The sequence below is a fragment of the Vipera berus genome (genome assembly GCF_964194415.1).
Source record: "Vipera berus genome assembly, chromosome: 6".
Lineage (NCBI taxonomy): Eukaryota > Metazoa > Chordata > Lepidosauria > Squamata > Viperidae > Vipera > Vipera berus.
Window position 1 is genome coordinate 11,223,546 of NC_138208.1, and position 288,358 is coordinate 11,511,903.

General features: G+C 40.6%; 1 protein-coding gene across 1 annotated transcript; it reads left to right on the forward strand.

The window, feature by feature from the left end:
• Positions 1–32,827: 32,827 nt before the first annotated feature.
• On the forward strand, positions 32,828–170,125 carry SEMA3D (semaphorin 3D). The gene is made up of 18 exons (XM_081331001.1): positions 32,828–32,925; positions 76,819–77,012; positions 84,955–85,115; positions 95,254–95,316; positions 101,533–101,652; positions 104,419–104,512; positions 113,609–113,737; positions 114,681–114,823; positions 126,351–126,465; positions 127,848–127,917; positions 129,436–129,580; positions 143,422–143,644; positions 150,151–150,239; positions 151,816–151,857; positions 153,409–153,566; positions 154,145–154,209; positions 156,200–156,339; positions 168,152–170,125. Exons 2-18 carry the CDS (start codon positions 76,862–76,864, stop codon positions 168,554–168,556), a joined length of 2,313 nt encoding a protein of 770 aa, XP_081187127.1. The 5' UTR covers positions 32,828–32,925; positions 76,819–76,861; the 3' UTR covers positions 168,557–170,125.
• Positions 170,126–288,358: the final 118,233 nt, after the last annotated feature.

Consider the following 288,358-nt stretch of genomic DNA (forward strand, 5'->3'; position numbering starts at 1 on the left):
GTTCTAACTGAATGTCCTAAAGATCTAAAAACCAAACTTAAAGCTCTTTTTAAACAAAGATTTTAAAAGTTTTAATGTTTAGTTTACTAGGTACAATCAATGTCAAACTCAACTCTTGATGTCTTTGAGTAGATATCAGTGTGGTTTTCATGATGGTCTTCTATTTAAGCACTAACCACACCCACTTAAGTAAATAATTAAAACTCAGAGCAAGAGAGTAGAAGAGTGAGTAAAAATTAATAATAGATAGATAGATAGATAGATAGATAGATAGATAGATAGATAGATAGATAGATAGATAGATACCACATGCTTCTCCCAGAAGAAGGAAGCTGAAGCCACCAGCCTGAGGATGACGGATGGGATTTCGTCGAAATGTTGCTCTTACACCTTCAATTCTACGTGGGAAAAAACCCGAATGACCAAAGATCCACATATATAGATAGATAGATAGATAGATAGATAGATAGATAGATAGATAGATAGATAGATAGATAAAGATAGATAGATAGATAGATAGATAGATAGATAGATAGATAGATAGATAGATAGATAGATATAGATATAGATATATAGATATAGATATATACATCCCTCTGTTTAGAAGGCTGAGAGAGAATGGCTCATATGAAGACCACCTATCAAGTTGGGGTTTTAAGTCCTTTGTGAATTGAAATCTTCCTGCACACAATGGGAACACTATGTGTTTAGGTTATTCTCCAACAGTTTTGACAAAAGTTGACAACATATGATGAACTCAGTTGGCATGATGTTATACATTCAAAATTTCACAATGACTCAATTCATGGTTGATTCAGAGTGAATTTTCCAAGACAGGCATGCTTTCCAAGTATATGCAACTTGTAAATGACTATTAAATCTAAATTCTAGACTTAGCAAAATCAAAGGACAACACAGTTGCCCTTTTTTTAAGGAATTAAATGCCAGGAAATGTTTTCAGACTGTTGTACAGAACTGGAGCTCCTTGAATTACAATCTCAGGGGAGAAAATTCCTACAACTTTGAATAAATGTTCTCCATGTTAAAATCATTTTGAGCAGTTAAGTGCCATTCATTAATATTCAGAATAATGTAGAGCTAGGGATTTTCAGGTAGCAGATGAAAGCGGGATAAGAGCTACCGTAATATATCAAAAGCAATACTATTTTTCATATTCAATCTTTGTCATCATATAAAGGCTGTTCATTTGGCAGTATTAATGGAGATCTTAATAAAGTAACTACTTTAGACTGACAGCTAATACCTCTTTGCTGAAATACTACGTCTTGCAATGAATTAGAAAACCGGGATTTCAGCATTTCTCCTGGATAGTCTTAGTTTCAAGATGAATTGCAAGTATCCTTACAAAGGATTACAGAGATATCATTTCCGTACCATCCCTTTGATCAAAATTCATTTGAACGGGTTGGAATATTCGGTAATCTACAATTCTGGAAGGGAGGGAACCAAACTTTTTTATGCAGTCCTCTTATAACTTTTCTCTGGAGCACGTCACATAAATGCAAAATAATAATAATAATAATAATAATAATAATAATAATAATAATAATAATAATAATAATAATAATAATAATGATGATGATGATGATGATGATGATGATGATAGTTGGAAGGGACCTTGGAGGCAGGACTAGTCCAACCCCCTGCTCAGGCAGGAAACCCTATACCATTTCAGACAAATGGTTGCCCAGTCTCTTCTTAAAAACCTCCAGTGTTGGAGCATTCACCACCTCTGGAGGCAGGTTGTTCCACTGGTTAATTGTTCTAACTGTCAGGAAGTTTCTCCTTAGTTCTAGGTTGCTTCTCTCCTTGATCAGTTTCCATCCATTGCTTCTTGTCCTGCCTTCAGGCGCCTTGGAAAATAGCTTGACTCCCCCTTCTTTGTGGCAGCCCCTGAGATATTAGGACACTGCTATCATGTTACCCCTCGCCCTTCTCTTCATTAAGATTTATTCAAATAGCCAAAAACTTACTGCCAGCAAGGGTCCATCTGTTGACTTGGTCCTGTCTCTTGCTTCCACCTTCAGACTTGGTTATCCAGCTACGATTAAGACCCAGTAAATCTCTATTTTCTAATCTGCCTTTCTATTTAATTAATGCCAACCACAGACCTCTGGCAGAAGCACACTTACATTTTTTTTAAAAAAGCTCTTTCCATGTAATATCTGACAGAACAGCGAGAACAATTGGCTGGTTTGTTTCCCTTACTTTGATCCAAGAAGTTCTCATTTGCCAACCACCCCCACAGAAGCCTTTGTCAGTCCTTCCCTAGCGGCACCCTGTTGAGAGAAACGCAGCATTGTGTATATTGGAGAAAATGCCAGCTTGGCAAAAGGCAGCTTTTAATCCTTATTTCAGTGCACATAAGCTTCTGAAAACATGTTCTTCGTTTCCTTTTTGGAAGTCAGGATTCTGACTGGAAAGAAAAGCTGCTGGTTCCTTGAAAGATTTTAGCCTGGAAAGAGACCTTTATTAACCTGGCATCAAACCGAACACCTATCTAAGGAACATAGTTCGAGGGGTAGTTTAACCTCACCCCAGGGGAAAAAAAATAAATAAATCCTGTTTGCATCTCTGCTTTCACCCCTCCCGGCTACCACAAGCTCTCCCAGCATGTTCTTCATCCTGAAAATTGTGGGAAGGAGAAGCCACAAAGGGAGAGAAGGATTCAGCAAAATCATGTATACAAAGTTGGTATATAAAGATGGTTTAGAAATGGAGTTATGCGAAGGGCAATCCCTAAGGAAAGGGTCCTAGCAATCCTGCCTTTGGCAATGGCAAAAATATAACTCCTGGGCTGTCAGTTTTCTCGTTTATTTTCCCAGGTTTTTCTCGCTCCACAAGGCCCGGATGCTTCTGTTATCAAAATGGTGGACCAGAAAGGACCAAAAGTATAAATGCGGGATCCGTAAATGTTGTGCCTTTTTCAGATACATCCACCAAGTTAGGTAATGTCACATGGCTCTTACCATTTTTTAAAAAATGTTGTAGTTTGTTGGATCATGATTCATTTCTGTGTCAAAAAATATGTTCTTTCTATCTGATAGGAGTTCAATATTTCTTCATTTTGTGACTGCAATTGCCATACACCAGAAGATTAATTTGACTGCCATTTGGTCATGAAGAAAACTGTAATTCCGTAGCTCCCGGGGCTAAAAGAGAGTCGGTTTGAAATGGAATCTCAGAATGTTGTGTTTACTGGTAAATATGGGAGATAAGAAAACACTTGGGAAGGAAAATGAGAAATGTGAGGTTTTGTTTCCTTTCTCCGGAAGGCAACTTAGCTTAACCAGCTGCAAAAAAGCAACAAAACATAGAAAATAGGATATTTGCAGGGGATTCCTGCAAAGGTAAATTAATTATGGCTTCCTAACCTGCTACTAGGGCTGTATTCTTAAACCAGAAACAGAAAGGAATTATAAAATCATAGAGGATTATATAAAGCAAAGAACTAAGAGCTAAAGTCATGATAAAGTAGTTTTCTTAATAGCCACTGAACCTTAAATTAGAGAAAGGTTGTAGTTTCTTTAAGATCCAGAAGAAGACTATGGTTCATATCTTCTGAGACTTTGCTAAAAGCAGAACAACAACAACAACAACAACAACAACAACAACAACAACAACAACAACAACAACAACAACATGTTTAAAAGTTACCAGCAATTCAGGCTGGAGTCATTCTTAGAATCAGAAAGACCATTGCAAGAATCTAGATTTACAAAACATCCCTAGCAAAGCTGAGACCAGAATTTCTCTGGGTCATTGAACTGTTCTTCCCATGAAGATGGTTTCTCTAACATTCAGATGATATCTGGGTTCCGGTAACCAAAACCTATTATTTTGTGCCTTGCCCTCTGCCATGATAAGAGTGTGCAATTCTTCACTGTCACAGCAGTTCTGGTATTTGAGGAATGCCATCATGCACCCACCCAGCCAGTCTTTTAATAGCTAAACATTTCCGTCTCTTTCAACCTGCCTTGATAAGATGTTAATTCTAGTTCCTGGTCATTCTCATTTCCCTTCATTTAACTTGTTGCCAGTTGGTCTAAATTCTTCTTAAAGCATGAACCCTATGACTGGAATGACCAGTTGAGTTTTATTTTATTTTATTTTTTAAATTCCATTTATATCCCGCCCTTCTCCAAAGACTCAGGGCGGCTTACAAGCTTAGCAGTAGCCTTCATTCTATGTATATGCCTGCTTTATTAGGGCTTTCACACACACACCCCAAGCGGCATTATTACAAAGTCAGCTTAATTGCCCCCAACAATCTGGGTCCTCATTTTACCTACCTCGGAAGGATGGAAGGCTGAGTCAACCTTGAGCCTGGTGGGATGCGAACCTGCACTAATTGCAGGCAGCTGGTGTTACTTAAGGAGGCATTAGCCCACTGCTCCACCAAGGCTCCTAGAGTTGTATCCTGTATTCTGGCCAGCACAGAATAACATGCAACTATCACTTCCTATGAGTTGGAAACTGCATTTCTTTCAAATTTGCCTTTATTGTTTTCCAGGGACATTTTTCCCCCGTGACATTCACTGCTAACTCATAATCAACCATACTTTGTAGTATCAGCACAATCAGCTCGTAAGCTCATCCCGTGACTTCTTGGAAATGGGAAAGCATACAATGGACTGTCATATTTAGAACCCTGAAACTGTCACTTTGGATTAAACTAAAGTTTCTCTAGACTTGAGTTTTATTTCCAGAAGTGGTCAAACATAAGTTTTTGGCAGCTCATAAATTGTGATCATTAGTATACAAAGTCATGATGCCTCTAGATACAGCAGTTCTATTCAACAATCGTGGATAATTCCTCCTTTCCTTTCCTTTCCTTTCCTTTCCTTTCCTTTCCTTTCCTTTCCTTTCCTTTCCTTTCCTTTCCTTTCCTTTCCTTTCCTTTCCTTTCCTTTCCTTTCCTTGCCTTGCCTTGCCTTGCCTTGCCTTGCCTTGCCTTGCCTTGCCTTGCCTTGCCTTGCCTTTCTCTCCTTCCCTCTCTCCTCTCCTCTTTTTTTAATCCATTTACTTCCTCTCCTCTCCTCTCCTCTCCTCTCCTCTCCTCTCCTCTCCTTTTTCTATTCTTTTTAAAAACCAGTTTTAGTAGTTCTCACAGCAGCAGCAGAATTTTATAGAATTTGCAACAATATTTCTATTTTTAACTTAAGGCATGGATTTAATTCAGAAAGCATATATTCAAGCCAAGAAATTGTCTGGCTTCCATTGTGTAGATGCTTAATGAATTTCTAGAGCTCCCAAACTTGATCTTAATGAACAAGGCAAGGATTAGTTGGCCAACTAAGGAACTGAATCAGGGTCACCTAAAGGCTACAATAATCTTAGAACCAATGAAGTTTTGGAGATGCTGGTTTTCAGGATAATGGATGAAAATTTTTTGAAATCTGTCTCCCAATATAAATGCAAAATAATCCACCTGTCAGCTCCCCAACAGTAATTCAGCTCATTCTGTGTCAACTGGAATAAATAAATAAGTGTGCTTTGCCAAGTTTATTAGTAGTCAACAGACTGAAAATTTATTCATTTTATATTGCACAGCAACAGGTGCAGCTCAAGCAGTGACACACACACACACACACACACACACACAGACACTGCTCCATGCAAAACAAAAATCCAAGGCTGTTATCATCCTCCTCTGAAACTATAAATTAAAGGCTGAGCACATTCTTCACATGTTGAAAGTCCAATATTTTATGTAGCAGATATCCTACCTCCCCAGATAGCATGAAATATGGCTAAGTAAAATTAACAATGCTTTTTTTTCATTGCTTGAATTAGCATACAAAATTGCATCTGGTTTGAGAGTTCTGATATTTGAAGGAATGCTGCTTTCTGCATTGTCTGACCCGATCCCTGGAGTTTTTATAAAGAATTTGTATGCTCTTTGGCTGCTATACTACAAAATTGGAGTATGTGACCAAGCCCTTGACCCAAAGGCAGAGCAAGACAGAATTGATTTTGATTTCTCTAAAGAAGTGCCATTTGGGCACGAAGCAAGCCCACTCCACTTCTGAATTGTTTTCTGGAGCTTGGGTGAATTACTAAGGGCAACAGTGCAACAGCCGTGGGAGAAAGTGGAAAGCTGGCAAGAAGGAAAGAGAAGAGGGATATAAGATTCAGTCATCAACAGGTCTGCCCTAAAACTCATGTGAACTTTGCCATCAGACCAAAGTTGGTTTTTTAATTCAACTGGTTTACTGTGGATCTTCAGCCTTCCTACATTTGTTTTCTTTTTTTATTTAGATTTATTAGCTTGTCAAGTAATTTAAGGGATGTGGTGGCTCAGTGGGTTAGGATGCTGAGCTTGTCAATCAGAAGGTCGGCAGTTTGGCGGGTCGAATCCCGAGTGCCGCGTAACAGAGTGAGCGCCTGTTACTCGTCCCAGCTTCTGCCAACCTAGCAGTTCGAAAGCACGTAAAAATGCAAGTAGAAAATAAGGGACCACTACAGTGGGAAGGTAACAGCATTCTGTGTGCCTTTGGCATCTAGTCATGCCGGCCACATGACCACAGAGACGTCCTCGGACAAGCGCTGGCTCTTCGGCTTTGAAATGGAGATGAGCACTGGCCCCTAGAGTCGGAAACGATGAGCATGCATGTGCGGGGGAACCTTTACCTTTTTACAAGTAATTTACTGTTTCAATAAAAGGCCACCCCAATCTTTACACATCTGCCACAACCCGAGGAATACCACATAATAATACCATGTTATTATTTCTGAACACATTTTATTTTTGTGTACAAAAACCTGTATCTTCTTTGTCTGGAATTCTGCACAACCCTTGTTAAAATATTGAACATCACACGAAGGTTTCAGATCAAATCTACAGACACAAAACGGGTTTGAATTTAATGTAACTAGCATGTTATATTTGTTGGAATCCATTCTCTCTTCAATATCTAGCCTATTACAAACTACATTCTTTCTCTCTTTTTCTCCCTTAGTTATTGGAAAATATTTTGGATGTTGGGTTTAACTGGACTGCTTAGAAATCATCCATATCATATTGGGTTATTTCTGGAATTATAAATTGGGCATTCTCCATACTGTACATTTGATTTGGATACGTACAGTCAAGTCAAGCTCAGATCATTTCAATGTTTCTGTATAATCCTCTTGGCAAAAATACAGATGTGGTTTGTCAGTGGGTTCTTCTGTGATGTTCTTTTTCAAATTCCCCATCTATTTAACGTCCCTAAAATGTCCTCGCGGTCTCCCATTCAAACAACAGTCACGTCCAATCCAGTTCAGCCTCTTCGAAATTAGCCAAACCTGAAAGAATTTTACTGCTGTTGTTTCTAATTGCTATTGCGATTACTGACTTGCGGTGAACTGGCCCCTGTTGTGTTTGTAGCTATGGTTTTAGCTGAGGGATTCCAAAACGGTTATCAGAAGACTGAAAGCATAATCCTCATCTCTAAAAACCTCCATTATCTAAAAACGCTTTGTAAAAACAGACCCATTAAAGCGTCTGATTCATTTTTGCAAGGGGGGGGGAGGCTCCATCGGCAGGAGAATCCAACCCCATTTCAGAAGACTTAGAGCAGCCTGGCACTGCTTGAAAGGAGGAGTTGCAGCCGAGGGAAGCCACCCTGCCTTGAAAGCCCCTTGAAGGTCTTTGCAGCCTTTTCTCTGGAATGAAAGCTGAGCTGATAACATCCTAGTTAATTGGCTCAGCTTTCATTAAAGTCTCAGAGTCTCGGTATCATAAGCAGGCTGAATTGAGAGCGATGCTGATCACTGGAGGGTGGAAAGGCCCAATGCGTGCACGCGCGCGTACGCACGCGCACACACACACACACACACACACACAAGCACGCCAGGCCACGTTCCCTGATTGCCCAATCTCTGGAATCCCCGTGGTTCTTTTGGAGGCAGCGCTCAAGTCTCTTCCAGACATTTGACAGCCACTCAAAGTTAAGAATGGGAGAAAGCTGTCCCTTTTTAAATCTGCCTGACTTTCATCACATGTACAGTACATTTATTCTGTCCACCGTCCGGGTGACTTTCAGAGGTGAATGGGTGGGTGGATGGATAGGCTGATTACAGCATTTCACATGCTGCACTTCGAAATGCATTTTGATGCTTTTGCAATTGCCAAGAACCACCTTGCACAAAATTCAAGAGTTGTGTGAAGTCCATCTAAGAGACTATGCTCAAAATCATCACTTTAATCCACACAGAGCTGTATAGTACCATTTACTTTCTGGATCCATAAAGATCATCCCTATATAAAGATGTTCAGAGAACTGGACCAGTTTTGGGATTCTTTCCGATTTTTTTCTACAGCAAACAACTCACCCGGTACATCTCTTTCAAGCACACCCAGCTGTGCTTTGACAGCCTACTGGTTGTTGTTTTTTTATCTAAATGGGACTTAGCAAATGTGGTTTGGTGTTCATTTGCTCCAGAGCTAGGAACTGTGAGGATTCCTTGGGAAAGTTTTGCTAATCTTATTGACAGGCTTCAACATTCTTTGAAATTGCTACCAAACCTGAGCCAAATTCGCCACATTCCGTGCAATTGTTGCTTTAGGCAACCAAAACAATGGCTGTTGTGAGGATATGTGTGCCTGGTGCGTTTGGCAATTGCCCCAAACATGTGTAGGTGTCTGCATGCTCATGCATGTGACTCCGGCACACAGGAAAACAAGGCTGCCAAAACGCAGGATCAGAATTTCACCCAAAGTGCCAGGGGTGAGAGCGGGTGATTGTTGCATCCCAGGTCATAGGAAGACATGGATTTTCTTGGAAACAGCGTAGAATATTTGGCCAAGTGTAGAGTTTCTTTAAAACACTTCCCTGCCTTAGTCTCACATGGCATCCTCTTCCAGTATCCAGTCCAAAATCCTGACCTAAAGCTAGACAATGCACATTAGCATCCGTTCAAATACTCCAAAAACAGATTGCTTTTGCATCGTTGCTGGTGGTATTTTTTTACAATAAGAACATGTATTCCAAACTTCAGAATCCTTCAAGGGTAATAATCATGTACAATGTAAAACAGAAAATGCACACAGACAAAGCCTATGTGGGGGAATAGCTTAATAGAAAACAGGGAAGAGGCTTGTGCTTAAGACTCTGCATTTGTAGCACTAGATTAAGAAAGCAATATATTCAGTGTAGCGTATGGCATTGAGAGTCAATGGTAGTCCATTTGACTTAGGTCTGCTGCCATGGATGAAAGGCTCCTGAAGTCCACCAGCAGATGTCCTTAGCTAGACTGTGACTTGCAAGTCCCACAAGGGTAAAAAAAAAATCAAGATGGGGGCCATGAGGGTAGACCGGAGTTCCACCTGGAGCTTCAACCACCTAATTGGAGCTGCCCTCGTGACTTTTTTTGACTCCATCCTGTAATTGCTTATGAAGTCCTGCAAGGCACAAGTATTCACATGTCTTAGGAGAAAACAAAGGATGCTGTGGAACAGTACAAATGTTTTCCTCAACTGTGAACATAAAAAAATAATAATCACACAATGTTTGCCTATGATCAGATGATTGAACCTTTTTTTTATCCTCAAAGTACAACCATGTATACATTGAGATTGGCTGAGCCTCCCTTCGTGCCCCCACCACCACAACTCACAGTGACAACAAACCCACCATCTTGTTACATCATGTGAGCTAATTGCACAACACACCAGCCTCGCAAGTCAGTCACACATAAAATTATAAAATGGATAAAAGCTGTTCTTCAGCCTGTTGGTACGGCTGGCTATACTCCTATACAGTATCTCCTACCCGATGGTAGGAGAGTAAAGAGATACCGACCAGGGTGCGAGTCGTCCCTGAGAATTTTCCTCACTCTTCCAAGGCAGCGAGCCCTGGCGAGGTCATCCAGTGGTGTCAGCGGACAGCTCACAATGTCTTGTGCTGTGCTCACCACCCTCTGTAATACTTTCCTATCCGCGGCTGTCAGGCCAGCATACCAAACCACAATACAGTGCGAGAGGGCGCTCTCTATAGTGGACCGGTAAAAGAGGGTCATTAGCCATTGATTTGGGAACTGTAAATTTCCAACTGACAGTTTAATTATATCTTGCTTACAGGTAATTCTCTCAGCCATACATTCACTTAGTGACTGTTCCATGTTACAACAGCACTCAAAAAAGTGACTTACGACTCAGTCCTCCCACTTACAATCCTCATGGCATTTCCCCAATCACGTGATTAAAATTTATGACAGTTGCAGTGTGCTGGGGGGGTCACGTGATCACCATCTGTGACTTTCCCAGACAGCTTTTGAGGAGCCAAGTCAACAGGGGAAGCCAGAGACTCCACTTGAGTATGATTTCCTTCCAAGTGAGTAGACACGGGAGCACAGATATAAGCTGCTGTGTTATTCTGCAGAAGGAACCCTTAGATTTTGCAATATGTAACGACCACAAACTCTGGAAGTAATTGACTAGAAACCATCTGGATACTTTCCAAACCTTTCATTTTTTTATCTTCATAGGATGTAATACGGGCTTTGTTGGTTTGTTCTGAAAGCTGGACCAGAAAAGGTCATCAAGCGAACAGGGACCTTGTAATTTGCAACCAAACATATAATTAGCTTGACAACCATAAAGATACCGTTTTCTTATCTGGTTTGGAATTAGACAATGACAAGTTTTGGTTCTCTAATTTTGGCACCTGCAGCGTGATTTACTGGATTTTTCCAACCTTGCAAAATGTAAGCACCCAAATGGATAGAAACTTCAAAATAATTTCAGTTTTGGAGATTGGTCCAAACAAGATGGAAGCAGATATAACCATGACAGGGAGCTGGTGACTGCCAAATTAAGAAAGGAAGAAGCAAAAACATTGGATGATATCCAAATAACAAGACTCATGTTTCAAAATGTTTCCATGGGTTGAATCCTGCTGAATGCATGGACAATTGCACACCATCTCATCACTCTTCTGAGGAGACTTCGGCAACCTTTTTCATCCCATCTATCCATCTTATTTATTGTCCTCTCATTCTACTTTCTTCAGTCCTATCAAGCAGAATAGTTTTTGGTTAGCCCATATTTCCAAATAGATCAGGGGTCTTCAAACTTGGCTCTTTTATGACTTGTGGACTTCACACTGGCTGAGGAATTCTGGGAGTTGAAGTCCACAAGTCATAAAAGGGCCAAGTTTGAAGACCCCTGAAGTGGATAAACTTCTGTTTTTTGATAATCACCTCAACTGTCAGCCTACATGCGGTCCATAACTGATTGACTTGTTCTTCTTGCAGTCTATAACTTTCTCCACATTCATAATTTAAAGGCAGCTCTTCTCTTTTGTTTATGATGAGAGAGAGAGAGAGAGAGAGAGAGAGAGAGAGAGAGAGAGAGAGAGAGAAGGGGAACTATGGAGATAAGGGATATTGATATTTGATAATCCTATTTGATTTGCAAAGTCAGCAACCAGATGGTTCCTACATCAGTCCTCTTCTGATCCATTGTTCAGCTAACCATCTCAACATATCACTACCCACATGCTTTGAAGGGAGAGCTGGAAATACATTTCATTATCTTCCTGTTCACTCACCATGCCAAGCCATGAGTTGAATGGGTTTTAGCTTTTGTCAGTTGGACGACATGGCCACGGCATGGCTACTTTGCTGAAGCTAAATAACCTTCAGTGCCTTAAGACACAATGGCCTTTGTTTCCTTTCCAACAAGTCCTCATTCTCAAGTAATACTATCCTTCATGCTTTTCTAAACAGCCAAGTTATAAATCGACAGCCCTGTCAGCTCTGCTTGGCAAGGAGGAGTCATTTTATTGCCTGAGGTTTGCCAAAACACAGAGAAATCAATATAATTTTGCTTAGATAAGTGACATTACACTATATCTAATAAAAGAATCAAAGGGTATCTGACATTCTGTTACAATGAGCAGAGCTGTGCATTCGCTTAATTTTTTTTAAAAAAAATAATCACGGTGGTGTGCTCAGATACTTTTCAGCTGAGACAATATTCTGCAACTGGATTGCCAGAATGTAGTCTTATCCAGGATATACTTCCTTGAATCAGTTTGGTGGGAGTCCATGTTGGTCATGTGGAAAGAGGCCTGCGCCAACTCTTTAATTCTATAGAAGCCTGAATTATTCTTTTTCTATAAACAATTGTATACCGTAGACCTGGATACGATGCGGAGATAAATGGTTTTTATCCATTGTTTTCATTTCAAATCAAAGGGAGGAAAAGAGAAGGATAATACAGGCAGTGACCTTTTTGTAAAGCTCTGCTGTAGTTATGGCTCTATGGCATCAAGTACAACCACAGCTACCACCATGATAGAAATGAACTCAAGTCCTCTTCCCCAGGCTATGTCGTCGTGAACATAAGCAAAGAGAGGTCTCTAAATTTTGCTGAGAAGCTTGCTGCAGCTTAAGAGGAAACCAAGCATGGCACAACTCCTCCTTTAAAGGAGAATATTTGTAGCTGAGGGTTGAACTCAGGGGTCCTTGGTGCTCCCTGAACATGGTGGTTTTCTTGCAGACATTTCATTACCCAAACTAGGTAACATGATCAGCGCTAGTCTTCCTTTCTGTTTACTTGCGTCTCCACAAGAACTCACAAGGATGACAAATCAAGTTGAATGTTAAGATTTGTCCTCGCTGAAAACAAACTGGTGTGGAATTCTAAAGGATATGTAAAGGTAAAGGTAAAGGTTCCCCCGCACATGCGTGCTAGTCGTTTCCGACTCTAGGGGCCGGTGCTCATCTCCGTTTCAAAGCCGAAGAGCCAGCGTTTGTCCGAGGACGTCTCCGTGGTCATGTGGTCGGCATGACTAGACACCAAAGGCACACGGAACGCTGTTACCTTCCCACCATAGTGGTCCCTATTTTTCTACTTGCATTTTTACGTGCTTTCGAACTGCTAGGTTGGCAGAAGCTGGGACGAGTAACAGGCGCTCACTCTGTTACGCGGCACTCAGGATTCGACCCGCCAAACTGCCGACCTTCCAATCGACAAGTTCAGCGTCCTAACCCACTGAGCCACCGCGTCCCTAAAGGATATGTAGGGTAAGGCTAATGCCATCCTTTTACCTGCATTCTCTATGAGATAAAAACAAGCTGCATTTTGATCCTCAGTTTTGTTGGTTTATCTTGTGTCAGAAGCATCACAATGAAAAGAAGGCACGCTATGTGAGTCAGTTATACATCTGATCTTAGGCAAACACCAAGTAATTTTTTTATGTGCGCAGTTAAGGAAAACATTTGCATTGTTCCATAGCATCCTATGTTTTCTCCTAAGACATGTGAATAGTTGTGCTTTGCAGGACTTCATGAGCAGATACAGAATGTAGTCAAAAAAGTCAAGATGGTGGCCATGATGGTGTGTCAAAATTCCACCTGGAGCTGCAATTGCGTGGTTGAAGCTCCAGGTGGAACTTCAGTCCACCCATGGCCACCATGTTGACTTTTTTTTTTACCTTTAAGGGACAGTCTAGCTGAGGATATCAGCTGGTGGACCTCAAGATCCTTCCCCCCCTGGTAGCATGGGGTTGTGAAAGGAGCCCCTCTGAAGAATGTGGGCTGTTCACACATTTGGGCATCCCCTTGGCAGCAGCTTACAGCTAGCTAATCCTTTTAATCCAAAAGCATCTGAAGCATAGAGAGGAGCTCATTTCCATTTTCAGTTGATAAATGGGAAGGTAGTTTAGATGCAGGGACGCAGTGGCTCAGTGGGTTAGGACGCTGAGCTTGTCGATCAGATGGTCGGCAGTTTGGCGGGTCAAATCCCAAGTGCCGCGTAACAGAGTGAGCGCCTGTTACTCATCCCAGCTTCTGCCAACCTAGCAGTTCGAAAGCACGTAAAAATGCAAGTAGAAAAATAGGGACCACTCCGGTGGGAAGGTAACAGCGTTCCATGCACCTTTGGTGTCTAGTCATGCCGGCCACATGACCATGGAGACGTCCTCGGACAAGCGCTGGCTCTTCGGCTTTGAAACGGAGATGAGCACCGGCCCCTAGAGTTGGAAACGACTAGCACACATGTGCGGGGGAACTTTTACCTCTTACTAGTTTAGATGCAGCCCAAGCTTTTGCTGAAAAAAAGCAACAGATCAGACTCAAGGCAAGACTGGATATTCTTTCTTCCCTAAACCATTAGTGTGTGAGAGGGTGCTCAAGTCCTCAATTTCAGTTTTATGGATGAAATCTTGCAACTGGTTCTCACCATCTTCAGAGTCAGGCTTATTTGGTTTATAACAGAATGTGGCCAGTAGAAAGACTTGACTTCTCTATCAGGTCTGGGGCTGGCTTATAGGAAGAAGTCCAGGATTTCTTAAAAAGATCATTAATTTCAATTGAAGGTAAATGCACAAGTCCCAGGATAATGTTGCTAGAATTAAACTTTTTTTTTCAAGTTTGAGACCCACAGCCCCTCCAGGAAAATAAAATTCAGTACTTAGAGACAATAGTTGACTAGTCCAAAGGTGCTTGGGTAGACCAAGTGCCATCAACAAAGTGATAGGTTCAACAAAGGAGGTTCTGCAACACACAGGTTTTCCAACAAAATCTACTCTTCACGATGAAACCCAGCTCACTCATCTAGTCCCACTACACACTACACAATGAGTAGCTAAAGGAGTGTACCGATTTTGAATCAATATCCAAATCTCCAGCTTGCCATAGATGTGGGATGCCAATGGATAGTTTAACAGGAATGCAGATGGTTTTCATGAAGCTGAACCCAATAAATTGTGCATTTCTAAACTAGATTGCAAAAGACTGAAAGGCAGCCAAACATTAACTGGTTTCTGGACATGTTGCTGAAGTAAATCACATTAAAGTGAGCATACAACAAAAAAAATTGCCTTGTGCTGCAAAAAAACAATTAAAAAAGAAAAGCAGAAAAACAGAGAATTGGAAGGGACCTGGGAGGGACCTGGGAGGGGGGGTGTCTTCTAGACCAACCCCTTGCTCAGGCAGTTAGCACTATATCATTTCAGACAAATGTTTGTCCAATCTCTTCTTAAAAAACCTCCAGGGTTGGAGCATTCACAACTTCTGGAGGCAAGTTGTTCCACTGGTTAATTGTTCTGTAAGGAAGTTTCTCCTTAGTTCTAGGTTGCTTCTCTCTTGGATTAGTTTCCATCCATTGTTTCAGGTGCTTTGGAGAATAGCTTGAGTCCCTCTTCTTTGGAAGAGGGTATTTGAAGGCTACTACCAGGTCAGGTCACCCCTTAGTCCTTCTTTTTGTTAAATTAGACATACCCAACTCCAGCAACCATTCTTCGTATGTTTTAGCCTCCAGTCCCCTAATCATCTTTGTTGCTCTTCTCTGCACTCTTGCCAACATCAACGTCTCTTTTCTTTTCATTTCTTTTCTTTTCTTTTTCTTTTTCTTTTCTTTTCGTTTTTTGAATTAGAAGGTGTCTCTGTGTAAGTGGCATCTAGAAAGTTTGTTTTCAAGACTCTTTGATTCATCTTAAGAGGATCTGACCCACTCAGTAGTCAAAGCACTCTGCTGTGCAGAATGAGGAGTTTTGATCGGTAAGTTACATGACAGATCCGCCTGCAAATTGGGATCCTTCTCCTGCACATGCCTAAAGATAAGAAGTTGACCTTCCAGTCTAGTCAAACATAGCAGCCAGCCCATTTGGCAACCCTCCAGCTCATCCTGGAAAGACGCCCCAGTGAAATCACCGCCAGTTGCTTCTCTGAAGGTGCATTCCCGATAAATAGGGTTTGACGTTGTGAATGCGACTTCTCAACTGTGGCTGCCAAAAGGCAATTGCTTCTGTGAATGGTGCATTTAAACCATCCAAAGGGGAAAAAAAAATCAACTGAACTGCAGTGGAGCCGAAGGGGAAATTAACAACATCAATTAAAGCCAAGGTACTGTTTGGCTGGAGGTTGGGAGGCAAGAGATATAAACAGTGGTGGGATTCATCCGGTTCGCCATCACTTAGGCAGAACTGGTAGCTAATTTTTTGTTGGCCAGGCCCAGAACGGACTTCCGGAAGTGGCATCCACACAAAGAACCGGTTGCTCACATATTTGAATCCCACCACTGGATATCAAGGATTGGCAGGCTTTCTTAGGAGCATCCAAAGAACGGGCATCGTATGAGACTCACCTGGTGCCAACACTAGATGGGGCACCCTTTCCTTCTTTGCACTTTGGGGAGTGGGCTACCTTTTAAAGGTATAAAACGGCTTCTGGGGTGTAGGGACCCTGTTTTTTTCCTTCCTCGTTTAGATCTGTACTTTCTTCCTTCTGGTTTCCTCATCACGCCCTAAGATCTATATGGAAACGTCATAAGGGGAAACTTCCAAGAGGATTGCAAAAGTGACAGAGAGATGCAGGACAGCAAAAACCAAGCCAAAAGGACTTCTCAGTCACTTCTCAGCAGAGGTAAGTTCAAAAATACCACCTAAAGAAATTCTTTAGGAGCATCTCCTTTCTGCAAAAATGCCTCCAAGTGTTGTTTGTTCTGCGCTGTAAGGGTTACCATCACTGCAAGCACCCTCATATTCTACCCTCAAACACTATAGGTGCATCTGATCATGTAGAAAGTTCTTGAAATGGCATTCATCATGGGTAAAAAAATTACTTCTCCTTCTCCTTCCCCTTCCTTATGCCTTTTCCCCTCCTCCCAATTTTAACCAATATCTGGGCCATGAGATACTCTGGAGTGATAACTTTGAAAATGATATTCCCAGTACAATAGGCACATAATTCTATGTACACTGAGGATGCTCTGCATCCATTGAATTTACTAGACAATCTTTTGTGTGGCTCTTTTCTACCTCTTTTCACATCTTGCGAGACAGATTATTTAAACTGGAGTGACTGATCTATTTTTTTTTTAAACATGTAGCAATTCAGGGCAGTTTAAAAAAAATCCAGCAGATATAAGCTGACTCTGCTATTTTAGGAGAGTTTGTTATTCTCAGCCTCATCCTTAGACCAATAAACCATGGCTGTCACTTTCTATTTTTAAACCAACATTTTAGAATGCCAGGCGTGCTTCTTCATAACTTAATAAGACATTTTTCACATAGTGAAGTTGTGGAGCACTGGCAGACTGATCAATTGGTGTAAAACCCAATATAAGTTGATATACATAATTCTGTGGCACAATGTCACATTTAACTTTTTTTTTTACTTCTTTAGTCAACATTGACTGAAAGACACTAAAATTACTAAATTGATCAATTCATTCTGCAATGCACTTTAAGGAAAAATCACAGGTGTTTCCTTTTTTAAGTAACCAGATATACAGCAGTGAGGAAGGAAGGAAGGAAGGAAGGAAGGAAGGAAGGAAGGAAGGAAGGAAGGAAGGAAGGAAGGAAGGAAGGAAGGAAGGAAAGGAGAAGGAAGGGAGGAAGGAAGGGAAGAAGGAAAGGAAAGGAAGGAAGGGAAGGAAAGAAGGGAAGAAGGAAAGGAGAAGGAAGGGAGGAAGGGAGGAAGGGAAGAAGGAAGGGGAAGGAAAGAAAGAAAGAAAGAAAGAAAGAAAGAAAGAAAGAAAGAAAGAAAGAAAGAAAGAAAGAAAAAGAAAGAAAGACAAAGAAAGACAGAGAAAGAGTAGAGTAAATTTTTAGAGCACGTCAAGAAAATTGAGATTGGAATGTAGATTATTTTTCTAAGAGTACAATGCAGGCAGCCCTTGAGCTACAAACGTTTGTTTCGCCACTGTTCGAAGTCACAACTGCCCTGAAAAAAAAGCAACTTACGGCTGGTCCTTGTGGCTGTGGCAGGGTCCCAATGGCTGCATGATCAAAATCCAGGCGCCTGGCAACTGTTGTGTATCTAGTCAGTTGCAGCCTCACAGGGTCACATGGTTATTGCCTTTGGCGACCTTCCCAGCCGGCTTCTGACAAGCAAAGAAACTCAAGGGGAAAGAAAGTTTAAATAAAGTCATAAAATGAAGCTTGACACACTTTGCAACAGAAATTCTGGTTCTAATTGTGATCATAAGTTGCATACCTGTATACAAAATGCCAAGATTCAAATCGAGGCGGCGTGTGTTCTCATTTCTCAGATATTGAAAATAAATCTGTATCTGGTGAACACATCTGCTGCGAATCAAAATGGGAGGCTCACATATTTATATAAGTAAGAAAGAAAAAAAAATAGTAATTACGACTTTGTTTGTTACTAATCATGAATAGGTGACAAACTGTATTTGGAACTCACAACCAGCTTTTTCCCTGTTTCCTCCAGTTGTTCAGGTGTTTATTTGACTTAGCAATGGCTTCATATTTTTAATACGAAATAGCAAAGTTTTTTTTTTAAAAAAAGTTCTGTTTTATGACCAAAGAAAAACAATTTGTGTCTCTCCCCAGCCATTTAATGTGGCCAGTTTTTGTAAGCGTTACTTGTCAACACTCTGCAGGAATTGCACTATATTTATGTTGCATTGAACAGCAACGTTTGGATTACGGAGAAGTTTTTCTCCCTTCTGTTTGCCAACTTTTGAGGAGCTGCAGGAGACAAAATGTTCCATTCTATTCTTTTTTTTCTTTCTTTCTGGTATTGTTTTCCAGATCGAAATGTCTCTCCTTCCTTTAGGCTTTTCTTCCCCAATGGAAACAGAAGGAGATGTGAGGCAGGTTTGACGGATTGCAGAAGGCATAAAGGTAAGATTATTAGTCTCTTTCTCCTGCTGTTTGGACCAAATTAACCATCCCCCTCTCCTGCGGCATTATTTGACATGAAAAAACTCCATAAACCAAGTGAACCAGCCCTAAATCAAATGTGCCAATGGCTCATTACCCGAGTATCACTGAGAACACATATCTAGCTTTGTTGGCATGCGTGCCTTTCTCCAAATCCAGAATAATCATACAGTATGTCTTCAAAGTCTTTGGTAACTTTAATACCCAGTGCAAGGAAGAATCCATGCCCTTCCTTGAATTTTTTCTTTCCAATCATCTCTTCCGTTTACCCTTGTTCCCGACCGCTCCTTGACTTCTTTGTCTCATCTCCTTATCTTTCAAGCCCCCAATGTTGGCTATGTTAGAAAAATCAAAGCCAATCAAGTAAGTGTGGGGCAAATGGCTAATGTCAGGCTTTTCTCCAGACACAGCAGAAAGTTTTGACTCCTATTTCAGGAACTGACTTGGCAGGAGGCTCACAGATACAGCTTGGCTAGATTAGATATTTTACGGTGCAAAATAATAAATGTACCGTCTGCTGCAGCACACAGAAGTCAAGGCCCATGTTCTATACGTTCCAGACTTTAACCCATCTGCTTCTTTCTCCTACCTACCTTTCTAAGACAATTGATCACCACTGCTGTGTTCAAGAACTAGGAAGGGGTGGGTTGCACCTGATATTTGATGATATTTGATATTTGATGATGATGTCAGGCTTAGTCCAAGAACAGTTTAGAAGAATCTTGCCAGAATTCAGTTCTTTATTTCTCAGGCGCAATAGACGGAATCTTGCCGGATTAAACCCTTACTACTCTCACCCTAATGCAGGGGTCTTCAAACTTGGCCCTTTTATGACTTGTGGACTTCAACTCCCAGAATTCCTCAGCCAGGAATACTGGCTGAGGAATTCTGGGAGTTGAAGTCCACAAGTCACAAAAGGTTGAAGTCCACAAGTCACAAGCCAAGTGTGAAGACCCCTGTCCTAATGGATAGTACCTGGGAGATTCTAGGAAGTGGCTATCCTAACTCTCTTCCTCTGTCTCCTATCCAGCTCTGTACTGTGTTGTCTCTTGTCTAATCCACCTTTCTGGAATTTATCTCTTCTTCCTGGGAAACTATTGCTTCACTGTAGCCCACCACACTACCATTCCATTGGCACCATCCCTAACAATTACCAGCTTCACTTTTAACAATTAAGATGTTAAGTTAGCTTGAGAGTCCAACAGAGTTGGAAGGGACCTTGGAGATCTTCTAGACCAGGGCTTTTCAACCTTTTCACCCATTGCACCACTTTTAGGATATGGCAACATCCGAGTACCACCAGTCACCTAGCAAGGTGTCAAAAAAAATGATCACCCCCCCAAAAAAAAGGATAAAAGTGATGAAGTACAGGTAGTCCTCGACTTACAACAGTTCGTTTAGTGACTGTTCGAAGTTACAATGACACTGAAAAAAGTGCCCCCCAAGCCACAGCCGAGCAAGACACCTGCCTGCCTGCCCGGCGGCGCTCTTCTTCCTGTCCGAGGTTTTCATTGTTGTGAGCATTTCTGTTGAGGATTGGCACCAGGGGTGTTGGTGTGGAGGGGGGGGTGTTTGGTTTTTATTCCCCCCAGTCTGCTGGGTGGTGGCAGCAGGTTTTGGTCACTTCCCATGACCCTGGGACACTGTGACAGTCATAAATATGAATCAGTTGCCAAGCATCTGAATGTAAATCACAAGATCCTGGAGATGCTGCAACATTCCAGCTGATCGGTGCTTCTTCTAGGTTCAGCAGAAGCGCCAGGATCAGCGCCGAGCTCCAGCTGGAGCCTGGCGCTGATCCTGACACTTCCACTGAGTCCTGATGGCCCCGAAGAAGCGCCGATGAGCTGGAAAGTAGCACTGATCCTGGCGCTTCTGCTGAGCCCTGACAGCCCTGCAGCTCCAGCCATCATTTGCTCAGTCTTGTGCAGTGCTGCCACCGGTTCAGCTCATTCCCCTCCCCCACTATCACTTTTCTAGGATGTTCGCGTACCACCTGCCAGGTGCCAATGTACCACAGGTGGTACCCGTACCACTGGTTGAAAGCCCTGTTCTAGGCCAATGACCTGCTCAAGCAGGAGACCCTATACCATTCCAGAAAAATGGTTGTCCAATCTATTCCCAACCCTAAAAAACCCACAGTGTGTCTTGAAACCCATTATTTGTTCTCAGCTCAACCTATCTCACCAGAATGTTCTTCTGGGGATTAAATGAAGGGAGTTTTCACTGTAAGGCTGGCTGAACATCTAGATTCCTTCATCAACCACACCATAACTAGAGCAGAACAGTTGACACAAACTTCCTCCTTTCTCCTGTGGAGCAGAAACAACAAGTGTGAAAGGAGAGAATGGATCTTGTCTGGAAAAAAATCCTAGGAAGAATGGGTAGGCAGTTGAGGTGTTATCAATTGTCCATACGGGAGATTAAGGAAGGGATGAAATATTGTGTCAATCCCAGGGACATCTTTTGAGCAAGAGAATAGAAAATAGAGAAAGTTGATAAAGGTTTGAACAACTGAGTTTCTATGGAGACTCTCCATCATCCAGGTCATGATTGTCCCAAAGGTGCTTTTTCCAAAAGGCAGCTGGAATTTCCCTTGAAAACATTTCACTTCTCATCCAAGAAGCTTCTTCAGTTCAACTGAGTTGTTTGTCAGAGTCATAATGAAGAGGCAAAATAAACAGAAATTAAAGATCATTATGAGAACAAGCTGAAACATTAAGGACATAGCCGCTCAGCATTCAACATATTTGCCATATCTTGTTAGAATTTTATTTATTTTATAACGTGTCCAAATCAGAAGCCACACTGCCTTTGTTTCCTACCATAGGAGAAACTAATGGCTGCAATCCATTGTAGTCAAGCCCATGGGAATTGTAGTTAAATTTCATCATCAGCTGTGATTTAAAACAGGGCTTTTCAACCAGTGGTACAGGTACCACCTGTGGTACATTGGCATCTGGCAGGTGGTACGTGGCCATCCTAGAGAAGTGGTAGTGGGGGAGGGGAAGGGGCACCGCACAAGCCTGAGCAAGAGATGGCTGGAGCTGCAGGGATGTCAGGGCTCAGCGGAAGCGCCGTGATCAGCGCCAGGCTCCATCTTCTGCAACCATCCAGAAAATGGGAATAAAAACCAAACACCCCCCCACCCCACCCCCACTGCCAATCCTCAACAGAAATGCTCACAACAATGAAAACCTCGGACAGGAGGAAGAACGCTGCCGGGCGGGCAGGCAGGTGTCTTGCTCGGCTGTGGCTTGGGGGGAACTTTTTTCAATGCCGTTGTAACTTTGAACAGTCACTAAGCGAACAGTTGTAAGTCGAGGACTACCTGTACTTTATCACTTTTTTCCTTTTTTTTTTTTGGTGACATGGTACTCAGATGTTGCCGTATCCTAAAAGTGGTGCAATGAGTGAAAAGGTTGAAAAGCCCTGATTTAAAACAGAATATTAAACAAGAAGGAATACTTTGTCCAACTTGGGCATAAAAGCATTAACCTGAAAGGGCAAGAAATATGCTTTTCTATCTTGATTCCAATGCTAATTCCAATTCCAATGCTGTTATTGTTATAACAGCCTTTTCCGATTTATAGGGTTAAAATCAGTGTTTCTCAACCTTGACAACTTTGAGATGTGAAATTTTCAACTCCCATAATACCCTAGCCAGCAATGCTGCCTGGGGGATTCTGGGAGTTGAAGTCCACAGAATTGAAATTGCCAAATGAAGTTGCCAAGGTCAAGAAACCCTGGTTAAATGGCGGATTTCTTTCACTTCCTACCTAAAATTGCATAAGCTATTATTCAGTGTAATGGCTCATTCAAAAAAAGCCAAAACCCTAAAAGCCAGCCAGCAGAGGGCATCTTTTTTCTAGGATTCATATCTACTAGAATTACCTGGTTTATTCTCTTTTACATAGCAATATTTTAATGAAGGTAAAACTAGATATGAAGGTTGAGAAAATCTAGAACATATCAAAATCTGACAGTGTGGTATGAATCTGGGGGAATCTTACCTTCTCTGCTATCCGAGTAAACACTTAAGACATTAACTGTTCTGCAGATAGGAAATCTTCCTTCAAAACTTCAGAAATTGTTACCTAAAGCTTAAAAGAATGGAAATTGATAGAAGTTCTTTTTCTAAAGCGGACTGGCCCATTTCCTTAAAAGAAGCAAAAACTGAACAAATAAACAAAATATCCACACTGGTACAAATTCAGATCCAAGGAGAGAGAGAAAAAAAAAACATATTTAAAGGGATGTTTAAGGGTGACTCATATATCCAAGTCCACTTATGATTTAATGTTTACAGAAACGATATGGCTACAGCAAGAAGTGCTTATTCACTGTGATGGAGTTTTTAAAGCTTCTTGGCCAAGCAACATGTGATGTTGTATTCTCTCCTGCCCTGCTGAGCATCTCCTCCAGCAGATCTATCAGGGCCTGGCCAGACATATCACCTTCCTCAGAGGAGGACCCAGCCTGGCACAACCCAGAAATAACAGAACCATTCTCAAACACCAGTAAGGACAGACCATCTGAAGGCCCTACTGCTCAGTGGCCTCCATGGGTTGGAGGGCAAGATCAAAAGAGGCAACATGGTGAATGTTGCTGGAATTGAACCGTTGCTGGAATTGGGTATGTCTAGCTTAATGAAAAGGAATAATAATAATAATAATAATAATAATAATAATAATAATAATAATAATAATAATAATAATAATAATAATAATAATAATAATCATGATGATGATGATGATCTTGGAAGGGACTTTGGAGGTCATCTAGTCCAACCCCCTGCTCAGGCAGGAGACCCTATGCCATTTCGGACAAATGGCTGTCCAGTCTCTTCTTAAAAACCTCCAGTGTTGGAGCACTCACAACTTCTGGAGGAAAGTGGTTCCACTGGTTAATTGTTCTAACTGTCAGGAAGTTTCTCCTTAGTTCTAGGTTGTTTCTCTCCTTGATTAGTTTCCATCCTTTGCTTCTTGTCCTGCCTTTGGGCTCTTTGGAGATCCTTCTCTTCATTAAACTAGACATACCCAATTCCAGCAGCCGTTCCTTATATGTTTTAGTCTCCAGTCCCCTAATCATCTTTGTTGCTCTTCTCTGTACTCTTTCTAGAGTCTCAACATCTTTTTCACATCGTGGTGACCAAAACTGGATGCAGCATCATGTCACTAGAGGTGACATGATAGCAGTGTCCCAATTCTTGAGGGGCTGCCACAAAGAAGAGGGGGTCAACCTATTCTCCAAAGCACCTGAAGGCCGAACAAGAAACAACGGATGGAAACTAATCAAGGAGAGAAGCAACCTGGAACTAAGGAGAAACTTCCTGACACTTAGAACAATTAATCAGTGGAATGGAAGTTGCCTCCAGAAGTTGTGGATACTCCAACACTGGAGGCTTTTAAGAAGAGACTGGAGAGCCATTTGTCTGAAATAGGATAGGTAGGGTTTCCTGCTTGAGCAGGGCGTTGGACGAGAAGACCTCCAAGGTCCCTTCCAACTCTTCTTCTGGGTACAATATTGTTATCTGGATCTTGATTCAAGAACTCTGATCTGGAAATGAAGGAAGACTCTACAGTCCTTGGGAACAGTACTGCAAAACCCATGAAAAGACAGAAGGGAGTCAAGAGGAGCCTAGAATAATTCTATCCTAGCAAACCAAAGATGCTTAGCTTCAGTTACACCTGAGTAAGGTAAAGATAAAGGTTCCCGCGCACATGCGTGCTAGTTTCCGACTCTAGGGGCCGATGCTCATCTCTGTTTCAAAGCCGAAGAGCCAGCGCTTGTCCGAGGATGTCTCCGTGGTCATGTGGCCGGCATGACTAGATGCCAAAGGTGCACAGAACGCTGTTAGCTTCCCACCGTAGTGGTCCCTATTTTTCTACTTGCATTTTTACGTGCTTTCGAACTGCTAGGTTGGCAGAAGCTGGGACGAGTAACAGGCGCTCACTCTGCTACACGGCACTCGGGATTCGACCCACCAAACTGCCGACCTTCTGATCGACAAGCTAAGCGTCCTAACCCACTGAGCCACCGCGTCCCTGAGTAGACTCTGTGAAATACCTGAGTATTTCAGGGTCATTGAGAAAGAAGGTTCCTGGTTGGAGTAACCTTGGCAACAGTCTTATTCTGAAGACAGTGCCACAGAGGATCCTTCGTGAATTGGTTGCTGCAGTCTTGATCCTCACTGACTTGAATGCAGCGCTTGGCCCTTTGCCACTCTTCGTTACAGCCAAGGACTGCTTTATGGCTGTACAACCCAGCATAATAGTTAAGAACATTTGATTTATGGCCTTATGCTTCTTCTCTGCCAGAACCTTGTTGGTAGCTGGAAGAAAAATTTTTTGCAGCTGCCCAACAGACAAACACACACACACACACACACACACACACACACACAGAGCGAGAACTCCCTTCCAGATGTCGAGCTTGTGGGACTTTGAGTGACACAAACATCATCCACAAGAAGAATTTCATGGTCTCTGTGGCACGAAGCCTTCCTCCACCCAGGCAAAGCTCAGCTAGCAAAGGATAAATCACTAATAGTCGACTGGGAAGAAGTAATGCAGATGGAAATATTTCTGGACCATATTTGTCAGCTTCCTTCTCCTCCAACATCTGCTCTCCTGAAATCCTCATTCTGCAGCTTTGCCTCTTCTCCAAAGACAAAAGTTCATTGTGTAGCCTGTTAATTAACTGTTGCTGCTAATAGTCGTGGCCTTATTCGCAATATAATTAGCTGCTCTTGCCAAGCAGTTCTCACATGCAAAAAATGTGCTGGGTTACCAACACTTCTTTAATATGAAATAAAGTGGGATTGCACGTGGGAGAAAGTGTAGTTCAGCCTTCTCCATGGATACAGAAGAACACAGAGACAGTGAATTGTACACTCAAGAAAAAAAAATGAAGTCCTCATTTCCCCTTCAATTTCTCGATTACAAAGATTTTTCTTGGAAAAGAGAGAGCTTCGGTGGAATTTTTGGGGGTGTGTGTATGTGGACGCGGTGGCTCAGTGGGTTAGGACGCTGAGCTTGTCAATCAGAAGGTTGGCAGTTTGGTAGGTCGAATCCCGAGTGCCGAGTAGCAGAGTGAGCGCCTGTTACTCATCCCAGCTTCTGCCAACCTAGCAGTTCGAAAGCACGTAAAAATGCAAGTAGAAAAATAGGGACCACTCCGGTGGGAAGGTAACAGCGTTCCGTGCGCCTTTGGCATCTAGTCATGCCGGCCACATGACCATGGAGACGTCCTCGGACAAGCGCTGGCTCTTTGGCTTTGAAACGGAGATGAGCACTGGCCCCTAGCATCGGAAACGACTAGCACGCATGTGTGAGGGAACCTTTACCTTTACCTATGTGCCATGAGGAGGTGGGTGAGCAAAGGAAAGGATTTAAGAAATGTCCTGATGGGGAAGGCAATCAACCAACAGAAGGGCTTCCCTTCAGAAGTTGTGGGTGCTCCATCACTGGAGGTTTCTAGAAAGAGACTGCACAGCCACTTGTCCGAAATGGCAGAGGGTCTCCTGACTGAGGAAGGGGTTGGACCAGAACGCAGACCTCTGAGATCCCTTCCAGCTCTGTTATTCTATCTTCTATGTCAGACATGTCAAACACAAGGCCCGGGGGCCGGATCCGGCCCGTGAAGTGGTTTCATGCAGCCCGCAAAGCCATCCTGGAAACAGTGAGGGAATGGCCCCCACTTTCTTGGCCCTGGCCCAGAGACCCTCCTCCTGCCAGAGACCCTCAGATCTGTCCCACTCCTGCCCAGGCTCCCACAGGCACCCTTGATGCCAACAATGTAGAGCTGGCCATGCCCACCCAGTAGGCCATACGCACTCTAGCCACGCCCACCCAGTAGGCCACGCCCACCCAGGCCATACCTACCCAGCCCCTTGAGGGCAACTGCAATGCTGATGTGGCCCTCAATGAAATTGAGTTTGACACCCCTGTTCTATGTTCTAGATCAGTGATGGCGAACCTTTTAGAGAACGAGTGCCCAAACCACAACTAAAAAACCACTTATTGATCGCAAAGTGCCAGGGCCGCATAAGCATTGTGGTGCCCTCAGGGGGGCATGGAGGTGTGGCCCACTGGCTGGGCATGGCTGCGGTTGTCACGGCAGACTGGGTGGACATGGCTGGGGTGGGCATGGCCACCTCGATGTTGCTTATGGGGGGAGAATGCCTGTGGGGGCTGGGCAGGGTTGCGGGGAGGGCCAGGGGGTCTCTGGCAGGTGGGGTGGTGGGTAGGAGGCCCAGCATAGATGGGGGGAGGTGCCCAGCATAGATGGGGGGAGGTGCGCAATCCTAGCTGGGACTGGGGGGGGGCGTGGCGCCGATGGGGATCCAGCTTTCCTTGCACCGGGTGGCCTTTGGCTTGCTGGGCGTGGGCCTGCTCTACCACCTCTACTTGAGCTTGCTAGCCAGCCGCTTCGCCTCCTTTGTGCTGGGTGGGGCTGCCACTCTGGGCGGCGGTGGCAGCCTAATGGACCTGTGCAAGTTGATGGCAGCGGCGGCACGCGTGTGCCCATAGAGAGGGCTCCGAGTGCAGCCTCTGGCACGCGTGCCATAGGTTCACCACCGCTGTTCTAGATCCTAATTTGAGCTCTGTACAATTGACCAAGGAGGCATTTTGGCCCCCAGACTGCCTGGATGTTCTTGACTGGCATCTTCAGGCCAAAAATGCCCCCTGCCATCCGGCCTAATTGAGGACTTGATGACTCCTGGTAAGCGAGTACCATTTCCCACCACCACTGTGCCTTCGGATGAATAAAAAGAATCTGGGTGTTTTCTCCCTTCTTCAGAGGGACACAAAGAAGAAGCTGTTTGTGGACGGCTCGGAGAGTGTCATCAAACTGTGTATCGGTAATAATAATAACAACAACAACAACAACAATAATAATAATAATAGAAGGGACCTTGGAGGTCATCTAGTCCAATCCCCCGCTAAGGTAGGAACCGTATACCATTTCAGACAAGTGGCTGTCCAGTCTCTTCTTAAAAACTTCCAGTGTTGGAGCATTCACAACTTCTGGAGGCAGGCTGTTCCACTGGTTAATTGTTTTAACTGTCAGGAAGTTTCTCCTTAGTTCTAGGTTGCTTCTCTCCTTGATTAGTTTCCACCTGTTGCTTCTTGTCCTGCCTTCGGGCGCTTTGGAGACTAGCTTGACTCTTCTTTGTGGCAGCCCCTGAGATATTGGAACGCTGCTATCATGTCCCCCCTCGTCCTTCTCTTCATTAAATTAGACATACCCAATTCCAGCAGCCGTTACTTATATGTTTTAGCCTCCAGATCTCTAATCATCTTTGTTGCTCTTCTCTGTACCCTTTCTAGAGTCTCAACATCTTTTTTACATCGTGGTGACCAAAACTGGATGCAGTATTCCAGGTGTGGCCTTACCAAGGCATTGTAAAGTGGTATTAAGACTTCACGTGATCTTGATTCTATCCCTCTGTTAATGAAGCCTAGCACCGTGTTGGCTTTTTTGGCAGCTGCAGCACACTGCTGGTGCCGTGTTATCTCTTGCTATCTGTATACCCGTTGGTACTGGCATGCTACCTCTTTTCTCTGGATATAAGAATAAGGCTGTAGATGAAAATCTGCCTTTTGGAAAACTCTACTGCAAAAGCTTTTTTTTCCCCTATACAAAATTACCAGCCTCTCAGAGAAATGATGTGGCTGAATCCTTCTCCTTTGTCTGCCAATTTTTTTTTTATACTTCCACGGAATTTTAGTCTTCTTCCAAGTCAAGATTGGCAGCTCGGTTTTTCTAAAATTATAACCTGTTTGAACTTTTTATTCCATAGCTTCATTGTTGCAGAGAGCATTGTTTGGACTAACATAGGTTTGGTTGCAGTAAAAAGAAGAAAGAAAGAAAGAAAGAAAGAAAGAAAGAAAGAAAGAAAGAAAGAAAGAAAGAAAGAAAGAAAGAAAGAAAGAAAGAAAGAAAGAAAGGCCGTAAAAACAAATATGAAAGAAAGAGGATCGGTGCTAGGAACAAAATGAAATTGGTTTGAGCGACCTATCATAATCACACAAAAGGTCCTTGCGGGAAGACCATGTTACCAATAGGACATCTTCAATGCATCTGGCATCCCCTTTCGCTGCTTTCAATTATCCCTCCCAGCTGCCTGTTGAGACACCATTTAAAAGAGGATGAACTATTCTGCCTCTGAATTCTCTTGTAGCAGACATGTCAAACACAAGGCCTGGGGGCCGGATCTGGCCCGCGAAGTGGTTTCATGCGGCCCGCGAAGCCATCCTGGAAACAGTGAGGGAACGGCCCCCACTGCCTCGGCCCTGGCCCAGAGACCCTCCTTCTGCCAGAGACCCTCAGATCTGTCCCACTCCTGCCCAGGCCCCCATAGGCACCCTTGATGCGGACGATGTAGAGCTGGCCACGCCCACCCAGTAGGCCATACGCACTCTAGCCACGCCCGCCCAGTAGGCCATGCCCACCCTGGCCACACCCACCTGGCCCCCTGAGGGCAACCGCAATGCTGATGCGGCCCTCAGTGAAATTGAGTTTGACACCCCTGTCTTGTAGCATTCTGGGGCTTTCATCCTGCCCCAGCCCAGAAAGATTAGAAGAAAAAAATAAAAGAGTAAAAGGTTTGCAGATAAAAGGTGCATCTGGGGACATGCTTGTTCTCCGGGATGGATCCGGGATCAGAGGCAGGTAGCAGGCCTCTATCTTTCAGCTGCTGGCCTTCTCCTCCAGATGTTCTCCTGTTAAAATTCCCACTGGCATCAGGTTGGATTAAATTGACTTTTACTGTCATCCGCTCCTGCCCTTCTCTTCGTATCTCCTTGAGTGTGAAGGGGTGCCTTCGAATCAGTCTTTATTCCTGGCAACCATAGGAACATGGCCCTGCAGGGTTTGTTTGTTTTTTGGCAAGATTTTCATAAGTGGTTTGCCTTTGCCGTCTTCTTCCTAGGCCTTGAGAGAGACAGAGACTGACTAAAATCACCCAGCTGGATTTGCACCCAAGGCAGGGCTAGAACTCACTGTCTCCTGGATTCTGTCCAGTGCTTTAAATCACCCCACCAAACTGGTTATCCGTTAATAATAAAGAGAAGTGGTTTCCTTCTTATTTTATTGGATCAAACAAAGGACAGAGAGTAGATCTCTCTCTCTCTCTCTCTCTCTCTCTCTCTCTCTCTCTCTCTCTCTCTCTCTCTCTCTCTCTCTCTCTCTCTCTCTTCTCCCCTCTCCCTTCCTCTCTCTCTCTCTCTCTCTCTCTCTCTCTCTGCCTCTCTCTGTCTCTGTCCATTTGTAAAGCTTATTTTGGGTTTCTAAGGTAGGAAAAAAATGTAATTTGAATGGTGCCAAACAAAATGAATCAGCGACCCACTGCTGCAAATCAAAAATAGAACATACCTTCCAGAGCTTGTAATAATTTGTTGTGCCCCTTTCATGCATGAAAAGTCCACAACTCCCGATGTTTAGATAAATTACAAATACAGGGAAGGCAGCCCAAGAAGAGCGACTAATTTCATATTAGTAATTCTGAGCCAATCCCAGCCCGTGTGAGTTAATATTCCAACTCCTGAATCTACTTATTTACTTAACTGTATTTGCAGGCCACCCCCGGCAAAGTTTATTTTATTTCATCATTCATTCATTCAATTTCTACAGCCACCCAACTCAACCAGGTGGCTCTGTTAATAATAAAAGCAACAAAAAAAATTGAGTCACCTTGTTGGAGAGATGGGCGGCATATAAATTTAACCAGCAAACAAAGAATTTATGTAATCAAAAATACTTCTAATACCTAGAACTAAGGAGAAACTTCCTGACAGTTAGAACAATTAACCAGTGGAACAACCCGCCTCCAGAAGCAGTGAATGCTCCTACACTGGAACTCTTTAAGAAGAGACTGGACAGCCATTTTTTCTGAAATGGGATAGGGTTTCCTGCCTGAGCAGGGGGTTGGACTAGATGACCTTCAAGGTCTCTTCCAACTCTATGGTTAATAACAACAACAACAACAATAATGTGATACCCATTGTCATTGGGGCACTGGGAACGGTGTCCAAAAACTTTGCAAAATACATCAAGAAATTGCAGCTTCCTCCAATAACTCCAGCAAAGCTACAGAAAACTGCGCTACTCGGAACATCTTACATTTTAAGGAGATACCTGGTTGATACCTAGGATGCTGGCAGCAACCCGTGTCAACCATCAGCGCCAGCCAATTTGAGTGTTCAGTTGACTGAGGTTCAAATAATAATAATAATAATAATAATAATAATAATAATAATAATAATAATAATAATAATAATAATAATAATAATAATAATAATAATAATATGATACCCATTGTCATTGGGGCACTGGGAACGGTGTCCAAAAACTTTGCAAAATACATCAAGAAATTGCAGCTTCCTCCAATAACTCCAGCAAAGCTACAAAAAACTGCGCTACTCGGAACATCTTACATTTTAAGGAGATACCTGGTTGATACCTAGGATGCTGGCAGCAACCCGTGTCAACCATCAGCGCCAGTCAATTTGAGTGTTCAGTTGACTGAGGTTCAAATAATAATAATAATAATAATAATAATAATAATAATAATAATAATAATAATAATAATAATAATAATAATAATAATAATATGATACCCATTGTCATTGGGGCACTGGGAACGGTGTCCAAAAACTTTGCAAAATACATCAAGAAATTGCAGCTTCCTCCAATAACTCCAGCAAAGCTACAAAAAACTGCGCTACTCGGAACATCTTACATTTTAAGGAGATACCTGGTTGATACCTAGGATGCTGGCAGCAACCCGTGTCAACCATTAGTGCCAGTCAATTTGAATGTTCAGTTGACTGAGGTTCACGTTTATTTTTATTTTTTTAATTTTAATTCCATTTATATCCCGCCCTTCTCCGAAGACTCAGGGCGGCTTACAAGCTTAGCAGTAGCCTTCATTCTATGTATATGCCTGCTTATTAGGGCTTTCACACACACCCCAAGCGGCATTATTACAAAGTCAGCTTAATTGCCCCCAACAATCTGGGTCCTCATTTTACCTACCTCGGAAGGATGGAAGGCTGAGTCAACCTTGAGCCTGGTGGAAGGCGAACCTGCACTAATGGCAGGCAGCTGGTGTTACTTAAGGAGGCATTAGCCCACTGCTCCACCAAGGCTCTTTAATGAATAAAAGTTTAATCATCATCCTCATCCTGGCTTTTTTTCTCATAGAACGGCACCTTTTTTGGATGGAACCTTGTAGGGTAGGCAAGGCGGGTTGTATGACATGTGTGAGTTCCCGGCACCTTTTTTTTTACAAAAAAAAAGCACTGATGATGATGATAATCATCATCATCATCATCATCTTCAAAGAAAAAAACAAGAAAGTCCAGTTGCTTGGTGAAAAAGCACCTTGGGAGGACGATGAGCTGGATGACTGAGAGTCTCCAGAGACTCTTTACAACGGTCCCACTCCCATTCCGCGAACTAGGGCTGAAGAAGGCTCAGTGGCGTACAAAGAGACTGTCACATCTTAGGATCGGGCTGAGCGTGACGAGGGCTGCTGGCATGCTGCCATAGGAGGCCTCGGGTCCTCCAGAGAAGGCCGGCAGCCACCCACCCGGGGGGGGGGAGGCTCTGGAGATCCCTTGGGCAGAGAGAGCTGAGATTTCCCGGGGGAAAAACGGCGGCGGCGGCGGCGGCGGAGACCCTCCCTCTCCTCCGGCCCCACCTTTGCAAAGGGGCAGATTTGAAGGAGAGCGGGAGGCGGGGGCTCCCACTCTCCCTCCGGGGGCTTCTCCGCAGACGGGATCCAGAGACCCCCGAGGCCGGAGCCCCGACCAGACCTCGGCTGCCCGCTTGCCCACCTTGCGCCAAGCCGGCTCGGGGCAGCAGCGAGGCCGGGTGGGCCGCCTGACCGGCAAGCGGCGGAACAAGCGAGCCAAGGAGCGGCTTGGCCGGCCGTCCGTCCGTCCGTCCGCTCGGGGCTTGCGCGGGGCGATCGGACGAGCTGCCCGTCGGAGGGAGCGCCGGCAGCGGCGGGCGGCGGGCGGCGAGCGAGCGAGGCACCGGCTGAGCGCGTGGAAGTTTCCCCAACTCGGAGACCCGCCCCGGCTCGCCAGACTCGGCGGCGGAGGACGCGCCCTCCCCGCCCTCGGTCCGCCCTCCGCGGATGCCCAGAAACCGCCGGCGGGCAGCGCAGCGCAGGGCTCGTCCGTCGCTCCCCGCGCTCCGCTGCCAGGGAATGCGCCCGATTCCAGAGCACCCCCGGCCCGATCCTCGCCTACTCTAAGGTGCACCGGTGGGTGTGTCTTTCTTTTCCTTAGGTGTGCGTGTGTGTGTGTGTGTGTGTGTGTGTGTGGTGTGGGGGGGTGGGTGGGGGCTCGTTACACCTTCGCTCCTGGCTCTCCGCGCACGACGGGCAGCGCTGGGTGGACTGGACTCGGGAGGAAGAGTGGCGTGGGGATGCGCGGACGCGTGGGGATGGCACTTGCTGGCGGGGGAAATGCCCGCCACGTCGGGATGATGAAGCCAGAGGGGAAAAAAAAAAAGCTTTCGCCTTCTCTCTCTGATCGGTGCTGGGTGGACTGGACTCGGGAGGAAGAGCGGCGTGGGGATGCGCGGACGCGTGGGGATGGCACTTGCTGGCGGGGGAAATGCCCGCCACGTCGGGATGAAGCCAGAGGGAAAAAAAAAAAGCTTTCGCCTTCTCTCTCTGATCGGCGCTGGGTGGACTGGACTCGGGGGGAAGAGCGGCGTGGGGATGCGCGGACGCGTGGGGATGGCACTTGCTGGCGGGGGGAAATGCCCGCCACGTCGGGATGATGAAGCCAGAGGGGAAAAAAAAAGCTTTCGCCTTCTCTCTCTCTGATCGGCGTCGGAGCGCTGCTTTCTCGCGAAGGGGAAAAAAGGCAGAGCAGTGTGGAATGGCCCTCTCCTAGGTAAACCGAGGCAGAGCCACGACCGTGGGAATAATGGGGGGGAGAGAAAATGATGTGTTATTATTAACCAAGGAGAGATTTTTTTATTATTATTTCCCCCTCCCCCTTTTCAAGCATTTGGCCCCCTTCTTGGTTTGGCTCTCCCGCAGTTTTGTTTGGGGTGACTCTTGACTGGAGCAGCCAAACGTTTTGGCTACTAATAGTAACCGCAACCTTGTGTTGATAAGCCATCGAAACGAGGGGAGCATAATTATCCCTCGATTTAAGGACTCCACTTAAGGAAATGTGTGGGTGCAACCTAGAGCCTAAATTCTGGCCTGTGACGATCGATCGGGCCTCTGTGGGTTGTTCTCTTCGAACTAAACTCTTTAACAGCTTCAATTGCCCCACGGGGTCCCCTGACCCATTTATTTAAGATCAAGCCCCTCTGACTTTTACTTCTGGGCTTGCAGCCCCTGGCCAAGCATGTATGGATGTACTCACACATGCTACTTGTGTCAGAGTTGCCCTACCTGAGGATGTCAGGGGGTCTCCTTACAGGTTGAGCTGGTGGGCAAGGGATGGTGCCCTCTTTCTTTATACTGGGGGATACCTGGTCCTCTCCTCCACAGTGACATCACAATGGGGGGGGATTGTACTAAAAGTAGGGAGATGCGCTGCGAAGTAGGAAGAAGATGGGACCTCTGGTGCTCTTCACCATTGCACAGATGAGCCCTGGCAGGTCCTCAGAACGTTGCCTTCACCCCCTGCCGCCTTAAGTCAAGCTAAACTTGTCCTTATCTGTATCAAGGTTACTGACTGGAGGGTTTTTCCAATTATTTTGGCACTGGCTCCAGGGGACCCTCAAGGGCTGGCTCGAAATTAGCTGGAGGAAAAACCGTCAACTCTGCAAGGCGGCGGGGGGGGGGGAAAGGTCCTGATTCCTACCCAGCATTGTTGCTCCCATTTTTGAGGGCCAAGGTTAAGTGTATTGGCTGTCTGCAATCAGCTCAGTTGGATTTATTGGAGTTCTCTAAATCTCACACCTAGCTACCATAGGTGGCAGCACTTAAGACAATTCTACTTGATCTCCTAAAGCAGGGGTGTCAAACTCAATTTCATTGAGGGCCGCATCAGCACTGCGGTTGCCCTCAAGGGGCCGGGTGGGTATGGCCAGGGTGGGCATGGCCTACTGGGTGGGCGTGTCTAGTGTGCGTATGGCCTACTGGGTGGGCGTGGCCAGCTCTACGCATCAAGGGTGCCTATGGGGGCCTGGGCAGGAGTGGGACAGATCTGAGGGTCTCTGGCAGAAGGAGGGTCTCTGGGCCAGGGCCAAGGCAGTGGGGGCCATTCCCTCACTGTTTCCAGGATGGCTTCGCAGGCCACATGAAACTACTTCGCGGGCCGGATCCGCCCCCCGTGCCTTGTGTTTGACATGTCTGTCCTAAAGCAAGAAAGGATGAAATCGGGTTAAGATTTGGCTGGGCAGATCCCAGAGTTAGGGAGAAAGAAAAAACGTCTTTGAGGAAGGTGGTGACAAGCCGACTCCATGCTGAAGACACTAAGAGACGGAGGTTTTTTTAAAAAATGTGTTGTGTAAAGTCGTGGGAACAATCACCTTTGACTGTCAAGTAGGATTTATTTCTGAGTAAAGGGGAATTGCACCAGTCTGGGAGGCTGGATTATTAGGCCCGCTTATTGGCGGGATGAGAAAATTGGGATCGGGCAGAAATGTGGACTGAGCACTAAGATTCTTGACAAGCTGCTTTCGTAATATTTCTTTTCCAATGGTGCTTGTTCAAGATTGCCATTGGAATGCATATATGGTGGACCTGTAAAAAGGTTAAAGCATTTTGGATTAAAATTTGGTGGAATATGCAGATGATATTTAAGAAAAGGATAAAGTTTTGTCCGCAATTGTTTTTACTGGGCATTACTACTGACACTACTGTTGTGGACACTAAGTTGATGTTGAATTTAATTACGGCAGCAAGACTTTTAGTAGGGCAATATTGGAAGAAGGAAGAACTGCTGACTATAGAAGAATGGACTTTAAAAGTTTCCAACCTGGCGGAAATGGCAAAGATCTCAGCGTATTTGAAAGACCATTCGCAACAGAGATATATTGTGGAGTGGAAAAAATGGATTGATTACATTCAGAATAAATATGGGACTAAAAAGTTTCATTTAGCATTTGAATAAGTACTGATGTGATATTTATGTTGCTTGTAGTCATTTTATAAGAGTTAAAGTGCGACAGATTTAATAGTTTCTTGTTGTTTGCATATGGTAGATTATGATTGTTTCTACTTTTATACCTTGTATTTAGCTCTGGGAAGTCGGGGAGGGGGGAGGGGGAGGGAGGGAGGTGTTGGGGAGGGTTGGGAAGAGGGGAGGGGGTTGGGAGGGGTTTTGTTTTGTTTTGTTAAAAATAAAATGTACTGTAAAACTTTTCAATAAAAAAAAAGATTGCCATTGGAATGTGAGCGCTGTTGCAAAGATTATGAGGGAAATGATAGCTTGGCTACACCGACTTGTCCCCAGTTTGAGCTCTCTCCAAAGAGTTTTGTCATTTTATGCATTCGTTAGATGGATGGACCACTTTCCTTCCAGGAATTCAGGTTTCCCCATCATTTTATCCTCTGAACAAGCTTGTAAGGAAGGTTAGCTGGAGAAATCCTGATTGGGCCAAAGTCTCACCCCCCCATGGCTCAGATCTTGGAGCTGGTGTCCCCCATCCTGGTCTAGCCCTTTTACCACTATTCCACACTGCCCCTCCCTGGAGAACAGGATGGGAATTGCACCCATTATATCTGGAGAAGGTCCACACTGGGGAGACTATTGCAATTAATCTTCCCATCTTATTTTTCTTCTTTATGTTATCGTATATATCTCTTTCTCCTGAAAAGAAAAGTACAACTTCCTTACATGCAGTTCTAAAACAACGCTCGATAGATAGGGGGACAGAAAGCAAAATATGGGTCCTGAAGTCAAGGAAGAGACCGCAGCAAGGAGATCAAAACCCCACCTTGTTCTGATGTGTGCCTCGAACCAGGCAGAGCACTGATCACACCGTTCCAAGTCAGTGTCTCGACTTATTTGACCCCGTTCTCAGCTGTAGCACAGGAGCCATGATTCAGAGTGCAGAGGCTTGAGGTGCAAAGATACATTGGTGCTTGAGGGAGATGTCCAGCTTCTTTGCTTGACCTGTGCTGTTATTGATCCTACTTGGTGATATTTGTGATATATATATATATATATATATATATATATATATATATATATATATATATATATATATATATATATATATATATATATATATATATATATATATATATATATATATATGTATGTATGTATGTATATTCGTAGATTTTCATGGCTATGGGTATGTAGGTCTTGGCATATTTGGGTCTTTTCCCGTGTAAGATTGAGAGCGTCTTGGCGACATTTCGACGAGGTCCCACTCATCATCTTCAGGCTGGTGTCTTCGGCTTCGTGCTTGTGCGAGCAAAGTGTGATCGGAGCTGCCAGCACAAAGCCGAAGACACCAGCCTGAAGATGACGAGTGGGACCTCGTCGAAACGTGGAAATCAACAGGGCCAAATTCACTTCCAAGACCTGGATGTGGTGCGAAGAGAGCTTGACATTATGCACACAAATCCAGAAAAAGGTTCGGCTTCTGTAACTGGGCTGAGGGTCTTTAATGCCTTGGTTGGTTTCTTGCACAACCCAGGAACTGCTGCCTCTTTCTTCAAGACGCGGAAGGGAAGATTGCAAACTTGCATCAGCAAACACCCTCCTCTGCTTGTTTTTCTTACGAGGTGGCAAGGAAGAGGCCTGGCAGAGATTCATTTAAAGCAGCCTGCCATCCGCCGCCGTTTAATAACAATAATAAGCAAAATTTGAGTTCTGGCTTTGTGCAGGGATGCAGATCAGTCCTGAATGTCTGTGGAGAGAAATTACGGCAATCCACTTCCAGGCATCACATATGGCAGTAAAACCCCTTTTAGAGTGTTTGCTATTCTCTAATTAAAAGAATCTGAATGCAGAGCTAAACATATTGTGCATAGTACAGATACAATGTGGGGGAATTTATGTTTGATAGAATGTCTGCCAGGAAAATGTAGGCTAACCAACTATATGCATCACAAACATTTCCCCCCCCCCTTTAAAAAAAATTAGAATGACCAAAAAAAAAAAAAAGCAGAATTTCCTGGGAGGTCAATCTGGTCTGTGTTTGCATTTCAGCTTTTCAGTTATTAATCCAACATTTGAAAGTGATCTTAAACTTGTAAACCTCAGTCCAACGTTATTTTATTCTGATTTTTGCTTGTCTGTTGTTCTGCTGCATTGCCAGTTCAAGAGGAACATAATTACCTCTCTTTCATTTAAATTTCCTGGGCACTCTGATAATTTTATTAATCAAGATAAATTTATTCTTCTGAAAGTAGCAACATTTTGCACCATTATGTGTAAGCTTCACTCACGAATGGTTGCCAATAGTTCTTGTGGTTAGGGGATAGTTCTGTGTTGTTTGTTTTATTGAATGGACTTTTATTTTATCAACCAAGTTTCTGCCTGTCTATTTGTCATATCTGCTTTGCATTGCAACTTTAATCTGCCAACCTGCGTTTTAGTTAATTGTTGCTGATTAATGATGCTTTAGAACAGGGGTGTCAAACTCAATTTCATTGAGGGCCGCATCAGGATTGCGGTTGCCCTCAAGGGGCCGGGTGGGTATGGCTAGAGTGGGTGTGGCCTACTGGGTGGGCGTGGCTAGAATGTGTATGGCATACTGGGTGGGCGTGGCCAGCTCTACATCGTTCGTATCAAGGGTGCCTATGGGGGCCTGGGCAGGAGTGGGACGGATCTGAGGGTCTCTGGCAGAAGGAGGGTCTCTGGGCCAGGGCCAAGGCAGTGGGGGCCGTTCCCTCACTGTTTCCAGGATGGCTTCGCGGGCCACATGAAACCACTTCGCGGGCCGGATCTGGCCCCCGGGCCTTGTGTTTGACATGTCTGCTTTAGAAAGAAAGGCTAATTCATAGCTAGCTATTGAAACTTTTTCCATGCTGCATTTTACTTCCTATTTTGTTCTCTGTCTCTCTCCATCTTATCATCTATTTCTCTATCTCTATCTCTCCATTTATCCATCTCTGTCGATCTACCATCTAGTTACTGTTATTATAATGGCTTGGGTCCGGACTATCTAAGGGAACACCTGCTGCCGGCATCAACCTCCCATCGTCCTGTGCGCTCCCACAGAGAGGGCCTTCTCAGGGTACCGCCAGTTAAGGAATACCAGTGGGTTATTCCCACTGTGGCTGCGCCGGCCCTATGGAACCAACTACCCACAGAACTTAGGATGGCCCCCGACCTTTGTTCATTTTGCCAGGACCTGAAAACATGGCTCTTCGAGCTGTCTGGCCCAGACTGAGGGGTTTTTAATTTTTAATTGGATTTTAGATTTTAATTTTTAGGGCTTAAATCTAATTAATTGTTTTAACTGATTTTAATGTTTGTATTTTATGTTTTAATTGCCTTGTAAAACGCCCTGAGTCCTACGGGAATAGGGCGGTATATAAACTCAATAAATAAATAAATTATATTGATTAAACTGTGCACACAAAATGTTGGGATTTCTTCCTCCACTAGTTTTAACAAAAATCTTGGATCACCTTCTGTTTTCTTCAGAGATTTTTGTTTTGGTGGGATGGTTGAACACAACCATCCACTGATTTCTCTGCTTTTCTGGATGTCACAATCCAATTTATGTATAACTGGAGTGTTTCTGAGTGCATGTTAAACCTCACTTTTTTAGACAAAGTATCCATGGATTTGAAACACTGAATGTAAAACTACAAACTCGTATTGGAAAAAAAAATATGCAAAAAGTTACATGGATAAAACATTTATCCATTCCTAGTTTCTACTCATAAAGGAGTGTTCAAGGTCAATTAAAATTTAGTTTTTGTGATAAATTTGGGTCGAGGAAGAAATCCATTAACAGAATAAATTTTTCCTCTCATCCTAGTGTCTTGGCATTTTTTAATAGTATGATATCTTGGTTTTTGTGTCCGTGTGTGTGTGTGTGTGTGTGTGTGTGTGTGTGTAAATGCACATACCTTTTATATTCACTCTGAATTTCTATGTAGGTAACATTTGGTATCAGTGTTCAGGCATAAGCAGGAAAACAGAGGTTGTACTATGAAACCAAGTTTCTCATCTAGGTTTACAGCTGTTGACAGTATGGAAGTAGGGATGTCTCTTTTCACACAAAGCGGTTTAGCTTGGCAGTGCTCAGGTTTCGTTCCAGTCTGACTGGTTGGCTGGATTTAGGGGAATTTAGTTGTGAAATCAAGACAGTGGTGGCTTTTTTTTTTACCTTGCCTACTTGCAGACGGATTGCATTGGAATGCAATGGATGGTGGCATTGGAAACTAATCAAGGAGAGAAGCAACCTGGAATTAAGGAGAAACTTCCTAACAGTGAGGACAATTAAACCAATTAACCAGAAGTTGTAGGTGCTTCACCACTGGAGATTTTACAGAAGAGATTGGTCATTTTTCTGAAATGATATAGGGTCTCCTACTTGAGCAGGAGAGGATTGGACTAGAAGACCTCCAAGGTCCCTTCCACCTCTGTTCTATAAGAATCAACAAAAATCCTAGCTCAAGGATGCCCATTTTTGCCTCGTCTGACAAAAGGTTGAAGAATGGAATCAGAAAGTTGGAAGGGACATTGGTGACTTTCAAGGCCAAACCGGGGATAAATCCTCAGGCCCCTTCAGACAAATGGCTGTCCCACCTTTGCTGGAACACCCCCCCCCACCTCGAGACACACACACACACACACACACACACACACACACTCCCCAATGACTTCAGGAGACAGGCTCTTCCACTGCTTCATGCAGTGTTTCTCAGCCTTGGCCACCTTGAGATGTGTGGCCTTCAACTGCCAAAGCAAAGGCAGCCGGGGAATTCTGGGAGTTGAAGTCCAGACATCTTAAAATAGTCAAGGTTGAGAAACACACTGGCCAGTGGCTCTCAGAAGGAGGAAAAGTTGAGCGTGGATCTCCCTCAGCAAATGCTTCCGCCCACTGCTTCCTGTCCTGCCCTGGAGTATTATGGAGAAGGAATCCACCCCCTCTTCAACATCAAAAGACTTCTATTTTGGCTCTCCTCAGCCCCCTCTTCTTTAGCCAAAGCATACGTGGTTCCTTTTACCATTCTTCATCAGACTTTATCCTCCAAGAGCCTTGCGATCCACGTCTTTCAAAGCAGTAACCCTTGTGGACCCTCAATGCATCTTGTCTTTCCAAAAATGGGATCCAGCTCCTTTCAATTCCCAATCTTCCCTCAATTCCCCCACCATCCTGGATGCTATTTTGGAAGCCCAAAGCTCTCACATTAGAGAGACATTATTTCTGGATCCAGAGCTGTGCGATGATTGAGCCACACAATTCTGCTTTTTTTAGTGCTGCTGCGCTAGAAACTTTTCTTTCGTGGATTTGATGCTTTCTACCTGGCAGGAAGTCTTTTTTTTTTTTTTTGGCATCAAACTAGCATGCTGAAAAAAGCACATTTGCTACTCTGAAAAATGTCCAATGCCTCTTTGTCGAAATGTATCTCTCCAAGTGAAGTAAGGATGCATCCTAAAAAAAATAATTTTAAAAACTCCTTTGCAGCAATCCATGCTGTGGGTGTTTAGGTGGTAAATTCCACTTCAAGAAATCTGAATCTTGAGTTTCAAATGCTGAATTCCACAGCCATAGCCTTTTCACCACAAAGGAGCATCATTTCTGTCACAAATGCAAGCCTGTGTTTCTAGGGCTTAAAATCCCAAGCAGTAGAACGGTTTCCAAGTCTCTTGGTAAATACAGGCGTATGACTTCGGGAAGCAGCTGTTTTGCCAAAACTGACCCGAGTTTTAGAAGATTTATTTATCATTTGCCGAGGGTGGAGGAGAATGGAGTGGTTGTGATTTATTCCGAAGAGGGGGAATTGTCGGATTTCCCTGGATATTTTAAGTCCACTGTTCTGTTTTTGTTTCAGACTCTGCAAACTGTATATTGATTGTATCAAGTAAAGAAAAAGAAAAGAAAAAAGAAAAAGGGGGCTGTAGCTGAAAGGACATAAGCAATATGGTTTTACTCTTGTCCCTGAATAACATTCCTCAGCTATTACCACAAACTTGTGCTGATAAATGTGTATAAATGCATTGAGAAGAGGCCACTCTGTGGAATGGGAACGCTTCACCCTTTCCCCTGTTTTACACTCCCGTGTAACTCGCTTTAGTTTGCATCCGTCGATGACTGATGGCGAAAGGCGTAAAAAAAAAGTACAATCGAATTTGGCTGAGGGGGATTTCATGGAATCTCCCGTGACTTCACTGTGCCAGAGCTACAGAGAAATGGTTTTTCACTGCTGTTTTATTGTTTTTAACTTCCAGTCTTCAGCCCTGACCTTCCATCCGAGCAAAGAACACGTTCTGATCCGGCTGAGCTTTTGCAGGATCAGCCATATTGTGTTGTGGGTTCTTGGCTGCATGGTCAGACAACAGACAATGGACTCAGCATGGCAGCTCTTTATTGGTAGCAGTACCGAAGCGAACAAAGGGGTTACCTGTACCCCCTTATATACTTGGCCAGGTGCACTGGCAGCCAATCCCTTACTTGGATTTTCCCGCTGAGCGCTTACCAACCAATCCAGATACAGTACAGCACCACCTGATGGTCACAATGAGCTGCTGTTATATTTTATTATTCCCATACATAACAAGCCAGGGCCCACTGTGGGCTGCCTCCTGCTGTAAGAAAAAAGGCCAAATCCACTCTGGAGTGAGTTAATGTGAAGAAATAGTTAGCATTCCCTCGAAGCTGAGCTCAAATGTCTGGTGAAATCAGGAGTCGTGGGTTTCTTTGAAGATTTTTCTCCCTATTCCCAGGGGGTGTCAAACTCGCCGCGTCACGTGATGTGCCGCGATGTATCGTGACTTTTTTTCCCCCTTGCCGGAGCTGGGGTGGCTTCCGTGTAACGCATCCGGCCCGTGGGCCAGCAGTTTGAAACGCCTGGCCTATATAGCATTGGGATTTCCTCTTGGTCTCCCATCCAAGCCTTTGCCAGTCAGGCCCTCCTTAGCTTCCTGAGATCAGACAAGGTCAGCTTCTATGGAGTAATCTGCTTGTTTTAATGGCCTGGGTGGGAAGCTAAGGTTTTATCCTGAATTACACTTGAAAGCGCAAGCTGTGTTTGCGATGGCACATTCACACGAGGGAAGCGTGGCTGATCCTGCCAAGAGGAGAACATTCTTTCTTTTCCTCTCACATCCATGACCCACCTCTAAAGCGGGACCTGTCCAAGTTCAGGTTGCAGGGAAAGAAGTTTGCCAATTTGTTTGCTTGTTTTAGTTTAGGGGCAGTTTTTTTAAAAAAAAGCAGTCCGATAAGGGTTTTAATTTTAGTTTTCCTGGCTTGTCTGGACTGATTTTCATAAAATCTTTCCCAAAATGCAAAGAAGTTGAATTCAGGATGTTTTCTTTGTTATAAGCAAGCAAGATAGAGCTGAATTCTAGGTGAAGACAATAGAGAGAGGATGATATCATAAGCAGGTGTCTTTATGATCTGGGCAGTGTAACTGTACCAATGGAGAGTCTTGTTGGATCTGTTTTGATTCAATTTACTGTAATTTCTCTCAGAAAACACCCTAAGAAAATCAGAATCATTTGCGTGTCAGTGAGCGGACTTTCATCTCCTGGTTAACAGCACATGGGGGAGAAGGAATGAAGAACCAGAAAAAGGGGGTAAAATAAGAAAAGCTGCCAGAATAATCAGCTGCAAGGCTGCCTGTGGCTTTTAGAGGGAACACGGTGCGGTCTGTGGGAGTTTTTTTGGCACGTGAGCAATGAACAATGAAAATAGCTTTGTTAACACGCTTCCTAGGATTAATAGGCCTGTTTTATGTTATCCTCCATCCATTCTGCCAGAAAAGGTTCACAAAACCTTTGCTGAAATCTTTATCTACTGGGGCCTCCTGATGTTTGGAGGCTGTCATCATTCCTGTTATTGCGACTGTTGTAATAAAGTGAAATAAAGAATAATAAAGGTTCCCCTGGAAACACAAAGGGGTTGCTCGAAAGTTAATTTCAAACAGAACAGCATTATTGTTTGCTCACGCTGATCAAATTTAAACTGCCGCCCTAAATTCACCTCCTACAAATTTGGAATATATATATATGTGTGTGTGTGTGTGTGTGTGTGTGTGTGTGTGTGTGTGTGTGTGTGTATGTGTATATGTGTATATGTGTATATGTATATCTGTATATCTGTATATCTGTATATATATGTATATCTGTATATATATATATATCTGTATATATATATATATATGTTTGTGTGTGTAAGTTGTCTCACTTTTGAACAATTTTCATGCACGTTTCCTGAACTTGGTTGCAGAACAAGTTACTCATTTATGGAGGACGAATAAAGTAGAACTTTGTGTTCAGTTTATCAGGAACTGAATTTTCAGAAGTTTTACGGCGTATTAGTACAAATCCTCACCAGGTCTCATAGCTATGCATGCAACATGCACCTTCAAATGGACTTGAAGGCATTGCATTTTTTTTTTAAATGATAACAATATGTTGTGTGAAAAAGATAAAGTTCTAAGTTGAGTTTTTGAGTTTGTTTTTACTGATTTAATTTATGTGGTTTCCCATAGTGTATAAGCAACTCTGGGTTGCTAATGTAGTTCAAAACATCAATAGGACAGTATAACGTTTTCAAAAAATAGGAGTTTGATTCCTTAATTTCTGAGGGGTACAAAGCTTTGTGAGGACTGACTATTCTGACCCCTCCACCCCAAAAATCCCAATTCAGTTTCACCAGAAATGTTCTGTTGTTGGAACGGGCAGTTCTGACTTGATTGAAAGAGGTCCCACTGCAAGATGAGGTCAGATTTGATGTCTTCTGGAAGGACACCAAAAACGTTTGATGAAGCCGGGACAGTTTATTCTCAGGTTAGAACAGTTCGACTACAAAATATTTGGCACCATTTTAGCATGGTTTGAATCTGACCTCCCTGCACTGCTGACCAGAGAAACACATCAAAAATAACAGCAAAAGATGGAAGCCACAGGGAGATGATGATTGCATTCAAAACAACTCAACTGGGGTTGTTGGCAAGAGGGAGCTGGCTATCACGCAGTCATAGAAATTGTTGAATAGGAAGATCCAGAGACACTCTGAACAAGTTGGGGCTATCCAGTGGCTTCTGCTTTTTGCAGTTGTGGGATCTGTAGACCAGGGGGTCTTCAAACTTGTCCCTTTTATGACTTGTGGACTTCAACTACCAGAATTCCTCAGCTAGGCATGTTGGCTGAGGGATTCTGGAAGTTGAAGTCCACAAGTCATAAAAGGGACAAGTTTGAAGACCCCTGCTGCAGACAATAACACATATGTATGCCTGCCCTTTGTGTACACTTGAGAATCTCATGGCAGTGAGACAGAACACAATTAATGTTGCTAATTTCTGCACGTTCTGTTTAATTTCTACATATTTTAAACTTGTATTTTATATTTTAAATTTTATGTCATATAGCATGCCTTATTCTAAACAGTGAACTGTCAGCTACAGTACATAATGCCATGTTCTCCGTGACGATCCTGGAGCTCTTTTCACATCCCTTTACGTGTAATTAGTGTAGAGTCACTGCAGATAGTGAGAAGGGTGGCATATATATTAAATAAATAAGGTCGGGACTTGCTTCTGTTTAACATTTGGAATGAATTAACCTGCACCTGTTTTCTAAACTGTGCCTCGGTTGCTTGTTTTGTAATGGTAGGCCAACCCACAAACCCAGTTTGAAGCTACAGTTTGCTGACTCTGGAAGCACAGTCCTTCTGTGTCACAACCGTAGCTTAGTTAATGGAGTTGGAGGGATTGTTTTTTATATTACTTTATTAAAATGGTTAGAATAAATGGGAAATTCCATTATAAGGAGGAGGGAGGGAGGGAAGGAAGGAAGGAACAAAGGAAGGAAGGAGATGGGGAAGGAAGGAAGGAAGGAGGGAGGGAGGGAGGGAGGGAAGGAAGGAAGGAAGGAAGGAAGGAAGGAAGGAAGGAAGGAAGGAAGGAAGGAAGGAAGGAAGGAACACTTGTGAATACTTAGTATCCAAAATTGTAAATATAAAAAGATCAGGATTTAACATAAATCATGATGCAGATTGGGATTAATAAACAGCTTAGATTTGGAAAAAAATCAGAGAAAAAAGAAAGATTAATAACCCTTTTCAAAATATGCTCAAACTTGGAACTCAGTTTTTGCCGTTGGAGAACAGTGATCCTGGATCGGTATAAAAGATAATTGTGGGTTGATCATTCGGCTTAACCTTTCTAAATTTCCTTAGGTTGTAGGGATAAAGGAAGCCTTAGGGATTAAATCTTGAACACTTGATCCATGTTTTCTGAGATTTTGGATTTCTTTTCCCCTAGTGAGAGATTGCACATTTGTGTGCTTTTTTATTTTCTAAATATTTTGACCAAGCTTTTGGCTCAGGAGAAAAAAATAATAATGAAAAAAATGTTTTAAAATTCCCTATGTGGTGGATTCATACACAACGCCCCCCCTCCCCTCTCTGTTCTCTCTCTATTTAAGAATGTAGATTATGAAGATCTGGGTGGAATTGTGGGTGAACACATCTGAAAGCAATATAGAAATAGGCAGATTCTTTATAAACCAGGATTTTAGGGGCCAAGAGGGATTAAGAAATGCAGGCTGGCTAGCCCTCAATCCGTTATCCTGCAGGCATTGGAAACATTTAAATCTTTTCCACGCTTCTGTTACACTTCACTTTATTCAGCGCTACTGTTTCTATGCTGTGTAAAATCCTGTTTGTAAAATCCTTATTTGTTCCCATTTTGCAGCCCACCCACAGTGGCCTCACTCCTTTCACTCTCTGTCTGAAGTTACGTCAGATTACAGATTGTCTGGATTCAGAAGAATCTGCATAATTTACTAACTTCCATACGTAACCCGGTTGGAAAGGGTTTACCCTAGGAGCAAGGAAATTAATTTGCTGCTTATAGGGGGATTGGATCTGTTCTTGAAAGATCTGTTCTTCCATGTTCTTGCAGAGACTTGGAAGAAAAGTGAAAGACCAAAGCAGCTGATTTGTCCAACCACTATGATGCAACCTCTGGATTCATAAGTTCTTTAATACTTAGTCTACTTCATACAATATATGAGGCGTGCCACTGTGGGCATTACTATTAACTTTTGGAGTATGTACTTGCTATTTGGTTCATCACTGGGCAACGCTAGATGTCCTGAAGGAACAGAAATAGGAATATGGGTTGAAAAAGGTTTTCTAAATGAAGCAATGCTCTTCAAAGCTCATTTTCTGAAATGATTCTTCTATCGCAAGTGTGGGAGAGCAGTTCCTCCCTCAGATGTCTCCGTCTTTGCAATTTTCCTTTTACGTTCGACCTTGACTCTTTCCCCTTGCTTAGTTTCTGCTCATTACCAATATTGGCAAGACACTGCTGCTCGGGGCTGATGAATTCTATGAAGGACACTACTTTTTTAATGTTGCTGTTGACAAAAAAAAAAAAAAGGATGGAAATTTATGTGAAATGCCCCGGCCTTCTCAATATCTGGGAGGTCCATGTGCATAACAGCTGTAGGGACCCAATTGAAAGAATGGGCGGTGAAGAAGACTTCATAATAAAAATGGATGACCTGGTAGAGAGTCCTCTCTTGAAGTTCTCCCTAGAAGTCAGTTAATTCTTCAAAAGGAATGGAATCTAATTGGCCCAACCTGCTACCAGTGTGTCTGATTGCTTGCTTTCTCGTATAAATTATAAATTATGGGATATTGGAAATAATGTTCTGCAAACTATGTTTATGGAAAACATGTTGTCTTGGTTACAGCGGTAATCCCCAAACTATCTTCTGAAACCCCTAATTTCCCCAATATGGTTTTATACTCCCTCATCTGCTTATCCTACCATATGGAGTTGCCATGTCTATGGGCAGAGCCTTCCTTCCTTCCTTCCTTCCTTCCTTCCTTCCTTCCTTCCTTCCTTCCTTCCTTCCTTCCTTCCTTCCTTCCTTTTTCTTTCATTCTTTCTTTCTTTCTTTCTTTCTTTCTTTCTTTTTTGTTTTTTTTCTTTCTCTCTTTCTTTTCTTTCCTTCTTTCCTTCCTTCCCTCCCTTTCCTTCCTTCCTTCCTTCCTTCCTTCCTTCCTTCCTTCCTTCCTTCCTTCCTTCCTTCCTTCCTTCCCCTACCTTCTTTCCTTTCCTTCCTTCCTTCCTTCCTTCCTTCTTTCCTTTCCTTCCTTCCTTCCTTCCTTCCTTCCTTCCTTCCTTCCTTCCTTCCTTCCTTCCTTCTTTCCTTCCTTCCTTCCTTCCTTCCTTCCTTCCTTCCTTTTTTATACAGCACCTACATGCAGCATTCTTCTTTCCAGTAATCAATATTTTTAGCATAAGTAAGTTTTTGGAGGACAAAAGGGAATCACCTTTATAGCATGAAGATGCTTTTTTAGGCTACTTAGAAGGGTGTGTAAAGTAACTGAAAACTTACCATTTAATTATCTCAAACAGCATGTTCACCATCACTTACAAGCCAGGGATAAGGGGATCTAATGATTGTGAGAGTTGCATTTCCTAAAGAGTCTCTCTTTGTGATACTAAAGGAGAAATTTCCAGTAAATAAAATATAAAATTTGTTTCTTGCTAAATTGGGCTAGCACTGAGTATTACAATTTTGGGAACTAGCTAAAGACACAGCATAGCCCTTGGCTATAGAGAGTTTTGTGCTGTTGTGTTTGGTTTTGTTAGTGATTTGTTGAGAAATATGCATCTTTTAAAACAGCCTTAACTGTACCATTTCAGAACCGAAAACACCATGAAAACAATGTCCCCACCTTGAGATTATGTAAATAAAACCAACCAAAAATGTTCCTTAAAGAAATGAAATGCTATTCTTCCCCCTCTTATGCATGTGACAATTGATGGAAAGTTGACTTATTGCCCTTTCATGCTTCCAATGTCTTTGTAAGTGCCCGAGCATAGATTTGACCATTCAAATCAACTCAACATAGTAGCAGATTGGAGGAGAAGGAAGCTTCTGCAGTTCATGGGCAATATGTTTCTAATAAGTTGCCTCTGTTAGCAACACAAAAAAGAAGAAAGCACACAGTAGTGTCCTAATTGCAAAGCCTTAAAGATTTGGTTGTTCCCCCAGGCTTTGGGGCCAGGAGGTTAATCAAGCTCTGATGGATGGTGTTGTTTACTATAAGCTGGAATTGCTGTTGGCAAACTTGGACTTTTATTGTTTGGATTGTTTTAATTATTTAAAAGTTGTATCCTATCCAGGAACATTGCTGTGAAGTGGGCGGCAATATATACACACTGATATGCACATAATTGTCATACAAGTTGGAGCTTATTAGCGATTGAATGATTATGGCTGGGCTATTTCTGTTCAGGAATGACCTTAGCTCACGAACCAGCCAGAGCACGAACAACACAACGCTTACCATGGAAACCGTTTGTGTCTCCATTGATGTTGGGAGGTTTATGCAGACCTCTAAGTTATGTACTTTCTACTTCAAAGGGAGAGCATCTCCCAGATCAACTTCTTGATCTTCCTCCAGCCCCCAACTACATCCAGAGACTGATTCACAGCTTACATAACTTTCCCTGACAAAGGTGATTAAAACAAAACAAAACAAAAATGAGTTGAGGGTCAACAGTGTTACTGATTAAATTTTATTTAGATCTTCTAACGATCATGTACTGTAAGCCAGGGGTCTTCAAACTTGGCCCTTTTATGACTCGTGGACTTCAACTCCCAGAATTCCTCAGCCAGCGTGCCTGGCTGAGGAATTCTGGGAGTTGAAGTCCACAAGTCATAAAAGGGCCAAGTCTGAAGACCCCTGCTGTAGGCATTGAAGAGCTTGGAACCAAGTGGAATTCTGTAGACTACATCTCAATGAACAAGAGGCTGCATCCAACATTGTCATCTGAACCAGACATATCAGGCAGGAACTGTTCTGTTTAATACTGTTCCACTGACTTCCTACCTGTAGAACTTTTCCAGAATTTAGAATTCTGAAGTGAAGGGTTCCACCTTAGTCACTTTTGAGTTTCAGTTGCACTGTAAGTGTGGAAGATTATTTCGCCAGTGCCATGTGGGTTGGGCTGGTCCTTTTCTCTCCCATATGGGAATGGATGGTTGAAGATATTGTCTGAACAAATCTTATGTTTTAGCTTGAATGAAGGAATGGTTCTTTGTAATAATTGTAGACAAGTGAAGGATATAGATTGGTGACCTGGTGAATTGAAGATTATATGGTGACCATGGGACGGAATAAGAAGCTTCCTTAAGTTAAGCAATATTTAGATGATGATGAATGATGATGATATTATTATTATTATTATTATTATTATTATTATTATTATTATTATTATTATTATTATTATTATTATTATTATTATTACATGAACCTCAGTCAACTGAACATTCAAATTGACTGGCACTGATGGTTAACACGGGTTGCTGCCAGCATCCTAGGTATCAACCAGGTACCTCCTTAAAATGTAAGATGTTCCTAGTAGCGCCGTTTTCTGTAGCATTGCTGGAGTTATTGCAGGAAGCTGCAGTTTCTTGATGTGTTTTGCAAAGTTTTTGGACATAGTTCCCAGTGCCCCGATGACAGTGGGCATCACTGTTACGCGTTTCATCCATAATCACGCAGTTTTGATGGCCAGGTCGCGGTATTTCGTAATTTTTTCCAGTTCTTTTTCTTCAACTCTGGCATCTCCTGGTACAGCGATATCAATCAGCTGTACGCTTTGGTTTTCTACAACTGCAATATCTGGCGTGTTGTGTTCCAAATGGTGATCGGTCTGTATTCAAAAGTCCCACAAGATCTTCACCCTCTCATTCTTGACAACTTTTTCCATCCTAAGTTCCCATGACTTTTCGGACACAGGCAAGTCGTATATTTTACACAATGCCCAGTGGATTAGTTTAGCAACTCGGTCATGTCTAGCTTTGTAATTAGTTTGCGCGATTTTGCTGCACTCACATATTAGATGTGAAACAGTTTCAACTTTGTCATTGCAAAGTCAGCAATTTGGATTGTCAGTGGATTTTTGTATCTTTGCTTTTTTATTATTATTATTATTATTATTATTATTATTATTATTATTATTATTATTATTATTATTATTTTGAAAATCTCTCTTTCAGATTTGTTTGGTGTCTCCATTCTGATGTTTTGTCTTTAGGTGAGTGTGTGAGTTTCCTTCCTCTCCTCCCTAAAATTTGTTATCCATAGGATTGGTCAGTTAGAGAGGTTATGTTAGAATTACCTCCTCTGATACATTAAAACTTTTATATTCTTAGAAGGAACCCTTTTTTGACAAGGGAGACATTATTTGACTATAATTTCTGCAGTTGGAACAATGGGTGCCACTAAACCAGGCACATATTTTTATGGGTACACGAATTAGTATTGATTGGAATGATCAGATTTTAACTGCTAAGGATACCTCTTCTTTATACCTCTGGTATAAAAATATTACCCTGTGTGAGTCTCTTGGAGTTTACAAAATTAGTGGAAATCTCTTGGCTATTATTTGATTTGAGTGATCAGCTTTGAACTGTTGTGGGTATCTCTTATTTTATATTAATCTGGAATGAAATGATTACTTTGTGAGTCACTTGGCATTTATAAAGTTAGTGGAAATCTCCTGCATGTTAACCCAACACCAGCAATACAATGGTGACAGGTTTTTTTGGAGGGATCTTGCTGGCTGCTTGTATTCACGCTGGAGCCCAATTCAGTTTGCTCAAAATGTAGATTGTGCAAAAATTGTGCAAAAATACTTGTGTGATTGATTTGCTCCAGCTGCTCAAGACCAGCTCTGTTTTTACTGTATTATTAGGAAGTGCCAAGATTGTGTAGACTTATTACCTGTGTTGGTCACACTTATAAACAACTTTGCCATTTGTCTTATGCTTTGCTAATCTATTTAAGCCATGCTCTCAAAATTCCAGGTTTGGAGATTTTTTTTAAGAGTTTGAAAATGGCTATTGTTTACATAGCAATAAACCTAAATTTGCCATTAAGTATTTTTTTGACACGAAGGAAATTGACACTTGCATTTCTGGTGGTTGCACAGAAATAAAACTCAGTTGATACAATTCCTCTCTATATGTTTCAGGTTTTATGTATGCTTTCCTTTTTTAGCATTAGCACTTAGACTTATATACCACTTCATAGTCCTTTACAGCCCTCTCTAAGCAGCTTACAGAGCCAGCATTTTGCCCCTAACAATCTGGGTCCTCATTTTATTTATTTATTTATTTATTTATTTATTTATTTATTTATTTATTTATTTATTTATTTATTTATTTATTTATTTATTTATTTGTTCTTATATACCGCCCTTCTCCCGAGGGACTCGGGGCGGTGTACAGAGTAAGGTAGGTATACAGATTGAACAATAGTGAAAAACAATAGTAAAAACAACTGAGACCCCAAGAGCTATCAGGCCAGGCCGGACTGCTGGAACAGGTAAGTTTTTAAATCGCGCCGGAAGGTGCGGAGGTCGGGGGCCATCCGGATTTCGGTAGGCAAGCAGTTCCAGAGGGCTGGCGTACCCACTGAGAATGCCCTCCCCCTGGGGGCCACCAGCCGACATTCCTTGAGCGGTGGCACCCTGAGGAGGCCCTCTCTGTGGGAGCGCACAGGACAGAGGGGTGTTGACGTTGGCAGAAGGTGCGCCCGTAGGTAGTCCGGACCCATGCCATGTAGGGCTTTGTATGTCATTGTTAGCACCTTGAATTTCACTCGGAAGGCAACCGGAAGCCAGTGCAGCTCACGGAGGAGAGGTGTGATATGGGAGTATCGGGAGGCCCCCAAAAGTGTCCGTGCAGCTGCACTTTGCACCAGTTGAAGCTTCTGAGTGGCTCTCAAGGGCAGCCCCATGTAGAGAGTGTTACAGTAGTCTAGGCGAGAGGTCACAAGTGCATGGGTGACTGTACGTAAGGCATCCAGGTCCAGATAAGGTCGTAGTTGGCACACTAGTCGAACCCGGGAGAAGGCCCCCTTGGTCACAGCTCCTATGTGATCTTCCAGGGATAGCTGCGAGTCTAGGAGGACACCCAGGTTGCGGGCCCTATCAACAGGGGGTAATAACTCATCCCCGATGTTAAGGGATGGAATGATCTGAGTATCCTGGCTTGCCGGTACGTACAGCCATTCAGTCTTGTCCGGGTTGAGTTGAAGCCTGTTCCTCCCCATCCATTCCCGGACCGCTTTCAGGCAGCGGGACATCACGTCGAGGGCATCACTGATACTGTTTGGAGTTGAGATGAAAAGCTGGGTGTCATCAGCATACTGATGGTACCCTACTCCAAAACCACGAATGATCTCACCCAGCGGTTTCATGTAGATGTTGAACAGGAGAGGCGAGAGGACCGACCCCTGAGGGACTCCGCAAACGAGAGGCCTTGGGGTCGACCTCTGTCCCCCTGCCAGCACCGACTGCGAGCGACCCTGGAGAAAGGAGGAGAACCACCGCAGAACCGTGCCTCCCACTCCCAGTCCCCTGAGGCGCCGCAGCAAGATACCATGGTCGATGGTATCGAAAGCCGCCAAAAGGTCTAATAAGACTAGGACAGAGGAATGGCCCCTGTCCCGGGCTCTCCAGAGATCATTCATCAGAGCAACCAATGCCGTCTCCGTGCTGTAGCCCGGCCTGAAGCCCGATTGGCACGGGTCTAGATAAACCGCTTCATCCAGGACCTGAAGAAGCTGATGCGCCACCACGCTCTCAACAACCTTCGCAAGGAAGCGAAGGTTGGAGACTGGACGAAAGTTATTCAATGAGGTTGGGTTCAAGGTGGGCTTCTTGAGGAGAGGTCTCACCACCGCCTCCTTCAAGGCGGTGGGGAAGTGACCCTCACTCAGAGAAGCAGAGATGACCGCCAGAAACCAGCCTCGTGTCCCCTCTCGAGCTGCATAAGCCAGCCAGGAAGGGCACGGGTCCAGTAAGCATGTGGAGGAGCTCAACCTCCTCATAATCCTGTCCACTTCCTTAGGAGTCACAGGATCAAATTCCTCCCAGATGACATCGACAAGACTGTCCATGTCCTGTTCCTCCAACTCTGCCCAGTTGGAGTCCAGGCCGGTTCGAATCCGAGCAATTTTATCCAACAGATATTGACCGAATTCCTCGGCTCGACCCTGTAAGGGTTCCTCTCTCACCTCTTGGTTCAGTAGGGAGCGAGTCACTCTGAACAAGGCAGCCGGGCGATTATCTGCGGACGCGATGAGGGTGGAAAAGTAGTTGGATTTCGCCACCCTTATCGCTGCGAGATAAGACCTGGTGAGGATTCTTAGTTGCAATCGGTCGGATTCGGATCGACTGGATCTCCAACGGCTCTCTAGGCCCCATCTCCGACGCTTCATCTCCCGGAGCTCCGTGGTGAACCATGGGGCTCGCTGGGATCTGCGCCGGGTCAGGGGCCGCAAGGGTACAACTCGGTCCAGAGCCTCCGTGGCTGCCCTTTCCCAGGCTTCCACTAAGGCGTCCGCCGAGCTGTGAGCAGGGAGTGCATGTGGGTTCCCAAGTGCTGCCTGGAACCTATCAGGGTCCATTAGGCACCTAGGGTGGTACCATCTGGTTGGCACCGTGCACCCACGGCGGGGGGTGGCAAAGGGGAAGTCTAGCCGTAGGAGGTGATGATCGGTCCATGACAGGGGCGTAACGGTCGTGGCGCCCCCACCGATATCATCATGCCACCGTCCAGACAAGAAGACCAAGTCGGGGGTGTGGCCTCCCTCATGAGTCGGTCCAGAAATTATTTGCGACAGGTCCATGGCCGCCATGGAAGCCATGAACTCCCGAGCTAGTTTGGACGATCCTCCCAGGGATGGTAGGTTAAAGTCGCCCAAGACCATGAGTTTTGGGAATTCAACCACCAACCCTGAGAGGACATCGAGTAGCTTGGGCAGGGCTGCCGCTGCACGATTAGGTGGTAGGTACGCCAGCAGCAGGCCCAACTGCGCCCCTGGGCCGTATCTCAGAAGGAGAGACTCACACCCGGCTATCTGAGGGACAGTGGTCTCTCGCGGGCTAAGGGTCTCCCTGATGATTACTGCCACTCCTCCGCCCCTCCCATGGGCCCGAGGCTGGTGCAGCACCTGGAAACCTGGCGGGCAGAGGTCAACCAGAGGGACACCACCCTCTGGGCCCAGCCAGGTTTCCGTGATGCAAGCCAGGTCCGCGTGCTCACTCTCCACTAGGTCACGAACAAGGTGAGCCTTGTTAGCTACGGACCTGGCATTTAGGTAGACCAGCCTGAGCATAGGAGGCTGCACACCTTCGCTCCCGGGTCCTCGGGGGAAGTACAGAGGGTCGGAGCGTCTCACCGCTTGTACAGAGCGGAGATGACTCTCCCTGTGACGATACGGCCCTCTGCTTGTGCACCTTCTGCCGTTCCCCACCATCCTGGGAATTGGCTGTTCGTCAGCTCGCCACTGGGCTTTGTCGGCGACTGGTCCTCGTTCTTCACCTTCGTGAACGGTTGTAGGCCTGGCCTGCGCTATGGTAGTTGGAAGGCCAACCATAGTCTTTTCCCTAACCCGACAAAGAACTTAGCTAGGAACTTAACCAAAAGGATGGAAGGCTGAGTTAACCCTTGAGCCGGTCAGGATCGAACTGCTGGTGTTGGGAATGCAGACTTAGGCTGCAATATGGCATTCTAACCACTGGGGACACCACTGCTCATACTTTACGTATTATGTTTAAACCTCTTGACAAAAATACCCATGTTGCAACATTAAGTATCATGCAGTTTCAAGAGAGATTAAAGGTAAAGGTAAAGGTTCCCCCGTACATGCGTGCTAGTCGTTTCCGACTATAGGGGCCGGTGCTCATCTCTGTTTCAAAGCTGAAGAGCCAGCATTTGTCTGAGGACATCTCCGTGGTCATGTGGCCGGCATGACTACACACCAAAGGCGCACGGAATGCTGTTCCCTTCCCACCGTAGTGGTCCCTATTTTTCTACTTGCATTTTTACGTGCTTTCGAACTGCTAGGTTGGCAGAAGCTGGGACGAGTAACAGGCACTCACTCTGTTATGCGGCACTTGGGATTCGACCCGCCAAACTGCCGACCTTCTGATCGACATGCTCAGCGTCCTAACCCACTGAGCCACCATGTCCCTTCAAGAGAGATTAAAAGGGAACAAAAGAAAGAAAAAGAGGAAGAAGGTCCAGAAGATTACGGTATAAACAAAACAGTTCCACAATTCCATTGTATATGTTAAAATGTGATGTGGGAACAGCCCCCCCCCCTCTTTTCAAAATATCCAGTGAAAATCATTCTGCACATATGCTTAGCATACCATCTGTTGCATGGATTGAGTGTTTCCGTTTACACAGATGAGATCTTCAATTCTTGATGTAGAAATCTCACACGTGGAACAAAATAACATCGTGTGGTTCCAGCTGACTTCTTTATCGTCAAGGTGAAGTCTGCAGCTGTGGAAATACACATGTTTTGTTAGCGCCCTTTTCATATACTGTCATTCAATTGCAAGGAATTATTCTTATCAGAAAACTGGGTGCCAAGATATTCTAGGCTGCCCTGGAATTAAATGAGCCGATGTAATTTTAAAATGGAGCAGTTGGCCAAAGGGCTATCAAGATAAGCTATTAAATTGCTAATGGCCAAGGAATTCTTAGCAATTGTTTGCATTGGGACAGAATTTGAGAATTCTGCAGCCCGTGTTTAAAAGATTTCCTATGGAAGTTTTGCAAACTTGAGTTTGGTGAAGGTTATAGGATGGTTGAGGTCTTGAAATGGGTATGAGAGACTAAAGTGACAGAAGAATAGAGATGGATAAAGGCTTGGTAAAAGCTTGGCTGTTGTCTCAGTCTCCACTGTTTCAGTAGACAGCATCTGAGCACTTGAAGTAGTTGTTTCAACAGTAGCCCAATTCTTGCAGGATTCAAATATTGGGATCTGATAACACTATTGTATAAAAAGCTGATCAAAAGGTTTTAAGAAAATCTTTCTAGAGTTGGAGCCATCATATAGCAGTGTCTGCCATTGAAAAGCTTACCAACTCATGCCTTGAATGAAGCTTCTGTTTTCCACAAACTTATCCTTGTGGTCTACAACCCAATGTTGGGTTTTATACCTTGAGCTTGCTCATTTCTGTAAAGACAGAGATGAACACTGAAGATGGCCCAAATGTTTTGAAAATGATAATTGTCCATGGCCAATTGGATTGGCTGGCTGTAAGATGATTGAAAACCAAATGGTTCTTTCATCCATCCCACAAATCCCACCGCTATCTCTGTGATCTTTGTGAAACTTCAATGAATTGGATAAGGGGATAGATGGGGAACTCATCAAATTGAATGCTCCAACACTGGAAATTTTTAAGAACAGACTGGACAGCCATTTGTCTGAAATGGTATAGTGGTTCCTGCCTGAGCAGGGTGTTGGACTAGAAGACCTCCAAGGTCCCTTCCAAGATGATGATGATGGTGATGATGATGGTGATGGTGGTGGTTGTTGTTATTCCTGAAGCAGATTGTGACAAGCTGCTATCCGCCCCAATGACTCTTTTTAGACAGGTGGATCTGTTACTCTTTAAGTTAAATGCATACGTTGCATTTGACATGACAGAAGGAATGCTGAGTGGAGAAATGATTTTATTGGCAAATATTCATGCCATTTAATGCATTACAAGGGGAGATTTGTTTTATATTAAGGCTATCAGCCAAATTGCATGCATTTTTACTATGAACTCAGCCTAATAGAAGTCGGTCTGGGGAAATCTTAATTCCTCTTTGCATTGTCCAGATGTTCGTGCATTACCTAGATAGTTTCCTTGGGAGTAGCTAGGCCAAGTTAGCAAGGCTTCAGTTAGCTGGATTGGGGTGGAAATCCCTTTCTGAGAAGTGCACTTAAATAGATGCACATTTTTCACTGAAATAGAAAGAAGATGCAAAGAGCAGTTGCCATGAAACTCGGTATATTAGTGGATCTTAAACCAAATGTATGCATGGGAATAATTAAAGTATTGAGAATATATATTGAATACTTGGACAAAGATGTTTCCTATTAAGCAAGATGTATCTGTATGTGGAAGTCCACTTGGATTACTTGCAAAGCAGTTATTTTCCAATATCCTCAGAGATAATTGCTATTAAATTCAGTTTGAGTTATTCCCAGGTAAATGTGCATAGAATTACAGGTGTGTATGAGAAGAAGACAGCATGTCCAACACTTGGAAAATATTCCAAGACTACATTTGGTGAAATATAATACAGTGAAGAATTATTTTGTTAGAGGAGGACCAGTATTTAGAAGAAGGCAGAAAGTAGTCATAGTATTGTTCAGTAATGTTGATACTATTGGCTTTTATTTTAATTTTAAGTGCAATTTATTGTTAAGTGCCATTTTCTACTTGGCATTTTTAAAACTATTGCAAAGCTCCTTGAGTGTTTATACAAACAGAACTTCAAGGTATAATAACAGCACCAATGTTGATGATAGCCAAGCAGCATATAGTATGTACTGTTACTAAAGACCCCTCTGATCCTAAAACTGGTGCCTGGAGGATATGCTGGACTACAAATCTCAGGATTCCCAGATGATGGTTACAAATGATGGGATTTGCAATCCAACACCTCTGGAGAGCACCTAGTAAAGAACGGTTGGGTCAACCCTTTACCTAACAGCCAGCTAATAATAAATAAAGTTTTCAATGAACACTTGTTGCTTCCAATAAATAATATGTTGTCAGTGTTCCTTAATTTATATTTGCCTTTCCCAAAATGCGTGCAGGATAATAATAAAGAGCATAGTTTAACTCATGATTTCCCAGTTAAAAAGGAAACCAAAGAATCTTGCCCATCTGCTTCTGTGTTTGTTGAAAGAGAAAGCAACAGCCAGTCAGGAAGGGATGTGGCTTTCCCTGTCTTTGACTATCAATCCCGGAAAATATCTATATCTATCTATCTATCTATCTGTCTGTCTGTCTGTCTGTCTGTCTGTCTGTCTGTCTGTCTGTATGTGTTAAGTATTTATCAAGTCTTTTGAATAATATATATCTATCTATCTATATATATCTATATATATCTATATATATCTATATATATCTATATATATCTATATCTATATCTATATCTATATCTATATATCTATATCTATATCTATATCTATATCTATATATCTATATCTATATCTATATCTATATCTATATCTATATCTATATCTATATCTATATATCTATATCTATATCTATATCTATATCTATATATCTATATCTATATCTATATCTATATCTATATATCTATATCTATATCTATATCTATATCTATATCTATATCTATATCTATATCTATATCTATATCTATATCTAAATCTATATCTATATATCTATATCTATATCTATATCTATATCTATATATCTATATCTATATCTATATCTATATCTATATCTATATCTATATCTATATCTATATCTATATCTAAATCTATATCTATATATCTATATCTATATCTATATCTATATCTATATATCTATATCTATATCTATATCTATATCTATATCTATATCTATATCTATATATCTATATCTATATCTATATCTATATCTATATATCTATATCTATATCTATATCTATATCTATATCTATATCTATATCTATATCTATATCTATATCTAAATCTATATCTATATATCTATATCTATATCTATATCTATATCTATATATCTATATCTATATCTATATCTATATCTATATCTATATCTATATCTATATCTATATCTATATCTAAATCTATATCTATATATCTATATCTATATCTATATCTATATCTATATATCTATATCTATATCTATATCTATATCTATATCTATATCTATATATCTATATCTATATCTATATCTATATCTATATATCTATATCTATATCTATATCTATATCTATATCTATATCTATATCTATATCTATATCTAAATCTATATCTATATATCTATATCTATATCTATATCTATATCTATATATCTATATCTATATCTATATCTATATCTATATCTATATATCTATATCTATATCTATATCTATAACTATATATCTATATCTATATCTATATCTATATCTATATCTATATCTATATCTATATCTATATCTATATCTATATCTATATCTATATATATATCTATATATATATATATCTATATATCTATATATATATATATATATATATATATATATATATATATATATATATATAAGGTAAAGGTAAAGGTTCCCCCGCACATGCGTGCTAGTCGTTTCCGACTCTAGGGGCCGGTGCTCATCTCCGTTTCAAAGCCGAAGAGCCAGCGCTTGTCCGAGGACGTCTCCGTGGTCATGTGGCCGGCATGACTAGACGCCAAAGGCGCACGGAACGCTGTTACCTTCCCACCGTAGTGGTCCCTATTTGTCTACTTGCATTTTTATGTGCTTTCGAACTGCTAGGTTGGCAGAAGCTGGGACGAGTAACAGGTGCTCACTCTGCTACGCGGCACTCGGGATTCGACCCGCCGAACTGCCGACCTTCCGATCGACAAGTTCAGCGTCCTAACCCACTGAGCCACCGCGTCCCTTATATATATATATATATATATATATATATATATATATATATATATATATATATATATATATATATATATATATATATATAAATTATAAATTTATACCTAATATACCTTTAGTTCTACGCGGGGAAAATATATATATATGTGTGTGTGTGTGTGTGTGTGTGTGTGTGTGTGTATGTAAATTTTTTGGATTGCTAACAAATAATGAGTTGTCACAGTTGTGACTACAGCTTGTGGATGGCCTTAGGTTAGGCTGATACAGGCAATAAGGTTTGGCCCGTATTTGAGCCTGGCAAGGTATTCTAAAATACTTAACAAATACTTAACATATATACAGGCTCTTGGACTATGAGCTTCTGCTTGCAGACAGATGGTAGAGGAGAGCTTGGAAGTATGTTCTGATTTTAAGCAAGGCTCTGAGCTGTAGTTTGTGATTCTGTCTTCCCACCAGCTCTTGTAAGTGAGAGGTTGAAGCCAATGTCATTCTTAGCATATTTTGCAGCGAGAGTGAGGAGGCAGGGAAAGGAATCTGTGTGCCGAAGAGGAGGAAGTATTCCGGGATGGTTTATAATTCGCGAGAGAAAGCTTCTGTTTTCATAGGATGACTAGGATTTTATCAGAGTTTGTTTTGGAAGTGGTCCAAGATTGGTGCTTAAGAACAGCAAAGGGTCTTCCCAGACATCCAAATCTGAGGTAAAAAAAAAAAAAATACGGTCTTTGTTGCTGATGTTGTTTTCTTTTACAGATTTTCCAGGCAGGTGGAATCTGAGAAAGTAATTTAAGCTGCAATCTTGTATTCAGAGATCTGGAAGCCAGCCCCACGCAACTCGTGGTGAACTCATTTCCAAGCAGGCCGGCCAGATGTTAGCTAGCTATGCAGTTGGATTGTTGTCATCTGTATACCGTAAAACGTAGCATTAATGGTTGTTTATACTGGTGATAATAGCAATAAGAGCATTCTGTGGTGTCTCTTTTAAAAGCTTGTGCTTTATATGCAGTCTGCCTCTTTTTCTTTTAAAGAATTCACTGTTTTCTCCTGTAGATTTGTTTGTTCAGTGTTTGACTGAAATAAACATGGAGCTGCACTGAACAGCATTAATCACCAATATCGTTCAGTATAGCTTTTCACTTACTGGGTAAATTGTGTAATTGTTAGCTCCCTTTTTCCCAATGTGAATAATATACGGCAGTTGGTTTGGTTAAATAACTCAGACTTTCCTTATGTTAAACTATATTTTACTTTCTAGGGAAGAAAAGTTATTGCAGACTTTCTGGTGGAAAGTCTGTTGTTGTTGGTGGTCTGTTTATTTCCTTTACCTTTTTCATATTTGGTGGTCTTCGCAGTGCTGATAAATTTTCCATTCCATTTTGTTGGACATATTTCCCAGCACTAAATCTGAGAAGGGGTCTATCTTTAACAGGCTATGTTTTTAGAGTTGAGCATTACAGAATCCCCATCCAAGCAAGTAATGTTATCATGCACATTTATTTTATATTTTGCCAGAATTGGGGGGGAGGATTAACTGTGATTAGGTCAGTTATTTGGATAACTAGCTATTTGCATCTTTAAGCATGCTGCATGATTGTGGTTTTTGAGGGAGGGGAGGAGAGGAGAGGAAAGAGAGGGGAGGGGAGGGGAAGGGAAGAGAGAGGGGAGGGGAGAAGAGGAGAGGAGAGGAAAGGGAGGGGAGGAGAGAAGAAGAGGGGAGGGGAGGGGAAGAGAGAGGGGAGGAGAGGAGAGAAAGGGAGGGGAGGAGAGGAGAGAGGGGGGAGGAGAGGAAAGGGAGAGGAAGAGAGGAGAAGAGAGGAGGGGAGGGGAGAGGGGAGGGGAAGAGAGGAGAGGAAAAAAGGGAGACGAGGAGAGAAAAGGAGGGGAGGGGAGGGGAGAGGAAAGAGGGGAGGGGATGAGAGGAAAGGGATAGGAGAAGAGGAGGGGAGGGGAGGAGAGGAGAAGAAAGAGGGGAGGAGAGGAGAGAAAAGGAGGGGAGGAGAGGAAAGAGAGGGGAGGGGAGGAGAGGAAAGGGAGAGGAGAAGAGGAGGGGAGAGGGGAGAAAAGGAGAGGAGAGGAAGGGGAGGAGAGGAGAGGAAAGGGAGGGGAGGGGAGGAGAAGAGAGGAGAAGGGAGGAGAGGAGAAGAGAGGAGAGGAACGGAACGGAAAGGGAAAGGGTATGTGTAGATGGTTTATAAATTATACTGAATTTGATAGGATATGAAGATTTCACATAGCAAGTGATAAAGAATGTAATTGTTCCTGGACTGGAACAGAATAAAGCCAGTTTGAGGTCAATTTGTATGCAGCCACGATAGCCATGAAAATGGCTATCATTGGGATAAAAAACCATTTTTTAAAAAATCACAAGATTTCAAAGGAAACTTGGGAGATGTTCCTGCAGACCGAACATTTCCTACATTGACCATTAGTCAATAAGTGATCGTTCCAGATTTAATTCCACTTAGAATTCATTCACTCTTTTGACAGAATGAAGTTTCTAGCAGAGGGAAGTTTACATGGATGAGTATTTTGAAATATTATAGGGAAGGAAAGGAGAAGAAAACATGTGTTTCTGACCTTCTGTGCAGAGGGATTTCCTGAACAGGCAATGGGAAGTGAGGATGAAGATTTTTCCAGAGTGCAGGAGAGCGAGAGACATAACTTTAGTCCTCCTGATGCCATCATAAATAAATGCTGGACAGGAGCAGTGCTTCCCTGCACCGGCCAAAATTCCTTGAGGCCCCCTTTTTAAAAACTTTTAAAGTTTAAAGGCATGATAAATGGGAACCTATAAGTGAAAGGTTACCAAAATAATCAGTTTATCACATCTGAAGCCAGATATGGATCGGCCTGAGTGAGCCCTGATCTGTTGCCGTTGAAGTCAGTGCCATTTTTCTGTCTCATTTGCTAGACCCAACACAGCAGCCCACAATCAAGTTGTCACCTTTGTCCAAATAACTTCTAATGATGGGCTCCATCTTGAACCGAAGAGAGCAGTTGCTGCCTCGGTTGAGGTGGACCAGGGGTCTCCAATCTTGGCCCTTTTAGGACTTGTGGACTTCAACTGCCAGAATTCCTCAGCCAGGCACGCCTGGCTAAGGAATTCTGGGAGTTGAAGTCCACAAGTCCTAAAAGGGCCAAGTTGGAAGACCCCTGATGTAGACCGGGGTGGAGATTAAAGGTCGGCTGAATGGCATGGGTGTCACCTGTCAGCTGAGTTGTGTTTAAAGAAATGTCACCACATCCTGAGGTGACAAGATCTCATTTGTTGGAATGATGGTCTACCAGGGGTTTTTAGCCTTGGTGTGACCTTTCTACACAATGAAACAAAAGTGGAGATTTTTGGAAATCCTTTGGATGCTTTCTGAAGGGGATCCATGTGATTGTGTATGATATCTTTCCCACTTTTTCCCCTAATTGGTTTGGCTTCAATTTTATAGAGTTCTGCCAATATTAGAGTTATCATTATTTCTCCCCTTTTTGACACCTAATCCAATTTTAGTGGTCATAAAAAGGTAAGGAGATTGGACCAGGCTGGTACATAGATGACAGGCTATAGGCAAGTTTAGGAAGTCAACAAGAACAAAACAAAATGGAATAACAGAATAACAGAGCGGCAAGGGACCTTGGAGGTCTTCTATCTAGTTCATCCCTCTGTTCAAGCAGAAAACCCTAAAAAACATTTCAGACAAAAGGCTGTCCAATCTCTGGAGGCAAGCCATTTTACTGGTTAATTGTTCTCACTGTCAGGAAATGTCTCTCCATAGTTCTACGTTGGTTCTCTCCTTGATTAGTTTCCAAAAGCTATTGGCCTACAATTTATCTGTTGTTGAAAGCATCTTCAGAAAATTAAAATGGCCGCTGGCTTAATTACACTTAAAAGACAGCTAAATTCTTGAAAATTGGTCTACCGGTTAATCTACTTATTCCAGCTACATCATTTTGGGATGAATAGAATAGAATAGAGCTGGAAGGGACCTTGGAGGTCTTCTAGTCCAGCCCCACGTTCAGGCAGGAGAACCTATACCGTCTCAGACAACTGACTGTCCAGAAGCAGCCAATTCCATTTTGGGGTGGGGTGGGGGGAACAATAATCATGAGGATTATTCAGACACTTCCTACTCTGCTACTAGGCCTTTGGCTTGACATGAGACGGTTGTTTTCATTGTATTTTGGTAATATATGATCTACTGCCATAAATGGCTTCCCAATTCTATTGGGATTTATCTATGCTATGCTTCCTTGCCTATTTATACCTTTAATTTATATAACAGAGAAAAAGTGGTACTATGGTAGACAGATAAAGCAATAGGGATGTCTTACATTTCAAGTCTCTCCTGATTCTCTTTTTTTCCCCTGTTGTCAGCTCAGACAAATGTTTTCTTAAGTTTCAATCAGGCTGAAGAGAAGTGCAAAAGAGAGGAATAAAATGCTGAGCTACAGATATTCTCTTCTATTGGAGCTCATTCTTTCCTGATTCACTGCAGGTGAAGAGCTGCATTTTCAAAATATTCCATCTGTAAAATGCACACGCACACAAAGGAAACAAGACTGTCCCAGATGAGAGGAAGCCTACTTTATTTCCCATGTTGCTTTCTATTCTACTTGGGACTATTTGATTTTGTTTCACCTCTAACAAATCTGCAAGCATGCCAGCCGCACGAATCTATTTCAGGATTCTGTTGTCTCACTTGGTGAGATGGAATTGAACGTGTGACCCAAAAATCTGGAGAGTGCGATTGAAATCAATTTAAATATACTTTGTTCAATGTAGCTTTTTGATCTGAGTTATGAAAAGTGGGAAGTGAAATGCCACATATCTATTCTTGGAAGCAGATCCTTTTAGAATAGAATAGAATAGAATAGAATAGAATAGAATAGAATAGAATAGAATAGAATAGAATAGAATAGAATAGAATAGAATAGAATAGAATAGGAGAGGAGAGGAGAGGAGAGGAGAGGAGAGGAGAGGAGAGGAGAGGAGAGGAGAGGAGAGGAGAGGAGAGGAGAGGAGAGGAGAGGAGAGGAGAAGAGAAAGGAATAGGAATAGGAATAGGAATAGGAATAGGAATAGGAATAGGAATAGGAATAGGGACCTTGGAGGTCTTCTAGTTCAGCCCGCTGCTCAAGCAGGAGACTCTATACCAGGCATGTCAAACTCGCGACGTCACGTGATGTCGCACGACATATCGGAACTTTTTCCCATTGCCGAAAATGGGATGGGCACAGTTTCTCCGTAATGCTCCGGCCCGCGGGCCGGCAGTTTGACACCCCTGCTCTATACCATTTGAGACAAATGACTGTCCATTATTGTCACTTTGAATGTAAACTAATTGGCATACATTAAAATAAAATTTCATTGCATTCATTTCTAAGTTCTTTGGGATTTTTACTTGGAGATGTTTAAATCTTCAGTGCTGGGCTATCAATAATTTGGGTTTTTTTCCTCAAAAGGCCCTTGAAAGAAAGGCTGTGTTGTGGAAGGCTTACTACTGTACAAGCAAAAAGTATTTTTAAAAGCAAAGTTGGTCCCGTCTGTTTAAAAACGACAGGCAAAAGGCTTACGAAGGCATTGGTGACATTCTCAAAGCTGACTGAAGGCCTGACTCCTCTCTCTCTCTCTCTCTCTCTCTCTCTCTCTCTCTCTCTCTCTCTCTCTCTCTCTCTCTCTCTCTCTCTCTCTCTCTCTCTCTCTCTCTCTCTCTTTTCTGTCTCTCTCTTTTTCTGTCTCTCTGTCTCTCTTTTTTGTTCCCTCTCTTTCCCCCCTCTTTCTCTCTCTTTCTCTTTCTCCCCTCTCTCTTTCCCTCTCTCTTTCTTTCTCTCTCTCTCCCCCTCTCTCTTTCTCTCTTCCCCTCTCTTTCTCTCTCTCCCCCTCTTTCTCTCTCTCTCCCTCTCTCTCCCTCCTCTCTCTCTTTCTCTCTCTCCCCCTATTTCTCTCTCCCTCTCTCTCGCTCTCTTTCCCTCCCCTCTCTCTTTCTCTCTCCCACCCTTTCTCTTCCCCCCTTTCTCTCTCCATCTTTCTTTCTCTCTCTCCCTCTCTCCCCCCTCTTTCTCTCCCCCTCTTTCTCTCTCTCTCCCTCTCTTTCTCTCTCTCTCCCTCTCTCTCCCCCTTTCTCTCTCTTTCTCTCTCTCCCCTTATTTCTCTCTCTCTCTCTCTGTCTTTCTCTCCCTCTCTCTCTCCCTCTCCCTCCCTCCCCTCTCTCTTTCTCTCTCCCTCCCCTCTCTCCCTCCCTCCCACGTGGCTGGCATTTGTTTTCTGTGAGGCTTGCCAAAGCGGTTTGGTGTCTTCCCGTGGAGTTTCCTTGAGGCGAAAGGCATTTACCTCACAGAGTTTGCCAGGAAAAAGCTCCTCCCCAAGGACGTTTCAGATAACAGCCACTTCCACCGAAGGAGAGTTGGAAGATAAGGGGAAATGTTTCCCCCAAGGAGGAGGATTCTGTTTTGCTCACTGCAGAAGCCTGGAAGACACAGATTGGTTTCCCTACAGCCTGGCCAAGGCAGGACGGGGAAAAAAAAAGATATCATTGGAGGAATTTGGCCGAGCTTCCAGAAAAAACCACAGATAGCCTCATAAATTTGTCCCCGATACTTTCAGAGATATTGATGCTTACTTGCTGGGTGTTCGTTAATAGCATGAATGAAAAACGTTGTGGAAAGAAAACAGTTTCATATTATATTTCTCTTCCAACGTTGTTGTTGTTGTTCTCTCTTCACAGTTTTTAAATACTTTTGGCAATGCCTCAGCCTAACACGCATGCAGTTTCTCCAAGCTGAGCGTGACAGAAGAGGGATGACAGGCACTCCTCGCTTAGTGACCATAATTGGGACCGGCCACTTGCTCATTAAGCCAAGCAGTCACCAAGTGAAGCTACGACTGTGCTTATGATCTTACTGCAGCTTTATTTTGCTCTGCACTTCTGCCAAATTAGGTTGATCTCCAAATTAGGTTTTCATCACCACGGTAACTGCAAGCGGTCGCTAAACAAAGCAGCTGCTAAATGAGGTTACCTGTACTGTGATCTTTCATGAAGAGGCCGTCAATCAAGATGGACAGCATGTGGATATTTGTCAATCTCCTTCCCTTATTAAAATCCCAGGCAAAAACATGGAATGGGATTACCGATAGGCCTCCATATTTGGCTGAGAGAGAGAGAGAGACTGTACAGTATTTCATTTACATTTGTTCCGAGGAAAAATAATATTCTTTGTTAATGCATCTCATGCACAATACTAAGGAACAAAGTGTACTGGTACATTCCAGATTTGAATATGTTCTCAGCATCATGAGGTATGAAACACCTGCAAAATTTCCAAAAAAAAAAAACCCCTTCCAAAGTCAGAGTAATTTTCCCATGCCTTGAAATAAGAGGAATTATTTCCAGCCAATAGAGCAGTGGTGCTGAACCTATGGCACGCATGCCAGAGGGGGCACTCAAAGCCCTCTCTGTGGGCACACGTGCCATCGTCCCAGCCCCGCCTCCCCACACGGCCCCCTCCTCACTAGCAGCCCCCCTGGAGGAAAGTCCCCTCCGAGCATGGCCCGCGCGGAGCAGCACACCAAGGACATGGCAGCCGGGCAACAGGGACAAGATTCTGCCCTCATGCCCTGTCATGCCCAGTTGATGCTGCAGGATGCGGGCAGACAGCGTGGCTGCCATGGTGTTGCTGGGCCAACTGGGTGATCTGCAGCGGGCCGTGGAGGCAGTGGGTGGCTCTGCAGGCGGGCGGAGCAGGGGGCAGGGCAGGGGTGGTGTGGTGTGGGGATGAAGCGGGCATGGTGGGGGTGGGGTGGGGGCAGTTTTTGGGCACGCGGTCTCTAAAAGGTTCACCATCACTGCTATAGAGATTCATATGCATACCTACAGATTGTGAAGCAATGAGCTTTTCTACAAAGTGGCTGTGAATAGGCTATTTATTTTTGAGATTTTGACAGAGGAAATGTGCTTGGCCATCCAATGGTCTCTGGTGCTCTCTGAGCTTTGTTGTTGTCTTGCATTTCACAGCCCAACTAGGTAACACCATCAGTGCTAGAAAGGAGCAGGCTTGGCTCTCTTTTTAACCTCACTCCTTTCTAGCACTGATGATGTTACCTCAGGGATCTTCAAACTTGGCCCTTTTATGATGTGTGGACTTCAACTTCCAGAATTCCTCAGCCAGCGTGCCTGGCTGAGGAATTCTGGGAGTTGAAGTCCACACGTCATAAAAGGGCCATGTTTGAAGACCCCTGTGTTACCTGCTTGGATCATGAAAAGCCTGCAAAAAACAACCAAGATCAGAGAGTACCAAGGACCCCTCAATTCAACCCTGAGTTACAGATATTTTCTTCTGTTGGAACACTATTGTGCCAAAAGAAATGTGGACCACTATTATTAGAGGTTAATTATTCATCACCTCTCCTTAGGCGTCATTTTTGCCAGCTATATTAGCTTTCCTAAGTAGTATCTACCAGAAAGGATGTGTTGCTAACTGGGAATTCTGGGAAATGAAGTCCAAACTGGGAAGACACCAGTTTAAGGCTGCATTAATTCTAGTATTCTAAAAGCCAAGAGAAAGAGGATTCTACCATTTTAAAAAATGTGTACATACCTCTTTAATAAGCTAATTTATCTTTTTCCCCCTGCACAAAAACATCCAGATTATTGAAACCATAATCAGAAACTTTCCTCAACCGTTCCAATTGCTGTCTCATTTCCAGAATTGCAGTATTTTGTTTATAAGATGGTAGCCAAGCCAGAGTTAATAAGAAAAATTGCCAAATAAGATCTGAACTTTCTATCCACTTTGTGAAATGATTATGTTGCACTGCTATTGAACCAATCACCACAAATAATAACAGTCATAAGGAAGCTGAATGTGACCATTAGTGCTTACCACAGAATATAATAAATGGAACATGAGAATCCTGCAGAAAAATAAATAGAATATCTTTGAAGTTAATTTTGATTACTGAAAGGGCAAGTATAACATGGAAATAATTTGTCATTTTACCTCTAGATTGCTAAAACCCAATTTAGGCTTAGAGCAATGAAGCTGGTTTCTTCAAAATGAAATTTTAAAGAGGGTCCATCCCTAACAAAACCCAAGAAAATCTACCCTACTCCAATGATCAATCTCCCAATTAAGTTAGGAAATGTTCCCCATGAACACAGATGTATTTTAGAGCGCTCTCAAATCATGTAAAAACATGACTGAATAAGCCATTTATGGAAGATTGCAGGACACTTTCCCCAACTCCTGAATCTGGGGGCCAGATGTCAAGAAGGAAAAAAAAAGTGCCACTAGCTTTTGTAATCAATCAGTTCTTGTAAGCATTTCTATATCAAGACACCAAGGAACAAAATCAACTTCTGGTGCTGTCACTTTTCCATAGTCTTGCCTCCTGTAGCTTCTAGTCTAAGTGATTTTGAGAAAATACAGTATCTCAATGCTGAATAATTGCGTGAGCAATGTTGAAGTCTAGCTGGCTTCAGCATGTAAGAGAGTAGAACAATTTCCCTGCCACTCCTCACAAAATGGAATGGTTCATTATTTTACTCATCGGTGGCTAAAAAATCTACTAGATTAGGGCACTGTGCGGAAGTTTTAATAAATTTAAAAATTGTCAGGCAGGCCGGTGGCAGTTTCTCATCAACATTGTGCAGTAGAAGGAGTTCCTTGAAGAGGAAAAAGTTTGAAAACCTCTGTTTGGGTAGTTTCCCTATTTTCCAAACTTGTCATGTTTGGATTTTGCAACTGTGGTGAATGTTGATTTATATAACATGTCACAGTTTGCAAACTTTGAAATAAACAATTTTCCATTTGACATAATGTAACTTATTCGTGAATAAAGTATACCAGCTTCCAATTTTTGTTCCTTTCCACTATTTTATATGAATATTTGGAAATCAAAGTGCATTAAGACTGACTTACATAGAAGGAGGCACTAACCTATGAAGGAAATGTACTCTGCAGATTTACTTGCTTCTACAGATTGTTTGGTTTGCATTACATTGAAGTTTCCGAAGTATTTAATTTGCTGTCAACTTTATACAAAAGTTTTGCTTGGATAGAAATTCTGCGGTGATATTTTATGGTGGTTTAGTTATATATTATTTATACTAACAAAACATTCAGTTCATTTCTTTGGAAGGTAGCAGCATTTTAAAAATGACATTCTTTGACTTCAGTGTGCTATTTTGACATGATTCCTTTTGGGCACCCTTTTTCCAGATCTAGATTTAGGACCTTAAGTTGAGATTATATGTTTTCTTTTCTATGTACATATATAATAAATTGAAGTGCAAGGGGGAGAGGGAACTAACATGAAGCTAGAATAACATTCGATTTATTTCTGATTTGAACATAAAAATATGTCAGTAAAAAGTTAATAACCTAGATTTATTCATTGTTTTTAAAAAGCAGAGTAGAAAATAATTAAATGTTGCTTATGGATCAGACCAAACACTGCCGCAAAGGTTATGAGAGACAAAGGGTAGAAAGATTGCATGTGTTAACACAACTCTAATAGGAATGGGAACTGGCCAGTTGTTATTATTACTACTGTGGTGGGTTGCACAGATGTTTAGACTGGGTCTGGCATTTTGGCCACCTGTTGGGTCCTTCCCAAGAGTTAGGATTAGGGTTAGGATTGCTGTTGTTAAACCTGTACCAAATAAAAGCTGCCTTTTGCAATTGACTGAACTGCAAGTGGCAGCATGGCAGCATGGCTGGCTGAGGAATTCTGGGAGTTGAAGTCCACAAGTCACAAAAGGGCCAAGTTTGAAGACCCCTGCACTACCTGGTCCTTTTTGTCTTTTTTTTAAAAAAATGATTATTTATTTTTGCTGGAGTAGCAGTTGATTGTTGACTAGGTGAGTGACTCACAGCTCTTTGGCATTTCAAGATGAGGAAGCCTCCAGTCCCCCAATCATCTTTGTTGCTCTTCTCTGTACTCTTTCTAGAGTCTCAACATCTTTTTTACATCGTGGTGACCAAAACTGGATGCAGTATTCCAGGTGTGGACTTACCAAGGCATTGTAAAATGGTATTAGTACTTCACGTGATCTTGATTCTATCCCTTTGTTAATGCAGCCTAGCACTGTGTTGGCTTTTTTGGCAGCTGCAGCACACTGCTGGCTCATATTGAAGTGATTGTCCACTAGGACTCCGAGATCTCTTTCACAATTAATACTATTGAGCAAGGTACCACCTATACTGTACCTGTGCATTTGATTTTTCCTGCCTAAATGTAGAACCTTACTCTTTTCACCATTCAATTTCATTTTGTTAGATAGTACCCAGTGTTCGAGTCTGTCCAGATCCTCCTGTATCTTAAGCCTATCTTCTGGAGTATTGGCTATTCCTGCCAGCTTGGTGTCGTCTGCAAATTTGATGAGTTCCTTATCTATCCCCTCATCCAAATCGTTGATAAAGATGTTAAAGAGCACTGGGCCCAGAACAGAGCTCTGGGGCACCCCACTACACACTTCCTTCCATGTAGATGCAGTTCCATTCAGGACCACACGCTGAGTACGGCCTGTCAGCCAGCTACAAATCCATCTGGTGGTGATGCTATCTAACCCACATTTTTCTATCTTATCAAGTAGTAGGTTGTGATCTCCAAGGTCCCTCCCATCATCATCATCATCATCATCATCATCATCATCATCATCGTTGTTGTTGTTGTTATGAACCTTTATTTAATGGTATGGTAGAACTAGTGAGAGATTGATAATTATTTCAACAGTAGCCTTAAATAAATAACAACCAATTAACACTAGGTATGTTTTTTTCTTCTTCCTGAAATTGTGTAAAGTAACCATTTCTTTAAAGAAAATGACTTATTTTATCGTTGGAAATTGTATTAGAAAGGAATCCCTCTTCAATTCAAGTAAATGTAAGTCCCAGAGAATGTGCAGGGCCAGTTTACTGTAAATCTGCGATCCAAAACAGACCTATTAAGGCAGAGAGGCCTTAATGGCCAAGTAAATGCAGGGCATCTGGCCACTGTTAAATAAGCGCAGGGCTTCCTTTTTCAGAGAGTTGTCAAGACAAACGGTTGATGCCATTAAATGCTCAAATTCCAGATATTTGCAAATTGAGGAAGGGGAGGGGGAAAGCAGGGCAAACATTCCGAACTCGGAAAATTTGAATTGCAAAGTTTACCTTAATGAGAATTCCAGGAGTTCGTCAAATATTTGGGGTGGAGGTCTCCGCTTTAAAAGGGTCCAGGTTTTTTTGAGCAGAGGCTCAAGAGCCACGCCTGGAAAATCATGAATTCCATCCTAATGAGGCCCTCCGGGGAAGAGCAGCCGGGCCCTTGTTGAGTCAGAGTCCTGGCTGAACTTTGAAAGTAGTCTGACTGTGCCTGGTGACTTAGGTTTTCAGCCTTTGGTGATAAATTATAAGGAAAAATAGAAAACACTTTTTGGCAATATAGGTAAATCACCTGACTTGGTAAGGATATAGTGACAGGGGGACATGATACTCACAGTGTTTTTCTGAGTGGGAACCAGGTCTATCAACTTAATCAACTGAAAAAGTATTCAGAAGAACACCTAAACCATCTTTATTTTAGGTATTTTGTTTCTTAGATTGTTATCCCTTTTTCCATTGTGCAATCAATGAAGTGAAGATATCTCCTTCCTGCATGTATCTTAAAGTGGATTTTCAAAAAGTGATAACAGAATGACAAGAGTTGGGAGGGGCCTTGGAGGTCTTCTAGTCCAACCCTCTGCTTAGGCAAGAAGCCCTGGCCTATACCATTTCAGACAAATGGTTGTCCAATCCCTTTTTAAAAGAGAAGATGTTCTTCTACAAGGCTGCTTGCAACATAGTTGGAGACCAGTAACAAAGAAAGGACTTCTTGGAGGGAAATGTATCCATGCAGGCTTTAATAGCATCTCTACGAATCTCGGAGAAAAACAGATATGAAAAGGAGAGAGAAATTAAGAAAAAAAGTGTTAAATGTTAAGCATGTGGCTGGGGAATTCTGGGAGATGAAGCTAACACACCTTAAAGCTTTTCAAAGTGAACTGGCCTGTGAGAGAATCTGATTTCCCCCCCCCCAACCAAGTACCATCCAGATGTATTGGAGTTCCATTTTCCACTATTCCTAGATAGTGTTGAATTTTGTTCAAAAGAACCATGGTTGTTGATTGCAGTCATGGTTATGGAGGGAAAGGGCATTTCGTAAGACAGATTCCTTGAAAAAACAGTGAGCTCTTATGCAACATAGTACAAAAATGCCAATAAGCCATTTTTTAATACACAAAAACATTGAATATTGTCAAATCTCACCAGATTTCGGTAAGCATGGGTGAGAACTAGTCATGTGAGATTTCTGAAATCTTATGAAATTTGGGGTTAGCTGCCTGAAGTCTCACAACGTCTTATGGGAGAAGAATACTGAAATCTAATGAAATGTGGTGCTGTTACAAAAATGTGGCCACAACCATGCCCATAGATATGAGAAAAGAATAGAATAGAATAGAATAGAATAGAATAGAATAGAATAGAATAGAATAGAATAGAATAGAATAGAATAGAATAGAATAGAATAGAATAGAATAGAATAGAATAGAATAGAATAGAATAGAATAGATGTTGGAAAGAATAGAATAGAATAGAATAGAATAGAATAGAATAGAATAGAATAGAATAGAATAGAATAGAATAGAATAGAATAGAATAGAATAGAATAGAATAGAATAGAATAGAATAGAATAGAATAGAATAGAATAGAATAGAATAGATGTTGGAAAGAATAGAATAGAATAGACGTTGGAAAGAATAGAATAGAATAGACGTTGGAAAGAATAGAATAGAATAGAATAGAATAGAATAGAATAGAATAGAATAGAATAGAATAGAATAGAATAGAATAGAATAGAATAGAATAGAATAGAATAGATGTTGGAAAGAATAGAATAGAATAGAATAGAATAGAATAGAATAGAATAGAATAGAATAGAATAGAATAGAATAGAATAGAATAGAATAGAATAGAATAGAATAGAATAGAATAGAACGTTGGAAAGAATAGAATAGAATAGATGTTGGAAATAATAGAATAGAGTAATATAGAATAGAATAGATGTTGGAAATAATAGAATAGAATAGAATAGAATAGAATAGAATAGAATAGAATAGAATAGAATAGAATAGAATAGAATAGAATAGAATAGAATAGAATAGAATAGAATAGAATAGAATAGAATAGGAACAGGAAAAGGAGAAGAGAAGAGGAGAGGAGAAGAGGAGAGGAGAGGAGAGGAGAAGAGAAGAGAAGAGAAGAGAAGAGAAGAGAAGAGAAGAGAAGAGAAGAGAAGAGAAGAGAAGAGAAGAGAAGAGAAGAGAATTCTTTATTGGCCAAGTGTGTTGGGACACACATGGTATCACCTTGTGATATATCTGCACACACACACACACACACACACACACACACATTTAAAAATTTAATTGGAGAGGAGACCATAGAATATTAATATAATTTGATTATTCCCTGTCAGTAAGAAGAAAATATGGTACCTGCTTAACAGCTCATTTCCGCTTCTGGAGGGATAACACGGTATAAAATTTGATCTTTGCCTGTCCTGAGAACAAACAGGCCTGAATGAATGAAGCGAACATATCAGCTGGCCTTGGCTGGCTGTCCGGCTGCTGTAGGTATAAAGGGACCCTTTGTGTTGTGTTCCATCCGAGCGATGTTTTGGAATAAATAGACAAAAGGAAATATACAGAAAATACACATCTCTCCAGTAAACCCAAGTCGCTGACAGGGAGGAGAAATTCATTTTGTAGCCAGATTCAGTGTGTGCTATGTGGATTCAATAGAATCTATTCTTTTGGTTCAGTTTTTCCTCTCTCTGTGCCAATAAGTGTCATTTCAGGTTTTTCTCATAGATGAGAAGTCCTGAACTGTCATGTGAGATTCCTGGAAACTTCTGAAATTTGGGTATGGCCACCTGAATTCTCACAAAGTCTTGTGGGGAAATACTGTACTGAAATCTCCTGCTGTGCGGTGTGTCACTAGGAGTCAAGTAGAAGCACTCTTCACACACACACACACACACACACAAATCCTCTTTGAGTGTTTGTCTGAGTGTGTGAGTAATTGACAGTGGGTTGAAGATGGCGGAGGTGCTGATGGGCTCATGCAGAAGGTCTGAAAAGGTACTTTAATGTATCTGAAAGTGAATGCTCTTCTGAAGATCTGAGATCTTATTTTATGAGAATCCCAGATTGTGTGTAAAACTGTCGTCCTGGGAGGCATAGATGCCAACTTTTGGAAATCAGAGAGAGAGAGAGAGAGAGAGAGAGAGAGAGAGAGAGAGAGAGAGAGAGAGAGAGAGAGAGAGAGAGAGAGAGAGAGAGAGAGAGAGAGAGAGAGAGAGAGAGAGAGAGAGAGAGAGAGAGAGAGAGAGAGAGAGAGAGAGAGAGAGAGAGAGAGAGAGAGTAGGGAGGTTTCTAGGTGGACAAACCCATCCTGTTCAATCCTTTTGGGTTCATGAACGTTGCTAAATAATATCTAGAGAGAAAGACTGTTCCAGGGTTCAAAGCTCTTTATGAGTTCTCCTTCCAAGAAGCATGTATCTGAAAAAAAAAAGAATTTCTGATGAAGCCTGCAGGATGTCACATTGGGAGCTTGCTTGGAAAATACCAGCTGTTCAGGTCCTTCAGCCTCTCTATATCCATCATCAGTCCCTCTCATATCTCACTTTATCCGACTTCCATGCTAATTGAGCAGAAAATAATCAAAACTCCTTAAGCTGTTTTCCATTTTTCACAATTCCCTAGCCTGTGTATCTGTTCTTCTGAAATGTGACATGTTTCTTGCTTAGATATACCTCAACAGATGCAGCTTTTTCACAGAAATTAATCCCACCCACTCCCCCCCCCAAAAAAAAAAAAATAACTGCAACAATTCAAGGAGGCAAAAATCTTTTCCAAAATTTAAAGATTTGATTCTTAATTTAGTATTTGCCAAATTTTATATCCTCTGAAGAAGATCTACTTCTTCAGAGGATACACACACACACACACTTAAAGGCATTTAACACATCCTCACCACCTCCTCTTTTGTGAAAAATTAGCAGTCCTTTATAATTTGTAACAACTTCTAGCCTTTACAAATGTACATTAAGTTTTGGCAGACAACATGCTGCATCTGTCATTTACCAGCAACAACTAATTGTAATCATAAAACACAAGACCCCGATTTCTTCAGTGTAGTTGAAGTGTGTAGTTCCAGATCAGTCAAATGGAAACAAATATATTTTATGAATTATCCAGTTTGGAATTGAACTTAATTTTGGGGGTTAGTGCATCCTGAGAAGATGAATACTCTAGCCTTCCAAACTTCAGGATTAGGTTGTAAGGGTCTGTGAACATGTGGCAACCACTGGTACAAATACGATCAATTGATCTCAAAGCACTGTTTTTATTCATTTATCCTTGGTTAGGGATGGGTTTACTGCTGATCTGTGGTCATCACAAATATTTTGAGCTTTTACAATATGATGGGTAGCTGTTGAACATTTACACTTCAGCTGAAGTGTTTTTTCCAAGCTCTGTTTGCTAAAGATGGTCTTTTGTTTCTTTTCTGACAGATCTCGTTGGATTAAACTAAGAAAAAAACAGGTTTTCTGCAATATGAACAGAAGGCAAAATTGCGAAGGCATGAACAGGGCAAGCGTTTCCAAGCCACAACTTCTATGTCTACTTTTATTTTGGGGGATTCTGCTCTTCTCAGCCGAGGGAACATCAAAGCACAATGTTCCAAGACTTAAGCTGTTTTACAAAGGTAAGCGTTGGTGGGTTGTTTTTTTTACGGCCTCTGTTTACTCTTCTTAGACTTTTCAATCTAATGTATGTTTATTTAGCAGAACAGAATAACAGCCTTGGAAGGGACCTTGGAGGTCTTCTAGTCTAACCCTCTGCTCAAGGAGGTGATCCTATACCATTTCAGACAAAAGGCTGTCCAGTCTTTTCTTAAAAAGCACCCAAAACATCTGGAGGGAAGCAGTTCCACTGATTGATTATTCTCACTGTCAGAAAATTTCTCCTTAATTCTAGGTTGCTTCTATTCTTGATTATAATCTATCCATTGTTTCTTGTCTTGAATCTGGGTAGGGTAGGTTATTTTAAATTAAGTTAGTTCAATCAATTTGTATTAACTTACAAATTTTAGACTTACAGATTTATTTGTCGGTGATGATAATCTATTCAGTCATATTCAAATCTTGGCAATTTTAACGGCCAGGTCTCGCCACATCTTCCAATAGATTTATTTATAGCTCTATGGTTGTTTATTTTATAGTTTATGCTGGTTAACGAGCAAAGTTTCATTGAGCAAAACATTGCACAGAACAAGTGCCATTACATCCAGCATGGTTGGGATTTGTGGTGTTTGTTCTGGCAGTGACTTTCCTATGGTATTTTTCAGGATTTGTACGAGATAATTTATCTTATTCAATAAAAAGCATGCAGCACAATTGTCATCGGATCTTTTGAAAATGAAATTTATTTGGCCAAACAAAACTTGTCAACACAAATCTTCATTTGTTTTGTTTTGTTTTGTCGGGCAATAGAATTGAAGATTGGTGAAACTGGTTTTATGAGTCCTTGGCTGATAATGTCACAATAAAATGTCATTAAAAATCAACACTGCTAAGACAATAACTTGCAATGTCGCATAAAGATGGTTTAGTATGAAAGCCACAAAGATATAAAAGGATATGAAATGTCTCCTTGTGGATGGCATGAAAAGGTCTCAGATTCTTTACGTCCCTTTATACTTTTGGCACTAAATAAAGAGACTTTAAAATAGTGGCTTTCTTTTGAGAAAGGGATGCAGTCCTGATGGATTTCTTGAAATTCTGCAGTGAGATTCATGGCTGAATTAATAAAGCATTTTCCAATTTTCAGCCAGCATGGTTACCCATTGCTGGTCTTCATGGTGGGGTGAATCTGCACTCTTCCTAGTCAAAGAAGCGTTGGCATTTCCTCCTGGTTGAAACATCTGAATTATTCTGAAGGAAGTCAAAACGTTTTAATGCAACACGTCTACACAAACACAGAGCCAGATGCTGGAAGGAAAGACCAGCTACAAGTTTGGAGAAGCGATGGCGGAGAGACTCAGCCTAAGTGGATAATACATAGTTTTTGTGATGTTTTTCCCCCCCTCAATTTTAGATGCTAAATATGGATGGTCATGTTTCTACTGACTTCCGTGTTTCCTCTCTGTTAATTATCCCTTCTACCATCCCTCAGTGACATCAGGGGTTTACGCAGCAGCTGAACTAAGAATAACCTTTGAGAACTGACCCTACTCAGCTTCGTGACAGTGTAAACAGTTATGAACTTATCTGGGTTTTGCTTTTTTGGAATTGCAAGAGGGTCTGTATTGGGAGCAGGAGGGAGGGAAGGGGAAACAAATATTTCTCCATGATAATTCTCCAGTGGACCTGGCTAAGACCCAGAGATGAGATAGGACACGGCTTGGAGGGAGAAAGAAATGGAGGTGGTAGAGACAGTGGAAAAGCTGGCTTGAACCTAGAATGGTCTCTTCGGTTCTTCTTCTCCCTGAGGTTTTGCTTCCTTTCACCAGGAATGTCTGGCTACACTTGACCCATTGCTTTCCTGTACATCTTGGCAAAGATGACCAGGAAGCAACTTGTATGATGATATGATATGATATGCATAGAATTTCCCGCCCTACTAAAAGGGAGAACCAAAAAATAACGAACATAATGATAAATTCAAGGTGCTGGTTATCACCTATAAAGCCCTACATGGCCTGGGTCCGGGGTATTTGAGGGAACACCTGCTGCCGTCATCAAACGCCCTTCGCCCAGTGCGCTCCCACAGGGAGGGTCTGCTCAGGGTCCCGCCGGTAAGAGATTGCCGGCGGGTGACACCCAGGGATAGGGCCTTCTCAGTGGGGGCGCCTGCCCTCTGGAACCAGCTGCCGGTGGAGCTGAGGACTGCTCCCGACCTCCGATCATTCCGCCGGGGCCTGAAGACCTGGCTCTTCGAGCTCTCGGGCCCAGACTGAGGAGAAATTTTAATTTAGGGTTCTTTTTAATCGACTACAGGGTCAATTTAATATTTTTTAATTTGGTTCTTAATTTTTGTATTTTGGATTTTTAATTCCCTGTAAACCGCCCTGAGTCCTCAGGGAATAGGGCGGTATATAAATATAACTAACTAAATAAATAAATAAATAAACATGACCAGTTGAATTCCGTAACTAGACAGCAGTGGCCGGGGGCAACTTGCAAACCAACCAATTAGTCAAAAATCCAATAACAGCAAAATATATTCTTCCCTGGGCTGCTAGCTAGCTACTGGTCCAGTACTTCAGTCCTACATATTTGCTTTGTTTGCCTGAGAAGTTTTGGCTCTTTCTAAATGCCCCCCTTGGAGTTCCCTTGGAGGAACACATTGAATATAGCCAGGAGGGTTGTGTATGTTGAAAGGCAAAAGTCATACCTCAAAGCCCAGGTTGGTCTCATAGAACCTGCCTGAAACTTGTTGAAATAACAAGAAGAAGAAGAAGAAGAAGAAGAAGAAGAAGAAGAAGAAGAAGAAGAAGAAGAAGAAGAAGAAGAAGAAGAAGAAGAAGAAGAAGAAGAAGAAGAAGAAGAAGAAGAAGAAGAAGAAGAGAGAAGAAGAAAGGGACCTTGGAGGTCATCTAGTCCAACCCCCTGCTCAGGCAGGAAACCCTAAACCATTTCAGACAAATGGCTGTCCAGTCTCTTCTTAAAAACTTCCAGTGTTGGAGCATTCACCACTTCTGGAGGCAGGTTGTTCCACTGGTTAGTTGTTCTAACTGTCAGGAAGTTTCTCCTTAGTTCTAGGTTGCTTCTCTCCTTGACTAGTTTCCATCCGTTGCTTCTTGTCCTGCTTTCAGGTGCTTTGGAGTAGCTTGACTCCCTCTTCTTTGAGGCAGCCCCTGAGATACTGGAACGCTGCTATCATGTCACCCCTCACCCTTCTCTTCATTAAACTACACATACCCAATTCCAGCAACCGTTCCCTATATGTTTTAGCCTCCAGTCCCCCAATCATCTTTGTTGCTCTTCTCTGTACCCTTTCTAGAGTCTCCACATCTTTTTTACATCGTGGTGACCAAAACTGGATGCAGTATTCCAGGTGTGGCCTGACCAAGGCATTGTAAAGTGGTATTAACACGTGATCTTGATTCTATCCCTCTGTTAATGCAGCCTAGCACCGTGTGGGCTTTTTTGGCAGCTGCAGCACACTGCTGGCTCATATTTAAGTGATTGTCCACTAGGACTCCGAGATCTCACTCACAGTTACTACTATTGAGCAAGGTACCACCTATACTGTACCTGTGCATTTGATTTTTTCCTGCCTAAATGTAGAACCTTACTTTTTTCACCATGGAATTTCATTTTGTTAGATAGCGCCCATCTTTTCTAGAGATGGTGCTGTAGCTGGGAACAGTAGAATTCAATGTCTGCCAGAATGGGAAATGTGACTGAGCTGGAAGATTAAAAAAAAGGACTGAGAATAAATCCATTAAATGGGAGCCTGGTTTTCTCTGAATCTTTCAGTCTGGAAGGTTACACAGACTTCTTCTGATGAGAACATTGTTTGGTCTCCAACTTCTTCTTCAGACTCATTTGGACCTGGTGCCACTTGGTTTCTGCATCTCCTTTGCTTTTGCTTGGCTTTCCTGGTCCTGAATTTAGGACAGGTGTACACAACGTAACTCCCTCCAACCCCAGAGTATCTTACAAATTGCAACCCAATTTACTATTTAACAAAGAGAAGAGGGAAATGATTAAATATATGGGTTGTGATCAAAATCCCTCTATTTAAACGTAGATTTGTAGAAAGCGTAGTGCAGGGCTGTCTAAAGTGGTCAATACATTGACCCTCAGGGTTGATGGGACTATCCACTATTGGTTTTTTATTATCCTTATTCATAGCATCATTAATTAGTTTTTTAACCTTTATTTGATAATTATAGCCAGCAATTTCAACAAGTTGCTCTTACCAGTAAGATATAATAACATTCATATAATAAATGTTGGAGGAGAGTCAATGAACAATCTGAAACTTCATGAAGGGGGTCAATGAGCTGAAGAGTTTTGGGGGTTCTGATATAGAGGATGGAGAAGAGGAAGACCTGTTACCAAGGCAACAAAGAGGTAAACGTGACTTAAGCCCAGACAAAGAGAGAAATGTATGACAGTGTCTCAAGACAGGCAACTAAACATGAAGAGGGAGAAGAGAGGCACATGGGAAACCTGCAAGATTCTGTTAATGTAGTGTTCTAGTAAAAGTAGCTTTAGGCCTACATGGCGTCTGTTTCTTGGCCTGGTCCACCTTCTTGGGCTGACAACATTAAATTAAATCAAGCTTAGTTTTTAATTTTGCTTCTGAAGTGTGGCTCTTGGATGCTATCAGGATTCAAGTGCACCCTTCAGACTGGGAGATAAATGTGCACTCACACTGAAATGTTAGCTTAGCTCCATCATGGTCTGTTTCTACAATTTCCCTCCAGATAAAACTTCTGCTTAGTGTGAGGTATTCTCCTTCCTTTCTGGATTGATTCATAGAATTACTTAAGAGACCAGCTTTGAATTAAATTATCCTGACGCGAAGTATCTTTTAAGCATCTCTGCCATTTTTTTTCCCCTCGCAGCTGATGAATTGTAGCAGAATTACTTTTTCCGTTTTTCAGGTTTATCTCAGTTTATTTTCAGTTTGTAAAAAAAACACCTTTTTTTAAGAAAAAAGTGTATGAGAGAAGGTGAATGAGAATGAGAATATGAATTATGGAGGCATATGGGGCAAATCATCCATTATGGTAATTTCTAAGACTGACTGTTTGCATTGTAAGGAATTGAAAAGATGTTTAAGGTGTTCCCAACAGGCAGCATGAAATGAAATTTGTCAGGGCATAAAAGGTTTTATTTCTTCTTTTCTAGCAGAGCCCCACAGCTTCCATTCAAATTAGCCTTTGCCTATTTTTCCCAAGGGCTCAATGTGCTGATTGCTTTAGCAGCGAAGCTAGAAAGCTGACAGAGTTGTTAAAGATGGGGAAGAGAGATTGAAGTGACTGCTATGAATTAAAACTTGTTTGTTTCAATTCCAGTTAAAGAGAGATAACAAGAACTGAATCGGATCCCTGAATGGCTTCCCACTTAAGGCCAGGGGCTGGATATGACAGCGTTTACCAAATGTGGTGGTGTTTAGCTCTTTTCTGCTTTATTTGTTCTTTTGCACCGTTGGAAGTCAAGTGGGGGCGTTTGGCACTTGGGCCGCGCCCTCTCTTCTGTCCTTGGGACACTCGGAGTGTGTGAAGAGACACAACTGGCATGTTCCAAGTGACCTCTCTGTTTCTTGGCGCAGGCCTCTGAAAATGGCTGTTGTGTTTTGGAATTAACTCGTCTTTCAATAATAAACTCAATAAACTTCAATAAACTCTTCTGTCCTCTCTGTACAGTAGACCCACACAAAGCAAAGCTTTCTTCCAAGCATCGATGGCCACACAGTCAGACTTGGCCCTAGGTGCTGAGTGTCAGACGCAATGTGCTAGTTACCATGCAAGTCAGGGTTCGTACAGGCACATGGTCTCTGGCACGTGCTGCAGAGGGACAGAGGACCACTTTGAAACACCAGAGAAACAGTCGCAACAGAATAACAGAATACCAGAGTTGGAAGGGACCTTGAAGGTCTTCTAATCCAACCCTCTACTCAAGCAGGAGTCCCTATATCATTCCAGAAAAATAGCTGTCCAATCTCTTCCAGTGTTGGAGCACCTACAGCTTCTGGAGGGAAGCTGTTCTGCTGATTAATTGTTCTCACTGTCAGGTTTTTGATAGACTCACCTTTGTGAAACTAGACCAGTGTTTCTCAATCTCAGCAGTTTTAAGGTGTGGACTTCATCTCTGCTTCCGCTGAGTCATTGCCTACTACAATATGGATGGCCAATAAATTCAATAAAGACATAAATAAATTCATAAATGAGTTAATGAATGAATGAATAAATCCCTTAGAATTCCCCAGCCACGTGTTGAACACTTAAACACTTTCTGCAAATCCACCTTAAGATACCTAACATTGTCTAAACTATCTTTCTTCTCACAATGCTTAGTGCTGATGACATTAATAAATTGGTGTAAGTAGGGAAGTACCAACAGTTAATTTCGTTCTTCAGTTTTATTTTAAGATTAGGTGAAACAGGTCTTTTCCATGCATCAGATCAACAGCTAAGCATGTAGACAATTTCCTTTAAAAAAAAGTACATTTTTAACTGCTTGAGTAACAAGATGACTTTGCTTTGCTTGGCAGTAGAAGACATAAGATAAGCCGGGTTATAACAAGGGAACCTGCGCAAATCCACAGCCCAAGGTCGTCTTTGTAATGACAACTGTTTTAGATTGGACACATTTTCACTTACAATGTTTATAAGCCAATTATTTGGACTGGCTACATTCTATGAACCGGGCTTATTGTTCTGTCACCAATAATTGGAAGGCACCAAATTGCATTTCATCATCTCGGTAATAGTAATTATAATAGCCATAATATTTTTAAAAGGCCTATTTATGCAGCTGTGCCTTCTGTCAAACTTTATTTGAAAATATTATGTACAATTATGTCTTCAAAGTTTTAATGGGGCTGTTTTGTGCCTGAAGGCTGCCTTTTGTGATCATGACACTGATGGCTAAGCCGGTCCTATGACAGAGAAGGAGGTATTTCAAGGAAATGTATTTATTGATTCAATGCGTAGGGCTTCCCAAAATGTCAGGCAACTCCTTATATAGTACACTGCATAATTTTCTCTCTTTGGAGAAGTCTAAAGCCCTTGGATTCGGTTCAGTCGAAAGGGTTCATTATTGTAATTGTAGCACAAACAGGAAGGCCACATAAATATGGCAAAACCACTGCTCTCTATCTAGAGAGGGCTGTTAAGTTGGAGGGCTTAATAGCCCTCACACGTGATTCCGAAATGGACCAAATGGAGGCACACATTTAGCCCTTCCCTTAAAACTCTGGTGTCTTTCTGGAGTCACAGGGAACCCATGAATGATCCTTTGGAATCAAATACAAAGCTCTGTCCAAGCTGAAATACAGGATCTCTAAAGCATTTGTCTGAATTTGAAGAGCTCCAGTGGAAAAGGAGCATCCCATTTTCCAAGGCCATCTCCTCTATTAGTTGACATCTCTTATTAGCAGGACATTCTTCCTGCTAATATCTGATTCAGCTTTCCATCGTTTCTGGTCCTGCCTGCAGGACCAACAGAGAACAAGTCCCCTCTTCCTCTTTTTGATCTCCTCTGTCCTCTTCTGCATTGCCCATTCCTGAAGCCATTTCTTCTAAGATTTGTTTTTCAGATCTTCTTCTGGACTTCCTCCACTTTAACGGTGATCATTTTAGGTTGCGGGGCCCAGAACTGGACATAATAATGCTAGTACAGCAGAGCAGAGTACATTAGCTAATAGATTGCAGTAGTCTAGAGCTGGAAAGTTACATAACTTATACCAGACCTGTGAATATATATATATCATATATTTATATGAAGGCTTATGAAAAAACAAAAAAAAGATACCATGTTAACCTTCCTCTGCCCTGTGTTCTCCGGCAAGTGATTTTTGCTAACTCCACTTTGTTATCCTAACCAACGAAAGTCCTGCTGGGCACATATATTTACAGAAGACACCAACGAGCGATGTTTACACGTTCTTGGTTCATTCTCTCACAGACTTGCTGCTTTCGAACAGCTGCGTTCCATTCCTGGGCTCAATGGAAGGACTGGATTTTCGGACCCTGCTGCTTGATGAAGAAAGGGGTCATCTCCTGCTCGGTGCTAAGGACCACATCTTTCTGCTCAGCTTAGTTGACTTAAACAAAAATGGAAAAAAGGTCAGTTTATCTTTGTATATATCCATATTTACAGAATCAATAGGTCTGTCTCTTCATCAATCTGCTTCCTCCCGGTAATTTCGTGAAAAGCTTGGATCATTTGTCCTGGGCCATCCTGTGGGTTTAATAATCCAACCTCCCATGGTTACATAGCTTGCTTTTAATAAACTGGGTTTGTCAGCCCGCAGACCCCTCGGAGCAGGAAAGCAATATAATAGGATAAATATCAGCTGGACTTTTGCCCTCGATGGAGCTAGAATGTAAACAGTTGTAACATCTTGCTCTGTCTTTCCCCATCTATTATGACAGCTACATGCAAACAAGGTCAGTCTTCATGCAGAAACACTCATATTTCACTTTGCTTCTACGTATTGATACAAGAGAAAGAAGGAACGGATTCTTATTGTTAGAAGTCATCAAAAACACACTGAGGCCCTTACAGTTAATAGGGGGGAATGCATCACATTTGATTTAGCTTAGTACCTCTTTTGTTCCAGAACTGATTCTAGTTCCATTCCAGAACTAGTTCCTTGTTTGGATGTTCTTTTGAAAAGGAGCCGAAAAATGTTTATGTGCAGTGATATATCTATTTTTAAGGGACGCGGTGGCTCAGTAGGTTAGGACGCTGAGCTTGTCGATCAGAAGGTCGGCGGTTTGGCGGGTCGAATCCCGAGTGCCGCATAACAGAGTGAGCGCCTGTTACTCGTCCCAGCTTCTGCCAACCTAGCAGTTTGAAAGCATGTAAAAATGCAAGTAGAAAAATAGGGACCACTACGGTGGGAAGGTAACAGCGTTCCGTGCGCCTTTGGCGTCTAGTCATGCTGGCCACATGACCACAGAGACGTCCTCGGACAAGCGCTGGCTCTTCGGCTTTGAAACGGAGATGAGCACCAGCCCCTAGAGTCGGAAACGACTAGCACGCATGTGCGGGGGAACCTTTACTTTTTTATATCTATTTTTAGTTTCTTAATGCATGTTTGTCCAAGAAACATTTAAAAAATACATTTCCCTTACAATCTCTTTTTTAAAATAGACCACGTACCTGTAGAAGATGACCAGGCTCTTCCCGAGGGAGGGAGGGGGGGTGTCAAACGCCTCATAAGCCATGAGTCCTTGCGTGTCCCCTGCAGGAGATCGAAGTCCAGCCCACCTTGAATGCCTCCCTTATCTCCCACTCATTTCCTTTAAGAGCCAGTTGGCCAGATTCTTCCGGAGCAGGGGTGTCAAACTGCCGGCCCGCTGGCTGGTTGCATCATGCAGAAGCCACGCCCACCTCAGCAATGCGAAAAAAGTCATGATACGTTGCAACACATCATGTGACATGGCGAGTTTGACACCCGTGTTCTAGAGAGCTTAAGCTTGCAATAAATCCTTATATTCCTTTGAACTGCTTGAATCTCCTGATTTCCCCATCACTTGGCAGTACCTTTTAAAGTTACGTACTGTACTGTGGGGAAATGGGCATGTTTTAATGGCCACTGCATTGAGTTATCATCTGATACATTCAATCAATCCATCAGTTGGTGATATGTGGCTAAATCGCATCGATTGCTTTGCAGCGTGATATATCTGCTCCTGTCAATCTGGCAGATGAATGCACATTTGCATTGTATATATCAGTGGTGGCGAACCTATGGCACGCGTGCCAGATGGGGCACTCACACGCCTCGCTCTTTGGCTAAGATTTTGCAGGAAAAAGCCATTTCTCAAGCCCCTTCCTAGCCAAAACAAGCCTCTGGAGAGAGCGTGCTGTTTTCAGCTTTGAATTATATCAAATTTGGCACCAGCAACAGACTAACAGATGACCTGAGTGCTGCATGTGTTGCTGTCAAATTTACAAAGTATAAGCCAAGGTTAGACAAATTATCATCATGCATACAACAGCAAAAATCACATTCATTGTTCAAAAGCATGCCAAATGCAAACTTTTACCTTTCAGTAAAAACTTGCTTGTGTCATTGAAAGCTTTGTTATTGTGTTTTCTTTTAAGACAAAAGATGTTAATGTAGGAGTTGGTTTTTTTTTCTAAACTAAAACGTCAGTATTCAGATTAAATTGCCGTGTTGGCACTTTACGATAAATAAGTGGGTTTTGGGTTGCAGTTTAGGCACTTGGTCTCTAAAAGGTTCACCATCACTAGTATATATATTGTTCCCTAACATGGTTTGTCAAAGTCCATGGTGAAGATTTATTTGGAAAAGCAAGCATGTAATAGTTTAGGAAATATGAACTGGGAAATATGAACCATGGTCTCCACTTCCTTACCTTCACTGAAGAATTGTTTCCAAAATTAGGAACTTATAACTGCCAAATGAATGGCCTGCATTCAAGGCTAAATTTCTAAATTAGAATTCATTGTTCCCCTTTCAAATTGAGCCCCTCCCCCAACACACACCCAAAGCAAAGTTGTTGACAAAAGCAGGCTTCTTCGGTAACTAAAAAAAAAGATAGCTCTCGACTTAACAATAGTTCATTTAGTGACCATTGAAAGTTACAACAGCACTGGGGAAAAAATGACTTATGGCCGTTTTTCACACTTATGACTATTGCAGCATCCCCAAGGTCACATGGTCAAAATTTGGAAGTCTGGAAACTGACTCACATTTATGACGATCGCAGAGTCCCAGGGTCATGCAATTCCCTTCGGCGCCCTTCTGACGAGCAAAGTCAATGGGGAAAGCCAGATTCGCTTAACAGCCGTGTTACTAACTGAACAACTGCAGTGATTCACTTAACAACTGTGGCAAGAAAGGTCGTAAAATGCAGTGGTTCACTTAGCAACAGAAATGTTAGGCTCAAGGACTACCTGTATTGTCGTAAACCTTTCCTATCAACCCGCCATTTCACACAAGAGCAGTTTCAGGTTTTCTTAAGAAGACATGAAGACTAAGGTTTTATCCTAGGGTTATGAAATAACTTTTATGAGGATAAACACAGACAGTCACACACACACACACACACACACACACACACACACACACACACCCCAACCAAACCCTACACGAGACACAATTTCCTAAATTATGCCAAACTGCAAGTTGTTGCTATAGTCTTTATTTCTTCTTTGGCTTTGTTGTCAGGAGTCCCAGGCATGTTAGATGGGAAGCAGATGCGCTGAGTGATAACCCCTTCCTATAAAATTGTAATGTGCCTTTGGTATAATTCAAAGTGACTTTACTATAATCAAATAGCTGTTCGAGATTTCACGGAAGAATACGTATTGATACATTTAAGAAGAAAAACAGGAGAACTTTTTTGTTGTTGTTGTTGGCTATTCTAAATTGCGTATTTCAAAGAAAGAAGAGAATGCATGGACTCAAATCAGCCTCAGACTAGACTTTAAAAGAAATTCGTTTGGATGCAGTCATCCTTTTTGGAGCACTTGTCATTTCTTTCTTGGTGTGCTTCTGATGGTTTCTTATGGTTTATGAGTGTGAAGTCCTCAGTAAGCATGCTGATTGTCATATTTGCAGCTATTTTATTTGATGGATACCACTAGCTCACCCTCTCCCTAATGTAGCAGAGGGAGCAATGTTTCAAAAATGATCCAACAAGGTAAAATCATGGAGACATTGGTCTGTGGAGTCCCTGGTACTCTCTGAGCCTGTTTTTTTTTTTTTTGCTTGCAGATGTTTCATTACCCAAGTACAGGGGTCTTCAAACTTTTTATGACTTGTGAACTTCAACTCCCAGAATTCCTCAGCCAGCATGCCTGGCTGAGGAATTCTGGGAGTTGAAGTCCACAAGTCATAAAAGAGCCAAGTTTGAAGACCCTTGCCCAAGTAGGTAACAGCATCAGTGTCTCTTCTATTGAGACATCAGACCCAAGTTGTTTAACCTTGGCAACTTTAAGATACATGGATTTCAATTCCCAGAATTCCCCAGCCAAAATGGCTGGCTGGGGAATTCTGGGAGTGGAAGTCCACTTATCCTAAAGTTGCCATGGTTGGGAATAGGGCATTAGACTGTAATGAAGTGAGGTAGATCCACTTCAGGGAAGCAGTTCAGACCATGAAGATAACATGGTTCTTTTCTGAAGTCAAGAAGTCACGTGTTTCACCTCAGAAAACCAGTTTGGGTGGACCGGAACTGCTTTAGACACATGCTGCAAGAACTGTCAGCCTTCTTCTCCTTAGAGCAGGGGTGTCAAACTCGCCACGTCACGTGACATGTTGTGATGTATGGCGACTTTTTTCCCCTTGCCAGACCCAGGGTGGGCACAGCTTCCACATGATGCATCCGGCCTACGAACTGGCAGTTTGACACCCCTTTTCTAGAACTTCTAGGCTGGAGGTCAAGATGTGTGGGAAAGGCAACTCTCAGCCATGCTGGATGGCTAGGAAGTCAGAGAATTGCAGTTCAATACATCTGAAGAATGCCTGGTTAGAGTGTCTTGGCTTATCCCATGTAGAATCTATGTTCCAGTTGAAATACTGAAGGTTAAGCCTAGTTATCTGCCTCACAGTTCAACTCTGGTTACCAAAGCAAGTTCATTCCTGAGGATTTTTAAGACTGCCAAGAGGTTTTCAAACTTTTCTTCTGTAGGCCTTGCTTTTCCTTGGATGTGGTTAGTCAGGCAGCCTCGTGGGCTTCTGTTTAGTTTTGCAGCTGGACCCATCTGTTTCTGATAAGTTTCTCCCTGACCTTTGTCGTGAGCCACTAGTGCACAGCAGCATATTGGAAGGTGAGCTCCTGTTCTAAATTATTTTCCCCGAATAGAGGTCTCAGAGGGACCTATAGGTGCTTGGGTCTTTTGGCAACCAGCCTACCTTTTTAAGTACCTCTGCATCTCTTTCTGTTTTGCACTTCCAACCACGATTTTTATGTCCGTCAAGCCCATGTGAAAGGCTGGAAAGATACTTCCTGGAGGCAGAATGAGTGTCAGAATGTAATGTTTGTGTTGTGCTGTGTTCGTAAAGACGGGTTTGTGTTGGCTAGATGCCACCTGGTTGCTTCAGAGCTTCCTCTAGATGAGGAAACGGCATCCTTTGGGACAAGCCAGTCCTTCACTTGCCTTGAGATTGTGTCATCGGACAAAATCCCCTCCATATGGGAGAAACCCCTTAAATCAGAATGATGTATGAAATGCTTCCCTGCAGTGATTGGACAGAGGATGAATGCAAAGCGAGAACACAAAGGGAAAAAAAATCTGGCCTTTAACATCACATGAGAAGATGGAGTGCCCTAGAATGGAGATTTGGGACTATGGAATAAGGGACAGCCATTTTTTAAAAAAATTAGTGAGGATGCCTCTGTGTACAGACGCCCATCAATAAATGATGTTCTACCTTATAAATCTCCAGAAAATAGATGTTAACTCCAAAAAGAAGCGGTCAGCTTGAGCAATTTGCTAGGGAAGCTTTGAGCTGCTCACCAGCTAAATGATGCAAAGCTGATACTTGGAATGTTTATGCCTATTCTGAATATCAGGGCAGATATTTGGTTACAACAGCGTGCCAGGATAGATCCTTCACAGTTTCCAGTTTGTCCACAAAATGACGCTGCAGTTCCGTGATTTCACCACAATGACAGAGTATAGTTCGCTAAGAGCCCTCCCTAAATCCCGGGTGGAAGGCTCATTTAAAATATTTATTTATCTTGACATGTTTGTTGCTTGTTTTTTAAGAAGTTTTGTTACTCAGGAATGTAAACAGGGATTCAGCACACCAGACATAGTGGAGTTGATGTTGACATTCACCCCCGGTCTGCTGTGATGTGCTGCTATCGAAGAACAACAAAATATTGACAAGCTGCCAACGCTAAAGGCCTGTGAAAGCCAGATGTAATTGATGTGCATCTGGGCAAAGAATAAGTAGAGGGAACTCCCTTATTTTGAGCAAGCTGTTTTAGAGAAGGCTAAATACTGTGAATACCAATAAATAATAATAATAATAATAATAATAATAATAATAATAATAATAATAATAATAATAATAATAATAATAATAATAATAATAATAATAATAATAATAATAATAATAATAAAGTTGGAAGGGATCTTGGAGGTCATCGTCCAACCCCCTGCTCAGGCAGGAAGCCCTATACCATTTCAGACAAATGGCTGTCCAGTCTCTTCTTAAAAACTTCCAGTGTTGGAGCATTCACAGCTTCTGGAGGCAGGTTGTTCCACTTATTAATTGTTCTGTCAGAAAATTTCACCTTAGTTCTAGGTTGCTTCCCTCTTTGATTAGTTTCCATCCGTTGTTTCTTGTCCTGCCTTCAGGCGCTTTGGAGAATAGCTTGACTCCCTCTTCTTTGGGGCAGCCCCTGAGATATTGGAGCAGTGCTGTCCTGTCTCCCCTCGTCCTTCTCTTCATTAAACTAGACACACCCAATTCCAGCAACCGTTCCTTATATGTTTTAGCCTCCAGTCCCCTAATCATCCTTGTTGCTCTTCTCTGTACTCTTTCTAGAGTCTCGACATTTTTTTTTACATTGTGGTGACCAAAACTGGATGCAGTATTCCAAGTGTGGCCTTACCAAGGCATTGTAAAGTGGTATTAACACGTCATCTGATAAGTCCAAGGAGGTGGACTTTCTTTGCTTTGTGGAATATTGACTTCACGTCCCTGAAGTGATCTTAGGTCCATCCTTGTTAATATCCAAGAAATCCTTCAAAACCTGGCTTTGTCATCGGGCCTGGAGCTCCAGGGCACCGGTGACATTCTAAAATGGCTCCATCACTCAGTGGACAATTCAGAACCTTGGTGGCCCAGCGGTTAGAGTGTAGCATTGCAGGCAAACTCGCTGCTCACTGCCTGGAGTTCGATCCTGATGGGGCTCAAGGTTGACTCAGCCTCTCATCCTTCTGAGGCCAGTAAAATGAGGACCCAGATCGTTGGGGGCAGCTTAGAGAGAGCTTTTATAAAGCACCATGGAGCGGTATATAAGTTTAAGCGCTATTGCTATTCACTCTCTGCTGCTCCTTGTGGTTTGCCTATTTCAATGTAAATCATGGTTTTTATATTTTTATAATGATTATTTTTATACTTTTTTTTTACTTGATTGTTGTACGCCACCCAGAGTCACTTTTGAAATATGGGTGGCCATATAAACCTAATAAAAAATCAATAAAAATATTTAGCTCAGTATTTTCCATTGGAGTCATCCACGAGCCATGAAGATGCAGAAGGCGTCTTGGTAGCATCTTTGTTAACTAGCAATTTTGCTAAAAAGCATACACTTTGATGAGCTGAACTCACGAACCTCTATGCCTCTTAATAAAATTTGTCAGTCAATAAAGCTACTGGCCAGATGCCTTCTGATTTCTGTCTGTCACAGGCTGACATGGCTTAGAATTGGTACTGGGAAAAAGAAAATCTGTTCACCTGGGAATTCTCTGCCAAAAGGAATAAAGACGAGTGAGCCATACAAGCAACTTAATTTTTCAAGCACATTTCAGCCCCTGTACATATAGCTGGAGAATCTCAGCACTACGGAGAGAGACCTGATCTCTGAGTCGTGACTTGCTCTTTGAAGCCAAAACCCCCCCCCAAAAACCCCACATCTGATTTCCATTCTCCTCTTCTGTAGCCATCTGACACTTACATTCCATCCATGTGGACAACGGTAAATCCATCACTAAGTGAGCTACTAGTTTTCTGCGTGGAAAACGTGTCGCTCTACATATTGTGAGTTGCAGCTTCACTTATAAGTTGAGTTGCAATCTCAGTATTAAAAGCAGCGGTCATTTTTTTCCCCCCTCTAAATACAACGGGGAACTTTCTGAGCCATCCCTCACTGTCTCCGCTTTCCTTTTGAAAAGGAATCGTAAATCAACCCAATGAAAATATCCACTGCTCCCATCACGTGTGGCTCATTAGCTCCAGATTTATGGAATGGCTGGTGTTTTCCCTTCCATCTGGAGGATTCTCTTCCTCCTGCAAGGGGAACCCACAGAGGAAAAGCTTATTGATGGCCATGATGATCATGAGGTCTGAGTTACATATTGTTCCTGGTGTCAAAGGCTGCCTGCAGTGAAACAGGAGTAAAAGCAGCCACTGCTTCATATCATAGAGCAGGGGTGTCAAACTCAATTTCATTGAGGGCTGCATCAGCATTGCGGTTGCCCTTAGGGGGCCGGGTGGGTATGTCCTGGGTGGGTGTGGCCTACTGGGTGGGCATGGCTAGAGTGCGTATGGCCTACTGGGTGGGCATGGCCAGCTCTACATTGTTCGCATCAAGGGTGCCTATGGGGGCCTGGGCAGGAGTGGGACAGATCTGAGGGTCTCTGGCAGAAGGAGGGTCTCTGGGCCAGGGCCAAGGCAGTGGGGGCCATTCCCTCACTGTTTCCAGGATGGCTTCGCGGGCCACATGAAACCACTTTGCGGGCCGGATCCGGCCCCCGGGCCTTGTGTTTGACATGTCTGTCCTAGAGCAACAGAATACGAGAGTTGGAAGGAATTGTTGAATCCAGCCACAGTTTGTCCTGGGCAGATGACCATCTAGTTTCCACTTGGTGAAGAAAGCCACCAGCCTTCTGGATTGGTCATATGGTACTATATTATAATGGCTTCTTCCATTGCCCCAACAGTCACTTTGAATCTTCCTCCCAAAAGTTTTTGTCCTGTAATCTAGAACAAGAGAGAATCAGCCTATTTCAAAAAGGGTGATGACTTGGTTGATGTTTCTAAAGGCTAAACCAGGGGTAGGCAACCTTGGCTCTTTTATGACTCATGGACTTCAAGTCCCAGAATTCCTGAGCCAGCCAGGCTGAGGGGAAAGGGAGAGGTTTCCAAGCTGAGCCATGCTGGCTCAGGAATTCTGGGAGTTGAAGTCCACGAGTCATAAAAGAGCCAAGGTTGCCTACCCCTGGGCTAAACCAACTCAGGATCCAATCCAAGTCAGTCACCTGGACTAAAGATTTTATTCTTCCAAGTTTTGGGACTCATGCTGGAGCCCATTCTCAGGGAACTTCTCTTTCTGTCTCCAGAATATGGCACTGGGATCATTCATACCCTGCCCTTTTGTTTATATCATCTTTGAAGATAGTTTGCAACGATCTGAAAAAAAGAGAACATAAATAATAAGAATAAAATGGATACAGTTGAAATCAAAGACAAAATTTAAAATTCATGTCATTGAAGGACAGTTATAAATTTGGCTCAATTTTTTTCTAGTGATAGCAAAATGTACATCCTTAGGGAGCAGGCCCTATTCATACTCTGAGTAGGCCTAAATAGTGATTACATCATAAAGTCGTATATATTTACAAATAAGTATCATTATAAGTGAATGTGAGTACCAGATCTCAAAGTTTATTCTAAGTGTTGTTTATCTTTATTTTTACAGTCATTAATTATCAAGGCACGCTTTGATGTAGGCATAGAATGTAATGTGTGAACAGTATCATTAGACCTAATCTTTCTCAAAAATAAAGCCCCAAATTAAACTACCCAATAAATGAAATAAAACCCTTTTTTAAAAAAAAGGGAAAAAATAATAATCCAAGGCAATTGGGTGGGGAATGGGAGGAGGACATGGAAGACAAGAAGTTATTTTTTAAGATATTCAGGCATTTCATTTTCCTGCAATTATATATGTTTTGAGATATAGGTAGTACACCCAACTAATGGATGCCTCTCCATGAGGCAAAAACATTTTTAATGCTTTCAGGGCTTTATATAAGAATTTTAATTTTAAAGGTAGCTGTCGATTTCATATTTTATTTTATTGAATGTGCTTAATAGCTTGTTAAATATTTTACCTTCTTTCACATAGGATTTTAGCATAGTGAAAGCCAGGAAAATCTGGTGACAATCAGTGTTTTAAAAACTAACGCATCGTTCTTGTCCATGACTGAAATCTTTGCAAAATTCATGAGATTGCTGTGGGGGCAAATGACACCTTTCAGCTGGGGGGGGGGGAAACACCAGGAGTCCTGTCCATGTTTTAAGCCAGCACCTTTCAGCTGGGGGAGGGACATACCAGGGGTCCTGTCCACGTTTTAAGCCAGCTCCTTCCCTATTGTAGATCTGGGCCTGCACAGAGGGTGGTGGAGGTTTAGTAATATACTGTATCATGCTTGCATTGAGGTTCTCGGATGCTGATGTAATAGAGAAGTGAATGTATAAATATATTTTAAGTCAAGAATAACAAAATCATCTGATCCTAAGACCCATGTCTAAATGAATTGCAGATACTTTGGCCTGCAGCAAAGGAAAAAGTGGATTTATGTAAACTAGCCGGGAAAGATGCCCATGTAAGTATATTGCTTTTTTCCCCCCTCAGTTTTACGATTACAATCTGTACATTGGTGGAATCAGGTGACTTGAAATGAATTTGGTTGTTAACTTCTCTTTTATTTGATCTAGCAAAGCTTCTGCTGTTGAGCTCATGGTGGTGTTGGCATAACGTCGTCTCTGAGGGCTATCTGACTCATGCTTTACTCAGCCCAGTTTGCACCACCCCAAACACTAAAATAGAAGGGGTTTTCTGGCCACACTTAAAGGGCTGTGTGTCCTTTACCACAAAAAGAGGCACATTGATTTCCCCTGCAGCAATAAATAAAACGATTAGTCAAAAATGTTGCCACCGTCAAAGCAGGAGCCATTTTTTGTTTGGATTCATGCTCTGCTGAAGATTTCTTCTGCATTTTTCAATGTTTTTAAATCTCTTTGCTCCTGACACCGACAGGGCCTGTAGGAAGATGTTGCATTCAGATGTTGGTTTGACCAAGAGTAGTTAGCCCACACCGCTATCTCATGGCAGCCCAATCATGCAAATGGAAATCAGATCGAAGAAGAAAAAAGCATTATTGCCCTTTGTCATGGAAAGCGCACTTGAATATATTCTATGTTCCCTCCAAGATTTATTATTTCACAGAATCAGAGTTGGATAACTTGAAAAGGATCTTACAGATCATCTAGTCCAGGAGATATAAAAATAACTATCCAGCCTCTCCTTAACCAGAATCTAATGGTTTAAACCAGGAATGTCCAACCGTGGCAACTTTAAGACTCAAGGACTTCAATTCCCAGATAGTAAGACTGGTCAAGGAATTCTAGGATTTGGTCTATAGATTTTAAAGTTGCCGAGGTTGGACATTCCTGGTTTAAACCCATGTTGTTGTTGTTTTGTCTTTTGGGAAAAAAAATCAGAGTAATCCTGTCCAATTTTGATGCTAGACAAAGTTATCAATGGCTTTTTGTAGGTTTCTCTTCTTTGTAGCCCAACTACATTCAACCCTTCCATTCTTTGGAATGAAATCTCTGATCAAGCTGCAGTTCGTCCATGGCCTTCCTAAAATGTGATGTCCAGAATTAGACACAAGGTTTTGGGAGCAGGTTGACCAATGTATACTGAAGAGGGATTAGAATGTTTTTTTTTAAAAAAAAACTTGAATTCTTTCATTTCACTCTCCTTTCTCTTTTATGTTTCCATCTGGTATTCTGACTAGAAGAAAGATTTGTTTCTTTTTGCTAAAAAAAAAACCCTCTTTCATCGTCAATCCCCTAATGACATTACAGCATGTGGAAGGTTGTAGTGGAAACGTTATGAGGATGTAATTTGCTACAAGAGGCTGCTTTAGGATGATCAGGAAGAGAGAAAGGAAGATGGAATTGAAAATGCTGCAACCTGCTTCTTCTCATACATCACCTGGACATGGTTTTCCCCCCCCCTTTTTCAGCCTATGTTGTCCCTCTTCAAAGTCAATATTGAAACATCTTCAGTAACATCAACTGCCAGATCTTTTCCCGGACTCCCACACCATAAATGACTTAAATTGATTTTCCAGCTGATTGTCCTCCCTTTGAGGGCAATCTAGCTGTTGAGAAGTCATTGTAGACAAATTTTCATCATGATGTATTTGTTTGATGCAGTTCCTGGATGCCGCTCTCTTCCTGTTCTGTCTGAACTATGTCCAGCTCTTCTCTCTTGTTTCCCCCCCTCTCTCTCTTTCCATCCCTTCTCATGGCAGATGGTTGAGATAAACTTTCCCTGACATCTGCAGGTGCCATTTTATTCCTAGATTGCAGGAAACTTCAGATCGTCTCAAGATCCAGGAATAGTGGTGGAGCAAGCCTCCCTCTCCCCTTTGCTGTAGCAACATTCTTTTTGTTCACCCTTGTAGACCTAGCCAGATGAGGATAATCGCCCGGCCGCCCTGTTTAGGGTGACCCACTCCCTCCTCAACCAGGAGGTCAGTGAGGATCCCTTGCAGGAGCGTGCCGAGGAATTTAGTCAACATCTGTCGGACAAAATCGCTCGGATTCGGACCGGTTTGGACTCCGACTGGGCAGTATCGGACGATCAGGACACGAGTGATCTTGTCGATGTCATCTGGGAGGAGTTCGATCCTGTGACTCCGGAGGAAGTGGACAGGATCATGGGGAGGCTGAGCTCCACCACATGTTTATTGGACCCGTGCCCTTCCTGGCTGGTTTATGCAGCCCGGGAGGGGACACGAGGCTGGTTCCAGGCGGTTATAGCTGCTTCTTTGAGTGAGGGTAGTTTTCCCGCCGCCTTGAAGGAGGCGGTGGTGAGACCTCTCCTCAAGAAGCCTACCTTGGATCCGGCTGTTTTGAATAACTTTCGTCCGGTCTCCAACCTTCGCTTCCTTGCGAAGGTTGTTGAGAGTGTGGTGGCGCATCAGCTCCCTCTGGTCCTGGATGAAGCGGATTATCTAGACCCGTACCAATCGGGCTTCAGGCCTGGGTACAGCACGGAGACGGCATTGGTCGCGCTGGTGAATGATCTCTGGAGGGCTCGGGACAGAGGATACTCCTCTGTTCTAGTCCTATTAGACCTCTCAGCGGCTTTCGATACCATCGACCATGGTATCTTGCTGCGGCGTCTCAGGGGATTGGGAGTGGGAGGCACGGTTCTTCAGTGGTTCTCCTCCTATCTCCTGGGACGTTCGCAGTCGGTGTTGACGGGGGGGCAGAGGTCGACCGCGAGGCCTCTCGCTTGTGGAGTCCCTCAGGGGTCGGTCCTCTCGCCCCTTCTGTTCAACATCTACATGAAACCGCTGGGTGAGATCATTCGTGGTTTTGGAGTTGGGTATCATCAGTATGCTGATGATACCCAACTTTTCATTTCGACCCCAAACCACCCCAGTGATGCCCTCGACGTGATGTCCCGGTGCCTGGAGGCGGTCCGGGTCTGGATGGGGAGGAACAGGCTTCGTCTCAACCCCGACAAGACGGAGTGGCTGTGCGTACCGGCATCCCGGGATATTCAGGATATCCCACCCCTCATTATGGGGGGTGAGTCATTACCTCCTGTAGATAGGGCTCGCAACTTGGGAGTCCTCCTAGATTCACAGCTCTCTTTAGAAGACCATATTGTAGCTGTAACTAGGGGGGCGTTCGCCCAGGTTCGCCTGGTGCGCCAGTTGCGGCCCTATCTAGACCGGGATGCCTTGCGCACGGTCACTCATGCGCTCGTGACCTCTCGTCTTGATTACTGCAACACTCTCTACATGGGGCTACCCTTGAAGACCACTCGGAGGCTCCAGCTGGCACAGAATGCAGCCGCGAGAGTTGTGTCGGGGGTCTCCCGTTACTCCCGTGTTACACCTTTGCTCCGCGAGCTGCATTGGTTGCCAGTTGTCTTCCGGGTGAGGTTCAAGGTGTTGGTAATGACCTACAAAGCCCTCCATGGCATGGGTCCAGAATACCTTGGGGAGCACCTGCAGCCGGCGTCAACTTCCCTCCGCCCAGTACGCTCCCACAGAGAGGGCCTCCTCAGGGTGCCGCCGGTCAAAGAATGCCGACTGGTGGCCCCCAGGGGGAGAGCGTTCTCTGTGGGTGCACCGGATTTATGGAACCATCTTCCGGTAGAGCTCCGGATGGCGCCCGACCTCCGCTCCTTCCGGCGCGACCTTAAACCCCATCTCTTTAAGGAAGCGGGCCTGGCCTGAGGGGATGGGGTGGGTTTGTTACTATGACTTTAATTTTAAATTTGTACTATGGGCATTGTTTAATCATGTTTTAATAATTTTAACTTTTGTATCTGTCTTTTACGTATTGCCCTGTTAACCGCCCTGAGTCTCTTGAGAGAAGGGCGGTATATAAATTAAATAAATAAATAAATAAATAAATAAATAATAATAATAATAATAATAATAATAATAATAATAATAATAATAATAATAATAATAATAATAATAATAATAATAATAAGAAGAAGAAGAAGAAGAAGAAGAAGAAGAAGAAGAAGAAGAAGAAGAAGAAGAAGAAGAAGAAGAAGTTGGAAGGGACCTTGGAGGTCATCTAGTCCAACCCCCTGCTCAGGCAGGAAACCCTATACCATTTCAGGCAAATGGCTGTCCTGTCTCTTCTTAAAAACTTCCAGTGTTGGAGCATTCACCACTTCTGGAGGCAGGTTGTTCCACTGGTTGCAGCAATCTTTTTCTCCTTAGGGCTCAGCATCCCTTCTAGACCACATCCTTTGCAACCAGCAAGCAGCGGCCAGCCAAAGAGCTGTCTGTGTTTCACAGAGACTCTTTCTGCTACCAAGCCATGCTGATATTCCCATCCTGGTCAGCTAATCATGGGGTTTTTGTCTGGCTAGTAAAACACTATCCAGCCAGTTCTGGCCACTCCACACACCACGACATGGATCCATCTGCCCGGACTTTCTTCCAAGTCTCCTTACGAACCTGCTTTTACAATGTGCCCTTTGCAGCTTTGGCTTGCAAAAGTCCTGCTTTTGGAAGGCCTGGATTTTTTACTGAGACCAGCGACACTTAAATGTGGGGTTCAGGGCTGTTTGCTGTTGCCGGCCACTCCAGCAGGAATGTGGATAAATGAGTTGTGAAATGAATTCAGCCCGGCTTGCTGGTGCTTGTGCTCTGCGGCTCTGCCATTTCTGACCAAGTTGGCTGTACTCGAGACAAGAGAAGGACAAAGTCAAAAAGTTCGGATCGTGAAGAGAAGTTTTCTGTTCCAAAAAATCCTGGTATCTCTATCCGTATTTTTTGCAGAATAAGGGATTTGCTGCACGGGAGGCTGTGAAATACATCCAAAATTCAAAGGAAAGCTATTAAGAAAAAAAACTAGCAGTGGTAGTTGCTGTACATTGCTCTGCCTGGAAATGCCCCCAGTGTGATGAATGAATAGGAGGGAAACCTGTGATAAAGCAGGCTTCCTTTGCATTCTCCTTCTAACAAATATTTTTAAGCGGGGCTCTGACCCAGCAGATGTTGGGAGAGGCTACGTGATGAGCTTTGAGGACAATAATCAAGCAAGACGTGCTCAGACGCTGCTGTGTGACAAACACTGGCTTAGAGGGAAAGGGCAGCCTTCATTACAGAGTAATCCGCAGTAAGCAGATCCCCAGTTTCCACCATCAGTCCTCTGAAGTCAGCAGGAGTTGACTTCAGGCGCAGTCCGTTCCTCAGCTCTTTCGATTCCTGCTGAAATTGAGCAAGACCTGAGCACAGGACACTTAAGACGGGAAGACTTCCAAATTGATATGACAGCAAAGGGCCAATTTTTGCTGTCCTTTGTGGTTGATTGAAAGAGAGCGGCTCTGGAGATGGCATAAAGGAATATGGTTAGTTCCCACAGGGTAATCAGAAACCTGCTCTTCTTGTTGTTGTTGTTAGCTGCAAAGTTGTTTCTGACCCATCGCGACCCCATGGACAACATTCCTCCAGGCCTTCCTGTCCTCTACCATCTTTTGGAGTCCATTGAAGCTCACGCCTACTGCTTCAGTGACTCCATCCAGCCACCTCATTCTCTGTCATCCCCTTCTTCTCTTGCCCTCAACCTTTCCCAGCATTAGGTTCTTCTCCAGTGAGTCCTTCCTTCTCATTAGGTGGCCAAAGGATTTGAGTTTCAGCTTCAGGATCTGGCCTTCTAAAGAGCAGTCAGGGTTGATCTCCTCTAGGACTGACCGGTTTGATCGAGAAGGTGGGGAATGAAAAAAAAATCTGCTAAAGCCAAACATTAAAGCCAATCTGATGGGCAATATGTTTGTAACTCTTCTGCGATGAAGCTGCTTAATATCCGTTTTTCCCCCCCTGCCATTGTCTGTTCCTGTCACATCTTGCTACATGTGTCCATCTCCCTCACACAAGGTCTGACTCAAGACATTCTGCCAGTTCGATTTGACCTTGTTATCATTCACAAGTAAGCCCATTGTTTGAGCGTTCATGGGTACAATAAGCAAGTGGGTGTTCAAAGCGATGCACCAGTTTTCATTACCCTTTCCATCCCCTTGTAAGCCTCCTTTCTTGGGAGAGCAGCAAGGCTTTATTGATTCAGACAACACAAAAACTCCAAGCAGGGTGTGAAAGCAATGGTTATTTTTCAATATAATGAACTCTGCTCACAAGCTGGTGATCTTACAAGATAAATGCAATTGCTCAGGGTTCTTTGTATCTTCCCTTAGCATTGTATGTAGCATATTGAACTGCCCTCTGGATGTTAATAATAGTTGATATGGTCTGTGCTTCTTTTCACAATAGACAGAATGTGCCAACTTTATCAGAGTCCTTCAGCCTTACAACAAGACTCATGTTTATGTCTGCGGTACAGGAGCTTTTCACCCAGTCTGTGGCTACATTGAGCTTGGAACACACAAAGAGGTAATTTAATCCTTCCCCAAATGGGCCATGACTTTTCCTAGCATCCATCATTTCCGTGGAAAATTTAAAAAGAGAGCACGAGCGAGAGAGAATCTAAGGCCTTGTAAAAATGATCTGACAGCCACTGCTGACAACCAGGCGGTGTGTCGTTTTTTACCAAATCATGTAAGAACTCATGTTCTCACATTTTTTAATATTGGTATGTTGGCAAACCTCTGGCTTAGATGAGGTGATTAATGTGGTTTGGTACAGACTTGCTTTTATCAGATGATTAATAGCCTCAAGAGCACATTTTAGCCTAGATGCCTTACAGGACCTTCGGCTAGCAGGGGGTGGTTGTAAATGAAAGGGAACACCCCCCCCAATCCTTTTTGAATAGGCTCTGGGCAGAGTCTTCGGTCTAAAGCTGGATCATTCTACTTTTGATGCCTGCTGAGCAAAGTTTCTCCTTGAAGCCACTCTGTGTATTTTGTCCATCTCTCAGCATTATGGATGAAAGGTGAAATTAGAATTGCAGAGTACATATTCAATAGTTATGGAGATGGAGAAGAGGAGGAGGAGGAGGAGGAGGAGGAGGAGGAGGAGGAGGAGGAAAATTGTTACTAAACATCTGCTGTGAAACTGAAACATTTGGCCATCATCCCACTAAATCAAAATGGAAAGCAAAGCAGAAATACTTTATCTCTGTTGCCTTAGAACTGTATTTTTCCCCTCTGCGTAAATAAGGAAAATCTACAGTAGCACCACTTTTTTCTGTTTTGGTCTGTATCTTGGAAAGGCTAGGTAACTGCTGTATTAATTTGGTTAATTATCAAGAAATATGACCACAATTTCTTGGCGGTGTCTAGACTCTAATCTCGATGCCGCCCGTTCTTCCCTCCCTACCCTACCTACTGGTCAGCCTCGGGGCTACCTGCCGATAACGTTCTGTAGAAAAAATAAATGTCTGGCTGGAGAGCAGATTCCTCTCGACCTGATTTTAAGCTTTTTAAATCCTTTTCCAAGAAGTTCGCATATTTTTGCACAATGAGATTACGAGTCTAGGCCAGCTGCCTCTAAAGTTCACGTCAAATTTAATCTAAATTCCATAGAAGTCTCTTGGCCATACCTATAATAAACACACCGATGTAAGTGCAGAAGGATTGGAAGCTGTCACCGTCCTGTTCAGGTTGTTAAGTTTCCCAGAGAAAACTGGCCAGCTGATGGCTCTCTAAAAGGGCATAATTGTGGGAGAGTTGTAGCCATCCACAACTGAAGGCTCTTCTCTGATCTTGGTTCTGCACAGCATTAAAGATCTTGGATCACGTTGATTCCAGAGGGCAAACACTGTTCATGGCCCTTTGTTTCTTTTCCCTCCCAGTTCTTTTTTATGCGCTGACCTGGGAAGGGCACCATTTAAAATGATTAATTTGGACCGAATGCATTATAAATGAGTTGGGCCAATTGGAAACGAGAAGAATCAGAGCTCCAAACATTTGCTGGAGGTTGTTATGTTGTGTAACTTGGCTCTGTTCTGCACTGAAGCGTAACTGAATTGCTCTGGCACCCTCCATCCTTTCTAAAAACTGAAAATACTTTCCTGGGTTGCTTTTAAAAGCCTGTTTTCTTTTGCAGTATTTCTTTTACTCTGTCACTGCTGGACAGGTAGGTTGTGACTGGGGCGAACAGTCTTTATGTAGCCAGGAAATAGGCAAGGGAAGTGCTAACCAGGCTAGCTTTGGTCTAAAATACATATAATAATGTGTTTGGCTATAATTATATCAGTGTAGTCAAAGGGACACGGTGGCTCAGTGGGTTAGGACGCTGAGCTTGTCGATTAGAAGGTCGGCAGTTTGGCGGGTCGAATCCCGAGTGCCGCGTAACAGAGTGAGCGCCTGTTACTCGTCCCAGCTTCTGCCAACCTAGCAGTTCGAAAGCACGTAAAAATGCAAGTAGAAAAATAGGGACCGCTACGGTGGGAAGGTAACAGCGTTCCGTGCGCCTTTGGCGTCTAGTCATGCCGGCCACATGACCACGGAGACGTCCTCGGACAAGCGCTGGCTCTTCGGCTGTGAAATGGAGATGAGCACCGGCCCCTAGAGTCGGAAATCACTAGCACGCATGTGCGGGGGAACCTTTACCTTTACCTTTTAGTCAATGGATGTGTACGCGAACCAAATTAATCATGTCTCCAGTTGCACCCAATTGGCAATTCTTTTTTCTCAGTCACCTTGCTAGAATATTACATTCAGCTCTTTCCTGGCCCATCCTCAGCTGTACCAGTGTTAAAAGAGAATATTCTCTCTTTTTCTGACAGGAAAAATCAGCAGTGGAGACAGCAAATGTTGTATCTGTAGAGCTTTGTGTCAAATCAGGAAAGGGTGAAGAGCATTTGAACAAAGGCTCCTAGGAGTTGAGCTTCTTCAAACAGAGCCCTGCATGCAAACTCTACATTAGTTATAGACATCTGTAAAGTAGATTGAAACTCATAATCTGCTCTACTTCTTCTTCTCTTCTTTATCTGGCTTTAACTCCAAAAGGAAGTACATAACACCCTTTCCTTCAATATTCCCTCCCAACAGAGAAAAAAAAGTTGGGGCCAGGAACCAAATCAGCTCCAGAGCTTCCATGGCTGAAGTGTTTCCTGGGTCTCCTCAAACTCTGAATCTCCTCAGACTCTGGATCTCCTCAGTCCTAGTTCAACAATATAACAACTGACTCTCTTCAAATACAGACTGACTCTCACCTGAAGCATTGAACTAATGGATGTGTCTTCTTTCTATGCAGGATGTCACGTTCAGATTTAATTCTCACAACTTGGAATCTGGAAGACTGAAATGTCCCTTTGACCCTCAGCAGCCTTTTGCATCTGTCATGGCAGGTAAGAACTCTGAGGTGATTTTTTTTATTATTCATTTGGCTAAGATTGATATTTTTTTTGAGTTTTTCTCCTCATTTTTTCTTTTCTTTTAAAATGTGTTGCTTCTTTCATTCCTTTCTGCTGGATCTCGTAATAACTAGACTGGATTAGTCACCGTTAGTCTTCGCTAAACTGGTCAAGCTGGGAGAAAGAAAGGAAGTCCTGGAGCAGAGGTCTACGTTCTCCAGAAGCTCCTCCTTTCAGATCAAGATGCTTATCTGCTCAGATTGACCATTATTAATCAGTGTACACTATGGGAGCAAGATATCTTCCTTGGAAATATATTAGGGGGCAGAGGGGGAAGGAAAGTTCTGGAAGCATGTCCTACCTTGCAGGGCTGGAACTAAGAAAGCCTTCCTTCTGGTGGGCCTATACATTATAATCAATAAAACTTTGTATCATTTTTGTTACGGTAAAATGACACTGTTGAGTTATGATTAAGTGAAAACTTTGGAGTAAGGCCAGTGTTTCCTGGTACGGCCTCACAGATGTGTTTAGTAATTCATATTCCTGAGAAGCTTCACGGAGTGAGCAGCAGACTCTTTTCACTGCATTGCACGTAAAAATAATCAGGAGGAGCAGACGCTTGCCTTAGCTAGAAAACATTTGCAAGCTCAGTAGATTTTTCTAGTTTCTAGGACAGCTTGCAAAAACACCTGCTTGGCTGATCTCTTAAATTATCTTGGAAGATACAACTTGCTATCCTCTGCCTGCCAATTTCTATCACTGAAGCCATCTTGAGCCCCTAAAAAAGCTGGGCATAAACCTCACCAACTAACAAATAAATATCCATGCATAGAACAGAGGTTTGCACTATCTGTTAAGGACTTGGAGAAGAGAGAGAAAGACAGACACTCTTAGTTTCCATGGCAAATGTTAAGAGTTTAAAATGCGTTGCCAACTGACAATCTAGATGGCGTATAAACAAATATTAATTGTTTTAAAATATTTTAAGGAGATTATTATAAATGGTGGAATAAGATTATTCATGCACATATAACTTCTGCAGGCACAGGAAAACTGCACCGTTCAAGTTCAGAGATTAACACAATTGAAGTGGATGAAATCTGTTGCTTAAGCATAGCAACGGAAATGCAATTGGTTTGTTATGTTCTACAAGAATTTAATATTAAGAATTGGATTGTGAGGGCGTAAATACTAAAACTGACCTTCTTTCTCGCCTTAAAGTCACATTCAGAAGAACAACAGCTAAGACTATTGATCAATGGTGGAACAAAGCTTTTTCAACCATAATGTTGTAAATTAGCTTCTGAGACTACAAGATTTGGAAAGAATCAAAATTCAGTGATCTGCCTGCAGATTCATTATGCTTAAAAAAAAACATATGAGGTCTGTTTAACTTCTTTAAAAGCCTGTCTGAATGTCTACTATGGCTCAGGTTTCAATACCGATTTGTCTATATTGACAAATCTATACATTTTTGTCTGGGCTGTGCCCCATGTATGACTGTTGGTGTGTTTGTTTGTTTTTTAATCAGAGAACTACACCGCAAAACCAGAGAAGTGCAGCTCTTCCCATGCAAACCAGAGAAGTTTGCAGAAAAAAAAAATGCAAGTCCGAGGACTCTCTCTGGCCAAATCCTAGCTTTGACATACACTGTATTTGTACATGGCTTCCAAAGGGACCTCTGAAGTCTCTGTGCTTAAGTGCATTTCATGTGGAAGAAAAGCCCGCCCTTATTGTATTGCTAAAATCCTAGCCTAAAGCACTATGTCAAAGTACAATATCGCTCTGTCTTCTTCCTGCCTTAGAATCATACTTGGTGGAGTCAGATATCTGCCATCCTGGAATGCTAGACTAATCTCTTCACTTCAACACTACCAAGAATTTCCTTTGACACGCTGCTGCTTTTCTACCTTTTTTTTTGGGGGGGGGGCAGTTTCATTTAACTTGTCCATCAAGTTATAATATCTTGTTGTAAGATAAAAAGAATGTACCTGACATTTTTTCCCTGTTTAATTTATGGCAGAAGAGATGTTATAGTCTTGTTTCTTTGAAGGATTGGTCACAGTTCAAAAAGAGAATATGATAAATATTCGCCCTTTATTCTCAGATAATGAGGTGGATAATTCTGAATCTTGACCTTTCTAAGGTCTAAGTCATCCATTATTATTTTTTTTAAAAAAGAAAGAAAGAAAGAAAGAACCCAAAACAGTAGGGATTGTCTATCTTGAAATGCCTTACTTTTTCGAAGTGGTAGTACAAGGTCTATTTACATGATTATTGGGAGAATCTCTTGTCTTCTTTTCTTGATGAGATTCCAGTAGATAGCAAATTTCTCAAGATATCTTGTCCTCTTTGGAAATGTCACAGGGCAGATGACATTTTAAAGAGCTGAATGAGTGGAAGCTTAAGATAACTAAAGCTGAATCTGTAAAGCTAAGTTCTGATTCACTTACTTCCTAAAGTATGTTTCTAATACTAGAGATTCGCAAAACTGAACTGAAAATCCCCATATCTGAGAATGAGTCTTTGCCAGTGAAATATAATCACTTTTCTCTGGTCTTAAAACTGTAAGAAATCCACTAATCAAGCTTCAAAACAAAATTGTGCATGGAGAAGGCAGAGGAAATTTATGGTTCACGGGGTGGAATTGAATTGAATCATATCTTGTAAGCTGCACCCTGGATGTACGCATAATAATATATCTTCCTCACAACAGAACAGATTATAGCAGGATCTGGTAAACAAAATCACATTAAAAGCTTGTCAGAAGCAACCAGATCTGCTTATATATTGCAATTTAACTTTTATTATGGAAGCCTAGTTATACACCTTTAATCCAAAGCCAGCTAGCTAGCTAGCTAGCCATTTAAAGAAGAATTAAGAATTGCATGAGCAAACTTAAGGCTGATTATTTTGCAGTTAAGACATCGTGTCTCTTAGAGATACACAATTTGCCCATTAGGTCATTAACCATTGGGCTCTAGCTTCTTTTTGATACTGGCCACAATACTGATGATTTGCAAATCATAATCAATAAATCCTGGTTTTTCTAGTCACCCTCTGAAAGGACCCCAAATTCCTTTTAAGAAAGGCCTGTAGATGTAACATTCGCCTCTTTTCCCATACAATTGGCACCTTTGGATTGTCTGGCCAAAGCAAGGAACACAGTTGGCATCTTTGGATTGCCTGGCCAAAGCAAGGAATCTGAATTTGTGGCAGTGCATTAGATCAGTACAGATCTAATTAGATCACTACAATCAGTGCTTTTTTTGTAAAAGAAAAAGGTGCCGGAACTCACACATGACATACAACCTGCCTTGCCTACCCTACAAGGTTCCATCCAAAAAAGGTGCCGGAACTCCGTTCTGAGCGTTCTATGAGGAAAAAAGCCCTGACTACAATAATATCAATTAACAATGGTTGAGTCCACCAGAAGGGCAAGAATTGGAGGAGGAGGAGGAGGAAGGAGGAGGAGGAGGAGGAGGAGGAGGAGGAGGAGGAGGAGAAGGAGGAGGAGGAGGATTACAAAGAGATGGATGTCTTCTCACTATGTCTCTCCAATTCAGGGCTTATTTCTAACTCAGTTGAACTCTCCAGTGTTAATTCAAGAAGCAGTGGAGATCTGGATTGGAAAATACTCATTCTATATTGTCATTTAGATATAGGCTCTTTGTGACTTTAGCTTGACCCTGGCACTCCTTATCCAAGGCCAAGTCAAATTAAAGGCCTCCACACACCATCCTATAATAAACTGTTTTAAGATGGTAGAGTGCTCCTATTGTGGCCTGCAAAGCTTTCAGTACATCACCACAAACATCTGGACTGGGAACCTGTCATGCTTTCCATGAAAACCATAGAGGAACTTCCCACCCAGTCAGAGCTAGTGCAGCTTAAAGTAGACACCCTGCAGCCATGGTAAAATATAAACCAAGCCCTTAATCTTCAGGTTTTTTATATGTGGAGAGACAGGCCACAGAAGTGTCAGGAACAAAAACAAAACAAAGAAATTCCTCTTTCAAAAGCTTTTCACTTTTATGGAGAACTTTCACAATTTCTTTCCATGTGGATGTTTATTGTGAGAACTACTCTTGAAAAAGGACAAGCAATAATTGAATGATGCCAAATTAAACCATATAATACGAATCCTTCCTTGACTGGATTCTCTTTTTCAAAAGCCGACTCTTACATGTCAGACGTAGCACTTTTGATGCTGATGCTTTCCCCCCCCCCCTCTATTTGAAGTTTACTTTTTAATCACCAGCTTTTCCCAAGTGGTCTACACAAAATAACAGACGTGGGGGAGAACAAAGAAGAAGGCTAGTGTTGAAAGGACCTTGTCATCAAAAGTTAAAGCAGGGATGGGTTGCTTCTTTTAGCCCTTTGACTTATCCATCATTTAGTCTGTCTGTCAATAGGCAGACTTTCATTATGCTATTCCTTCTTCATTATGGAATTTTACTTGCTAGAATGTGTTTTTGTTATTGTAAGAGAAAGAAAGAAAGAAAGAGAAAGAAAGAAAGAAAGAAAGAAAGAAAGAAAGAAAGAAAGAAAGAAAGAAAGAAAGAAAGAAAGAAGGAAGGAAGGAAGGAAGGAAGAGAGAGAGAGAGAGAGAGAGAGAGAGAGAGAGAGAGAGAGAGAGAGAGAGAGAGAGAGAAACAAAATTGGACTTGTTCAAGCACCACGGATAGAAAGAAAATAATTGTTGTATACATCTTCCCTTCCCTTCCTTTCCATTCCATTCCATTCCATTCATGCGAGATATAATTTATTGAAATAAATCCTCTGGAATCCACTCGGTTTGGTAACAGTTCCTTGTTTTATCTTGCTGAAGTAGCTTCTTTTGGACCCTGATGTTCTACCTTTCTTCTTCCTTCCTATCTTCCTTCCTATCATCCACAGCCACTGATAGAAAAATATAAGGCATGTTAAGAAAGTCCGGGAAACTAAAACTCCTGCTTGATGCTTCAAATATAAGTCACCCAAACTGCCTCTGAAAACCCAACCTGATCTGATGCCCTCCAGATATTTTGGTTGATCTCCAAGCTGTCATCCAAACATCTGCAGGAAATTAATTTGAAGAAGGTTGATATAGTAGCATCAACAATGCACATGAGCACGTACACACCCATAGTGTTTCTTTAAGGTAAACACTATGCAAGAAGCGGGTGGGGAGAAGCAGGAAGTATTAAGTGGGAAAAAATATAAAAACAGGAGTGAAGAAAAATAAATCCAGCTCTAGTTTACTTCCATGCTGTGGACTCCACCTCTCCATAATTTCTGTTGTTGCAAACATTCCTTCCTTCTCTCGTTCCTAGGCATTCTTTTCTGCATTTTTGTTCTGCAAACTATTCACCTCTCTCTCACCGAGGCTCTTGATTATTCCCTCCAAGTGGAATTTCTCTCGCTCTCAACCCATTCACTCAGACTGAATGATTAAAGCCTTAATTTTGGAAATTTATCCTGGATAAAAACGGCTTGTTTTACCATTAGATGACTATGGAAAAAGAAATTATCCACAAATACCAGCCAAGAAATGTTTAAATAAATTAAGATCAAACATGTGTAAAAAAAATCAGCAGACAATTTTGCCTATGTGGATAATTTTCCTCCTAAAATTGTTGCACGTGTATGAGATTTCAATAGGTATGGGATTGAGGGAGGGAGATCTTAGGGAGTCGTATTTCTCACTGTGACTCTGTCTGGACTTGAAGATCAGAAAGAAATCTCTTTCAATGGTGCTTCCAAACACCCAAAGTCATTTTTTTGCACTGTTGGAGAGAGATAGTTCTTCATCCTGCCTTTCTGCTGTTTTCAATGTGTGTGCACACACAATTGACTCCAAGTGACTGTCTCAATAAACCGTGCAGGCTTTTTGGCAAGTTTTTTTCCCCCCCAGAAGTTGTTTGCCACTGCTCCTTCCTAGGGTGTGACTGGTCTAAAGTCATCCATCTAGCTTTGTGTCTAAGGCAGGATCAGAACTCATGGTCTCTTTGGTTTCTAATCTGATGCCTTAACCACTAGACCAGCAGTTCCCAATCTTTGCTGCTTGGCGGCCCAGCTGGGGGGGGAGAGAATGGAACTGGGCTGAGCGAGTGGCGGGCTGGTGTGCATGTGCACCACTCAACTTGCGCAAGCGGTGGGCCGGCATGCACACACGTGAAGTGCCCACCAGCCCACCACTCATCCAAGTTGAGCTGTGTGCATGCATGCTCCGGCCAGCCACGCATGTGGCCCAATTCCGAAAAGGCCACAGCGGCCCGGGGGTAGGGGACCATACTGGCTCTCTGTACGTCTTAATACTTTTATCTTACTATTTGAGTCTAGTGGAGGAGCTGTTAAGTGCCTTGATTGTCCTAATTATTTGGGAAGGTTGGATAGGTATAAATAATTGCTGGTGATGACCTATAAAGCCCTAAATGGCTTGGGTCCGGGATATCTGAGGGAACACCTGCTGCCAGCATCAAGTTCCCTTCGTCCAGTGTGGTCCCACAGGGAGGGTCTTCTCAGGGTGCCGCCGGTAAAAGATTGCCGCCGGATAACACCCAGGGGGAGGGCCTTCTCAGTGGGGGCGCCTGCCCTCTGGAACCAGCTGCCCGTGGAGCTTAGGACTGCCCCTGACCTTCGTTCATTCCGCCGGGACCTGAAGACCTGGCTCTTCGAGTGCTCTGGCCCAGGCTGAGAATCTTAATTTTAATTTTAATTGGGGTTTTTATTTTTTTCAGGGATTGATGTAATTTTTAAAATTGTTTTTAACTTTTGTATTTCTTGTTTTAAATACCCTGTAAACCGCCCTGAGTCCTTCGGGAAAGGGCGGTATATAAATCCAATAAAATAATAAATAAATAAATAAATAAATAAATAAATAAATAAATAAATAAATAAATAAATAATTTCCGCAAACTTGAAAATATGTTAGATGTATTTTCAAGCTTTCTTCATAAACAGATAAATATATATGCGTCATGTGTTCCCGTGCAAATAAAGTGCTATGCAAAATATGAAAAAGTGAAAGATTAATCATTCGTATACGAATTCATCCATTTCTTTTTGTTCTTTAAACTCAGGTATTACGGTTTGTAGTCTTTTTGATCTTATGAAAGTTGATCTTTTAGTTTAGTTCTGATTTTTCTGATTTAGAGAAAAATATGAGCAGAAGGAATTATGCTGCAGCAAAAAAATATTTTGTAGCGTTGTAACATTTACCACACTGCACTGAGAGCTATAGATCTCTCCCTTGGTTGTTTTTGATTTTAGGAACTTTATTTTATTTATTTGTATTTAAATTTATTAGCTGCCCAACACCAATGGAGTCTGCTAAAGGAGGTACCAGCAAAGGTTTCTGCCCAGTGTTTGTGTGTTTTTTTTAAAAAAATAATACAAGATGGTGGCCACAATCTGCCTCCAGAAGCTGTGAATGCTCCAACACTGGAGATTTTTAAGAAGAGACTGGACAGTCATTTGTCTGAAATGGTATAGGGTTTCCTGCCTGAGCAGGGGGTTGGACTAGATGACCTCCAAGATCCCTTCCAACTTCCAACATTTTTATTATTATTATTATTATTATTATTATTATTATTATTATTATTATTATTATTATTATTATTATTATTATTATTATTATTATTCACAACTGGGATGGAGATACAGTTGTGTGATCATGGGCACAATCTTAACTTTATTTTTATCTACACCGCTTTTTCAAAAGGCAACTGGGCTTTGTTTTTTTTTTCTTGAAGACGTTTTGCTCCTCATCCAAGAATGAAGAATGAACTGAACCGAATTGAAGAAGCTTCTTGGAAGAGGAGTGAAACGTCTTCAAGGAAACAAAGCCCAGTTACCAGGACCTGAACGACTGAGAATCTCATAGACGTGCACCTCTGGATATCCCTTTTTGTTCATGTCGACTGAAAGTAGCAGATAAAAATTCCAAATATGGAGTTGTTCTGCTTCTGAATCCTTAAGAGGAAGGCTGTGAACTTTCCAGAGACTGTTGGCTGCCCTGCATTTTCTGATTCCCAAATGCTGGAACAGGTTTTATGTATCTTTTGAAATGTATTGAACATTATTCACAAACAAAGAATATTAGGTTACCATGTATAAAGGTAAAGGTTCCCCCGCACATGCGTGCTAGTCGTTTCCGACTCTAGGGGCCGGTGCTCATCTCCGTTTCAAAGCCGAAGAGCCAGCGCTTGTCCGAGGACGTCTCCGTGGTCATGTGGCCGGCATGACTAGACGCCAAAGGCACACGGAACGCTGTTACCTTCCCACCGTAGTGGTCCCTGTTTTTCTACTTGCATTTTTTACGTGCTTTCGAACTGCTAGGTTGGCAGAAGCTGGGAAGAGTAACAGGCGCCCACTCTGCTACGCAGCACTCGGGATTCGACCCGCCAAACTGCCGACCTTCTGATCGACAAGCTCAGCGTCCTAACCCACTGAGCCACCGCGTCCCTAGGTTACCATGTATAAAACGCTACAAAAAGGCTGCACCACCCCAGGGACAAAGTTACGAAGTGAGCAGCACAACGGCTTGCTTCTTTTTGGAGCCAGGGGTGTGGCAAGGACATCTGACAGATGGTTTCTTCAGCAAAATACTCAGTTACAGTAAAATGATGGATTGCTTAGGGGGAAACGACCTCCGCTTGTTTCGCCGGGACCTGAAAACCTGGCTTTTCGATCTATCTGGCCTGGACTGAGGGGGTTTTTAGTTTCAAGTTTTTAACATTGTTTTATTGTTGGGCTATTAATTAATTTAATTCTTTTTAATTCTATTTTTTAATCTTAATTTTATATTGTCTTTTAAATATTGCCCTGTAAACCTCCCTGAGTCCTTCGGGAATAGGGTGGTATAGAAAACTAACTAACTAACTAAATAAATAAATAAAAAACAAAACCCACACAATGTGATTTTTTTTTCTCTCTGAAAAGAAAGCAAAATCCTATCTCCCTGGGGAAATAATGAGAAGGCTGTTTTGGAAATGCATAAAACACTTCCACTGTTGACAATTAAGGGCCAAGAGGTACTACTTTGAGAAACGGGTTTCATGGTCGGTATCTTTGCTCTGCGATCTTAAAATAATATTATGCTTGCAGATGGGTATCTCTACTCTGGAACAGCCTCCGATTTCCTTGGCAAGGACACGGCGCTGAGCCGATCTCTAGGCACATCGCAAGACCAACAGTGCATCAGGACGGACATGTCTGAACACTACTGGCTAAACGGTAAGAGGCTTAACATGCTCCTGTGGAACGCGTTGCTTCAGAACATGGCTTTACTGAATGTGGTCATGAGCAGGTCTGCAGAGAAAGGGATCTTTGTGATCTTTTTCTGCAGGTATCTCGACAGGCCCCAACTGAACTCCCATTCAGTTCTATGTTCAGAGCACATACAACTGCGTGTTAGACATATATGTGTAGAAGCACCGGTAGAATCACAGGTTTAGATTTGAGCAGAAGCAGAAGGGAGCAAAGCTATAATGAAGTCTGGTAGAGCAAATAATTACATTCATATGTCGCGTCCTAGGTCTCTGGCCATTTTGTTAGGCTGGTGGTGCTGAGAATCGTCCCTGATTTTCAATATTAAAATAATATTTTAGAACCATGGGGGAGCAGTGGTTAGGGGGCAGTGTTTGCAGGCTGACTCTGCATTCCCACAGCCAGGAGTTCGATCCTGATGGGGCTCAAGGTCAGCTCAGCCTCTTGTCCTTCCGAGGTGGGTAAAACAAGGACCCAGATTGTTGGGGGTCAACAGGCTGACTCTGTAAACTGCTTAGAGAGGGCTGTAAAAGCACCATAAGTCTTAAGTGCTTTTGCTAGTGCTATTGCTAATATATAACATTGAAGCAAGGCATTAAAGTGAGGTTGCCCAAATTTTGATCACACGACTGTAGGGATGCAATGGTCATAATTGTGGGGAACCTGTCATAAGTCACTTCTTTCACTGCTGTTGTAACTTCAAACAGTTGCTAAACGAATGATGGTAAGCCAAGGTTTATCTGTACAAGTTCAGTCCTGAATTCTAGAGAAAAAATCACTTAGGAGGAAGAGGAAGTGAAGAAATACATCAATTTAAAGCTGTTTCGCCAATGTCTCGATGGGTTTAAAGCCTGAGAAAATATAATTAAATGGTGTTACCCTGGTTCCTATTATTTTTTATTTCTTTTAGGAGCAAAGTTTATTGGAATCTTTCCTATCCCAGACACATATAATCCAGACGATGACAAAATCTATTTCTTTTTCCGAGAAGTCTCCCAAGAGAGCAGTACCTCCGACAGGGCCATTCTGTCCTATGTGGGCCGCGTCTGCAAGGTGAGCAATATGGATTTTTGTAAAATAAACCCATCACGTTGTTTCTTCAGTAAATATAAATCACCCCAGGGAGAGAATAATTTCCCCTTAAGTAGTCTACACATCATAATAGGGGTTAATAATAAAGTCTAGAATTCATCCAGCTGGTCCTGCACTCTTAATGTGACAAGCCAGCTGTATTTGGGCACTGAAATATTTTCATAGCTGATAACGAAGTTAAGAAGTAGGCAGTTTAATTACCAGTCACTGAGAAACAGAGACTCTCTTAGCTACATCCTAATTAACCCAAGTAATCCGATTTCCCTGCAGCTCACTTCCCCATAATTTTCCTTCCCTGTTACTTTTTCATAGCAATTGGACTATATTTCCATTCAGCTTTGCCTAATATAGGTAAAGGTAAAGGTTCCCCCGCACATGCGTGCTAGTCGTTTCTAACTCTAGGGGCCGGTACTCATCTCCGTTTCAAAGCCGAAGAGCCAGCGCTTGTCCGAGGACGTCTCCGTGGTCATGTGGCCGGCATGACTAGACACCAAAGGCGCATGGAACGCTGTTACCTTCCCACCGTAGTGGTCCCTATTTTTCTACTTGCATTTTTACGTGCTTTCGAACTGCTAGGTTGGCAGAAGCTGGGATGAGTAACAGGCACTCACTCTGTTACGCAGCACTTGGGATTCGACCCGCCAAACTGCCGACCTTCTGATTGACAAGCTCAGCGTCCTAACCCACTGAGCCACTGTGTCCCTTGCCTAATACACACACACACATTATATATATACATACATACACACACACACACACACACATATATATATATATATATAATTAAAGACTAATACTAAGAAAAACATGAGAAAGAAAAAAAAGGCAGAGAGAACGAAGTGGGGGGAAAGAAAATGAAAATATAGATATATTTTATATATATAAAATATATATATACACATAGGGGAAAAAAAGTGGTGATCACGTGATCAAAATTCGGATGCTTGACAAATGACTCATATTTATGATGGTTGCAGTATCCCGGGATCACGTGATCCCCTTTTGTGACCTTCTGACAAGCAAAGTCAATGGGGAAGCCAGATTCACTAAACAACTGGGTTACTAACAAATGCAGTGATTCACTGAACAGCTGTGGCAAGAAATGTCGTAAAATAGGGCAAACTCACTTAACAAATGTTTCACTTAGCAACATAAATTTTGGGCTCAATTGTGGTTGTAACTCGAGGACTACCTGTACCTTCACACACACACACACACACACACACACACACACACACAGACACAAACAAACACACACATACATGTGTGTGTTTATGTAAAGGGATGTGTGTGTGTGGCATGTGTGTGTGTGTGTATGTATATGTGGGTGGGTGTCTGTGTGTGTGTGAGAGAAAGATGTATATTATAGTGAGATATATATATATATATATATATATATATATATATATATATATATATATATATATATAATTTCAAAGACTATGGTCTAGTCTTCCTTCCCTGGAGCAGCCAAGGAGGATTTTTTTAAGTGCTGTCCCACTTTTGACAATATTCCCATTATTTATCATGATTAAGATCTCAAGAATTCCATAATTACTTCTACAGTCCCAGGGGAGTCTGCAGCTCATGCAGTTGCTACCTTTCAAACCACAGAGGCCCACAAATGTGACAAATGCTTTCCTCCAAATGAGGAGACTTCCAAGATGCCCAAATGATCAATCCCATCCAGCGGAAGTGTGCAAGCAGTGCTTTGAATCCCACCCCCCACCCCCCACCATTGGTACATTGCACAGTTTCCTCGAAGTTAGACTGGAATCCAATTTTTTCTTTTGTTTTTCCTGAGACGTTTCAGTGACTCAGCTTCCTAGAAAAGGCGGTTATTCTTTGCAGAATTAATCTCCCAATTGTCAACCAAGGATTTTGCTCCATTGATGCTTCACTGAAACACCTCTTTGAAGGAAAGCCGCAAAGCGGTATCCTACTTCCGTCCACCAAGGTGCCGCATCGGCTGCAAGGTGTGAATGATCCACAGTCTCCTTCCAGCTTGCTTAATTGGATACCCCCTTTTGGAGGACTTCATCGGAGAAGAAGCTGGACCTACGCACTGAAAATTCAGGAGAAACTGTTAAATTATTTAACCAATTTGCCATCAGGAATAACAGAATAATAGGTTTGGAAGGGACCTTGGAGGTCTTCTAGTCCAGCCCCCTTCTCAGGCAGGAAACCCTATACCATTCCAAATAAATGGCTGTTCACTCTCTTCTTTAAAGGCCCCAGTGATGGAGCACCCACAACTTCTGGAGGCAATTTCCGTTCCGCTGGTTAATTGTTCTGACTGTCAGGAAATTTCTCCTTAGTTCTAGGTTGCTTCTCTCCTTGATTAGTTTCCATCCGTTGCTTCTTGTCCTGGATTCAAAGGGTGCTGCCTTTTCAGATAAAACTTTTACCAATATATTTGTCCTTCCCAGGTTCTAGATTTCTGCATGGGCTTTCTTGTTGTTTTTTTTCCCTTTCAGTTTTCTACTTTTCTCTATTTCTATATTAATGCATATTTTACACACACACACACACACACACACACACACATCTCATGAGCTCATGCACAAACTCTAATTTGGCTTCATGTCATTTTTCATTCAGCATATCACCAGGAGGATAATGTTATAAATTGAGAGGAAATGCTTTCAGTATTCACAATCAGGCTGAAATGCATAATTTGTCGTGACAAATGGCATTTCTGATATTTTGCTTTTTTTAAAAAAAAAAAGTAGTAGTAGTTATCAGCAGTTTATCTGCAGTAGCTGACATTTCTTGTTTTGCTTTGGAAAAACTGGAAGGTTCCCACTAATATCAAGTGAAATGCAGTTTTAAACCTTTGGGGTTTTTTTGCATTTTATTTTAATTAACCACGGAGGAATGAGCTTACAAAGTGCAAAACCAATGGAGTTTTCTGTGCAAAAGACTCAGACATAAATGGCAAATCGTAAGGTATCACTGAATTGTGAATGTCTGAAATAATTAAATATTAGATTTCTAGCTCAGAAAACACTTCTGCCCAGGGTCTACATAAACTTGAAGGTTTTTTTTTAAAAAAAAACAATCTAACAAATCTGCTTAAATATTCTCATTTTAAATTCTTTTTTTCCCCACAAAGAGAAGTAACCTTAATGGGAGCTGAGATCCTTGTTTCCTTTTAATCTAACCCTGAGATTCTTCACTGCCCTTCTAATGATAATGACCTTGATAATAAAGTCACAAACAATGTGAGAGCCCTTTGTTTTGTCTCAAATATCGCACTGATAAATTCTTACTTTGTAGTTTCTTCAACTGAGATTTACACTGACCTTCTTCATTTTTTTGTGACCTGCAGAAGTGCTGAGATTATTTCCGCCAAAATTCCCAGGATGAATGCTCTCTATATTTTAAGAGTGCCTTGATTTGTGAGGCCTCTCCTGATATCATCAGTCTCCATAGGGGTTTGGCGTTAAATTTCTGAGATAATAAGGAAGTCCCTGGTGCTCTCTGAGCTGGCTGGTTTTCTTGCAGATGTTTCATGACCCAAACTAGGTTCCATCATCAATGCTAAACAGCTAGAGCAGGGGTAGGCAACCTTGGCTCTTTTATGACTTGTGGACTTCAACTCCCAGAATTCCTGAGCCATCATGGCTCAGCTTGGAAACCTCTCCCTTTCCCCTCAGCGTGGCTGGCTCAGGAATTCTGGGAGTTGAAGTCCACGAGTCATAAACCAGCCTAGGCCTAGGCCAGAGGTAGGCAACCTTGGCTCTTTTATGACTCATGGACTTCAACTCCCAGAATTCCTGAGCCAGCATGGCTAAGCATGGAAACCTCTCCCTTTCCCCTCAGCATGGCTGGCTCAGGAATTCTGGGAGTTGAAGTCCACCAGTCATAAAGCAGTCTAGGCCTAGGCCGGAGGTAGGCAACCTTGGCTCTTTTATGACTTGTGGACTTCAACTCCCAGAATTCCTGAGCCAGCATGGCTCAGCTTGGAAACCTCTCCCTTTCCCCTCAGCGTGGCTGGCTCAGGAATTCTGGGAGTTGAAGTCCACCAGTCATAAAAGCGCCAAGGTTGCCTACCCCTAAGCTAGAGTATTGATGATGTTGCCTAGTTTGGGTCATGAAATGTCTGCAGGAAAACCACCAAGCTCAGAGAGCACCAAGGGCCCTCATTTCCACCCTGAGCTACAAACATTCTCTCCTCTATTGATTTCTGAGAGAGCACTGATTTTTGAAGGAACAATAGTTAAATAAATAATAAAATTATTCCTTAACAAAGGTTTGGCTGCCAATTTGGAAGGGAAGGTCAGTTGAACTGGATAGGTTCAGGAAGCAGGAAGAAAGGCAATTTTCATATATATCCAAAGAATTGCCATTTAGAGGAGGGAATAGACTTACTCAGAGAGCAGGACTAAAACCAAGGTTGATATTAAAAGGAAGTAGATTCAGGTTAAATAGTAGAAGGCTAGAAGGAAGTAGAAGTTACAAGGAAATAGATACAGATTAGATAGTAGAATCCAGATGGGAAGAGTTGTAGATCCAATGTAGCAGGTGTCTGATAAAAGCGGTTGTGTCACCCTTCACTGAGGGTCTTCAAAGAGAGGACTGGATAGCCATCTTCTCCAAGCAATATGGCAGTTCCTCTAACTCAGGGGTGGGGAACTATGGCTCTTTTATGACCTGTGGACTTCAACTCCCAGAATTCCAGAGCCAGCATGGCGGTTCTGGAATTCTGGGAGTTGAAGTGCACGAGTCATAAAAGAGCCATAGTTACCCATCTCTGCTCTAACTGAATGTGGGACTGGATTAGTTTTCCTCTGAGGCAGCAGTCCCCAACTCTTTTGGCACCAGGGACCAGTTTCATGGAAGATAGTTTTTCCATGGACCAGAGTGTGTGGGGGAGGGAGGAGCAGGTCACTAGATCCTTCGCATGCGCAGTTTAAGTAGGGCTTGTGCTCCTATGATGATCTAAGCTGGAGCTGAGGCAGTGATGCTAGTGCTGGGGAGTGACTGCAAATACAGGGGAAGCTTTGCTCGCTCACCCGCCGCTCACTTCCAGCTGTGCGGCCTGGTTCCTACCAAAATTAACACCCAGTCTTTTTTTTTTCTTTTTGTCTCCCAAAAAGGCATTAGGTCTTAACTGAGGAGAATGTCTTCTCTTAGGACCACCACAGCCAGGCCTCTCACACCCCGACACCTGTCGTGCTGCTACTTAACTTCTTCTGCGGCCGCTTGCTGCCACTTGCAGCTGGACGCCATGTGGCGCGTTGCGCCGTTGCCGGTCCTCCCGGCAGGATGCCACATGGTGCTTTGTGCCATTTCTGCTGCGTGGCTTTGAGGGCCGTTTCCACGAGCAATAGAAGCGGCCTGAAGCACTGCAGAAGCAGCCCAAAGAGTGCAAGTAGCAAAAGCGGCCTGAGGTGCCACGCAGCATGCTACCGGGAGGAGCAGCAACGGCGCAATGCACCACATGGTGGCCGGCCACAAGAGGCAGCAAGCGGCCGCAGAAGAAATCAAGTAGTGGCGCAACAGGTGCCGGGGTGTGGGAGGCCTGGTTGTGGTGGTCCTAGCAGTAAGTTAAACCGGTGTGGGGCATGTGAGGCAGCTTTACCCCCCCTACCCCCACCCTAGCGTGACTTTTTAGGGCTTAGTTTTGTAGTAGGGCTTATATTAGGCCCACCCACCCCCCAAAATCAAAGTAGGGTACGGGTAACAGGGATGGATCGGTCCTGGTCTATGGCCCGGGGGTTGGGGACCCCTACTCTGAGGTACATCCCAAAGAGTTAACAAGTGCAGGTGATTTCCTCCTATCTTTGTCCTAGCAGCCATCAGCTTGAAGATATATTTTTTCTTCAACTTTTGAAGACTTTTTCCTCTTTCCTAGGGTATCCCCAAACCTTAACTATTTAAAATGTTGCAGCACTTTTTTTCCCCTAACCCTATTTTCCCTCTCATGGATGCATAAAGTGTTTGAAACTTAAACTGATCTTTTCTGTTGTCTCTCTTTCTCTCTCCTTCCCCCCCCTCTCTTTCTCGTTTCACTTTCCCTCCCTACCCTTCAACAAAGTTTTAATATTTTCATGTCATGAACATTTAAGACTTATATTTTAAAAATAATATACTCCAATGGATACAAACACATATCTCTTGGTCCCCCTGGCTCTTATGCTGTTTATCAAACTGATAGATCCTTGCCTGATTGGGTTCATTTGGCAGGGGAATTATGTATGATTAACTGCAGTGACTCATGGAAGAGCTATGCCATTTTTATGCTGCAGCCCTTTAACTCATCTCAAGGGCACTCAAGGAAAACTTTTGCTAGAAATTGTGCAGATGAATTATATCCAGTAGTATGTAGCTGTCATACCTTTGCTCCGTCTATACGTTCTTATTTTCATGACCTAAGATGTTATTTACATAGATGAAAGGTATGCTTCATTTCGCAATGCATTTAATCTCTCCATTCATTTATATGTGTCTGCCTTCATTGCTCACTCATCAAGGGAGCATCCATCACATTCAGTCTCACAAAGCCTCTTTTAAGGCAGGCTGAAATCCTGAGGATTTCGCAGACATGTCCGTGCGGTGTTCTTGGCAACAGTGGTTGCCACTGTCTTCTTCTGGGATGTGTTTTGACAGCCTGGGCTAACATTCAACACTAGATTTAGAGATGAGCTTCTGACTGCAAACAGTATCATCTCAGTGCTGTTATCTGCTAAGGTGTCAAGAATCATCTGGTTTCTCTTGAAGGTAAGAAGAAGGAGAAGAAGAAGAAGGAGAAAATGGGTGTGAATGATCTTCTCATGGGAAGCTTGGCAGATACCTAAGAAAAACAGATAGCTTCATATCTGAACACGTTTGTAGTCTTAAAAGATGCACAGGCATTTGATTTTCCTTAAAATGCTTCATCTGACTGAACATTTCCCATAGTTCCTTGGTGTTTGTTCTAGAGAAATTGTAGCAAGAGCTAAGCAAGTTTCTAAAAGTTACCGATGCCTGGAGAGAAGTGTCCACCACATGAAATGCATTGCCTCCATTTGCACAAAACCCAAAAGTTTGCTACTTTTGCAGCGGGGCAAAAACACAAAGCAAAGCACCCAATACCGCCATCTACAGTACAAAACAATTGTGCTGACTGGATTTAACAAAAAAAGAGTACTCGTGCAGAAGATAGGATGCACACTTTTCAAATCATAAAAAAAGCAAAAGCAAAGAAAGATGTCAAAATGAGATTTAAGAGCACATCTGCAACTTGCAGCAGGCGAAATCTTGCTATAAATAAAGATGATGCATATCCAGGAAAAGAAGCGGCCTAAACCTAAATCATTTAAGGTGGAAGACATGGGGCAGAATGCAAATATACTACACTTTAAAAACAGTAATTATGCTGAGCAGCTGTGTAAGTCTGTCTGGATTACAAGTGAAGTTTGAGTAAGTGGCTTATTAATTAGTGCCTGTGGCCAGGCATGTGAGGAACATCAATCACAGTGAAGTCCTGGCAGAAGAAGCAGGATGTAAGTGGAAATCAAAAGAAAAAGGAAAAAAAATGTGACATAAATATCCCTCCACTTTGCTCTGCATACCTAACTTAACCAGGGATACCAATAAAAATAATAATAAAAAAAATAAAAAAGATCGGTTATTTCACATGCTAATCAGATTTGGTAATAAATCCACTGTTTTAAAGAATACAAAAAGAGGCTTTAATTTTATCAGCCCTATAAAACTGTTGACTTTAAATGCACCATTGCTTTTTATAGGTCCTCGGCAACATTTTTGGCATTTAATGAATGAAATCACCGTTTATAATGTTTCCAAGCAAGAACCTGAAATTCCGATTCAAAGATGACCAGAGGTGAACTGAGTTTTGTTCAGAGGATCTCCTTTGATCATGGTCACTCTAATAATTTATTAGGGCACTGTTTGCTTTCAATAAAGGAGAAATGTTTGCAGCTCAGGGTTCAAATGAAGGGTCCTTTGAGCCTGGTTGTTTTCTTGCAGACGTTTCATTACCCAAACTAGGTAACGTCATCAGTGCTAGTAACTAGGCTAGACTAACACTGATGACATTACCTATTTTGGGGTAATGAAACGTCTGCAAGGAAACAACCAAGCTCAGAGAGCACCAAGGATCCCTCAGTGTACATTTTAACTGAAGATAAAGAATGCATGCATGAACACCTGAATAGTCTCTATCATCAAAGGTCATTGATATTAAAGGACAAGGCTGGAAGATTTGTCCCAAGTTTGGAAAATTAGTTATATAAATCTATTGGGCTAGGAACTGTGTAGAGAGAGTTTCCTCCTTTAAATTTCTGGGAGTCTACCTCTGTGAAGATCTGACCTGGAAAGTTAACACAACTCAGGTGGCTAGAAAGGCCCAACAGAGGCTTCACTTTCTCAGGGTCTTGCGGAAGAACAGGGTAGAACAACAGCTAATGACCCTCTTTTACCGGTCTACTATAGAGAGCGTCCTCTCGTATGGTATTGTGGTTTGGTATGCTGGTCTGACAGCCGCGGACAGGAAAGTATTACAGAGGGTAGTGAGCACAGCACAAGACATTGTGGGCTGTTCCCTGACACCACTGGATGACAGCGCCAGGGCTCGTTGCCTTGGAAGAGTGAGGAAAATTCTCAGGGATGACTCACACCCTGGACAGTATCTCTTTACTCTCCTACCATCCGGTAGGAGATATAGGAGTATAGCCAGCCGTACCAACAGGCTGAAAAATAGCCTTTATCCGTGGGCTGTTAGGCTTTTAAATGGGACATAATCTTATACAGAATTGACTTGGGAGGCCGGTGTGTGGTGTAGTTGGTTCACATAGTGTGGTGGGATGGAGGGTTTGTTGTCACTGTGTGTTGGGGGGAGAGAGCACGGGGGGGGGAGGCTCAGCTAATCTCAATGTACACATGTTGTACTTTGACAATAAAGGGTTATTTATTTATTTATTTATTTATTTATTTATTTATTTATTCATTCATTCATTTATTTATTTATTTATTTATTTATTTATTTATTTATTTATTTATTTATTAATTATCTGTCCAGACATTATCATTACTGTGCTCCAGTCAATTTTTGTGTTTCTGTGGGATCCAGTTTCCATCTTGGTGGAGCTTCAGCATGCACAGATTGTCATCCTGTAGATCATGGTCAGTGAGGGCTTGAATCTGAATCCTTCTACAATTTAAACATTATATCGAATAACAGCTGATTTGTGATTTCTGGGATATAATGTAATAGAGTGTTTAAACTGAAGAAGGATTCAGATTCAAGGCCTCATTGACCATGGGCTTTGTGCCAGTTAACCCAATAACTTCACCTGGTTCTTTCTGTAGGATAAAATAAGCAGAATTTCCTATGTATGTCACCTTTCACTTGCATAGGGGAAAAAGAATAACAAAGGGCCAATGAAAAAGAATAAAGTAATAATGACTAATACTGTTGATGCATTTGTACTGCTATCATATCGTCCTGCACAGACCAAAGAAAAGTGCACGATAATGAGCTGAATTCTCCATTATTCTCTTTCTAATTCATCAATCTATGAGTAGTAAATTTTACTGTGTTTTCTTTCTTGTAGGAATTACCATATAATAGCAAATTTTCAAACTTCTTATCTTCGAAATTCTCCTTTCATTGTGTATAAGGAAGTTTGCTGTTCAAACTTTCCCAAAGGGGAAAATAACTGTTTGTTAAATATACATACGTACGTACGTACATACATACATACTTATAATACAGTGCTGTCAATTTAATATAGCATAAGAAATGTTGGATTCCAGACTTAAGTTGCACTTTTTACAGGAATCTGTTTCTAGATGTCACTGAGGTTCTGATGAATATAAAGCATATGAAACATTAAATAAAACTGTTTTCTGTAGAAAGTTAGCAAAATTTCCTGCAGCTGTTTTGTGCTGATTTATAAAAAAGAGATTATGTATTGATACTTTGGTGGTCTACAATGTAATTTTATGTCTATCTAGAGTAATACTTTTAAGAGGTCTTCTATTGAAACAATTTCTAGAATGATAACCATTTGACTTGTTGCAGCAAAAACCTGGAGTCTGGCTCATCAAACTTTGTTTAATCTTAAAAAGTTCTGCAGGGGCCTTTGTTATGTATTACTAGGAGAGCTTACTCAGAGATATAATTATCCTGAGTTGCTTCTTATTCTCTTTTTTGTTCAAGAGAAGGCTCCAGTTTTCTATGTGATTATTCACTGGCTGTAAACAATCTTTCAAGGTAAATGATCTCCCTCCCATTTGACAATCTTTATGTAGGTTTCTATGATCCAAGTGCAAAGATAAACAGAGATTTTATTGCTATTTCCTTGTGCTGCCAAGCAAGGCACTTCAAGGCGAAGTACACTGTTAAGAGTGGAAGAGTTTAATAAGTGGTGGGTGCTAATAAAATGGTTATTTGTAGTGAAAAGAAGGTTCTAGAAATGCAGCAAGGCACATGGCAAGTCTTTGAGACCTAAAAGGCTAACAAATTCATTGTGGTTGTAATTGATCCAGTCGGAGAAGGAGACTAAATGGAGAGTCAAAATCCTAGACTCCCCTGTTTTAGCTAAAGGAACAACTTCCTGTACTTTATGAAAGATGCACAAAGGAAGTTTATCACTTCATCAGCCAAATTATATCTCTGCATTCCAAGCAGGATCAGTCAGGACTTTTTGATTCTCATCAGCTGCCCGTGGTGTAAATACAGTTTTAAAAAGGTGAGGAAGTAGTTTTAAAAAATGAACATGGGAATATAATAGCCTAGTTGGGTCTTCATTACTAACGTGCTGTTCTATGTGAAAAGATAAGATCTGCTGCTGGGTTGCCAAGAATAGCTTTATATGGATTATAGCATCACCGATGGAGAACTTTGCAGATGTTTTCAAGTCCCACCTTCGTGTCAACATAACCAGATGTTTCCGAGTAGTCCGGTAACATCTAAAACTTCTTGAACTGGACCTGTTTGTTTGTAAGCCCTCATGAAAATTGGCCTTTCAATAACATCTTGCAACTCCCAACTTCTTTTTTGTAGTCCCCCCCCACCCAAAAAATCATATTTTTGAATTTGAGGGGCAAAATGCCAAGAAACAAAGTCATGTTCTTTTGAGTTTAAAAAACAATTTAAAATCGTTAAATTTTGTACGGTACTACCACATGTAGAAGATGGGATAGAATAGTTGAAGGGATTTTGGTTGGACGTCAGGAAGAGCTGGTCAACCCTGGAACAGACTGCAGTGCTTCTTAACTTTAGCAATTTTAAGATGTATGGACTTTAAGTCCCAGAATTCCCCAGCCATCATGGTTACCTAGTGATTCTGGGAGTTGAAATCCACACATTTTAAAGTTACTGGGTTTGAGAAACATTCTACTGGGAACTCTCCTTCACTTTAAGTTTTTAGATGGACTGACCATTTGCAAATTTGGTCCTCTCTTCACATGACTTAAGTCTTCCTATTCACCAACAACTTTTAAAAAAAAAGTTATACTTTTCTTACTTTTTTAGAATGACATAGGAGGTCAACGCAGCCTAATCAACAAGTGGACAACATTCCTGAAAGCAAGGCTGGTTTGCTCCATCCCAGGTCCTGAAGGAGCTGATACATATTTTGATGAACTTCGTAAGTGAATTTCAGTTGCAACTAATTCTTTTCTTCAGTCCTAGAACTGTAGAGTGCAGAGTTCAGTGAAGTCAGCAGTGCGAATTTAGAAAAACCTGATCTATTTGCCTTGGAAGAGAAGTCATATACTTACATACTTTGGAGGGGGGAAAAAGAATAAAACAGAGTTTATAGAAAATCTTGTTAAATAGAACTTACCTGGAAACTGCTTCTGGTTGAGTAACAAACTACTTATCTGGACAAAAAGGTAGAATGTACAATTAATGTTTCATATTAGGAGAAGTAGCAAGGGCAGATGTAATTTTTGCTATTGTGGTAGCAATAGCACTTAGACTTACATACCGCTTCACAGTGCTTTACAGCCCTCTCTAAGCAGTTTATAGAGTCAGCATATTGCCCCCAACAATCTGGCTCTTCATTTTACTGAGTCAACCCTGAACCAGTGAGAATCAAACTGCCAAACTGCTGGCAGCTGGCAGTCAGCAGAAGTACCCCTGCAGTACTGCATTCTAACCACTGCGCCACCAGGGCTTCCAAAATAAAATTAATTATAAAGAGATCAGATTTTTTTAAAAATAGAATACCAATCAAGAATTCTTGAATTCTTTTACACATTCTAGATCTCAACAAATGAAATATATGTTTGACTTTCTACTGAAAAATAATAATGGAAAACATACTTTAGACTGCTTCTTATGAGTATTTTATTTGACTTAAGAGTAGAAAACCACACAAGACTTTTGCAGGAAGAAAAGAATATGAAGAAAAATTCTCTCATCCCCCCCCCCCCATGATAAAGGTTAGAAACAGCTAGGTAGTTTGAAGCAGAGCTGTGGCTAAGTTAGTGAATCCAGGTTCATGGGTTATTCAGAGGAAAAATAGAAAAAAAAATAGGTTGTGATATGTTACCTCATTGTGTTTACTTGCTTAATTACATCTTTTTCAGTCCTGAAAACAAGGATTTCAAGACTAAAGTAACGATGAATCACAACATATCATTTCAGAGCACAACAGTTAAACTGCTGGAAGTTTAAATCATCTCAGCTCTTTGAAATTTTATACTTTTGTCTATAGTATCTTCAAACATAAAAAAATAGCACTTTTAGAGTTTGGGCAGACAAACATGTTTTAACCATGTGCAAAGCATTAATCATTATCAATTCGTGGGGTAGTTACCACTGAAGTCATCTAGTAATTTTAAACAGACATAGTACACCTGGGAATAAACAAGATCATATAAACTAAAATTTGGATGTTGTATATATGTGTCTGAGTCTGTACATGTGCCTGCCTGCCTGCTTTTTTGTTTTGAAATATTAACATCACTTGCCATATAATAAAGTGCATAAAATCTGAACACAAAATAATGTTATCCATTGCAGAAGACATATTCTTGCTTTCCACAAGAGATGAAAGGAATCCTATGGTGTATGGTGTTTTCACAACCACCAGGTATATTTCAAGCCTTAAATCCAAATTTGTATAAGAATTTTTTTAAAAAAATCCTCTGAGTTTCCTTGATGGATTGTGCTAAATTATTCAGCTATAGATTGAATTATAATAAATATTTTTTTTTTACCTTTTACAAGAGCTCTAGAAGGAGGGGAGAAGCAGAAAATGGGTGACTTAAAGGAGAATATTTGTAGCTCAGGGTTGAAATGAGGGGTCTTTGGTGCTTTCTGAGTTGGGTTGTTTCCTTGCAGATATTTCATTACCCAAACTAGGTTACATCATCAGTCTAGATACAGGGGTGTCAAATTGCCAGCCTGTGGGCTGGACGCATCACAAGGAAACCATGCCCACCCCATTGCTGGCAATGGGGAAAAAGTTCTGATAGATCGCATGACATCATGTGACATCGTGAGTTTGACGTGTCTGGTCTAGAAGAAGAGGGGCTTGCGGAGAAGAGGAGGAGGGGGAAGACTGTGGGGTGCTTGGTGCTCTCTGAGCTGGGTTGTTTTCTTGCAGATGTTTCACTAGCACTGGTGATGTTACCAAGTTTGGGTAATGAAACATCTGGAAGAAAATGATCCAACTCAGAGAGCCGCAAAGACCCCGTCAGTTGGTGACTTACTCACCTAGGGAGAAGCAATTGGTCTCGAGATGAGAGGGTTGGGTTGGCTTTGGAGAATCAAAATTTCCATCCTGTTCCCAGCCACGAGGGTCTCTGGGTGGGCTTGGACCACTCATGTTCTTTGAGGTTCCTCTTGAGATTATGAGCTCTGCATCTGAGGGAGAGAAAAGGGTGAAGAAATGTAGCATAACATCTGAATGCAGTCTTGATGTTCTGTACTGCTTATCCTTTTCTGTTCTGCAAGATTTAGCAGAAAGTATTTTCAAAAAGGGCTGTGTGGATAAAACCCAATCTTTATAGGCCTTCAGAAGAGTTTTCCAGGTGCTGCCTTCTGATATGTACCTGAGACAAATGAAAAGTTTTGTGGAAACAGTGCTTGGTGAAGTATCATGTCAGGCTTCTGCTCAAAAAGGTCTTTCGTGGAAGGCCGTTTTGAGAAATTAAAAAACTCTTTGCATAGATCTGGCGTAAGGATTGACGGTTCCTTATCTTAACTTCTGAATTCTAAGTGGGCATGAGAATTTGAGAAAGCAAGCATAGATTTTGCACCGGGATGGCTCAGATGAATGTTTTCATGCTTCTCACCCTTTAAAAACATCTTCACATCCATCATTTCCTCTAGAAACCCCTCTGTTCCCATATATGACACAATTCCCTGAATGGAAAGAGGCAGCTTTTGAGAGACTTCTTTAATAATGAGATATATTGGACAAGTCCAACTCGAACGTTGCTTAATTTATTCCTGAGAAACATAGCCATCTCTTCCAGTTGCAATTTCAGGGTTAAAAAAAAAAATCAGTGATGGTTAATAAGCTGCTTTCCAAGCAAACTTGTCTACCATTAACAATTTATTCTTTGAGGAATTTAAAAAAAAAGTGACACTGTCTCTTTTCCAGTTCTGTGTTCAAGGGGTCGGCGGTTTGTGTCTACAGTATGGCCGACATCAGAGCAGTTTTCAGTGGCTATTATGCCCACAAAGAAAGCGTGGACCACCGCTGGGTTCAATACGATGGGCGAATTCCATATCCTAGGCCTGGCACAGTAAGTATCACTTCCCAAATTGACCCCCTTGGTAAAAAAACAAACAAAAAAAAACACCTCTTCCATTATTGGGTTCGCTTGAATGGATGTTCATTTCCTTCCAGAATATTTTAAATTCTGCTTTTGTTCCTTCTTCAACTTGACAACGTGGTTTTGTTCTATTTTTTTTTCCCAAAAGTTCTTCTGGTCTTTGAGATTGCATTGATCAGACTGCCTGTTTTCTGACTGTCTTTCTGCTCTTCTGCTTTTTGTCTGATTTCCTTGGGGAAGTAAGTGGAGATCAACTTTGGAAGCGCCAGCATCTCATCCACAGAATACTTTGCTTTGTCAAATGTTAAAACACACAAGCACACATGTCTTATATCTTGCAATTCCCTTGTGTTCTTACTCTGTTCACAATATTTTTTTTTAAAATTAAAACCACTAAATGTGACCTCTTAGTGGCCTGCATTTCTGCAGAACAATAAACAATGGCTGGCTTTATTTTTATAGTAATGAACATGAGTTATGGCAATACAGCAATATATAAAAACCTTTATTTACCCACCTGATAAATAGCACTTTTAAGGTAGTAGTCACTCGAGGTAGATATATTATCTCAGATATATGAAGATCCTCTTTCAGGGGAACATTCCATTTATTTATTTGGAAATAAATTTTATTAGAAGTGTTTAAGAACAAACTAAATTAGAACAGAAAAAAAATGAAAAAGTGAAAAAGAAAGAAGAGCAGCATTTGATTTCTGTATACCAGAGGATTTTCCATGTGTCCTATTAAAATGATCTAAATACTTTATACTAAAACGATCTAAATAGAAAACATGGGAAATTCATCTGGTATATAGAAATCTAATGCCACACTTTATTATTTTTTCTGTTCTAATTTAGTTCATTGTAGTTCATTCTTTGCTGATTTCTAATTAATGCAAGGAGAAAAAGCAGGGAGAGATGGATGAAATACTTGAATCTAGGAGTTTTGAAGCGCGTGATCGTAATTTGAGTGGATCAAAGAAATGTGCTGTGAATCATATTCGTTCAGGACTAATTGCAGATGAAGCACTTAACTTATTTAGAACATGTTTTAGCGTCTTTTAAGCACGAGATGTTATCTTCTGTTTGGCCACTCGGTCTCCAGGCTGCGAGAGACCGTCAGACTCTGGGCAAAATATTTCTCCTGGTTTCTGAATGCGGCCTTCACAGACGGAAAAAGATGCTCCTCACCTCAGAATCCTAAAAGTTTCCTCGACTGCCCTCTGCTGTTAACTTCCGTGGGGACCGTTGGTCGAAAACTACACTGGGTAGGATAGGATGAGGCAGGTGAATATCAGCCCCACAAGAAGAATTAGAAGTTTGATGCATCCGAAGATCAGTAAGCAAATCTGCGTCATTTTATTTTCCAGTTTGGTGAAGTAAAAAAAACAAACAAGTCCTGTTGTGTGCGCTTGTGTGCTGCACTTTTTTTTCATGTGAGCTTTTTCTAACACTTGTATTTACTCAGGGAAATGTCAAAATGTCACCTATTTGGGTGCTTGCGTTTTCCTGATTTTATCCATGTGACTCTTCTGGGATACAAAGAGTGCAGAAAAAGCGCCACGTTGCAAAGAGACTGGCTTGGATCTGATTCTCATCCAGATGTGAGGAACATCTGGGCAGCTCTTCTGATGTACCCACCTGAGAACTATTGTGGGGGGGGGAGGACAGTTTTAGGAGAAAATTTCAGCCTGGTCGTTGCCTCTACCAAGTAGTTCTCTTGCTTCCTTTTAAGCCAGAAGGGGCAATTAAAAAAACCCAAATAAAAAGCATGGGCCACTGTTCCTACACTGATTTTAGAATGTTAAAATATAAATACACATTCGGAGTGTGACACACATTCAGTACTGCTCCTGATGCTTGGATAACTTGTGGATTGTTTGTGTCTTCAGTTAGAGTTTATGCTTTTTTTTCTTGTTTTTTTTTAAAGAAAGCTCACTTGTTTTTGTTCTGAAAATTTTCTTCTCTTCATCCACCCTTAATATGTTCTGGGTTTTTGTTTTTTTTCCCTCCCAAATGAATCATTGCTGATTAAATAATCTGTCCCCTCCCTGAATCTTGTAAATCTTGTTGTATTTCATGGTGGCTTGTACTTTAGCAACCATGGTTGTGGGTTTTTTTTATTTCTTTCTTTCTTTTTCTTGGAGGTGGGGGGGGATTTTTTCCATTTATCAAAAGAAAAGAAAAAATAACCCAAGCCCTCTTTCCAGATTTTCCCTAGTTTTAACAGCTTAAATGATGTTTTCGAGAGAAATATGATACTAAATGTTAAAGGCAAATCCTAGGCTAAGAGCAGAGCCAGCGTTAAGCAGAACATGAGCTGATGATTCTAGATGCCACCTGAACTCACAGTTTTATTTGATGCAGAATCAGGCAATAGCTGGAGTGCCCAGTCTTCCTTTACAAAAATATTTTTTCTTTGAAAGAAAAAATAACATCGATTTTACCTTGACTTGCTTGCTTCCTGACAATTTTCCCTGCACGCAAGCCCTTTCATAAACTAAACATCAGGTGAGTTAGTGGAAGTTCAACTTTTTTACATTACTTTAAAACAGTGGTTTTTTTCTTCCCACCTTGGTTACTTTAAGATGTCTGGACTTCAACTCCCAGAATTCCACCGCAGCTGCAGCATTTAATACTTGTTGTCTGCTTGCATTTTAAAAACTAGTATTTCAGAGAAAATCCTGCTAGCTTTTTCCATAGGAGTTTTTGGCTCTTTTTGGAAAACATTGGTTACCAAAATTCAACAAAATAAATAAAGAATATCTATCTATCTATCTATCTATCTATCTATCTATCTATCTATCTATCTATCTATCTATCTAGGTCTGCCTGCTGTTTTATGACCTCTGGAATGAGGGTTCCTCTGAAATTTAAACCCAGAGGGATTTCAAAGGACCTTGAAGTCCTGATCTTTGGCCAGACTTTGCCCTTTGATGACCTTCCTTCCCTCCTTCCTTCCTTCCTTCCTTCCTCCCTCCCTTCCTTCCTTCCTTCCTTCCTTCCTTCCTTCCTTCCTTCCTTCCTTCCTCCCTTCCTCCCTTCCTCCCTTCCTCCCTTCCTCCCTTCCCAGCACACAGATAAAAGGCTGCTGCTACTGGATGGGGGTCAAATTCAAGGCAATGTCTTGGGTCAAAAATATATATATATATCAGGTGACTATACTTAAAAGACGCTTGCTCCTTGGGAGGAAAGCCATGGCAAATCTAGACAGCACACTAAAAAGCAGAGACATCACCCTGTCAACAAAAGTGCGTATAGTCAAGGCTATGGTCTTCCCAGTTGCAATGTATGGCTGTGAAAGCTGTACCATAAAAAAGGCTGAGCGCCAAAAAATTGAGTCCTTTGAACTATGGTGCTGGAGAAGACTCCTGCGAGTCCCTTGGACTGCAAGGCGATCAAACCGGTCAGTCCTAGAGGAGATCAACCCTGACTGCTCTTTAGAAGGCCAGATCCTGAAGCTAAAACTCCAATACTTTGGCCACCTAATGAGAAGGAAGGACTCACTGGAGAAGAGCCTAATGCTGGGAAAGATTGAGGGCAATAGAAGAAGGGGACGACAGAGAATGAGGTAGCTGGATGGAGTCACTGAAGCAGTAGGCGTGAGCTTAAATGGACTCCAGAAGATGGTAGAGGACAGGAAGGCCTGGAGGAACGTTGTCCATAGGGTCACGATGGGTTGGACACGACTTCGCAGCTAACAACAACATACTTCAAAAGCATCAGACTTGGCTACCAGCTGTTTCAGATGGCGGAGATGCCCAGAACTCTTTGACAGCAATAGACTGAAATTGCAAGACTGCTTCATAAAGAAGCAGCTGAGACATTCACTTATTGAGTTGCCTCTGATAAGTTAATTGGGGATGTCCAGAAGAGGTTTTTTTTCTCTCTCTCAAACTGGACACAAGTCCCATTGTGTGAAAGTGTTTGCCCATAGTGACGTACAACATAATCCATAATTCAATTATGGAATGTACTGTGTCAACATGTGATGATAGAGAGCGTCTGCAGTGGATATTAATAATGATGTATAAATAGAAGTTCCTAAATTAGAAACGAAATTCCTCTGTGAAACAAATAGTAAAGAACGGGGTCTTTTCTGTGCCTGCTTGTGGATGTCTGGCCGGCCACTGGAGGCACAAAGCATTACTCAGAGGCAGAAGTATGCACAACAGATAAGATACAATTCAGAGCCCAGCTCAGAGAGAATTCTGAATTAATTCTGATTGCTTTGCAGACTGAACTGGCATCTCGCTTGAGAAAAACCCACCGTTTCATATTTCTCACTTGAGTGCCAAAAAGAAATCAGCAATCGGCCATTAGCAAATTGAAGGAATTAAATGTAATTTGTAGGCATGAAGTCTGTAAAAATTCAGACAAACTCTGCCTGGGTTTCTTTGGAAGGAAAATGGCTTTTAAATATTGGAGGGTGTTGTTGTTTTTTAAAAAAAGAGTCCATGTAACGAATTGTATTTCACGGCAAAGTTGGACGACATTTTGGGATCATTCTGTACCTTGAGATTTTATGCATCAGATTTTTTGGTAAAGACAACATTTACTGATTGGGGTATTAAAATTACTTTTTCATTGTTTATCTGAATGTGCCATGCATAATAAGAACCCTTAACAAAATCCTTCCAATAATCCCAAACAATGGGTGTACTCCCAGGCTAGAATGTGATATATTTTCTCTAAAAGACTAAAGAAAATGTTTGGGAGGATTTTTTTTTAGAATGTATCCCTCTTCCTGTTGTGGGTGCTTTGTTAGATCTTTAGTTGTGTGTTTTGCATGGCAGTGCAGTGTTGGAGTAAAGCACTTTGTTCAGGGACAAGCCTCTTCCTGTTTGTAAAGCTTCCACGAAGGGGCTTGTGCGCATGGGTTGCCTATCACAACTGCACGATGAAAGCTTTGCCGGATTGCAAAAAAAGGGGATCCGGCTGCCATCTTGATCTTTTTTCTCTGAGGATGCTCCTCTCCCCAATTTTGAGCAATGACTGACGTGAATGGAGCCCTAAAGGAGTTTTTGTCGGTCACAATTTTTTCAACAAACCACGTTGATCTGTTTGACACTTTATTGATTTATATGTTTATTTCTGTCTTTGCCCTTGCTATTTTTACAAATAACTCAAGGTGGCAAACCTACCCAATGCATCTTCCTCCTCCTCTTTCCTTCCCCAACAACAACCCTATGAGGTGGGTTGGGCTGAGAGAGAGGGACTGGCTGACTTTCATGGCTAGAACTCAGGGTCTCCTGCTTTCTAGGCCGGTGCCTTCACTACTAGACCAAACTGGTTCTCTGTAACTCCTGAAACAAAGAGGAATAATAATAATAATAATAATAATAATAATAATAATAATAATAATAATAATAATAATAATAATAATAATAATAATAATAATAACAACAACAACAACAACAACAACAACAATAATAACAACAACAACAACAACAACAACAACAAAACAACAACAACAACAACAACAACAACAACAACAACAATAATAATAATAATAATAATAATAATAATAATAATAATAATAATAATAATAATGGACGTGGCAGTGCCTGGAGACAGCAGAATAGACGAGAAAGAACTGGAGAAGATAACAAAATACAAAGACCTACAAATGGAAATAGAAAGACTGTGGCAAAGGCAAGCAAGGGTAGTACCAATAGTAATAGGCGCCTTGGGTGCAATCCCAAAAGAACTGGAGCACTACTTGGACACCATTGCCATTGACAAATTCGCCATCAGTCAATTGCAAAAGGCGGCCTTACTAGGAACTGCTTCCATCCTGCGATGATATCTGTAATACCATCAAACATCCACATCTGCCTACCCCAGGTCCATGGTAAGAACTCGATAGGTAGACAAAAATGCCAAATCCAGTCTGAACATCTGGCTGACTGTGTGATGATCAATAATAATAATAAAGTTGGAAGGGACCTTGGAGGTCATCTAGTCCAACCCAACATTTTAAACAAATCCTGGTTTAAAACCCTCAGATCACCCTCTAACCATGTCTCCAACTAGCCCAGTTACAAGCATGCCCTGGGGACCTCTTCTTGTGCCTCAGTTGTTATGGCACTGCTGCCATCCTGTCCCCCTGTGCTGATAAACGAAGCAGGCTTAAGCCATCTTTAGCTGATATTGAAGTAGCCCTCCCCTCTTATTCCAACACTGTCTAAGGCAGCCCAAAGGCTGTATAAAGCCTGTATCTTGGTCACTTGTTACCCTGATGGAAACTGGGTTCAACGACCAGGCTGCTAGATTTCATGTGGCATAAAGATTTCATGTTCTGCCAGCTCAGGAACGGCCTTCTGACTTTTTCTTGAGCTCCAGACGTATTCCAGAGCTTCCCAGATGATCACATCTGGTGCAGGATTTGAGATTTGGGGACGGCTTACACTGGTGTGAATGAAATTACAGAGTTGACATAGCTTACTTTAAACATTGGGACTTGGCTTCTGATTTCGTTAGGTGTTGACAAGATCACAACGGCGGTAAGCCTTTCCCCCTTCCTCTCTGAATTGTTAGCAGTCAATGGACGATGCACGTAAAAACCCATCAGAGATTGGGCAAATTCACATTCAACCTGAATTTGAACAGGACCTGGATTCAGAGTACATCAGGATGGGCTATTTTCACTCGTATGCATGGCGCTGCTTAACCTCCCACTCTCCCTGGATAGTCGAGGGTAATTGAGAGAGATGTTTGAGCTGGCAGAACTACTTGCTCCCTGTGGTTGGAGGGGAATTATTGAACAGCTGCTGCTTGGTGAATAGAAAGCTGAGAAGTTTCTTGGGCAGAGATAAAGAACACCCATATTCCATTGACGGTTTTGAATGAGCTGTTGAGGCGTTCGGCAACAGTATTATTTACATCTGCAATTATATCCTCTAAAGACTATTGAGGCTGTGCATTCCACGCAGAGACGGTGCCTATTATCTTTTGATCATTCGTTGAAGGACAGGCCTATGTGTAAGAATTCAGAAAATTATTCTCCACAGTATCCTCGTAGAGTTGGGAAGGCAATTTTCCAACTACTGCTGATCGTTATGAAAAACAAGAATGTGGGTTTTCTCCTTCTATTAAAGCTTTGGTTCTTCTTCCAAACGGGATGGGAGAAAAGGGGAAACCTCTTAGAAACCTTTTTTTAAAATAACATTTTTATTAATTTTCTGATTTTACATTTAGGTATTTAAAAAGCAACGTGGTGGCTGGGTTAATCAATAGTTCAGTAACATACAAAAATCTTTAGTACAAATCTCAAACTACAAGCTCAAACATTTCCTCTCTTTTTCCCTTAATATCTATTATCTCATATTTAAGCTAATACAATTCTTATTATATCAGCTAAATAAAAACATCATTATTACATTTATCAATAATTTTTAGCTTATACATATCGTAATTACTTTTATATTCAATCTTTACATTCAATCAATGTCCTGTTATTGGTTTTTCCCAATTTTCAGTTTCCCGTCAATATTCAAATTTAACATTTGATATTTATAATTTCCAGGTTGTAGGTAACCAAAGCTTCCTTTATCTCAATTCATAAGAGAATCTAATATTCAAAATACACATCTTATCTATTTGGGTATACTCTTGTTCTATTTCCTAAAAGTTATCTATTTCCCCCCATCTTACATCATCTAATTAATAATACAGTATCCTCTTTAATAAATCATAGCACAATATATATATTATCTGAGTTAATCAACAAATCAAACATATTGATAATATTTTTGTTTCTTTTGGGTCTAATTTTTTAAGTATTAAACAAATAGCATCCTTATTTTCAACTAATTTCAAAATATTTTAAATTTAATGACTGAAATTTCCCTTATCTCAACTTCTCCCTTTGATCCTCTTATTAGTAATATGAAATCCCCTCTGATAAATCAAAACCCCAATTTTCTTCAGCCTTATTCTGGCTTTCTTTCTTTGCCAACTAGCCTTCCATGTCAACACTTTTAAATCATCAAATAAATCTCCCTCTATTATTATATATATTGTTTGGAATAAGAGAGACCATTTAGTTGCCATTTTTTTGGAAGGGCTAGCCCATTTGTATTCCTTAAATCGTCTTCCTATTATTCCAAATCCCCATAATTGTCCTGGTATGTTTATCTTCCATTCAGTCTGTTCTTCTTGCTCCTCAAATTTCTTCTGATTTATATAGAAAGTCTTTCCATTTTCAGTGTTGTCAGTCCCTTTTCTGGATATTCCATTGACTGTATTTGTTGGTCAATTGAGTCCTCTGTCTTAGTATTTGATTGTTTCACTTCTTCTGTTACCTTCTGCATTGTTAGTTCTTTAGTTGTAGTCGTAATTTGGGTTTGCATATCTAAGCTGACATCTTGTTCTTTTCTGTAACATCTTATTTCATCACAAGCTGAAAGGATGGTTTCATGTATTGCTTTCAACATGGAAAGAATCTTTTCCTGGTCTTCATCCATCTTCTCTTAATGGTACGTTAAGTTGAGGACTTTGAAATCAGATGATGAAAATAATTTTATAGCTGGGTATGGGACCTCTATTTCACATGTTTATAGTAAAGGTTGTTTGTCAAGTCAGATTTTATAATCCAAGGTATTTAATCATCTCAAATAATGACCAATATTCCTCAGATTAAAAAAAAAGTAGGAAGGCAATTCCCCACATACACCTCTAAAAATCAATAAAGGTTTACATTCATAGTTCAAGGAGGCCAGCCATGCCATCCAGAAGTTCTCTTTACAGCTGAACTCCTCACAGGTGGTGTTGATCAAAGTTAAAATAGTCTTATCTCTAATCTGGGCTTCAATCTCCTTTAGGCATAACAAGTTGTAATACCAAGCTTTACCACAAGATGTCACCGATGCTGCTTAAGGATTTTTAAGTCCAAAATTTTTAGTCCTTTTTCCAGTTTTATTTCTTTTTTATAGATAAAAACAAAGGTCTTCGGTGAAAATAAGAAAACCGTTGGTCCCCAGGTTTCAGAAACATATAAATCCAATTAGATTAAAGTTATTCTTTTAGTGCTTTAACTCCCCTGGGTAGTCAGTCGCCGCTGTTCTTACAGGGTGGGATAGAAATTCCCTTCCCTCTCTCCTCACAGGGGGAAAGATACTTTGGGAAGCTTTTACAGGAAGAAAAATACTTAGGATCTTAGAGAGAAGATTGGATCTCACCCAGTCTCATCCACGCTGCTTTACAAGTGCCTGGTGGTAAGTTTGACTTCGGCTGTCTACAGCTTAGTGAAGAGCCATATTGCTATGGCCGGTCTTTCCTCTGCAGGTTTGGAGGGCTGCCCCTGTCCCCTCCTTGCTTGTTGCCCCCACTGGGTGACTTTCGACCCTTTTCAGGGTCCCCCAGCAGAACGAAACCAAAGGAGGAAGACGGAACTTGCCCCCCAGCGGCAACAGCAACCGCGATGGCAAACCGGAAGTCCCTCTTAGAAGCCTTTTATTGTCTCTAGTATACACATGCCTCCTAGGTTGTGAACAGGTCCATAGCCTTCTAAAATGCAGCTTCCCTTCCAAACCCCAATTGCTTGCATTAATTAAGGTTGTTGAAATGTTTATTTTATTTCACAGCTGTTCTGTAATAGGCTCAGCCGTGTCCACTGTGAGGTTAAACATTCTGCTCTACAGAGTTCTTAACTTTTGTTCTGCTTTGTTAAAGAAACTAAATTGCTCTTGGCAATGTATTTCTTTTTATTTATTTATAAAATTCAGTTGGACTCTCCTCTTACCACAAGGTGATAGATACATAATAACCAGGAATAGTCTTTTTTTGAGGACAGTTAAATGTTTATAAATGCACACATTCCTCCTCCTTGTCTTCTGAACTGCTCTACTTTATGATTTCTGGGTATTTGTTATTCCAAATAGAACATACTTTCCATTCTCTGAGTATGGAAGGCCTATGTAAAGGCTTGTTTGCAGAAGTTTCAGTTTTAAAATAATAGCACTGGACACTGTCACACTTCACTGGGTTTTACTAGGACAGGATCCAAATGGAAGCTGTAGCATAATCAAAATGGGAATTTTTTTTCTGGCTTTCCATGTTGGCAACCTGGAGCAACATTTTAGATCATGTTAGAGAACTGTGAAGGAGACGATATTCCCCTAAGAAACAGTGTTCAGAAGACATGAAATACTCCACTTGAACCGTCACAGAGAGAGAGACCATTTAGCTTAACCCTACAAGTGTATGAATAGGACCAGATTCATTTAATGTGAGGATAGTTTGATCTATTTTCAACAGTTAATCTGATGAACTCTGGGTCTGGAGAACATAATGGCTTCTTTGTACAGAAATGTGTTCATCTCTCTCAATAAACAAAGAAAACGAATAAGAAAGGGTAAACTGCTTGTTTTCCCTTGGGTTTTAAGGTTGGGTGTATGTAGGGCCAAACTGGTAGACCAGGGTTTCTCAACCTCAGCAACTTTTAAGACGTCTGGACTTCAACTGGGACGTCTTAAAGTGGCTGAGGTTGAGAAACACTGTGTTTGACAGTTGTTGCAGCTATTAGAACTTAATCTGATTTTCCAGTCCCTATCAGAAAAAAATGTTCCTGACTTCCCACAGTTCAAATCAGTTGCCTGGACTTAAGCAAGTGGTGTGCTGCCTAAAATTACCTAAGTACCATTAGGCAACAATTTGGGGTATTTAAAAAAATGGACACAAACAACTCAGAAGATTCAATCCAGTTTTTTTGGATAGTTTCAGCATGTATCATGTTCTCTAAGCAATGCCAAACCTTAAGTGCTCAAGCACGTCCCAAAACCACCATTTTCTCCCCCCTGCATTTAAGCATAATAGATATGCCACGTGGTGTATTTGGCCCTGGAGCAAATGTACACAGGATGATTGCCACTTGGACTTGCTTAAAAGATCTGTGTCAAAATTGTGAATCCATCAACTCCAAAGAGCACCGTCTACTTTTTATAAATTGTCCATCTGCTTCATGTAAGAAGAGGCTTCTTGTATGTAATTGTTCCCCTTGGGAGAAAACATGGGTATTATCCATTTAATATGAGAAGATAATGGAGTATTAATATCCATTGGGACCACAGATAAGCAAGCCTACCATCTGATTTTGCTTTCAAGATGGGTGGACCTGGGTGGGGAATTCTGGGAGTTGAAGTCCACCCATCTTAAAGCTGCCAAGATTGAGAAACACTGCCTTAAAGTCATGGTCCTCCTCATCAAACTGGTGTAGAGTTTCTGGTTGGAGTATTGTATTAGGATTCCGAAAACCAGAGCAATGTTAAACGAAAAATGTCATCCCTCCTACCTGTCACACATGCACACTCTCCAAACTGCACAAAAAAGCTATTGGATTAATTAAGAGTCGTGGTGGCACAGTGGTTAGAATTCAGCATTGCAGGCTGAGTCTGCCCACTGCCAGGAGTTTGATCCTGACCAGTTCAAGGTTGACTCAGCCTTCCATACTTCCAAGGTTGGTAAAATGAGGAGCCAGATTGTTGGAGGCAATTTGATGACTCTGCAAACTGCTTAGAGAGGGTTTTAAAGCACTGTGAAGTGGTGTATAACTCTAATTGCTATTGTTTTTGCTATTAATGCTTTTAATATTCTGATGTGACCTTGCACTCACAATCAATAGCACGTGGTGTATGGTGACCTTGATCCAGAATAGGAATCGGGGCCAGGGAAACCAATCTTTCCTTAGTCCATTCTGACAGATTGTCATTGCTCATTTCTTGAGGGTGGACAATTTATTTAGTAATAGTCTAATTTGGTCACACCATCTCTGCAAGGCATCTGTAATAGTCCAATGTTATGTGAGAAATCTAAATATCAGGATTTAAGAAAACATGTCTATAGATGTTTTGATTCTGCATTATTTTCCAAGGCAGTAGCCACACTGGAGGCTGTAACAAAAGCATTTGTAAGGTTTTTAGACATTAATAGACTTATTGTGCATATAAATCTTTTTGAATACAGTTCATCAGGATCCAAGTGCTTTTCTAATAGCAACCAGAAGAGGGCGGTATTTATTAACTATTGAAAAATAGTTAATGAAGACATCTGGGCATTTGCTTTGACTAAATTTTTCAGCTACATGAAATTAAATGTTTGCTATTGGCAATGCCAGAGTAACTCTTTGAAAGTCCCTGGATAAGACAGTGCCATAGCTGAAAAGTGAGCCTGGATGAATCAGCCAGTTCTTTATCCCTCTGGTGCTGACTACAAGAATAGGAATTTAGATATTAATCCAAGGCTTTTAGTTCCTGACAGCCTCAGAATCTGTTTTTCCCCCTGACAGTATCAGAGAGTAAAATATGACATCTTTTCAGAAGATGAAGCCAAGAATATCTTTTACCACTGTTAAGAGCTAGGCATTTTCACATGAGAGAGACTATTTTAATATTTTGTGTACTAACAGCAACTAAAGCAATTTAACTTTTCAGCTTTAGATGCAAATTATTTCTCACGAGCAGGACAGATTCCCAAATGATGGCAGTTAAACTGCAGAAGCTTTTCTGTTGTGTGTGTGTTCTTGAACTCTTTAGGACCGTGGTGGCGAACCTATGGCACGGGTGCCACAGGTGGCACGCCGAGCCCTCTCTGTGGGCACACGCGCCGTCACCCCAATCCTAGGCCTTCAGCTGGGCTTTATAAAACCTTTTCGCTTTAGGCCTCCACCGCCAATTTCAACTTCTCGCGGGGGGGGAAGTTCTCGCAAAGTTGGAATTGATTGAACTTTTTGGTCCCACCCAGTCTGCCGTTACCACTGCAGCCACGCCCACCCAATGGGCCACACCCACCCAAAGGGCCACGCCCACCCAGCACCCAATGATACATAAGTGGGTTTTGGGTTGCAGTTTGGGGCACTCGGTCTCTAAAAGGTTCGCCATGACTGCTTTAGGAGATCGGCAAACAAGATGCAGGTTGTGTGAATAGACTGGATATCTTCAGACATAACTGAAGAAACCTGAAATGACTGGAGAACAGGACCAAATACACTTAGCAATGAAGATTTTGAATTTAGCAGAGACTGAAGTTCTGCTCCAGTGGTCCTCTCACTTGTAGCATGTTTAACTCTCTAGGTTTCCTACTTCTTTCCCCCCTTTTTTTTATCCATTCATTTCTCTTTCCCCTTCTCCCCTGAAACTGGGACTCCTGAGAATGTGGGGATGGTCATAACACAAGCAATCCTTGATTTACGACCGCAATCGGCCCCCAAATTTCTGTTGTTAAGTGAAACATTTGTTAAGCGAATGTGCCCCATGTTTTGACCTTTCATGCCACAGTTGTTAAATCAGAGATCTTCAAACTTGGCCCTTTTATGACTTTTGGACTTCAACTCCCAGAATTCCTCAGCCAGCATACCTGACTGAGGAATTCTGGGAGTTGAAGTCCACAAGTCATAAAAGGGCCAAGTTTGAAGACCCCTGTGTTAAATGGTTCACTGCAGTTGTTAAGTTAGTCATACACTTGTTAAGTGAATCTGGCTTCCCCACTGACTTTGCTTGTCAGAAGGGGCATGGCAACCATCATAAATATGAACCCGTTGCCAACAGCTGAATGTTGATCTCATGCCCATGGGGGATGGCTGCAATGGCCGTAGGTGTGAAAAAGGGTCATAAGTCACTTTTTTTAGTGATGTTGATTGGTCACTAAATGAAGAATTGTAAGTCGAGGATTAACTGTAGTGCTGGAGCAAACCAGCATGGATGGCCAGAAGGCTGACAACATTCAGGCCCCTTATCTTTGCTCCTCGCAACTAGCCAGGATCATAAACGCCTTCCGCGCTAAAAGAGATTGCCTCTTCTTTCTCGTCTCCGTCAGTGTCCGAGCAAAACCTACGATCCCTTGGTCAAATCCACCAGGGATTTCCCCGACGATGTCATCAGCTTCATCAAGCGCCACCCCCTGATGCACAGGGCGGCCCACCCAGCGAGTCGTGCCCCAGTCTTCACTCAGATCAACGTGGACTACCGGCTGACTCAGATCGTGGTGGATCGTGTCACAGCTGAAGACGGCCAGTATGACGTCATGTTTCTAGGAACAGGTAAGTTTAGGACAAAGAGACGTGTGCGACTTCCAAATTATTAAAAGACAAACTTTATATCTAATTTCCCCAAAGGCTTGTTTGGGATTGACTGAACCCTGAAACAAAAGAGATAGATTCATCACTTAATAATAAGCGATAGGATAACCAGAGCAGAGCAATTGCAGCATGCAATATCTAAAGGTACAGACAGATTCTGGTCCTCATGACAACACAACATATATTTTCAGAGGGAAGCAGATTGTCACTGTTGTTTGCTTATTTATTGATTTTTACTTCTCAACATCAGAAAGGCTTGGCTTCTGAGCAACTTGCAAAAGGTTGCATTTCCATACTGCACAAAGAGTGAAGATTCCTCTAGTTTTTTTTTTTAACTTGCAAAGTGACAAGCTGGTTTGGCTAGGTTGTTTTTTTTCCCCTCCAATATAATGGGAAACTCATATAAAACAGCTTTGTTGATCCTAATTTACCCATTTTGTATGTTCTACATCACTATTCCATTGGAATGTAAAGTATTCTTACAGCAAAGAAAAATGTTGTGTTAGAATTACATTACAGAAAATACACACACACACACACACACACACACATACACACACACAACTTTTAATAGGGACTTTTAGGCCCATACATTCGTCAGAGCTAGAAAAAAAGCTAATTTGGGTATGGAGGAAAATTGTGAAAAGCTACAATTGATATCCTGGTTCCTCTAATGGAAAAGAATTGCTAAATGAGAGAAACTAAGACTTTCTCTGAATCAGGGTTAAGACAAACTAAGGTTAAAGGTATTTGTAGCTGAGCATTATTTTTGCACCAGGCCTCTTTGAACTGGCTCTAACTATTCTGTCTTGCTCTTCATTATAATAGATGTCTGCAAGTTTAAAATAGTCAGTAGGTGGCAGTCCAGAGTTTTAGCAGAGAAGACTAATCTAGACTATGGAAAAATAAGATTCTTTTAACATGTTAAGAAACTAAAAAAAACTTGCTCCCTACTAAATCAACCTATGGCAGTTTTCTCAGCAATTAAACATAATAGCATGAAAGACTGAACAACATGTTTTTGCGGTTGGTTTTGAAAGAAATCTGAAACAAGCACTCAATTAATAAGGTTGCAAAGTGAATACACCCCCCCCCCCATTTTTAGCCTAGTCTCACCCACCAAATTGCAATGACAATTTGACTCTGAATTCTTTTTTGTTTATTAGAGAAATAAAAGACTCCAAACGTAAGAACTTCATAGATAAACAAAAATATTAGAAATAAGCACAGCAGGTAGAGGCTTCTGAAGATCTGTTGTAAATTATCCACTAATTCAAATTGCATAATGTTTAGAAAAGCTTATTTATCAGAACCTTGAAGTGGATACATAATGTTTCATCCATTTCAAGATTCTTAATGGGCATGAAACATACGTGGGGTTTCCCCCCCCCCAAGATGTAGTAGATACCCTTTAATGTTTATCCGCCAGTTGCAAATAACAGGTGAGTGGTTGTGAATATCTGTTCCAATCTGTGACCATTTTGTAAATGTTGTCAGACAATCAGGGCTAAGCAACTGGAAGGGAAGAAGTAGACAGCAGGAGCTGGCGGGGGGGGAGGGGGGAAGGGCTGAGACAGTCATATAATGCTTGTTAAGTCGTGGGCTCTGGTGAGCAGGAATGATGACACAAGATGGAGTACAGGGAAACTCATTCTTTTATTCTTGCTGGAAGTGTACTGGGGCTTGGGCCGCACCCAGCCACAATATATAGCCTAGCCCCTAGGTGGCAGCCAAGAGGTTTGAACCCACACTTGCCGCCTGGGGCTGACCAATTGCAGGACCGGAGACGGCCTGTCTGGGTTGCTGGAGAGCCGTTAGCTCCTCCAGCAACGCACGTGGTGTAATACCACAAGCCCAATACATAACAATGCTAAAGCTGGAGAAGGCCATTGGCCTGTCCGGCCACCCTGTGCTCTGGGCAGGAATCCAAGGGACGGTATCTCTGACAGAGGGCTGGGTAGAAAGCCCTTCTGACTCCAGCATCAAACTCTGCTAGAAGTTTTCGCTAGCATTCATCATCCACAAGGGGAGTTAGTCACATTCCTTGATTGCTTACTGAAAATGCCACCTTCAAGGGACCAAAAAACTGGGGTTCAGTCTGGGTGGCCAGAGTCATTTGAGAATTTGTAAAATCCAGGTAGGTTTTTGTAATTTGTGAACAAGGTGGTTCGGTGGAGCAGCTGCGCACCCATCAGGAACGTGGAGGGATTTTTTTTCCACTCCCGCTTTTAAGAAAGCTGATCACGTTTCGCTCTAATGGCAGCACCCAGCTAATCAGGGTCAATTTCAAAGAAAGCTATCCAGTCTGAGACGTGGTTATCACTGGGGTGGTTTTTTCTTGAGGAAATTCCAGGATTGGAAAGTTTAAAAGGCACCTTAGAAGAAAGCAGTGGCAGAGCTCTTCCGTATTAACATATTACATGTTAATAACACATTATTAATTTTAGCAGACAGATTGAAACAGAAACACAAAAGCACCATGTGAGGTGATAACCAATCTTAGATCTGCTTTTGGGAGGCCCAGTGGAGAGATGCCAAAATGGCCAAGACTCACAGCACCCTAGGTGTTTGTGGAAGCTCACAGCTCAAAGGGCAACACCAGGGTCTTAGGAAAACCTGACACCAAAACCTTATGACCTTGTTTCCATGGTACCAAGGTAGCAGGGCCTGAATTTGGCTGGATGGTGTATCTGTTTCTCAGGCAAACTGTCAGAACCCTGAAATGTAAACAAGACCCCGGGAAATATACATACAGATAAGCAGGTACCAGCTTAAATGATCTTGAGGTCCTCCTATAGTGTGTGAAGATTCCTCCCTTCTCTTTATTTATCAAGCAAGAGTGAAAAATAAACAACTTAGATATTATCATAACTCAGAATGAACTCTAAGCAGTGGAGCACCACACGGTTCCATCTTAGGCCCAGTACTCTTCAATATCTTCATAAATGACTTAGGTGTGAGAATAGAAGGAGAACTCATCAAATTTGCAGATGACACTAAACTGGCAGGAATAGCCAACACCCCAGAAGACAAGCTCAGGATCCAAAAAGTTCTTGACAGACTTGTGCAGTGGGCCCTATCCCTTCTTTACAGTGTGGAGAAAAGCAAGATTTTACACCTAGGCAGGAAAAAAACAAAGGTACAAGTATAGATTAGGTGAAACCTGACTTAAAAACAGTAGCTGTGAGAGGGATCTTGGAGTCCTATGAGCCAGCAGTGCGCTGCAGCAATCCAAAAAAGCTAATACAGTCCTTGGATGTATAAACGGAGGCACAGAATCAAAATCACACGAAGTTGTTAGTACTGCTTTATAAATCCTTAGTAAGACCAGACCTGAAGTGCTGCATCCAGTTTTGGTCATCACATAACAAAAAAGATGTGGAGATTTGGAAAAAGTGCAAAGAAGAGCAACTAAGATGATTAAGGGCCTGGAGACAAAAACGTATGAAGAACAGTTGCAGGAATTGGGTTTGGCCAGTCTAGGGAAAAGAAAGACTAGGTGGGACATGACAGCAGCATTCCAGTATTTGAGGGGCTGCCACAAAGAAGAGGGGGTCAACTTAATTTCCAAAGCACCAGAAGGCAAGACCAGAAACAATGGATGGAAACTAATCAACGAAAGAATCAACCTAGAACTAAGGAGAAGTTCTCCTAACAGTGAGGACAATTAACCAGTGAAACAGCTTCCCTCCATAAGTCGTAGGTGCTTCATCACTGGAGGCTTTTAAGAAGAGACTGAACAGCCACTTGTCTTAAATGGTATAGATTCTCCTACTGTTCTGTATCAGCTTGCTACCGGCCCTGCATAAAAGGCAGGGACAACCCCTTTTACAAGAAGGCAAGAGGCTGGAATTACGCCTGCCAAATTTATTGCTACAAAAACAAATGGAACAAGACAAACCAAGAAACAGGAGCTTTAAGAAACAGGAACTATCTAAGCGGTTGCCTTCAGCAAACCAGCCCTCCCACACATTCCCTTTATATAGAGTTCAGGGCGTGGCTTCTCTCTGCCTCTTTCCAAGGAGCCCCATTGCCTTCCTCTGTTTACTCCTAATTGACGGCCTCCTGCGTCGGGCGTCCTTGAACAGGGCCAGGTGTGGGTCATCTTCATCCACACTGTCAGGCTCACACAGCTGGGTCTCCGTGGTGACCAAGTGGGAGGGGCCTGGCTGAGGGCTCTCATCAGCAAGATCTTCAACCCCCTCAGCAAGGTCTTCAACACCCCCCTCCTCCTCTGAGTCGTCCGACCCAACTGCCGAACCCACAGGCTGACCCTGAATCACAACACCTACTTTTGCTGTGGATTGGACTAGAAGACCTCCAAGGTCCCTTCCAGCTCTATTCTGATTGAAATTGAAACTTCTGGAATCTTTGTAATATGAAGGAGAAATCAAAAGATGTCACCACACTCCTCAAAATGCAAACGGTCTTCTGCAACGCCACGGTACCATGTAGCTTCAAGAACTGAGCTTGATTACAGGGCTACTTTGTAAAGATGGCCCTTGATTTACAAGCTCACCTTTTCCACATTTCCTCAGACTGCATGTAACCAAACCTTCCCTTCATCTTGAAAATGTGGTGGATAGATCAGACTCAGCTTATTTTTTTCAACGTTCAGAAGTTGGTTTATTCATACAAGAGTCGTCTTCCCCTCTTTCAGATTAAGCGATACTGCACGAAATTTTAGCACTTTGGAAGGAATTTGACCAAAGTAGGAAATTGAATGTGGTCAGTTTACTGGAAACTATTTATCTCTCAATCATTCTTCTCATAACAAAGATTAATACTAACGGTATAATTACCTTCATCATGAGGTTTAAATTGAGTCAAATTAGCATACGAGGCAGTCAGTGTAATCAAAGGAGAAGCTTGAAGCAATGTCTGCAGTACCGCTAAGTTGAAAGATGGTTTTCTTTCCCTTAACTTTGGTCTTCAGTTACTTAATTTCAGGATCTTTTGTTTGTTCAATCACTGCCATATGAAAAGTTCCATGCGCACACAATGCAGGAGAGGGGAAATATAGGAAATAATTCACAATTGGGTTGCAGGGGAATTGGCATTGTTGCTGGTTGCTCGTTTGCATAATCCATTGACAATGTACCTGGAGGGCTTTTGGGGTGCATGAAAAGCACACTGGATTGATTTTATTTTATTTTAATGATCAGGAAAAGTTTCTAGTGCTTAGTCCAGGCCTTGTGCGTGGCGGAAACCTGTATGAGCTCTGAAGACTGCACATGCTTACAGCCATCTTTACAACATTTATAACTGAAAAGTTTGCTTACAGTCATCTTTATAACATTTGTGGGGGGGACTATATATGATCATTTATCAATTTCTTCCACATGTAGGAGAATAAGATGGTGATAAAATGTCAGCCCTCCCAAATAAACAAGACAGAAAACCATGAGCAGATGAGCTAATTCTATTTTATTGCCGGGCTACATTAGCAGAATATTGCAAGTCTGAGAATTACAAATCTCCCACCGTTACTTTTAATAGTCTGATATGTTAGGTCGGCTCCTTCCGAACTTTATTTCTTTGCCTATTAAGCAGTTGTAGGTTGCTCTCTGATCCTCCCCTAGGCAGCTTCTCATCCTCTCCTTTCTTGAGGTCCTTCCCACACATCCTTACATAAAATGAGTTGCCGAGAACTAATTCAATTGATAACTAACTTGGGATCACATGAATGCATGCTAACACTCTTTCTGTCTAGCTCCCAGCATCTGCAGGATATCAAAATGCTGGACTATCAAGAGAGAGAGAGATTTCATGGACAATAATATATATAGATTAGATAGATATGCTTTAAATGGTTACTTTTTATTGCTTATTATGAACTTTTAGCAATAAACGACTTGTTTTTTATCCATCCCGGGTGTTCGAAGATTTTATACTTTAAGTAAATATGCCTGGGCTTCGTATTTTTAAAATTATTAAGAATGTGTGTGTGTGTGTGTGTGTGTGTGTGTGTATACATGTGTGTGTGTATGAAATGTGAACTTGTTTACCTTTACAGTACAGCCATGACTAAAATCTCTTATCCTTCATTTTATTTAAATAACTTATATGGCCACCTATCTCATGTGGTCTTCCTAGGCAGCTCACAACCACAAATAATAATAATAATAAATCCTGCCACTTAACACAAGACCAACAACTATCACTTGGATAAAGGTCTTCCTTGACAGGATCCGTAACTACAGGCTGTGGCTGTATGCAAGCAACAAATTAGATTTACTCATTGGCTTTATAACGTGTCCTCTCCTTGGCATTAAACAGCAAGCAAGCCGTGATCAGAGAAGGGGGGGAAAGGGATATTTATATGATATGGATTTAGCTTAAAAAGTGCTGGGAGAAGAATGAAAATGCAAGGCTTCTGTTTACATGAAAGTGTTGATAAATGAACAGTTTTGCAGAGTGGGGAAGCATCTCGATAGCTTTTTTCAGTGGGATCCTTTCAATTTCAGATATAGGCACAGTGCTGAAAGTTTTGAGCATCGCCAAAGAAAAATGGGACATGGAAGAGGTGATCCTGGAAGAACTACAAATATTCAAGGTAGGTCTCCAAAAGTGAACTATCTTTTACATTAGAGCAGGGCTCCCCAACCCCTGGTCCGTGGACCAGTACCAGGCCATGGCATGCCGGCAACCGGTCGGCACAAACAAGCAAAGCCCCATCTGCAAGATGTAGGCAGCACACAAAACCACACACACTCCAGTCTGCGAAAAAAACCTCTCTCCACAGAACCGGTTCCTGGTGCCCAAAAGGTTGGGGACCTCTGCACTAGAGGGGAAAGAAAAACCACAAGATATTTGTTTTTATTTTTAATTTTGTTATGAAATTTATTTGCCGTCCACCTCATATCCAATGACTCTGGTTGGCTAAGATATATTTTGGGCCAGAGGAAAGACTTTAATAACAGCAACATAAATACATTTTTTTTGAGGGGGGGTATTAAAGAGGAGAAAAAAAAGCATGAAGTGTGAAATTTGAGACAAATCCTGGTGGAGTAAAAGTCTGCAGTCATTTCAAGGATAGGCAAACCATTTTGATCATCTTAGCAAACTTACTTGCTGGAGTGCTGTGCCCTTATTCCAAATCATGACATTTCCTCCAGGCTGCTAATTAAGCAGCTCTGTTGCCAAGGTCAATGAGGTAATGAGATGTTCGTGATATTGTTGCATGCATTAATGGTACAACCCCCACCCCACCCCCCAGAATTAAGTCTTCTTCCAGACAAGCTCACTTGTGGCCTTCATGAACACCTTCAGGGTGTTCAGATACGATGAGCTATTATTGCAAAATAATCATTTCAGAAAGGAAAACTTTTTTAAAAAACCACGAAATTAATTTCCCTGTATGCTTTTGATGTTAATTAGATGATTCTTGTTTAAAACTTTCCTATATCACAATTTGGCTGCCACAGGCACCAATTATAACTATATCACGTCAAAAATATCTGGGATCACCAATCAGCTGCCAAGTTAGCTGGGATTATTAAGCATGTACCAATTTGTTGCATATTTGTAATATTAGATTTAATACCAAAAAGAGCTGTTGGCTCAACAGATGTTCCTCTACTTTATGGATTTCGTTTCTTTTTTTTTCTTACAGAAAAAATACAGGGGAAAAATTACTGTAGGTTCTATATATTTTTATTAATCCATCTGAGAGTTATTTAATTCAATGTAGGTATTTCCAAGAACATGCAATCGACAAAGGAGAGGAATTTCCTCACACAAGGAATATTGTAATCCACATAGCTTACTTGAAGAAAAGATTTATTTGACCACCCAAAGATTGTTCAGTTCAATTAAAATGTTCTTCCTGAAATCTCTCAGGAAGAATTCTTGGTTATGGAAAATTCAAATCCAGGAAGCAACTTCTAACACTCAAGACTGCACTGGGTGTTATCCCCATTAAACCACCTTCATTTACAAGATTACATAAGCCTGGAATTCCAATCTGATATTCCAGGTTAGATCTGAACAGAACTGGCTTCTCAAAAAGGTTCAGATACAAATCTGTGTTCTTGATACACATGTCCTTTCCTTGATAACATCTTTTCCTCCAGATAAATGCAAGTGATGTTGACTCTGTCTTCACTGACATTTTTTCATCTGCTTTGCAGCATCCATCACCTATTCTGACCATGGAGATGTCTCCAAAGCAGGTAATTTGTAAATAACACTAGATAAGTGGCTTTTTTAAAAGCCTGTGTGTAATATTTTATGATTTAATATTTGCTTGTTCCGCCCCCCCCCTCCCCGCCAATCTTACCCTTTCCGGTCCTTCCTGTCAAATTGCTCCTTTTGATTTCAAATCCATTTCCACATTCCACATGAACACGCTATATTCATTGCATATTAAAGAAAAACAGTAAAAGAGGGAAGAAGATGTTGCATATATATTAGTTTGATTCTTTCTAGTTGATAGCTTTTGTGCAGAAGCTATTTGTCACACTGATATATCATTATCAGTAATTGTGTTATGCAAATCCCCCAATGTTCATTCAGAAGTTAATCTGAGTGGCTTCAGCAAGGCTATGGTCTTCCTAGTTGCAATGTATGGCAGTGAAAGTTGGACCATAAAAAAGGCTAAGTGCCTTTGAACTATGGTGCTGGAGAAGACTCCTGCGAGTCCCTTGGACTGCAAGGCGATCAAACCAGTCAGTCCTAGAGGAGATCAACCCTGACTGCTCTTTAGAAGGCCAGATCCTAAAGCTAAAACTCCAATACTTTGGCCACCTAATGAGAAGGAAGGACTCACTGGAGAAGAGCCTAATGCTGGGAAAGGTTGAGGGCAAGAGAAGAACGGGACAACAGAGAATGAGGTGGCTGGATGGAGTCACTGAAGCAGTAGGCGTGAGCCTAAATGGACTCCAGAAGATGGTAGAGGACAGGAAGGCCTGGAGGAACATTGTCCATAGGGTCGCGATGGGTCGGACAGGACTTTGCAGTTAACAACAACAACAACAACTTTGACAATAAAGGTTCATTCATTCATTAAGGTTCCATCTTCAACTGGATCGACTGTTTTCATCTCTCTAGACTTGGTCATGTCAAGGTTACAGGGAACTGCCTCTGTCAATATTTAAAGCAAGGTTCTTTAGCCATTTTAAGATGTATGGACTTCAACTCCCAGAATTCCCCAGCCAGCATGCTGGGAGTTGAAGTCTATAGACCTTGAATTTCCACACTTAAAGAGCCGTGAAAAGAAGGTTTGGGTTACCTAAATCCTTTTTGGGACTCATGTTCATGAATTAGAATACAAAGTGTTCAGGAGTTTCCTACTTAATCAGTTTGTGTCTCTGTGTGTAGCTTCGTTAGATTGCTGTCAGGTTTTTTTTTTTTTACTATGTTATTGCCCCTGGATTTTCAAAGCAGACTTGAAGCCAAATCTAAATAATTGGAAGTGATGCCATGATGTTAAACAGGTGAGATGCAGCAAAAGAGTGACTTAAAATGTCTCTAAAAAAATAACAGGGTTTTCTGCTTATCTTTATCACAAAATGATTGTGAGCCCATAAACCTAGTTAAAGCCAGTTCATTTAACTATGTGGAAAGGGACCATTTCATGGATTCTGTTCCCTGCTCTTTAAACAGTAATACTGATGGACATGAAGGCATTTCTATAATAACAGTTTTTTTTAAAAAAAAAGTACTTTAATGCTATAAAGCAATGTGAAGTTGTTTCTCATTTGTTTGCCTTGTTTGATTTGTAGCAACAATTGTACATTGGTTCCAGAGATGGACTGGCTCAGCTTTCCTTGCACAGATGTCATACATATGGGAAGGCATGTGCTGATTGCTGCCTTGCCAGAGACCCCTATTGCGCTTGGGATGGAAATTCCTGTTCCAGATACACCCCGACTTCAAAAAGGTAAGGAATCTGCCCATCTGAACTATTATACCTAATGGTCGCTTGTTCCTTGAACCTCAGTCAATATTAGGCACACATCCTGAGGGGTATATTGGGATCTGAGGCAACCTCCTTCCCTCTTTCTCCATTGATGTCTGCTATAATTTTCCCTACTAAGTTCTCTGCATGGTCTGTAGTTTCCTATTCACATTAGAATAGAATATCTCTGAAGCCTTAGCAATTAGATGGAAAGGGTAGTTTTTGATTACTCATTTGATTAAATCTCAGGTGTCATGGCAAGATCTCTTGGCAACTCTTTCTTTGCTTGAAAGTAGTCCTGGGATTGAGGAGACAAGAAAGTTGGAATGGGGACAAGACAGGTTGAAAGATCTTAAAATACCCAGTGCTTTATAATCTTCTTCAGGGTCATTATTCGCATCTTATTCCCGTCCCCAGCATGCACATTCAGTGAATCTCCCTACTTTGGCTCAGTCCATGAACTGCCTTCCTGAAATATAATGTACATACCAGCCTTGTCAGATGGAAACAAGAATTCCATCTTAAATGCCATTTTGGCAACTTATTTGTTCATTTTTTAGGCGTGCAAGGAGGCAAGATGTGAAATATGGAGACCCAATTACCCAGTGCTGGGATGTTGAAGACAGTAAGTGTTGAATTGGTGTTCGTGTTTCCAACATTTGGCATTTCAATTGAGAAGCTGGCAACCTTAATCCAACCGTAGGTGATGGCTGGTTTTTTTGTTGTTTTGTCTTAAAAACTCATGTGTCTCAAAGGGATACCTTGGTCTGTTCTGGATGTTGAGAATTGTATTCTTGACTCTTGAGGCTGTCCGTTCTGTAGGGTAGGGTAAGATAGGATAGGATAGGAGAGAATATAGAATATACAATAGAGAATAGAGAGTAGAGTGGAGTGGAGTGGAGTGGAGTGGAGTGGAGTAGAATTCTTTATTGGCCAAGTGACTGGATGCACAAGGAATTTGTCTCCGGTGAAGAAGCTCTCAATGTATAAATTGGCGCCAGTATTCCATAACCAAGAGTGGCTGGTGTATTGTTATTCTTTCTCAGTATTGCAACTTACTATTTAGCTATCAACAGCAGCCATCAAGAGATGAAAAAAAAATTGTTCTGAAACCCAAATGGAAAAAAAAATGTGTCTATAAGAATGTAAGAAGACTTACAGACTTACAGTAATGAAGACATTTTCTTATCTATTTTGACACAGCAACTCTTGGACCAAAATCTGAAATCTTAGTTCCAATTAGCAAGTAATCCAGGATTTCTTCTAATTCTTCCCTACTAATTAAGCAATCTCCTTTTCATCAACAGCTTACTGTCTTCCCACAGATATAGCTGTTCATGCTTTTGCCAGACTAACTTGCTCCCTGGCAAAAGGTCTTGCAATATGCATTATCTATAGTCAGCCCTGTGGTTAAGCTGAAATTTCTGTAACAACATAACATAAAATTTAAAATGTTCAGTTCAGAATATTTATTTTCCTTTCTTAGAGGAGTGGGTGGGGGGGTTTGGGTAAAACCACTGAAGCAAAACAGTATTATTTTTCCTTAAAAATCAGTATTTAATTCAGGGTTTCAATTACTGCACAGTTGTTTTCATATTAATCCTGTTGTGTATGCAAATCAAAAGAAATGTGCAGGGCCTGAGTGCGGTCAGCGTTAAGGAAAATGAGAGTTTCTGTGCTTTTGGTCTGTGGGGAGAAGAGCTGTCCCAGAGAAGAAATCAAAATTTCCTGAAGGAATAGATTTTATTTCTCTTATAACAAGGCAATGATGTAGGCTGATGGGGATGACACAAAATAAATCTTGGAAACGGTTTAATTTCCAGCATGTGAGCCTGTCTCTAGTAGCTAGGGAAAAATGGAGGACATTTTTTTTAAGTTTCCTGTTGCACCCAACTCCATTTATTTTCCCCATACCACAAAAGTGTCAGTTCATTGTGTCCATTGTTTCTCTCCTATCTTTGAAAATATTCAATTTGAAGGTATTCAAATTGCTCCCAAAACAGTGTGAATATCTTCATAGTAGAATTATTCCAGTACTTTGGAATGCTCTGAATATCCAAATGATTTGGGGGATATTTATATACAACCCAAAAGGTCTTTCCATGAATTCACATTTTTTTCCCTCTCTCTAATGTGACCGCTTTCCCAGAACATTTAGTTTTCTCTTATTCTGGGGGGGGGGGTGTCAATATATGCATTTTTGTCTGGGGGTAGTGGTGATCTGCATTCCATGAATTGGAAAATACAATAATGAAAAATAATAATTGGGTTCCAGTTCATAGGTTAGCCCAGGAATAATGAATTAAAGACTTACATGAATTAGAGACTTGACTTCCTTGGCTTAAGCCTCATTGAAAGCAATTTCAGAACGAAAGAATCATAGATTGAATTCTTCTTTCACAGTGATGGAGATGACAGGAAGTGACCAAATCAAAGATGAATGGCATTGTTATAAATGGCTGGCATTAATTTGAATGTCTATGTGCCATTCCAAACCATTTGTTTTCTTTAAGAGCTTAGGTGCCGTTCTGCCATCTGCTCCACATCAGTCATGTTTCCCCATTCTTTAATAAATCAGGGCAGGGTTAATCCCCTTTCCTGTGTTTGCTTTCCAGGCATTAGTCATGAAACCAGTGATGAAAAGGTGATTTTTGGCATTGAATTTAACTCAACGTTTCTGGAATGTGTCCCAAAGTCACAGCAAGCTTCCATTAGGTGGTTTATTCAGCGTTCTGGAGAAGAGCACCGGGAAGAGGTGAGGCTGGCTTTCCCTCAAGAGAGAAAACTCCGTACGCATTGGTGAAAAGAAATGGAGCTGATAGAATGTGTCAATATTAGATTCAGCATAACTGATTTAGCTCATAAAATAAATACCGTAGATCCCGGGTGTCAACTCGCTACGTCATGTGACGTGTTGCGACGTATCGTGACTTTTTTCACATTGCCAGAGCTGGGGTGGGCACGGCCCACGGGCCGGCAATTTAACACCCCTGCTGGAGAGAGAGAGAGAGAGAGAGACAGACAGACAGACAGACAGACTGTCCACATAGTATGATGATAGATAGATATAGATAGATGGAGAGAGAGAGAGACAGACAGACAGTCCACATATGATGATAGACAGACAGACAGATACTGTCCATATATAATGATAGATAGACAGAAAGACAGACAGATAGATTCTGTCCACATTTGATGATAGACAGACAAACAGACACTGTCCACATATGATAGATAGACTGACAGACAGACAGATTCTGTCCACATATGATGATAGACAGACAAACAGACACTGTCCACATATGATGGTAGACAGACAAACAGACAGACACTGTCCACATACGATAGATAGACAGACAGACAGATAGATTCTGTCCACATATGATGATAGACAGACAGACAGATAGATCTGTGGATCTGTGGATCTATGGATGGATCTATGAAATTATAAAAATAGATAGATGTGCTTATTCGGTCAGAAATAAGTTGGTCACAGCCCAATTTCTTTCATTTTATTAAACTTTTCTTTTCTCTGTACCTCTTTTCAACTTTTTTTCTTTCCTCCAAAAGCAGTAAGGGGTTGTAGCTTTTCCGTTTGCATCATACTATCAGTCCCAATCCCAGCACTTCCAGGTGAATCACATTTAGCAAGTGACGTGCTGTTCCTGGAATTCATGTGCAGTAACATTTCCCCAGACCTTCTGTGCCTCACTCCAGAAGTAAAGAGCTCCGTGTAGCTCATCAGGGTGCAAAATCTGCTTTCCTAAGAGGAAAGAAAGGGCAACTTCCAGCTCGGCTTAACAGCCCTTTGGCCCTGTAGGGTCAGGGCTGGAGTGTCATTTGGAGTGTCATTTCCAGGCAGAGCTGGGTGTGGAAGTAAACAGGATCTCCAGTGATCCGGTTGCTTTCACCATGTCATTCAGGCATCAGTGTGTGTGGGGGGGGGAAGATGCTAAGCTTGTAAGCTGTCCTGAGTTTTATATACGGTATATATATAATTAAGGTATCATCATGTGTTCATGAAGCTGGAATCAACTGAGAATCAAATGAATCCATTTATTTAATCATCATAAATTTCCTTTCTGCGGTGAAATATAAAGACACCTAAGCTTTGAGTTCAACTCAGTTTCTTGGCAAAGATCGTTTGCCACTTTTAAGAAACGTTAGACGTAGTTTAAGTTACATTAAGTTACTTAATTTAACTTAACTTAATTACATTAAGTTACAGCCCCAAGTCCAATTTGCCCCAAGATTCAGTTTTACCAAACTGCCACGTGTGCCATCAATATAAAAACAATTGTTTTATATTTATTGTTTTATTGGATTGTTGTATCCTGCCAAGAGAGCCATTTCCCATGAGATAAGCTGCTGTATAAATTTTATTAATAAAATAAATAAAATAACATGTATACTTTCAGAGAAATCTAACAAGCCATACACCTAAAACGCTAACTTACATAATCTTGTTTTTCCTTATTCTTCTTTTGTGACTTCTTCCCCCCGCCCCCCGTTGGTTGCCTGAATAATCACAGGAAACTCAGTATCAATTGGACGGTGTTTCCACTGTGCACAATTTTATATCTGTCGATTGTTGTTCTGTTGTACCTCAAAGCTACCTTCCACAGGTGATGAAAAAAACTATTAAAATGGTTCAAAAATAGACAAAATTAAACAGAAAGAACACACAAGAATAAGAAGGAGCAAAATGCCACGGGAAAATTGCAAAAGTGATAAAATGTCCTAGCTCAGAAGTGCAGTATAATTTAGGATCCCCTGATGTTTGAGGGACACCGAATATTTTAGAATATGGAGCGTGCGTAATTAGTACTCCCATGAATTGTTTCCTCACCCTAGTGGATATGGCCACCTCTTTCTGTGGATTCAACCACAAAGTAACCATGCACGCACAATGTTAGCAGAGATAACTTTGCTTGTGTGAGTGTTCCATGTCACGCTTCCGTAGCACTCATAAGTCATTGTCATCATCTCTGGTGGCAGAATGTTAGGATGCATTATTGCAGGCTGACTCTGTCCACAGCCAGGCGTTCGATCCTGACCAGCTCAAAGTTGACTCAGACTTGTATCCTTCCAAGATGGGTAAAAGGAGGGTCCAGATTGTTGGTGGCAATAGGTTGGCATTAGTAAACCACTTAGAGAGGGCTGTAAAGGACATGAAGCAATACATAAGTCTAAGTGCTAGTGCTATTGCTATCAGCAATCAACCCCTGTGGTTGAAGACATAATGACAACCAATCAACAGATGAGTTGTGATGTCAGTGAGCAGCATGTCTGCAGATTTTGGGCAAAAGAACCCAAATCAATATGAACATCAGCACATAGTTGAAACATGGAACTAGCTGAAGTCACAGGCACATGTTGGCATATGGTTTAGGAAGACTAGAAAGGAGATTGTACATAATAATAGGAAAAGGATCCAATAAATAGGAAACATAAACATTCTTCCTTCGTTTGGCTCTTTGTTTTGATAAATGTCCAGAATGTGTAAAAGATGCCTTGACTTAACAACCTGGACACCAGCCACGTTTGAATCTTGGTTAATTAGACTGTCTTATGAATTAATGCTAATAAGAAGATTTAAGGTGAAAAATTTAATGGTTTGGAAGCTAAGGCTATGAATTAAGAACTTCTTTATTCAGATGTCATTTCTGCCATTAACTCTCCAGGCAGCCTTTGGCAACTCCTCATCTCAAAATCTTTCTATATTTCATTTAAAATGTGGGAATAATAATATTAAACCAGGCTTCTTTTATTACTTAGTAAAAGTAAAGGTTCCCCTGCACATGCGTGCTAGTCATTTCTAACTCTAGGGGCCGGTGCTCATCTCCGTTTCAAAGCCGAAGAGCCAGCGCTTGTCCGAGGACGTCTCCGTGGTCATGTGGCCGGCATGACTAGACACCAAAGGCGCACGGAACGCTATTATCTTCCCACCGTAGTGGTCCCTATTTTTCTACTTGCATTTTTTACATGCTTTCGAACTGCTAGGTTGGCAGAAGCTGGGACGAGTAACAGGAGCTCACTCTGCTATGCGGCACTCGGGATTCGACCCGCCAAACTGCCGACCTTCTGATCGACAAGCTCAGCATCCTAACCCACTGAGTCACCGCGTCCCTTTTTATTACTCATTGAGGTTCTATTTTCTCTTTTTCTCCAACGAATGCAAAATGGCATCTGTATTATATCTGTACTTTCCCCCCTCTAAGGTGAAATAGACTGAGGTTGTCAGTGGTTACCTAAGGAGATTTGAGGTTGTTCTCTCTAGTCCTAAACTGACAATGTTCTAGTTACGTACGTTGCTGTAAAATTGTTACCTATTTATATTATTGTTAGGAAAGGACAGATTTATCTGTTGTTTGGGTTATTTTTGACTTAGGACAAATATTTATACATAATTTCATTCTGGCTCATTTCTTCACCAGTTTATGAAATTCAGAAAATAAAATAAAAGGGAAATGTGTACATCCTGTTTTGACATTTCCACACAATGACCCTTTTTAGCATTTTACCCCCAAATAGGTATGAGAATGGAGGTAATATTCTGATTGCTTTCTTTATAAAGTTCAGCAGTGCTCCAGAGAAAAATTCAAAAAAAGTAAGAGATAACTATTCTATAATAATTAGACAATAATTTTAATTCTCAGATGTATCCCAAAAGTGAACATAATGGTTAGACAATAAATAAAATCCTGAAGTTTTTCCAATAATTGGAGACAAAGTGATTCCATGTTGTAGGAGTAGAAAGACAGGAGTCGTTTCCAATAAACCATTGACAAAGGCAAGTGATGTTGCCAGCCCTGTGTGCAGTTTTAATATGTTGCTGTCTTTTTTAAAAACACTCTCTTAGCACTTTCTTCCTTAACATGCAATCCCCTTAAATAGTTATTTTATTTGTATGGAAAGAAGGGATGGCTCTAAATAGATAGTGCAGTCATTAATATGAGTCAAAGCTTGGAAAAGTACAGGAGTCCATATGTCATTGCTATCAAAATGAAGATGATTGATTAACATCAGTGGAATTTAAAATCAAGAGATGATCAGCCATTGTCAGCACAAGTATAGACAACAAGACATTTCTCAAGGGCAAGAAGACATGATGTCAATACTCCATCAATCAAGGGTCACCTAGATGGAACATCAGAACAACACTGTGGCCAAAACAGAGGATTGGGGTGATGTTAGGAAATCAATTTTTAGAGCCAATTTATTGATGGGGTCTTTCAGAATGGAAAATCCCAGATCATGGCTGACTTTTGACACTGGTTTCAGTGGAACCAAATTTTACTGACCTCCACCCAGAATACTTGCATTCCCAGATCTTCTGTTTTGTAAAAGATATTTCTCTTGCAGCTACATGGGGAGGATTCTAAATTTAAAAGTGGGCTCGTTCACCTCAATAGTTTCTGAAGATTGTCCTCCATCATAAGGCTGGTACCTTAAGATGTCTGGGCCATGTTCCCCCCACTATGAGTTTCCAAAGCTAAGAGTGGCCTTGACCTAGGTCAGCCTCATCTTCATCCAACACTAATCATGCTACCACATTGGCTCATGTGTAGAACTGAGCTCAGGCCTAAGCATGCTTTAAATTTTCACATTTTTAGAGCCAAGTTCAACAAAACCACTGTGTTCGTTAGGCATAGATTATACAGACTTCAAAATAGTCCGCAGCTCTATGAAACATGGATACTCTTAAGTGAATGTCCTTCTTGGCCAGCGCAAGGTGGTTTGGCTTTGCTATGGACAGACGGTGTATGCCACATAAGCAGCACAGTTTGACTCAAGATTAGATGGCTCAAAGACTTCCCCAGGAATTTCTGCAGCTGGAAGAAGCTTTGAACATCTGCTTCTTTTGGCTGGACAGAAGACTGGCAGGGATTTCTTGGCATAGGCAGGACCTTTTGCCGTTGTTGGAACCGTGGGAGGTGGTGTCAGTTAATACCTCTCTTTTACTTCATTAAGAGTGAAGATTTGAGTCTGAGTAGCAGCTTTTGTTAAGGCTGCATCTCCTCAAAATTTTGCACAGCCCTAGTTATCACGGAATCTGATCTACCAGCCACAATGTTTGTTTAATGTATATCTTTCTACAGTTGCTTTGGGTGCCCTGTTTTTTTCCCCCTGTTTGGAATTTAATCAAAAACTTTTTTTAGTATATGTAGTTCCACCAATCCTGTTATAAATTAAGCATCTGAATGAAAGATTGAAGATCTGGTAGCAAGAAATGAAATGCCTGCTGTTTATGAAACTCCAGAGGCCTGAGGATAGAAGAAAGACAGAAATGTTGAACTGCTGTTCAAGGTGTGATAAGGATAGAGGAGTCTTTTTTTTTTCATTCTATTGAAGATGGTAGATGACAGACAGACGCCAAATCCAGGTTCTCTTATGTTCTTGACATGTATTTCTAAAAACCTAAAACTTGAATACAACTCACGGTTTCCTTATAAGGAAAACAGATACAATATTCTGTATGTATACGGTATTTGCTTTATCAGTTAAAAATAGTTCTATCAAATTACCAACCAGCACAGAGACCTGGAGAAAATAAGTTCTGGAGTTAAAAAAAAAATCACTACAATGATAAACAGACCATCTAGGCATCTTGTTATCTCAGAATGAATCCCAATTCTCACAATCCCCAGCTATTCATTGTAAAAAGGAAAATAAAATAATAATGATAAGCTCAGTCCATCTGGAAAGTATTAGTTTTAGAACAAGAGAGAAGGAATCCGAAGTCAAAGCTCAGGATCTCGAAGTATATATAAATACACAGTATATATAAATACATATTAAGTTCCTTTCTCTCTACCTCGTTTTTCCAGCCAATGATAAAAAGTATCCCATGTTCTAAAATACAGTAGAGTCTTCTTTCTCTTTCATTTTCAACATCAATCTATCCGTTCCTGCACACTCTATTTTTTTTTTTAATTAACACTTCCTCCGTTGGTAAATCTTCATTTTTCCAATATTGAGCGAATACAATTCTTGCTGCAGTTAATATATGCAAAATTAGATATATACACACTCTTTCTCATCATTTCCTACAATTATGCCTAATAATAATAATTCTGGCTTAAACTCTATATGTTTTTTTCATCATTTTCTCTAACCATGTATGTATTCTTAACCAAAATCTTTTAGCTTTAGAGCAGGTGAACAAAAAAATAAATAAATCAACTTTTCAGTTGATGTTGCTATTTGCACAGAATCCCTGGGATGGATACTTGGAGATCTACCCCTAGAGGGGGTCTAAAAAAGAGCTTTTATATACTGATTCAATAAGAATCAGGTCTGTTCATCATCGTAGTAAAATGATGCTCAATGGCAGAATTTCAAGCATTAAAAGTACCAGCCAATCGGAATGTTAGCCCTTTAGCCAATCGGAATGTTAGCCCTTTAGAATAACCTGTAGGGCCTAATTATTAAGTGACTCTAATTCATGCAGTAAAAAGGATACAAGATTTAATGAATGATGGTAGTTCTCACGTTCCATTTTACAGATCCTTAGCCAATGCCTGCCCACCCCAGATTTAAAGAAGATGGTCCTTTATCAGCTCCTGATTCTTCTTTAGCACCTCCCCTTCCACACCCTATCTCTGAATCTGTTTTTCCTAGCTAAGTACTTGTAAATATTGGCTGAGATAACCATGTAGTTCTACTTAATCTTGACCTTCATGGTTTTTCTTCGCAGTTGCCAGTCAAATAAGTTTGGGTCAAGTAACTGTAGGACTGTTAATCAGTGTCAACACAGCCTGTTTCGTTTTGAATGGAAGGATTGCACTGAAAGGGGAGAATGTACTCTGGAAGAATTTAAAGCATGCCTGTGTCACAACAAACATTTTATGTATAAAGCCATCCTTACTAGGGGAGGAAAAAGATATAACTTCTCCAGCAAGGTATCTGCAATAGATGTAACTCCTTAATTTAAAACAAGTCGCAATTCTAAATAAGCTGGTTATTTTAAAGTGGTTTGCCTAATTGATAATAGAGAGGCTTATTCTAGAATATCTTTTTAGTATGGCCCAAGACCAGCTGTCACTCATTTTTCCCCAGAAGCAACATATTTAAAATGCAACAGAAAAATCATACTATATAATATCCCATTTATTTATTTAAAAAAAGATTATTGATGCATTTATATGGCTGCCCAACAACTATGTGACTTTGAATAACATAGAAAAAAAATCAAAAAACAAAACCATAAGTAATTAATACAAAAATAACATCGCTCATTAAAACATCCTTGGTAATGAAATGGCAATCCAAACCAAACACTTCTGCAACTCATCCATCTGTGGCTTCACTCAGATTTAAGGGAAACAACAAATATTCCATTTACAACAAAGTCTTCTACTACTTTTGACTTAAACTCTCATATCCTTCTTTAAAGGAAATAGAGCACTTTAAGGCGGGTATTTCTAAATCTCCAGTTCCAACTTCAAAGTTCCTTTGTCACCACCAAAAGTCGGCCCTCATTTCTGTGAATTTGCTAACTGACTGGATGATATTGATGGCCATTTGTTGGTAGTTCCATAGATCTGGACCTCACTAATACATCACAAAAGCATATTACAAATGAGAAGCAGGAGAAATCAAAATCCTGAAGTCTTCCTTGCTTGTTATGTCTATGGTCTATGTTATGTATTTGGTCACAATCTCCCTTTCTTAAAACACTGGTATTAAAACCTATGATGCAATCAGTGGCTCAGATGTATGCATCTGTCTTGCTATGCAGTTTTCAATGAATGTGTGCATGTGAGGGAAAGAATGAATGAGGAGGGAAAGAGGGTATTTTGTCTACATATTTTTCACATGAAGGAACAGCATATGATCTGCCCACTGTGTAAACATTTAATTCTGTCATCCTCCTCGCTTTGTAAATCTATTCCTTCAGACATTTGCTAGACAAGTGGGCAGCATTCCATTTTCACTTCTGTTTTGCTCACCTGATCCCTCTTCTTATCCTGCTAAAGACAGCGGTAGAAAATTTTGAAAGCTAACAGTTTGCCCCAATAATTTACTTTGTGTTATTAGCCTAATGCTGAGATTTCCCGGTATTCATGCTACATGCTGTTTGGTCAAGCTCAATCTTCCACTGTTACTGCTCTTCATTCTGTAGGCCTCAGTGTGGCAGTAGAAGAACATAATGTGACTTTGTCATGTCAGGGAACGCTTTCAGATTTATCTCCACTTCAGTGAAACCGTGTTTAGAAAGCCTGCTTGGGATATAATGGCAGAATGCATGGACTGTGAACCAGGAAGTCCCAAGCAGACATCCCAAATATCAGGAGGTCATGTTTGACAAGTCTATACCTCAGCCTCAGCTTTTCATCTAAAATGTCCAGTGGCCAGAATGACTTATGAATCTTCTGAGATGGATTGTGCGTAGCAACCTGTTTAGAGCATTTAAGGAAAACATAAGCATGTCCCAAACATGAGATTATCAGATAAGATAGGTTCTGTGAGGGGAATTTTTGGGGCAGCCATTTTAAATTTCATTGTAGCTATATTTTTGGCTGGCCACCACGTCTCTGCTGGTCCAGCTCCAACATTACTTTCAGACAGTGCTTTTTTTGTCATAGAACTCACCAGAACAGAATTCCAGCACCTTTTTTGACAGATTTTCCAATTTGTAAAAGTAACTTTTGAAAATTTGATGTTTGGTCCACATAGACTTGAATTGCCCTGTCAAGTGTAGCAGGTCGGCGGCAAAATCATTAAAATGGTGCATGCGGGCTGCTTATGTGTCAAGTCCAATGCATGTGTACTTCATCCAGCTGCTCGGCTTGTGGCTCTGCTGAGCTTGTGATTGGTCACGTGGTTGCGCGCTTAGTGCTTACTGTGGGCAACGACCATTATATTTCGTTACACAACTGACGTGTGTGGGTGTGTGCACAGTGATTGACTACACGTGAAAGGTAAATAAAAGATTAACAAGATGTAAGTTCCAGCGCCTTTTTTTCTTACAAAAAAGCACTGCTTTCAGAAATGTAATAACTCCTGAATGAAACTTCTTTCATTTGTTGTTCTGGAATAACAGAAGCCCCAGGCATATATCCACAGGATATTTCTGATCACATTAGCAACGTCTCACATCCTGGGATGTAGGCAGTACAGAAAAAGGAATGCACCCTTGTCATGCACCCTCATTATCGGAAAAGGAGAGGAGGAGGAGGAATTTACACTTATATATTCCAGAAAGCAGTTGGACCAACTTTTAGATTAAAGTGATAAAGTTGTCTCAACTTCACACATGAAAGGAAAAAGACACATATTTGTCCCATAGGAATAGTTGTCCGTTAGCATAAAAATCCGTTTTAAATCCTTAGTCTTTCTTTGGGGCTTTTGGAGGTCCAATGGATATATCTAAAATGTTGTGCATTGTTAACAAATTATTTGCAGAAGTCATTTTATGAGTGTCATACATCCTTAAGTAAAGTAATTTTCAGTGCACTGAAGGAAATCTTCTGTGCAAAGAGGAAGACCTTTTTTGGGTAATCTGATTCAATCCAGAATAGGTAAAAAGGAAAGATATTTTTTATGAGAGCCGTGCAAGGAATAAAATGGCATGAAGCCATAAGTGAGGAACAGTTGCAAAAACATAGGCACAGTGCAGAGAAATAAATAGGGAAATCATTTTCTTTCCCACTTATAAAACTGGAATTGAACTCACTCAGGGAAAGATTAAGAGGTTCAGGCTAAACAAAAGTGCATAAATCAGCTATGAAATTCATATTGTACAATAAAGGGATCAGCCACAATTAAATGTCCTTACCTTAAAAGCAACTAGACTTCTCATGGGTTTTTATTTAGCCACTGTGAAATAAATTGCTAGGGATGATTGATACCATCCATTATGTTTTCAGATACGTGGATCAGAGTCACAGACTGGAATTGGGTCATGCAAATATTAGACTACAGGACTCCGTTGTTCTTTTCATCAGCAGCGAAGGCCTTTAAGAAGCTAATGCAAACAGTTGTTATTTGTAATAGATGCTATAATTATTAATTGCATGTAAAAATGCCTGAAAACCAATACTGGCTTCAACATCAGGAAATGTTTATTGTACTACATTGATTACAAGATCTGTAAAAGATGGCTGCGGTTTACCCTTTAATGCTATGTCGACTCTGTTACCAATAGATTTGAGAATACAACCTACTCAATAGCATACACACACACACATACACACACACACAAACACACACACACACACAGATAATAGCTCTGAAAACCCAGTTTGTTTTTGTTCAGGGGGAAAAGAAAAATTGCATTTTGACCTGTACAATATTTGAATATAAGTCCAGAGCAAACTTTTAAAATGTTGCATTTAAAAAAAGAACAACAACAAAAAACCCAGCATGGCACTATGGAAATTTGAAGTAACTGTCTCCTTTTATAGACTGTCCCTTCTGTATCACTATTATTAGGAAGTATTCTTGCTATCTCAACTCCACTGCAGCAACACCGTGGTCTTTGTTGAAAACCAGTTATCAGGTCTGTTGGTAGTCCTGGATAAAAGCAGTCTTGACATGGGCTAGGAGCTTTGTCCATACATCTAATCAAAAACATGTTTTTTGTCATTTCTACCACAGTAGAGTTTTCTACCATCTAATTTTTCTGCCATCTAAATTTAGTACCATCTAAATTTAGTACCATCTACTTTTTCAAGCTTCATAGATCAAAACCATACTCAATCTGTTTTGAAATCATTGCTTCCAAGTATATGCCCTGAATTGATTGATTATTTTTATTAATTCCAATCCATCCTTTTTAGTATCAGGCATGCTAACCATCTTGTCATGTTCCTGTTCTTAGGAGGCTTAAGAGTGTAAAACTGTCATCCTCCAGATGTTGTTTACCCACAACTCCAAGCAGCCATATTCCACATGGGCAATGATGAGGGATGAGGGATTCAGAAAAATCTAGGATGCCACAATTGCCATGGCATTCATGGAAAGAATATCTAGAAATAAAGAATTTTTAAAAAGTATGAATTATATGGAACAGGTGCATGCCAAGATATCAAGAAAATTGATTCTCCATTTTTATGGATATCTAACAAGTACATTTTCTTTTTCATTTTCCACTTGAGAATTCTGTTTCACATGGAACATCCAGTTGTCCTGTATTTTTTAGCATTATGTCATGCTTGTATCTCTTACTTGAACTTGAAACTGGACAGATGAGAAAAAGCTATAAGGATTGCAGAAGCATAATAATCACAAACATTATTTGTGAAATAATCACCAATAATCATATGATACCTATAGGGCAGGGGTAGGCAACCTCGGCTCTTTTATGACTCATGGACTTCAACTCCCAGAATTCCTGCTGACTCAGGAATTCTGGGAGTTGAAATCCATGAGTCATAAAAGAGCCGAGGTTGCCTACCCCTGCTATAGGGCAATATGGACCAAGTCTGAACAGGAAAGAACTTCACAAGGAAGTGTTGCATTAGATTTGGTTAAAAAAAAATCCTTCTTCTCCGGATTCAACATTCTTTTATACTTCTTTTCTATAACATTTATAGTGTTCCTTTTCTTCTACCCAACAGTTGAAACCAGATGAAAGGGTCTTCAAGACAGACTATGGGCTGCTAATCCGTAGCCTGCAAAAGAAAGACACTGGGACCTATTACTGCAAAGCACAGGAACACACATTTGTCCACACCATCGTGAAGTTAAACTTGAACGTCATCGAGAACGGACAGATGGAGAACAGTCACAGAGCAGAAGAAGAATCAAGCCGGACGCGAGATCTGCAAGCTGAGTCCCGGCTAAGATACAAAGATTATCTCCAGTTGCTCAGCAGTCCCAGCTTCAGCCTGGATGAGTACTGTGAGCAGATGTGGCACCGGGAAAAGAAACGGCAGCGAAACAAAGGTGGCCCAAAATGGAAGCACGCTCAAGAGATTAAGAAGAAACGGAACCGGAGGCATCACCAGCCCTCATCTACATAGCTTCTAAGATTTTATTTAAAAGACGCTTGTGCAAGGGAAAGTACTTTTTGGGTGAATCTTGTGGGCATCTCTCCAGCAACGTTGCTTCTCAAAGAGACCTGGTGGCGCATAATTACTAATGTATTTGTAGATCTTTGGACAAATACACCAGTAATGGGGGGAGGGGGGAAGCCTTCAGGATTTGTATATTCTTCAACTCTGAAATGAGATAAAACAGTGCTCTGTAAAGTCCCTTGATGAAGGATATCCAGTACTGTTCTCTTGTTTCCCCAAGATTTAACAAAAGGCCTGTGGGACGATTGAACTGTTAGGCTCAAGGAAACTAAAAAAATGTGTGTGGCTGTTAGACTGTGAGATTTCTTCTAGACAGACACATCTTTGCTTCACTCAGCTGCACCCACAAATGTCCCAGCATGGATGGGCAGTTAAGAAATGCCTTAGATTAGGCAGTGATGCCTTCGTATATAAAAACCAGTGTAATCTTAGCTTCACCAAAAGAAGGTGGACATGAATGGCAACCAGTTTAACAGCTGTCTACTGAAAAGATAGATTGACACAGCTTGGAACTGACAACTGAGAAGACAATTGAACAGAAGGTTGGACTAGAAGACCTCCAAGGTCTATTATTCTATGTTTTCGTATCCAGGATGCAAGTCGGTGGCCAGTGCAGAATTCCTTTTAGTAAGCGACAGGATTTCTGGCAACACCCATTTTCTTTGGAAGATACCGTACTTTTTTGTCCCTCTTATCCACGTCTCACCCTGCCATTTTAATTCTTTTGCTGCTTTTCAGATGTTTCTTTGAAACGAAATCTAGACCAATTATCAGCAAAAGGGGGGAAGCAGCATTGTTGATAAGATGGGGGAAAACAGCCATCTCCTCAATTTTCGTTCCGAGCACTTGAGTATGTTAGAAGCGGTAGCGCGTTGGCAGAATATGTGTCTTATATTTTTACTAAAATAAAATGAAAACAAAGTCCATGTGTAAATAATGCGCACAAAAGAGATGGGCAGCTTCAAATTATTCTTTTTTTTTGTAAAACATTCTCTCTTTTTTTTAATTTTTAACTTTTCGCTGCTTAAATGATTTATATGTTTTTTTTTGCAAAGGGACTCCTTATTTTCCATTGGTCTTACTCTCAAGCAGACAAATGGAACAAGTCAGCCAAAGTTACAAACCTGGTTTCATGGAAGCTGGTTTGTAGCATCAGAAATGAGGCCAAGGGGAGCCTGGTTTGGTGATTTTTCAGGCTGTTTTTGCACAAATGTTGTCGTCTTGACGCCGGTTCTCCATCGGCTGCCCTTAGCTCACCTACACAGATGCACACTATTCTCCTTTTCATGCCTTTGTCAGTGTGAAATGACAAATTAGCCATTTTCCTTACGTGGAGGAAGGTTTTGATTGACAACAAAAACAACAGGTTTTTCTTATTTCTCATGCATTCTCTTTCTTCTCGGGAGTAAATTTTGTGGGAAATCCATGTAATTGGCATGGCACTCAATAAAACAAAGACTGGTTTTGACTCCCAGCTCTGGAAAAATAGATGTTTCTTTATGTACTTGCTGCATTTGCGTGTGTAAATTTTTTTCTGGTTAATAATTGTGCGGCCATTTTCTGCTTTTGAAGTTGGGTAAAGGGCTGCACCTTGAAGAGGAAAGAACATCTGCTCGTGAGCTATCTTGCCTTACATTTATTCAAGTGTCTTAACACTGAAGCCTTGCCGGAGCCAAAATCCAAGCTGATCAAAAATTGTTATTGAAATAAAATAGTGCTAAACTTTCCCATCAAACAGAACAAGCAAAGTATTGAGGTCAGATGAGGATTTAATTAAAATATGTTGGGGCTGGGTGCATTCAAATAGCTCAGTGACTCCTGCGTAGCACAGTGAAACTCTCATGCAATTGCTATTTTAAAATAAGTTGAAGTTAACTGTTTCAGCATTGTTCATATATTGTGGTACAGGTTACTGGGAGAAAAAAATATATCAATGAATAAAATGAAACTGAAAGTAACTCTGGGGGCCATCACAGGCTCCCTTCATTGCTTTAGCTTGGGGATATAAATAAAAAAAATCTTAGTATAATTTTAACTCAATGGAATAAACATTTTTTTTAATAGTAGATAGATAGATGATAGATAGATAGATAGATAGATAGATAGATAGATAGATAGATAGATAGAGATAGATAGATGATAGATAGATAGATAGATAGATAGATAGATAGATAGATAGATAGATAGATAGATAGATAGAAAGATAGATATAGACAGAGAGATAGAGATAGATATAGATAGATAGATGGATATAGATAGATGATAGATAGAGATAGATAGATAGACAGACAGAGATAGAGATGGAGATAGATAGATAGGTAGGTAGGTAGGTAGGTAGATAGATAGATAGATAGATAGATAGATAGATAGATAGATAGATAGATAGGTTTTCTTTGACCCAAACTGTATATGTCATTTTATAAAGAATGGATTTTTAAAGGCAATGAAAGCATGCATGAATTTATATTTAAGAGCTGGCTTAAGTCCTTTGTTTTTTTAGATTAGATCACTCTAGCTCAGGGGTCCCCAACACCTGGTCCGTGGACCAGTACTGGGCCATAGCATGCCAGCAACTGGGCCACACAAACAAGCAAATCTCCATCTGCAGGATGCAAGCAGCACTCAAAACCACACCCCTTCCGGTCCATTGAAAAACCTCTCTCCACGTAACCAGTCCCTGGTGCCCTAAAGTTTGGGGGCCTCTGCTCTAGCCTTCTTCTTAAAAACTCTTGGACCAGCATACAGGATTTTTGTACAGAAAATCTACTGTGTTGCGAATCGCACTTGTTCTTGGATACACACAATCCATAAAAAATTGTATTCCAGCCAACCTGCCTTCCTTCAGTATATCTTTTTAGCTGTAGCTTGTTTGTTTGGGGGATCAAGAAGGGCTCTGTATATTAATTCTGTTAAATAATGAAGTGTTTCCCACATTCAAAGCTCCAGCATGTTTGTTGCTGCCTCAGACTGGAATTCTCTAACTACGAGCAGAATTTCATGAAGATTATGTAGAAACCATGAATGTCTGTTTGTAACTCAGCTTAAAGCAGGGCTCTTCAAACTTGGCCCTTTTGTGACCTGTGGACTTCAACTCCCAGAATTCCTCAGCCAGGCACGCTAGCTGAGGAATTCTGGGAGTTAAAGTCCACAAGTCATAAAAGGGCCAAGTATGAAGACTCCTGGCTTAAAGGAAGCCTTTTTATCCATTATTTTATCCATTTATTTTATTTTATCCATTTATTTATTGGTGGCATTCAAGTATGTGAACAACCGGTTCTCTGTGAGGATGCTTCTTCCGGAAGTCCATTCTGGGCCTGAGCAACAAAAAATTAGCTACTGGTTCTGCCGAAGTGGTGCGAACCAGCTGAACCCCACCACTGTTCTTATCCTTTATGGAGTAGCCCCGATGCACTGAGGGATATCCAGTGGTCCTGATATATTTGAAAGGTCCTGTGAAAAATGCAACCAAGGTTCCTTCCACACTTGAGTCTTGGAGCAATCCTCCAGCCTCTAAGTTACTAGTGAGAGTAGGCACTTGTTATGGGAAGAGATATTCTAAATATTTCCAAATATTGATCTGTAGATCACCCAACTCTCATGTACTCAAGTAAAGCATGGATTAGGAAGATGAAGGCAGAAGAAATTTTTAAATGATCTTTACATTGCTAATGGAGACAATAACGGACCCATCCATAGGTATCCATTGCTGACCACAAAATTACAACACATGTTTATGACATCCCAGCCCATACTTTCTTGACCCTTTCATACTTGTGTTACAAGGATGACACCTGCTTAACTCTTTGAGATTAGGTAAGGTGAGCTGGGGCCTCCCAGCTAGATGGGCATGGAAAAAAAATACAACAAATAACATTTTCTTTGCTGAAATGACACAAGTTTTTTGTTTTGTTTAAGCCTTTAAGTTAAGTTTAAGTTACAAAAGATTGGAAGCGTCAAGATTATGTGTTGTCAGATTGAACACAGTCCAGGGTGGAAAATATTTTGTTAGGAGACATGGGTAGAAGAAATGAGAGTACAAAAAGTCATTGGACCATTTGGAGACACAAGAATGAATTAATACGAAGACAGGTGAGCATCCGTTCACAAGTCATTATTTTTGCCTTAAATACATGCTTTGAGCATGGTCATATGCACACGAGGGCAAGGAACGAACCGAGAAGCCTATTTGATATGACTGTTTTCGACAAAGGATTAGTGAAGGATGTAAGAGGTTTCAAATATGGGAGGGGGTTGTATCAACAGTGAAATTAGGAAAGAATGAACGTAGAGGGGAAAAAAAGCGAAGGAAGAAAAGAAAATTTCACTCCTGTCTGTGAATTAATTCTTCAACGGGATAACTGGAAAGTGAACAAAAGTAAAAAAAGGGATATTTTTGAAACAAAGTGGAAAGAAGTTACGGTACTAGGAAAAATGAAAAGTGGTGATTTTTGGAATGCTAAATTTAAAAAGCCTGTATATAAAGAAAAATACATATAAGAACGATTGTTGCAGAAATGAATGTGTAAAACAGCTGCATTGCCATGGAAAAGAGAGCAGACAAAACAGGTTTTCCCACTTTTAAAAACAGGTTGAAAGTGGAAGGAAAAAAAATGCAGCGCTATTTATAGAAAAAAAATTAAGAATTGTTTTGGAAGTAGGTAAAAAAGCATCAAACAAGGACCTAGGGGCCAACACAAATACCCGGCAACAAATCTGTGTGAAGTTGTGTGTATTTTGAAAAGGATTTGGAAAAGGATTTGGCAAATCTCAGAGTATCATCCCTCTGCCATTTTTCAAATCAACCCCTTTTTAACCAATGAACAATGGACCTGACACGGGAAAACAGCAGAAGGAAGTCAAAAAAAGGCAAGATGGTGGCTTCAATCATGTGATCATTTTGAGGCGTTCCAGCTGATTCCCCTGAATCTGACAATGTTAGTTTGCGGTTGCCCTTCTCTGCAGAAAATACATGTTTTCACCCCATTTTTAGATAGATTACTACTGTATCCTTGGTTGTGGCAGCTCAGTTTAATATGTTAATAATTTAATAATTATTTAATTAATTTAATAATTAATAACTGTGCACTGCTGGAAGAGCTAGGATCTGTGCACATTTCTTCTCTGAGGTATGAGGCTATTTTAAAAAATGTTGCCCTTTGGGGACTTTTAGGTCATGTTATTATTATATATAACATTTTTTTCATGTGTAGATTTTTTTTAAAAAAAATTGCCTGAGTAATGTAAGAATACTTGCCCTTGTGCCTTTTATTATGGTTGTGGTTTAGTGGTTAATAGTATCATCTTATGACAGCCAAAAAAACAAAACAAAATATAGACATCATATTGGAAACAGGCAGTGGTGGGTTTTAAATATTTGAACAACCGGTTCTCTGGGTGGATGCTGCTTCCGGAAGTCCATTCTGGGCCCGGGCAACAAAACATTAGCTACCAGTTCTGTCCAAGTGATGTGAACCGGCTGAATCCCACCACTGGATATACCCAGTGGTGGGATTCAACTACCTGAACAAACGGTTCTCTTATTGGATATAGGCCTGGACTTCCGAGACCTAGAACAGACTTCCGGAAGTGTCATCCATGCACTTCCGGCAGGCCGTTCTAAGCCTGGGAGGCCTTCTCCAGGCCTCTGAGGCCTAGATTGTACTTCCGGAAGCAGTGTGCATTCAGCTGGTTCTTTGAACTCAGCAAAATTTAGCTACTGGTTATACCAAAGTGGCTGAATCCCACCACTGGAAACAGGTCTAGACCAGGGGTAGGCAACCTCGGCTCTTTTATGACTCGTGGACTTCAACTTGAAGTCCACGAGTCATAAAAGAGCTGAGGTTGCCTACCCCTGGTCTAGACAAAAGTCCCATTTGGGGGTAGTTCATATTCATGCTTCTTGTCCAAGAATTTCAGTTCTGCTGCTTCTGTTTGCTAAAATAGAAGCAATTTTAATTTGAATAAATAAATTCTGCCCATTAATAAAGTAACAGCGACAACACAAATGGCAGGCTGTGGTGCCACCAGGAAGCTTTACAAGATAAGAAGTTAACATTACTAAGTTAAGTTCCTAGGACTGCAACTTAAAGACATTATACATTTGATTGTTGTACTTCTTATAAAGGTGTTTAAAACTGTACCTTCTGATTGAGGTTGTCTTTATGTATTTATTACTTAAAATATTTTTGTAGCTTATACTGCATCTCTTTCAGCTGTGTTGTTCTGAACTTTTCATGTTTTTCCACCCAAAAGCTTTCTACTGTAGAGAGGGAAGATTAAGGTTAAGATTCTGATAGAACTCCAGCTTTGGAGAAAATGGCAATATTGTCATCTCATATGACAGGGGTCCCCAAACCCCATGCCGGGGCCCGTTACCAGGCTGTAGCCTATCTGGAACCAGGATGGCGCAAATGCGAGGGGGCGCAGCTGAAAATCAAATTGTGTGCATGCAGTCAAGCTACGCACGTGTGTTCTGGCCCGCCGCTTGCGCAAGTTGAACTGTGAACTGTTAAGAAGGACAAACAGTAATAAAAGTCTTCAGAAACTGAAGAATGCAAGATTCAGTCTTTTTTTTATTGAAAAGTTTTACAATACATTTTTAACAAAGCAAAACCCCTCCCCACCCCCTCCCCTCTCCCCAACCCTCCCCAACACCTCCCTCCCTTCCCCCTCCCCCTCCCCGACTTCCCAGAGCTCAATACAGGGTATAAAAATACAAACAATCATAATCTACCTTATGCAAACAACAATAAACTATTAAATCGATCGCACTTTAACTCTTATAAACTAACTACAAGCAATATAAATATCACATCAATACTTATTCAAATGCTAGGTGAAACCTTTTAGTCCCATATTTATTCTGGATATAATCAATCCATCTTCTCCACTCCACAATATATCTCTGTTGCGATTGGTCTTTCAAATACGCTGAAATCTTTGCCATTTCCGCCAGGTTGGAAACTTTTAAAGTCCATTCTTCTATAGTCGGCAGTTCTTCCTTCTTCCAATATTGCCCTACTAAAAGTCTCGCTGCCGTAATTAAGTTCAAGATCAACTTAGTGTCCACAAGATTCAGTCTTGAAGCTGCAGGTGGATACTGTGGCAGACAGCCCCAAAACTGCTGAATTCAAACAAGAATAATTTGGGGATGAATCAAGGACTTCGTGAATGAAAAGAAGCCACAATCCTGCCTTTGTGTCTTAAAAACAACTGATTTTGAAAAAAAAAATCATCCAGAAAAACTTTCCTGTTGCTTCACCAGCTTCCTTATGTTCAACCAGCTGAATGTGGAAGGCATGAAGTTTGAAAAGTGAAAAACACTGAGAGAAAGAAAAAAAAATATTTAAGAGAAATAAATAGAGGGAGCAGAGAGATTTCAAATTGCTTTCTGGCACCAGTTTTGCAATATGTTTCAGAAACATACACTGAGGGGGGAGCCAATTAAGCTGAAATTTTTCATTTGGTCAAGAAAGTTTTTAAGAGGTCAAACATTGTATACAATTAGTGAAATATCTGGTGCTCTGGGTTGTTTCTAATTATCAAACTTTCCGCAGAACTAAACGAATTCTATATTAGAAAATCTTACAGCTGACTGCATCCTTGGCGTGGATTTGGGAACACGAGGAACTTGAACAGCAGCACCAAAGCAAGAAGAAGAAAAAAAAAGAGAAAAGAATGAACGCAGAGCTAAGAAAACTGTGTTCCCAGAAAAAGGTAAGATAAGAGAATTTCATCCCTTAAAGTCGTAACTGTGTCCTTGTAATGGACAGCTGGTGACGAATCGGCCTCCAGATTTTATGAAGCTGGCACACAAACCTTCTCAGATGATGTTTCCTCAGATGGTACACTGCGTTGTAATATACAATAAACCCAGTGTTGGGATTCAGCCAGTTCGCACCAGTTCGGCAAAACCGGTAGCTAATTTTTTGTTGCCCAAGCCCAGAATGGACTTTCAGAAGTGGCAGCCACACAGAGAACCAGTGGTTCATATAGTTGAATCCCACCACTGAATAAACCTTGTTTTGCCTTCTGACCTCCAATCTGTTTACAGGTAGTCCTTAATTTACAACCAGTTGCTTAGCAACTGTTCAAAGTTATGACGGACTTCCTCAGAGCTACTTATGACCCAGTATCAGAGTTCCACTGGCTGCTCCCTATGAACACATACTCTCCCCCCAAAATAACTTGCAAAATATAATCAATATCACAATTGAACCTGTTGGTGGTGTATGTTTGGCTGGGTATCCCAGAATTCCTGAACTCGGGAATCTTACCCAAGCAATCATTAGCAAGTCAGGTTTTGCAAGTACAACAGAAATGAGATTTATTTCTTGAAATACATTGTGAGGATGAGCAAAGCAGCTAGATAACTACAGCACTTCCAACAAGGAAAAAAAAAATCCTCAGGAGCATCTACTCTGTGCTTAGGTGGAACAGCCAAAGGAATTGACTTCAGATTTGCCTTCTCTTAGACCCTGATGTTGGCAAAGATGGACGGCAAAAAGAGAAGGGGACGGCATAGGAAGAAATGGTTAGATAGGGTCATTGACGCCATGAAAAAGAATTTGAGAAAACTCCCAGAGACAATGGAGGGTAAGGGGGCCTGGTCCATGGGGTCATGAAGAGTCAGACACAACTTGGTAACTGAACAAGATAAAAAGCAGGCTGTGTGATAGATGAGGGGGCCCAGAAGAAATATTTAACTTTCTAGCTGTACCCCACAGCCTCCCCTGTGTCAGTGTGTCAGGAGCTGCTAAAGAGTCAGAGGCAATGGAGTCAGCCTTGCCGCCAAAACCAGCATTAGGATAAAGTCAACAGTCAGAAAAATGGCGGCATTGCAACGGATGGCATCTGCTGCAGACTAAGTGAAGAGGCCTCTGCGATCACAACCTCCAGGGAGAGAGCTGGGCTGGAGAGGCAGCTGCGCAGCAAGGAGCCGGTCCTCTTGACGGGAACTCAGGCACTAGGCTGGGCTGTAATTATCAGCCATTATCCAAGAGTGCAGCACGAAAGCAACAATGTATGGTGGTGTTTAATGTGGCATGAAAATAGAGGCTTTTTTTCTTGTTTAAAAAGGTGGAATTATGGACAAGAATAAGCAATAAGGGAAATGCAAAGGGAGACTAGCATTCTACTTCTGGTTTAGGTAAGAGCTAAGGTCAGTGGTGGGATTCAAATATGTGAACAACTGGTTCTCTGCATGGATGCCACTTCCGGAAGTCCATTCTGAGCCTGGGCAACAAAAAAATTAGCTACCGGTTCTGCCGAACTGGTGCAGACTGGCTGAATCCCCCCAGTGGATAGGGTGATTGTTACCATAAGCCAGATGTTTTAGTTATTAAATGTACTGTATATGACAATATAACAGCATAAAAATAGCCTTGTCACAAGCGCAGGTAATTCTTCGGTGGCTGTTTTTCTGCCTGGTTACATTTTATAAGTGCACAGTGTTTATCCTGGAACTGCTAAAAACACAGATTCACAGATTCAGTCAAAATTGTAGCTGAAATACAAGTTCAGATCAGCACAACTACACAAATACAAGTCCAGATCAGCACAACTACACAAAGAAGGGAAAAGCCATGTTTCTGTCCATCTGCTGTTATATATTTAAAAAAAAATAGGAAAATGTTTACACAATCCTACAAACTCCACATTTTTACAGACCAATCGATCAACCTGAACTGTTGCAAATGGAGTTTTAAAAATAACACTGAAGTACATTTTGTGGGTGTAACTGAAGTTTTATTTGAAAAGGAAAGAATGGGGAAATAATTAGTCTGATTCTCACAAGGCTATGAGGTTGCAACAAGTAAGTAAAACTTGGAAAAGGTGCTTATGGACAAGAAAAGTAGAACCAGACAAAAATAACTTCCAGGAGCAGTAATGAAAATCACAGAAATAAAATGAAAAGGGAAAAAAAGCAAAACACCCCCCCAGATAGTTAAAATATAGTTAAGGTATTGATGCCCCCAGTTCAAAATATTAGAGAACTTGATATCTGCTTTGTCAGATTATAAAACAAAACAAAAATTGCCTAAAGGCTACCAGTCCAGCAGCAGAGAGAATAATATCTTCACCATAGAAATATGTTTTGGATCATCAGATTTGGCACTTCAAAGATGTTTCTCAAAAATACAGTCTATTGATATTAAATTATGCAGAATGGGTTTTCTTATTGTGCATATGGTCTTACAGATACACATGTGCATGCACACACACATAAACACACAGACATTCAGAGAGAGACACAGAGAAAAATCTTATATATGGCAAATTACATCAATATCTACATCCCTGTTGCTTGTAGGATTATTTTCAACCAGTATATTGTAACCAGCTGCCAAAAAGGAGTATCTCCTTTTTATTCTTCTTCTTCTTCCTTGTAATGGAAATCTTTGTGTGCAGTCCAAATTTGCATAGAGGATAGACCTAAAAGCAAGGTATTGTAGAAGGAGGAAGCATGTTTGGGGCAACAAAATTAAGCTTCTGAAATTTGAATAAATTATGCAAATTAAAATGTTTGATTTCTGACATTTTTCATGTCAGGTAAAATGAAGTAGTCATAAATTATTATGAAAAGAGTTAGTAATCAGACGTCTCTTCGCAAAGGGACGTGCGTTGTTGCTGGTAGAACTTTACAGAGTATCTCCAATCTTATTCAATCTCAGGGGCTGCCCCAGAGAAGAGGGAGCCAAGCTATTCTCCAAAGCACCTGAAAGCAGGACAAGAAGCAACGGATGGAAACTAGTCAAGGAGAGAAGCAACCTAGAACTAAGGTGAAACTTCCTGACAGTTAGAACAACTAACCAGTGGAACAACCTGCCTCCAGAAGTGGTGAATGCTCCAACACTGGAAGTTTTTAAGAAGAGACTGGACAACCACTTGTCTGAAATGGTATAGGGTTTCCTCCCTGAGCAGGGGGTTGGACTAGATGACCTCCAAGGTCCCTTCAACTTATTATTATTATTATTATTATTATTATTATTATTATTATTATTATTATTATTATTATTATTAAAATTATAAAGTTTTACAATTCAATCTGTTAATTCAAATTGACTCCAAAAAAAACACCCCAAGCCAAATGAGACTGTTTTGATTTTCGGAATCAAATAAAATATTTGATTCTAATCTGATTCTAGTCAATATTTTAATCCAAATTTTCATTCTGAGTTGGAAAATTAATTCAATTCTAGGATTGGATTGAGTTGTTTTTGAGCAAATCACCAAGTTGAAGTTTTGGACCACCTTGATAGATAAATTTGTCTTCACACATCTGAACAAATTTCAAAGTTCATAAAATGTCTACTTAAAGCAAACCCTATTCTGATCAGAAACATTCAAGTTTTCACTGGCTTTCCCTGTTCTAGTTTCCAATGATGCCCAACTGCTCATTTGGCTTTGCCTTTTCAATAGAAAAAATGCATCATCTTCTTGAAGAACTTAGGTGATAGAAGAAAGAGAGAGAAAGATGGATAGAGAAAGAGATCTGTGTTGTTTTTTTTTGTGTGTGTGTGTGTGTGTGTGAGAGAGAGAGAGAGAGAGAGAGAGAGAGAGAGAGAGAGAGAGAGAGAGAGATGAATGATAGCACAATAGAATTCAGTGGACTTTTATAATCTTGATCTAGTCTCCTTCTCCAAACATTAATTTTTAAACTCTTATTTTGGGTTCCCCACATTTCAGAGTTCAAACGCCAGCAAGTCCTTCCCCCAGATGTGTTCACATTACGCAACTGTGACTCGTGTCTTTTCTATGACTTGTAGCATGGAACGACCATCTGCCAATCAAAAATAAGTTGAGCCTTCAAATATTTCCCCCATCTGTTTCTACTTTAAACCCCTCATTTTAGGACAAGCCATTCTAAATTTCTTCTGGTTTTAACATTAGAAAAAGACAATTAGAAACTGATGGAAATTGTGTGTGTGTGTGTGTGTGTCTCTCTCTCTTTTTTTCCCCCAAAGGCCAACACGTTGGACCAATTCCATGCCAGATACTATGCATTTAGCACAGCTACAGATCCAGCTTAATAATGGGTGATATTCCAAAAGGTTGCTTTTAACAGATTTGTTAATAAAAGAAAATTCTAAGCACGGAAAGAAAGGTTTGAAGATATTTCTTCCTTCAGCAATCTCAATCTTCTCTCTCTCTCTCTCTCTCTCTCTCTCTCTCTCTCTCTCTCTCTCTCTCTCTCTCTCTCTCTCTCTCTCTCTCTCTCTCTCTCTCTCTCTCTCTCTCTCTCTCTCTCTCTCTCTCTCTCTCTCTCTCTCTCTCTCTCCCATCCACAAACCCCAGGCCCAGCTACAAGATGCCAATGAGGTTCTGACGTCTTGTAGAAACAGATGGTTTGTGGTAACAGCCTACACAGAATACTATTTTCTTATTAGATATCATTGCAGTCCCTTTTTGCCAACTGTTCTGTATTATCATAATTTGTGTGTGTGTCTTCAACAGTGGCTCCTTAGGAAAACAGAAGTGAGATCTTGAAAGGCCGCATGTGTGCTTCTGTGTTAAATCACATCAGACCTCGGATCACAGGCGGGCCCCTTCTTTGCTTCTGGAACATTCCTTCTGCCACCCTCTTCTGATCCCCCAGCAGCCTCAGAGTTAAGCCTTCTCATGCGGGTTTCATTCATACATTTAACCTTTCCAAAGGTAAAACTAATAAAGATTATATCCAACTGTCACTGGGTTGGATCACATCCTCGGGGTGAACGCTGGGATATTAGGACATTGAGTTGCATCCTTCAAAGCTTGAGTCTGTGGTTAGGATTTTCCACTTGAAATTGTGGGGAGGAAGGAGAAGAAAGTGCTGACATCAAATGAATCTGGTTCAAGGACGGTTGGAATTATAACTACCCATAAATATTAGAGTGTCAAAACATTAGAATTAAAATTTTGAACTCCAAATCCAGTCCAAAACTCTAATAAAATAATATTCTAGTCTATAATGTATAATATATAATATTCTCTATTATAGAAAATATAATATTCTCTAACATATAATAATAATAATATAATATTCCAGTATTATATCAGAATATTCTAATCTCCAATAATAATGTTCTAATATTGGAAGTCCAAATCCAGTCAAATTCTCTATCACAAATGACAAACATTTGCTTCAGTTTCTACACTAAAACAGTAGAAGGGGTCCTTTAAGCAGAGCATATTTATGCTTTCGGCAAAAGTTAAAGGTAAAGGTTCCCCCGCACATGCGTGCTAGTCGTCTCCGACTCTAGGGGCCGGTGCTCATCTCCGTTTCAAAGCCGAAGAGCCAGCACTTGTCCGAGGACGTCTCCGTGGTCATGTGGCTGGCATGACTAGACGCCAAAGGCGCACGGAACGCTGTTACCTTCCCACCGTAGTCGTCCCTATTTTTCTACTTGCATTTTTATGTGCTTTCGAACTGCTAGGTTGGCAGAAGCTGGGACGAGTAACAGGCGCTCACTCTGTTATGCGGCACTCGGGATTCGACCCGCCAAACTGCCGACCTTTTATTTCTAGATAAAAGGCAGTGAAATTACATCATTAGGAAACGAACCATTTATAAAATAAACATATAAAATAAAAATAAAGAGTTAAGCTCCATAAATAAGCCAGAATTCCTAAAATCAGGGCTTTTGGAGCAGGAAACTGTAACGTCCTGTAATTTTAATCCATAATTCCATGTTCTTGCATGTTGGAATGAGATGAAATTGGTCTGAATATTCTTAGTCTGATAACTTTTCAAGACTTTGAAAAATACTATTGCATTCCCCATCTCTCACCCTCAATCTTTTTTTCCCCCCTCAAGGCTAAATATATTCTATTTCTTCCATCTGTCTTTATAGGAATGAATATCTATGTTTTACTATTTACAGTTATCAGAAAGGTTTAAAGTAGATAAAAGATTTTATGGTTTTGAACAATTTAAGACTGAATTTGAAACAGAACTATGTACAAATGATGAACATGTGATTGCTATAGTATAAGCTTTTATTGAAATATAAAACAGAAGAAGAAGGAGCGGAAAAACGTATGATAAAGTGAGCTAAAAACTTTGGTTATAATGTACAGATGGAACAATGGGAAAATATGTGGTTGAAAGGGTTGAAATTTGCACTGTTATAACCTTAAAGAGAACTCTTATAAAATGATGTACAGTACCATTAAAAATAAACTGTTCCAGTTTCCCTTAAACCTCTTTTGAAGTGTGAGGCCACAAAAGGGTTCAATGCCCTTGAGGTGAAGCCTGACCAATATAGAATTAAGTGGAACAATTACTTTTGATATATAGAAAATATATATTTGTTGAAGGAATCTGAAATTGTGGTTGCTTTTTCACAGTCATTTCTTGGTGCTGACACATTCTCAGTTGGGAATAGGCTACTAATCCCTAGCCCTTTTCATGCATTATTTTTTATTGTTTGGTTTATCTGATTGATATAGAAGTTTCTATACCTGTCCTACTTACAAAGACTCATGCTGGTTAAAATGGAAAGAAAAGATCACAAAACAATTAATAAAATAACCATTGCTCAGATCCATCATCCACCACAACACCAATCCTTAATAGAAAGATCACTGCTGCTTTGCAAAAGGCAAGCAAGACGGTATCTCCTACAGTATATCTGAGGAGAAACATGCTCCATAGTTTGAGCCTTTTCAAGCCTTTCTCCTCATTTGAGATGGTGACCCTCAATGTCTCTTCTTAAGATGACTCAAGATCAGCTGGTTCATCCAGGATCAACAGATGCTGGTTGAGGGAGACAGTCTTGAATGGGCGTGGATGCTAAATCTTTAGATGTAAGGAAGATCCATAAGTGACCTCTTTTATATCCCCGAAGATCCCAATTTGAGAGATCACAGTTACCCTGCAATTTTCCCAGCTTAGCCTTCAGACCTGGGCTCTTAGATTCAAATCCTGATTAATCATGAAATTGTCAAAATGTTCTCAGAAGGTTTAGGAGGGGACAAAAAGGAGAGAAGAAAGAATGTAGACCAAGTCTGCTTATATCAGGAGAGTCCACAAGGAGAGGTGCACCACACCAAATGAATAGGACATTGATTACATGGGCATGGCCACCATCTTGATTTTTTAAAAACAAAGAACATATCACAAAGAACATCATCTAGATGGAAGCACTATTGCAGGGTCATCACAAATATGATTTTCTCTTTGCGTACCGGAGCAGGAAAAAAAAACACAAGAAAAAAACAATTGCAATGCTGTAAGCAAGCTGTAGGCAAGTTTCATCCAGCCAGAGCAAAGCCAAGACAAATGTTTAATGCTGTTTTGTTTCTGCCACTCTTACTTAGCTCTTGGTTCTCATTTGTTTTATTCCATCCCCTTAAATGTAGGACATTGTCCTGCTCTGTTAGGCACCTGTTTAAATGATTGGAAGAATCTGAGTGTGACGGGCCCTTTGCCCGACCCTTCGCCCTTTCCTGGTGGGTGCCAAGTGATTATTTGGGCTGATTCACTGCCTGACAACAGGGAACAATGAGTTAATCCTCAGGTCCTCCAAATTGGTTATCTGTTCCGCTGCTCCAGGTCTGTCATTTTCTCCGCTTCTCTTATTTAAGACTGAATGAATTCACTGACATTTAGGGAGGGCAGAATTATAATACAGACTGAAATTAATTCCTTTCACTGGGAAATTTATATCTGTTCTGGGACCGCAACCACAAACGTGAAGACATTTATCACTCTTTTGATAGACGTATGTCTATGGAGTCCCAAAGGTGTTTTTTTTTTCAAGAGGTAACTGGATTTTGTTTTTCCTTGAAGACGATTCACTTCTCATCCGAGAAACCTCTTCAGTTCTTCTGATACAGACGTTGTAGAATTGTGGATGCTGGATTCTTCTGAAACAGAAGGCAAGTCTCGAATTTGGACCAAGTGATGCAGCAAAGATGCCGTGCAAGAGAAGACATTGGTAGCATCAGCCATTTTAATGGTAGTTATTGGTAGCAACAATTCTCTTTTAATTCCACAGTGCAGAAGATGGAATGATGGGTTTAAGTTACAGAAAAATGGGTTCCAATGGGTTTTCTTTTTTTAAAAAAAACAACAACTTCTCAACAATAAAAGCAATTGGATAAAAATCAGCTACTCTGAGGATTGGTTGGCTCCTCTTCACTGGATGTGGTCTAATGGAGGTTAAACCATCATTTATCTGGATGTTTTGATTTTGCTCCCTGCACGAAGGGAATGTATGATTTAAACGGCCTCTTCCAACTCTACCTTTCCATTATTTATCAATTTATTCTCTGATGCCTGTTCACTGGGTAGAAATGTTCAGGTCTAGGCTTTCAGTCTGTTACTTTTTAAAGCATATTATTTTATTACTTTAAAAGTTGCAACGTACCAATATATGTATATAAACCAAGCACAGAGCTTAGAAACACATGATTTAGGAGAAATGAACATTTTCCTGTCTGAGGAGGCTTATTTTACTGAAGTGCCTTGAGACTTTTGGAAGGTCTCTACGAAGGAATGAAACGATGGAAAGAGTCCTCCATTTTGAGACAGGAAGGACTCTGACCTTGGCTTCCCCTACTGTCTTTGAATTGAGAGTTCAAAGAGTTCAATTACGCTTTCCTTTGTGGAACTTCCTGTTAAAACAGCTTTTTGTTTTGCACATATTTAGTTAGGTGGTGAAGGTGCTGGATTAGAACTTCCAAGTCTTAACTCAAAGGTGATTTTTATTTTCTTCAAAAGGTAACTGGACTTTTTTTTTCTCCTTGAGGAGAAAACATTTTGCTTCTCACCCAAGAAGCTTTATTAGTTCTGATGGAGGGGAGGAACAAAAGGATAGGCTAAGACTTAAGTTCAAATCTTCTGCAAGAAAAAAAGAGCTCTTTAGATGACTTTGGGCCCATCATCCTGTCTCAAAACTTACCCCTCTCACAGGGTTTGTGGTTATGGTGAAAAATGAGAGGAGAAAGTGCTATTGACATGGCCTTGAGTTCCTGACTAAAAAATAAGGTATAAATCTAACAAAGAAATAAAGGGGGAGAATGATGATTTGAAGATGGCTTGCAAAATGTAAGTGAAAGGGAGACGAGGGGCTGGGGGGGGTCACAGCCCGCTTATAAAAGAGACCCAAGTGAGCAACCGAATATCAAGAACGGATCTGACTAGAAGAACGTCAACTTTTCACTCATGAAATCTAAGAGGCCTTGGGACTAGGGCACAAACAAGTTTATATTTTTTTGTTGTTTATTCATACTTTTGTTCACTTTTTAGTACATTGTGCTATTCACAATTCATTTCCCAAATGCATTAACTAAATAAATCAGAAAATATCAGTTGACAGGATCTCCTGAAATTTTGCCAAATTATACACCAAAGTTCATTTCACCTCCTTTGCCACTGCAGCGCAAGACACTTTTTAACAAAGAAGTTAACACCTCGACATTGTTCATTGTAGTGTGAAATTAGACTGAAACAAGAAGTTGTTCCTTTAACCTTAATTAACTCAGGCCTGCTTTTCCTTTTAGAAAAATCTTCTGAACCCATCAAAAATTAAATGAAACTCATAGTGGTTTCAATCACACAAATTAACCCACAGTTAGAGATGTACAAATCAATGTCCACACCAGATACTGGAGCCCTGGAGAAGCAAACGGAAAAAGCATACTGGGAAAATCCTTTGTTGCTAAAGAATAAAGCATTTTGCAGTCAGGTCCTTGATCTTTTTAAAGACACACGCTTTAATCTACTTGATCAATGCTGATAGTTGGAATGTGTCTCTGGTAATTGTTTCTGGTCTTTTGTATCGGGAGTTTATTGTATTTGATGCATAATCGGTTCGTAATGCCTTTGTTCCACCTTAGGCTCTTTCAGCTACGCATCCCGACCACTATCAATTGTGTTTCAGTACCCTGAATGGTATTTTATTGGAGATTGATTTTTAAGAGGCTGTTTATGATCTTATCAGCACTGTGGTCTTTCTTTCAACCACCTGTCATTGATTTTGCTTCAGCGTGTCTACAATGAAAAGGACAATTTATACAGTATTTCCTTTTTTCTTATTGTCAGTTACTTGGATTTGGAAATTATGTATTGTGCTTCTGATCCAACTCCTGTGAAAGGAGGGGAGGGATTTATAGTCACTAGAGCCGAGAAAGAACTCTTTGTCTTTCATGCTGCTGTTACTAGAAGAAGGACATCAGTCTGAGACATTTCCCCTAGAAAACTGGGGGGAGGGGGGTTGCAGAGGAATTTTGGAGAGTGGGACTCATGTACAGTTCTTCCTACCTACAACATGGTAGACATGTTAGAACCAGCCTATCAACCACTACAGCCCTGGAAACCACTGGCCAAGGACCAAGGGTATGTGGTAGATAGCCAAAAACAGCAGCACAGGGACTGGCCAATAAGCTTGCCTTGAAAACTTTGCTTCCAAGTGGACATGTAGAACAGTCAGTGCAGGCCAAAGTTATTTTATTTTTTTTAGTTTTAAAATAAAAGAAGGGAAGACATTGATCTGGGCCAGGTTGAAAATGATGAACGTTCATGTCCTTAATTAATGATTGGTGGGTCATCTTCATGCTGGGCCAAGCAGGATGTGTGGATGAACCCTTAGCTTGCCAATTCCAGGTGATATGTTCTACGTTATACATTTCACCTAAGGATAACCAGCCAGGGTTACTGTGAGTACTTTCTTCCACAAAGTCTTTGAAGTTACTAAGTCACGGAACAATAGGCAAATTCCTCCCCACTCTGTAGTCATGCCTGTATTGATTAAAAATATTACAAATATTTGCATCATGTCTTTTTATGGAAACACGTACATTGCAAAAAATTATTTATCTGCTACAAAAAGTGGGAAGTGAGACAGATAATATGGAAACCCCTTTCCAGCATATCTGAACATCTGGATAATGGCACTGAAATGAGTTTATTTTTGAACAGTGCGCATGAGATGTATATAGATTACAATAAGCCCATATTAGAGGGTGAGTTAAAATAATAACTAGAAATTGAGTTTGGGCTGAATTTTTCATCCGTGTGCTTGTGTTTGAATGAAACATAAATATATATATTGAACATCACCAAAACCCCTTGGCAAACTGCTTTAAGGGTCTTAGACCACCCTTTTAATAAATTGGGCAAAGTATCTCTTTTCCCCTCTAGAATTATCTTTCCATCAGGATGGAAAGTTAATATATCAGTCAACCAAACTGCATGCCAAGGAATCCTTGCTGCTGCTTCTCAAAATAAAGGGGGAAGAAAAGAAGTCAGGGGGTCTGTGTTTGATTTGTGCTCAATGAAGTTTGATCTCAGTTCTGTGCAGTTTTTCCAAAGCATTCGGATTTTAGAGCTCGTCCATCACATTCCCTGGAGAAGACATTGTTGGGTGACGTAGAGGTGAGCTGTGTGTATTTTTGCTTTGGCCCTGTTGCCTATCAGTGTAATGGGTTGAAAGCAGCCAGAGAAATAGGCTTTGTATTTGGTGCCATGCTTTCTAATCAGGAAGCTTTGGTGCCTGGAGAGATTGGCAACCTGGCCAACTGTGGGGAAAGGACTTGCACATAGTTTCTATGATATCTTACAATAGGACCTTACATTAGTCACATAGTAGTGAATTCATTAATAAACCAATGTACAGTATAAAAGATTATATATATATATATATATATATATATATATATATATATATATATATAATATATATATATATATATATATATATATATATATATATATATATATATATATATATATATATATATATATATATATATATATATATATATAACAAAGAATTAAAGGGAGACTGATATGGCCATTTCAAACTCATTTGTTCTCATCAGTCAGCCATACCCTTCTGAGATTCGAACCTGGGCCGATTGCACATTAGGCAGTTGTCACAGTTGTGACTACAGCTTGTTGATGGCCTTAGGTTAGGCAGATACAGGAAATAAGATTTAGCCCGTATTTGAGCCTTGCAAGGTATTCTAAAATACTTAACAAAGCGGGATGGAAGGAGGTAGGGAAGCGGGATTATTTATTTATTTATTTATCTATCTATCTATCTATCTATTTATTTATTTATTTATTTATTTATTTATTTATTTATTTATTTATTTATTTATTTATTTATTTATTTATTTATTTATTTATTTATTTATTTATGGGACTTATATGCCGCCTTATCTCCCGAAGGACTCAGGGCGGCTAACAACAATAAAAACACAATAATACAAATGTTAAAAAAAAGATTAAACTAACAGCCCCAGTGATGAAATATTAAAAACATTTTTTTTAAAAAAAAAACCCTATCGTCAGTCCAGGTCAGCCTGATGGAAAAGAAATGTTTTCAGGTTGCGACGAAAGCACTGGAGGTCTGGGGCCATCCGGAGCTCAAGGGGAAGCTGATTCCACAGGGCAGGCGCTCGCACAGAGAAGGCCCTCCCCCTGGGGGGTCGCCAGCCGACATTGTCTAGCCGACGGCACCCTGAGGAGGCCCTCCCTGTGTGAGCGCACTAGGCGATGGGAAGTCGTTCCTGGCAGCAGACGGTCCTGCAAATATTAAGAGAGAGGAAGAAAGGAAGGCAGGGAGGGAGGGAGGGAGGGAGGGAGGGAGGAAGGAAGGAAGGAAGGAAGGAAGGAAGGAAGGAAGGAAGGAAGGAAGGAAGGAAGGAACCAGGGAGGGAGAGAATGAATGAATGAATGAACCTTTATTGTCAAAGTACAACCATGTATACATTGAGATTGGCTGAGCCTCCCTTCGTGCCCCCACCCCCCAACTTACAGTGACACAAACCCTCCATCTTATTACACCATGTGAACTAAAGAGAGGGAAGGAAGGAGGGAGAGAGGGGGAGGGAGGGAGGGAGGGAGGGAGGAAGGAAGGAAGGAAGGAAGGAAGGAAGGAAGGAAGGAAGGAAGGAAGGAAGGAAGGAAGGACTTGTGCAAAGCTTTATCTGAAAGATAAGAAGGCTGGAGAAAAACAATCAGTCTCTACCACTAGTCTCAGAAAGCAGAGCTAAGACTGATAAAGGTTCTGAGAAATCTGGATTACTCCAGCAGAATAATAGGCAGCCCTTGATGGAGGTTACTTAAGCTTCCTCTCTGATTTCTCCTGGTATTGTCCACAACTACATTTCTTTCTAGTGCTTCTTGCTTGCATCTCCTACTGCTTCTGACTTGCTGTTTCATTCCATTGACTCTCCAACTGACCAGAAGCCGACACGCGGGAGACTATTCTCTGAACATGATGGCTGCCCCCAAGCTAGACTAGGAGCCGGCTGCAAACCCCAGATGACGTATCCAGTAGAGCAGTTATTTCTGTCTGAAATCTGCTTTGCTTTCCAAGCCTCTCCCACAGCACCTAATGAGCATTAAATTCACTTATTAGTCAATTATAGCCACAGTAGCTCTAAAAGTGGGGCTCAAACAATACACCCGGTATGATCGAAAATGCACGGGGGGGGGGAGTCTGTTCCTTGGGCCTTGCTCAGTTTAGAAAAAAAAAAAAACCCATACAATTCTGTGCTACTGATCCAATCAACCCTCTTGATTCTGACCTCCCAGAATTCCCCAGGCATCGTGGCCATAGCTGAAAATCCAGGGATCTGTTGGAGAAGGCCAAAATAGTTCATTCGCTTTAAATGATTCTCCCTCAGCACCGTGGACAAGTTGTCTTTTAACCTGGGATCTCATAATTATATTTGTTTTAGCTAATTAGGGACTGTCAGATTTGTTCTGCTGATAACACTAAAATGGGCAGAATGGGAATTTCAAAAGGTTTGTTTTAGGTGTTAGATTTCCAGCTTAGGGTGGGGACAGTGTTAAGCTTCAACACTCAGTTGTGTAATTATTTTCGCTTGCTGTTCCTTTACAAATGACAGGAAATCCATTTCTAGGCTGGGCCGTGACTCTGGGTGGCTTAACTTATAAAAACAGACAAAAGCCCAACAAACCCTCACCCAACCCCCAAAGATGCTATCATCTGGAGGAAAGAATAGTCAACTCTCTCCCCCATGCAGAAATAAATAAATAAATAAAGCAGAAAAAAAGGCTTTCCAGTTCTCAGGTGCAAAAGACCAGATCCACGTGTGAAGCTGCAATTCAACCTTTGAAAATAGTAGATTTGCATTGGGAAAGGGAAGTTCAAAACCCCTTTAGGTCACAAAACTTGGGGGGTGATTCTGGACTTGACCTACTGCTAGGGGGAGAAAAAGAGCAGTTTCCATGTACACTGACTTGAATTCCTAAGGATAAGCTCACTGTAGGAAAGCAACCAACAAACAAGCATTTAATGCTGCATCTCAACATCCCATCAAAGTCAATTTACAGGAACAATTTATGTCTCTACCAGCATTGTAAGCCGAAAACCTATTAGCTGGGGGGGGGGGGGCGGAAATAACAACACTTGATAGATTTCAACCAAAGGGATAGAATGAGACCTCCCACTCTGCAAAGTTCACATTGCTTTTAGACGGTGCCAATTTCAGCTGGGAGAGAAATGTATTTGGATTAAATGTTTAACTTGATCTAGCTTTGATGGCTTCGAGATCCTCATTTCTCACAAATGAACGTGTAATTAACAAGCCCACTTCTACTTTCATCACTGAGGCAGATTCAACTCAAATGCTTTTATTTATTTATTTTTTTATCATGTTGCCAAATAGAGGTTGGAATGTAAGAATTATGGGGGGGAAAGAAAGAAAGAAAGAAAGAAAGAAAGAAAGAAAGAAAGAAAGAAAGAAAGAAAGAAAGAAAGAAAGAAAGAAAGAAAGAAAGAAAGAAAGAAAGAAAGAAAGAAAGAAAGAAAAAGAGAGAGAGAGAGAGAGAGAGAGAGGAAGGAAGGAAGGAAGGAAGGAAGGAAGGAAGGAAGGAAGGAAGGAAGGAAGGAAGGAAGGAAGAAGGAAGGAAAGAAAGAAAGAAAGGAAGAGAGAAGGGAAGGAAGGAAGGAGGGAAGGAAGGAGGGAAGGAAATAAATAAAGAAAAGAGAGAGAGAGAAAGGAAGGAAGAAGGAAGGAAAGAAAGAGAAAGAAAGAATGAGAGAGAGAGAGAGAGAGAGAAAGAAAGAAAGAAAGAAAGAAAGAAAGAAAGAAAGAAAGAAAGAAAGAAAGAAAGAAAGAAAGAAAGAAAGAAAGAAAGAAAGAAAGAAAGGGTCTTTCCTGAAACAGATCATAGTACTGATCTGAAAGTTGTCCTGTTACATCTTTCTGGAAGACAAAAAAAAATCTTTCCGTCTAAATTAAACAGAGCAAAATAAAGGACAGCCTTTAAAGGAAAGCCCTTTAAAAACCACACGCATCGTCTGGTTAGCATGCCAAGTTTTATAGGGACAATCAAAAGGCTGTGGGAATTGAAGTCCACGAAATCTGGTTTCAACTGCTTTTACGTTGGAAGTCGGAGGGATATCCTTCCCCCCACCGAAAAAAAAAGAGAAGGGGCGTTCCTTTGGCACAGAGTGTGTATTTTGTGACTCTTCCATGGAAAGGAGGAAGATTATTGTGCCCTGAAGTACACACTGGCATGTGGGTTTATTGGTCATTGTTTCCTCTTTCTCAACCCCTCCTTGCTGGCATCTGAGAGACGTTGCAGAGAGAAAGCCAAAGATGTGGAACAGTTTGCTTATAAGAAGCTTCTCTGTAGCATATTTTATTATTTACAACAAGGTTTTCATTACTTTCCCATAAGGTATCTGTTGGTGGCCAACGAAAAACAGAGGGATGTTGCTTGTAATTCCTTCTGAGAGCAGGAAAAAGAGAGGGTGGTTCAGCCTGCTAAAACTACACCCAACCCTAAACGTAGATGGATTGAGGCAGAAAGATGGATGGCAGAGAACCATTTACAGGGTTTAATAGCCATTTCATAATTTTATTGATGCCTTTTGACCTGCCAGCTGGCACTCTCAGGGATTCAGGAAACAGAACCACACATTCAGCAGTACCAGAGCTGATGAAAATAACAAGGTCACCCATTTAAATGTAATTAACGTGAAGGTGTTTAAATATAAGCTTGGACGTGTGGAATTCTGTCTTTGTAGATAGTGCAAAATGATGAGGTATGCTTCAGGAAAGGCCATTACTTCAAACAAGGCCTTTAGAAGAGGTTTATTTTTAAAAAAAGAAAAGAAAAGAAAAGAATAATAGATGTGTGTTTGCATAAGTCCTTCAAGGTAGGCCAAAAATAGACACCCCATGTAAAGACAGGAATTCTACTTTATTGTTATAAGGCATAATAACAGCTTTTCAAAAGACTTGCAATTTTCTGAAGCAATACCAAATGTACCTGAACTGTAATAGCTTTTTTTTTTTACTTTCTAATATTCATCCAGATAATGGAGATTTCATAGGGGATGGATACACACTATTTTGATCAATAGGAGAAAATGCAGATTCAGAAATTTCCTGTGGTTCTACACAGGACCGAAACAAGATCTCGGAATCTCCTGTCAACTATAAAAAAATCACAAATGCCTAAAACTTTATTCCATTTGGCATATCAGATGAAATGCTGGAGAGTCCCATTTTGTTATGATGAAGGCAAATGTTTCGAACGCAGAGAAAGAGCTGAATGCAAGTTAAGTTAGTCGTCCTATAATTGTATTGAGAATCAAGCATGACAGTTTAATGATGATTACCCTTTCCCCAAGGACATTCAAGGAAATAAACTGTGTCAAACTTAGTCTGGATCCAAGCCCAATCACAGCGAGATCCATTTGGCTCTCTGAAGAGTGGTTGTGCCTTAAAAAGAAGGAAAGCTGATAAAAAGAATTAACTTTATCTATACCGACTGGTTTACTTTGTAATACATGATCCATTGGTTATCTTGTAATTCACTTCTCACCCACCACCATACATGAACTAAACAAAATATCTTAAAGATAACTTTAAAGTGAAACCCCAATAGGTGTTCCCTTTGTGGCTATCTCTGATCAGCCCTCTCTTCTCCTGGTATCTATCATCCATGTCTCTCAACAGAAGTGTTCAAACAGAGGCTTGCAAATGTGCTTTATAACCATTTATCTTTTGAAAGAGTCCATACCTGTAATCTATATTTGTTGAAGCCTCTTTGTGTAGCTAATGCTATCAGAACTCTGAATTTTCAAAGCTGCCCATTAGATAGACATAAAACCTGTCTCATAACAACACATGAATCATCTGGACTGTCTCAGATACCTACTTCAGGTTTATTTGACCTGCTTAAAAAGACCATCACTGACATTCCCCTGTAGGAAGACAGATAATCTCTCCCCCCCCCCCCGCTTCATTCCAATTTGGTATAACCCTATCTTGTAATAAGAGATGATATAGCTCAGGTTTTTTTTTTGGTCCATGGTCATGGAATGGCATGAAACTTAATGGGAAGTAACTTGTTACCTCATTCGATCTAAGCTCCAATCATTCTTTAATTTGGTGGGGGGGGGATGCAAATGCATCTACATGTTTTTCATTCCCGTATGTAATCCTTATACATTTTGGTGAACAGCACTTTAAATATATTAAATGTTTCCAAACATTCAGTCAATTAACCAACTTTTGCTGCAGTCAATGACCAGTATATCATTGTGAGGTTTACAAAAAAAATGAAAGATGAAAAATACAAAAATAAAAATTACATAGAAAGCTAAGGTAAAGGTAAAGGTTCCACCACACATGCGTGCTAGTCATTTCCGACTCTAGGGGCTGGTGCTCATCTCCGTTTCAAAGCCAAAGAGCCAGCGCTTGTCCGAGGATGTCTCCGTGGTCATGTGGCCGGCATGACTAGACGCCAAAGGCGCACGGAATGCTGTTACCTTCCCACCGTAGTGGTCCCTATTTTTCTACTTGCATTTTTATGTGCTTTCAAACTGCTAGGTTGGCAGAAGCTGGGACGAGTAACAGGCGCTCACTCTATTACGTGGCACTTGGGATTCGACCTGCCAAACTGCCGACCTTCAGATCGACAAGCTCAGCGTCCTAACCCACTGAGCTACCATGTCCCTTATATAGAAAGCTAAAGCAATATCTAAAAATATTTTAAAAGTCTTTATAAAAGCAACGAATGGTAATTAAAAAAACATAAACCAAGTCATTGTACATATCATTCTATAATGATACTGTAAATACTCATTTAAAGTAATACTGACACTAGCCATCTTCTGATGTATTTTGAATGCTGCTGCAGAAAAGCTGGCAAAATTGTATGTTGTAGCAGGGTTAGTAATCTGAGAAAAAACAGGGTGGTTTAAAATTGTCCTGTGTACCCTGAATATCTATACAGTATGCCCTTTCCTTACATACTGCACACAAATTTTTCTGATATACACATTTTGGTAAGTGTTACAAATAAACATATTTTTGTCAAGTATGAGCATTTTGTAAGCACTTTTCCAAAGAGGAATGTACTCTGGGTTCAAAAAAATATATATCAGGATATGCGTTGAATAAATACTAATAAATATAAAATGTCTTATTTCTGCACGCAACTTTCCAAAGGACACAGATTTCAAGACTTTGTGATCTGGCTGCCATGTTCACATTAATCAGCTTGGAAGGTATAATTGAATCACCTTGATTTTTACCTGTAGAAGAAGACCATTATGAGGAGACTAACTAGAAGAATAATGACTAGTGAATTTCATGCCACTTTGAACTTTGATATCCACAGCCCAGCACATTAACCACTGCACCATTCCAACGATCAAACGTTTTTCTATTAGCTATAAAGTTTATTTAAAACCTTTGCAGCTTGGTGAAATGATAGAATACTGAGGAATTTATGCACTTCTCAAACAGGCCAAAGATCTTTTGGAAAACGTCCACTTCTGTGACTATGGAGATTCTCAGTCCATCAAGGTCATGGTTGTCCCAAAGGTGCTTTTTTAAGAGGCAACTGGACTTGCTTGTTTTTCTTTGAAGATTTTTCGCTTCTCATCCAAGGAGCTTCTTCAGCTCTGACTGGATGGTGGGGAATGGAAGGATTTATATTCCTTGCAGACAGCTGATCATTTGCATTCTCTTAGAGAGAATCCCGAGTGCCGCGTAACAGAGTGAGCGCCTGTTACTCATCCCAGCTTCTGCCAACCTAGCAGTTCAAAAGCATGTAAAAATGCAAGTAGAAAAATAGGGACCACTCCGGTGGGAAGGTAACAGCGTTCCGTGCGCCTTTGGCGTCCAGTCATGCCGGCCACATGACCACGGAGACGTCCTCGGACAAGCGCTGGCTCTTCGGCTTTGAAACGGAGATGAGCACCGGCCCCTAGAGTTGGAAACGACTAGCACGCATGTGCGTGGGAACCTTTACCTTTACCTTTAGAGAGTCATTGAGGCCACCTGGAGGATTAGCTGTGTCCTCAGGGTCACCTGAGTAATGCAATAAAATCCTCCCATCACTCACTATCCAGTCAGAGATGAAGCAGCTCAGTGGTGGGATTCAAATATGTGAACAACCGGTTCACATGCTGCTTCCGGAAGTCCATTCTGGGCCTGGGCAACAAAAAATTAGCTATTGGTTCTGCCGAAGTGGTGTGGGCCGGCTGAATCCCACCACTGTTCTTATCCTTTATGGAGTAGCCCTGATGCACTGAGGGATATCTAGTGGTCTTGCTATATTTGAAAAGTCCTGTGAAAAATGCAACCAAGGTTCCTTCCACACTTCTCTTGGAGCAATCCTCCAGCCTCTAGTCTCTGCCGAACTGGTGCGAACTGGCTGATTCCCACCACTGAAGCAGCTCCTTGGATGAGAAGCAAAGCATCTTCAAAGAAAAACAAGAAAGTCCAGTTACCTCCTGAAAAAATCACCTGTGGGACTCCACTTCTATGAAACCTCAGGCCAAAGGAATTGAGGCTTCCCCATAGTGTAATTTTTGATTGCCCACCAAGGGGCTTAGATGCAGGAAGTCCAGGTTCGCTCAGCTGCATCGTTTCCCAGGTGACCCAGCGCAAGTCTTCAGATGGGATGAGATTCTTCTTGCCAGGAAAACCTCCTGATCTGAAAGTCTGCTAGAGCTGTAAACAAAATCTCTGCAGTGAGAGAGAACAAAGTCAGTGCTCACAAATGGAGTCACCTGGGTGGGTGATCTTAGTTCATTATTTTTTTTTACTTTAGAGATAATCCTTTAGCGTTCAGAGGTTGATAGAATCCATGGAAAAAAAATTGGCTGCCTGTTACTAATATCCAATTCTTCTTTCAGAAAATGAGCCCCGTCGTGGACTCAGAGTAAAATTTTGGCTAAAGTTGTACCTTCTTGCTGTTTCTAATGTTGATGTATAGATCGCTCGGAGTCTTGCTTGAAATGAAGTTATTAACAAATTATCCCCAATGCAGACCAATGCATTTCTTGCTGATGGACGGAGTCTTAAAATATAGGCTTAAAGGAAAGCGAGAAAGCCAAATCTTTGAGATCTGAAATAAATCCTTTCTCAGAAAGTCGAGCTCTCTGCCAACAAGCTCTTGGTCTCTCGGCGTTATTCTTTCTGCAGCCACTAGGAAAGATGACCCGATGCCAAAAATCAAATAAAGAACATACCTTCTGGGCTCCCGACCAAATGAAGTGAAGTGAGCAACACTTAAAACACAAAGGGACATTTATGATTATAAAAGGATTAGTTGCTTTAGTACAAATGAACAAGAGATTTACACTGCAGAGGTCCTGAGTGTGTTTCCCAATGCTTTCACTTCGAGAGCCAAGGCTCCTTGGCAGGCACTTGGGTGCCAGAGGCTGCAGAAAACCAGCCGAGTCTCACTGCTCCGATACCATTTCACTTTTTTTTTTCTCCTGGTTGGTCACCACCTCTGTTTGCAAGAGGACCCAGAGGCTAGTTAGGTCTCCCAAATTCTTCTTGCCCACCAGAGGAGACAAGCTCGGGTTGAACAGGGTCCCGCTCGATATTTTTGGAAGAGCTGATGGTCAAAATGAGGGAGATGGAGCCGTCTGAGGATCCAGTTTGGGATGATGAGGTGCCTACTCAGAGTTTACATTACAGTTTTATCACAGTTTCCTCAAAAAAGGTGGAGCCTATTGGTTTTCATGGTCCTAGTCTGAGGGCCACACAGTGGGATTTGAAGAACCACATCGGTAGTAGGAGCCCAGAGCTTTCTCGCTTTTCATGATTTGCAAGAAGTCCCTCATTCTGAACTTCTGCTTATTTCAGGTAGGGTCTTCTGTCTGTAAGGATGTTTGTTACAGGTAGGATGAAGGAGGACCAGGTTGACACCAGCTGGGCCCAGAAGCCAAGCGAAGTCTGACTGTTGCTTGAATGGGAGACCACCAGGGGATCTCAGATAGACGGGCTGGACTGGGAAGTTGAGAAGCAGCCTGGAAGAAGATGATAGAAAATTACTTGTGTATGGTGATCCTGCCCAGGAGAACAAGTTTACTTCAACCTCAGTTCATGAGTCCCTTAAATATGTGACAATGGCCATCATCTCTGAGCGCTTGGTTTGAAGCTAACTACCTGTTAGCTCTGAAAGAGGTGAAGCCTCATCAAATCGGAGTATTATTCAGCCCTAATATATACATCTGACTTTCTTCTAGGAGCAAAATATTTAATTGAATCACCTTGCTTTTTACCTGCACAAAAAGACTATTGGAAGGAGATTGACCTGAAATAATAATAATAATAATAATAATAATAATAATAATAATAATAATAATAATAATAATAATAATAATAATAATAATAATAATAATAATAATAATAATAGTAATAGAGAACCGAAGCGTACAGTTGATGGATATTGCTGCATCAAGAGATGCCAGAGTCGAAGAAAAAGAACCGGGGAAAATTATGAAATACCGCGAGCTGGCCATCGAAACTGTGCAATTATGGATGAAACGTGTAACAGTGATGCCCACTGTCATCAGGGCACTGGGAATTATGTCCAAAGACTTTGCAAAATACATCAAGAAATTGCAGCTTCCTGCAATAACTCCAGCAAAGCTACAGAAAACTGCGCTACTCGGAACATCTTACATTTTAAGGAGATACCTGGTTGATACCTAGGATGCTGGCAGCAACCCGTGTCAACCATTAGTGCCAGTCAGTTTGAGTGTTCAGTTGACTGAGTTTCATGTTTTATGAATAAAAGTTTAATAATAATAATAATAATAATAATAATAATAATAATAATAATAACAACAACAACAACAACAACAACAACAATAACAATAACAATAACAATAACAATAACAATAATAATAATAATAATAATAATAATAATAATAATAATAATAATAATAATAATAATAGAGGGAACTCCCTTATTTTAGTTCTGATGGAGCAAGCTGTTTTAGAGAAAGATAAGTGCTGTGAATCCCATCTATAATAATAATAATAATAAAGTTGGAAGGGACCTTGGAGATCATCTAGTTCAACCCCTTGCTCAGGCAGGAAACCCTATACTAGGGATCTTCAAACTTGGCCCTTTTATGATTTGTGGACTTCAACTCCCGGAATTCTGGGAGTTGAAGTCCACAAGTCATAAAAGGGCCAAGTTTGAAGACCCCTGCCCTATACCATTTCAGACAAATGGCTGTCCGGTCTCTTCTTAAAAACTTCCAGTGTTGGAGCATTCACAACTTCGGAGACAGTTTGTTCCACTGATTAATTTTTCTGTCAGGAAATTTCTCCTTAGTTCTAGGTTGCTTCTCTCCTTGATTATTTATTTATTTATTTTATTTATTTATTTATTTATTGAATTTCTATACTGCCCTTCTCCCGAAGGACTCAGGGCGGTGTACAGGTGTGATTAGTCTCCATCCGTTGCTTCTTGTCCTGCCTTCAGGCGCTTTGGAGAAGAGCTTGACTCCCTCCTCTTTGGGGCAGCCCCTGAGATATTGGAAGACTGCTATCATGTCCCCCCTGGTCCTTCTCTTCATTAAACTAGACGTACCCAATTCCAGCAACCGTTCTTCATATGTTTTAGCCTCCAGTCCCCTGATCATCTTTACTGCTCTTCTCTGTACTCTTTCTAGAGTCTCAAGATCTTTTGAGTTCCATGCCACTGTTAACCTTTGAACTTTGATATCAAACCAAAGGTCCTTGAATTGATTCCACTGATTGAATTCATATCACGAGGGAAATGTTTGACAGTGTGATCAGGGGATTTTCATAGGGTTGGAAGGCCCCTTGGAAGTCTCCTAGTTCACTCTTCCCAGATAAAGGGCAGTCCAACTTTTTGGTGAAAACTTCCAGGAAGGGAGCCCCCGTGACTCCAGAAGACAAGCTGTTGATGCTGAATGCTATTTAAGGTTTAAATGTACCAACCTCAGCCACAGCTACAAAGTAGACTTCCCCGCTGAGATCTTTCCAGAGAAAATTAAAAAAAATCCCAACCAGAAAATGAGAAAAGACATTGATTTAAAAGTAGAAAAGGAAAAATAAGAGATCATATCTTTATAATTGAAAGGACTTCAGAACTGTTTTGCAGAATATAAGGCAAATTGTAGGGAAAAAAACATCAGCCTGCATCCTCCCCTACAGAGCCAGTTTGGTAGTGGTGAAGGCACCAGGGCAGAAGCCAGGAGGCCACGAGTTCCCACTTTAGGCACGAAGCCAGTTGGGTGTCCTTAAGCCAGACACTCTCTCTCAACCTTAGGAAGCAGGCAATGGCAAGCCACTTCTGACATCTTGACAAGAAAACCGCAGGGACCTGTCCAGGCAATTTTCTGTAGCTCATACTGACCAGATGGCAGTTGTCTCCTGTGGTTTCCAAAATAAGAATTAAGCTATGTGTTCAGGTATTATTTAGGATATGTAACTGATGACTTCACTTTAAGGGTGCAGCTTCCGAAATCTGGCAAACAGAAATATTTTTTGTGATCTTATACTTGATTAAAAAAAAGGCAGCTTCCCAATTTAGACCCTAACCTGGCCCTCAGGAGTAGGGAAAATACTTTTTCACGTCTGTCATTCACATTTGCAAAGGAACATATGCTGCTGTCTGGGAAACATATTTTGATAGCAACAAGAACCCTAGCTACGTCTCTTTTTCTTGGGAAAATCACCATGCAAAATACATCATGGCACATTTATTGGACAGGTGTAGATTATGTGAAATACAGAGCTGCTTCTTTCCCCCAGTTGGGAAAAAGAAAGATTATTTACTCCTGGTTTTTTTTTTCTTTTCAAGATTAATGGCTGCCTTAAAGTTGCCATTGTTCCACCTGAGACTCAGACGTTATTCATCTGCAGATAAAATTTCACTTCATCATCTGCTAAATTTGGGCATTTACCAGACACTACATTTTGATAATTAGTCCATAATTGTTTTAACATATTTGCTCTTAGTGTGAGTAATTGAAGAATGGGAGAGGTGTGCAGTAGTAGGTGGTCAGCTGCGGTGGAAACTAGAAGCTCCCATTTAAGCAAACTGGAGCATAAAGCCCTAGCAAGTCACCCAAAGTTGGATTCTATGGGCGCCTTTGAGTTGAACTCAGCAGTGGATGGCTTTGTGGACACTCTACGTAATTTTCTGGGCAATAATGTAGAAGAGGTTTGCTGTTAGCTTGTTCCAGGATGAATTTTCTACCTCCTGGCTAATGAACATCAGCCTGGTGGATTGACCCACTGAATATTGGCAGGCAACTACAAATCTTCCTGATAATAGCAATCCAAAAGAAATTGGGCCTCTACGTTTTTGCCAGTGGTGTCATATTAACTTTAGAGTCAGATTAAGATAGTTCAATATTAAGGATCTTAGATCTAAGAGCCGTGGAGGGACACACTGATTAGAACGCAGCAGGGCAGGCTATGTCAATGCTGCAAACATTGACATGCTTTTGCACTGACAATATAAGAGGCAGCGTTTTGTTTAAACTGCTTCACTTTGAATCTTGAAGGGATGGAATTTTCTAATGACTATTTTGAGAAGATTAGAAAGCCCACCTACAGAATGGGAGGAGAGACCTCATATGCAAAACTAACTAGATAATGTGATTTATGACGTGTAGATAAGGGCGGAGATTGTGTGTGTGTTATGATGTTTGGGGAGGAGGAGATTTCAGATTCTGGCATTCCTCCATGAGTGCCGATGTTTCATTTCATTAAAAAGGTAAAGGTTCCCCCGCACATGCGTGCTAGTCATTTCCGACTCTAGGGGCCGGTGCTCATCTCCGTTTCAAAGCCGAAGAACCAGTGCTTGTCCGAGGACGTCTCTGTGGTCATGTGGCCAGCATGACTAGACGCCAAAGGCGTACAGAACGCTGTTACCTTCCCACCGTAGTGGTCCCTATTTTCCTACTTGCATTTTTACATGCTTTCGAACTGCTAGGTTGGCAGAAGCTGGGATGACTAATAGGCGCTCACTCTGTTACACGGCACTCGGGATTCGACCCGCCAAACTGCTGACCTTCTGATCTACAAGCTCAGCATCCTAACCCACTGAGCCACCGCGTCCCTTCTTTCGTTTCATTACTAAGACCTTTTAGATAAATAATATGCCCGCAATTTGTTTGATTTGTCTCATTCATTGGAATCATAAGAGGCTAACTGACTGCTCACTGCCCACAGTTTGATCCTGACCAGCTCAAAGTTGACTCAGCCTTCCATCCTTCCCAGGTCAGTAAAATGAGGAGCCAGATTGTAACATTTTGACCCTGTGAACTGCTTAGAGAGGCTGAAAACAACCGTGAAACAGTATATACTGTAAGTCTATGTGCTATTGCTACTGCTGTCTAGAAGGCCCAACAGAAATGTCTGCACTCTCTCATAATATAATTGCATATAACCAAATGTTGGTGGCAAAAGCAGCCTCATATTTATATCATGTCACAGTTATAAAATTCAGCAGAACTTTACCTTTTGTTCAATTTCCATCAAACCATGCTGTCTGGGGAATTCTAGAACTTGAAGTCCAGATTTCTTAAAGTTGCAGAGGTTGAGAAACACTGGTTTTGCTACACTGATCTGTGGCCTTCATCACATGCTTATCCACATATATCTTCTTATCATCCTGTATTGGTCTGGCATTCCTACATCACAACAATTTCCTAGGTACTATGAAGAATACTGTTTTAAGTTAGTTTGTCTGAATTTGTACAATAAATAGTATATTCTCAAGGCGGCAGAAATTAAAACCTGTAAATCATAATTTCCACGTTCCTGTCTCAACTCTGTCATTGACAAGGCAGAGATTGAAGAGACGGTAGGTGATAAAATACGACAGACAGTCCTATAAATATGGCATGGTTACTATTTTTTTCTCATATTTTTAAACTATTAGCCATATAAAATCCAAGTTAGGGATGTATTTATGAAAGAGTCTTTATTTTATGTAAAACATATGTCTGATTGAAATTTCTCCCTCTCTCTCTCTTTCTGGCTTATGTTTTCAGAATTTGAAGGGAGTGTCACTTATCAGAAACACTTAATTCGTCACCTGGTTTTTGTTAATAAAAGTAAGAGATACCTATCACATTTGGACAGCAAGTATATGGTGGATTTGAGAGATTATGGTCTGCCCAAGGCAACTGTTATTATGAGAGGCGATACGGGCAGCACAATGTCACTCCTGGCAATCTATTGTCCATTGAGAAGAATAAAGAGATTATACCTATATTGTCTTAAAATAATAATAAAGAAGACCATGTAGGAGTTTAGTGAAGTCAGTTTTCAACCCTATGGAACTTTGGCCTCTTCAGTAAAGGTCAACTTATTTTGCTGTTTGAAGTCTGTGTTTAATTTATTTTTCCAGTTTCTGAGAGTTGCAGGGAAGTTGCAGCCTTTGGTGGAGAGGGAAGAGGGGGAAGGATTTAGAGGAAGTAGCCAAAATGGGTACCATGGGAGATTCCAGAACCTTCCATATTCTTTCATAGAAAACAGCATTTCCCTGGCTGCACAATATTGGCATATTACTCATAAATTTCAAAGGGTGAAAGAACAATCAATCAATCAATCTCAGTCAATGGCTCTGGAAAGCATATAATTAAAAAAACATATTAAAATCAAAATAGTTTGTTTAGCTATAATTTACTTATCTCCTTTCAAGGTAGCTGCAGTAAGCAGTTGATACTTTAGCTGCCTTTTAGTTTTTCTTATTTGTGATATAATTTACAGTGGAAATCCACAGAGAGGCGAGGCAGGAGAGAAAGTACGAATAGAATTTGTTTGGGCTTTTTACATGTTTGGGCTTTTTACATGTTTGGGCTTTTTACTTTAAACTGGTGATAGAAAGCGCCTCCATGGGGGTGAAAGGGAGGACCCCCCCTTTTTTCATTGCTATGGTTTTATGGCTGACATGCACCTTTGCAGGAAGGTGAATTTGCTGATGAGATGCACCATTGTGCCTTTAGATCAGGGGTGTCAAACTCTCGACGTCACATGATGTGTCGCGACGTATCGTGATTTTTTTTCCCCATTGCTGGCAATGGGGTAGGCGCAGTTTCGCCATGACGCATCCAGCTGCGGTCTGGCAGTTTGACACCCCTGCTTTAGATAGTCATATCTCGTTTTGAGCTCATAACCTCGTGGTCTTTCTCAGGTAATCCATTAAACAAAACAAAACTTCTGACTGTACATGATGAATCATCTGAAAATATCCGATCCGGACATTAAAATTAATGAGGTGACCTTGATGAGCTTGTTCGGTGTTCAGTAAATACGAAGCCCTTGTGAAACCTTGATGAAATTAATCACAAATTAGAGGCAGTTCCCTCAGTGTCCTTGGACATCGCCAAACTTGAGTTTCAGAATGAGATTGGATTTTTTAAAAAGCAATGATTAGAGCCTTGGTGGAGCAGTGGGCTAATGCCTCCTTAAGTAACACCAGCTGCCTGCAATTAGTGCAGGTTCGCGTCCCACCAGGCTCAAGGTTGACTCAGCCTTCCATCCTTCTGAGGTAGGTAAAATGAGGACCCAGATTGTTGGGGGCAATAAGCTGACCTCGTAATAATGCCGCTTGAGATGGGGCCGAAAGCCCTAATAAGCAGGCATATGCATAGAATGAAGGCTATTGCAAAGCACATTGATTTGTGCTTAGATTGTAAGCCGCCCTGAGTCTTCGGAGAAGGGCGGGATATAAATGGGGTTAAAATAAAAAATAAATAAAATGATTAATTTTGAAAAAAAAATATTAAAGATGAAAGATAAATTTCAGAAGAAATGCAAAAAAAAAAAAAAGGAAGTTGGGCATCATGAAAAACCGAGCAACGGTATGTCTATGGAGATTCTCAGTCATCCAGGTCATGGTTGTCCCAAAGTTTTTTGAAAGACAAGTTGGACTTTGTTTTTCCTTGAAGGTGTTTCCCTTCTCATCCGAGAAATTTCTTAGGTTCAATTCTCCTGTCTGTTTGTCTGTAACCTTCAATTGCGTGAAACAATGCTTCATAGGCAACAGTTTTTGAATGAACGTAGCTCAAATTTTTTATTTATTTATTTATTTTAATCCCATTTATATCCCGCCCTTCTCTGAAGACTCAGGGCGGCTTACAATCTAAGAAGCACAAACCAATGTGCTTAGCAATAGCCTTCATTCTATGTATATGCCTGCTTATTAGGGCTTCCCCCCCCAAGCGGCATTACTACAAAGTCAGCTTATTGCCCCCAACAATCTGGGTCCTCATTTTACCTACCTTGGAAGGATGGAAGGCTGAGTCAACCTTGAGCCTGGTGGGACTCAAACCTGCACTAATTGCAGGCAGCTGGTGTTACTTAAGGAGGCATTAGCCCACTGCTCCACCAAGGCTCCTTGGTGTAGCTAACTAACAAAATGGTTCCAAAATCCAGGAGCCAGGACCCTAGACAATCCTACAATCCTAGCGCAATTCAGTGTATTGGGATAAAAAAGGACTTTAAAAACAATTGAGTGCAGATAAGTACTGATTTTAAAGAAACGCCCTCATTTCAAGGACAATTTGATGGCAGCCGGGAATGCTTCCTAAAACTAAGCAACTTTCCGATGTGTGATCTTCAATTCCCAGAATTCCTGGAAGAACCCTGGAAGATTTCCGGGAGCTTTAAGTCCACACATCTGGAAGCTGCCTAAGTTAAGAAGCCCCAGTGTACAGGGAAACAATGGAACCATTTACAGTATTATACTAATGCTAATTGTAATCAGTGGTGGGATTCAGCCAGTTTGTACCAGTTCGACATAACCGGTAGCTAATTTTTTTGTTGCCCGGGCCCAGAATGGACTTCCAGAAGTGACATCCACACAGAGAACCAGTTGTTCACATATTAGAATCCCACCACTGATTGTAATTAATTATAATTTGGCTGAATATTCTGATGGTGATTTCTGTTGTGATACTATTACTTTTGCTTTGAAAGAATGTACTCCTAAGGGTAAATGCCCCAAATATAACAATAGATGGACTTATCTTTCAGGAAGGGTCAAGGACTACAACACAGTAGTTTGTTTCGCTAAGAAGTAGCAAAATAATTGTAATGTATTGGGCCTTGTTTTACTGTGTATACCACGTGGGGTTTGAATGCTGGAAGGTTGCTTAAGCAGGGAGCTGGCTAACAGCTCCCAGGTCCTCAGACAACCTGTCTTCAGCGCTGCCATTGGCTGCCTCTAGGTTTGCTTCAAACCTATTGGCCGCCACCTAGAGGCCAGGGTATAAATAGCTGCATTTGCAGCCCTGTTTCCCAGTTCAGTTCCTGCAAGGAAATAAAGAATGTTCCTGACTGAACTCACTCACCCCGTCTCTTCTCTCAAGCAACAAACCCAGTACACAACAATAATCATCACTTTTCTTGGAAAAACTAGATGAAAAGCTAGCAAGATAATAACACGAAACGGGAACAATGTATCAATAACTCTCTGAATCTAAATTAAACTATGGCTAGTTAACCTGGATTTATATATTTTTATGAGAGGTTCTGACACAACATCTCTGCTGCCGGGAACACAAAAGCTCAGAAGGAAGAATGGGACTATCTATGAATAGGGGGAAAAAAGAAAAAAGAAAAGAATTTAACTATCAAGAGTAACATTAACATGGGATTAAGCCATTACAGATTTATAACGATATGACTTCTGATTTATTTGGTTTGGCTTCTGAATTGAGTAAATGGTACGTGCTGGGTTGTGACTGGGAATTGTTGAAGCTCCCTTTGGGAGTATTTCTTTCATTCGTGTACTCCAAATACATTTTTATAAATAGCCTGCATTGGTCATGCTTCATTCCACTGCGCTTCTGTGGAAGAAAATAATAAGGTTCAGCAGAATCGTTAGAAAGTTAGGGTATTTTTTAATTTTCCAATTGTTCTACTTCCTGGTGGGGGTCCGCTCCTAAATTACACAGCATTTCTGAAGCTTGATTTAAAAAAAATAAATAAATAAATTTAGAAGCCTCTTGGCAATTGAATAATTAATGGCAAGTCCACCCTTCAAATATTTACCACATGGTAACTTAGCCAGCACCCCTGCTATTCAATTTCCAATTTGATTCTTACCCTGAGATCCATTTAAGTTTCAACATAACCGGCTTCGTGTTTCACTGAAGCGATTATATGGGGACTGGGTTGCCCTGCTACTGCATGGGCAGCAGGAGTCCCAATTCAAAGCAGAGCCTCTGTGTGTGCATAAACAATAAATACCATATGGAATTATCCGACTTCATCTCAGTGCTAAATGTGGGGAAATGCCGGACCAAAAGAAGCAATCGTTTTCTTACTAAATAAAAGCGGAATTCTCTGCCAGTAAGGCAGCCAATTGGATGTTTGTGAAAGGTGAGTGGACAGGTTGAGGTGGGAGCAGCTTCTCAAGAGTTTGTATAAATCAGAAGCAGCTGCCGTAAATACCTGTTGGTGGGAACGATAATTACTAGTGGCCCCCATTGTCTCCCCCCCACTCCCATATATTCTATAGAGGTAAGAACATAGAAGTTAGGAGAAGCTTCCTGGCAGTGAGAACAATTAACCAGTGGAACAACCTGCCTCCAGAAGTTGTGGGTGCTCCAACACTGGAAGTTTTTAAGAAGAGACTGGACAGCCATTTGCCTGAAATGGTGTAGGGTTTCCTGCCTGAGCAGGGGGTTGGCCTAGATGACCTCCAAGGTCCCTTCCAACTCTGTTATTCTGTTATAGGATAGACCAGTGCCATGGAGGGCAGACTATTCTTATGATAAAGCTTCAGTAACAGGATCTTTTTTATATATAAATATGTTATTGATTTTCTAGTTTTACAATCAAGTACTTACGTAATAGACAATGTGTTGTCTGGGTCCATTAGTATGTCAGTGGCATATATTAACTTCTTCAGTCTAGATGTTTCCTCTCTTCTTCCGGTAGTACCTTTTTTACCACACTAGGCAAATACAATTCTTATTGTTATTAGTAAATATACAATTGAATATCAACAACTTTGTTACATTTTTCTCATAATATCAGTTTTAGATTACTTAATTGCATTTGCGCTTAACATCCACATGTTCAGTCAGTATCCTGTTTTTGCTTTATTTAAATTTTAATTTCCCATCAGTATTCAAAATGTCTCTATTGTTTATAATTTCAAAGTGAGTTGTATTTGGGTAACCAAAAGCTTCCCTTATTCAAACATCTTAGCGTTTCCCTGTTTCGCTTCTTATGTCAAAATCTAATATTCTAGTTACAAGTCTTATCTTTCTAGTGATGATAGTACTTCTATTTCTAGCAATTATCTATTCTCCGCCATATTCAAACACCTAGTTAATAACATAATATCCCATCTAATGGCTCAAAACAGTAACTGGATCTTGAAGTTCAGATATGTTTATCCCTCCCTCACTTTATCTGGGTGTGAACCAGAGAGAGGCCGGGTGAGATGTTTCTTCAAACTAGTCTCTTGGAATGGACTCAAGCCACACTTTACAGAAAAACAGCATTGGAAGGGACCTTGTAGGTCTTCTAGTCCAAACCCCTGTCCAGTCTCTTCTTGTCTGAGGGAGCCATGCGAGATTTCTAATGCCCGTTTGAAAAGTTTATTGTTTGAAAAATAAAAATGTGTACAGGCCTCTCTAGTCAAGTGATCTCCAAATATTACAAGCATTTAAGGAGCGATACAGTGAAAGAGGCAGACTTAAACCCAGTCCAGTATAAGTCAGATAACAGCTTTATTTCTGCTTCTAAAAACAGTTTTTTTTTAAAAAAATGCCATTGGTCTGTAGGCCTGATGCTCCCTTTACCAGCTTTTCTTCAGCTTCTGTAATTGCGGCTCTCCCAGTCTGAGATGAACTAAAGCTGTTTTTGGAAACTTCTTTAAACTCCAACCTTGCAATTTGAAGGAACAAGAAAAATAATAATGGGTGGAACGAATTGGAAAAAAAGTTCCTTCCCTCTCACTAGGTGTTAACTCCTCCCTCTGCTTTAGATGTAAAGTTAATGTCTTTATTCCCGAATCATCTTGTCTTAAGTGCAACTCCTGAATCGTGTTCGGTCCCTCCCCTTTGTGTCGTTGCCCTTAATTTATTGTGTAATTGAAGGGAAAGCAGCCAGCTGCTGTGTGTCCTCCCCCTTGTTTTCACAAAAGACAGCTCCATTCAGCAATGCAGGTGTGAGGGTTTTACTTCCCCTTTTTCTCCCTTTTCATAGCTGGGAGAACAACCGGAATTACAGTAGGATCTTGCAGACGAAATGGCTGGTTAGAAAGCCTTTTGGAAAGATAAGCAACCTTTGTGATCCCCAAAACATCATTGCTTTTTCAGACATTGCTTTAGACAGTGGTGGCCGCAACTGTCAAATGTCTTCCAGCATGGATACAGTTTTCAGGAACTGCTGCAAGGATTTGAGGAGTGGCAGCCAATGAGATATACAGGATCTCTCTTAATTTCTGGAGTTGCAAACTGCCTGGATTTTATTAGTGGATTTCAGGCCCTGAAAACAAATTGTATTTTGTATTCTGATGTGCTTTGTGGTTAATCAAGGTATTATCGTCACATCCAATCCTAAGAATTTCCCCATTGGTTGTTATGCATAAATATAAACTTTGCTTGGTTTCTTATTCAAGCAGTTGTGCTTATTTGATGAGATCACCAATAAACTAACCGAGAAGAACATCTGGCTGTCAACATGTGTAAAAGTGGTGCATATGAAATGGTCATGTGCTTTCCTGGACTTGCAAATTGTAGTTATTGTTGTGATGTCCCCAGATTTCTCTCATAGCCATAAAATCAGTTTCTCTGCTGGGTTTGGGGCTGAGTCAGCTTACTGGAATCAGGAACTACAGGGCGTCATCTTCACAAAGCATCTTGAAGTGACAGAATTTTCCACTTCGGGCAGACAATATTTCAAACACTGTATTCATTTTTCTATGGAAGACTCATGGGTTTTTATATACATTGATTTCTTTTTTCAATATCAATACATTGAAGCCTAACTGGAGGAAGTTGGAATTGAATAATATGCACTTTTATGAAAATAAAATAATTAAAACCCTATAATACTAGAAGGCTAGAGGTAGATCTTCTCCATCCATACAATATGACCTGCTAAGGTCATCATTTTTCTTTTTATATCTCAAAGAGTCCCAACTGGAGGATGGTTTAGAAGTGTGACCTACACATTCTAGCCCGTATGTCTGTTTTCCCATTGTTTTTCCCATTGTTATGTGATTGGCTTTAGTTGTACAGGATGATACGAATGTCTATGCAAGACTTGTTTTGATTAGTATATAAGAAACGTACGTCTGATGGTACAATCTTCAGGAAAGTTGCAGAGCTATTTGGGAAATGCAAAGTTCTGCTAAAATTACAGAGGATTCAGAACACAAGGCCGTAAATTGAGATCACCCATACGACAGAATAAAATGATGTCAGCAATAGATGTAAAAAAAATTAAATAAATGTAACCTGGCTCCAATAATGCAGCAAAAACCCATTTATTGCTTCTATCTTAAAGGTTCTCTAGAAATTTACAGCTTGGTCTTATAATTTACTCGTCATGCCAAGAATTTATATGACAGTTTTATTATTAGCTGTGTTGAAGGGAAGGGAAATTAGATCAAAAAGCCAATTCCTGATTAATTGGAAAGTATGGTATTCATCAAAATGAAGACACACCGTCATACAGATCTCAGTAAAAGAAACAAAACAGTTTGTTTCATTGTGATTGAGGACACAGCATCATGTAATAAAGAGGCCAGTCCTCAATGTTTCTTGCTGCTCATTCGATCTTGTACTGCACCTATCATATCGACCTCCCACAAAGAACTCTGAAACCTTCATGGTTTCGGTCTTTGATTTTCTCAAGATTGCCCAGAATTAGCGTAATGATCCGTTCAGCTAATGATGATGAGTTTGAAGAAACATAGCGTTCCTTACTGATGAGATGGTGAAATCTAGTCTTCTCCAATGAAATGGTTCATCAAAAGGCGCTTTTTTTGTGTGCTTCAGATGACAAAAAAGAGGCATGGTTTGAATTAAACCAGGTGGAACTGAAGAAGTGGTTTCAAATTAAAGAGAGAACTAAGGACAGATGGCATAGAAGAATTAAAATTTCCTAGAGAAGAGTTTGGGCAGAGACACCAAAACATCACTCCTCATTGGTGTGTAGAAATTTGTCATCTCCAACCCTGAAGATACTACAAAGCCAATCTATTAATCACTTGTTAATTATTAATTATTAATCCTTCCCCAGGTCTTCTACATGGATGATCACCATCGTATCTTGATGATGCAATTTTCCACAATGCAGTTTTTAATTTCTTTCTTACTTACTTTCTCTTTTTATATACTTCCACACTCCGCATAAACTCATGGCAGTGTACAGTTAAAAAAAATATCAAAGTGATTGTAACTGAAAAGTAGAATAATATAGAAATAATAAAACTGTCAGAACTTTTCATGAAATATTGTAAAAGTAACAGATGTGCAGTGAGGAATTTTAAGTAAATGCCCTTTTGAGTAGTTCACTTTTTATGGCTTTTTCTGTCCCTGACTTCATCTACATATGATCATCTAATATTCTGCAGCAATTCATCATCTTTGATCTACAATATTATATTCCATAAAATTAAATGAGCAAAGGAGATTACAAGGAGGCTGAGTCTTTTGGATAAAATAGCAGAAAGCAATTTAAGGTGCTGATTTAATAAACAAGCAATAAACAAGAACATGGACCCTAAAAATAGCATTCCCATATTGCATTTCAACATACAAAGTTAGTAATATCAGGAACATAAAAAAATGTGGAGGGCATAAAATAGCATCATTTGAAGCATCAGAAATTATGGAAAAAATCTTTTCTTGCTGAGTATTACTCAAAAAGTTTCCAGCCAGATTTTCTTCATTTTTTTTAAAAAAACTTATTTTTTAAAAAATATGAAGAAAATCTGGCTGGAAGCTTTTTGAGTAATACTCAGCATGAATAGATTTTTCCATAATTTCCGATGCTTCAATGATGCTATTTTATAGAGTAAATAGTAAATAGAGTAAATTTTGTTTAAACAATTCATGTGCTGTACTTCTCCTCTTTTAAACTTTCCACTTCCACTTCATTTTAATCAACTTTTTTGATGGCTCCTTCCTTCAGTCAAGGGCAAACAGTTCTCCAGAGACCTCTGCTCTGTTCTCCAAATTCTTTCTGAAATTGTTGGGCTCTCCTAATGAGCAACATGAATTGCTGGCAACGTGTCCTGCCACCAGGTTTTAGCGACAAATGTGCAGCACAGACTTTGAAGAGAAACTGTAAAATGTAAATGATGAACCGCGACCCCCGTTCAGATGCAATCCCTCCCGAAGACAAATTATCATGAACCTGCTCAAGCCTTCTCAATTAACAAATGTCTCGTGATTAGAGCAGCATGGATTTTGGGTGCCAAAAGATGTGTCGAAATTTTCCATTGCTAGGGATGCAGTCAGGAAACCGGCCAGCAAAAGTTTGACTCTTACTCGTCCTGACAATAATGATGATGACTACAATAATAAGAGTACGCGATTCTGCCAGCGATCATAATAATGTTGAAAATTACAGCATTGCAAGTAAGAGTGCTTACAGCAACGATAACAGAAATAGTGATGAAGACAATAATGAGGCTTAATAGCCACAGTTGTAAAAATAATGGTAATGGTGAGCTGACCCTGGTGTCTATGCAAGCCCAGGAATAGGATGAAAACAATGGGATTCAATTATAGAAATTATAGAGTTGTAGTTATTATAGATACTATAATTTTTAGAGAATTTGAGCAATAGAATTATAGGCATTATAGAACGATGGAAATATACATAGTTAGTTCCTGTTGGGACCAAATAGAGCTCCAATCTTGGTCAGAGAAATAAAAACCAAAATTATCATATTTCCTGATTTTAATTCAGCCCATTTTCCAGTCTGGCCACATCCCTTACAGGAAAAGAGATTGTAAAATTCCTAATATGAAAAGCAGCCCCAGATTAGTGGTTAGTCCATACCTTAAATCCTGACCTGGACACATGAGACAATGGCCTTAGTGGAGCAGTGGCCTAATGCCTCCTTAAGTAACACCAGCTGCCTGCAATTAGTGCAGGTTCGCATCCCACCAGGCTCAAGGTTGACTCAGCCTTCCATCCTTCCGAGGTAGGTAAAATGAGGACCCAGATTGTTGGGGGCAATTAAGCTGACTTTGTAATAATGCCGCTTGGGTGTGTGTGTGTGAAAGCCCTAATAAGCAGGCATATACATAGAATGAAGGCTACTGCTAAGCTTGTAAGCCCGCCCTGAGTCTTCGGAGAAGGGCGGGATATAAATGGAATTTTTAAAAAAAATCCAAAAAATGGCTGGAATGCAAAGTATCGACTGATTGTTGTGTGCCTTTGGCTGTGCGCATGTAATAGTACTACAGCTTATTCCCAAGCTCAATATATTAGAAACGTTACACCTTCCTTTTTAGTCTTTTGACTTGACAGATTATTTACCAGAGACAATAAGAACAGCTGTCAGGGAAGAACTTCCGTGAGACTGCGGTAATAGCAGATAAAAGCCATTACAGTCTGTACTCCTTAAGAGATTTCACACTCCAGTTTTAAGTGTGCCCAAATGATCTGAAACGTGTTTATCCCGTTTCCACTAAAGTTGTCTTCATAGGTCATTAAAGCAGCATTTTATCTCACTCAAGCAGCTGTTGGGTACACCTGCTAAATTCCTAGCTAAATTTCTTTCTCTTGGATGGTTTTCCTTTGTTTTTTTTTTCCTTTTCCTTCTGACAAACAAGATGCTTACAAATTAATTTAGATGGGGCACATTTGATTCCCCCAGGTGTTTGAGAGTGATGTCTAGCATTTGTGTGTGCATGAAAGAAATAATGAAAAAAATCATTCTCTCCAAGCATAGTTATTTGGAATATGCACATATTTCATTCACTGTCAACTAGAGGGGGGGGGGAGAGGAGGAGAGGGAGAGAGGGAGGGGAGAGAGAGTGTCAAATAATTTTCTTTGCTTTTTCAGGTAAACAAGAAATGTTCTGCTAAACTTAATACGGTCTACTGTATGTCACTCCCCACCATGCTGTTTCTTCTATTCTACCATATTTTATTTATTTATTTTTTATTTATTTATTTATTTATTTATTTATTTATTTATTTATTTATTTATTTATTTATTTAATTACTTTTATTTATTTATTAAATTTTTATACCGCCCTTCTCCCAAAGGACTCAGGGCGGTGTACAGGGCAATAAATATTAAAATACGAAATACAAAAGTTAAAAACATTAAATAATTATGCCCGATATAATACATTAGTTAAAATCCATGTTAAAACCCCAAACCCTAAACCCATCAGACCAGGCCGGCTTGTTCAAATAAATAAGTTTTTGGATCACGTCGGAAGGAGCAAAGGTCGGGGGCCATCCGGAGCTCAACCGGTAAGCGGTTCCACAGGTCTGGCGCATCCACAGAGAACGCCCTCCCCCTGTCGACATTCTCTGACCGGTGGCACCCTGAGGAGGCCCTCTCTGTGGGAGCGCACTGGACGGAGGGAGGTTGACGCCGGCAGCAGGTGTTGCCGTAGGTAATCTGGACCCATGCCATGCCATATTATTCCTGTGTTTCTACCATCTTGTAAAACTTTACAAGTGGAGATGGAGGAAGTAACCATACCTGGTTTGAATGAGAAAGATTTATTTATGTAGGAATTTCTCTGTGGAGGTAGTCAAATCTGTGTCTCTTTACAAGCTATTTGTAATTCTGCACTCGAAGTTCTACATAGGCAACATTACACATGGAGTCAGCTCTAAAACTACGTAGGATCCAACTGGAGATAAGCATGGGACCCAGAGGTAACCATCTTGAAAATTGTGGATCAGCTGTGGTCACTTTATCTTTTATATATATATACTTCTCTGGTTACTGTATTTTTGGACTCAACCACTTCTAAGCAACCACACAGGAAACCTTACAGTAGAATAAGAATATACTTTTCCACACATACCCAAAGAAAATCTACCAACGTGAGCAGTAGTGGGATTCAAATATGTGAAGAACCAGTTCTCTGTGTGGATGCCACTTCCAGAAGTCCATTCTGGGCCCCGGGCAACAAAAAATTAGCTATCGGTTCTGCCGAAGTGGTGCAAACCAGCTGAATCCAACCACTGAATGCGAGCAGACTTCATGATCAGATATGATTTAAATCAGGTTTTTTTATTATTATTTGTTCAAATATTTAAAGTATTACATTTGTAGGAGAAGAAATTTCACAACTGGTTGTACCTGCATAGATATTTAAAATAGTGTTTGACTAAGATTTTGCCACTTTGGGTTCCCAAATTATTCCTTGCCAACACATGCAAAAAACGACAACTCTGGGGAAATGAAGGCCTAGGTTTCATCCTACCCTACAGTAGAGTAAGCTAACAGCTATGTTTTCAGCCTGGGGAGATGGGGAACAAATTTCCAATTATCCGCTTTGCTAGCAATCTTCTTGAATGACCTCTAGCAAAAACCACTTATGACTCGGCTGGTTGGAAAAATGGAGATAATGACACTTCTATCCCTCAGAAGGGGGAGCTGTCAAGTAAGGGCCATTAAGTGATGTGGGCCTTGGACATTATGATAATAGCCACCACAGAGAGTTCTCCAAAACTATTTGATCTCAAACTACTTTTCCGAAGTTTGTGACACCCTGAAATCTGAGTTGTCTAGATTGATCCATGGGGAGAGATGATGAATAAATAAGGCCCTTGATAGATTTTTTTATAATCAAAGGCTTATGGTGAAATGAAACAGGGGAGAAAAATTTAACCTTTTAAAAAAAAGAGTTTAATTCAGACATTTGCAAGCTCCCCAAAGGACCAAAGAGACTGCCATAAATAAAGCATGGCTCCCTTTGAAAGAACATAATTTCACAAGTAGCTGGTTTGAAAGATGTAGAAGACTATGGTCTAAAGGACTGGGGATGAAAAACTCCTATTAATAAAAACCAAGTACAGTTCTTCACAATTCAACTACAGATTGTCATTTGGTTCTTAATCTGAATGGGATAGTTTAATCACCATCTTTAATGCACTGTTGCAATCACTTAATTTTCATGGAACACACACATGATACAGTATGATTACTGCCAGTGAAATGACCCCTAGGGGTAACCTGCTAATCATGATTAAAATAATTATTACATCTTCCTATAATTATCTCAGTGAAATAACCTAGAAGCATTTCTACATCAGTCACAAAAAACATGGTTCATTTCTGTTATTGTGAATTGGGCTGTAATCAGTGGCATTTAATTTTACTTAAGTGTATTTTCTTCCTGTACTTCTTTTAAATAAAATCAGTCATGTTATCCCCAAAGGCTAGCATTATAAGAGCTGGCAACAGAAGTGCTATTCTTAGCACCTTCTTAAGCTTAAGACATTTGTCAGCTATAACAGATTAAGCCAGAATTTCTCAACCTCAGCAATTATAAAATGTGTGGACTTCAACTCCCAGAATTCTCCAATCCTCACGCTCTCTATAGACCAGTTCCCACAACGTTTCCAGAAGTCTATTCTTCACAGTTTTGTTGTTGAGTTGCCAGGGCCATTAAGAAATCCTAATAGTCATGCATAGGATATTTTCATTCACAGGAAGAAAAGGCTCCATACTCTCAATAGTCAAGGACAGGTTTAAAAAACATCTTAGAATATCATGAACTTTCTGTCTGGAGGTGAAACTAGGCTTTGTTCTAGCCATCTCACAATATATCCGCAACGTAGCAAAAATAATAATCAATACATTTCTTTATTTTCTAATTAATTTGTGTTAGTATATATGGTTCTCTAGCTCCCATTTTTACATTTATTTAAAGCAAATCTCAGTGGCAAAAGGGGGAAGGAATATATTCAATTTTTAAATCCCTTTAAGACCTGAGCATCAAATGAAAAGGGTTGCTTTTAAATTGCACATAGCAAATAAACTGGCTCATTAAACGTTTTAGCATCAAAATAAGGGTTTTTTTCTGCTTAGAGAACATTCTGTTTGATGGAATTATTTCCTCAAAGTTTGTTTTTTATTGCATTTTGTAGGTGGAAGATAATCTTGCATCCTTCTTTTATTTTTGGTTTAAATTAAAAGGTCACATAATCTGAATTGTTTGGGGTTTTTCTCTCTCTACAGCCTAGGTTTATGACTGCTGCTTCCTATTTGTCATTCAATTTTAAAATCACTTTTAAGAGCAATTTGGTCCCTGGAGAAATAATAATGGTTATTCAATGGCTGCTCTTCCATGTCCTCTTTGGATGTTCCACCAATCGACGGGCAGCTAAAGGTTTCTCCTCAAAGACACGGATACTGGTGTGATCTTTCTGTTGGCTTTTCACCTACTAATTGCAAGCAGGGAGCAAGTTTTCTCTTTTCAAACAATTTTGCTTTAAAAAAAAAAGAAATCTCTTGTGTTTAATTCTGCTTATAGAACCTTTGAGAACATTCATCGTGAAACTTTCATCTTAGTTTGGAATATCATCTGTCCTCTACAATATCTTTTAACAACTTGATGGGTAAAGGAGCTGGGCCTGCTTTTAATTACAGTAAAATGTACTTGACAAAGGTTAACATTTTGCATCAGGAAAGACGTCAGAATATAATTTCTCCAGCTAAGCAAGAGGAGGTGTAGAAGGCAGTTTTTTGGCTGGCTGCACCTTTCACCATTACAGAGAAGGCAGAGTCTGAGATTAAGAAAAATTGCTTGGTGGCTTGAGAAATGCAGAAAGATCTATGGCCTTTTGTTCCAAACCATGATTGATCAAGACATTTCTTGAATCAGAGATATTCCGTGTTTTGTACATGAAAATAAATACGTAAAGCTAAACTTAACTTTGCTTGTTTTATAAACATTTGTGTGGTTGCCTGCATATTGTTCTTATTTCTTTCAAATTAATTGTGTACATAAGTGAGCATTGTTTGGGATAGCAATGTAGTTAGGAAAACTTAGTTCTGGAATTAATGGTCTTCTCTCCCCTCAGATCATAATACGTACTTACTTTGAAATGTGGTAATCCATCCGCATGGTGAATTTGGAGTCCTCGCTATCATTCTCCTGAATTTCTCAAAGAATTGGGAAATCTTATTTCGCACTAATGAAATGGATAAAAGAAAGTTGAAAAAGGAAACTCAAGAAATCTGAATCTCAAAACACTCAAAACACTCAAAATGATAATAATGGCAGTTCAGATAGAGCAAAAATAATAGTTTAATCCAGGTTGTGCCAAATTCCAGATTATGGAAGTAAGTGTACATGAGGAGATCATATATAATATATATTTATATAATATATTTTATTTTAAATGAGTATAGATTGTTCTTCTATTTGCAAACACCAGATTCTATATTGTGAATAATCAGCCATACTGGAAATACACTCCAGGAAGTTGTTTAATTGTTTAATCTGAGTGATTGGACAAACTGTTCCTGCATGGAAAAGTAGTCAGGTCTCATTCGTCCTGCTTCGGTATCAATTCTCATGAAAATTGCTAAGATTATTTACTGCAAAGGAAACAAGGTTATTTAGGAAACAAGAACAGAAACAAGACAGAAATCAGAGATTTTGTTGCATAAAGAAATAAAGAATACCTCCCACAAAGATTCAAAAAGTCAATAGAAATTTCACGTTGGATTAATCCATGGTTCGCTAGTGACATTCCTGAGAGAATTCTGTTTATGCGGATAAATAACCATCATGCAAAATTTTTCAGGGTTTTATTTATCTCCACTCAAAATCCAGTGAATAGCAAACAAGGAAGCCTTCCATGGAAACCTACCAGCGCAGGCTAAGAATTCATTTTTTCCCAGTTTTTCACAAATGGCCTAAAACACTTAGAAAAGAAGTTTAAGTAGGCCCAACAATATTAACTGAAATGTGGTGCTGATGACAAGGATTTTATATACTATATGGCCACGTAGGAGATCATTTTACACTTAAAATACCTGCTGTGAGATTTTTTTTGGGGAAAAAAATGCACCGAGAAAGACTGTCGTTTTCTTTCTAGAGCATGAAAAAAAATAAATCTATCTACATTTCCCCGTACTGAATTTGTAAAGTTTTTAACCAAAATATATCAGCAAATTTTGTCTTAGATGCTTGCTTTCTCCAAATACAGGAATCCATCTGATCTGCATATGGTCTTTTTTAAAATCCTCATAATACAGCCAGTATTTATTAAATTGTTTATATTGCAGTATATGGTACCACTCTCTAATCGTACTTAGTATAAACAGCAGCATTGTTTCATCCCAGAAGTAAGACCCCAGTGTTTATGGACTTTGGCATGGGTTTTACATTCTACAAGTTGAAAAAGGTTTTTACAAGTGTTGAATACTCTTGCATTTCTCCAGCGCTACCAGCTAGATCATTAAAACATATGTAGCCACAATAAGATTCTGCAATCCCCTTTTATGGCCATTCAGTCAGAATAAGGACTCCTGGATTGCACCAGGATGGGGAAGGTTGTTCAAAAACCTCCTTCCATCCCTTGAAAGGTCTTCAGATAATCCTTTTGTTGTAATATCAGCTCTTCTTTGTAGACCAGAGGAGAGCATAAGGTACTATTGAGAAACTGTAGAAATTATATCAAAAAGACTCGACCTCAAAAGTAGCTGAGCCCTTTGAGAGATACCAAAAAATAACAAGAGGTTCTTCTGCAGCTCTGCTGAGAGAAGAAAGGAAATTTTATTTATTTATTTTTATTTATTCAATTTATATACCGCCTTTCTCCTGTAGGACTCAGGGCGGTTCACAAGGTTTTTTAAACAACAATAACAAAACTTAAAATCAATTAAAAAGAATTATATAAACCTTGCAATAAAACCTTGCAATAAAATTACAGATGGATGATGGTGAGAAGGCATTCTTACTTTGCACCTGTCTCCTCTGAGAAGGGAAGAAATGAAATCTAAGATCGTCATCATTATGCTAGTGAAAAGGGGAACTAGAGTTTAGAATAAACAAGGGAAGGGAAGAGAGAATTTAGTTCATTTAAAAAAAATGAAATGTCACAAATATGAATAAGTTAATCATATCAATCAATCATTACTGAGATAAAAATCAGCATCAACATTAGCAGTAGATCCTCCCATGCTATGTAGCATATTGGGCAGCAAGGGATTTCAAGTATTTTCAGTTTGGGAAAAGTATGTCGTTCCCATGGGATGTTTAGAGCAGGGGTCCCCAACTCCTGGTCTGTGGACTGGTACCGGGCTATGGCATGCTAGCAACCAGTCCACACAAACACAAGCAAAGCCCCATCTGTGACATGCAGGCAGCACACAAAACAACGCACTCTCTAGTCCGTGGAAAAACCTTTCTCCACATAACTGGTTCCTGGTACCCAAAAGGTTGGGGACCTCTGGTTTAGAGTCTTTAGGTTGTCTACGAACATTCTTTGCCATGACTTTCAAGATAAAAATGTTGTTGTTGTTGTTGTTGTTGTTAGCTGTGAAGTCGTGTCTGACCCATCACGACCCTATGGACAAAGTTCCTCCAGGCTTTCCTGTCCTCTACCATCGTCCGGAGTCCATTTAGGCTCACACCTACTGCTTCAGTGACTCCATCCAGCCACATCATTCTCTGTCGTCCCCTTCTTCTCTTGTCCTCAACCTTTCCCAGCATGAGGCTCTTCTCTTCTCATTAGGTGGTCAAAGTATTTGAGTTTCAGCTTCAGGATCTGGCCTTCTACAGAGCAGTCAGGGTTGATCTCCTCTAGGACAGACCGGTTTGATCGCCTTGCAGTCCAAGGGACTCGCAGGAGTCTTCTCCAGCACCATAGCTCAAAGGCCTCAATTCTTTGGCACTCGGCCTTTCTTTTTTTTTATTAAAGAGTTTTACAGAAACAAGATTTTACAATATATCCCCAAATCCCCCCCAGCCCAAACCACCCCACTTCCCAGAGCTAAATACAGGATTATAGTTATAATAATCATATTCTAAATAAGAATTATCCATAATATACAATTAACCAAATTCATAATGTGCTTTAACTCCCCTTTAACATAGATACATACAAAGTACTAACACTAAGATAACAATATCCCTCTAAAATCTACTCATAAGCTAAATGGAACTTTTTAGTCCCATATCTATTCTGAATATAATCTATCCATCTCCTCCAAACTGAAATATATCTTTCCTGTGAATGATCTTTCAAATAAGCAAAAATCTTAGACATTTCTGCAAGATTCGAAACTTTAAACACCCATTCTTCTATAGTAGGCAAACTATCCTTCTTCCAATATTGTCCCACCAGTAACCGTGCTGCTGTTATCATATTCAACATCAAATTAGTTTCTTTAACATCACAATCTACAACAATACCCAATAAAAGCAATTGCGGAGAAAACTTTATCTTCCTCTTAAAAATCTTTTGAATGTTCCACCAAATTTTAATCCAAAAAGCTTTTATATTTCTACAAGTCCACCACATATGAAAATAGGTGGCTTCTAAACTACCACATCTCCAACATTTAGACTGCAAGTTAGGATACATATTAGACAACTTCTTGGGATCCAAATGCCATCTATAAAACATTTTATAAAAATTTTCTCTTAAGTTTTGAGCCTGAGTAAATTTAACATTTCTGACCCAAATTATCTCCCAAGTATCCAGTGAAATTGGTTCCTGAATATTTTGTGCCCACTTTATCATACAATCTTTAACTAATTCCGTTTCCGAGTCCAATTCAATTAAAACATTATATATCCTCTTTATATTATGCACAATTCAAGTCTCTAATTTGATTTACTAAATTTTGATCTGTAATTGTGATGCCAACCTTTTGATCTGACTTCCACCTAGCTTTCAAATGGGTATATTGAAACCAAGAGTAACTTATTTTTTCTTGTCTTAACTCCTCTAATGATTTAAGTTGCCAATCATTCCCTTCCAATCTAAGTAATTCCTTATAGGAAACCATATCCAAACTCACTCCCATAGATATGCCCTCTATCGCGTGTCCAGGAATTCCCCAAATCGGTATTTTATAATTTAACTTATAATAATACTTTTTCCAGACACGCAACAAGGCACTTCTAAGAATATGAGATTTAAAAGCCCTATCCACCTTCTTGTCATAAAGCAAATATGCATGCCATCCATATACCAAATCCCAACCCTCAAGATGAAGTATTCTCTTATTAGTTAAATTAAGCCAATCACTAACCCACGTCAAGGCAACCGCATCATAATACAATTTCAAATTCGGTGCCTTAAGTCCCCCTCTTTCCCTAGCATCTTGTAAAATCTTAAATTTAACTCTTGGTTTTTCCCCCGCCCAAATAAATTTATTAATACCCTTCTGCCATTGATCAAGGTTGGCATCCTTTTTCAATATAGATATCATTTGAAACAAAAAGAGAAACTTTGGCAGAACATTCATTTTAACAACTGCAATTCTTCCCAATAAGGATAATTGTAATTTTTTCCAATTATTTAAATCCCTTTGTACCTTCAACCATAGTGTTTCATAATTATTCTTATATAATTTTACATTTGAAGCTGCAATATACACTCCTAAATATTTAACCTTTTTTACTATTTTAAAACCTGTTAATTTAGATAACATGTCCCTTTCACTCATAGATAAATTCTTAGATAGTATCTTAATCTTATTACTATTCACCTTGAACCCAGAAACCTTACCATACTGAGTTATAATTTCCATCAAATCTATAACCGACTGTAACGGTTGAGATACTGTCACAACCAAGTCATCAGCAAAAGCTCTCAATCTATAATCATTCTGTTTTATTTTAATTCCCTTTATCATAGAGGACTCTCGAATTTTAATTAATAAAATCTCTAATGTTAAAACAAACAATAATGGTGATAGGGGGCATCCCTGTCTTGTACCTTTTTCAATTTTAAAGGTCTCTGTTAGCCCCCCATTAATTATAATTTGTGCAGTTTGTTGTTGGTATATAGCTTTAATAGTATGTAAAAAACCTTCTCCAAAATTCATCTCCTCAACAACTCTCAATAAAAATTGCCAATTCAATTGGTCAAAGGCTTTCTCTGCATCCAAAAATATCAATGCTGCGGGGACTTGGTTGTTCTTATCCAAATATTCAAGCAAGTTTACAATTTGTCTTACATTATATTTCATATACCTCCCAGATATAAATCCCGATTGATCACTATGAATCATTTGTTTCAAAACTTGCATTAATCTATTAGCCAATTCTTTAGCAAAAATCTTATAATCTGTATTCAAAAGCGATATAGGTCTATAATTTTTAGGTTGAGTAAGGTCTTGATCCTCTTTTGGAATCAATGATACAAAAGCTGTCCTCCATGATGGAGGAACTGCACATCCAGTCTGAATTTCATTAAACAAAAGGCACTCGGCCTTTCTTATGGTCCAACTTTCACTGCCATACATTGCAACTGGGAAGACCATAGCCTTGACTATATGCAATTTTGTTGACAGGGTAATGTCTCTGCTTTTTAGTGTGCTGTCTAGATTTGTCATGGCTTTCCTCCCAAGGAGCAAGCGTCTTTTAATTTCTTGGCTACAGTCTCCATTTGCAGTGATCTTGGAGCCCAGGAAAATACAATCTGTCACTACCTCCATTTCTTCCCCATCTATTTGCCAGGAATTGAGAGGGCCGGATGCCATGATCTTAGTTTTCTTAATGTTTAGTTTCAACCCAACTTTTGCACTCTCCTTCTTCACCCGCAACAAGAGGCTCTTTAGTTCTTCTTCACTTTCTGCCATTAGAGTGGTATCATCTGCATATCTTAGGTTGTTGATATTTCTTCCGGCAATCTTAATTCCAACTTTTGATTCATCTAGCCCTGCTAGATAAAAATACAAGAATATAAATTGTGCTATACAGCATGTAGAACGGTTTTTTTAAAATGTAAAGAAAGAGAAAGCATGTCAGAGCAGATTTGTTTTACAAGCAGCTTTTTTTAATCTTTTAGCCAGAAGACTATTAAAAAGGATGGAAGACTGACAGAACTATAGGTGGACCCTTGAAAATTCAAGCATTATAATCCATACTTTATCTTACATATACACCTCCATGCATCTCCAAAGCTCAGAGTTGTTCTTAATGCTTAAGAAAACAGTGTTTACATTCATTCCATACAATAACACACATTCTTTGCAAGCCTAAGAGAAGTGGTTCTCTCAAGCATATGAAACTTCTTCAGTTTAGCTGCTGGGCAATTCCTTTTGAATGAAATGTGAGATGCAGATAGTTTAATGAATGTGAAAGGGAAGACAGAGAGAAGTTTGCTGGAAACATAGTTCAGAAACTCACAATAAACTGGGCAAGGAAATCAGGTTGTGTCTGAATAGATGGCACCGTGCCGTTGGGATTTGTCTTGGCACTCCATTGTGGAAGGCAGTTAAAGTATTTCTAGGCAGGCTTCCATTCTTACAATGCATGCAGGGAGAAGGGACATTCCCTAAGGTACATAAATTAATAGAATCCCCTGTCTGAAGTGCGAACCATTGTACGGTACTGAGTAGGGTTTAATTCCAGGGATTTCAGTGTATTGGTCCTGATATCCTAACACTTCGGCAATAGCAAACATTAGTCTGTGCCCATATGCAAGTGATGATACATACTATTATTGTCATATATGCAACCACATGAAGTCTGAGCTGCCAGTTTTTTTAGCTGGTGTTAACTTTCATACATCCTGGGAAGTTGTAATTTTTCAGCATAGCCTATGTGCAGATCCAAGCAGAGTGTCCTCCAGCAACTGACAGATGGAAAATTTGTAAATGCACAGGTTTTCTAAGTGGGGTCCAAGATTTTTTTTGGTATGGTATCCAGTGGGCTGATATCCACTGGGACCACCATGGCTGGTTTACCTCATAATCTTTTAACTTCAGTTTTCAGATCTTGATTATTTTGGGTTCCCCAGTTCCAGTTGTACTGTTCTTTGGTTCTGAGGCATCCATTATCCATGCTTTCTTCTTTTCAACCACGGTTAAATCTGGCACGTTATGAACCAAGACTTTATCAATTTGTATTCAGAAATCCCACAATATTATAGCCTGAACATTTTCAACTACTTTTTCAGCTCTGCTTTCCCACCACTTTTTCATTACTGGCAGATGCTATTTTTTTTTTTTACAAATATTCCAATTGAATCATTTTGGTGACTGTGTTATGTCATTGTCTATAATTAGTTTATGCAATCTATTTTTCTTCTTCCGTTTGCACAATCTGGACTTCGAATCATTTGGTGATCCGTCTGTTCTTAGGATTGGCCATACAGATGTTTAGAAGAGGAAAGAGCAGTAGGTAAATTCATTGCCTTGCTTATAGAAATAATAACAATGGGATAATAATGCATGAATAAATGAGTTGATCTTGGCTGATCTCAGCAAGCTGAACTGGGTTGGATATGGTTAATTGTTGAATATCATGTCTGGCAGTGGCAAACAATCTCAAAATTACCCAGATTAAAAAGCAAATTATTTGCACTTTTGTTGCCAAAAAACCCTCCATAGATATGTCTGCGTGGTCACCAGAGACAAGTCCCACTTGAATGAGATGTTACCTTTTTTTTTAATAGATTGTTTTCAAGTTACTTTATGTGTTTATGGTAAAGGGACTTTGAGATTTTCATAATTGAGAAGTGTTGCTTTATTTATTTCTTTGCCCTTCCTTCCCCTTATTGCAGCATTCCTGTTGAAAACTATAAGAGACAAACCAGTAGGTTTTATTTCAATTTTATGAACAATGCTGGGCTGCAAGACAGAAAGAGCAGAACGGGAATCTTTTGCTCTGTGATGTCTATTGTAATTGGGAAGAGGCCTCCTGAATCAACCTAATGTGGCGGAATGGCCGAGAAGATACGAAGAGCCCAGTCAATTAGTCCCATTCTGCACATGGCAGATAATAAGGTTTGCGAAACAAGAACCAGTTTGCCAGGCAAAGACCAATTTGATCATTAAAGCCTTGCCTGCTGTGTGGCCCATCAAACAAAGCTGGGTCCATTCTGCTCTTTTGTGGAAAGCATGCCTTCAAAAAAATCTGGTTTCTTCATTTACAATCAAGAGGTTCAACAGATCCATCAAAGAACATATTAAGAGCTGGATTTACTTTGCAACATTAGAAATATTTATATGAGCAGAATTGTGTTATTCTTTGTATAAACACACCGATGTGAACAATAGGCAGCCCTTTTCCTATTCTTTAAAAGCAAATGCATCCTTTCTCATTTAGCAGTGCTATTCCTTGAAACAGAACGATTTCCATGTTTTAATCCCAGCTTTACGCTATCTCTTCATGCTCCAGTTTAGAGGAGAGTAAATGGAATTCGGGGAAAGTTGGATTTTTCTCATTGTTTTTTTTCCACCTAGGCTAGTAAATGGGTGATTTTATTTGGGATATTGAAAACAGACCTAGTGTTATGTAATGAGTAATGGGTGTGCTATAATATTTGAATTACATGATGGCTCAACCAATGATTCTGCTCATTTATTTGTTTCTGTTTTTATTTTCAATTTTTGTATTCCGTTTTTTCCCCCAATTCTCTGTGCTACTTTGATTTCTCTGAAGCAGAAAAGGGTGGGGGGACATAAATCAATCAAGTACATAATAAAATCTGGACACCCTTTCCAGAACTTAATCAGTGTGTTTAAGATTCCTTGGGTTAGATAAAAAGAGTTGGTAGTTCTCTGATTTTCAGTCCTGGCAGTTCTGACGATGTTCCAGAAAAACTAAGGGATGCTAATATTTAACATTACTCTTATTCCCAGTGAGTGTCATTCACAGATTTCATAAACAACCCACTAACCCCATTATCCAGGTCATTAAGAACTAAATTACAATAATATTGGTTTCAAAGCCAATTCTTGCAGGCCCCCTTTGACAAGATTAGTCTCTTTTGCCAAGCTTTTAATTATTAAATGATCATAGTATTGATTATAGTGTTTGTAGGCTAAAATATTACTTTTTAAAAAATCTTCCTTTGTTTTTTATTTTTTCTTAAATGCCTTGAGTTCTTACCAGAAATATGAGGGTCATAGATCAGTTAAAAATAAATTAGTAAAGAAATAATGGTAATTCTGGATCAAATCCATCCATTGTTTCTATGACGTTTGTGTCTCTTGTGTTGAGAGCCAGCTGTGCTACTTTCGTCACTCCTGCAACAGATCTGTCATTTCTTAGCCCCTCTTTTAGATCTACCAAGGGTAGATCTGCAGGCTAGGAAGGGGGAATAGAAGTGGGCGGTAAATGGGTCAAAATGGCAGCAGAAACCATGCAATTAAAGATGTAAAAAGGGACAGGACTTGACTGCAATGCTTGCATTTGGATTTCTGACTCTATCCCTGATTCTTAGCCCCAGTTATTTCTAGGGTCCAGGGAATTTTCTGGGAAGGGCTCTCTTGCAGGAGACCCACACTGCAATCACTGCCACATTGAAACAGAAAATAGTTGTGCCCTTATAAAAAGCTAATGCAGCACCTTGGGCCTTCTGAGCTTTAAAAAATTACAACAGCAACAAAAAATATGAAGGTTTCTGCAGACAGGCATTAAGAATAAATCTGCCTCTGGATAACATTGTTAGAGAGTCCTATTTTTCTAGACTTTAGGAGTAAGAGCTTCTGTAATATTTTAGTAAACCGAGAGTTGACAGTGACATACAGTATAGCCGAGGATCAACTTATCATTATTCCTGAAGGATGTATTATTATTTTTACTCTCTCTCATCTTAGATTTGGACCAAGGACAAATGGCCTGGTGGTCTATCTTTGTAGAAATATTTATCATAATGCTAATGCGCTCTGGGCTGTAGACTGACTGTATTCTTCTGTGGCTTTGCCAGTGAGTATCAACTTTAACATATCTACACACACCCTCCCCAAAAGAGAAGCCCCTTGAAAATTTGGCAAGTGTGTGTATGGGACACATAGAATGTGTTTGTCCTCTTATCCCAGGGGTGTCAAACTGCTGGCCCATGGGCTGGATGCGTCATGAAAAAACCGCGCCCACCCCATTGCCAGCAATGGGGGGAAAAGTTCCAATACATTGCGTGACATCACGTAATCTCACAAGTTTGACATATCTGTCTTACCCAAAACACCCACACACAAGAAAAAGTTCCTAAAGCAAGGAGTTGCAAACTTTGTAGTTGCATGACCTCCTAAAAATCCCCCATAATTAGAACTCATGATTTCACTGGAGATACAAAGGGGTCAGGAATCCAACTTTAAGTGATTTGTCACAGCAACATGGGCAGGCAAAGTGACCCCACCCCAAAGTTGCTTCTGACCTTCGCAGTTGGTCAGAACTTCAGACGTCTGAAGTGAAGGACAAGTCCTACAAGCATTTTTCCATGGAGAAACTCATCAACTGATCCTTGCAAACTAGCTACAAATTTGGGGTGGGGGAAGAAACCCAAGAATGTATTTTAGAGGAGGCATCAAGCTGATGAGAAAGGTGGTATGAAGGGAATTGTTTTCCTTTGTTCTAGAAGGAAAACTCAGTACAGACAGGGGTGTTTATAGCAAGGATGAGGGCCCCCCCCAAAAAAAAAAACAAGATGGCAGCTATGACTGCCTGATGAAGGTTTCACCTTTTTTCCATGTGTGACAATGAATAAAGAAACAGGCAGGTCTCTGATCATGTGGTCAAGGCCCCTTGCTCTCTTTTTCATTCCCCTACAGATTCCTCCTCCTTTGATGGTCCCCATTTTCTAAAACTCTCTTCTTTCTTTTTTCTTCTTGTCACCATTTTCTTTCCTTTTCTCCTCCCATTTTCTGTTCATATTTTTCCTTTTTCTCTCCTTCTGCCTGTTATGGCATGTCAACCACCAGAGGACTACACGGCCTACTCAGAGGAGGAAGCACATGAGTGGGGGTCAGGCCCAGCCTCAGGGCCAGCTGAAAGCTCCGATGGGGACAAAGGAATGGAGCTGTCGCAGCCGGGGACAGAGGTGGAGGCTGGGCCATCCGCCAGGCCCCAGGTGCAAAGGAAGAGACCTCCATGCCTTGAGGCAAGTGATTCAGGAGAGGAGGATCACATGGGGCCAGTGATTGATGCGCAGGTGCAGCGGAGGCTGAGGCTGAGGAGAACAGCGAAAGGTTATGGGCTGGTCTTCAGGGCAGAAGAGCCACCACTGCTAACAGAGCCCCACCCTCAGCTGTGGATAAAAGGCAGGGGCAGAGACGAATAGGTGTAACAAACAACTGTCTGCTTGCTGGTCAGCCACTTCTAGTTGGAACTCCTGACTCTTGTTTGGAAGCTTGCTGGAGTTTTCCTTGGATCCTGGGGTGCTGGAAGTCGGAGCGCCTTCTGAGCATGTGTGTGTCTCTTATGTTAGAAAAGAGCCAGCTTGCCCGAAGGACTCTTGCTGCAAGCGTGTTGAGAGAATGAGATTAACTCTGAGTATTTGGAAGGCCCCTGTAGGGGAAAAGGGGGCAAGCTCTGTTATTTGGAGACAACTAAAGACTTTAAGTGTGAGCTTAAAGGGACTCCAGAAGATGGTAGAGGACAGGAAGGCCTGGAGGAACATTGTCCATGGGGTTGCGAGGGGTTGGGCACGACTTTGCAACTATCAACAACAACAACAACAAAGACTTTAACAGTTGGCTGTGGGAAACTGCTGGCGTTCCTGAATAAAAGGAACATTGGAGATTTATTGATACATCTGTTGTGTTCGGGGAGCCGGGTCAGAACACTGCCTCTCTTTTCCTTCATTCACACAATTCTTAATCTTTCCCATTCCTCTTCTTTACACGGCCAGTAAAAACAATCGGAAGACTTCCGTTTCTCCTTCCATCTTCCCACCACCATGGAAGGCATTCGTGAAACCAGCAATTCCTGTTCTGATTGCCCCAACTGGCACCATAATTCCCTTAGCCCTTTCATCCCCATACAAGCAGAAAGCTCTTCCTCCAGGATGAGAAGACTATGTTTGAGGGCAGGGCACTGGGAATGGGAGATTGCTAGTTCATGGTGAATTATTAGTCATATTCCCATTTTCAGATGCCCTCAGGAAAGTGTCAATTCCCAGAAGGAGACAGGGAACTCAAATGAATAATTGAATTTAGGAAAGAAAAAAAAATGGGAAGAAAGCTCGACTTTCTTCATTTAATGGCCTGGAAGGCAGTTGTCTGAGCTGCTTTTCCAATGAGATTAAGCCATAGCATCTGTAGCTGATCAGGACCAAAGCTTCCATCTCCTTTCCCCGGCCTAGAAAATGTCTCAGATGTTAAAAACTACAACTCAAAAGGGCTATAAAGACAGATAATATTTTGTGTATCCTACAAAGTTCATTTAATGTCATTCTTCCATTCTCAAAAATTATTAACATTTATTTCAGCTGGCAATATGGCCTTTAAAATGGCCCTTAATCTATAACAGTCCTCTTCTGAAATGTTAAGGGAATAAGAGAGATATTACATTTAAGGAGAAAAATCTGGGCTCAGTGTGGAGAAAGTTTAAAATGTTTGATGTTTCATAGCTCCAGACAGTTTCTAACAATGGATGGCACCTCCCCAGGGAATAGATCAATTTACTTATAGTAGACGGGCTTTTTCTGATGGTTTAAAACTTTTCTTTGATCTGAGCTATAGAAGGTGATTTTGTTACAGGGAATGCTTGCTAAATGCAATTACTGAGATATTTACCACTACAATTACATACACCAACACACATAGTCCAGCTTTCAGATGTTGTAAAAATATGTAAGTTGTATTTGCAAGGAAGGAAAGACAAATGCACCCAATGCTCATTTTCCACCATTTAGAATAGAATAGAATAGAATAGAATAGAATAGAATAGAATAGAATAGAATAGAATAGAATAGAATAGAATAGAATAGAATAGAATAGAATAGAATAGAATAGAATAGAATAGAATAGAATAGAATAGAATCTGGAAGGGACCTTGGAGGTCTTCTAGTCCAGCCCCCTGCTCAAGCAGAAGAACCTATACCATTTCAGACAAATGGCTGTCCAGTCTTTTCTTAAAAACCTCCAGTGTTGGAGCATTCACAACTTCTGGAGGCAAGTCGTTCCACTGATTAATTATTCTTGCTGTCAGGAAATTTCTCCTTAGCTCTTGGTTGCTTCTCTCTTTGGTTGGTTCCCATCTGTTGCATCTTGTCCTGCCTTCAGAAGCATTTAGAGAATGGAAACCTCCAGTCAATATCCTTTGCTGCCCATAAATAGTTCCCCTACTGCTAATCTAGTTTGGAGTGACATGATAGTAGACTTCCAGTATTTGAGGGGCTGTCACAAAGAAGAGTGGGTCGAGTTATTTTCCAAAACACCAGAAGGCATGGCAAGAAACAATGGATGGAAACTGATCAAGGAGAGAAGCAACCTGGAATTAAGAAGAAACTTCCTGACAGTTTAGTTTAGTTTAGTTTTATTGAATTTTTATACCGCCCTTCTCCCGAAGGACTCAGGGCGGTGAACAGGGCATATAAATAGAAATACAAAAGTTAAAAAAGGATTAAATTATTGCCCAATTAAAACAATCAAAATATAAAAACATTAAAACCCTAACGTTCCCCATCAGGCCAGAGCAGCTAATTCAAATAAGTGGGTCTTCAGACCGCGCCGGAAGGAGCGAAGATCCGGTGCCATCCGGAGCTCAACCGGCAGTTGGTTCCATAGAGCCGGGGCGCCCACAGAGAAGGCCCTCCCCCTGGGGGCCACCAGCCGACATTCTCTGACCGGAGGCACCCTGAGGAGGCCCTCTCTGTGGGAACGCACAGGGCGGAGGGGAGTCGACGCCGGCAGCAGGTGGTCCCCGAGGTATTCCGGACCCATGCCATGTAAGGACTTAAAAACCATCACCAAGACCTTGAACCTCACCCGGAAGACAACTGGTAGCCAATGCAGCTCGCGGAGCAAAGGTGTAACATGGGAGTACTGGGAAACTCCCAAGACAACTCTCGCGGCCGCATTCTGTACCAGTTGGAGCCTCCGAGTGGTCTTCAAGGGAAGCCCCATGTAAAGAGCATTGCAGTAGTCCAGACGAGAGGTCACGAGCGCATGAGTGACCGTACACAGGGCATCCCGGTCCAGATAGGGCCGCAACTGATGCACCAGGCGAACCTGAGTGAAAGCCCCCCTAGTCACGGCTACTATGTGATCTTCTAGAGTAAGCTGTGAATCTAGGAGGACTCCCAAGTTGCAAGCCCTATCCACGGGGGGTAGAAACTCACCCCCCATAGAAAGAGATGGAACATTTTGAATGTCCCGGGATGCCGGAATGTACAGCCACTCAGTCTTGTCAGGGTTGAGCTGAAGTCTGTTCCTCCCCATCCAGACCCGAACCGCCTCCAGGCAACGGGACATCACAGCGAGGGCATCACTGGGGTGGTTTGGGGTCGAAATGAAAAGTTGGGTATCATCGGCGTATTGATGATACCCAACTCTAAAACCACGAATGATCTCACCCAGCGGTTTCATGTAGATGTTGAACAGGAGAGGCGAGAGGACCGACCCCTGAGGAACTCCACAAATGAGAGACCTAGGGGTCGACCTCTGCCCTCCTGCCAACACCGACTGCGAGCGTCCCAGGAGATAGGAGGAGAACCACCGAAGAACTGTGCCTCCCACTCCCAATCCCCTGAGACACCGCAGCAGGATACCATGGTCGATGGTATCGAAAGCCGCTGAGAGGTCTAATAGGACTAGGACAGAGGAATATCCCCTGTCCCGGGCCCTCCAGAGATCATTCACCAGAGCAACCAATGCCATCTCCGTGCTGTACCCGGGCCTGAAACCCGATTGGTACGGGTCTAGATAATCCGCTTCATCCAGAACCAGAGGGAGCTGATGCGCCACCACACTCTCAACAACCTTCGCAAGAAAGCGAAGGTTGGAGACTGGACGAAAGTTGTTTAACACAGCTGGGTCCAAGGCAGGCTTCTTGAGGAGAGGTCTCACCACCGCCTCCTTCAAGATGGTGGGGAAATTGCCCTCGCTCAAAGAAGCAGATATAACTGCCTGGAACCAGCCTCGTGTCCTCTCCCTAGCTGCATAAACCAGCCAAGAAGGGCACGGGTCCAATAAACATGTGGTGGAGCTCAACCTCCCCATAATCCTGTCCACTTCCTCAGGGGTCACAGAATCAAACTCCTCCCAGATAACATTGACAAGACCGCCCGTGTCCTGATCGTCGGACTCTTCCCAGTTGGAGTCCAAACCGGTCCGAATCCAAGCGATTTTATCCGACAGATGTTGACCAAACTCCTTGGCACGACCCTGCAAGGGATCCTCCCTCACCTCCTGATTAAGGAGGGAGCGAGTCACCCTAAACAGGGCGGCCGGGCGATTATCTGCCCGGTGAAGACAATTAACCAATGGAATGGCTTGCCTTCAGAACAACTTCATCACTGACTGTTTTTAAGAAGAGTCTGGACAGCCACTTGTTTCAAATGGTTTAAGGTCTCCTGGTTGAGCAGGGGGTTGAACTAGAAGACCTCCAAGGACCCTTCCAACTCTGTTATTCAATAACAGCCATACTAAAATTATTTGCTTGTGAAGAACTCATTAGAGGGTCCCACTTATTTTGCTGCTCTGCAGGCTTCAGTGCCTCTTCCACCCATGTTCAACCATCATCCAACAACTGGAGCAGAGGCAAAGCTTCACTTTAAGCTCCAAGAGGTCTTTCAGTAGCCTTCAGAATGAGCTGTAGAGAGGAGGATAATAGTTGGCACCATCAGAAACCACTGCTATTCTACAAGCCCAGAATTTGACAATGATGGTTCCTATGATCATGTAGCACCCTTGTCATGTGAGGCTTTTCGTAGTCTTTTGTGGTAGTGTTGGAGAGCCTTAAAACCCTGGTTTTTTTCCTCTCGATGCCAAGAAGAAAGGTATTGAAAGCTTGTAGCACGTTGCCTTCCCTGTCTTTTCCTTCCTGTTTAAATCTCCTTTTCAAAGAAGTAACTTAAGGAAAAGACGTAAGCTCAACAGAGTGAGTGAGAGAGGGGAGAAAAAAGGGGAGCGTATTAGTGCCATGCTGATTCTTAAAGCATTCTATACCCTTTTATTATGCACAAGATTTATATTATCCCAAGTGAAACCAGATTACACCTCCCATCCCTTGCAGGGTTCCAAATCTGCATGGAAACTTCCTTCCCCAGAGGCAGACGTGAGAAATTGCCAGTAGTCATATTAGCTGAAATTAAGAGCATCAGAGAAACCCTTGCACCTTTGATTCTCACAGACAAATCCACTTCCTTTATTCTCCTTTGTAAGCCCACTTCTGCTTGAAAGAAAAGCATCAATTGTGGCAGAGTGTCAGCTGCCACCTTACGCTTGCTTAGGTGCTTTGCTACCATGTGGTAACAGTCTGCCATGAAGTCTGGGGCTGTATATGAATGGGAGGGGGGATGCTTGGGGGAAAGCGAAATTACTGTATCTCCCTGAGACACTGCTTCAAGGTCACCCAGTTGGGAGAAGAAGGCAGCTACATACCAGCCTATGCTTGAAGTGACCATTCTGAAAGCATACTGTATTGCTTTAACCTGATTGGTCATGGTGTGTGTGTGTGTGTGTGTGTGTGTGTGTGTGTGTGGGTGTGTGGGTGTGTGTGGGTGTGTGTGGGTGTGTGTGTCGGTGATGGGAGGCAGTTAAGGGAGGAAAAAGTTGAACTTGGACATTTTGGTGTGCAATTTTCAGTTCTGGCTTTCCATTACTACTTACAACACTTATACCTTTCTGAACAAATGGAGCCAAGGATCATTTCTATTTAAAGGTTTAAGTTGCAGCAGGCCTGAAAACAGAGCATTTGACCAAGAGGTTGAAGTCTAGACACCTTACCATCAAGGTGGCAGCCCTTCCTAACCTCGTGCTCTTTCTTGAACCTTTATTTGCTGTAAGTAAAAGATGCTGGGACATTCTGGCTGAGTAACAAATTGCAACAACTCTCTGTAGAGAACAAAAAGGGATCAAATGCCATTTTTATTTGTATTTTTTATTTATTCTGAATTCACCAAACCTTCCCATGGCAGAAAAGGCTGATGAGAGGCAGAAGACCAAAAAAACAAAAAAAATTAAAGCCAGCCAATTCATCAGGATTGTGCTTAACCTGAAGGAAACTTTTCTCTGGCAATTTCTAAGGCAACTCCAGTACAGTCAACTACCCAGGGAGCTGTTTCCACCCTCTCTGCCTCACCCCCAATGAAATCCACAAGAATTACAACAGGGTTTGTGTAAGCTGGGTTTATGTCATGATTTATGTTTCCAATAATGCCATTTCCATGAATAGCACATTTCTTATAAAGCGGAGAATAAACTCTAGATGGAGACCAGTGCAAGTGGGAGGGGGAAAAAAACTGTTGCATTTTTCATGAACAGAGACTCCTTATATATTTCATTCCTTGTTAGAAAGGAAAGAAATCAAACTTACAAGGCATGCCGTATTTGTAAGCCCAGCCTTTGCTGGTGTGATTCTGGAAAGTGGAAATCAGAATGAACCTGTTATTTGGAGAAAGAGACTCCTTTGGATCAAACTCATGAAAGCAAAGACAACGATTAGCAGTTTTTAGCGACTGCCTAATCTGGAAACAGTGAAATAGAATATATCATCAGATTAGTTATGAGCTTTGGAGAAAAAGTAAAAGAAAGAAAGAAAGAAGTAAAAACATTATCACTAAAGCAGATGGTGTTAAAGAGAACCAGATTTTGCTCCTGTTCTCTTTTTTTTCTGTACATAATGTTGAATATTGTTTGCTGCAAGCAAAGGAACAAATACGGAGATTTATATCTATTTTAATGAATAAATAACTCATGTACATACTTAACACAATACATATACAGTTAATGAGGTATTAATATAATTTACTGAGCTCGAAGCTGCATTCTGATGACTATTTGTCAATGTGGTGGTTGTTATTAATATCAATGATATATTAGATGCTGAAATGTAATTGGACAAAAGTGCGTGGGAACAATCCTTTTGAATATTTTAAAGAATATGGAACCATTAAGTGGTGGGAATTCTGTGTATGAAACCCTTCAGCTGCCTCAAAATTAAGACAATAGGCAGCTAAGGACAATCAGGAGGATTGCTGAACAGTTTTGACTCTTTGGGGAAAAAAATATTTCTTGGTTTTGAAATCCATTATTTCATAACCTGAATGAACAGGCCGATACCTTCTCATATGGTTCACCATCCGTCCAAGTTTTGGAAGATAGTGGTGTCCCTCCTAATTGTCTTCTCTCAGCAAATCCAGCCCTTTTAAGCACTTGCCAGAGAACGTAGGATCTATTGAAACTTTTGATAAAGTGCGGTTCCCAGAACTGGACCTAGTACACAAGACAGGGGCTGACCAAAGTGCAAACCCCATGGGATTTTTGCTTCCTCAGAAACATTTGTTAATGCAGTCTGAAATTGCACATGATTTTCTATGAAACCGTAATATGCAGATGGCTCTTATTTAGAGCGCAATCAGTTTGATCCAGGAGCTCATGGAATTTTCTGTGCTTTTTAATAGAACTAGGGCAGGGGTAGGCAACCTCGGCTCTTTTATGACTCATGGACTTCAACTCCCAGAATTCCTGAGCCAGCTGGCTCAGGAATTCTAGGAGTTGAAGTCCATGAGTCATAAAAGAGCCGAGGTTGAATTTGAAAGACCAATCGCAACAGAGATATATTGTGGAGTGGAGAAGATGGATTGATTATATCCAGAATAAATATGGGACTAAAAAGTTTCACTTAGCATTTGAATAAGTAGTGGATTTATATGATGTATAACTAGCTTGTAGTTATTTTATTAAGAGTTAAAGTGCGATAGAATTTAATATTTTATTGTTGTTTGCATATTTTAGATTATGTTTGTTTGTATTTTCATACCCTGTATTTAGCTCTGGGAAGTCGGGGGGGGGAGGGGAGGGGAGAGTTGGGGAGGTTTGGGGAGAGGGGAGGGGGAGGGGAGGGGTTTTGTATTTAAAAATGTACCGTAAAACTTTTCAATAAAAAAAAGAGCCGAGGTTGCCTACCTCTGAACTAGGTAGATATAGATAATATAAATTGTTGCCTGTTGTTCATGACTCTTTTTCTACTTGCTTTTTTTCTGCCTCATCCTATTTCATCAGGTGTTTGCTGGGGTTTAATAAATAAATAAAAATCAAGCTTTGTTTTTTGCCCAACTGACTGATAAATATCCTTGCACTGATCAGGATACAGGGATTAACTGGGAGTGTGCTAGGAACAAAATGAGCTGGAAATTGTCTCAGTAATGGACAAATGGGATGCAAAAGATATTTCACCCACATAAAATGTTTTCAGAAGGGACTCCTCCTTGTTTTCCTGAAGATAAAAGTAAAGGAGAGAAGAAATGTTTTCAGTTTTGCAAGGTTCTGTTATTTTTTGTGTGTGTGTATTATTAAGCAACACAGATAGTTTTCCTGGATTTTTTTTTAGCTGGACTACCTCAGAGGGCTGACATCCTCTAAGCTGGAAAGCAAGACTATAGAACAGGGGTCTTCAGACTTGGCCCTTTTATGACTTGTGGACTGCAACTCCCAGAAGTCCTCAGCTAGTGTGCCTGGCTGAGGAATTCTGGGAGTTGAAGTCCATAAGTCACAAAAGGGCCAAATTTGAAGACCCCTGCTATAGCATAAAGGGGGAGAAACAGGCGGAAGGTTTGGTGTTCCAGTTTATTCATACGTTGAATTATGTATTGATTAATTCACTGGGAAGATCCTATTTTGGGAGGGGGGGTTACTTCTAACAAGTTTCTTCTGAGCACATCAGAATATTTTGACAATGTGCAGTATTTGTGCATAGGTTCTGACAGAATTACCTTCCCATTCTACTTTTATGGGAAGGTAATCTTGTTAAAGGGATGCGGTGGCTCAGTGGGTTAGGACGCTGAGCTTGTTGATCAGAAGGTCGGCAGTTTGGCGGGTCAAATCCCGAGTGCTGCGTAACAGAGTGAGCGCCTGTTACTCGTCCCAGCTTCTGCCAACCTAGCAGTTCGAAAGCACGTAAAAATGCAAGTAGAAAATAGGGACCACTACGGTGGGAAGGCAACAGCGTTCCATGCGCCTTTGGCGTCTAGTCATGCCAGCCACATGACCACGGAGACGTCCTCGGACAAGCGCTGGCTCTTCGGCTTTGAAACGGAGATGAGCACCGGCCCCTAGAGGCGGAAACGACTAGCACACATGTGCGGGGGAACCTTTACCTTTAATCTTGTTAATGTAGGAATGAACCAAACTATGTAGTTACAAAGATGCAGAAATACTCTTGAAATGCACTGTGTAGTGGCCACTCCCTTACTGCACTTTTTCAGGGGTCTGTTGAAGCACCAAGATGAAAGCAATGCCTTTAGAGTTAAGCTACTCTTTCATCAAATGAAACATTATATTGCATCACTGGGAATTAAAATAATGATTAATGGGAATAGAAAATGTAAAAAAATAAGGCCCGTACAAAACAAAACACCTCTTCTTAGGGAGGGTGACACGTTCTCATTTTTGTGGTTTTATTTGCAAAGGCAGAAAGAGGAATTTGTGGTTTTGGACTGGCTCTGCATTGTTGCCATTGTAAATGTGGGAAGGTGAACATTCTGTCTGGCTTTGGAGAAATCTGGCTTTCCATCATTCCTGCTTCCACCTTTTTGCAGGAGGTGACACTTCATTACTAGAAACCTGTTTGGTTTCCCTCCCCTTTTGCCTCATAATTCATGTTCTTGGCACAGCTTGCTGGATTTTACGGGCAAGGCTAGAACAAATAATTCACCCCAGTCTCTTGATTATGTGCTTTATTTATTTATTTTTTTCAAAATGTTGCTTCAGTCTGTAGTAGCTGCAGTTTTGGCCTAGTCATGTTGGGCTTTACAACCAAATGTTCCAGATTGTTCCTCTAGTTACAACAAATATGGGGAATGATTCTACCCTGATGTTCTTGACTGCAAAACAGAACATAAAACCATAGGACTGAAAGGGACCTCAGAGGTTTTCTAGTCCTAACCCCTACTCAAGGCAGGAGACTTTATACCATCTGATCAAAGGGTTGTCCAGTCTACTTTTGAAAATATTCAGGGATGAAGCACTGACCACTCCGGGAGGCAACCTGTTCCATTGATAGCATTTTGTCATTAACAATGACAGCATTGTGCTGACTTAATTGTTTAAACTGAAATCTACACTCATGTCGAAGAGAAAAGGGATTGTGATTTATCTTTACTATTTTCCCCTACGCCAATACACTGAATGCTGTAGCTAGAATTTTCTCCATCTGCACTTCTCTGGTACAGGAGTTTAAAGAATAAATCTACCAATTTTTTTTTCTTTTAAAAATGGTAAGCAGATCTTTTTCATCTTCTGATTTTTTATCTGCAGCAAGATATCATTTCCACTTAGGATAATATTGGTATCAAAATGTAAAACAACATAAGAGTCAACAGGCTATTTTTTTTTAAAAAAAAATCCTGAATGTTGGTAACCCAACAGAAAAAGTTCATACAATAAAAACTAATAATTCTAAACTCATTTGGTAGGGAATCCCCTTCACCCATAGTACTGTGGGCTTTCTTATTTTATTTTATTTTATTTTTATTAACTGGGTGAAACAATCCCTTAACCAGTACCTACTAATGGTATCCATACAGGAGAAGTAGCCAGCCAGAATCAAGTATTGTATCATCTATGCCACTGTACACTGCATGACATAAATTGTACATCATTCTACATGCATGCTAATCCTAAAATATTGCTTGAGGCTGCTGTGTGCTAGGATGATGGAAGTCTTCATTCATCAAGTGGTCAGTTGCATCAAGATGGACTTCAATGAGATATAGAATGATAGGATAGGGAGGGACCAGAAACAATTGGAGCTGGATGAATTATGATATATACTGCATCTAAATCAAAGATATTGTGCATTTTTCAAAGACATTAAGATCTAAACCAACCAACCTTTTATGCACAAATTAGATACAGATGTAAGATAGACCAAGGAAAAATCATTTCTGTTCCCATTGCTTAATCACTGCTGAGATTGTGTCAGAGAAAATCTAGATAGCTAGCTTCTATTCAAAGTCATCTATGTAATCAATTTGAACATGTGACTTGGATGTCTTAAGTCTCAACACTCAGAATCAACTCTTTTTCCTCCAAGAATTGGCAAATGTTGACCGCTTTATTATGAAACTCACAACAAGATACAGTTGGTAGAAAAATCAGTCTATGGATTGCCTGACCTTTAAATTGATATTAGCAGAAATTGGTGTCTCTCTGATTTTCTCAAAGAGAAGGGGATTTTTTTTTTTCTAATGCACCAGAACTAATGTTTACTGGCAATTTCTGAAACCGTAAAATCAGGTTTACATGCCATTCAAGGCATCTTATTTTTAACGTTTCTAAAAGGTTGAAAGGTATAACTCACTTTTAGAGCTATGTATGCCTCATAATTCTCCCAGGTACATCTTTTATCAACCAATTTTCTACAGGGAATCCTGTTATAAAAATAATCAGTTACTGGCTGGGAATGTTCACGGCTTCAGGTGAAAGTTGGGTTCTTAACTTTAGTAACTAAAGTGCTCACAAAACTTTTCCAGCATTTTTTTTTCTTGTTGATACCTGTCATAAATGAAAAGCTCCTCTTTTTCTTGCTTTTTCTCTTTCTCTTTTGTATGTCTCCAAAAGCAGATTTCAGATTTGTTAAGCTCTTCAAGCTAGTTAAAGACTAGCTTTTACCGTTTGTTCCTGGTAAATTATTTACCTACCCCTTAAGGTGTGACATACAGCCTCAGTTTCATGGCTTAAGTATTGAAAATCCCAGACAGGTGGACCCAGATTCCAAGTCCGCTTCCATTGATGCAGCCTTCTCTAATTGTTTCTGCTCTTGTCTATAATTTCACAGTGCAAATGATGATGGTGTTATTAATTAATTGAAAAATAGAACTTTGGGATGACCTCAGTATGTTCAAAAGCATGATGAATAATGTCACTTATGCTTGGAGATGTATAAACAATGGCAGGGTGCAAGAACAACATTTAGCGGAGACAACGTACAAGAAAACGTGCTGAATGCAATTAATTCCTTATTCGTTTCAGTATTGTTGTGATTCTCTGAATCCCTGGTTTTTGAAGAATGGATATGACAAGAAAGCGCCTAACCCACATATCAGATTTGTTACATGTGGAGGTAAATCTAATAAATGGGTGCCCAAAAAGACAGGGTGAAATTTCGTAATAAATTAATCTGGATTTACTCGATATAAATGGTTTATGTCCTTATTCAATTAGTGAAAGAAGAGAGATTTTAGATGTAGTTTGCTGTGGGAAAAGGCCTGTAACCCTCATTCAGAGATGGATGGGGTGGGGTGCACAAAGTAATTTTTCTCTCCACATGCTGCGATGTTTAGGATGACTACTGCCTCTCTATCATGTCCACAGACCATATGCAAGAAAGTAAAAATGCAAATGGGGAAATGCAGAGTGAATATTTAAAAATTAGGTCTCCTTCCTTTCCAGCATTTTGAAAGGTGGTTAAATCGATTCTATTCTACCACGCTTTCAATATGAGCGGTTTTCGTGTCACGTTACCTAAACGGGTGTATTTTCTATTACAAGTTTAGGAGTGCTTTTTCCTACATTTGCCTAATTATCACTCTGTTTTATACCTCCCAGAGCCTACAGTGAAGGGCAGGCTACAGAACTGCAAATGTAATAAATAAACAAACATTTTTTCCCCCAGATTGCTTCTTAAATAGATTGTGGTATCAGAACTGCTGTAGCAGCGCAACAAGTAGTTATTTTGCTTTTGTGCCTCATAATATCCCGTTTGGTCTAGTCGCAGGGGTAGGCAACCTTGGCTCTTTTATGACTTGTGGACTTCAACTCCCAGAATTCCTGAGCTAGCCATGCTGAGGGGAAGGGAGAGGTTTCCATGCTGAGCCATGCCGGCTCAGGAATTCTGGGAGTTGAAGTCCACGCATCATAAAAGAGCCAAGGTTGCCTACCCCTGGTCTAGTGGTTAAGGCATCTAGCTCAGAACCAGGAGATGACGGGTTCTAGTCCTACCTTAGGCCTGACCTTTGGCTCAGTCATTCTCCCTCAGCCCAAACCACCTCACAGGGTTGTCGTGGTGGGGAAAATGGGAAGAGAAAGGACAGATGTTCACCGCCTTGAATTATTTATGAAAATAAAAAGGTGGGATTTAAAAAAAAAATCTTTAAAAATGAGATAATAAATCTGTATTTAAATACCCCAAAAGTTATTTGGAAAAATTCAAGAGGGCTGTCTATATTTTTTTTAAGCTCCTCTTTGCTAAACATATCACTGCAATTTATAATTGAGTCCCAGGCCCAAATAATGTATTTATAATAAAAAAATAGCTTTATCCCAAACTCAGTAATGTACTCTTTGGTGTTCTTGTTATGCCTCAATAACAGAAACATCAACATTGACTTTGTCAAAAGAAAAAGTTGGCTTCTTAGTTGTCTTGACAGTAATAAAAAGAAGCAATCTGCAATGTTCTTCCAAGGTATTTTTTCTCCGTCTTTCTCTATCTGGATTAGGCTCAGTGTGAACATCTATAGATAAGTTAAAGGTCAAATGCTCTTCAGGCCAAATTTGATTCCTGGTGATCTTGCAGACAAGTCCAGATCATTTTGTTAAGAACTATACAGGAGGTCTACCATTATGTTCTTTCAGGATGTTATTTCAACACCTCAGTCTATCCAGCCATCCTTGAGGTCTCGTATCCAAATATTTACCAGAACAGATGGCCCTGTTTAGCTGCTGAGTCAAACAGGAAAAGGGGGACTGTCTTCTGGCCACATTAAACCGCAATGCTCCCATCCTTGAGTCGGCAACATAAATTGTGGGGCCGCCCATGGCTAAGACCAGGATAATGGGGCTGTTCTTGAAGTCTTCGTGGAGGAATCTGAGCCTTCTTTTCTTTCCTGTTCAAAAATAGCCCCAATCACTCATCATAGCGAGTGATGGAATGGGATGAAGGCCTTTGGTTAGTCTGAACGAATGACATGTGTGCTCACACATTGTAGGATTACAATAGCAATGAATATAACAACTCTAAATTGGGATGGTGCACTTCAACAAAGTTCCCTCTCACTTCAGCTGTCTCCCTTGTCCTTCCAAGGTCAAATGGAAAATTGGTTTTGCATAGACCCATTGGGCAGTTAATCTATGGGAGATCAATAATTCTGTGGCAAAGACAGAAAGTTGGGAAGATGGAGAAAGAATAAGAACTAGAACTCCCATGGATGGCTCTGCACCATGCAAACATCTAGTCTGAATTGCAGCCTAAAACAAAATGGAGGTGAAGACAGTCCTCACAACAATCCAAATGATCATGGAACAGCAGCTAAGAGAAATTTCTATACCCCTTTTTTGTGTCTACTAATCCAGATTACGGAACCAGGCATTGTATCCTTCATCATGGGCAAAACCCTGGCTCTCTCATCCGCAAACCCATTAATACAACTCCATTGATGTTTCATTTAAAAATATCTTATTGGCATCAGAGAAAACCAAAGCACAACTTGAATATTTAAAATGGTTTTACCCGAACTAGCTTGGATCCATAAAATTCTTCTTTCTGAAAAATATAAGGTTTGTTCCATCTTTCCTAAGCACACACTTAAATATACTTACTTCTAAATAAATATGTATGGGATGAGATCTCCTTTTCGGGGGGAAAAAACCAAAATTAGCAAAAACACTTGCTCAAATTTGTTTGGATTATTTTCCCTCTGTGGCAATGTTCAAATGAAAATTACTAATGGTAAATTGCAATGTTAGAAAATATAACAATGCCAATCCATTAAAAACAACAGTTAAATGCCAGCAGGTCATTAAATCACCAGCAGCTGCCTTCTGGACTTGTAGTCAGGTCTGTCTGGGGCCTTAGGTCAAAGTACATCAACACCACCAGCATCTGACAAGTTCAAAAAGAAAATGAGGAACATCCATATTGCAAAAGGCATTCCTAACATTTCATATAAATGGTTTTGAAGGCTCCATTCCTGACCACAACGTACAAGTGCTGGGACCTCCAGAGATGGTCTAAAGCAGGGGTCTTCAAACTTGGCCCTTTTATGACTTGTGGACTTCAACTTCCAGAATTCCTCAGCCAGTGTGCCTGGCTGAGGAATTCTGGGAGTTGAAGTCCACAAGTCATAAAAGGGCCAAGTTTGAAGACCTCTGGTCTAAAGTAAGCATGCTTAAGTTAGCCATTGTAGATCGAATGTAAGGCAGAAAAAGTGTCTCCTTCACAGTTAGCAACTTTTTCTCGCACATCTGTATCTCTGGCACAAAGATGCCAAGCCAACTGTTTTTAAGAGACATGTCCTCATGATGTCACCTTCATCTCACCCTCATCCCTTGTAGAAAGCAGCGGAAGTCAGTTTTAGTTGTCCCACTGTTAAAAGTTGTATGTACATCAAACTGTGATGACCTTGGTAAACCAAAGGAGATGGCAGCAAAATTGTTATGTAAAAGTATCTTGAATCCCTGAGAATGAGGAAGTTTGGAACAGAAAGAGACTCAAAGTAACACTACCTTAATTCTACTAGGTATAAAGTGAGAAATGCAGGAGAATTCCTTTAGCAGACTTTCAAGATGTTGTCGTATTACTCTACAGAACTAGCAATAGACTTCCGGTGGCGGCGCGGCGCCGAAGATAGCCGTTTCGGGCTGTCCGCTTCGCAGCTGAGTTTTTTCCACCTAAAACAGCGCCGATCAGCTGTTTAGGTGGAATTGAAGCCCCCTCCTCAGGAGAAGAGGAGGGGGTGAGGCCCCAGGTAGGGGTTGAGTTCTCCGGGGCCGCCTGAGCTGAAAGCTTGGGCGGCTGAAGGATTGAGCTCCCCCGTAGCCTGGGTTGCTCCGAGCTGCTTAGCGTCTCTGTTCCGGGATTTTTGGAGCAGAGCCAGGCGTTTGCGACCACCCCTGCCAGAAGGAAAGACTTTGGAGTAAAAAGGAGCAGGCAGAGCGGTACAGGAGGTTAAGGTGAAGAGGACTTTTATTCTTACTCCCTAGCTCAATGGACTTTATAAACTTAAAGTGAAAGTGCGCAACAAGTGAAAGTGAGGAAAGATGGCGGCTAAATCTTCCTCTAAAGTTCTTCGGAGTGCGGGAAATTCCCCGGTGCAACAGACATCGTTGCAAGCTTTGCTTCCTCCTGCACCTCCTGTGGCATTGACGCTTAAGGACTTACAAGATGCCTTTGCAAAGCAATCCCAGGTAATGTCAGAAATGCTGGGTGATAAGATGGCAAAGTTGGAGGAGAAATTGGAGAAATTGGAGGAGAGGATGGAAGAGAAGTTTAACGTAATGGAGGAGAGGATGGAAGAGAAGTTTAGTGCAATGAGGGTAGACATTTTGTCTACAGTGGAAAGCGTGGCTGAATGTGTGCAACGTTTGGACGAAAAAGTGGAGGATCTTAGTCAAAAGAACTCTATATTAGAAGTAAAGGTACTGGAGAATGAAAATTTAAGGGATAAAATGGACGGAGAATTGAGTCTTGTCCAGTTCCATCAGATGCAGTATGCTATTAGAATCAGGGGCTTAAAAGAGAATCCTAAAGAAGACTTAAAGCAACTGATTTCTGAGGCTCTGGAAGCAGTATTGGGCCAGCCAGCATCTGAGATAGAGGGATGTATGGATAAAGTTTTTCGTGTTAATTCATGGATTGCAAGGCAGAGGAAGCTACCTAGAGATGTGGTGGTCTATTTTACAAAGAGAGCAACTAGAGATGAAGTTATTCAAGCTGCTTATGATACTAAAGTTGTGGTTGCTGAGCAAGAAGTTCTGGTTCTAAAAGAGATTCCTCCAAAGATTTTAAGGAGAAGGAAAGATTTTGCATTTCTTGTACAGGAACCTAAGCAACGTGATATTAAGTTCAGATGGGAGATTCTAGTCGGATTGGTGGTGATGCACGAAGGTAAAAGATATCGTCTGGTTACTGTGACTCAGGCGCGTGACTTCTACAGCAATGTTTTAAAAGCAAACCCTCTATCACTCTTGGAAGCTGCAAAGGGATCTGGAGAGGGGAAACCTCAAGAGGCTGAAGGTGGACAGACAGAGGAGAATGGTGCTGGAGGGGATCAAATTATAGCTTCATCGGCTGCTGCTGGAGAGCAGAGGTTGACGCGTGCCACTTTAAAACGAGCAAGACAAGTACAAGAGCAAGACCAGCAGAAGTTTATGGAACTTTCAAAGCGTACTGATAGTGAAGCTGTGGGAGGAGCGCGGCCCAAAGAAAATACAGGGGCTATTGAAGACGTGCTCCAAAAGCTTCGGGGCGCCACGCATGGTGACTAAATTTCTAACTTGGAATGTTAATGGATTAAACTCACCACAGAAGAGAAAGAAAGTTTTTCAATATTTAAAACAATTTAAGATTGATGTTATATGTTTGCAAGAAACGCATATTAGGGTTATGGACCAAAAGTATTTATCGAACTCAAGGTTGGGCACGCAATTTGTTGCTTCTGCGATGAATAAGAAAAATGGAGTGGTTGTCTATGTTAAAAGTACTCTAACAGCGGAATTAATTGAAGCAGATAAGCAAGGAAGATATGTTATGATAGATTTGTTGTTAGAAGGTAAAAAAACGCTTCTAGTTGGACTGTATGCTCCTAATCAACAACAAGCTGATTTTTTTAGTTCACTTCATACAAAGCTTACTCAATTGGATTACAAATCGTTTATTTTTATGGGGGACTGGAATGGTGTTTTGGATGCACAGATGGATAAGGCTGGTTCTTTTAAGCGTGTTCCGAGTCATGCCAGATTGCCTAAATCTTTTTTTGAAATGAAGGATGATTTGGAACTGCGAGATATCTGGCGTGACACTCACTTATATGAAAAGGATTATACTTTTTTTTCTGACAGACATCAATCTTTTTCCAGGATTGATTTTATTTTGCTAACTAATGATTTTTTTTTCTAGGATTAAGAAGGTAAAGATCTGTGCAAGAACTATTTCGGACCATAGTCCAGTTTGGTTAGAGATTAATAAGGACAATAGGGATAGGCGCTCGTGGCGCGTAAATGAGAATTTGTTTAGAAATCAGAGAAATGTGGAAGAATGTAAACAGCGGATGAAGGATTTTTTTGAGATTAATATGAATAAGGGTACCTCTATGGACATGGTTTGGGATGCTAGCAAGGCCTACATGAGAGGGGTGTTGATATATATGAATAATAAATACAGACGTACTTTGGAAGCCAGAAGGAAAGAATTGGAGAATGAAATTAGGGAAAAAGAAAAGGCCTTAATTTTGAACCCATTGGATGTGAAGACTAAGGAGGTTATTAAGCTATTAAGAGGACAATTTGATAAATTGATGGCTGATCAAGTGGCAACCAACTTGCGGTTTGCCAGGCATAATACTTTTTGCAATGCTAACAAGCCAGGCAGATGGCTAGCTTACAGACTAAGGAAAAAGCAAAGGGCTTCTAACATAGATAAAATTGAACATAAGGGAAAGGTTGTGTTTCAACAGGATCTTATTAAGGAAGCCTTTGTGGATTTTTATTCTAAATTATATGCTAAGGAGAAGATTAATGAAAAAGACATTGATGTATATTTGGAGAATGCTAGCATCCCGGTTCTTACGCAAGCACAAAAAGAGGAGATTAATCAATTGATAACAGAAAAAGAAATTTTTATAGCAATTAAGGAATTGAAGATGGATAAGGCGCCAGGTACGGATGGTTTGACTGCGGTTTACTACAAAAATTTACAAATGGAGTTGATAAAGCCGTTAAAGGAACTGTTTCAGACAATTCAGAGAGGGGGAAAGGTGCCTCCATCTTGGAGAACTGCTTTTATCTCTTTGATTCCGAAGGAAGATCAAGATGCTACTCAAGTAAAAAACTATAGACTGATATCACTTTTAAATACAGATTATAAGATATTTGCTAAGGTGTTGGCTAATAGATTGATGAGGGTTCTGCAACAGGTGATTCATGGGGATCAAACCGGGTTTATTAGTGGTAGGCAAATGAAAAATAATGTGAGGCATATAGTTGATGTGTTAGAGTTTTTGGAAAGGAACAATCAGATTTCTGCGGCGCTAATTTTTTTAGATGCTGAAAAAGCTTTTGATCAGTTGAATTGGCAATTTTTGATGAAAGTTTTAGATAAAATTTATTTATTTTATTTATTTATTTATTTAATTAAATTTTTATACCGCCCTTCTCCCGAAGGGCGGTAATGAATTTTGGGGATAAATTTTTGCAACCAATTAGGGCATTATATCAAAAACAAACTGCCCGAATAATAGTTAACAATAGTTTGACTGAAGCATGTAATATTGAGAAGGGCACAAGGCAAGGGTGTCCGTTATCGCCTTTACTATTTGTGTTAACATTGGAGATATTACTAGTTAAAATACGGAATTCGGAAAGAATTAAGGGGATACAAGTTAGAGATCAGGATTATAGATTGAGGGCGTTTGCAGATGATCTGGTTGTTACAGTGACCCAGCCAGAAAACTCTGTTGTGGACCTGATGGAGATAATAATGCAATATGGGAGGGTTTCTGGATTTAAAGTTAATGCACAAAAAACTAAAATTCTGGCCAAAAATATGACAGTATCGCAAAAGGCTCTTTTAGAAGGATTAACTGGATTTGAGATTGCTAAAAGGGTCAAATATTTGGGGGTGTTTTTGTCACCCTCTAATACTAAGTTATATAAAAATGACTATGAAAAATTATGGGGAAAAATTCAAAAAGAAATGGAGAGTTGGGAAAAATTGCAATTGTCTTTGCTGGGAAGAATCGCAGCAGTGAAAATGAATGTCCTGCCTAAATTTTTATTCTTATTTCAAATGATACTGGTTCTTAAGAAAGATTCTAATTTGGAAGAATGGCAACGGGGTATCAATAAATTTGTTTGGGCAGGGAAAAGGCCACGAGTTAAATTTAAGATTATGCAGGATACTCGTGAAAGAGGAGGTCTTAAAATGCCCAATCTTAAATTATATTATGAAGCTGCTGCGTTAGCAGGAATAAGTGACTGGATTAATTTGACACAAGAGAGATTATTAAATCTTGAGGGCCATGACTTGTTATTTGGCTGGCATGCATATTTGTTGTATGATAAGAAGGTAGATAATGTGTTTAAAGTGCATATTTTAAGACAGGCATTGTTGAGAGTTTGGAAGAAGTATAGACATAAGTTAGATTACAAGATGCCGTTGTGGGCAATCCCAAAGCACGCAATAGAAAACATAAATGTTGGCTTCAAACATGATGTGACTACGTATAAGGAGATTTTAAGCTTGGAAAGAAATGTCTGGTGTTTGAAGCCGTACAACCTCTTGCGAGATGAGAAGATTGTTCAAACTTGGTTTCAATATACTCAGTTACGGGCCAGGTGGAAAGAAGATCAGAAAATTGGTTTTGCAATGACTGATGAAAATTTGATAAAGCAAATTAGAAATCAGGGTCCAGCACATATCAAACGGATATATCTTGCATTGATAGAAATTGACTCAGAAACAGAACTTGTTAAGGATTGTATGATAAAATGGGCCCAGAACATCCAAGAAGTTATTACAATGGACACGTGGGAAAAGATCTGGGTGAGGAACGTAAAATTTACACAAGCTCAAAACCTAAGAGAGAACTTTTATAAAATGTTTTATAGATGGCATTTAGATCCTAAAAAGCTTGCAAGTATGTATCCGAATTATCAGCCAAAATGCTGGAGGTGCGGTGGCGAAGATGCAACATATTTTCACATATGGTGGACCTGTAAAAAGGTCAAGGCTTTTTGGATAAAAATTTGGTGGAATATGCAGATCTTCAAGCAAACGATAAAGTTTTGTCCGCAATTCTTTTTGTTGGGTATAATTACAGATGCTACTGTTGTGGACACTAAGTTGATGTTGAATTTAATCACAGCAGCAAGACTTTTAATAGGTCAATATTGGAAGAAGGAGGAACTGCCGACTATAGAAGAATGGACTTTAAAGGTTTCTGACCTGGCAGAAATGGCAAAGATCTTGGCTTATTTGAAAGATCATTCGCAAGAACGTTATATTATGGAGTGGAAAAAATGGATTGAATATATCCAGAACAAATATGGGACTAAAAAGTTTCATTTAGCATTTGAATAAGTCTTCCTTTCTATTTTCTTTTTTTTCCTATATGAAATATTAGTATTGCTTGTAGTTATCTTATATGAGCTAGAGAGTGATAGATTTATGAATTTATTATTGGTAGCAAATGGATGTTTATGATTGTTATTTTTTGTTTTTATACCCTGTACTTAGCTCTGGGAAGTCGGGGGGGGGGGAAAGGGGGGGAGGGGTAGGGAGGGATAGGTAGGGGAGGGGGAGGGGGGATTGTTAAAGATAAAATGTATTTTAAAACTTTTCAATAAAAAAAAGAACTAGCAATAATGATCTCTTTAAAAACCTAAGTGGTTCTTATTTCTTGAGTTGCCCAGCCTCTCAAGACTTAAGTCTGCTGTTTGGACAACCCATGGTGCCTTGTTTGATGTGGCTGGTTCTGTGCATGGATTGGCACCATCCTATTGGAGTTTAAAGGCTGCTGCAGACTTCCTCCCAATCCAGTTACTGAACACAAAGGACAGTCTAGCTGGACTGTGAAAGACCAAACAATAATTGTTCACCATGTTCTCTTTTGTGCTTTGTATTTTTTGGGATATGATGTATTTTTTTGGGATATACTGTATGTATATCTAAGCAAATAAACATAGAGGACTTCCAAACTCAACTCTGAGTAAGACTGTCGACTGCAGACTGAGTGAAGAGTGTTCTAATACTGCAGTGTTGCCCAAGATATTCTTTATCAGAACCATCAAAGTAGGAACGTTGCCCGTTTAAGAAGTAATTGTTTAATCCCCTGATCAGATTCCATGGATATGAGGGGGGGGGGGGAAACCACCACAGACTGGAGGCTGAAATGGTAATCCATTTGGAATTCAGGTACTTTTCAGCCTGTGATCCACCATCTGATGCGAGTTAGTTTATAGTTCATGGTGGATTACATCATCAGCTGATGGATTTCAGCAGTCCTGCTTCAAATTTAAACTGGTATGACTCATCGGGCAATTGGGCTCCATTGCACCTGTGAATCTCCTGAATGTCTCTTTGACAGCTTTGTTTCCAGTAAGTCATTAAAAATATTTAATAAGGATCTGGGAACCCTGAATGTTGTTTTTAAGTTGTGCCCCATGATTGTCTGAATAAGATATCATAAAGATAACTGCTCTCTTGAGAGGTATATAATGCTGGGAAGGGTGGAAGGAAAGAGGACAACCAGGAGTAAGGTTGATGGACAGTCACGATGAGGGGACCGTTGGTAGTTGGGACAGACTATCCTGGAGAAAGTCTATATCAGGGTTCTCCAACCTTGGCAACTAAGACTTGTGGACTTCAATTCCCAAAATTCCATGGCTGGCTGAGGAATTCTGGGAGTTGGAGTCCACAAGTCTTAAAGTTGCCAAGGTTGGAGAACCCTGGTCTATAGGGTTGATCATTAACAATTGACTCAGCTTTGATAGTACATAATTAAAGAGGACACTAAAGCTCCAAATGAGCTATAGTGGAACCACATTTCTGTGGTTGGGCACAGAAGTCATAATAAAGTTTGCTTGGTGCTGTCTTAGGATATTGTATGCATCCAGCCATGATGGTTTATAAACCACAATCTGTCGCATGGCATTTTGTTTGAACCAAGCCAGGTGTGTTTTATCTAATAAGTCATAATAAAATGAATCATAGTTTAGCACAATACAGGAATTCAAAAATATTTAGTCCTGGCTGGAAATCTAAACCTCTTGATAGTCTTTTTAAAGCAGAAAACGCACGATTTATTTTCTTATGCTAATGAAGAGAAATATTTATTTGGGGGAAAAATACAGGAAAGGAAAGCACATTTGCCATTTTCATTAATGGCAATTAATCTCAAAAGGCTTTTTTTTTTTACTGATGAAAGACAAGAACCCTGGGAAATGGACATATGAAGCATAATTGTTAACAAGAAAATGTAAGCAAGTTACCATTTGCTAAATCTTCAAAGAGATCTCCAATTGTATTCAAACATTGTACGACGTAGAAACCGAACTTCTAAAATTATGATTTGTTCATTTATCTCTCATAAGTCTAAAGTAAGCACACTGCACTGAGGCTTAATATGGCCTAAGCTGGTGATTCTTATTTTAGATATTCCTGATTCAGTAAACAAATCAAGGCTCAAAATGTCACAAAAGAATATTTTTAAAGGGTGCGTACTCCTGGAGATTTGTCCTTTCGTACTTTCATTTCCATTTCGTTGGATTTTGGTAGATTTTATTAAAGCTGGAAATTATGAACAGTTGGAATTTCTTCTAATTTACCTTAGCTGAAGATTTGCTTCCATGGGTTCTCAATCCTTTTAATTAATGAAATGCTATTCCTCTTGTTCAAGGGTTATGATGTGGTCTGCTCAAAATGCTGTCCCATCCATAACAGCTCCAAGGAATTAGTCATCTTCTCATTTAAGAATGCATACAGAAAAATGATGAAAAGAGATCATAGATTGATTGATTGATTGATTATATTTATATGCCGCCCTTCTCCCTAAGGACTCAGGGCGGCTCACAACAATAAAAACTAAAATAGAACATGAAAATACAAAATTTAAAAAAGAATTAAACAGTAGATATGTTCAATACATAGTAATTTAACCCCATAAAACCAAATTTAAAACTATAGTCAGTCCAGGCCCGATTGTTGAAACATCCATGTCTTCAGGTCACGGCGAAAGGACCGAAGGTCGGGGGCCATCCGCAGCTCTGGAGGCAGCTCATTCCAGAGGGTCGGCGCGCCCACAGAGAAGGCTCTCCCCCTGGGGGTCGCCAGCCGGCATTGCTTAACCGACAGAACTCTGAGGAGGCCAACTCTGTGGGAGCGAACCGGGCAATGGGAGGTTGACAATGGCAGCAGGTGGTCTCGCAAATACAGTGAGAGCAGGATAGTTAAGTTTCCAGAGTCATTAATGTTATCATATCCTCCACACAGTTTTCTGCTTTGGTTGCCTCTTCTGAATTTCGAGAGGAAAAGCTGCTTTAGATATCTCCTTCCTTATGATATCACCTTCCTTATGATTTGATTCTCAGCTATTATTTTTAGGAACGGTGCGACAAGAGACTCCATGGACAATATATGGACAATCATCACTTGGCCATCGTAAGTGTTGATCACTGTTCTGCAGCAAAGTGAAGAGCTCCAGCGAGGCACATTGTGTTGCCTCCATACCTCATTGAACTGATCTTTGGATTTACGCCATACTCTTAGTAAACCAATAATAGTGCTTTTTTAAGATTCTAAAGCAAAATTACCCATTATTGAAACTCCTTGATATCATTTCAGTACTTTCACTGCCCTTGATTTGGTAAGTGCCCACTCAGAGTGACTCCAGTCAGGAATAAAGCTACTCATTGCCCTGTATAAATGCCTCCTGGCTTTTGAAAGACAACATGAGGTAGGCTGCAAAGGTGTTTTCTTATTGTTAAGAATATAACACCTTTGGGCAGAGTTCATAGAAAGCAGGCAATTTGATGTATTGATTCTTGAATAAACGATGACACTTAGCATCACCATTAGCATTTCTTAATATAGACTACAGCAGAAGGTTATCCTTTGCTGCAGATTTAATGGATTGCTCAAGAATTGCACCCAATGACCCTTGCCACTTCTCTCAACGTGATCGAACACAACTGAATTGTCAAGGCGAGCTGGCAATTAATTTTCATTAGGCAGGGAAGTCATTAAAGGAAGCTATTGGAAGGAGATGACCATGAAGTCAAAGTGTCAGGGTTCGATCTTTCTTTTAGCAATTATAATAAGTTGATGTGACCCTTCCAGGAGTGTAGGAGGCAGGGATGCTACCACTAGCATCTCCATGCAGATTAAAATATTCAACAAAATCCTGCCTTCTGAAGTTTAGAGGACGATGAGCAGTTGTGTAAAGGTAACATTTGAAGCACAGGTGTCTGAAAACTAGCATCATGTATCGACCACGCTTCAAATACACCAGTTCTCTTAGAAACTGTTCTGAGTTTAATTCTGATTTCTTCAGATATGCACCATTTTTTTTCAATCTATAAATGTGTTCAGTTGCCAATTGTATTGGAACATTCAGAAAAGAGGAAGAACCAGTCTATAAAGTTCCAGAGATGCTTTTTTTTCAAGAGGCCACTGGACTTTCTTCATTTTTCTTTCTCTTAAAGATGTTTCGCTTCTCATCCAAGAGGCTTCTTCAGTTCTTCAGTCCAGTCCAGAAAGTCCAATGGCCTCTTGAAAAAAGCACCTTTTGGACAACCATGACTTGGATGACTGAGAATCTCTATAAATATCAGTCTATAACCATATTCCATCTCATTTAGAGGACAAAGAACATTCTTCTCTCTCCCTATTCTCATTGAATTCCATGACCCTTCATGAAACTTCCATCTAAATTTCAGTTTATCTTCCACTATTACTATGTTTTTTCTCTTTGGGGTGAAATTCAGCATGGATTAGTTTTCTCCAGAAGATCACATTCCAGACACCAAATGCTTCAGGGAACTCTGGAATGTTCTATTCTTCATCAAGACAGCACTGTTGTGGCCTTTATATGGGTAGTCTTCCAGATTTCCCAGAAATAAATCTCCAGAATATCTGTGGTATCTCCACATGTATTCTGAGCTCCACAATTTTCCAATCCAGGAATGAAGCATTTTATTCCAGCCTAATAGTTGGTTCCACCTTGTGATTTTTTTTTCTTATATTTATTTGCATTTTCATTATTTTCTAAAGGACAGTTAGAATTCTCTCCTATTTAAACATGAAACCATCCTTTCTTTCATACTAGGTATTTTTTCACCTAGATGAAAGCATTTCAAGCATTTTCTTAGCCAGAAATAGGCAGCTAGTAGTTTTTATTGGTTACTTGCCCAAATGAAGACTCAACCTGAAAAAAATGTGTTTCTTCCTAAAGATCAACAGAACATTTTAAATATATTGTCAAAATGATTAATAATATTGGTCAGACTTAGCCAACAGCTCATTTCTAAAAAAAAACCACAAAAAATAAAACTAATTCTTTGAATTCTGTAGATTTAAATTAAATGTATTGTATATAATAGAATGCTATTTCTTGAAGAAGTGTTTATTCTATCACTATGTCATTTAACATTAAAATTATGTATCACAAGAGTATAAATACAAATATTGTTCCCTCTTGCATTCAAATAAAATATTTCCAATGTTAGAACAAGGGCTTAAAATAAACATTTATAGTCACTGTTTGACTTTGTTATTTTTTGTCTTTTTTGGCAATGTCTGCAAAAAAATGCTTCCATATGCTGGACAATTATCTAGACCATATTATCCTTCATAGAACTTATATAAAAGATAGAACTTTAATTAGAGTTTCCTCTAACCTATTTTAATGGTCTCTTCTCTTTATAGAAATACAGCACTTCTTACATTTTGCCACTAATGATTAAAGATGAATATTTCTAAGAAGATACAGAAGAAATGATTCTGAAGATAAGAGATGGTTCCCATTTGAAATGGTAAGAGGTGAAGGCGTTCAGATGGAAAAATATCAGGACGTGTGAGAGGAATTCAAAGCTAGGACTAGCTAAGACTTGTCAGAAATTATCAAATGAATGAGAACTGTAAAAGGTTTGAGCCATCACACCTAATCAAGCACCCAACCTCACTTTCTCTTGAGCACAAATTAAGCTGAGCCAACTGGACTTTGAACTGGGGAGATACGTGTATGGATGTCTTTTTGAGTGAAGTGTTTAGTGGAGGAAATGGACCGCAAGAATTGTAAGATTGGTTTTGTAACCCTGGATAGCATGCAATATCTTACTGGTAAGGATCCTGCGTGGCTGGCTGGTAGCACTATGTGTAAATGAATGCTTTTTTAACTGGCCTTTTCCCCCACAAAGCTATGGGAAATGGCCAACTTGCCATCCCTACCTCTCCAAATTCAGATTTAAAATTCCTTCACCTAACATCTCTGCCAAGGATAAATCTGTAAGAAGTCTCTCCCTGGCTACAACTTTGATTGCAAAGCACATTGAGGATTTTTAACGGAGCCTATCATACAACCACAAAAAATAAGACAGACAGGAGAAAGCATCTGAGGACAGAACTCATCCTTGGAGAACTGGATGGCCATCCACAACTGATACCTTCCTAATCTCATCAAACTATCTAGTTGAGCTAGTCAGGGGACAGTTGAAGGTAAGGTTAAGCCTATCATGAAGTTGCTCAACAGAAACACTTGGGCAACACTGGGAAAATAATTCTTGAGTCTACTCCACAGCATTCCTGAACACAAACAAAATGAAAATCACCCAAGTGGCTAACATAAAGCGAACATTGCTCCATTTCTCCCATGGGACAAGGTCTGATTGATACCAGCACATAATGGTGTTTCATCTTGAAAAGCCAAAGCAATTTATTTTAATACTAAGGGTTTATCCAGTCAAACCTCGGCATATGGCAGCTCTGACCACCGTTCCCTTTGATTACAATGGGCTATTTTGCCAATAATGGATTCCATACAAGACATAGCATGGAGCTGTCAAACTTCATCTTCCAAGTTTTATTTCCAAACCACAAACATGTTGAGGCAAAGCATGCATGCTTATGAGAGGATTTATTCCTAAGGTAGCTCTGAAAGTTTCAGGCTGGAAAAAAAATATTGCAATCCTTTGGGCTGCAGTAGAAGCAAATTCATTGTCATGACCTACAACCATTTCCTAATCTAACAATGGAAATTATCAAGCAGCAGCTGCCAAGCTTTGCTTGCAATTTATCATGCAAGAAACAACTTCTGTTTAGTTGGACATCTACGGTCTTTAGTAGAATAGAATAGAATAGAATAGAATAGAATAGAATAGAATAGAATAGAATAGAATAGAATAGAATAGAATAGAATAGAATAGAATAGAATAGAATAGAATAGAATAGAATAGAATAATGGAATGGAATAGGATAGGATAGAATAGAATAGAATAGAATGGAATGGAATGGAATGGAATGGAATGGAATGGAATGGGACGGGACGGGACGGAACGGAACGGAACAGAACAGAACAGAACAGAACAGAACAGAATAGAATAGAATAGAATTCTTTATTGGCCAAGTGTGGTTGGACACACAAGGAACTTGTTTCTGGACAAATTCTCTTCTCACCTAATAAAACTTGGATTTAGCACTGTCCTGCTAAAATTAGCACAAGCCATGAATAATCATGGCTAGTTTGTGAATTTCTCTTCTCCCAAGGCATTGACCATCACAATAATGAGTGAATCACAGCAAAATCTCACAACATTGACCAACTATATCCTGAATGCTCATTGAAGGTTATTCTAAACAAAATGTAAGCTACTGCTTTTCACATAATATATTTTGCAAATTATATAAAGTTTTGCAGCATTTCTTAGTAGCTTACACATTTATAGTGTGATCAAAGTACATAAATGGTTTTCTTCCAACCAACTATTTGCTATCTAATCCATCCTCTTTAGCTCTGGTTCTCTGACATTCCACAAATAATGGTTCTAACAGTGATACAGAAGAGGACCTGGGTTAGCCCATAACCAGTCACAATTAAGCATTAAGGGACTAGCCAAAGAGCTGGAAAGAAATTTACTATCCTACAACAATAAATTATTTAAATCTGAATAAGAAGGTATAACTGCCTGTGCTGTTTAGCCTGGCAAAATATTTGATTCTGAAAGCCACATGGCAAGAACACATATACTTCAGAATGTGTAACATGAAGTTAATTTTGTAAAAATTATGATTTATCTGAGGCACTCGTTTTCTGTAGATGTCAAAATTAGAGTAAGACTTGGAGATTGCCAACACTGGTATATATCTCTCAGTTTTCGTGAACTGACAATTTGAGCTGGTCATTATGTAAATTCTTTTTCAAATTTACTTAGCTGTTTTTTTTTCCTGTAAACATTTTCATTTCCTTTGGTGTCATATCTGTGACTTCAATCCATTACTTCCACTAAAATCTGCCTTGAGAGAAAAGTAATATATGAATTTTCTAACTAGCTTCCTGGATTCAGAAGCAAAGTGCTAAATACGTCTCTGAGACTCTATCTACCTTTTGACAAAACCATTTTAGTCCATCAGACCTGACAAGACTTAATACCTTGACCTGCCATGTTTAGTTCTCTGTCATATAAATTCCCAATGCCTTTTCATGATGCTGTTAAAAAAACAAACCAATTTTTTCCCTCTCCCCTATTTTTCTTCATATCTTGGTTGCTTCCAGGTTTGTTGTTTACTCATCAATATCTCTCACACCCCAACCAGCTGTTGTCACACCATCAGATATGTAAAGAGCAATTAAGTTTTTAATTAAATATGAATATAGATTTTTGCACCCGTTGTAACACCTCTGAGGCTGGCTTTTTGACAAACGTGCAAATAATGTAGGCATTCAATCATCACATTTTCTGACTTCATTTCTCTGAGAAATGAAGTCAGAAAATGTGATGATTGAATGCCTACAAGGAGATTAGTTTATAATCCAATGGTTAGTTTTCTAATTGGGGCAAAAAAAAAAAGAATTTAGCCCAAAGAAACTTCAAATTGTTAATGGAAGCTGACTTGATCATAAATATACGGTTTGGAAAAGAAGGCAGTGTAAAAGCATTTGATAGTCATTTTTTTCTTAAAAAAAGAAGAAAGAAACAATTTTTTTATTACATTTATATCCCGCCCTTCTCCGAAGACTCAGGGAGGCTTACAAGCTTAGCAGTAGCCTTCATTCTATGTATATGCCTGCTTGTTAGGGCTTTTCACACACACCCCAAGCAGCATTATTACAAAGTCAGCTTATTGTCCCCAACAATCTGGGTCCTCATTTTACCTACCTCGGAAGGATGGAAGGCTGAGTCAACCTTGAGCCTGGTGGGATGCAAACCTGCACTAATTGCAGGCAGCTGGTGTTATTTAAGGAGGCATTAGCCCTCTGCTCCACCAATGGCTCGTGTTAGAAGAAAAGTTCATACAGTAATGTATTGTTGAACAATTCACCAATCAGTAAATCTTTCTTAGTTATGGTGCTGTGACTCAAATGTCAATCTGTGTTAACCCTTAAGCTTTATAATAAATTTCCCAAAGTTTTCCTAACTGCCAGTAATCTGGAAGATAATCTTGAATTTGTTCAAGCCAATCTGTCCTTTTAAAAACTCTAAAACACATGAAATACGTTATGCATTTATTATTTTGTCAATGTTTTTCCACAAAGTCTTTTGACAGAGATTCATTGTCAACAAAGGATAAACAAGGAGCTCACAAATGACATCCCATTTGTTCTAGATCATATTGCAATTTTGAACTGGAAAAACAAAGTTTATTCATTTAGGTATTCCAGAATTAGTTTATCTGTCATTTTATAGCTGTCATAGGTGTCTTGATTTAATAAATATACACATCCCAAGAGTTCTAGAAAGGGCATAGCATAAAATAAATAAAGGTGGAAAAAAAATAATTCAGGATGATTGAAGTCTCTTTTTCTTGCCTCTGTGATTGTGTTTTTATAGTACTATAGTTTATTATTTCTGCTGTTTTGCAAGCCTCTCATGACAAGAGAAGAATGCCTTACTCCAGGGGTGTCAAACTCAATTTCATTGAGGGCTGCATCAGCATTGCGGTTGCCCTCAGGGGGCCGGGTGGGTATGACCTGGGTTGGCGTGGCCTACTGGGTGGGCATGGCTATAGTGCATATGGCCTACTGGGTGGGCGTGGCTATAGTGCGTATGGCCTACTGGGTGGGCATGGCTATAGTGCGTATGGCCTACTGGGTGGGCATGGCTATAGTGCGTATGGCCTACTGGGTGGGCGTGGCTATAGTGCGTATGGCCTACTGGGTGGGCGTGGCTATAGTGCGTATGGCCTACTGGGTGGGCGTGGCTATAGTGTGTATGGCCTACTGGGTGGGTGTGGCCAGCTCTACATCGTTCGCATCAAGGGTGCCTATGGGGGCCCAGGCAGGAGTGGGACAGATCTGAGGGTCTCTGGCAGAAGGAGCATCTCTGGGCCAGGGCCAAGGCAGTGGGGGCCATTCCCTCACTGTTTCCAGGATGACTTCGCGGGCCGCATGAAACCACTTCGCGGGCCAGATCCGCCCCCCGGGCCTTGTGTTTGACATGTCTGCCTTACTCTTATTGTATGTAAGCATGTAATGTAAGCAATTGAAACAATAAATAGTTAAATCAAAGAATGAATTAGTAGAAAAGCAGGAGATGTTAAGTGTACCAAAGGAATTAATGAGAAAAATTAATCAGTGGAGCAGAAGTTGTCTTCAGAAGTTGTGGGTGCTCCATCACTGGAGGTTTTTAAGAAAAGATTGGACGACCATTTGTCTGAAATGGTACATGGTTTCCTGCTTGAGTAAGGGATTAGAAGACATCCAAGGTCCCTTCCAGCTCTATTCTGATTGATTTAATGAAATAATGAAAAAATGCTGTGATGTTTATTTGCTTGTCTTCTTCTTAGGACTACAGGTACTGCTTGACTTACAATTGCATTTGAACCCAGAATTACTGCCATAAGTCATAAGTCGAGGCACCCTGTGACTTTGAGTTGCAGAATTAAGCAGGCATTCACTAAACAACTATGCTTTGTTTTGCCCAGTACCTGGTGTGCACCATCCATGTAGAGTAGATTATCCTCCCTCTCTTTAGTCTAAAACGGGGGTCTTCAAACTTGGCCCTTTTATGACTTGTGGACTTCAACTCCCAGAAGTCCTCAGCCAGAATGCCTGGCTGAGGACTTCTGGGAGTTGAAGTCCACAAGTCATAAAAGGGCCAAGTTTGAAGACCCCTGGTCTAAAACCTTGGGATGGTCTCATTCCCACCTGATGTAAACAAATACTCCTTAACTTTGGGATGGTCTCATCTTTGTTGGGGAGAGAGAAAGCATTCAAATTCCACGATAAGATCAACTTTTCCTTAGCAAAATCAAGTGAGACGAGACCATTGGAAACAGGTATGATTAATTATGGTTTAGAATCTGTATAAGCTATAGTAGCAAAATATCCATGGGATGGAACTTGGATGCAGACTTAACCAGGAAGATGCCAAATATTAATGATTGTCATCTCTATTCTGATTCAGAGAAGGGCTGATAGGTCTTCCTTTTCTCTCTTTTTCCCCCCACTCCTCCTTATGGTTGAATATTTTTTGATCGATGTCTGGTGTTCTACTGGCGTGTCATTTTGTTATAATATCTTGGAATAAATCTTTAAAGATTCCTACTGGTATGGTTATGGCTTCCAAATCCAGATGTATCTGTTGAGGACAATAGAGGTCCTCTTCAAATGATTTGGTCTGCAGTTCTGGCTGAAGCGTCAGATAAAACACCTGAAGACAAGGAAGGTTGAGGAAGGCTGATTAAGTGAGATGACAAGAGGTATGCATTGGAGGAAGAGGAGGATTGAGCAATGAAGGTGTCAAACCTACAAAACTACTCTGCTCACAACCATCTTTCTTCATTTTTTCAGCTTGCCACAGCTAAGGGGGGAGAGGAAATACATTCTTCTAGTTCAGTCATAACAATAACTTTCTTGTGGGAAGCAAGGTCAAATCGCTCAAGTGTTTGGCGGGCTAGAACTACTGTTAGAAAGCCCGCCAAAGGAGAGAGAGAGAGAGAGGCACTTGCATTTCCCTTCTCCAACAAGCTGACAAGCTTATTGGGCAGGGCTCCTGCCTTTGCTGCGTCTCCGCAGAAAGCAGGAAGCAGCAGAAAGCAGAAGCTCTCTCTCTCTCTCTCTCTCTCTCTCTCACACACACACACACACACACACTCACACTCACACTCACACTGAGTGGAGGAAGAGGACAGGCAGACCAAGGGCAGGAGAGCCAGCTCAATAAGAATGTGTGTCAGCTTGTTGGAGAACAGCGTGAAGCCAGCTTGCCAGGTGAGCAGATCAGAGAGGGGGGGGGGAGAGAGAGGGAGGGAGAGAAAGGGAGGGAGAGAGAGGGAAGGTGGGAGGGAGAGGGAGGGAGGGGGAGAGAGAGAGAACTCATGCACAGTAGCCTCTATTTCTTTTTAATTAAACTCTTCAATCAAGCTCTCCCCCCCTCATGAGCGCATGTGGAAGTTTTGTGGCTCCCAGTGTTTTCTTTTTTCAGGGAAACGGGTCCAAGTGGCTCTTTTGAGTGTTTAAGGTTGCCGACCCCTGTGTTAATTGGAGACTGTGATTTATTACATATTTAGTGGGTGGGAAGTTTAACTTTTACTTTGTAACCTTTTTTTGGAGGGGGAGGAACTTCCAGTCTTGGTTTCACCTATGTTCGTGTGGATGCTATGTAGCCATTAAAATTGTTCTTTGAGGAAAGCAAATGCCTCAGAGTTCTTATTTCTACTGGTCTCGTCTATCAGAACCATGACATTAGGCTGATGACCTTTAGACTAGAAGGCAATAAGCAAGGTCCATATCCTGAAGAGGGAAGTAATTGTCCCCTGGCTAGCTGATTGACCCAGCTTGTCATAGACTTTGTATCTCAATTCTTTAATAAGCCATACAAGTTATGTCTGGCCTAACCATCCCTAATGTCCTTGCTACAGTGTGTACTATCCATTTGCCTGAAGTCTGAACCTCACCGGACTCTTAACTCCCTTCCCCTGTATTTGACTGAAGCTACAGTATTTGTTTTCTGTAAGATTCTTGACTGATTTATGACTACGCAATTAACTTCTTGTGAAATGTTTTCATGCTAGCTTTAGGCCATAAGCAGGACAGGCAGGAGGATGAATAATTAAACCATTAATCACATATATTAAATTGTATGTCAGACCTGAAGATAGTATCTCTGCCTTTCCATTGATTCCTCATTAACTTTCCTTATATTACCTTTACTCTGAGCATGATGTAATATGGGGGAGCCAGCGGAGGGTGAATCAAGTAATCCACCTCTAATGTGCACAAAATAATCAGCAGCACAACTACTAGACCAGGGGTAGGTAACCTTGGCTCTTTTATGACTCGTGGACTTCAACTCCCAGAATTCCTGAGCCAGCCACACTGAGGGGAAAGGGAGAGGTTTCCAAGCTGAGCCATGCTGGCTCAGGAATTCTGGGAGTTGAAGTCCACGAGTCATAAAAGAGCCAAGGTTGCCTACCCCTGTACTAGACAGAAAATAGGTGTGAAAAGGTGTATCTTTCACGGAGGAAGGCATCTCTTTGCTCTCTGTTATTAGGTTTGGGGGAGCGCTTGTTCTGCTTCTACACCCCAAGGTTCTTTAGCCTGTGCAGAGCTTTGCACAATGCAAGATGGCTGCAAGGTGTCTACCCTAGAGTAGCCATGCTTGCTGAAAGTAGGAACAACTCAATACTCTGCCCACGTGGCACTTTCACAATTATTGCAACCCCTCAGATTTACAATCATGCTGCAGAAGTTCTGGTTTACAAGACGAGATAAAAAAGATGGTTTCCTAATCATTCCAAATGTTCTATAAAGCTTTCCTGTCCTTTAATAAAAGAAAACCATCAAAGTTGCACGATGCTCATCTGGAGATTGCCCAGCTGCCTGCTGGCAAGATATCGATTGTAAAAAGATATTTGCTATGGAGCTTACATTCTCTGAACTGGGTAGTTCTTCCCACGCGCTCCTAAATCAACAGCTCAGGAAGGAATTCTTGAGAGAGAGCCGCCATCTTGCCTAGCAACAGATGTGTAAGGTGTGCTTTATAGATGAGGAAAGAAGCTTTTTCCAAAGAGCTGGCCCAGGTAGTAATACGGCAATTTACTCTTTGACAAGATACATGCATTCTTAATGCAGCCTCATTTGCCAAGACCCATTTTCATAGGCCTGAGACTTCTGCCATCTGTTTCCTTGAGTTTATGGTTTGTTCCTGCCTTGTAACAGACTCCATATGGTTCCCTATTTGAAGTGTGCTTAGTATTCCATTAGGGATTTTTTATTTATTTATTTTTTTACTTCTCAATCTGATTTTGATAAGGCCTGCGCTTCCCCTGATCAGCTGAGCTTGTGCAAATGCAGAGCAGAGTAATTCTCTAATAAATTAACCTGGCAGTAAAGCTTTACAGGGCAGTTTTGGCTTATTGGAGCAACATTTTCTTTTATGTTACCTTGTAAAGCTGAAGCGAGGCAGAAGTTAAGTATGCTGTGATTGGAGCACTAAACAAAATACACACTCAGCCAAATGCATTCTGATTAAGTGTATTCACTGTGGTCTCAGGATTAGGTAATCATATACATACTTTGGAAGTCGAAATCTCCTGGGAATGCTTTACTAAACTGATGAATATCTCCAGACTTCCAACTGTTTTCCCTTTCTTGTCATGTAATAATTCCATCGCACATAAACACACCTATACTGTAAGTTGTGTGGCATATATATATATATAACATTAATGACCACTTTGTAGTATTACTTGAATTCCTTGTTATCAGCTTCCTTTCCAGTTTATAATTCCGTATTCAAGTGCAATTTGTTACACTTGGCAACCTTCCCACACTGAACAAGGCTCAGGTATCCATTACAGTCAGGGAGAAGCTAAACATATCTATTAAAAAAATGAAACTATCACACACTTTAGGCCCAGGTGCAGATCCAGAATATCTGTTTGGTACGTTTAAGAAAAATAGATCAAGATGGCACCGTTGAAGGTCCATGGTTTTTATGTGTATTGCAAAGGGGGAAAATGGATGGATTTTGACAAGACATACCCTGGACATTCCAATGAAAAGAACTTTATTTATAGTGGGTATATTCACTACTGAATCTATTGCATCACAGCTTTTTTTTTTTGGGAAAAAAATATTTTTTCTCTGAATTTTCTGCTCAGAATGGCAAACTAGAATATGAAAACTTCACCTTCCCCAAAACATTTTATTTTCCTCAACATTTAAAAATACTTTTTTTTTTGGCCAGGCAGGATGTCCTTTCGAATCTGTGGAGTAGTTGGTGCCTATAAATCTATTAAAATGTGAGACCTTACTTAGCCCTTCATGAGAGGATTATTCATTTCCAGGGCTTTCCTTAAAGACTAATGGGAACATGAGGATCCCCAAGGCTTCCATCCCTGAGTTACAAAATCCCCCCATCTCAGCCTCTCTTTTCTTAAATCTAGCGGTCATCCAGATTTTTGCAGCCTGTCATGGTAGCCTTAAGCCAGAGATGCTTCAGCTTTGGATCTTTTCAGGAGGAAGCTGCTTGGAAAAGACCTTTCCTGCATTACTTAAATTACTTAAAGTTTAAGCACCTTGTTAGGGAAAGAGATACTTACTATAGTACTTGCTCTCAATTCAATGATGGTTTTGTACTTAAGCATTCTAGTGTCTCTGGCCTGAACTCAGCTCAGAAATTTAATACTTGGATGTGTATGTAGAAGAACTAGGTGTAGGCTTGACCAAGAGAAGTTTTAAAAATTCCAACTGGAAGAAAGTAATGACAAGCCATTTCCAAATTGTCAGAAAAGAAAAGAAAAACCCACAACATTTCAACAATAACAATAAAACCCTATGTTTTTTTTGTCCATGAGTTGAATTTAACTTGAGTTGAATTTGAGTTCATCAAGAGTTGAATTTAACTTGAGTTCATCTTTAATTTTTCTTAAAGTTATTGTACTGAAACTCATTGACAACTGACAAAATACATTTAGAACACCAGGAACAATTCTGCCAGCTGTGGTTTGCATTAACAACTTCAAAGGTAACCTCACATATAACTCATTTCCACAATCTAAAGGGAAGGTTACCAGAGCACAGATAAGTAGCCATGGATAAATGGATGACTTTTTAGGACAGGTCACGGGTTGGCATTCAGTCACAGCTGGGAAGAGAAATTTGGTGCTGCCTTCAGCTTGAAGCATTAAAGCTTCATGGTCCTGCCTTTCAAAAAGAGCATATTACTATTCTGAACTGGTTGAATATTGTCCACCTATATTAGAAAATTACCAGTAGCGAATCTGTCTTATTAGAAGCTTTATTTTAGCAACCTTCATCAGCTCCATTGTTGTGCTTTGACTTCATTTATCATACAGCATTTCCCAATTTGTGTGGACTTTATGAATGCAGCCATGTCAAATTCCTGGCAACAATTCCCAAGTAGTTTGCCATAGACTTATTCCAGGACAAAATTTCACCTTCCCAGTCTAGCACAGGAGTCTGAGATACCTTTTTAAAAAAATATATATGTTTTATCAATTTTATTTTTACGTAATCATCTTAATATTTGGTAAACATCATGTTCTCTGAGTTTATATTTAAAAAACAATAAGAATTAGTTTCTATAGTCGGCATAATAGCTTTGCTTGATGTTCTCTTCTTCCAAAAATGTTCTCTTTTGCCATCCTTGAATTAGTATAATTCTTATTATTTGGATAAATAACAAATATAGACATTTTTCTAATATTTCTGCAAATAATAACCACATCGATATAAAACTTCTTTTCTAACTGATCGTCTTGATTGCCTTATCATAGATCCTTTTTAAAATTCTTATTTAAATTAGTTTTCCCTGCAGTATTCAAAATACTCTTACTGGGATAAGTCTGAGTTTCCTCGATGGTATCCCCCTTCCAACTGCTAGCGAGGGCCAACTCAGCTTCTTGAGATCAACCAAGTTCACCTGAGTGATGCTATTTGACAAATTTAGATTACCTTTTTTTGAAACATTCAAAGATAAATGAAAGCTAAAGGTTATTAAAGGCAAGGTAATTATAATTTGATATTAATGAGCATAATAGGATAAGTGAGAGTTATTCTGGTGTTGAACTAAAGCAATATTGTTCTGTTAATTCCATATCCAAAATCACTATACCAAAATCATGGACATGATAACAACTTCCCACAGAATTAGATATTTCAGCTGAGTTCTTTTTTCTCTTTTTTTTTTGGGGGGGGGGTGTTTGTGTGTGTGTGTGTGTGTGTGTGTGTGTGTGTGTTTAAGCAACAATGATTTAATGAAGATTTTGTTTGGTATGAAAAGACATTATTCATGATTTCATATCATTCTTCCTAATAAAATCTCTCTGCCAGATATGCAGATATGATGTAAAATGTTATCTTTGGAGGAAAATTAGCAAATTGCTTCAACTAAATGTCTTCCAACTCTTCTGTTGCATGAGAAATATCATGAGATAGTCATTCTGGATCAGGAATAATTCTAGTTTCTGGTCATAGAAGATAAATTATGCAATAAGGTTGGCATAAACCAAATGATTGGGAGACCACCAGGGAATACCAGACATGTAGATAAGACTGGAAACTGAAAAAATAAAAATTTTCTAGAGAAAGAAATGGCAAATAACTTGTATACTGCTGCCAGGGAAATGTCATGGTGATGGTCTTGTGATCACCAAGACTTGAGCACATCTTGAGGCAGTCATTATTCATTTTATAATAGTAAAAAAATGAGCTACTTCTGAATCACAACTTTCAACAAATTACAAAATCTGCTAGCAGGTTAAATTCTGTGTTTTGCATTAGTCTGAAAGACCCATATAAGGTCATTTGTCTGAAAACGCTGAAAAATTAAATTTGTCAAGAGCAGGAGAAATGATTAATTAATAGTATCTCTGTCACAGTCTATTGTTAGGTAATGAATGTTTGCATATTTCTGAGCATTTCTAGACTTTACTTACCTTTCTTTCAAGAAATTCATGTTCCCTTGTAATGATTGCACACCTCTGTGTACACTGGACTCAGCTGCAGCTGCAAATTTCAACTATGGGTTGGAATTTAATCTTAAACATTCACTAATTGTTAACAATAAAATGAGCATACATGAATCCAGGAAGCTCTTGAGTCAGTAGAGCTTTTGTAAGGGGGATGTAGACTCAAGCTGACTTCCCCACTCCTGCCTCCCAAAAGTGCCTTACAGTTCTTCTAAAAGGCATCCTAAAACTTAGCTAAAGTCATGGAAGTGTCTCCTTTGCCAATTTGGTCTTCAGTACGGATGTTCACATTTGCAGGCCCCAGGCATTCTCCCTTTCAGTAGGTGGCAGTACTTGTCTCTCCTTGACTTATTTCAAAAAGATAAGTAGGATCAGGACCAGGATAGTACTTAACAAGGAAACCTATCAGGATACTAGTGAGTTGTAAACTAGAATCAGAAAAAAGATATACTCTGGAATAAGGCAACGGAAAGCCATTTTCATATTTATTGTTGACAAATCCATGTAGTAGCCAGGAATCAATCTTAATAACAGTATCATCACACAGAATTAATGTATTCAATTTATTTGATTGAAGAAATGCAGGACACATGTCCTCTCTCTCTTCTGTGCTGCAATTAATTCAAAAAGTTTCCCATTCTCTTCTTTTCCTTACTTTTTTTTAACTGTATCTATATCTCGAATCTGTATTAAAAGCAGACCTCTCATCCTTCAAACACTCTAACATCTTTTAAAAATCCTTACATGAAAGCAAAAGGCATAAGGAGAAAGAACAAAATATTATGTGAATACGAAAGATAATTTGCAGCACAGGACAATATCTTTGTAATATTGTTCAGTCTTCTTACAATTATCTTTTCCAGTCTGGTTTTTTCTCAAACAGACCCCACGCATCATAAGATTATCCTGTCTACTTGTAATCACAGGCCCACATTCAAAAGTAAGTCTGATTGTATTCAATAAAGGTATACTGCACCCCCAGTTCCACATATTAAAAAATGCATCCTTAATAAAGGTGTGTGGTTTTTTTGGCTTGCTTACACATATGACCTCCTGTTGGCAATATTATGGATGTATCCTGTAATGTTCCACAAGTTATGGTTAAAAAAGTCAAGAATGTGGTTAAAATTGTGCATCTAAAGCTCCACCTATTTTTTATGCACAACACAACTCACATAAACAGCAGGTGGAGCCTTTGATTGCATCATTGAGGGTACCATTTTAAACCATATTTTGGGATACTGCCTTGTTGTGTATACCTGTTTATACAGCACTCCTGATCAAGTGGATCTTCTCAGATTTCCATTTGCAGGTCATCAAAATCTTTGCTACTATATTGTTAAGTCCTGAGGAATAATTGTAGCGAGGGATAATTCTTATCTGAATTATCATGACATAAAGATGGAATGCGGTGGTTAAGTGGGTTAGAACGCTGAGCTTGTCGATCAGAAGGTTGGCAGTTTGGCGGGTCGAATCCCAAGTGCCGCGTAACAGAGTGAGCGCCTGTTACTCGTCCCAGCTTCTGCCAACCTAGCAGTTCGAAAGTATGTAAAAATGCAAGTAGCAAAATAGGGACCACTACGGTGGGAAGGTAACAACGTTCCATGTCCCTTTGGCATCTAGTCATGCCAGCCACATGACCATGGAGAAGTCCTCGGACAAGCGCTGGCTCTTCGGCTTTGAAAGGGAGATGAGCACCAGCCCCTAGAGTCGGAAACGACTAGCATGCATGTGTGGGGGAACCTTTACCTTTACCTTTAGAGATGGAACAAAAAGCTCAGAGTCTCAGGGCCAGGTAAAGAATGGCCAAAGGTCCATTGACAAAAAGGCCTGGGTTTTAAACCCTGAGGCTGACTTTATTGAGGTTGAGATTGATTGTCATTGGCTTACTCAGTTCTGCCCCAGTTCAAATGTGACAAATATGTGGCAGTTGGCATTTATCCTGCTGGAAGGGAAATAGCAGGAGGAATTCTGAAATGGGGGTTAAGTCTTGTTTTTTTTTTATAATTCTCTCTTACAACCCCTGGGCCCAACAGTGTTGAATGGAAGTTCTACCATGAGTTAAACTGGTTGCTCTCCTTTATTATTTGTCCTCTGAAGATAATAGGGAGTCAACTGGAAAACCAATTCTGCTCCAGAGAGAGAAGGCCCATTGGTCAAAAGCAGCTGACTTCTTTGCTCTGTAAACCTTTATGATATTTTTAGGGCAGGGGCAGAATTGAGGAAGGTCTTTTTTCCTGCCATATACTATATACTGAACCTGGGTTCTTTTGCGTGTAAGTCCTATAATTACACCAACTCACTTTGCATGCAGCAATCTGTGTTATTCAACCATTCCGATGATTGAAGGGGACTAGAAGAGCAGCAAAATCAGCTCTCCCCGTTCTCCAGCTCAGCCTAAACTTCTGGATTTTCTTGGTGCCCTTCCAATACATTTCATTTTTCTTCTTCTGACAATGTGCCTGAGGGCAAAACATTAACTCTCTAACACGGTGCTTCCTTGTTGCTGTTCAGCAGGAATCTTCCGACCTTTTTTCTCTCCAGTTTACATGCTTCGGTGTTTGCTTTGGATGGGAGCCTGTGCAAAAACATACAAAGTATGTAAAAACAAACACCCATTCAGGACCAAACAATGCCTCAGCTACAAAGAACGTGAGCCCTTCATGGGAGGGGGAACTTATTGGCTCCAGATGCATTTACAGCATTTCCCCATTTAGAATAAGCCCTTCAAGTATGGTAAACTACAAGAAAATATTTATGGCAAAATAAAATATAAGAGGGGGAAATGGGGATAATTCAGAAGCAACCACAAACGGCGTTTTTGTATTGTGTCTGATATTTTTCAAATATTGATTTATGGAATATTATTATTATTATTATTATTATTGATCATCACACAGTCAGCCAGATGTTCAGACTGGATTTGGCATTTTTGTCTACCTATCGAGTCCTTACCAAGGACCTGGGATAGGCAGATGTGGATGTTTGATGGTATTACAGATATTGTTGCAGGATGGAAATGTTCCTAGTAGGTCCACCTTTTGCATTTGACTAATGGTGAATTTATGGGATGCGGTGGCTCAGTGGGTTAGGACGCTGAGCTTGTCAATCAGTTGGTTGGCAGTTTGGCAGGTCAAATCCCAAATGCTGCGTAACAGAGTGAGCGCCTGTTACTCATCCCAGCTTCTGCCAACCTAGCAGTTCGAAAACACGTAAAAATGCAAGTAGAAAAATAGGGACCACTACAGTGGGAAGGTAACAGCGTTCCGTGCGCCTTTGGCATCTAGTCATGCCAGCCACATGACCACGGAGACGTCCTTGGACAAGCACTGGCTCTTCAGCTTTGAAATGGAGATGAGCACCGGCCCCTAGAGTTGGAAATGACTAGCACGCATGTGTGAGGGAACCTTTACCTTTACCTTTTAATGGTGAATTTGTCAATGCCGATGATGGTGTTCAAGTGGTGCTCCAGTTGTTTTGGGATTGCACCCAAGGCGCCTATTACTATTGGTACTACCCTTGCTTGCCTTTGCCACAGTCTTTCTATTTCTATTTGTAGGTCTTTGTATTTTGTTGTCTTCTCCAGTTCTTTCTCATCTATTCTGCTGTCTCCAGACACTGCCACGTCCACTATCCAGACTTTTTTGTCTTTCTTATCAACAATTGTTAAGTCCGGGGTGTTATGTTGCAGGTGCTTGTCTGTTTGAATTCTGAAGTCCCAGAGCACTTTAAATTTATCATTTTCTATGATTTTCTCTATTTTATCATCACACCAGTTCTTGCTTACAGGCAAATGATATTTCTTGCAGATCTTCCAATGCACCATTCTTGCTACTTTGTCATGCCGCTGCTTGTAGTCAGTCTGTGCGATCTTCTTGCAGCAGCTTACCAGGTGGTCCACTGTTTCTTCAGCTTCTTTGCATAGGCGGCACTTACTGTCTGTTGCTGTCTTGTCAATTTTGACTTTGTATGTTGTTGTTGTTGTTGTTGTCTTTTGGCATTAACCTTTCCACTCCTTGCTAAACTGCTGGCCTGAAGAACATATGAAAGTCTCCACCATTTACTGCCAAACAAGCTAACTGTCAAGAGCCCAACCAAAGAAGCTTTAAGACCACCCCCACCAACACTGACAGTGCAAGCCATTAAAATATAAAGTGAGACCAAGCCCCATTCCTTTCTAGCACAGATGGTGTTCCCTAGTTTGGTAATGAAATGTCTGCAAGAAAATAACCAAGCTCAGAGAGCACCAGGGACACCACAGTTCAACCCTGAGCTACAAATATTCTTCATTTACCTCATAGAATTGATTTATCCTGATGTCAAACCTGAACCTCCTTCCTTGTTAATTTAGGTCAAAAAGTCTGGTTCTGCCCACTGGATCTCTAGAAAAGAGGTCCATGCCTTCTTCTCCATTTGGTCATCTTTTCGGCAAACTGAACCTATCCAGATGCTTTAACAGTTCCCTTCAGGGTTTGGTTTTCAGACTCTTCATCTTACCTGCCCTCCTGAACTTGCTCCCAAGTGTCATTAACCCTTTTGAATTATGGCACCACGTTGAACTCAATCTAGATCTTGTCAAAACGTGTGCCTCTTCTGTTATATCTTTTAGTCTATTTTTAGAAGGAGGCAAGATTAACTTCTGGCTCCATTGTTCAAAAATAACCCTCCATATGCCCATTTTAAAAATAAATTCTATGGCTTTTTAAATAACAGCAGAAAATATTGAAAAGGTGCAAACACAAAAATACATGCATAATAAAAAATATATATGGAAGGGCTTAAAATAAGTGAAAAAGTACAACGTAAAAGCTACATGCAAAGTACAATATGTCATTAGTGTAATATGTCTTATGTTGAGGCATGTAAACTTCTCTCAATAATGAAATTATTATATACAGTGTATGGTAGCTGATTTTTTGTAGGCTTGCAACGAATAGCAAATGCAAGTCTAAACACAGGGTTTTCGTAAAAATATATGTTTCGTAAAAGTATATGAGATCCTATGTTGATTGACTGAGTCATTCAGTCATTACTGATACATTTTTATCTTCCAAGCCAGATAATAGTGGAACAACTTCTCTTTTTCATCTGTCTCCAACCTCATCTCTTATTTGGCCTCATTTAACATGCTGGAAATCTCTGTTTATCTGTATGCATTTTTTTTCCCTTGAGCATTCTGTGTTTAATCCTGGCCTCATACCATAGTTTATTTTTTTCACTTTCATACTTTTTGCCTTGCTTTAGGAAAATCTTCAACAAAATGTGAATTCTTCTCCAGAACCCAATCATATTCACACAATACATACAGTATAGTTTGGCTGCTAAATTAACTTGTTTTCTGGATTTGCACAATTCACGAGATCATGAAATAGCTGAGGTTCATGTATAACATTCTCAGAGAAAAACTGACACATATGAAGGCCCTGTTGTCCTGACCTGATTGAGTGTTTCATGTGAACACAGCTCTGGCTTTGTTCAGTGGGGCAAAAACTGCTAAACTACAATGAGCAGATAAATATGGAAAGGGAGGCTCCATGTTTTGAAGGCCTTGCAAGGTCTCGGGGATGAAACATCAGTCCTTCACTGGGAATGCCTTTGTTTCTCTTGGAAAAGATAGGTCCCCTTGTTTCCTCTGAAACATCCTGGCCAGCGTGAAAAGGGAAGAACCAGGATGCAAGCATGAAAATTGAATGAAAGAGGAGGAAGGTCAAAGATATTCCCTCCCATCCTTCCTCATTCGAAGAAGACATTCCATTTTACCTAAGCAACACTTAGGTTATAGATAGATAGATATTTAGATAGATATTTAGATAGATAGATAGATAGATAGATAGATAGATAGATAGATAGATAGATAGATAGATAGATAGATAGATATAGATATAGATATAGATATAGATATAGATATAGATATAGATATAGATATAGATATAGATATAGATATAGATATAGATATAGATATAGATATAGATATAGATATAGATATAGATATAGATAGATATAGATATCAGTCAGCAGTTAAATGAATTTGCTGGAATTATGAAAAAAGCTTGGATTAAATGTCATCAACCATGATGCTTTTCCTGTTCAAATAACAACAACAACAACAACAACAACAACAACAACAATAATAATAATAATAATAATAATAATAATAATAATAATAATAATAATAAAAAAGTTGGAAGGGACCTTGGAGGTCATATAGTCCAACCCCCTGCTCATACAGGAAACCCTATACCATTTCAGACAAATGGCTGTCCAGTGTCTTTTTAAAAACTTCCAGTGTTGGAACATTCACAACTTCTGGAGGCAGGTTGTTCCACTGGTTAATTGTTCTAACTGTCAAGAAGTTTCTCTTTAATTCTAGGTTGCTTCTCTCTCTGGTTAGTTTCCATCCGTTGCTTCTTGTCCTGCCTTCAGGTGCTTTGGAGAATAGCTTGACTCCCTCTTCTTTGGGGCAGCCCCTGAGATATTGGAAGACTGCTATCATGTCTCCCCTTGTCCTTCTCTTCATTAAAGTAGAGATGCCCAATTCCAGCAACCGTTTCTTGTATGTTTTAGCCTCCAGTCCCCTGATCATCTTTCTTGCTCTTCTCTGCAATCTTTCTAGAGTCTCAACATCTTTTTTACATCGTGGTGACCAGAACTGGATGCCTTATTCCAAGTGTGGCCTTACCAAGGCATTGTAAAGTGGTATTAATGTTTCACGTTATCTGGATTCTATCCCTCTGTTAATGCAGCCCAGCACTGTGTTGGCTTTTTTGGCAGCTGCAGCACACTGCAGTATCAGATTCTACTAGAAACATGATGGCCCAGACTTCATAAGGAGGGATTTTATTAATCTGCCCATGGATTGAGGATATTGGTCAAAAGGAAGAAGGCAGCCATATAACTATGGATTCAGTTGTTAAAATGAGAAGAAATGTATGTTTATGCATCAAAATGATGGAGGGAGGTGGGCCTTGGTCACATTGCCACACTCCCATCTACCCCCAGCCACAGACACCATTGCTGCCAACACAAATGTGTATTGTATAAAGGGAAACAGTGCACAAATATTTGCTATGCAAGAGGCATGAGGTAGGAAAACAGACAGTGGGATGACAGATGACCGAAAGACAGATAAAATACATTCAGTAAAACCTAGAAAGGAGCATTGATTTTTTAATTATTATTTTTTAAGTGAAATTTCACAAAGTGATGCAAAAGCCAAATGGAGCCATTTAGGGAGAAAGAAAGAAAGAAAGAAAGAAAGAAAGAAAGAAAGAAAGAAAGAAAGAAAGAAAGAAAGAAAGAAAGAAAGAAAGAAAGAAAGGAAGAAAGAAAATGGGCAATTCCTACACATTGCAAGTGTTAAAAGAGTAAAATGCATAGGATTCGAACAACTGAAAATAAATTTACAACAGAATAAAACTTTAGGAATGGAATTCATATAGAACCTAATCAGGAGATTGTATAGGATTGCTTTGATCCTTCTGTTCACCTATTGATTAAAAAAAAATCTATCCAAAGATTGGCTGTTTTGTTTGTTTGTTTGTTTGTTTTTTAAAATCACTGGGACGTGCAAGTTACAAGTTACACCTTGTAGACATGGCTGAGCGTGCAGGTATGGCCAATTGTATAGGATGAAGGCTACGCTATGTTCACCTTAATATATTCCGTGCAGTTCAGAAGGGGCGTTCTTGAAACGAAGTCCTGTTGAGGAAAATGTGTTTGAGGTTTCTTTCCAACCCCCGAAATATGGCACCAGGTCACATGAAGGGCATAATCTTCACATCCTCAGCCCTAAGAAGGAGAAACGTTAGCAGGTGTCTTCTGGTCAAGAGGTCAAAGCCTTTAAGGAAGTTGCCCCAAGGGCTGGCCTAAGAAGAGAGCTTCAGATGGAAACATTACTCCGTGGATCCTTCGGACGGCAATCACTGTCATCAACCAGAATAATTAAGATATTGCTCTGACATGGACGATTAAAATGCACAGTTGTTCAAGGCATCTTCCCCCCCCCCACTTTTCAAAAGCATGCACCCATTGCTTTTTAAGCGTTCCGTCCAGCTGAAACCAAATTCCTCTCCGCTGAGGAGAAAGACCTGCTTTTCAGTTGGATCCGCTGGGAAATAAAATTACGGGAAAGAATCCATCGAACGAGGCAGATTTTGGCTGCAGCCTTTGAATGCGGAGTCCGTGTGCAGGACTGATCCTCAGCTGGGCCAACAGAGGGCTGTGATGATATCACCAAGAGAGGCACCTCCGAATATTTTGCTCTTATTTATTTTATGATTTAGTGGCATAAAGCAGAATGTGGGATTTTAGTGTCACAGTTTTGAGCCTTACAGGGTAGACCAGATAGGAAACCTGACAAGATGAGCTAATATGTCCAGCCATTTGTTCAGAATGGTGTCTCCTGCCTAAGCAAGGGTTTGGACGCTAGAAGACCACCAAGGTCCCTTCAAAATATGTTATTCTGTTCATTCTGATTTTTTTTCTTTTATAAAGCCACATTAACAGAATTTTCAACTCTGAAATTACATTTCTCCCTGCCCTGCCTCCTTTACAACTCAAAAAAAAAAACTAGGGAGGGTCCCTTCGGAGCTTTTTCTCCCATCCTTCTTCCTACTGAGGGCTCAGATGCCCTTTATCTGTCCAGCCCCACCCCTTGTTGCATCTCTTTGCCCACCTGCCTCCCAAGGTCATTCTCTCATGCCATTACTCTCATTTTATTTATTTATTTATTTATTTATTTATTTATTTATTTATTTATTTATTTATTTATTTATTTATTTATTTATTTATTTATTTATTTATTTATTTATTTATTTATTTTTGGGACTTATATGCTGCCCTATCTCCCGAAGGACTCAGGGCGGCTAACAACAATAAAAAAATACAATAATACAAAAGTTAAAAAAAGAATTAAACTAGCAGCCCCAATAATAAAATTAAAAACATTTTAAAAATCCCTGTCATCAGTCCAGGTCAGCCTGATGGAAAAGGAATGTTTTAAGGCCGCGGCGAAAGGACCGGAGATCCGGGGCCATTTTGAGACTGTAATGTAAGCAATGGAAGCAGGGTTGCTTCTGAGCTGTAATTTCCCACTTTTAATGGGACTGGATTGTGCCGTCCCAAATCTGTCTTTTTTTTTTTTTGCATCCAGGATTCTGGGCAGAAATATTCCCTGCATCACTCATCTTAATTTAAATTAAATCATCTTTAATTTAAGAGTATGAAGCAGAACCTCAGGCCAGTGTTTGAAAAGCAGAACTGGGGAGAGAGGACATGATTGTGGCTTTGACTTCCTTTGCGTTTTTGCTGTAGCATTTCATCCGCCTACTTCAGCTCACACTAATTTTAGCACGGATACCTATTAGGCCGGAATTGCAATAACTGTTGGATGACACCCTGGTTCCCATTCAGCTGACATCTCAATAGCTTGACATATGCCCACATCTCTATTCCCCTGGAATCTCAATGGGGCTTTATAAAGCTGCCTTTCATAGTTCGCTCAGCTGTTAATCAGTGTCAGGGTGAGCCAGGCTGGGTGGTTGCCATCTGCCTTTCCAGGAATAGCATTCGTTCATCCATGGCTGTGCCCAGACTTGCCGTGGCTGTGTGACAAAATGCCAGCAAGCCTTAGATCAGCACCCTATTTGAAAGTCTCATTTGGTCAGCTTCAGTATCATTTGCCCACTGGCTAATTAACATGAAGCTTCATCCCCTGTCTCATCAGCTGTCAAAACAGCTTAATGTACCTGACATATAGTTCCGGGTGCGGAAGACAAAATATATAGAAAAAAACACCTTATATATTCACACTTGTCCATGGGCTGGACCTTAGCAGTGTAACTTGCGAATGAGAAAAATATTCTGAACTTGCAAATTCTATCCCTTATTTGGAATTTCTAAATGTCGCAATCCATCTACATCAGTCATTAGGAACTCAATACATAACATAAATATACATGTTTACACACATGGACTTTGATTCGCCATATTAGAGTGCTTTGTAATTTGATAGATATAGACTTTTTATTTATTTATTTGCAGTATTTACATCCCACCTTTATTATATCTGTAAATAACTCCAGGCAAGGAACTTGCACAATGCCTCCTTCTATTTTCCCTACAAGAACCCCCTGTGAGGTGAGCAAGACTGAGGGAGTGGCCCAAACTTCCAAATGCTGGCCACTAAACATGAATTTCATCTAATACGGTGAAAAACATGCCTCATGTCCCTCTGTCAGTGACATCTTGTAGAGGAGCAGCTATTTTAAGAAATATGACCAATTTAGACACTGTATGAGGGAGCTCCAGAACAGCAGTGTGTTCCAACGTGCCCAGTCTTATCAAAAGTTTAAGCAATAAAAGCAAAATATAATTCCAAGGAAGCCATGTTTTCCTTCTAGCAAATGATAAAAATAAAATCTCCTCCCAGTTGAATTCATCTCCTGGTGACCTTGTGGACACATCTACAAAGTTGTTGGATGTGTTAGATGTGTTCAACTTCTTCTGGAATATGCTTTATCGTTCCAGTTCAGTAGTACTGAGTACTAACCAGGCTCAGCTAATAAGCCCAAACTTATGAACTCTACCAATTTTTTTTATTTTGCAACCACCATACACTCTTTTATCACTAAAGTACAGTTGAACACAGTCCCTCTTAAATGTAGTTTGCAGAAATATTTCTACAACAGACTTCAAATAGATTGCCTATGAGATGTATTTGCCAGTCATCCTTGCTATACAAAGTCATTTGCACAAGGCAACAAGAATTAAATTATAATGTTAAGCATCTTTTTTTCCCTGAAGTGTTAAACAAATTAAAGTATCAGATTTCTTTTTCACAGCAAGTCCAATTTTAAACACTATTTCTAAATTACATCCAGATTCATCATCTAGGACCATCCCAATAGAATCAAACATGTAAAACATATTCATGCCCATTCGTTCAGATTTGTACAGCTGCCCAACTCAATCAACCCTGGGTGGCTTACAATAAAATCAACAACCACAACAACAAAATCACCAGTCAATTGGCATGGTCTGATAAAACTAATAAGAGCCATAAAAGAACAAGACTTATATAATATATATATATATATATATATATATATATATATATATATATATATATATATATATATATATATATATATATATATATATATATATATGTAGGTCTAGAGTCTCGGGTTTCTTCCCGTGTTCCTTTCATCTTCAGAAAGTTGTGGCGACGTTTCGACGAAACGAAATCCCATCCGTCATCATCAGGCCGGAGTATTCCTCCTGCTGCTTTCAGGAGCAATGTGTGGTCTGTCTGTTCCTTTCCTTTCAACTGCCGGTGGGGCTGTGTTCCGACTGGGTGGAGGCGTGGCTGCTTTCTGATTGGGTGGGGGTGTCTTCCGACTGGGTGGAGGCGTGGTTGTCTTCTGATTGAGTGGAGGCGTGGCTGTCTTCTGATTGGGTGGATGTGTGGTTGTCTTCCGATTGGTTGGAGGCGTGGCTGTCTTTTTATTTAAGCAATAAAAGCAAAATATAATTCCAAGGAAGCCATGTTTTCCTTCTAGCAAATGATAAAAATAAAATACACATACTTCATACACAGAGGCCATAGATACAAACAAATAGAAGGCACACCAATGGGATCCCCTCTATCACCAGTTATCGCCAACCTTTTCATGGAAGAATTTGAAACTAACGCTCCAGAAAAGACTACAAACAAACCAAAACTGTGGCTCAGATATGTGGATGACACCTTCGTGATCTGGCCCCACGGAAGAAAGGAGCTAGAAAACTTCCTAACACACCTGAATAGCCTACATCCCAAAATAAAATTCACCATGGAGATTGAAACAAACAACCAGTTACCTTTCCTGGATGTACTTATATACAAAAAACAAAACGGAACCCTAGGACACACAGTCTACCGAAAGAAAACACACACCAACCGTTACCTCAATGCGCAATCACATCATCACCCAGCACAAATAAATTCAGTAGCCAAAACACTAATAACAAGAACCAGACGCCTTGCAGATGAAACACATATACAAACAGAACTACACACCCTGACAGACATATTGACAGCAAACAAGTTCCAAAAAAACAAAATCACCAATATAATTCAGCAGCAGACTCCGAAACAGAAAAACACCCAAGAAGAAGAACAGAACAACGGACGAGCCATCTTGCCCTACATAAAAGGAACAACCGACAAAATCAGTAAAGTACTACGCAAACATAACATCAAAACCACATTTAACACTGACAGAAAGATATCAACCATCCTGAGAAATCCCAAAGACAAAATAGAACTGGAAAACCAGGGCATATACCAAATCCCATGCGCCTCCTGTCCAGCAACATACATCGGACAGACTAACAGAAGAATAGAGGTACGTGTAGAAGAACATAAGAACTCAGTACAGAAGAAAGATCGCACATCTTCACTAGTACAACACATAAACACTACGGGACACAACATCAATTTTGAAGGTACAAAAACAATCGCCAAAATAGAACATCTCAATAGCAGAATAATCAGAGAAGCCATTGAAATAGAAAAACACCCAGACAGTATGAACAAGCGAGACGACACCTCCCGCCTACATGCCATTTGGAAACCAGCATTGATAGACAAACGAATTTCAGCAAACAAGGATTTAAAAAACCAACAAACAACCCCAAATGCCACCAGCCCCAGCAAGACTCATCCACACCCAGAACAAAAACTCTCCCACACAGAAGATAGAACAAGTCAAGCAAAAGTGCTATCACCCAAGCAGAAGAATGCACACACGAACCTGACTGACCCATACCAGAGATGCATGGCGGGTCCTCGAACTCGGAGCCAAGCCAAAGCTCTGGAGGCCACTACACAGCCCACTCCCCAAGACACCAAATCACAACACTCAGGATATTACGACACAACAAAAAACCCCACCCATTCAGAACACACCCCACCCAATCAGAAGACAGCCACGCCTCCAACCAATCGGAAGACAACCACACATCCACCCAATCAGAAGACAGCCACGCCTCCACTCAATCAGAAGACAACCACGCCTCCACCCAGTCGGAAGACACCCCCACCCAATCAGAAAGCAGCCACGCCTCCACCCAGTCGGAACACAGCCCCACCGGCAGTTGAAAGGAAAGGAACAGACAGACCACACATTGCTCCTGAAAGCAGCAGGAGGAATACTCCGGCCTGATGATGACGGATGGGATTTCGTCGAAACGTCGCCACAACTTTCTGAAGATGAAAGGAACACGGGAAGAAACCCGAGACTCTAGACCTACACATACAGACACCCGCGAGAATCTACGAAAACATATATATATATATATATATATATATATATATATATATATATATATATATATATATATATATATATATATATATATATATTAACTATTATATATATATATATATATATATATATATATATATATATATATATATATATATATATATATATATAACTATTATATATATATATATAAAATCTAAATAGTTAACAAGCATTTAACACATATCTCCCTTGCTTCTCAGCTAACAAAGTGAGATAGAGCTTGTGGCCTAGAGGTTAAAACAACTGCCTAATGTGCAATCAGCCCAGGTTCGAATCTCAGAAGGGTATGGCTGACTGATGAAAACAAATAAGTTTGAAATGCATATCAGTCTCCCTTTAATTCTTTGTTAGCAATCTAAAATTTACACAAATATGAGCTGTCACTGTTGTGACTACTGCATGTTGATGGCCTTTGGTTAGGCTGAAACAGGAAATAAAGATTTGTCCCATGTTTGGGGCCTAGCAAAGTAATCTAAATAGTTAACAAGCAATATATATAGTCATTCGGGTCTTTCCCCACGTAGAATTGAAGGTATAAGAGCAACGTTTCGACGAAATCTCATCCGTCATCCTCAGGCTGGTGGCTTCAGCTTCGTTCTTCTGGGAGAACGAAGCTGAAGCCACCAGCCTGAGGATGACGGATGAGATTTCGTCGAAACGTTGCTCTTATACCTTCAATTCTATGTGGGAAAAAACCCGAATGACCAAAGATCTACATATATATATATATATATATATATATATATATATATATATATATATATATATATATATAATTTTTTATAGTTACAAATCTTAATAAGTGCTTAATAACCAACATGTTTTCTGTCTCCACATATTTAATAATAATACAACTTCCATTCCTACTCGCTACTTTGTTTGTCTAGCCATTTGTAAAATTTATCCTATATTTGAAAATATTCTGTATCTTCTTTCCCTTTCATTTTCAATGTAAGCCTATCCATTTCCGCACGCTCCAAAATTTTCCTAATTATGTCTTCTTCCGTTGGTGTTTCTTCATTTTTCCAATACTGTGCAAATGTAATTCTTGCTGCTGTTAGTACATGGAATATTAAATATTTACAATTTTTATTATAGTTTTCTGTGATTATACCTAAAAGAAATAGTTCCAGCTTAAATTCTACATGTTTTCCTAACATTTTCTCTAACCACATATGTATTTTTGACCAGATATATATATATATATATTTGCTTTGGGGCATATCCACCAAAGGTGATAGTATGTGCTTGGCTTTTGCCTATATTTCCAACAGTTGCTAGACATGTTTTTAAACATTTTTGCTAATCTTGCAGGTAGTAAATGCCATCTATAAAACATTTTATATAAATTTTCTTTATAGGTAGCTGCCCTTATCATTTTATAATTTACTTCTCATAAGTTTTGCCATTTTTCTAATTCTACATTGTGCCCAAAGTTTTTTGCCCATGTTATCATTGTTTCTTTAACTTGTTCATCTTCCATCTTTAAGTTTAACAAAAAAATTATAGAGTTTTTAAAATCAATTTTTCATCTAAAGACAATAGCATCTGGTCAAACACTGCCTGGTCTTTATAAAAAAAACCATATATTTTGGCATATTTTTTCATATCTCATTTGCATGGCGTGGCCACCATGAAAGCTCAATGCCACAAAAGAACAAGACTTGATAACACAAAACAACACAAAAGCCATCACGCTTCACCCCCTGGGTCTGGTAAAACCCAGGACGGACAAAGCAATCTGAATTGCTGGGGCAATGCCATTGCAGATAACAAGTGCCACAGTATTCAAGGACCCATCTGATGACTCTAGAGGTCACCTGTTAATCAAATACATGCACACTCTAATACGATCTGCATGACATGTGATTTGCAAAGCGAAGCAGTCACATAAAAGGAAGTTGCATTTGAGCGCCTACAATGAAAAGTGACATGTTTGGCAAACACTAAGAGAGTCCACTCCGGGCTGACAAATGGATAGGCTGAATCTAAATCAACAACATGGGCCAGGTCACTTTGGAGAATACTTTGGGGAGAGAGGGGGGGGGGGAACAAAAAAAAACAGTCTCTGATACAAATCTGGAATATTCCCCTTGTTATAATAGGTTAAATAAATCAAGCCCAGTTATTGCTGGCTAGGAAATGTTCATAGGAACAGTAGCAGGGAAAGCTGTGCTCAGATTTATATGCCTAACTCTCTTTTCCATTCTGCTGTTTCTTTTCCTTTTTTAGTGCAGCTTAGCTAAACAGGTGTTTTTCCAAGCCCAAGCACATGCCCAACCATTAATTTAAAAGAATTCTGTAATGAAATACAAAAGGGCCCAAACTTAATGGATTTATTCCTTCTGGGGACAGGAGATAAATGGAAGGAACAAGAGACATTTTGCTTCTAGCTTGATCATTGTTGATTTTTTTTCCCCTCCAGGGACTGACAGATCATCACGAATCCGTTTGAAAGATAACAAGAGCAACAAAAAAATATCCCTTTTTTGAAATTACAGATTGTCAGACTTCCTATAAAGAAGGGTCCATTGCAAATTCTTTGCAATCAAATAAAAAAAATGGGATTTTATTAGTGATAACTGGACCCACCTCTTCCCTTGGTTATCAGAATCCAAGACAAGGCTCTTTATTTGATTCTGGGGTTGGTGGGATAGGGTTTAAAACAAACAGTTGGAGATTTTGTTTATGTAAAAGGTAAAGGTAAAGGTTCCCCCGCACATGCGTGATTTATCGTTTCCGAATCTAGGGGCCGGTGCTCATCTCCATTTCAAAGCCGAAGAGCCAGAGCTTGTCCGAGGACGTCTCCGTGGTCATGGGTGTAATATATATGTGTACAAACGTTATCAACAAGTTAGAACCGTTTATTCCGTTTATTCCATGAGGTAAACACCACTGACAGGGGAACACGCGGGAACTTTGACAGCTGTCAAAGTTCCCCGCCAGGACGCAGGCGCAGCCATTTGACAGCTCGCGGCTGTCAAAACACCAAGCCGGCTCACCATGCGGAGAGAAGAACTGTCAGAGACAAGACGGCGGTGATTGGTCCGGCTAGATGCGGCGCCAAAAGAAACGATCCTGATTGGACTACACTGACAGCTGCCGGCTATAAAAGCCGGACAAGTTATTCTGCCTTTTGCCTTGTTCCAAAATAAACCCTAGTTAAGTAACCTGTCGTCCCGAGTGGTCCTTCGGCTACTTCACTGTGGCCGGCATGAGTAGATGCCAAAGGCGCACGGAACGCTGTTACCTTCCCAACATACTGGTCCCTATTTTTCTACTTGCATTTTTTCTGTGCTTTCGAACTGCTAGGTTGGCAGAAGCTGGGACGAGTAACAGGTACTCACTCTGTTACGCGGCACTCAGGATTTAACCAGCCAAACTGCTGACCATCTGATCGACAAGCTCAGTATCCTAACCCACTGAGCCACCGTGTCCCATTTTGTTTATGTACTACACTGTAATTTGTATCTCATTTTTCTAGCACTTACCTATTATTAGATTACAACATTAAAAACAGTTAACCTATCATGTCACCCACGTGGATCTGTCTGCAAAGGAATCTTTTAGGGAGCAAACATGTCGTTCTTGGAAAATTCTCTGTGTGTATTTGTGCTTTTATGTGTGTCTCTTTTCCCATTAAAAAAAGTAGTCAGAGCTTTGATGGATTACAATTCATAAGTTTGCATGTCCCTAACTAGCAAATTCATAGATCAATAAGGGAGTCTGTTGACCTGTGAAAAAGACTTCTGGAAAAGGCTTTGCCAGGGCACCTAATGGAGGAGGGAGCAAAGTCAAAGACAAGATGGTGACTGACTGAACAACTGACAATGCAGGTAAAAAAAGGCTAGTCTTTGATCATACACTTGTGGCTGCCATCTTGATTTTTTTTTTTGAGCCCATGCTCTAGACACCTCTGCAGTTTGTCCAGGGAACTTTTAAAGATTGTTTTTTATATATATTGTGGTTATAGCCTTTGTGGAACTACCTTACCTTGTGGTCTTTTAAGGGCTTAGCTCTTATTTTTAATTTTATATTTGGACATGAGTTCTTCTCATCTCACCTTACTTTCTATTTAGATTTTATAACTTAACTTTCTTTAAATGTCTGTGACAGGCTGGTATGAAAATCTACTTGAGTAAATTTTATATGCAAATACAAATTTTGAAAATAAAATAAAATAATAAGTAAAAAAGACAGAAAGAGGAGAGGAGAGGAGAGGAGAGGAGAGGAGAGGAGAGGAGAGGAGAGGAGAGGAGAGGAGAGGAGAGGAGAGGAGAGGAGAGGAGAGGAAAAAAAACTTCCTATCTTAACAGCAGTTAGAAGTACCTTTAGGTTTTAGAACATAATTTCCTCTTTTTTTCTATAGTCTACTCTTTCTAATCATCAAACCCATAAATAATGTGCACATTTTTTTCAGGAAAAGGTCCATAAGGGGTCAGTAATAAATGCAGTTATTGATTTTTCTTTTAGCAAACAAGTTAATTTTGCTATCTTTACTAATTCTGTCCTCTTCTCCATCCATTCCTCTGAAGTAAGTATTTCAGAGTCTTTCCATTAATAATCTCTCAGCAGTTACCATATGCAAAAATATCCTCTGTAACTCTTTTCTAATTTCTATCCATTAGCCCAGCAAAAAAAGAAAAAGAAAAGAAATTCTAGTTTCAATTGACTATCAATCTTCAACATTCTTTGTATCACTAGTAAATTAATTCATTCTTTATTGAATTATACCCCTTTGTGGCCTTCATAGATGCAATTTAGCATCACAACAATCTTGTGGGATAAATTAGAATGAGATCACAATTGGCTGAAATAGGGTATCCTAAGCTCATGCCATGTTGCTTGTTTTCCCATGTGAGCAAAATGTAATGCAAACATTCATTTATAACTGTTTTCTATCAATACATTGGGAAAACTATTGTCAAGTCAGCAGTTTCACAGAAATAGGTACTATATCATCAACGTGTAGTACAGGGGTGGGCAACCTTGGCTCTTTTATGACTCGTGGACTTCAACTCCCAGAATTCCTGAGCCAGCCATTCTGAGGGAAGAGGGAGAGGTTTCCAAGCTGAGCCATGCTGGCTCAGGAATTCTGGGAGTTGAAGTCCACGAGTCATAAAAGAGCCAAGGTTGCCTAGTGCAAAGATTCAACATCTTTCACTGAGTTTGTGTTGTTGAGGCAATTGGTTCTTTGTGTATCTTTAGGTTAGAGTGAATTCCATACTTCAGTTCAATAAATTCAATGGAGCTCATAGTTAAACCCACCAGGGCAATTCTTTATAGTCTTGTAAAATCCCCTTTTGTTCCTCTGGTTTGATAAAATGGTTTACTTTGGCAATCAAATGTGTCAATTCCTGCTCATACCTCTGGGGAAAAGTATAAATATTTGTAAGGTAGCCACTAAATTAGACATCCAAGCTTACCCAAGAGAGAGGGTAACATCCTTAGGATAAAAATGGGGTTCAGTAGCATTTGTGTCCAAAATGTGTTAAACCTGATCCATACTGACCTCACACTAGCATGGATTACTACATGCAGCACAGGAACAAGTGAGGCCAGGAACTTGGCCTTCTCATTCTTTATCTTACTGAAAAGCTTTACATGGATGCTTCAGTTGACCAAAGTCACGATGGGTATTGATGTTGATATTCTTGGCCTTATGTGCAATGACCTAATTGATTTCCTGTCTTTTTCTTCATTGCCGCTTTTTAATCCTTTTGCTTTTTTCTGTGCTTTGTATACTATTGCTTACCTACACATAGATATGTATGTGTGCATTTTGCTAGTCTGTCCTTGATTTTATATTTACTACATCTCTATTAGTGGGGTACTATCTTTTTATGGATTAAAATCCAAAGACCTCTGCGGTACACTCCATTAACCTAATGAGCATAATCCTATTTATTTCTCAAAATGCCTTCTTGAAATTAGAGGGACCTCAAAAACAGTTTGCGTTATAGCAGAAAACAGCATGAAAAGCATCAGCAGGATCACCAAAATCCCTTGTGACTTCACCACTGGGCAATTTGCCCCCTGCTGTGCCAGGAAAGCCAATCCCCCTCCTTCTGTGGGTGGGTCTTTATTGGAACTCAGCATTTGGAGTGGGAGCGTAAAGGGCTGAAAATAATAATAAACCTTTATTGTTAAAGTACAACATGTGTACATTGAGATTAGCTGAGCCTCCCCCCGTGCTCTCTCCCCCCAACACACAGTGACAACAAACCCTCCATCCTACCACACCATGTGAACCAACTACACCACACACCGGCCTCCCAAGATGTAGGAAACTTCAGCCAATGTAGAAACAGAGAAGTGAATTAAAAGCAGCAGTTGATTTGGAAAGGTAACCTGACAATATGGAATATGCATTTGTCTAGTTGCCTTGTTGCACGTAAGATGGGCAACTTTAGAAATTAGATAAATAGATAGATAGATGATGGATGGATGGATGGATGGATGGATGGATAGATAGATAGATAGATAGATAGATAGATAGATAGATAGATACATAGAGGGTGGATGGATGGATGGATGGATGGATGGATAGATAGATAGATAGATAGATAGATAGATAGATAGATAGATAGATAGATAGATACATAGAGGGTGGATGGATGGATGGATGGATGGATAGATAGATAGATAGATAGTGGATGGATGGATAGATAGATAGATAGATAGATAGATAGATAGATAGATAGATAGATAGATGGATGGATGGATGGATGGATGGATGGATGGATAGATAGATAGATAGATAGATAGATAGATAGATAGATAGATAGATAGATAGATTGTCCACTGATGATAGATAGATAGATAGATAGATAGATAGATAGATAGATAGATAGATAGATAGATTGTCCACTGATGATAGATAGATAGATAGATAGATAGATAGATAGATAGATAGATAGATAGATAGATAGATAGTCCAGTGAGGCCTTCTGGTTGATTGGAGCTGTGAGAAATCATTGCCAAGTCATCCAAATCTGGAAAAAATTGTCTTAACTCATTTTAAATCCATCTGGCAAGCAGCACAGGATAGAAGTAGCTTAAGGGTGCAATGCAGGTATGCATTAAATGGACTTCAACATTGCTCAGCTCATTAGGCCAGAGAAAATAAGAAGGAATTCAAGGTAGTGCAGCTGGAACTTAGAAACTCTCCTCCATGGAAAGCTGCATAATGCCATAATGATTTGGCATCACTGCTAATTCCTGATTTTTTTCTGGTTCTGATTAGTTCAAACCTTGAGTCTTCTTCATTACAAATTGCAATCAGAAGGAGGGAGACAGAGGCAAAGACAGAAACGCAAAATGCCTACAGGTGGCTGCAGCTGGAAAGCTAAAGTTCTGGCCCTTTTTGTTTATATGTACATGTAAAAAGGTAAAGGTAAAGGTTCCCCCGCACATGTGTGCTAGTCGTTTCCGACTCTAGGGGCCGCTGCTCATCTCCGTTTCAAAGCCGAAGAGGACGCTTGTCC

Coding starts and splice junctions, on each gene's coding strand:
- SEMA3D (XM_081331001.1), top strand. CDS start 76,862: ATGAACAGAAGGCAAAATTGCGAAGGCATGAACAGGGCAAGCGTTTCC. Junction 77,013..84,954: donor ACTTAAGCTGTTTTACAAAG/GTAAGCGTTGGT, acceptor ATTCTCTCACAG/ACTTGCTGCTTTCGAACAGC. Junction 104,513..113,608: donor TTTTGCATCTGTCATGGCAG/GTAAGAACTCTG, acceptor TTATGCTTGCAG/ATGGGTATCTCTACTCTGGA.